This window comes from Serinus canaria, chromosome 1, assembly GCF_022539315.1.
Source record: "Serinus canaria isolate serCan28SL12 chromosome 1, serCan2020, whole genome shotgun sequence".
NCBI classification, from domain to species: domain Eukaryota; kingdom Metazoa; phylum Chordata; class Aves; order Passeriformes; family Fringillidae; genus Serinus; species Serinus canaria.
In genome coordinates, this window is record NC_066313.1 from 33,741,434 (window position 1) to 34,029,791 (window position 288,358).

A 288,358-nucleotide genomic window follows, 5' to 3' on the forward strand; every position below is an offset into this window, starting at 1 on the left:
CTGCATGCAGAGCTGCACTGCTTTCTGTTGGCCCTTTACCAGCCTAAAAGTGGTCCTGGATCTTTTCTTCCTTGCTGGAGCATTAGATGCCCAAGGGACGCAGATCAGATCCAAAACCTGCCTGGCATGCATTGCTGGCAACTCCACTCATCAAAAAATGTGGATTGGCTCATAGGCAGATTTGCAAAAATAAGAGTTTCGGTTTCAAATTTTCCTCATGGGCATTTCAAATATTCCATCTTCAAGCTTTTTTTTTTCTGTAAAAACAAAGATCAGAATGGTTTGGGGTTTGTTTTAAAGATGAAAGAAGACATTGACACAAAATAAACTTCTGCTGGAGGGGTAAGTTTGTAAGAGGGAAAATACAGCTGTAGTTTGCCTCAGTGAATGTGCCAGTGGTAAACAACACAGCTCTCGAAGACTTGATGCAGGCAGGTCTCAAACAGGCCACCACTGTGATGTTTGTGTTTATTTATCTGTGCTTCTTTTGCTTTGCAAGCTGCAGGAAAAACCCACTGTTCAAAAAAATGCTTTTCAGCTCTTCCCTGTCCATCTTAAACCAAGATGACCCAAAAAGAGACATTCCACTGGAATTCTCTTCTGAACTTCATTTTGTCATCTGGTCCTGGGAGTGACAAAGATATCTGCTGCCAGAAAGCTTCAGAATAATTTTCTCTATTTTATTCAGATGTGGGTTTTCCCTCCCACAGTTAACATGGTTCAAACACGGTACACTCTCTGATTAGGACATGAGTGGGAAAATATCACTTGCATGGCCAGAATTATAACAGCTGAGAGGTTTTTTTAAACAGCCAGCATAGTTGTGGCTCTGAGAGATGCCCAATAGCATCTTGGTTACATGGCAAAAATGAAATGGCTCAAGGGCAAAGAAAAAGCAACACATGGACTTGAAAGCTCTGTTAGTAACAGAAATGTGAGCACTAGCTGGCACTGAGTTTAAGATCAGGAGCTCAGTTTAAGATTAGAAGGCCAGAAGATCACTAGATCACCTGTTCTGACCTCCGACATGATGCAAGCCATGGTGTATGAAGTGTACGGATTTCTGTGCATGGAGAGCAAAATCTTGCCTTTGGAGTGCCAAAAGTGTGTCCAGTTTGTCATTGCAATTTCAAAAGGTTCCTAAGTCCTTGGGTCTTTCTGTCTCTCACTAGGTGAGAAACACGGTAGCAGTGGCAGAACTCTGGAACCCCAAATCCATTTTCAACTGCGAAAGCAGAGGAGTGTCAACAAAAATGCAGTAAACCAGATAATAACAGAGAAAATGCCAAGGAATCCCAAGGGCTACTGAAAGTGTTGTCTATAGAAGCATTTAATCAGAAAACCTCAGGAGAAGATTCACTGTACCTAGAAAAATCCATCAAAGGTACAGAGAGCGCAGTGTGACAAAACGCTGATGGTGGATGAGGGCGTGCTTCTTGTTAATCTCTGCATAGCCTGCCTCCTCTGCAGTCTGGGACTTCTCCTTGCAGATTCTTCTTGTCACGGCTCAGCAGATCCTCTGATGAGGTCAGATTAGCCTTGTTCTTCAAATCTGCTGGGGCTGAGTCTTCTGTCTGGTCCTACTTGGGCGGCTTTGCAGCATCCAGAGCAGATGTGCCTCAGGAAACACAAGGAAGCGCTCACGATACGAGAACGGTGACGACGATAACCCCTGCAGCACTGAGAGCTGGTGACACCATATCTTCCAAAATAGTGTCCTCCTGCTGTGGAGAAGGGAGGCAACACTGTGTTCCCACCTGGTGATGACAGAGCAGTCACAAATCAGAAATTGTGTCAGGAACTGAGCAAAGCCCAGAACGTTGGTGGTACATGAAAATAAAAAGAAATAGCACGAAGTAGGACACACTAGCATTTATCTCAGTTAACTTTAGACATTTTCAGTGCACGTGGGATCACCTGAGCTAGTATCTCTCAGCTTGCTTGCAAGGAAAAGCAAGAAATATGCTTTTTGAGGGCACAATTAATTTGCCTAATTTTTACTGTCTTTAACATGAGATAAAGGGCCTCTGCTGACAGTCGAAAGAAAGTTAGGAGATGACTAGATTGAAAAGAAATGGTTGTATTTAGTCAAATGATTCTCACACCTGATGTCTTTTATTCTTGGCAAAAGAAAACATAAACCAGCTATTGAATCTGATCTTGTGGAAATATTCTTATGCATGGTGCAAGAATGAAAAAAAAAATCAAAATTATTTCAGGGATATAAGGATAGGCAGCTATAATACTTGAATTGTGAGGCCTTGAAAATAGTTTTGGTGAAGTCTCTTCCTGAGAAAGGTTTGACATACTTTGACCTCAATTTATCTTAATCAGTTAATTGGGGCTGTCTGTGACAGTGACAATGACCCTTACCCTGGGGTTAGATACTTGCTCTATGCACACCAAATTCTCTGGAGCTCTGGACACCCAAGAGGTGTCACTTGGAAATCTGCTCCAGACAAGTGATATTATTTAATTGGATTTTTGTTCATGATCAATTCACAAGTGGTTTTTTTTCTGAGAATACTGCTCAAAACCAGCTCACATGGCTGGCAGCACGAACTATGTCACTCTTTTCCACTCTTATCCAAATCAATGCCAGGCTCTCTGGTACATGCTTCAGAGCTCTCTGGTACTGTCCCCCACTATGGGCCTCAGTCAGGAGTGTGCTGAGCATGTTAAGCACATCTGTGCTCTCCCTGAAATCCTGTGCTTGGGTTGATAATATGACCAGATTGCTTTAAAATCTGTGTCTGAGCCTACGTTCTGTTTACCTTCCCAAACCCTGGTTTGTTGACATTTCTGTGTAATTCACCCCTACTTTACAAACAAATCTCACCCTGGCATGAATTTTTTACATTGTCTGATCACTGTCACAAAGAAAGCCCATGCTTGATGCAGCATGTTTGTCCCTCTGCCTAAGCAGTGATATGTCTGATTTTTAGGAAGCCATACACACTCCCTCAGCAGAGGTGGGATGATAATGCCAGACCTGACTGCAGAATCCTGCTCCCAAAGTAAGAGCAGAAACAAGATACACACTGCATTTTTTCCTGTTTGTTTTTAGCCTGGAGCTTGTTTCCTTTCCTTTGGAGCAGAGGATTATTTACATATATATCTATTTAAATATATATATTACATTCTGCATACCTATATCTCTCTGTTGACTCTATTAGCAAAAAGAATATCAAGCTGTTATATTTTCCATATGGAATTTCATGTAAATTCAAAAGACAGCCCACTGTGCCTTCTGAAGGAGATATCTTTATGTACATTTCCATGGGGAATCTACCAAAATGAGGAAACAGGAGCTTTAAATAGGATTTTCCTTTGAAATCTGCATTAAAATCAGCATTATAATCCAAACCTTTTTTTTTAATAGGGGCCAGATTTTTCCACTTCTTTTCTTGTGTGTAGAATAGTGATTATCATTAAAATTTTTTAAAGTCTGAAATATGCTGTGGGGTTTGTTGGTGTTTCTCTGCTAAGACTTCTTTCTTCAGGGCTCAGGCTACTTCAAATGGAAGGTCTGGAAGTGCAGCCACTATTCCTACTGTGCCCATATCCCACTGATTTTGAGATCATGCTAATTAGAGGTTCACCCCTGTTATGAGGCCAAACAAAACACTCCCCAGCAAAGCCAGGCTGTGAGAATGCCAGCCTTGGTTTTTGCTACAACTGGCATGTTTCTAACTAGGTAAATTTATGTTAATTTCACTGTTTCTTTGTCCTTTTCAAGTGTTTTGTTTTTCCTTGCCCTTTTGTCTGGCCTTGTACATGGGCTGTAAGCTCTGCTGTATGAGCACTCATTAAATGGGAGCCCAGTGCCTCAGAACAAGGAAGAATGGGGCTGCTTCTTGCTCCTCAACACAAACAAGCAGCAGCCCAAACACCGAGATCAGCCCTCGCATTCAAGTGTCAGGAAAACAAGGTCGGTGCAAAACGTGAAGCGCTGCCAAAGACCCCGGGAGGTAACACAAGGGTGGGAGGCATCTGTGAGTGCCACCCAGAGGGCTTGGCCCCCTGTTGTACCACGCTCAGCTGCTCCCAATATGAGCTAGATTGTCACCTAATTCATCTGTTTGCTTCTGCATCTCAGCGACCATGGCGACAAACGCCTGGAAGCGCCTCCGGAAGAGGGAACGCAAGTGTGCCGTGACTGATGGTGTCCATCAGGGCTGCCTTGCACACCAGCCCTCTCCTTCAGGGCAGAAATGCCACATTAATAGCACACCTGCCCTCCCCACATAGGGCCAGGCTCTGGGGCAGCCAGACCCTCTGCAAAGGCAGAACAGAGGGCTGTGCTGGCGGATTTCTCTGAAGGATTGACTGTTCCCATTCAGGTGTGCTGCCTCCAGTTGGAATGGCAGAGGGACTGCCAGATCAGATAGCCAGTGCTGGGTCCACTCTTCCTTGTCAGACTGATGGGGAGCAAGAGTCCACAGGAGAGGGAATGAGGTTGACATCTCTGCACTTCAGGCTTTGGCCAGCTCCTGTCTCTCTTCAGGTTTCTTATGACAAAGCCAACTTTATCCTGTATTTGTTTGTATTTCCCATGATCCCATTTACAGTTTATATCTCAGCCCTAAACTTACACTCTTTCTCTGGAATTCCTCTTGAAGACCTAATTCTCTCTTCTTTTGGAAGAAATCAGCCAGCACATTCTGGATGGAGTGCAGGGAGGTTCTACTTCATTTACGGTATTTAAAATTGAGGAGTCCACAAATGTCCTGATTTTCCCATCTTTTAATACAGCTGAATAAAACCAAGCAGCTCTCACACCTTTGAAAAAACAGGCTGCTGCTTGTATTTGTTGAATGGTGTGTGCTTTGACTATCTCCTTCTCACCTACTCAAAGTATGCTTTAAACGTTTTTGGGACAAAACTGCCTTAATGTATTTGATGTGTTACCATGCAAGGGTACATGTATGCAGAAATCTATGTGACTTTTGCTATTTTTTTCTTTTATGCAAACAATGCACTCAAAATTGTCTTCCCCATGAATACGTGGAGTGATTTGGAAAGAAGTCGAGGTCAGCATTTGAAGGCATTTCTATTAAAAGTCACTGTGAGTACTGTTTGCTGTGGGTGGGACCAAAATATTTCCAAATCTGAGTGTGGTGGAGTCTCACTCTGATTGAGGTTAAGAGCTTTTCATCTTAAAAGATGTCACTTCTACCAGGACAAAATGATTTGAATGACCCAAGTCCAGAAAATCTGAGTACTTGGCTCTTTGCAAAGCAGAGGGGATCACCTTATGCAGGCATGCTGGTGGAACACAGCTGCAGGGTGTGCAAAGGGTCTGACAGCCTCAGGATCTTATCTTTTCTGGTGGCTGAAAGATAATATCAGGTCTGACCTGATATTTGGATCTTCCTGACCACAAGGAAGTGGAAGTCTGTGAGAACTGGGTCTTGTTGCTGGGGCTTTGCTGAAATGTGGTGGCGAACAGAATTCATACCTTAGCTTTAGGGAAAAGATTCTGGGATGTTATCTTGAAAATAAACTAGTGATGAATCACTGCTTAAATTCGGAGTCACTGACACTAGTAACATGCTTTTACTGAGGCATAAAAAATGCTGGTGTTACCCATGAAATAACATGCAGAAATCATGAAAGACAGAGCCCACAGTCCAGAGCTCACCAGCCCTTCTTTCACTGCCTGTAGGTGCCAGACAATGTGAATAAGAGGTGGAGCCCAGGAAAAGACTGTGCAAGTTCATCCTGCAGCACAAAATACACATTTGCCCTGCACTGGTGAAGTGTCAGCTGCTGCTGGTTTATTGGATAAAATAAGATGTAGCCCTAACTTTGCAAGTATCTTTGTCAGATAATTCAGTGGGATTATTCAGTTCAGAATTTAATTTCCTCAACAGTTCTTTGTGTTGTTAATATGGGAAAGGGTAAAAGAAGGAGAAATGGGACTAGATACTATGAAAACACAGGTCTGGAAAACACACCAGACTCATCTTGGAGATGTGTGCCTGGCTTTCAGATGGGAATCATTTCACATGTTGAGAAAACTAGGGAAGGATGGCAATTCATATATAACAGGTTGTTTGAATATACTCACAAATATACAGTATTTGTATACATTTTTATGTGTGTGCTTAGCTGAGGAATGCAGATTTGGTAGCTTTTTGTTCTCTTTGAGGACAAATGTACCATGACTCTTGAACACAATAGTGCACCAAGACTATACACAAGGTCCTACTCCACTGTAGAAGAAAAAACAAAGGCAACCCATTAGCCATTGTTCAAATAAAAGAACAAAATTGAACAAATTTGCTCAAAAATTCAAGTACTCAACCCACAAGAAGTTTGGCTTTCAGCCAAGGTCAGGTTTGTTGCTGCTCCCTTCCTCTTGGCTTTGTTTTTTCATTTGGAACTGCAGCTCTTGGAGGCAGACCCAAGCACACCAGCTGAGTTCATGCCAGCCCTGTCCTGGTGCTGATACAGGGCTGGCACAGACTGGAGCTCTGGATGAGCACCAAGGAATGTACAAGTGGCATATATCACACAGCTCTGTGCTCTGCTGGGCTCAGGGATCATTCTTTGAGGACAGGCAGGTGTCTTTAGACCTGGGCTGTCACTTTCTTGACTCTTACCATAAACAAAGTTCCAATTTATCTTCCTAATCAAAGAGATAGGTGTTACAGCTCTCTGCTCTTCCTCAGACTGGAAGAGGGAAAAGAAATGAAACCCTGGGAGCTGGTAAACGTCTGCAAGGTGTTGCTGTAGTGCAGGACTGAACTAGCTGGCTTGCATGCCCAGAGGACTGGGTTGTGTGCCAAGTGCAATCTGACAACCACATTTTGTACAAATCATGTGATTTTTCATGACTAGGAAATGTGCTCCAGGAGATCTTTGAGAATACACAAGGTCAAAATTCCTTTGGTGCTCAGTGGAAACACACAGGCTACAGTATGTTCTTTACTCAGATGTGATAATGTGAAGATGAGGAATTATCTCCCCCATGAATGCAGCAAAGGTATGGCCCTGGAAGGTGCATACTGAGGTCGTGTGGCTCCCTGTCAGCAATTCTGTGTGCTAGCTCTAAGCCCTTTCCCACACAGAAGGCCTTTTACTCTCCCATTTCCTCACACAAGGTGGATTGTATGCTCAGGCATTTCTGGCTGGTAATCAGGCACTGTAATCCTTCTGTCACAAAGCTGTATGCCAAGAACATCCCACTAGATCAGGCAATTAGCAGTAAAGTCTCCAGCTGTTCTCAAAAGTCTCTGTCTGCAATTTTCTCTCCCCAGCCCTGAAATTCACCCTGCAGCTCATCAGAGCCAAACACAGCCATCCTTCTGTTCATCAAATCTTTTTTAGAGGTGTGGAACCCCTTCTTGGCCTGGGCAAATGGCTGTCCTCAGCCACTGATAACTTGACAATGCCTGTGATCTGTAAGAGTATGCTAGAGGAGCAAAACACAATGACTTCAGATTGCCCAGAGCTTCTTCATCCCACATGGCTGGCAGAAGGTGGCTCTCTGTCTATCTCCACTGGGTGTGAGGCACCAGTACAGATAAAAGCAGAAAAATAAAGACTTTTTTTTTTTGTCCCAGATGTGAGTCAGCTGGATCTGAACAAATAAACTCAGCAAGGAGGAAATCAGGAAATGTCACCAAGTTACAGTGGAAACAAAGAAGGGAGTGAATGTACTTGAAAAAGAAGAACCAAGTTCTGTTTGGGGAACCAAGATGCATGCTCAGGGCCCATGTACCCTCAGGCTGGTGGTACTAAGGGTAAGGAAATACAAAGGTATTTAGTTGCACTGTGCCACAATTGGTGATTGATATCTAAGCACTTTACTGCAGAAGTCATCACTCCAATCAGCACTGAAATGCAAAGGTAGAGCCCTCACCCAGAATATTTTGCCTTTTACTCAAGAGGATAAAATATAAAGTTTTCATGAAAGTCATTAAACATCTTACCCCAACTTATTTTTTCTGTTAGTGTTTTTATTGTGCATTTTTACATTAGAGCCTGGTACCACATTGGTTTGCAGATGGTGTTGTAAAAGGCAGACCCTCCACAGCTGCTACAGAAGGAATAGAAAAAAGAGCAGCCCCCCCCATGTATCTAGCTGAAGTGGAATTTAACCTTAACACTGAATGAGTTACCACAGCTCTATACCCATGAGAAGCACCATTGCATTTTAATGGCTGGTAGGCAAACAGCAAAGATGCCAGGACAAACACTGGGCAGCAGCAGAGATTTTTTTGCCCTTTCTCTTCAGCCATCTGTGACACAAGAGTTCTCAATCCTTTGGAGCTCGTCCAGGATATTCAGAAACCTAGAAACACAGCCTAATACTTTATTTTTCAAACCTGAACCAAGAAGAATGTGAAAATCTCAGAAAGTGGCTGTGTTTTTGACTGAATCTCTGTAGATTTCCTGTCCTGAATGATGACCTTCAGCAACTGAAGAATATAACTAGATGTATCTTTAAATCAAAGCTAACTCCTATGAAATATCTCTTTAACTCTATATTATTAACTGAGGGAATGGATCTGGCTTCTTTGAAGCAAAAAAAGAAAAAAAAAATCCATCCAAAGAAGAACTGGATTAACAAATGGACCATCCAAATGTATCTAGTTTACTTAAGATATTAATCTAAGAATTCAAAAAGGAAGATGGATTTCTGCAAATTAACTGATAATTTGATGTAGGGGGTTGTTGCAGCAGAGCAGTTGTCTTTGAAGCGCGTGACTTCACTGCTTTTTGCCTTTTGGCTTCTTCTTCCTCTCTGAGGCCACATTTCCTTATAATAGGATTCCTTTTGCTCAGACAAGCTGCAGTTGTAGAATAATATCATTGTGAGAGGTAAGCACCAGGAAGACTTGCCAGCCTCAGAAGACCAAGCAGCTCCAGGAGAGCCTAAGCTCTGCAGGGTCCTTCATAAGCTGTGTGTAAACCCACACCTGTGCACATAGAAATCCACCTTGTTTTTCCAGCTTGTGTGCCCCCCCCCACATGCCAGCTAAGAGCACTGAACACAAAGAGAGTAATCCTAATCCAAGCTTCCAGCAGCAGCTTGCTTCAGTCTGGAGTAAGAGAGAGTGAAATGTATGGCTGCACAGGTGAGAAGCAGTAGTCAATGATTAGATGATTTATAGCAGTCTTCCAGCCCTTCTTGCACCTTCCAGCACCTAAAGGGTGCTGACAAGAGAGACAGAGAGGGACTTTCCACAAGGATATGTAGTGACATGACAAGAGGGAATGCTTCAAACTGAAAGAAAGTAGGTTTAGATTTGATATTAGCAGAAAAATCTTCCTTGTGAGTGTGGTGAGGCACTGGCACAGGCTGTCCAGCTGTGGATGCCTCATCCCTGGCAGTGTTCAAGCCCAGGTTGGATAAAGCCTGGAGCAACCTGGTGGAGTGAAAGGTGTCCCTGCCCATGGCAGGGGAATTGGAACTAGATGATATTAAGGATCCTTTCCAACACAAACCATTCTATACTTATATAATTTATTCTATGGCAACCAGAATGCATTAGATAACTACTAGATTTGACACCATTTTCCTTCCCTTTCCCTTTCCCTTTCCCTTTCCCTTTCCCTTTCCCTTTCCCTTTCCCTTTCCCTTTCCCTTTCCCTTTCCCTTTTTTGGCTCTTATCTCCAGGAACGAAGAATTGCCTCAAGAAGAAATTTTGCAGCACATAAACTTCTCAAAGATGCTTTTCAAGCCTTCTCTTTCCTTCCAGTGTTACTTTCCCTCCCAGATCTTGTAAGCGAGTTGCTATTCATTTACAAAACCACACACCATATATTGAGAAATGAGCAGAAACCACAACATTAATTTCCATGGAAGTATTCAAACCTCGGGCCTGCTTTCAGCTGGTCTGCTTTTCAAATTACCAAACCTTTCCAATTATCCACTCCGCATAATAATCTTTCTGCTTAGCCTAGCACATCAGCCTTTCTAAGGGGAGACAGGTGTCCTCTATCTCCAGCAAGTGGACAAAATTCATTTAACTGGAGAAAATCAGTGACTTTGAACATCAGTTCTATTAAAGCATCATCAGCAGCCAAAGAAACAAACAGCCATCTGAGCAGGCTTTATCTGATCCTTTTCAGGCTTCATCTGTTCCCCTCCTGACTTCTGAAGCATCGGGTGCATAGTGAATGAATCAGTGAGTTTATCCTGGTGGCAAGCAGAGAGATAAATGTACTGTGTCACATGGGAGTCACTTCATCCTGGGCTGGGTGTTTCTGGCACAACTGATGCAAGTGCAATAAGGTCAGTCTGGATGACTAGCACAGAAATAAACATTTCAGGCAGGGCTGCCTGAAATTAAGTGAGATAAATTCCCTCCTTACTAATACAGAGGCACAAGAGCTAAAGGTGATTTTGAATCAGTCCCAAGAATCATCAGTTAAAGGTGATTCAATGGGTTGGAAGGGACTTTTAAAAGCCATCTAGCCCAATGCCTCTACAATGAGCAGGAACATCTTCAACCAGAACAGGTTGTTCAGGGCACCATAAATGCCTGGGACAGAAACAGGACATGCTCTGTGTTTAGAGTTAGAGCAGAATTTCAAAGGTGCAATGGAAGAAAAGATGAAGAGGTGCTTTAATGTGGGCTGTTCATGAAAGGGACAAAAAGAAAGGACACCCAGGCAAGCTGTGACTGACAGCATCAATTACCTTTGGCTCTTCTGTCAAGCAGGTGGTCATAAGGGTTGCACATTGAACAGTGGATCTAAAAATAATGCACTTAACTGTGTCACTTTTCCACCAGTCCCCTTTGCAGAGTAACTCAGAGTACTTATTTATTGCATATTATCTCCTCTGCACTCTCAGCTGAAGAGGATATTGTTACCTGTGTGTGCCTCAATATCCAAACAGAGGGTTTGAAGCACTGATAGCTGCTTTCTGTTATTTTTCTCCTTCCTTTCAAATGTAAAATTCTGCAGAGCCTATTCACTCCTTTTCAGTGAAGACTCTGCTTCTGGTTCACATTTGAAACTCTTGTGAAGGAAAGAAATGCCATGCAAGAGTAAGGGAATGATATCATGCTAGAAGACTCAGATGGAGTCTAAGAAGGGGTACAGGTTGTGTTGGCCCTTTTAAATGCAGTATAAACCATCAATGTGTTTTTAGAATTGCATGGACTTATATTGCAGCTTTACTGCAGCACTGACCCAGTGAGCAGTCCAGGTTAACACCCTGCTCATGTGGGCTGCAACTGAGCAGCACAAAGGCAGTAATGAACTGCCAGAAACGGGGAGTAAACTGGTCATTAATTAAACATCAGTGACACAATAATGGTTATGTTAAGAATATTTTTGAAATCTAGCCACATGTAATGTAATCTAATGGAAGTGCTGGGGGACATAGAAACTAGCTATGTATGTGTTGCATGCACAGAATATGTCATTTTAAATTTCAGAGGGACCACGTGCCATGAGGTAAGACTGTGAGTAATAGGATGAAGTTATGTATAGGAAAGTTTACAATGAATTACAGGAGAAATTAATTAACTGTGCTGAGGTAGTTTAGAGTCATAGTTTCCCAAAGGAAGCAGGGAAGTCACAATTTATTTGTCATCTAAGACCAAAGTATTGCATATTCTAGACTGTGGATGTTTGAGACCAGTCCCTTACTGGTGTCTGGATTACAGTAGATACCTAATAGAGTATTTTAATCAACTCAGCTTTCCCTGAGCCTATTCATCTAAAGGCTCAGACTTTCTACCCTACTTGCATGCCTAAAGAAACATGGAGCTGCCTAGTGGGATTTTTAAAAGCACCTTTGAAAAAAGAGCTTGTGTCCTATCAGCCTTGTCTTTGGAGTGGAATCTCTAGTGCAACAGTGAAGAGTGTGTGAGTGCCACTAAACCAAACTTCCAATGAATGAAATTACCTTGGTACAAACATTGTTAGGGAAAGGGCAAACAAGCCACTGTGTTGGTGCACCCCCCCACCCCTCCTCAGGTCTGCTCTGTGATCCCAGGGATTCCTGCTAGGCCCTGGCCTTGTGTAAGGAGCTGGGTGGTGAAGTGTCCCTTGATTATATCAGGTACTGCAGATGCCTGGCTAAATGAAGGACAAGAACAGGAATAATCAGCCATCCCCTGACAACCCTGGAACATTCCCCACCTGAGTAGTTGTCTCCAGTACTGTTGGTATTGCTAAACCCTTCTGCACCCTTACTCTTTGCACCCTTGCCTTTTTTCATCCCTGATTGCTGTGTAAGTGACTCTTTACTGATGCTGATCTCATTTTCCTTTGTACTCTTCATCAATGCAATCAGAACTAGAGGGAGCCTTGCCAGTGAAATATCTTAAAAATATCTTAAGCCTCACTTCCACAAGTTTATATTAAAACCTGCTTTGGCTAATACCTTTGATGGTGATTCTTCAAGTGGCCTAAACCACTCATTTCCAACAAACTGGCATAGCCAGCAGGATCCTAAATCAGGATTTGTGACATATACTATACTTGAAATATAACTTTGGAATTTCTGGTATGACAGTTCAATGCTGTCATATACAATAGTAAATAGAAAATTTCAGCAGAAATTGAATAGTTTGTTTTCCAGCTTTTCATCTCTCAAGCATGCAGGATAAACAAGTAGGCAGTTATTGCTTTGGAGGTGTCTCTGGGCATCACATCCTTGATGGTGAATGATGGAACAGACAGTATTCTCCACTGAATTTAGATACTTATTATTATTTGTAAAATATTACTATTCAATTTTCTTTTTTTTTTCATGACCAGAGAAAGTTGTCATCCTGATTCTATCTAACATGCTGAATCCTGGTTTATTCTTTGGGGGAGCCATTTAGACTGCTAACAATTAATTTTAATTCTCAGATGACTGAGAATAAAAAATTACAAACCAAGGATCTCAAGAATATGTCATCCTCCAATCAGACTTTTGTCAAGTTCTGTATTATTTCAATTTAGGATATGAGGGTTATGGTAGTTCAGTCTTCTAACAATTAAAATAGTGGAATAACTCCTGAAGGAGTGCTAAATTCTGCTTATGTTCTGATCTCAGTTCTGATTAGGAAAACAAATAAAATATAGGGATGGGCATGATGTTCTTAGCTGGTATAAATTACCTTGATTTTACTGAACATGCTGGAATTACACTGTTGTACGTCAGCTGAGGCTCTAACACAAGTTTGCAGGATGAATTCCCTTCCTCAAATACTACAAAGTTTCTGCAGATTACAGTGTTATATGTAAGCCCTCTCTTCAGCACCTGCCAGAAAGGTTAACAAATAGATTCATCATGCTATAGCTGTGATGCTTCTTTTTCCTAAAGCATAAAACATCTGGTGCACTATGTCATTCTTAACATCTGTCAGCCATATTTACTAAATGCCAAGCAAGATACACTTTTTCCAGTGACCTATTTTTCTAACTATTTCCTTGCACATGCTTCTTCTAAGCTATTCTTTCCAGGTCCAGTCCCAGATAGAAATGTAAAATTTGCCAAACAGGGTTAAAGCCATGGCAAGCCAGATACGAACCCGGAAGCACCCATGCCAATGAAGGTTGGGTCCCACCATCCCCCCAAATAATGAAGCAAAGGGTCCCTTTCCTGCTGGCACAGGAAATTGGTGCAAAAAGTTTCTGAGCAGTGCTATGGTCAGAGTGAGCACTTCTAGAAACATCTGTGGCTGTGCTGCTCATGTTGTGACCATTTTGATTGTGGCTGTCCCTGTCCAGAGCTTGCCCAGGCTATGTGCTCATCTCACTGTCCTGGGTTCAGCTGGGATAGAGCTGATCTTCCTCCTAGCTCCTGGCATAGCTCTGTGGTTTGGGTTTAGGATGACAATCTAAATCTGATGGCTCTGATGAAGCAGAGATTCCCAGTAATTACTTTTTGGAGGTTAGACATGATAAACAAACAGTGAGGAAGGCTGAGGGTGATCAGAGGCTTTGCAGTTATCCCAAGTTAATCTGTGTAAGGTCATTTGTTGTAAATTTGCTTGTTCAGCTGCAGTCTCTAATGCTGTCTCATATCTGTCTAGTACTGTTTCTTCCTAGCCAAGAAAGTCATCTGCTAGAGCATGGTTTCTTTTATTTTCTCAGATGATTTTTTCCCCACACCCAGTATTTAATTTATTTGATAACTTCTTTACCCATAATCAGATTTTTCCTCCCTTCCCCAAAAGCAAGCTGAAGAGGATCATAAACCTACATCTGAGTCTGAATGATTTTTTCCTTAAAATATAAAAAGAACATAAAAGATAACTTTACTTAATAATCTTCTGTATTTTACAAAAAATCTTTTATCTGCCCAAAGTTTAAAAAAGCTTAATAGTTTAAAAAATTCTGAATTTACTTCTGAATTCTCAGTGCTCATCAAAATAACCATCAGACATATATCTCAGTGATGAAATCAAGGCATACTGCTGCAATTCTTCTTCATTGTGAGTGTCCATTCAGAGGACATCCTTGAAAAACAAGGATAACACAGGGACAGGATGACCAGCTAAGCAGTGTAGCTGACCAAGTGCTCAGTGCTTGAGCCTGAATTCTGGTTCTCTATTGTTTGGGAATGTTGGTGGACCTTTATACTCCACAAACTTCTAATATGACCTTGGACATGGCACTGAGAAAAATGAGGTACCAAGGCTCTCACAGGACAGTTCTTTCATTGCAAGGATTGTTGTGGGTTACAAATCACACATAAAATGTTGTGACAGCTGAGATGGGCTATACTTAGGGATCAAAGACTTTTACACTCTTAGCTCACTTACCTCAGTCTGATTTGCATGGGTCAGGATTGACTCAAGGCACTTTTTAAACACCTTGGAAAGTCAAAATGGTTTCAAAGCAAGGGGAGATTCTTGTTTCTGAGATGCCCTTCAGCAGATGGATGTCAGAAACTCTTCCATTTTTAAGATGTTAGCACCCAGCCTTGAGATGCAAGAAAAAGCATCCTGGCTTGTGTGCAAAAGCACCCTGGCCTGGATCAGCACTGGTGTGGCCAGCAGGAGCAGGACAGTGACTGTCCCCTGTACTGGGCACTGGTGAGGCCACAGCTCCAATCCTGTGTTCAGTTCTGGGCCCCTCACTGCAGAAGGACATTGAGGGGCTGGAACATGTCCAGAGAAGGGCAATGGAGCTGGGGAATGGTCTGGAGCACAAGTTATGAGGAACAGCTGAGAGAGCTGGGAATGTTTAGCCTGGAGAAATGAGTGTGATGGGGGACTTCACTGCTCTCTACAACCCCTGAAAGAAGAGTGTGGCCAGGTGAGGGTTGGTGTCTTTGCTCATGCAACAAGATATAGAACAAGATGAGATGGCCTCAAGTGGCACCAGAAATATCCAAATTTTGGATATTTCAAAACAATTCTTCATGGAAAGGGTAGTCAAGCACTGAAGCAGGCTGCCCAGGGAAGGAGTCACCATCCCTGGAGGTCTTCAAAAGATGTGTAGATGCAGCATTTAGGGACATAGCTTGCTGATGGACTTGGCAATGCTGGATTAACAGCTGAATGTAATTATCCTAAAAATTTTACCATCCTAAATGATTCCGTGATTCTAAAACTCATTGTTTTTATGGCTCACAGAGCACTATATTCATCCAGAATAAACAAACTAGTTCATTACACAAAGATTACATAATACATAAACACAAAAGTTATTTCTATGAATCATGAAAATAGGTGAGCAAAAAAAAATTTTAAATAAAAAAAGCTTTTATTATGAAATGGAGCAGAGCAAGCCTCTGTGTGTCATGGAGGGCAGCACAGACAATTTGGCCTTGGCACCAGAATCAGCCCAGCTCTGTCACTCTGAAGCTGTAAGTGGGCTAAGCAGCCTTGTCCCGGGCAGCTAAGGTCTCTCTACGGATGGACTAGTGCCATTTCTGCTCAGTGCTTTCTTGGGCAGTGTAGAAATACCATTGAGTTATCCTCTGTATTTTCAACTGTACTCATATGTCTGGAAAGAGTCATCCAGTTAACATAGTAGGGCAAAGTCCTGGCCCCAGCGAAATCACTGAACATGTCATCACAGATTTAGAAGATTATAGGAAGCCAGTGCAGTCCACTCTGCTCAGATCTGCTCCATTAGAATGAGCTGCAGCATCCTGAACTCTTTAACTCCCTGTCAAAAAAGTGTACTATGACACAGAAGTTGATAATAAACTATGTACAGGATTTTTTTTCTTAAATAGCAAGACCCTTTAACCTGCAGCCAGATCAGCATACAGTAACTGGGACTCTGATTCCCTGCAGGAGTGGAAACTCAACCACCTCCAGAACAAAATTAGTCCAAAAAAGGATTTATTTCAATGTAGAAAATTATTTCTGTGAGCAGCACTGGACAGTGGTGTTTTCTCTAATAAATGTTCTAAATTTCAGCTCTCTGATAATCTGGTGACAGTGCTTGGGACGTAGGTGCAAAGCCTTGTGGAAGGGCTCATGGTGCACCAACAAATCTATACCATTCCCTCAGCCAGTGTAGTAATCCAAGCAGTGCATAGAGCATCAAGAAAAGCTATGTGTCTCTGGCACAGGCTCCAAAGGATTTTTCTCTATTTACCACTCTCTAGAAACACTTTCCAAAGCATGTCACTTGATTCCTTCCTGCTCAAACCACAATGCTTTGACTGGCCCATTGTTACAAAACCCACAAAACTCTACTTAGAATGGGCATCATAGAGGACAGTAAGGGTCTAAACAGGTCTTCTCTTCCCCTGGGTTTACCAGGTGAATTGCACTGAGCTGTTAGCATGTCTGCTGCATTTATGTCCTGGCTGCCAGCTTAGGAGGCCAGGGCTGGTTTGGGAGGCAGGGCAGGTTCACCCCATGATGTATGTCCTCACTTTATCCCTGGCCCTTTCCCAATCTGACTGTGGGGAATGAGCAAGGAGGAAGGGCAGCAGGGGCCAGCTGGAAGCACCTGCTCTTACACTCATGCAGAATTGCAGGGTGTAAACCCTTGGTTGATGTGTAACCTGTGAAAAGGGAGAACCAAAGCGAGGCATTGAGCCTTTGCCAAAAAACACACGAGCATTTCAAACCAAATGTCCAAATGAAAACTGATTTGCTCTCACCAAAATTTCTCTTCCAGGGTACTCCAGCAGAAAGGCTTTAATTTGTAAAACACAGAAATAGAGAAAGAAAAGAAGGAAAGAGAGAAAGAGAGAAAATGAGAGGAAGGAAGTGGCGGAAGTGGCGGAAGTGGCGGAAGTGGCGGAGTGGCGGAAGGGAGGGAGGGAGGGATGAGGAGGGAGAAGGGAGGAAGGAGACAGGGAGTGAGGGAGGAATGTAAGGAGGCATGGGGAGGAGAAGGAGGCAATGTCTCCGGTGCTCCTTTCTTACTTGCTCCTTTCTTCCTCTTCCTTTCCTGTCTTCCTTTCCTTCCTTGCTTCCGTTCTGCCTTCCTTCCTTCCTTCCTTGCCTTCCTTCCTTCCTTCCTTCCTTCCTTCCTCCTTCCTTCCTTCCGTCCTTCCTTCCTTCTTCCTTCCTTCCTCCTTCCTTCCTTCTTCCTTCCTTCCTTCCTTCCTTCCTTCTTCCTTCCTTCCTTCCTTCCTTCCTTCCTGCCTTCCTTTCCTGTCCTTCCTTCCTTCCTTCCTTCCTTCCTTCCTCCTTCCTTCCTTCCTTCCTTCCTTCCTTCCTTCCTCCTTCCTTCCTTCCTTCCTTCCGCTTCCTTCCTTCCTTCCTTCCTTCCTTCCTTCCGTTCCTTCCTTCCTTCCTTCCTTCCTTCCTTCCTTCCGTCCTTCCTTCCTTCCTTCCTTCCTTCCTTCCTTCCTTCCTTCCTTCCTTCCTCCCTTCCTTCCTTCTTCCGTCCTCCTTCCTTCCTTCCTTCCTTCGCTTCCTTCCTTCCTTCCGTTCCTTCCTTCCGTCCTTCCTTCCTTCCTTCCTTCCTTCCTTCCTTCCTTCCTTCCTTCCTTCCCTTCCTTCCTTCCGTCCTTCCTTCCTTCCTTCCTTCCGGACTGCCTTCCTTACTTACGTCCTTCCTTCCTGTCCTTCCTCGCCTTCCTGCCGTCCTTCCTTCCTTCCTGCCGTCCTTCCTGCCTTCCGCCTTCCCTTCCTTCCTTCCGTCCTTCCTTCCTTCCTTCCTTCCGTCCTTCCGTCCTTCCTTCCTTCTTCCTTCTCGTCCTTCCCTTCCTCCTTGCCTTCCTTCCTTCCCTCCCTCCCCTCCCTCCTCCCTCCGTCCCTCCCTCCCCCCTCCCTCCTCCCTCCCTCCCTCCCGCCCGCCCTCGCCCTCCCTCCTCCCTCCCTCCCTCCCCCTCCCTCCCTCCCTCCCTCCCTCCCGACCCTCCCTCCCTCCCTCCGTCCCTCCTCCCTCCCTCCCGCCCTCCCTCCCTCCCGCCCTCCCTCCCTCCCGCCCCCCTCCCTACTCCATCCTCCAGACACCCCCGTCCCTTGGATTATTGTATTGTCCTCTTACTCTGTTTTAGCCCTCTCTAATCGCACCTGCACAACCCCTCCCCGGTGCGGGAGAGGCCCCAAGCCCCGTGCCTCCCTCCAGCCCCGTTCCCGGAGGGATGCGCTCCGTGCCGTCCCACGCACTCCCTGCGGCGGGGCCGGGCAGCAGCACGGGGACAGCGGCGGGAGCGCGGCTGGGACCCGCGGGGAGCAGGGAGCTGCTGCCGCGGCGGGCGAATACGTGTGTGTGTGTGTCTGTGTGTCTGTCTGTCTGTCTGTCTGTCTGTGTCTGTGTGTCTGTCTGTCTGTGTGTGTGTGTGTGTGTGTGTGTGTGTGTGTGTGTGTGTGTGTGTCCCCGCGTCCTCAAGGCTCTGTGGTGATGTAAAGACAGCCATATCCCTCTTCTCCCCATGCTCCAGGCTCTTAGAGCTCTTAGAGCTCTAGAGATGGAGAGCAGCTGTGCTGATGGAGGAAAGTGAGTGCTTCCTGCAAAGACTGTGTGAGGAAAGGTGAGACAGGCTGTAATAGCACAGGAAGGATAAAAGGGCACTGCATTAATTGCTGGGGGTCTCCAAAAGCTGATGGGTAGGTAAGTCTTTGCAAGAGCAAGATATATCTCCACAAAGATGTCTGTAAAGGGGTTCAGGAATGAAAACCCTGTATTAACCCATGGCACTAGTCTTGTTGATTTTCTCAGAGTTTTATAAAGATGAAAGGACACCCAAGAGCAGGTGGACACCTCTAAGAGCAGGATTTACCAGCTTTCCGAGTAGGAGCCATTTAGAAACAAGGAGCTTAATTCCTTGAAAAATTGCATTAAAGAAATCATCACTTGTAGGAAGGGAAAAAGCCAGTGGACAGCTGGATCTGAGACATGATACCCACCATCAAATGAAAAACAACTAGAAAGGACTCTACACATGTGAATTTAATAAAGCAAACTTTCTTAAGTGGTCTTAATGTCCCCCATGTTGCAGACCTTTATTTCTCCCTTTCATCATCTCACATTTAATAGCATGCAATGAACTGGGATGTCATGAATTCCTAACATCTATTTCTGATCACATTCTCAGAAGTCCACCACTGCTTTTCTCATGGACATCTTTTTCTTCCAGAGAAAGAGCCACAAGCAGTTATAAGCCACTGTCAGTGAAAGTGGAGGAAAAAAGAAGGCAGAAATGTCATGGCAAAGTAACCTGACATTTCCAAAGACCTCTGCAGGCACTTTCAATCCAAGCCAAGAAATCACTGGGGGCAGAGAATTACAAACAGCTCTTTGCAGCTGGTCCGTGTGCAGATGTTTAAAAGCTAACGCCCCCACCGCAGCAGGGAAAGCGCAGCCCAGGCCCGCAGGCACACCTAAGCCCCTCCCGTATGTCCCTAAAAAGCCAGGGCTGTGTGGGATTTTCGGAAGAGGCCGAGGAGGTATTTCCCCTGCTGCCGAGGGGGATCCCCGCAGCGCAGCATCCCTCTCGCCCCACTGGGGCGCTGGCCGTGGTGCTGAACCACCGCCCTGCCCTGCCGCCGAGCTGCCGGCTATTCACAAACAAGAATGAGAACATCTTCCCTAGTGTTTTCTGTTTCTTTTCCCTCTCCTTTTTCATTCCCATGCTTTCTATTTTTCTATTTTTTTCCTTTTTTTTTTTTTTTTCCCATTAAGACACAGAAAAATGTTGTCCAGGGAAGTTGTGGATGCCCCATCCCTGAAGGTTTTCAAGGCCAGGTTGGATAGGATTTTAATCTGCCTGGTCTAGAGTAAGGTGTCCCTGCCCATGACAAGGGTATTGGAACCAGATGATCTTTCAGGTCCCTTCCACCCCAAGCTGTTCTATGATTCTCTTTCAACATTTTCATCCTGGCATGTGGCTTGTCTAGCCAGCCCACCTTTCAGTTAATGAGGGCACAGTTTTTATTACAGGAACTAAAAAAGAAAGAAAATTATGGAACTAATGTCTCCAATCACATGATATTAGGTCCATTAAAAAGCCTCACTGATGAGACACAGAGATAGAAGTGTTCAGTTCAAGATACTGCAGCCATGCTTCAGAGTCTCCAGAGTGGCCTCCTAAGTGAAATGAATTGCCTCACTCACTATGGAAACTGACATTGTGTCAGCTCTTTGCTTGTGTATCAAGTTCATAACAGGAAGAAGAGGAACTCAGAACATTCCAATAGTAATTTGTTCATCTAAGTGACTCAATGTTGGAGCAAGATAGTAGAGAAAGGTCTTATGTATTTTATGGATTTCCCTAGTGCTAGAGCATTTTAAACTTCTAAAATGATACAGCTGGGTCTGAGGATGAGCAAAGAATGGTGTTGTCTACCTTGGCTTCATCAAGACTTACGACACAGTCACAGCATCCTTCTTTTCAGGCCGGGCTCTTAAGGTCTGACTTGGTGGATTACTGTCTGAGCTGAATAACCAGCTGGGCTGGTTCCAAGAGTCTTAGGGAAGTGTTGGTTTGTACTCATCCTGGAAGCTGGTTACAAGTGAATGTAGCCCCATTTTTGTCCTGGGATGCATCATTTTTAACATCTCTATCAGTGACCTGGAAGAGAAGGCAGAATTTACCCCACCGGCTTTGCAGGTGCACTAAGCTAGGGGAGGATGAGGGGAAGAGCAGATGGCATGCTTGGGAACAGGAGCTGTCATTCAGAAAGTCCTGGAAAGGTTGGAGACATGGGTCTACAGGTACCCTATGAAATTGAACAAAGATTTAAAGTCCTGCCCCATGGAGGGCAGAACTCATTGCAGAGGTGCAGGCTGGACATGACTGACTGGGGAACAACAAGAACCCAAATGTAAGTTAGTGATGTGCCCTGGCAGCAATGAAAACAAACAAGGTTTTGTACTCTACTAACAGGACTATAGCTAGAAGATACTGGAGGGAAAGGGGTTATTATTCCTTTCTACCAATCACTTGTTAGACCACACATGGAATATTGTGATGTGACCAGTTTTTGGGGCTACAGTAAAAGAAAAAGAGTGATGAACTTGGGCAAGTCAGTGGGAGGACTGCCAAAATCATCAGGGGCATGGAGCACATGTTGTGTGACGGAAGGCAAGTGAAAACAGCTTTGATCAGCCCAGAGAAGAGTAGTTTTTGGGGGCACCTGATAGTACCCTTTCCATATCTGTGAGGAGGTTGTCAGGAAGACAGAGCCAGACAATGATTCATGATGGGAGGGCAAGAGACACTGGACATCAGATGAAAAAAGAGAGGGATGGTCTTTTAAGAGTGGTCTGGTAGAACATCATTCACATAACGTAAATTTTTGGGTTAGGGTACCCTGATGTTTGGTACTTTCTTTTACTTGGGTATGGGATTCTCTTAGTATTGTAAATCAATATTTCAGTCCAAACAAAGTGTTGCTTATAATATTATAATACCCAAGAGGCAGCACTGGAACATGCAACTTCCTTTCTTTTTTCAAAAAACAACAAACAAAAGGAAAAGCAGTGACTTCAAGAAAAAAATGTTTTTCTATGAGTTTTGAGAATTTGGGCAACCAAATGTCAAATTGGTTTTGTTTCTGGAACAGGATAATTTAAAATTTTTACTTTACCAGGCTGGATACTCTGTGCAAAATTGACAACATGCTCACAACATTAACTTCACTCTGCCATATGCATTCGATTTCAACCTATTGATTGGTTTCTGATCAGCACTCAGATTTATTTTCCAACAGTATAGAAATAAATTCTCAGTACACAGCTGGAACTTCTGGTGACCTTTTGGTGTTATTTTTGTGGCAGAGATCTGACTGTGTGAAGTACTCAGCACTTTGGCCCTAGTTCAGCAAAGCATGTAAGTATCTGTTTGACTTCAGCCTCAGACTCATGTGCTTTTCTAGATCAGGTCCAAATGTGCTGAAAATCCACCCCAAAGGTATGCTTTACTCAGCAAAAAAACCCCAATGCAGCCTTTTCAGTGGCCCTCTTCACTCCTATTTTTGAAGTAATTTTTTAATAAAAAAGTTAACAAATAAAATGCTCCATCCCTCTGCACCTATATGGCAAAGGCATTATGTGAATCTTTCTCTCTATGGACTTACTCAAAGTCCTGTGCTCTGAGATGGAGAGGCTAATAAAGGGATAGTGACAGTGATGTTACTGGGGTGGGACACTGAACATTTGCAGCAGTGTCTCATCCCAAGGAGTAACATAATTTTGTGTGCTGCAAGCAGCTATTTAATTTTTAGTTCAGGCTTTTATGATATACTTGAGCTTTGTGATTTTGTAAGAAAAAACTGCAAGAGATCTTTTTGATCAGCTTGGTTCACAACTTCATTAAAAGACAAGTTTCTAGTAGATTTCCTCCTCCACATATATCTAAGTATACAAATTAAAACTGTCACCTGTAACCTGTGTGGATAAACACCTCACTTCTGTGCAAAGCAGATGTATTTTGTGGAATTGCAAAGAGCAGGAGTACAAATGCTTCCTGAAAGCACACAGCCGTCCCTGCAGCACTTGAACAAGGCAAACTCACTCCGGAGCCAGGAGAATGATGCACCGGCTGCTGTTCATTCCTCTCTTTACAGCTGAACACCACTAGATGTCCTCTGCTGCCAGCCCTGCAGTGACAGCCCCAGCTGGGGTGCTGCTACAGAGCCTCTCCATGCAGTTATCCCCCTTGCACAGAAAATTACGTCATTACTGCCTGGAGAAGATTCCAGGGAGACTTTATTATGGCCTTCCAGTTCTTCCAGGGCATGTACAGGAAAGATGGGGACAGATGATTTAGCAGCCCCTGATGCAAGAGGACAAGGAATAATGGTTTTAAGCTGAAAGACAGTGGGTTGATCTAGATACACAGAAGAATATTTTTATATTGAGGGTGGTGCCCAGATTGGTGGTGGATGCTCCATCCCTGGAAACATTCAAGGTCAGATTGGTCAAGCCTCTGAGTAACCTGATCTAGCTGAAGATGTGCCTGCTCATGGCAAAGGGGTTTGACTAGATGGCCTTAGGAGGTCTCTGCCAACCCAAAGTATTCCATGATTCTGTGACCACTTTTGCTTTGCTGACAAAAGCTATGTGACAAGTTCTAGAAAAGCTGTGATTGCGGTATGTCCTGAGCACCTGTGCAGAGATATTGGAGGTTTTCAACTTTTCTTCCATTCCTTCTACTTCACCTTCCTGCTCTCCATTGTCTCTCTGGGGACAAGAGAAATTAGTGGATGAAAGTTCTGATATTTGGCTCTACACCAGCAAAGGATTGGTCAAGCTCAAATCCTTGAAGTCTTCATTCTCCCTGAACATCACAAAATCATAGAATGGCCTATGTTGGAAAGTATCTTAAAGATCATCTAGTTCTAAACCTCCTGCCATGGGCAGGGTCAGTTTTCCACTGGACCAGGCTGCTCAAAGCCCCATCCAACCTGGACTTCCACAATTCCAGGTATTGGGCATCCACAACCTCTCTGGGCAACCTGTGCCAGTGCCTCACCACCCCCAGAGTAAAGAATTTTTCCTAATAATAAATCTGATCTTTCCATGCTGACTGTCATGTCTTGTCTTTATACTTGCAAAGCTGTTTGGTGTCTTTTGCAAGCTGGAACTTAGACCAGAGCTAGACCAAGCCTGCCAAGGGGTTTAAATGGCCTTGTCATTACATGAGCTCACAGTCTGTACAGTAATGAAATTCATCCATGTGAATTTATAATAGCAACTTCGTATATAGTGAATAGGAGGGGACAGACACATGGTCTGAACAGCTCCTAAGTACATCTTAACAGAGGACAAGAGAGGATAAGAGAGTTGTTTGTGCCCAGCCAGAATGTGTTTATAGAGAATTATCTTTTTTTCTTATTTACCACTACAAAACCTTATCTGCTCAAGTGCATTGGAGACACAAATATTGCCAAGTACAGATGAAATCTTAGCTAAAAACTGATCTGAGCACACTAGCCTGAATGATAAATAAATTGCATTTAGATTCTTTCACCACATGCCTAAAAAAGTGAGCTAGGAAAGAAGTTTCCTTATAGTTTGTCTGAACTGCCACTGACATTCCCTTTTTCCCTAATCAGCGATTGCATGTTAGATAAAGCTTGTCACTTTGCCAACCCACTTAGAAAGGTCTTGGACAGGAAATGGAGCCAGTGAGGGACAGAAGTTCATGAGAAAGAGTTTCCAACATTTTTCCATCTGACAGGAAACTACAGCTACCACAAAGGGTTTCTTGACGTATTCGCTCCAAAATGTGGGTCAATAGTCAGACATGCAGCTCATGACTCAGGCATGAAAAATGTAAAACATCTGGCTCAAATCTATGCTATGAACAGAGAGATTCATGACTTTAAGCTAAAGGCTCGTTGGATCCAATTTTAAAGACGATTAATTTTATTTGAAAAACAACTGTGTAAGAACATTCTGCAATATTCCAGTTGTTAGGACTGAACCAGTGAAATTACTTCTTTTCATCAACAGCAAATGGAGTAATTGTAGAACATAGCACTATTCTGAATGATCCAAAAATGTAAAATGGTCTTAATTTTTGCAATTTTTAAGTCTGAAATGTTGATTGTGCAGACAAATTGGTAATATCCAAACTAGACCTCAGAAGATAATCACAGAAATCCTTAGAGATGGATACAGATCTGGCACAATAAAATCACATCCATCTTACTGATACTTGGCTTGTTCATAGCATAGCAAGGCATGCTCACATCTGCATGCATGAGTCTGCGCAGACACGTCCATAAATTCCAGCTTCAGGCCTAATTCCCTCACTTGCCATCAAGGGTGATGCAGGAACATGTTGCTGCCACCATTCCTCACCATCACTCAGACACCAACAAAGGAATGCAATGGAGCAACTTTATTGGCTCCCTGTGTTCAAGGCTGATTCACAGCCACAGAGCTGTGATTCTGAGGCATCTGGAGGAAAAGCTGGAAACAGTGCCTATAAAATCTGACTGCTGGTGGTCAGTCTCTATCTCCATTTCTTTTTGTGGCCATGCAGAATTGGAAGAGATGTCTGTAGTGGGGACTGGGATGGTGGTGCATAATTATGTATTCTTCTATGCATAATCAAACAGCTTTTTAATAATCAATTCTCAATTACTGGAAGAAGCATTCATGAAGTGTCTCCAGGTAATGAATTTTAGGCATCCTGTGAACCTATTTTTATATGGCACAATTTTGTTTGGAAGTCCAAGATCTTTAGCATATCACTTCAAATCCATTTCCCATTGTTTCTGCTTCTCAATAAACCCCTTTTCAAGGGGACCTCTTCCATGGCTTTTCAAGTCCTGGAGTTAGTAATGCCTTTCTTATATTAGTTACCTTAAATTTCCTTAAAAACTGGCAGCAGTGCTGAAGTCTGGAGGTGCAGAAGGGGTCATGCAGTATCAGGCTCCGTGCTGGTTAGAGGGCAGCACAAATGCAAACAATAAATAGGACAAACTCAGGAAGTGCCTTTAAATGTGTATGTTGTTCAGGATGAAAATATTCCCATGGGAACCAGTGCATCAGCTGCTTCCAGCCTGACAGGGAAACATAATTTGGATGGGAACAGGTGGAATTCTTCCCAGTGTGTGAGTCATTTTTTCTCTGGCTTCCCTTACAATTTGGTAGAGATCCTAATGCAACACACACTATTCTTTTCAGTTCTTTGTTTTGCTCAAAACCCAATCAAATGGGCAATATACAAGATGACTAAGCTGGTGAACAGAACTGTATTTTTTAAGATTGTTGATTTTGGCTGGAAATCTTGGTTTTGTCTATTTGCTCCAATAAAATACAGATGGATAACTTGGGCTGCAGATAACCTTTTGTCTTCCAGAAAAAAAAAAAAAAAGGATTATTTTATACTTCCGTGGATTATGAGTGCTCTTCCTACAGATGGGGAGAAGGACCAAGTTAAAACTATATTATTCAGTCACTGTAGAGTAGCCAAAATTTGATAAAAACTTCGAAATCAGATTACAGTCTGAGTTCACAAAACATCAGGAATGTCTGATTTTTCGTTACAGGTGAATTACAGGCCCTGAAGAGGCAAACAAATCCTGCTGGAAAAATATATTAAGTAAGATTGCATTTATCATTCTCCTTTGATGTGTCCACCACTGGTCTCCTAATATTTTTTCTGCCACTGCACAGAATCTGGGAATAGTATAGGTGCTACAGCACAGAACAGATTAAATTAAATCAAAAATATACAACACACCAGGACAGCCTGACTGCTAGAGCCAGGAGTCTCTCTTCTGTTGACTTGCTTGGGCTTGGCCCTGCTAGAAGCTTGTTTCTTTGTTGATTCTTCATATGTGGGTTTTTTCTGGCAGGAAAGAGAAGCAAGCAACATTTTATACTCAAGTATTTTTGAGATAAACAGAAGGGGAGACCTGCACCATGCAGCTTCTTAATGCTTGTGGCTTCTGCATCTCTCTCCTGCTGGCTGCCCCTGAAATGTAATAGATCAAAATCCCTGAACCTTCCTATTAAATGAATTTTCTCTAAGGTTTGAGAGGAAGTGGCAGATGAATGGTGAAAGCTCAGAGCTCTACAATGTGAGGTTTATTCATTAAGTGGAGCAGGAGGAACAGGAAGCATTGGTAACTAATTCACCCCATACTGAGCTCCCCAAGAGCAGAAATCTTCTTCCCATGAGGAAGAATTTCTCATCTCAGGTTTGTGTCATTAGCTGGACAGTGCCTTGAAGTTGTTGTGCCAGTCAAGGTTTCCCTCTGCTTCCAAAGGTGTTGATAGCATCAGTGCAGCATTTCATAGGCTGCCAGCTGCTTTTGGGGGCTGTCCCAAATTTACATGTAGAACAGCTCAGGAACAGTCCAGCCTCTCTGATAGGTGATGTACGTGGCACCTAGGCAGCAGAAGGGGAAATTGCTGGGTGCACTGGGATTACAGATGGCCCCATATCTGCCCCCAAAGTGTAGCAAGGATCCTCAGTGACAGTCGGAATTTGAACCTCCAGCTCATTTCCATATAAATTGTATGGATTATGAGCTTTATTTAAAAATTCAGTAGAAGAAAGGTTTTTCCAACTTATAAAAATGTTCACAGTTTCAGCAACCTCAGGATGAAACCAACACCTTCAAAGGTATGATAGGGATAAATAAAAGCAGCTTCCATGGAAAGCCTTGAATTCCCTGTGTCATCTACTGTGCATGTGAGAAGATTTTCTTCTTTATTGGAAAAACACATGGGTAAAACCTGTATTTATGTGTATACATTTGTTTTTATAAAAAATAAGTCTCCTTCCCAACACAGCTGAAATTGCAGTTGTGGGGATGCTGATACCTAAACCCAGGACTGTTTTAGCAAAGAATGTCACTTGTGGCTACAAATGTTTTTGCTGAACTTTTTTTCCCCAGAATAAGTGTATCAACCAGAGAAATCTTTAGTGAAATTCTCCTGAAATTATTTCAGAGATTAAATTTTTCCAATGTTTTTCTGTGTTAACAGCTTTCTTCCAAGAGTGTTGTCTTCTAAAGGCGGAAAGTCAGACAAACTGTTTACCATGCTGAGTACTGCTTGTTTTTCTCTCACACCATGATATTATAAAGGCTGGCATTGCAGGGGTTTGCTCTGAGACAGTGCATCCTGGCCTAGGTTGTTTGGTCCTTGTGTCTATGGCACAACTTTCTCAGGGACACTGTGGGAAGTCCCCCAGATAAGCAGGAAATATGGCTAAATGAATAAAAACCATAGTTATAGCGGAAGGAAGACACAAACCCTGTCCAAGGCTCCTGTTTCACATTTCTGTGACACAAGTTGTCACTGCAGCCTGAACCGCCAGGAAAGAAGTTTTCTCTCCAGTCTTCTCTATGGTCATGGTTGCCACAGAGCAGCTCTGTCCTTCAGAAAATAGAAAGATTACTCGTCCACAGGTATTGTGGTGTGGTGCAAAACCTCTGCTGTTGCCTGCCTTGCTCTCACCTGATTCTATCCTTCAGCTCTGACTTTGGATATCCCATTAAAAAGGTCTTCTCATGTGAGAAGCTCCCAAGAAAGACATTAATCTGAAACCTTGAGGTTGTATTCCTTTGTCAAGGCTTGTCCCATCCCATCAGTCCTAGAAATGCAAGTTGAGCATGATCTACCCAGCTGCTTTTCTCTCACAATCAATAAATGTTCAAATATTAATTCTAATTCTCATTCTCACAGGGAGTCAGGCCAATCCACACCACGTCAGGCTGTGAAGCACACTCTCCAGAAATTTACACCCTCATATCAAGAGGTTCTAGACATGACACAGTTTCAGCTTTGAAAAATGCTCATAGACCACGTGCTGAAGGCAATTTTGCATTTCATACATTGTGGGCATTATTAATTAAGGCAGCATTTTGTGTTTTCTGCTTTTGAGACTGTGGGTGCATGTTGGTTGTGGCAATTAGTGCCTGGTATTTTGGTACTCTGGTATGTTTGCTTTTCTGGTAGGTGGATGGGAGTTAGTTGCATTTTACAGAGTTGTTCACAGCAGAATTGAGGGGTAAAATAGGATTGAGGGAAATGGTATGCCAGTCTCTCCTGCTGAATTAACTCTGTTATGTAAGAGTGCCATGAACTGGAAATGTGTGTTTCAGGACTCCTAGGTGACTTTGGGTTTTACAATCATAACTAACATCTGTCTGTGGTGGTTGGGCTGGTCCTTTAGACATATCTTTGAAGATTTTTTTCACAAAGATGACAATGTTACCTATGTAATTCCCATGGCATGGTTTTTCCATCTACAGAAACTGAAATATCTTAGTTGATGAAACATTGGTGAGGCTTGGCAGATGCTTGGGCATCCTCTGGGCATGAAACAAGATTCTGTTTGGCTTTCAGTGTGACTGGGACCTATGGAGATATGGAAGCTTGCATTTCAAAATATATTTGCTGGATCTATTTCCAGCAAATATATTTTGTAGCAAATACTACAATATTTGAACTTGGTAGTAAAAAATTTTGAGTCAGCATCCCAACTATATTCCCATCTTCTAAATTCTGATGAACTAAGATGACTTTTAAGTTAACAGTCTCCCATCAGGGATGAAACTAACATCTAAAGTTTGTAATGACAAATGAGAGGGAGATCATCAGAATAATCAATAACCTTGGGACTGGGAAACCTTCCTCAGACTGGATGAAATGACCTAAATGTAAACTCTCTTAAAAACAAACAAACAAACAAATCCTGCTAAATAAAATTCTGACTTCAAGTGAGTTGAAGCTTCTGAGATGCCCTTCCCCTCCCAGATAAATGGTAGTATACAATCTGTTGTTCTGGGTCAATTATCAGTCAGTTTTGACTAGTGATCCCATGCTTAAGTTGAGGAGAAGTTTATAAAAAATTTGAAAGATTTTTGGGATTTGATAGCAGACATGCAAAAAAAGTTAATACCAGCAGGTTTTTCCAGTCCTCAGATTATAACCATGATCATGACTGGGTAATTACTGAGTTGTTTGAGTTCTTTCCCTGTGTGCTGCCTAATGAAAAAAAAAAAAAAGTTTGCTTTACTCGTGGATAGGATTTTGCAGACTGCAAATAACCCAAGGACTTGAGACCAGCAATGATAAAAACTCATTAAGGGACTGGCTGCCCACACTGGAGTACAACTCCCTGAGGAGAGCTTGAGCATTTGTATGTTGTATTTTTCATTGTGTTTTCTTAATGTGAGGACCAGCTGCCTTTCAATGGCAAAACAAATTTCTAAAGATGTAATGCTATCCTGGTTAAGCTACATTGCCATAAAATTAATAAACACAGTCTGTATGTAAAATACATTTCTTCCCAAATGTTTCATTGAGTTTCCTTGTAGACAGGTATGTTTAGCACCATCAGTGGCCACACTTCTGCTTTTTAAATCATTTCCTAAAGCTTTGTCTCACATAAACAAGTAAAATGGACTGTATGACTCACAAGTGAAAAGAAACACGTGTATATTTATGTAGCAAAGTTCAACAGACTTCAATTTTAACTGTCAAGTACTTGATACAGAAAGCAGCCCTACCCCAGAAGGCTTCCTGCTGCAAGTTTAATTGCAGACTCCTGACAATTTGTTCCCTGAGTGGAGTACAGCAAGTCCTGTTCATTTCTCCTGTCTCTTTAATGCTGACTTCTGTGCAATTCCCGTGTGAAGTCATCCAAAAAGATTTGCAAACTCTCTTGTTTTCACACAAAGATAGTGCCCTGGGATCCTGGCTCCTGCATGAGGCAAACCCACAGTGCTTTCCAAATCAGGGAAGCTTGCAATGCTCTCTATCAGATCGCTGACACTCTTGGTGGCCCCAGCTGAGACCCCACCAGGTTCTTTACAAGCAGAAAAAGCAAGACAGCCTGTCAGATAAAAAGGTGGTGGAAAGGAGGAGTGATGCTCAGAGGTGCAGTGAGATTAAATGACTGGCTGATGGTCACCCCTCACCAGGACTGTGAATAACACCCAAATTGGTGTTCCATTCTGTGATAAAGGCAGCAAATCTCCTCTTGCAGTCAATCAAAACTCTTGTCAAAATGTCATCAATGCAAACACAAATTATTGGAGTTGGATGCATCCTGTGCGTGCATGGTGAAATGACAGTCTGCACTCTTCTTGTGCTGCACAGTGCCTGTCCTTGTAGCCAAATCACAGTGAACCACAGCAGTTAGCCCATTTAGTCATTCTTGAGTGAAAATGAAAATCATGAAGTTGCCATCAGAAATTATGTATGCAATTAGAAGTCAGAAAATCTGCCAGGCTGCCTGAAGGCTTATGCCAGGATGCAGCCCACTGTGTGCTCCCTGTGCTGACTTCAGTTTTCTGAACGTGGTGTGATGATCAACTGGGCTCAGGAGCTCCCTCTGAAATGACAGGAGGATGGGAACCAGTGACACTCAGGCATGTCAAGCCCATCTGCTATTGTCATCGTGATTCCTGTGGTGCCAGGTCTGTCTGATGTTGGACAATGGAGGCTAAATTCACCCATGATGTAACTCTGCCAAAGGCCAACACAGTTCTGCCACTGGAGGGATTAGCTCCTCCTAAATCTTTTTCAGAGCGTTGGATGTGGTGCAGCTGATGTGTTAATGACTCCTGACATGTGCTGCAGGACTGTTTTTGCAGAGCAGCTCACAGGGAATCTCTCATACAGCTCAATTGCTATTAATTTACATTACTGGAAGTGGTGTGCATTTCCCACATGTCATCTTGAAAACAGACCCCCAGAAAAAGCTTTATTAATGAAGCAGATCACAATGAGAAGCAGCTGATCCACACAGCCTCACAGTGAGGGTAATCCCAGCTCCAGCACTAGAAAAGTAAACAGAGGGGCTGGCTGAATGTGGGCATGTGGATGGTGCTAAAAGAGAGCAGGAGACCTTGCAGGCTGCTTGGTAGCAAGGAAGAGAAATCTTCAGGAATGGAGTAAATGAGCTGCCACCTTCCTCATGGACACAGCCTGTATAAAATCTCCAGCATAACCTGGCTGAATACTTGATTATATAACCCTCATACAGAAATGCTTTTAGGGACCATATCTCTTAAATGCTGGATTTATTATCTGGGTGGAAATGACAGTGTGTAAAGCATTTGCCACTTTTCCTTTTGTGGAGAAGCAGAGTACTGTGGTTTAACTCCAGCCAGCAGCTCAGCCCTACATGTTTGCTCACTCATCCTCCCCTGGTGGGATGGGGAAGAGAATTGGAGGAGTAAAAGTAAGAAAAGTCATGGGTTGAGATAAAGATAGTTTAATAGGCAAAGAAAAAGTGAAACAAAAATTCATTCACTACTTCCCATGGGCAGGCAGCTCTTCAGCTATTCCCAGGACAGCAAGGCTCCATCACATGTGGCTTGGGAAGAAAAATGTCTTAACTCTGAATGTGCCACACTTTCTCCTTCTCCCCCAGCTTTATCAGCTGAACACGATGTCACATGGTCTGGGTTATCCCTTTGGTCAGTCAGGCTCAGCTCTCCCAGCTGTGCTCCCTCCCAGCTCCTTGTGCAGCCCCAGTCTGTTTGCTGGTGGAGTGGGCGAGGAATAGAAAAGGCCTTGGCTCTGTGTAGGTGCTGCTGAGAGCAGCTAAAACATCCCTGAGTTATCAGCACTGTTTCCAGCACAAATCCAAACCATAGCCCCATATCAGCTAGAAAAAACTATCCCAGCCCAAACCAACACACAGTGTGTAAACATGAAGTGGGGAGGGCTGGTTTTGGAAATACACCAGAGGAAGGGAAAGAGTTTAAGACTTAATAACAGGACTGCAGGACATGTGTGAAACTTGTGACCAGAAGCACCCACTACAACAGGCATTAATCGTGTGAAAGAAATACTAATTTTCTGGGACCATGTGCACAGACTACACTGGGACATCTGGGGAATGTAGACCCTGTTTATGAGATGGTTTGCCTTGTGAATACAATTTTTCAAGTCAATCTGAAAAGTCAGTCCTGCACCTTCAATTCCCTCCCTTCACTGTGCTGTGCTGAGCCAGGCCACGGCTCTGGTGGCACCCTAAATTCTCCCACCTTCGGAGGCCTCCATGCCGGCAGGGCACAGCCAGGCACGGGCTCTGCCGCCTCCACAGGGATTTTATCAGCGCCGTGTGGTTTCCCACAGCTGCCAAGAGCGGGGCATCCTGGCCACTTCCCGGGCTGTGCGACAGAGTGGCTTCTGCGGGACAGCCGTGACACCTAGCGGTGACACACGCGGGGACCCGCTCAGCCGGCAGCGCGGAGCTCCGGCTCTCCGAGACCATCGCGCAGCTCTTCGGGCTCCGCGGGGTACAAAGAAAGGGCGTCAGCTTTCTGTAACAGCGCCAGTGGGAGCACCAGAACACGTTTTCAAAGGAACTCCGCACGTTTTGCTGTGCTCAGACTCCCTGCCAGCCTCTTGAGGGATCCTGTTTCCCGGTGCCACCCTCCTGATTCACACTCCTACAGTCTCTGTGAGCCAGCCCCTCTACAGCCGGTGTGTGACAGCCACACAGAAACCCCTCTGCACACCTTGGAACCTGTTCACATGATGAGCAGAAAAAACTAAGGGACTGAGACACAGCAGTGCTGGGAAGTGAAACATTAAACCTCTGGTTTGCAGGTAACCAGGGTGAGTTCCAAACCCCTGTTTTAGGTTAAATCCTGCAGTCAACCCCAGTGATCATGGAATCATAGAATGCTTTGGGTTGAGAGGGATCTTAAAGATCATATAGTTCCACTCCCCTTTTCATGGGAAGGGACAGTTTCCACTGTATTTTGTTGCTTCCAGCCTCATCCAGCCTGGCCTTGAACATTCCCAGGGATGGGGCATCCACAGCTTCTCTGGACAACCTGTGCCAGTGTCTCACTACACTGAGTAAAGAACATTTTTGTAATACCTAATCTAAATCTCTCCTCTTTAGTTTGATAGCTGGATGAAGAGCTGCACATGAGCCATGGACAGAGACAGGACATTCTCTCTGGGCTGGGTCGTGTTTCTTACCTTAGATCTGTTTGGGTCGCAGCAACCCCAGGCAACACTGCTGGCTGGGGGAAGAATGGCTGGAAACCTGCCCAGGGTAAAAGGATCTGGCAGAGCTGGCTGTCAGCAGCTGAGCTTGAGCCAAGGTGTGTCCAGGTGGCCGAGAAGGCCAATGGCACCCTGGCCTGGATCAGCACTGGTGTGGCCAGCAGGAGCAGGGCAGTGACCATCCCCCTGCACTCAGCACTGCTGAGGCCACAGCTCCAATCCTGTGCTCAGTTCTGGGCCCCTCACTGCAAGAAGGACATTGAGGGGCTCAAGCGTGTCCAGGGAAGGGCAACGGAGCTGGGGAAGGGTCTGGAGCACAAAACTCATGAGGGCTGGCTGAGGGAGCTGGGGTGTTTAGCCTGAAGTAAAGGAGGGACAGGGAGGACCTCATCACTCTCTCCAGCCACCTGAAAGAAGGTTGCACCCAGGTGAGGGTCAATCCCTTCTCCCAGGTAACAAGTGATAGGACAAGCAGAATTGATCTCAGGTTGTTCTATGAAGGTTTTAGATTGGATATGAGGGAAAATATCTTCACTGCAAGAGTTTCAAGCAGTGGAAAAAGGTGCCCAGGGAAGTGGTGGAGTCACCATTCCTGGAGTTATTTTAAAAGTGTAAATGTGGTGCCTAGAGAGATGGTTTAATAACCTGGCAGTGCTGGTTGGGCCTGATGATCTTAAAGATCTTCTCCAAATTGAATAATTCTAAGATTGTATGGGGCACACTCCCAAAACTGCGTGCCAATGACCTACACTGTTCCATCCACACAATTTGCACTTCCATGTAAAGTGAAAATGGAAATTCAAAATTTAGGTCCAGAACCTTTCCAAAGCAGCCTACTGTACTGAAAGTGAGAGGTGAATGCTGATGGAACAAAGAGCAAGGAGATCTATATGAGATATCAGAAAATCTGGGAAGTCTAAACCAGAGCAGAACTGTGGGTGAGCTGTGCATGCCTCAAGGGATACTCAGCGCTCTGCAAGTGTGGGGTAAATAATTTACAGCCAGTGGCAGTGTGATGAAGGTGCTGCAGGGGGAAAGAGACCAGTTTGACCATGGAGAATGGTTGACTACAGGTGAGGGTCACAAATCTTTGCAAATATACAGTAGAGTTAATGTTGTGAAAGATTTACAAGGCCTGAGTAGGCATAGGAAGAGGGCTGGGGGTGGCAAATTTTGAACCAGTAGGAAAGTTGACAGCCGTGTGTTGGCAGGAGATGAGCAAGCCTGGCACATCCTCAGTAGCAAAGAAGAGAAGGGAGAGACACCTTCGGAAGCCCCAGCTGGGAAGGTCTGTGGAAGTCTTCATGTCCCAGATTGTCACAAGCTTGAATAACTTGTAAAGCACCTCCTTTTGTGTCTCTGTGTAGAGCAGCCCTGCTAAGGAGGTGCCTCAAAACCTTCTCCCAAAAGACCCAGAAATTGCATACTGTAACATAGTTAAAAAGGATGAGAACAAAAGGGAGCTTGGGAACAAACTCTCATAGGGCCATTGTGAAAATGCCAGCAAATGGAAGAAAAGGCTGAGGCTAAACAAGCTGAGGCACAATTTACACCCCCGAGAGCAAGATGCAGATAAAGCAAGAGGGTTGTGAGCAAGGCAGCTTGCTGAAGTGCACCATGTGCAGCTGACACGTCAGACCCCTTATCAAAGGCCTCTTATCTGCCCAGAGCCAAGGCAGGGGGTGCATTTGTGCTGCTGGAACAAAGCAGGCAGAGGAAGACATGTCAGCTTGCCCATCAGGTGTTCCCAGCTGTCAGGGGAGTGGATGCAGGTTTTAGAGCCAAGCACAATTTTGCCTTTGGCTGAACAGTAGCCAAGTGAGTTCCTGTGTCCCTTGGGCAGGGAATTAGCACAAATCTACAAAATGCTCCTCCTTTGAGTTAAACCAGGAGAAAATAGTCCTAAAACTACCCAGAATCAAGAGATGTCAAAGATGCCTGTTCTTCAAATACCGTTTTCTTTTGGCAGTGTTGGGAGGAATAAAAGCTTCCCTCAACAGTTTTTGTGATAATTTTTAAGACTTACAAGTGTCCTTTCCACATCAGAACTTACACCTAAATATTTTTACTTCTAAGCAAAGGGTGTCTTGGATGCCAAGAATACAGAAAACAGAGAGGATGAGAGGGTGGCATCTCTGAGCAGTCCCTCTCTGCTTGCAACTCCATCTGCATACCCTGAAACCAGGTGAAATTCCAAGCATTCTTACTTTATTGGACAAATTCTTTCCTCCTTCCAAGTGTTCAGGCCTGTGCCTTGGGATAAGGCTGTCCTTTCACTCCTGAGGGGTAACCTCTTCAGTTTTTTCAAAAGAAAAGCTTCCTACACAATCCATCAAACAGAACATTTACAGCATTTAATAAAAGTCTGAGCACCCTAGGACTCAGAGAAATGCACCTCTTGGTCCCCTCTAGAAAGGGGACAGGATAAGGCTGCTGTGTTCCTGCCTGTAGAACCACACTTCTTATGCACAGCTAAACTGACAGCAGAATAGGTTCATTATTCCTCATTCTTGGATTAATGTAAAGGTAAAAGGATCGTGATGGATGCTAACTGGAACACAAGGTTTGATCCTGCTTTCAGTTTTCAGATTCCCACAGAATTTTAAGACATGATTCAGGCTGCTGCTGACAGCAGACTTGTGTCCCCATACTTCCTCTTGCAGGCATGGTGGAGGTTACACATGGGATTGAAGGAATCTGTGTCCACCAAAGGAAAGAGGCTGCTCAGGAATGAGAAGCTCCTCTAGAATTTGCAGCTCTTACACTCTGATTTGGTGAGCATGCTCTCTGTCAGCAGGATGGAATGAAGATTGACCTGGAAATAAGGAGAAGTCCTGCATTCATGACTGGGAAATTCAGTTTTCAAGGTGGAAATGGAAGATTTCTCCTACAGTCAGAGCTGCAGACTTGTCTTTGGCAGCTGTTACAGACTCATAGAATGGTTGAGGCTGGAAGAAATCTCTGGATGGCATCTTATCCAACCTCCCTGCCCAAGCAGGGCCGTCTATACCCAGTTACCCAGGACCATGTCCCACTGGATTTTGCCTATCTCCAAGTATGAAGAGTCCACAGCTCCTATGGGCAATCTCTTCTGGTGTTTGGTCATTGGTTTTGTTCAGAACAAGAAAAAAGAAAAAAAACCAACCATGCTTCCTGGTATTCAAGTGACACTTCCAGTGTTTCAGTTTATGTCCTGGACCTCTGGTCCTGGAATTTGGCACCACTGGAAAGAACCTGGGTCCATCCATCCTCTCTGCACCTTCCCTCCAGGTATTTATCTACAGGGATGAGATTCCCCCTGAGCCTCTTCATCTCCAAGCTGAGCAGTGCCAGCACACCCAGCCTTTCCTTACAGGAGAGATGCTCCAGGTTTTTGCCTCATCTTTGTGGCTTTTTCTCATTCTCAGCTCAGGGATCTACTGGAGAGAGTGGTGGTTGATGGCATGGGGCTGCCCCGGCTCTGCTGCTGAATGGTGAGGAAAGATTTACAGGGTTGTTTTCTCCAGACTGGTGTTCCCAGGCAGGGAAAAAGAATCACTCCTTTCCCTCACACTGCAAGTGCCTCGATGAATGAGCGATGGCAGCTTAGTGGGCAGTAAGGTCTGTCAAGCCCACATGCTGCTTTCTCACGTTTCAGTCAGTTTTTTTTCACCTTTCTGTCAAGTAAAAATAACATATTTCCCAGGGACTTTGACTCTGGTGATGTGGGAAGAACCACCTGTTTAAAAAACACCAGGGAAGTTTTCCTGCTAATTTGTCAAAGGCAGAATTTCAATTTATCTTTGTGGCAAAAGGACCCCTGAGAACCAAGTTCTTGCTAGGGCGCTTAACATGTGGCAAAAGTTACAGGAGCATCCAGGAAAGTGTGGTGGTTTATTATTAATGACTGTAGCAGTTCACTGACAACCCTGCTAAGGTCAGAGATGGTTTTTTGTCTTACTCCAAGGGAGTGATATCAGAGAGAGAGAAAGCTTTCCCTGGCTCTGAGATATGTCTGGGGGAAAGATCCATCTCAGACTGGGCAGGCTGGTGTTATTTAGCTGTGAAGGGTGCAGCAGCTGGACAACCCAGGTTGGAAGGCTTTTACTGCTTTGGGATACCCTTGTCCATCCATGGGGATGTGTCTGCTGTGGCTCAGCAGGCAGAAACCCTGTGTGATGGACCTGTGTGTGGGCTGTGGCTGGAAGGGCCATTCAGGAATGTGGGGAGAAAGTGCTGCTACCACAGCAGGAATATCCTCAGTCCCATGGACAGCTCCCTGTCACCAGCTGGGCCTCAGCAGCCCCCTCACATCACATTCTGGGAGGTTCCAACCCACAGCCTTCCCCAAGCAGTGAACAGGGCAAAAGTCCTGCCCCCTAAAGGAGCCTTCTACTTAATTTAGTGTGAGAAGAACAACTGTCTTATGTTTTCTCAACAAAAGAAGTGGAGAATAGGAATGGCTGAGCTCCGTGGTGGATCTCTAGAGCATCCAAAGTCTGGGAAGCACTCTGCTAGTCTTCAGGATCTAAACATGAGTTTTCAGGCCTTGCTGATGGAAAAGACTTTTCTGTTTAGAAACAGTGCCTAAAAGTCCAGCTCTGGCACTGGTGGGACATCGGTGGGGTATCAGGTCTCAGCCATTCATTGTGGTGCGACATTCCTGTGGTGTGACATCCCTGTGGTGTGACATCCCTGTGGTGTGACATCCCCGTGTGCTGGCAGACCTCAGGCAGTGCTGCTCAGCCTCAGTACCCGCTGGCACAAAAGCAAGCAGGTCCCTATCCCTGCAGAAGGAGGTTCCACTACAGCTTTTGTAGTCAGGGGTTTGGTGTCTTTGAAGAGGATATGGCAGTTCTGCACAAGGTTACTGTAAGGAGAACTTTTAATTAAAACAAAAATATGCATAAATACATTTATATATATATTTACACACATATACATATGCACTCTGCACTTGTTACTTACCAACAGATTGTGCCTGTCCTCAGAAACAGAGGTTTCTATTTCCAGCTATTTTTCATGATACACCAAGAAGGTCTTCCCTGTACTATCTTAACCTCATAATCACTGTGCAAAGAAACAAATGCAAAGAAAATTTCATGGCATATATAAAGTTAACACTAAAAAGAACATACACACAAAAAGTACAGATGCCAGATGTTGGATATCTGGAACATTCTGCTTATTTAAACAAATAAAAGTGATGTTTCATTGTTTAGTGCACTGCATGCTTTTTAAAAATTTCTGTTTATCAACTCCAAAATCTGTTATGAATATTTCATGCATATTTCCAATGACACACTAACTGTTGTTTGAATAAACAAAGTGCATTTTCCTTCATCCCTGCCTGTTCCATTGACTTTGTCTGGAATGCTAATGAGGAACTTTTGTTTGCAGAACGAGTCCCAGAAAGATAGCCATGTGAATTCTGTCCAATACTCTTGGGAATTTGTTTTTGCAAGGTTAATGTCAGAAATGATTTATTGAGGCCTTCCTCCTGCTCTCCAGTCTGGCATCCATCAAGGGAGCAAACAAACCCCCTTCCCTTATTTCAGAGTGCTCTGAGACTGATCACTGAGCAAACACTTAATCTCAGAGTCAATACTTCGGGAGCAATCAATCAAATTCTATTTGTTGCGACAAAATTTAGATTGAAATACTTTGAAACCAAAGTCAAAACCAGAAGATTCTGAAGATAAATCGAAGGGAAATCAACTTTTTCCTGCTGATGCATAAAAGTTGATCAGCAAAGCTGTTGCAATAGTTGATCCAGTTAAAGCTATATTCACAATATGTAGAATAACTAAAAAATAAACCCCAACCCAGTTGTTTTTTTTTTTTTTGTGAAATGAAAGAAATGAATATTTCTGTCCTCATGTGTTCCCACTTAAAGAAGAAATAGGATTTACATGGTGTTGCCACACATTTGTGCTATGCAGATGCCCCTTCCGATGTTTTCACCATTAAATGTTGATCCTGAAAGAGAGGTCTTTTTCTTTCTTTCTTTCTCTTTCTTTCTTTCTGTCTTCTTCTTTCTTTCTTTCTTTCTTTCTTTCTTTCTTCTTTCTTTCTTTCTTCTTTCTTGCTTTCTTTCTTTCTTTCTTCTTTCTTTCTTTCTTTCTTTCTTTCTTCTTTCTTTCTTTCTTCTTTCTTTCTTTCTTCTTCTTTCTTCTTTCTTCTTTCTTTCTTCTTTCTTTCTTTCTTCTTTCTTTCCTCTCTTTTCCTTATGAAGTGTACACAGAAAGGGACTCTTCCTTTCCAACATAAGAGATAACTATAGAAATCTGGATTCACAGGGTTCTACTGATTGCAGGCAGAGCTCCCAGAACGAAGGTAGCCCTTAGATAATTTAATTTATATATTCTAGTCACAGCCAAAACCACTTCCCCTCACTCTCAGAAGATTATAGGCAGTTAAAGTATCAAAGAGGAACCTGAGATAGAGGCTTGAAACTGGCAATGCATCTACATCAGTATCAGATTAAGATGCAATGCTAATTTTACCCCTTTCAAATGCCAACTTTAAGTGCTCTTGTTAACGTGAGAACATATTAGAACATTAAGCCAAAAAAATGGATAATAGTGTAAGACTTGTAGTTGGACTTGATGATCTCAAGGATCTCTTCCAATCCAAAGGGTTTCATGATTCTCTGATGAGCTCTGTGCAGACATTCACTTGGCAAACAGCTGCATCCACTGAAAGTCTTTTGCTCTTGGTTTTTTGCTCTGCTGGCAGCTACTGACCCTTCAGCTCTGCCAAGACCTGGGTGCAGCCCCCTCTGCTTTCTGCACTGGTTCCCAGACTAGTTTAAACACCCCACACACTCGTGGTGTTGCGTGCTGTCCCTTTGCTGGCAGCCCTGTGGGAATGCTGAGGAGCCACGGCTGGGACAGACACCTGCCCACACTCTGGGCCACCTTGGGGCTCTCCTTCTATGCTGTTCTTCTTTCTTCTCTCTGGTATTTTCCTCCTGCCTCTGCCCTACAGGGCTCAGGCCGTTTGCTTTGGAGTCCTTGAGAAAGGAGGTGTCTAAGGGCTGTCTCTGTGTGGGACTGCTTCAGATAAAAAACACTCTCAGTCAAATTTGAGTGTAGATTCAAAAAGGAACTAGAGAACACAGAAGGAGAAAGGATTTATGCAGTAATTTTTTAAAAAGGCAAACTTGTTACTTTCCCTTGTGGAACAATTCTCATTCATTCTTTAGGTGGGAGGTGATGAGCCAATGGGTACAACAGGGAATGGGATGCAAAGTGCCAGGTTCCATTTTTGCTGTGAATCTATTCACATGGAGATTCTTCTCCTGCTTACCCTACTCTGTGTGTCTCTTTGGACCAACAGATTCTCAGACTTCTTAGTCTTTCTTCTGTCCCCTGGAGGCTAGTTAGGTTCTTCTGCACATCATTTAAACATGTCCACGACCATTTAAAACACCTTTTCGTAATAAACAATCTAAACCTCCACAGGTGCAATTTAAGGCCTCTTTCTCTTGTCTTATCTCTCATGTCCCAAGATCCACGGCAGCTGCTGAATCCTCCTCTCTCTCCTAGCTTGCCATGGCCAATCCCTCTGCTCAGCAACAGATTTGGAAAGGGACCGCAAACCCCTGATGGGATCCCAGGCTGAGGGAGGGAGGGAGGGAGGGAGGGAACCACGGGGCTGCAGAAAGCAGCTACTGGAAAGGCCTCCCAAAATAAGAGCTGGTGGCTGTGTCTCTCAGACTTAACTTTCCAAGGCCAAAATAGTAAAGCATATATATATATAAATATATATATATATATATATATAAAATATTTTAAATAAGTAAAAAGCACCCGATATGCAGAGCAGACTGGGAAGAAGGGACGACACTGCTGTGCAGTGTTCCGGTGCATCCCGAAGGTGGCAGGGCTGTGGCAGAAGCAGACTCCGCTCTCTAGGAGGGACTCGGAGAGCTCTCAAAAGCGAAACCCAGCTCATCCCACGACAAAACGATGGCCGGCTTTGCTGCCGCTGACGGGATGAATTACTGGCGTCTCAGAAAAAGGTCTGCCCCCTTCCCTGCCGTGGTTATAAAAGCATTCTCTGGGGAGGTGTGGATGGCTCCTCATTTCTTTTGGCTCTGCTCAGGCCACAGCTGTAGCAACATGATTGTTTTGTGAGTGGAATGGTATTATTTTTTGTCATAACTTTCATATGCTAGGGCCTCTTCAGCTGATTTTTTCAATGTTATATATATATATGTATGTATATGTATTCTCTCCTGCTCTGAGAAGCCTCTTCCCCATCTCCAGGCCTCTCCTGCAGCCCTCCTTCCAATATGTGCAGTTGGGCTGTGGGTCTCTAGCGCGTGACTCTGCCAATGCCTTCTGCTTTCTTCCTGGGGCTGACAGCCCTTCCCACCACTGCCAAATGGCAGCAGAATGGAGCAGGCTGTCAGCCCAGGTTGGAGGCTTTCTTTTCTGCTGTGATCCCCACAGGTCTTTTTCTTATAAACATAACTAGTGTGAGGCCAAGGAAGCGATTGTGTTAAGTCTTTCAAATAAACTTTTTGGACTTTATGTGCTGCTTGGCTCCTGCCAAGAGCAGCTTTCCTCATCACAGCAGGGGACAGATGTCACACTGGCCTTTTCGCCATGCTACTTTACCAGATCTGTTTTTTTTCTCCATCAACCCTCCTGTAACCATGCCAGCCTTGAGCCCAGGGCTGAACAAGGAGAGATTTATAGAATCATAGAATGATTTGAGTTGGAGGGATCTTAAAGACCATCTTGTTCCAACCCTTGCCATGGGCAGGGACACCTTCCACTGGACACCAGGTTGGTCCAAGGCCCATCCAGCCTGGCCTTGCACACTGCCAGGGATGAGGCATCCACAACTCCTCTGGGCACTTGTTCCAGAGCCTCAGCACCCACCACAATAAAGAATTTCTTCCTAATATCTAATCTAACATCTTTCAATTTATTAAACAGAGAATAAGCTTTTGATTTTCTTAGCTGATGCCCTTGGTGCAAACCATAATGTATAGCCCAGAGCTGGTAGAATGTGCTGCTGGACAAAGCCTTCACCATCAGTAGCTGAGGTACCTGCCCTGCTTTTTGACACGAGTGGAGGGCAGGGCTGGGAGAGGCTTCGAGCAGCTGGGGCCAGGGTGCAGCTGCCACTAGATGTCAGCCATTCCTTGCTGCAAGGCAGAAGACCTTTGAATGAAAGAAAAATCCCTGAAAAAAACAAATTTCTGCTTTTCCATGGCACTCTGCTTATCATTCCTTACCAAGTACTTGAGTGAGAGTGCCTCTGAGCTGCTTAGGAAGAAAACAGTTCATCCATTAAAACATTTTCTGTCAGGCTGTTTCTCTGCATAGTAATATTTTAAAATTTAATATTGTAGAAGCCAAAGCAGTCTGCTGAGAGTTTTGCATCTATTTTGCAGGACGGATGTTTTCCCCTTCCTTGGAGTAAGCTCAGGAAATGAAAGAACCAGACAGGAAACTAGCTAAACACTGATGGAAATATAAGATGAAGACATTTTTATTGCCAGTGTATTGACAAGCCATGGGTAATTGTTTGGGTGTTTTTGTTTTGTTTTGGTTATGTTTAATGTTTTAAACCTTTGACTTTAAAATGGACAATATTTAAGTATTCATTTTCTGAGCCCTCCAAGTGGATCTAATTAATAATCACTTTCCCTTCTGGATGGAAACACAGCAACAAAATCAAAGTTACAAATTACAGTAAGCTTGCCGGTGCAATAATATTTGTCTTTGGCATTTAACCTGTTTTCTCTGGTGCTGTACCTAACATCTGGTACACAGGGTGTCCCACTCCCTGAAAAAACTGGGAAAAGAAAACAACAGTTTCTCGGTGATACCTTAGCCTGTGAGTCCTCATTTGCTGCTGCTCCCCTCTAAGCCTCCTCTGTGCTCTTCCAGCCCCATGGTGACTGTTTGGTAGGCTGTTCCCAGAGCCTAAAACAAAACATCTGGTTGCTAACAACCAAAGCTGTTGCAACAGCTGGAGTCTGCCAGGATGTGCAGGACCTCTGGTCAGAAATCATTTCCCAGCTGCAGGAAATAGTGATATGGGATCTATTGCACCAACTCAGCATCAGCTGAGAGCAGGCTGACCTGAACCCATCCTCTCCCCCATTCCTCTTGGTGAGGTGCAGCAGGATGGCACAACCTTGCTCCAGCCGGGATCGTGCTCTGCCTCTGCCATTTCTGTTGCAGCCAGCGTTGGCTTTGCAAGCACACAGAGCTGCTTTGCTCTCTGCACAAGCTACACCAGAGTCTGGCAGTCCAGTTAAGCCATCCTAGATTGAGAAAGAGGCTGCAAACTCCTGGCCTATATTATGAGCCAATTAGTCCAAGCATGCTGAAAAGGGCACTATGGAGCATCAGCAACACAGCTGCTAAGGGGCTGCATAATGGGGCATTCACCTATAGGTGAGCAGTTCACATCTGGACTCAGTCATCCCAGTTGGGATGTTGGGAACTGGGGAGTCACCAACAGCCCCACTGAAGGCTGTGCTGGTTTAGTTGAGGCTGGGGAAGCTGGAAGCACTCAGGCAGTTGTCACTTTGCTCTCTCCCATTCCTACAACCTCTCAGGCAGACACAGCCCTGGCCTGATGGGGAAGATGGTGCAAGAGGGCTTGGAAAGCAGCTCCTCAGGATCATGCCTGCAACATGCCACATGTAGCTGTTCTGGCAAAGCGAAGGAGGAACTGAAATGTGGCAGCATTATGGGAATGAGGAGCTTAGGATGGAGAAGATGTGGTGGAAACTGCCACTGGAGCCAGAGTCTTGGTGATACCATATTTTCACATTACTGGAGCCTAGGCTGCTCCTGATTGCTGGCTAAAGGCATCTTAAAAAAAAAAAAAACAAAAACAAAAAAACCAAAAAACACAGAAAAAAACAAGTAAAAAACCCCAAGCCTAAATACCAAAACAACCTCAAAAAGCCCTCAAAAATGTTAGTTTTTTGTGAGCATTGCACACGAATACATACTTCCTTCAACAGGTAAACCTGAGTGGATTTGTCATCTCCGTGGCTTGGGGAGCTTGCTCACCATTCAGAGCCACTGCAGCAATTCACTGTCACTTCATAGGTGATGCTCTGAGGGATCTGTGTGAAGGCAAGCACCCATGAGAGAGACCTCGAGCAGCCAACGTCATCTTGAATGCCACACCTGAGGTTTTCAGGTGGTATGAAGAAGAGGGAGATCCTGCTCCTTCCCCCAGAAGCTCTTTGATGTTTGTTACCGGTAATGGTAGCTTTATTAAAGACTCATTAGGATAAGTTTGAGAGATCACATTAATCACCAGCCTGAGAACATTACAATGATGAGCTGCCAAAGGCATGAGCAAATCACTCATAATTACCAGTTTTAGAGGCTGCTCTTCAAAACTTGATTAGCTACAGATACACAGGTGATAGTTGCTACTCTTTTTTATAGCACACCCTCATTATTATCCACTCTAGTCTGATTTAGGTTCTTATTATAATAACATTCTGCTAATTAAATTATCTCACACACAGATTGTTTCATGATGGAAACAATTAAGCAGGTTTAAGTAATTAATATTGCATACTGTTCTGTCAGTGTCAAAAGAAACTGCTGAGGAATGCACACAAATGGCAACTCCTTGCTATCCCCATACATCACAACTGTGAACAGAAATGACCAACAGGAAAGAAAAGTAGAGCATTAATAAGCCTAAGTTTGTAGAAAACCATGTAGGCATTTAATTGAATCTCTCCTCTGAAGGGCTGAAATCACTGAAATCACCCATAGGAATGAACTCATTTCAAGCAGGTTGCTAAGATTAGGATTTTCCCCTTCCAAAAGGCACTAATAGTTCCCATACACTGAACAGACCAGTGGTGATGCTGCCCCCCTCCACCATACACTCTGGATCTGAGCGTTCCTGCTTTGGATGTACGTATTCCATAACACCTTTAAGAAAAGGAGTCTTACAGGAGGTGCTGAGGTGCTGCTCTTCTCTGGAGCCACATCACAGCAGTGCTAGAGCAGCAGCAGGCCGTGTTTCTGCCTTGCCTTCCAGTTGGGCTTTGAAGACATGCTCCCACCAAAGCTCCAGCTGCAGCCCCAGCCAGCACCCAGGACCTGCCTGCTGTCTTTGAAAGGGTTTCTGTCCACCCCAAGAGCAGAAACATGAACATGCTTTCACTGTTGCCCAATGATGTCTTGTTCTCAGTTATTGGATCCAAACCACGCTGGATTAACCCATTCAAAGCATTCCCTCACCACAGCATGAGCATTTCAGTCCTTCTTCCTTCAGGGCAAAAAAGCACTTCTAACAATGCTGAAGCCTATTTAAGAAACAAACTCACCAAAAATGCGAAGGCTGCCAAGAATTCTTTCGTTATCCACAGAGGTTAAAGTTTTATTTTGATATAAAAATTAAATAGCAAAGTTGTTTTGGTTTTTTTTTACAGTGATAAATTAGAAATTTACAGTACATACATTGAAGTAGATATATTTTCTGTACACCCCAAAATAATCAGTGTCTATTTCCTTAAAATTCAGAGAAAGGAGCTAACTTGTCTGTTTAATGTAAGAGCTAAGCTTGTACCTCTCTGGCAGACGCTTCTGAACCCTGCAGTGCCAAGAGCACAGGCTGAGGGGGGAGATGGGAGCAGGGGCTGCACAGTGGAAGGAAACGCCAGAACGTTTGTGCTTGTATAACCACAGCAACTGCACTTCCGAGACAGGATTAGTCACACCCCTTATGGCTTTAAGCTCGCAACAATGCTGAAATGAGAGAACTTCGGAGCTGCTGATGCCCGCTCTTGGCAAGCACCAGGTTTTAGGCTGTCTGCTGGGTCTTCCTACTTGCACTGACATGGACTCAGGTAAATGCATGGGGGTGAACACATCAGTGGAATGGTTTGATTGATGCAACCACTAATTTCACTTTGGGGCAGTACAGCGTTCCCCCAGCTGCTGGGGAAAGATGTGTCCTCAGCAACAGCAGCTGGTGCCTCCCCCCAGCCCACCTCTTTCCCACAGCATTTGAATCCCTCACATGCTTTAATGGCATATCCCTCCAGGTCCCTCCTAGAGCTACACAGTGCCATCCTCATCCAGCTCACTGTGTCTCACATCACCAGGGGCATCCTTCTATCAACAGTTCACAGGGTTACAGGCAGAGTGCAAGGATTTCATAAAAAGGCAGTATTTAACATTCACTTCTGTGTACATAGGAAGGTTAAAAATGCCATTTATTGAATCAGTCTACTCAAACATGGGTCTTATTGTCCAGGAGAGTATCCAAAGCCTTTCAGAGTGAAGCACACCTTGAATGAACATGCCACCTTGGCATGGTACAAAAAAGGGTCATACTGCATCCTTGCTCCTTGGAAGCCAACATACAGCTGCTGACTTTACATTCCTCACTGTGCCAGCAGAAAGACTGCCTGATGGAGAAGCTCAGCCATCTGAAGATCTCATGCTCGCAAAACTCCTCGTCCACAAAGGAATAACCGGATCCAAACACAACACTAACAGCGAGAGACTTTAGGGAGAGGGTGAAAAGGCCCAGCTGGAATGTGGTGTTGGCCAAGACAGTGCTTGTGTGTCTTGAACAGAATGTGTCAAGTTGTCACTTGTTCTGCTGGAGAGGGAGCCCAACCGCAAAGACTGCCATTAGGGTTTGTTTGGGGTCTGGATTTTGTTTGTAAAAGAAAAAAGTTCTCTAGCACATGTTTCGACACTGACATTGAAACAATACATGCTTCTGGGATGGATTAGCGCTCACTTCCAGAGCTGGAGTGAACTGTGGTTTGGGAAGCACATGGGCACCTGTGTGGAAAGCAAGTACTTTAATAAAGCAGCATCTGTTCTCAGCTGTCCTAGAAGATCATGGGAGCTGGGGCACCAGGGGGATGCTTTGCAGCTGATCAGGTTCCACACAAACAAACGAAGCAAAAGCTTGGGGCACACAGATAAAATAAAATGTGTTTCAAAGGGATAGAGCATCATAACAGTGTTCTCTTAAGTGCTTCTAGGATATTTGTATTTGCATTACCTTTTTTACAACCCTCTGACACTACATTCAGCTCCCCACAAGCACAGGCCAGTGCCTCCTCAAATAAAAGAATAAGAAATGCAATGGTTTCTTTCAAACACTATTCACCAAGAAGTTGGATTTCTTGGGTCCCTTTACAAAAACTGGAAAGGTCTTTGTTGCTCCTGAGGACTGAATGCCTGCTCACATTCTGTGTGTAAATATACATTAAAAATCCGTCTCCATAGCTGTCAGTGAGCAATTGAAGCATCGTTGTGAGGCAGTCATCTGCACTGCAATGTCATGGGCTGAGAATGTTCTTTTAATTGCAACTGACACACATAATTATACAACTGATCTGTGTGAACGCGAGGTTGCCAAGGAACTTAACATTTTGCTTCTCCCCAGACTGGCGTCTGCAGAGGAGATACCATCACACTGAATGAAATACATTAAGACTTAATTGCTTCATGCAATGAGTCTCCAGAGTCACGTAAGTTTGCTTGGAGAAACATGGCATGGTCTGAAGGTACCTTCAACTAATTTTTCTCTTTCCTGAAGGAAGGATCACTGTAGAGTTAAGACTTTTTTTAAAGCTAATAAATGCAGCAGAATAAAGTGGTCTGCTAGAAATAGCAGGAGCACCTGAAAGGGCAGGAATGGAGGAGATGGATAATGACAGTAGATGCAGAAGACCAAACACAGTTTCTCACTTTGAGCTGATTCCTCTACTTCTGAGGACGGCCTTGAGTAAAACTTTTAGATTTTATAAATATTGATAGAACCACAGAATAACTGAGGTGGGAAAAAACACAGGGAGGTTTAAATTCCCACAAGGCAGAATCAACTCACCATTCAGACCAGGTTATAAATGGCAAAAAGAATGAGTCAAAATTATTATTAGGCCATTACATGACTGAAAAGTCATCCTCACTAATACTTCACTAAATCCTGCTCATCACGGGCAAGACCTGGAAAGTCCATTTACTTACTATTTGTTTCAGGACATGATCCCTGACTGAATTGTACAGTATATTGGAACACCAGAATTCCCCAGGGCATAAAGACAGAATCCTCATCAAGCACTTCCTTCTCAATGCTGAACTCACAAAGAAGACATCGGACTGAGGTCCTGCTCCATCTTCTGATAACTTGTATCTGGACCCTAATTAAGCCCAGAATTTGGCCCTGGACTGCCTGTCCTCAACAGCTGTAAGATGATGAAAGAAAAACATCATCTCACAGCTATGGGCTACAGCACCTCCATTTCTAAAGAGTTCAAGAGTTAAAAAAGGAAGTTAGCATGTTTGGCTATTTCACAGCTTTTAAAGCCTCCCTGGGCTCTCCTATTTTGGGCAGCATGGTTTATGGCTATTGTATCTGCAGCATGATCCTTTTGCTGTTTATTCTTTAAGGCTTTTTTTTTCTCCCATCCCCAGAGACAGGTTGTGCAACCATCCCCCTACTCTATTTCCAACATTTACACAGCAATGCTTGCACATGATCAGTCCTTCACAGGAGAGCAGTCAGAGCAGCGGGATGTTGTCCTTTTCTCATACCACGGTCTCGTTCCCTTTCCCGGGTTTCACCCAACCGTCCGCTCTCTTCTCCCGTTTCACTTTCCCTGAGTTCACCAGTCTGTTGGAGCACTTCTGCCATGTGTGCAGAGTTTTGGCCGACCAGATCCACATACCTGATGTAATACCCACCAGAAGGGACATGAAAATTTTGAGCATCTCCACTGCCATATTGGAATCATCTGCCGAATAGCGGAAAATAGCCCAGTTGGAGATTTCGTAGAAATAACAGGCAATGACACACGTTGCCGGGACGGTGTACAACACTGAAAAGACCCCAATTTTGACCATCAGTCTTTCCAGTTTGTCAGTTTTAGTTCCATCTTTCTGGAGATTAGACCTGATTTTAAATAAGGCCACAAGTCCCGCTGCAATGAATAAAGTCCCGATAACCAGGTAGGTAAAAAGCGGAGCCACGACAAAGCCTGTCAGCGCATCCAGGTTCTGGTTCCCAACATAGCAGAGGCCGGTGAGCTCGTCTGCATCTACGAGTCTCATAATCAAAATGACGATGGTCTTCACCGCCGGGATGGCCCAGGCTGCGATGTGGAAATAGGAGCTGTGCATTTCGATTGCTTCGTGGCCCCACTTGAGTCCCGCAGCCAGAAACCACGTCAGTGTCAGAATAACCCACCAGATGGAGCTAGCCATCCCGAAAAAGTACATCAGCAAGAAAATTATCGCACATCCTGTGTTCTTAAGACCTTCTTGGATAAGAACAGGTTCTGCTGCCTCTTCAAAATCACAGGATATCCTTTCCCGGCCCACAGTTAGCCTCACAATATAAGCAATGCTATAAATATTGTAGCACATGCTCAAAAATATGATTGGCCGCTCCGGGTAGGAAAATCTGGATGAATCAATCAGGAAGGTCAGGACTGTGAAGGCAGTCGAGATGAAGCAAAGACTGGCCCATATGGCCATCCAGATATCTGTGAATTCCTTAGCTGACCTGCTGTACAGACCAGCATCGTAGCCACACTTCAGGACGCAGCTCAAGCTTCTCTTCACCCAAATGTACTGTTCTGAGTTAGATCCCATGCCATGGCACTCTTCTCCAGGCTGCAAGGAGGTCTTGCTGTGGAGGGGAACCTCTTCGTCCCCTGGGCCCTCCATGCACATGTGGTTGTGATCATTCTGGGGCGGGAATTTGCTGCAGTTTAGGGCATCTGGCCAGAAAAACCCAAATTCTTTTAAAACAGGTTCACATCTTCTTTTGACAGAGAGGCACATGCCTCCACAGGGACCTATGGGGATGTTAATCTTCTCTGTGCACATCGGCACATAAACTGAACACAGGAAGAACTGGAAGAGAGAAACAGAAATCACAAGTGTGTTGAGGGAAAATGAAACAGGTTGCAATATAACAACTTTTCTTTTTTTTTACTTTTTAGCAGTATTATTTGGTCCCTTGCCTTAAAAAAAAAAAAAAAAAAACAGGAAGCAGCATAAAATAAATAAACCAAGAACAATAAAAGCAAAAGAGAGAAAAAAACCAACAATGATGTCTTCTTTCAGTTCAAATGTAATCCAAAGCCAAAGTCTGAAAATTTTACTCCCTAGATTAGCTCCATGTAAACCTAGCCCAACAGTTCCAATGAAGTGAGTGGGATTTAGCCAGATCTAAACCTCGAGGGTACAATTTAAGAAAGCAGAAAACCAAATTAAAGGAATTTAAACAAATACATATATTTGTTCTGAGCGTTGCCTAGATATTTCAGCTAAGGAACAAACAGGAGTTAAAAAGCACTTATTGAAATACTTTGGTACACGATCCTCCCGGAATTTTTTTTTTTTTATTTTACAATAAGTTCACGTATGCATTTGCGACAGTAATAAAATATTGTAGTTTTCTCGTCTTTTGAATAATAGTAATTCGGCGACGCGACACCGTGAGAGGAATTGCGTGCTGACTCGGGAACTCTGTCCCGAGAAACAAGGCTGGGTTTTGTTTGAGGAAATCCATGCCCGTGGGGAGGACACGGATCCTGCCATTCGCCTGGGAAAGAAACTTTGGCGGTGAAGCTGCCGGCGGGGTCCCGAGCTGCCCCAACTCGCCGCGGCCAGCTCCGCTCGTTCCGCACGGAATCGGGCGCGGCACCTGGAGCACGGCCGGGACAGAGGGCAGCGGCCGGGAAAGCTCCGGGAGTCACCGCAGCCTCCGAGAGCGGCCGGGCGGGGGGCACCGCGCTGCGGCGGGCGCTCCTCGCCGCGGGCAGCCGGGACACCGCCGGGACACCGCCGGGACACCCCTCCGCCCAAGGTGAGCCGCGCTCTTCCCAGGCAGCCAGGAGCGACCCTGCGAAGCGGCGCGACTTTCGGGTTGGATGAGTACTGAGCCGAGCGGATGGGGGATGAGGATGGGGTGCTGCGGGACAGCGGCCGGCCCGGGGACCGCACGGCCCCGCCGTGTAACGTCCCCACCTCGCCCTCGCACCCAGGTCCCTCCGGAGCCCCGACGCACCTGGAGCTGGCTGGAGCAGCCGTACTGGATGAGGGGGGTGAAGGTGGTGAGCTGCAGCTCCGCGTCCGCCTGCAGCTCGTGCCCCACCAGGTTGGGCATCTTGGTGACATTGTAGCCCAGGTTCTGGCACATGGCGATGCGGATGGCGTCGCAGCGCCGCTCCTCCTCGTCGCCGAAGCCCCGCGCCCCGCCGAGCAGCCCCGCCGGCAGCACGGCCAGCAGCACGGCCAGCAGCCGGGCGCTGCCGGCCGCCCCCCCGCCGCCCCCCGCCATGGCCCGCAGCGGCCCCGGCCCCGGCCGCGCCGTGCCGCACGGGCCGGCTCCAACGGGGCGGGCCGGGGGCGGCTCCGCTATTAAACAGCCTCGCCGAGAAACGGCCCAGGGGAGGGACGCGCCTCCCGGCCCGGCCCTCCCGGCGCCACCGCCCCCGCCGCGGGAGCCCGCCCCGCGCAGCGCAGCGCTCGCAGCGCCTCCGTGCAGAGCGAGGCCGGGCAGGGCACGGGTGCTACTTGCACCTCAGCCTGGCACCGGGGAGTTCCCCTGCGCCCCCGCTCCCTGGGGAGCCCCGACCCTCACCCCCAAGCCCGAGGAGCGCACTTCCACAGGCTGCATCTCACCGCTCCGCGCAGGGGCCCCTTCTCCTTGGTGACCCACTGCCTGCATTCCCCTCAGAGACCCCCGGGGATACCCGTCCGTGTCTCGTCTCCCCACAACACGTCCCCCCGTCTGTCTCGTGTGGCCAGTGCCCCTGGGAGACATCCTCACTATCCCCTGAGTTCCCACCATGAGTGCGGGTCTTAGGGGCTCCCCAAGTTCGACTCCACGGGAACAGGGTAGGCTGACCCCCGTGCAGATGTGTTTGGGCCTGCAATCCTCCCCTCATTTCTGGCCTTTTTTCAGCCCTAGGTGCTCAGCTCTTCCACTGTGGGGTTAAAAATATCCGGGGTGGCTTTCTAAGCTGCTGTTTTGTCCTCTCAACGGGTTAAACTGCACCACTAGGTCACATCTGGGCTGTAGCATTGTTTGTTTTTTCATTGGGGCCATGAAACCTGTAGGGCACTGCTAGGTACCTCCTGGCATTTGTATAAATCCCTGTAAAATAAGTAAGTGTGGATGAAGCATTTGTGAATTTGGGAGGAAAGGGCCGGATGATTAAGCAGACCTTTAACATGTCAGCAGGAGTAGGGATTAAGAGCAGAGAAACAAGACTCACACTTAAATTCCCTTGATATTATTTACACCTGTAATAAAATCTAGTTGAGCTAGTTGTGCCTTTAGCAAAAATATGTCATCTATTAATGAATTCTTTGTAAAGCACTTTGAAAATATTTGTAAAGCCCTGGTTAAGCAACGTCCTTCTGTGTGCATGCAGCATGTGGCATGTGCATGTGCTCCTGAAGGTGTCTGTCACAGGCAGCCAGGCCTCTGAGTGCACCTCGGGGCCTTTGCTGCTCCCCATCATTCCCCAGCTCCACTGGTCAACCAAGACTGGGACTAATGGCATAAGCCACCCCTCAGCTATTGCTCCTTACCAAGCACAAGTCTGTAAATCACAGCAAAACCCATGCTATGAAGTGCTCTGTGCTCCCTCACTGCAGGTTTCCCATCTGAGGCTCTGTCACCAGTGGGATTTCTTTACCTCAGAGAGGGGAAAACCTGTGTGTGACCTGTCCTGGGACAATGCAGGGACTGATGGGCATTAACGTGCTTTCCTCTAGCAAAATGGTGCTTTAATTGAGGTTTTGTGAGCACAGGTATTTACAGAGCTCTCATTGCTGCAACACTTCACATCTAGCTTGAATAAACAGTGTCTCTAACCTCACAAAATCCTTGTGAGACAGACAAGTAATATTATCTTAACTTTTCAAACACAGAGGCAGACAGTGCTCCAGTCCCAAGGTCAGTCAAGGAGCCTGCAATGGAGTCAGCAACTCAACCATATCATACAAAGCCCATATTTACCTGCAGGCACTGGTGTCCAGCAGTGCTCAGCTGCTAATCTGGGTGGGTGATAATGCTGTGAACGCACACGGTGTGCTGCACATGTCCACCCAGCTGTTCCCAACACTGCCAAGTTTACTTTCCCTAGCACACAAGAGCAGGGAATGGGTGATGGGTGCTCCCCATGCAGTCAAACACATCAAAGTAAGAGGCAGGCTTCCATGGGAGAAGGTTTTGGTTGGAGTTTGGTTTTTTTCCAAATTATCTAGGAAAGAAGGCTAGAGGGAGAATCATAGTGACCTTAAAACTATGCATCTTTGTCTTGTATATGAAACCCCTTTTCATCTGCCATCTCCTGCTGCATTTAGGTGCTGAAGCAGAGTTTGCTGCTGCCAGAATAAGGCCTTTACATGATTCCCATGAAATAAACTACCTACTGCATATTCAGAAATTACAAAGCAAAGCCCTTGGCCCATGAACCTAGTCCTTCGACTAAGTAAAACTACAGTGGACACAAGTACCTTTGTAGAAGAAGAACTCCTCACCCCAAAAAAACTCCTACCAATATTGCCTCTTCTTTGAGAATACAAAATAAATATTAGAAAGTGCTACACTGCTGTGTTTGCTTTGGAAAGTCTTGTAGATAATGGGAATTAGTTTTGAAAACAAGAGTGCTGAGAGAGGCAGTGTCAAAATATGAGAGGCTGGAGTTGAAAAAAAATGGTAATTAACCTGCTTTGAACTTTATGCGTATAACAGTGATTCAATGTCACCATGATAAGCATGTAGATAAAATTTTCATTTAACACATCAAAATAGGAAAAATCCTGGATAGTGGATTTATAGATTCTTGGATTACTGGGCAGTGTGAGACACTGGCCTGAATCTGGCATAGAAAAAGCTATACTCCTTCCTCAATTATTGATTGCCTGACTTGTAGCATTATTTTTTTTGTAAATTTAATTTTGAGAGTTCTTTAGTTAAAGGATTGTCAGGCACCCTTACAATTATTATTTGTTGTCACCGCCAAAAATTATGTTTGGTTTCTAGTCTGAGTTATCTTCAGCTTCCAGCCACTGACTTTTGTTCTATCTTTGCTGGACAGGTTGAGAGGTCATTATTGAGATTAACCTTGTAGGTAATGTCAGGCTGTGATTAAGTTACCTTTTGGCCTTTTTTAGTTACCAAAATAGATTGAACTTCCTGAGTTTCTTATTGTAAGGCATTTTTCCCAATTCTTTATTCGTACTTTTGATTTTAAAGGAGCAAAATTTTACCCTGCTGTTTAAATACCACTTTCAGCCCAAACCATCCTTTACAGTATAAATAGATGTGTCTGAGTTAGTAGTTGAAGCACCCTTGGTCCCTTTAGAGTCAGCTAAAGTCAGGATAGACAGCTTGCAGAAGGCAGCTTACATAATAGGAATGACATTAATACAAACTCCTACTTATTATTATCTTGTTTTTAGTACTCCCCCCCTCTAGTTGTATGGGGGTTTTTTTGCATATTTATTAAAGCCATGGGTGTATTTTTACACTACGAAAATAAATAATGCTTACCATGATCTCTGAGTCTTCCACTGATTTGTAGAGCATCCAGGAATGGTCTTAACTCGTCCCTGAACATTTTCAGTATTTGCCTAAGCTCTAGTGGTAGAGCATTCAGTTCTCAGCTCAGTTTTCCCACTGGAGTGATACTCGTGTCAAAAGCTCAGTCCTACAAGATGACCTTGCTTACTCTTCCAAGGACATGATCTCTTCCACTGCATCACAAGGAGAGCCAGGGCTGATGCCTTGCAGGCAGATCTGAGAAAGCTTTGGGCATCTTGTTGGTTTCCAAAAAAAAAAAAAAATGGATACCACATGAGGATGTGATTATTTTAACCAAACATAGATGTCAGCTTTTAGTCAGATGAATTTCGTTCTAGAAATGCCTCTCTCTCTCAGTTGACTGTAAAAGGAATGTAGGATGACCAGCCCAGAGGTGAAAACCCTCAAAGAGGTATCTAGTGCTGGATGAGAACAGTCCCTGCCTCCCAGCCAGTCTCCTGGGAACTGATGACAGAGAATATTGACATTACCTTCCAGAAAGTTCTTTTAAAGGTCTTGTATACATGTCAAATAAACATATGAGGATTTTAAAATGTGTAGCTTCTAGAGCAGTTTTGGGATACTGAAATTTTAAGAATGACTTAATTACTATTAGTTATCTCTATGATACAACTCATCTCATATGTATTTTTTCAATATACAACAGAAATGACTGCTGGACCTAGCTATTACCTGTTTTGTTTACTGACAATTCCACAGCTTCTATCAAATAACAGACTTCTACCATCAATGACGTTCTTTTTGTCTCAATTTACATAAAACAATATTATCTTTGAACATCTGTCCATTAATTTTTTTGGTTTGTATATTTTATCACATTCTTGTCATTCCTTTTGGATTTCTATTCATTCAAATCAATGTTTCCTTCATACTCTTTGACATTTATGCTTTTATTAAACTTAATTAACTTTATAATTTTAAAATTTTATTAAAGAATTAAAAGAAAAATTTCCATCTGAATTCCTGTTACATTTTTTTTTTGTCAGGAGTTTCTTTCTTGAAATCAATCTAAATCAATCACCTACTTTATTCAATGGTGTCTTTTCAATCTAGCAATAATTTTTGAATATTTTCCTAATTGCCATTCACAAGCTCAAAATAATTTTTCTCCCTTACTTCTGTACTTCATGAGGCTGACTCTTCTAAAGCAGGAAATACATATATTCCCTCTTTGCATTTATCCATTATCATCATCATTTCAATTGTCCAGTAACAATCAGAAAGAAATGGTGTTGTCATGACACTTCCAGTGAATGTGGCTCTAGGCAATCTCAGAAAAAAGCCCAGTGCAGTGAGCTGCATATGTATATATGTAGATATGCAAATATATTTACACACACAAATATCTGGGGGGTTATATATAAAATATTCATAGAATCACAGAAACATTAAAGTTGGAGAAGATCATTAAGTGCAAGCATTAACCCAGCACTGCTAAGCTAAAACCACCACTAAACCACATCCTTAAGTGCCACATTTACATGTTTTTTGAACACTTCCAGGAATGGTGATTCCATCACTTCCTTGAGCAGCCTGTTCCAGTGCTTGATCACCTCTTCAGTAAAGCAATTTTTCCTGATATCTAATCTAAACCTCCCCTGGTGCAACTTGAGGCCATTTCCTCTTGTTCTGTTCACTGGGAGAAGAGACTGCCCCCCAGGTGGCTTCAGGTAATTGTGGAGAGCAGATATAATACAGGTGACACCAGTGCACGAGGTGGTGCACATTGTGGCACTCGTATTCAATGATGTTGAATCAATCACACTGATCTCAGTGGGACAGGACTTGTCCCAGACTTAAAAATAAAATGTGTATTTACCTGCCATAGTGCACTGCAGAAGCCTTCTGGGCCTGACCCAATGGGCTTTGGCTCCTGATAGTCTCAGGATACTTACTCTGTTTAAGTTTCTACCCCTGGTGTCTCCACGTGAGCCAGCTCTCTGTGCAAAAGGAGACCCAGACAATATCAGCAGTGTCTCTAGTGTACCAGTCTCCTGACAGGCTGTGAATCTCTGTTTTCATGCAGTTATGACTGTAAGTTCTTTAAAGTACTTTGGTGCAGCTGAGCTGTGACACAGATCCCATATCTAGATTCAGATGTGTAATTCCTTGCATGCCAATTTGGGTCAATAGTTGCTCCATGACCCTTAAAAGTCAATATTTGGTTTGCACAGAGACCTCAGAATTTGGTTTTATAGCACTGTAAACAGGAAATTTCAGTGCTACTTTATATGCATAATTTTGAGAAATCCTTTGTGTTTAGATAGCATCAAAACATTCAACAATACAAGAGGATTTCTCAGATGATTGATGGGATTAGAAATCCAGGTGGCACAGAGGTATCACACACAATATTCCATGGGGAACAGGAAAAAAAAGCTGTCCATAAATCTCATAGGATGAAATGTGCCTATATAAGGGCCACTTAGGTCACTTCATCTGTGTGTTAGTATTCTTTTTTCCACACAGGTTTCTCTTTTTAACTTTAAGAATAACTTCAATTAAAAAAAAATTAAACAGTTTTCCAAAAGCCTCTTTCCTCACATAATTCAGACTGATATACCTCTCCAACCAGTTTAGCAGAACAGGCAAGGAGCTGTGAGGCAAAGTCACTCTCAGGATCTAGAGACAAAAATATTTTCAGAATGAACATAGTGTATCCACATATATAAAATTTTGTGCTAAAATACAAATCCCATCTAAAAAACTCTGCTCTCTTCCCTTGCCTGATTTTGACAAATTTCTCAGGAAAGCTCTGCTGCAGAGATACAGCATGACGTGTTTCTTTAGGACTGACTTTAGGAAAAATGGACTTTTTGCCATGGAGGAGGCAAAAATCAGAATGAGCTTTGGAATTACTGTTTTTGTCTCTCAGAATGACTTCCAGTTTAAACTGCTTCTCATCAATATTTCTATACTCACATTTTGGCTTGAAAATGTTGACCTTATCCACATTAACCTCAGCCCAAATGATTATTTTTTTCTGGAAATTGATGAACAGTTTTCTTAGAAAATTGTTCTGAGATCCCTTTCTTTTAAAATGCCCAGATAAGTCCAAAACAGCTTGGGTTTGTAGCTTCAGATTTGGCACATGCAGGGTACAATCCTGAAGGAGGAATGCACTTTTTGTAGTGCTTAAAGAAATTTCATTTCACCATAGCAAACTAGCCTGAAAACTTTGGAAATAATAGTCTGATTGCTCATGTGGCGTGATTTAGCCATGGTAGAAAATGACAGGCTGAGTTCTCCCTCCCTGAGAGGTCATGAGTCTTGATTTATAAATAAGGCTTAGCTTCCTTTTTGCAGAGTCATCTTTCCCACTAAACCTTTCTGCATCCTGTTTTGCTTTAATTCTATGGCAGCATCAGAGGTTATTTCCTGTGTGTTTGCTGTCCATAAGCAACATTGTACTTGGCTTTTGGTGTCATTTTGCACATTCTGTGAAGCAAATTTCAGTGGACCTGACTGAAAAAGGACTCCTGCCTTTCAGGAGACTTTGAAATAACTTCTCTTAACTCACCCAGGTTGCACTCAGCCCTGCTCTTCGCATCCAGCTGTCACCAACATCACAAAAACATGCTTATGAGCACAGGGGGACAGATTTTAAAAAAATCATCCTATAGTGCTTTCTCCTCAAATGTATTAACCAAAAAGTAAACACAAAGATTTCAAATATTTAAATTAGTTTACTTATTACCAAGTAAGTAAATATCAAGATTTTGATCATGGACATTAATGAATTAATCCATTATATTTTTTGTCTTTGGAAATTATATCAGGCTAAGATATAAATCCCTCAAAATCATAGCTGAGATTGTAGGTTTACTGTTATGCCTCAGCTGGTTTGCACTGCTTCAGTGACACCATGACGAGCTGGTTTAATCAATCTGTTATTGCAGGCTGAAAGCTGTTCTGTGTCATTGGAGCAGCACAGAGCTGTCAGGCGTGTGATGAATCTGTCCACAAATCTTAAAACGTACTATTTTCCCCCATTAAAAAGGCTATGTGAGCTGATATGCTGTGTTTAGTTACATAACAGCGAGTATTGACTTGCAGGGCATGGCTGGGGAAAAAAACCCTTCTTTGTATTGTGTTAGGCAGGCAGTGGGGTCACTCTCCTGGGAAAGAAACTCAACATCTGCCAAGAGGTGAAGTTTGCTGCATGCACGTTGCTTTTGTGGTGCCTGTGAATACACAAAGGGGAACTGGACACAGGAGGGAAACCTGTCCCTGTGAGGATACGAGCTGCTGGCAGCCCTGGAGCCGCGTCACGCACCAGTAACGTGGCTTCAAGTTATACACACCACTGCCTCCAGGTCCTTATGGAGTCACAGAGAGCTTTAAAATAAGCAACCATACTTGAGCCTTCCAGCTCTAGCTGGACTGCCCAGTTTACAGTGGCACTATTCTTTACTTTGTGGGCCATTTAAAACACAGTTACTGAGTGCTAATTATTTCCACATTCTTGTCTCCACTGCAATTCTTTTATTTTTTTCTAACTTTCAAAAAAATTTTAATTGACTTGTGCTTTTTTTCTCTTTAAATTATTACAGAATGCATTCAGCTTGAGAGCTGTGTAATTATTTCATTTAAGGAGATGACTTTTTGTTAATATATTTATACACCCAGCATGCACATAATTGCAAAAGATATCCGCTTTATTCTAATTTCTCTTCCAGGATAGATTATTCCCCTTTCTCACATAGACAGACCTGCTCTTCCATTAACCATTTGTATGTGACATTCATAACTTTTCTTTTTCTTTGCCTATTCCTATACACTCAAAGCAGAGTTACATTCACAGGAAGACAAACATATAAATATCATACCAGACAGTGAGAAGGACTGGTTTGGCAAGTCTTTGGCAAACAGGTTTCCTAATTTCGATCCAAGCTGGCAAATTAATCATATGGATTACTGTTACACAAACCAATGGACTTTCAAATTAGTCTGAGCATAAATAATGCCATTCTGTCTTGTTGTGCAGAAGGCTTTGCTGCCATTCCACATCTGCCTTGTGTTCCTTGCATGCATACAGGTGCTTACGTGGAGTGAAACCCACCTTACACTTCGTACTTATGTTCTCTTCTTCTGGCTCCCTGGCAGGGCAGGGTAGGTCCAGATACTAATTGTTAGAAAACTAAGAAAATAAAATAAATAGTGCTGTGATGACAAGGAGGGGTGGTGTGACCACAAAAGGAAACAGATCAGCTTAGTTTGGCTTCCACCGTGAGGGAACCGCACCCTTATTCTTTTATGCTGTGCTGATCACGGTGGTATTTTTGCACTGTACCGAGGTTTTGTTATCAATGGAACTAGTGCTGAATTTTATTTTTATTATTACTGGACCTGGAATTTGAGTATGTACTGATCTTTCATTCTTGGCCAGTGTCATTTATATTTGGAGGCTGACAATTCATCTATTTCCCCACAGACTCATACATTAACTTGGAAAATAATAAGAGTTTATGTGAATTCCGTTTTTCTCAGGCATTTTTTATTCCTGGGAGAGACTTCCATGGGCCAAATTACCATGAAAACTATATTACCATGATATTTCAGTTCCTTACAGTAAAAGTTCATATCTTTCAGTACTGTTGACACTATACACGCATCCTTGGGGAATTATGACAAATATAAAAAGAAAACTCCTAAAACTGTGCATAAAAAACATATGAAAGCTGCCATCTAACCCAAATATTCCCCAAGTAAAACTAGAGCAAATTATTTCCCAAATATGAAAATTTTAGGCCACAACTGGGCATGGTGCTGTATTGAGAGGTAAGGTTATTATTCAATTTTTGACATAAAACCACTTCAGATATATGAAGAAATTAGTTGAAAAGAACATCAACACACAAACAAACCCCTTTTCTCTCATCAAATGGGGCAAAGCAGGGAAGAACCATGTGCCAAATTAGACAAAAGCCACTCTTGTGAAGTGCAGCTGGTTCCTGAGGCTGGTGTGGAGTGACCCCTTCATGTTTTAATCCTGGAGGAAAGGCTCTCAAAGGCTCTTTCTGCTACCATGCAAAGATGACTGCAGTGGAAGGAAACCACTGCCAAGGCCAGTGACCCTCTCTGTCCTGCCCCAAAGCCTGCCCCTCCTTCCTGCACACCTGATCTAGGGATATAATTTTGATAAGTTTTGAGGATGCTAGGTTTGTCTCCCTTGAATACCATGTGGGCAAGGCAGACAGAGAAGGTAATTTTAAGTCCAGTTCAGATCTAAGGTGTCTACACTGGAGATGCTTCACTCTCCCTTGACTACCAAAGGAGCTCAGTATGTGTATCTAATTCCTTAGCTCCTTCAGGCAGCTGGGTGAAGGGAAGAGGAACTAACACAGGCTCAAATTAAATAGGGGAATGAGGATTAAGGAAGAATTTATATAAGAACCCTTGGGCAACAGTGCATGACTGTAGGATAAATATTCTTCAGCCTGACTCGAGGATCATTTTAACATCTTTATTGTAAGACTCGCACATAAAACGTAATGCCATGCCCCTCCCGCCTTTGAATTATGAAAGGGTGAACTGGGTCCTAAGAACATGATTTCTACAAGTAAATAGCCAGCATTTCCAGAGATCATTTGTTAAGTAGACACAAGGGAAAAGAAGATTTCAAAAATCCATTTTTCAACTTTTTCCTTCTGGAAAGTTGTATTGGTAAGAGATGGATTTACTATCTTCAGCTAAACCAAACTTAGTTGCAGAATGTTAAATGACATTTGTTTTGTGACAATGAGCTTCTGGTAAGCCTGTAAACTCATAGATCTCTTTTTCTGGATCATCAGTAATTATAACTTCTTCATACATTGGTAAAAGCTGCATACTCTTTTAAACTGGGCTATTTAGCTAACTTAAAATTTCACTTCATCATCTGAAAATATGCTTTTCTGCTCTATTTTTACATTTTTCTCTCTAAGCAGAGATGGATGCAGTTCAGTGGGTGTGGGAGTGCCAGCAGGAGGTATAATTTCTTGCATACATTATGATTTCCCGTGTGAAGCTTGCATAAGTTCTTCTATGAGGGAACTTACTTGAACTATATCATATGGGTTAATCCTTTTTTTGGCATTGTGACAGAATTTGGACATTTGTGGACACCAGGTCATTAACCACCCTTACTACCTTCTTTTTAGGGGCAGCATGCTTTCCCAGCCAGGGCTGTATCGATTCCCTCCTGGGCTTTTGACTGAAGAGATCTGTATAAAACATTAACATTACATTTCTTGTCCAAAAAAAGAGCCAAGTAAATTCTTCTATTTTCTATAAATAGGATAAAGAAGGAAGGTGCTTTTCTGGTGTGGGAGGGGAATGTAAAATGATACCATGTCTGACCAGTTACCTCATCTCTATGCACAGGCATATGCACATGCATACTGAGCTCTAGCCAATGCCTTGAGCTTTCTGCTCTCTATCTTCAAAGTCTTTCAGTGCTAAAAACCCACTTTAAAAATATCAAGAGAAACCTTCCAACAGTGTCATATATCAGGCTGCAAAATCACTTCTCCCAGGGAGTGATGAAAGCCCTATCATTGATGTTACGAACAATAGTAATTATTAACACACGATGTGCACAAATCTGGACATTAAATGATCTGCCAGACATGCCTTCAAGATGTCACTTCCACACAGAGGCATGGATGGAGTTTTGGACCTAGGGCCCAGAGAGCAAACCTCTTTTTAATAAAGAGTTTACAGTCAAATTCATCTCTTCTAGCTGGGTCCACAGATACTATATAGCCCCCACAGCATTTGCTTACAATGAGAAAAAACACTGGAAAATACTGTCTGGAAGACAATACAGGTAGGGCCAACAAAATTACCTATTACTTTTTAAAGGGATTTTTTTCAGAGGCACAAAGTTAGGTATTCAACCTGCACTGAAATCCAATGAAAACTGAACATCTAACTCCACAGGGATTTTGAAAATACTGACCCCAAGGTGTTAGGTCTTTCTCTTGGCCATGCTAGGGTTAGCATGTGGGAAGTCTCTGCAGGAGATGTCTGTGAATGAGATCAGAGCTCAACCATAAAAAAAGTGACAAAATCATCTGGTGCACATGGAGCTGTTCTCAGTGATGAGTATTTAACTTCACTATTTCTGTGTTTATTACATTTTTTCCCCCTTGTGTTGTTTCTGCTTTATCAGCAGTTTTTATTTTGATTTGTATTTTATTATAATTTACTTTGCTAGTTCTCAGTCTATTTACAGAGAATAAAAGAATGTAAAACAGTAGAATAATAGTGTTTATTTTCACAAGTTTGGACGGATCAAATAACTCATAAGTCCCAAAGTGGAACCATGCTTGAGGTAGGTTAGGTCATCTTAAGTGTGGGGAAACAAACAGAAATATCCTATTCTTTGCTATTGTTTGTTGTATTTATGCCGCTTGAGGGTTTTAACAATACCACATATATAAAACATTTGTTCTTGCTTTCTGCATTATTCAGAGTTTTCTCAAGGCTCTTTGGTGCTTTTTTTCCTGTGATGTTTCTATGCTTTAGTGACTTTCTCAATTAATTGAGCAGAAAAGTTAGAAATGGCTTCTAGGAATGAGCCCGAGGTGCTGAAAAGAAGGTTTTGTCCTCTGAATGCTTCTGTGTTTAAAAAATGTTAAGAGTTTTAACTAGTCTGCTTCAACTTATTCCCTTGATTCTTGTTCATATGCACTGACAAACCTTGTTCTAGCAGAGAGGAACCAACCAACCAAGAGTTGATGTTGCAGTCCCATCAAATCCACAACTGGCACTACAGTTGTAAAGGCACTACACTGCTTTGATTTTTGACAGGAGGTCCAAATATGGATGTCTAAAGCTACATTTGCCGCCTAAACAGAATACTTCAAAATCTAACTGTAATCATGGGTGTGCTGTTTCTTTAATTTGCAGTTTAAAGCACTTTCAAGACAACTGGCAGAAAAGCTGGAAAATAAAGGCAAAGGGAGCAGCTTGCTTCAAAGAGCCTCCTCTGAGCCACTCACTCTGCTCACAGCTTTGGATATCCACAGTCGTGCTGAAGGACAATGTAGTTCATTAACCCAGGACAACATAAAATCACTACCTACTTGAAAATATAAACCTGAAAAATGAAGTAGGTCAGCAGCTGCTGCTTAGGCTGCTGAATTCTACTGCTGTGACGTCCAAGTGCTGGCAGCACGAGTGATCAGAGTCCTGAGGCTATTTCAACATGAGCATTTGACAACTACATAGCTGAAATTTACTGTTCATTATTCTTCTGGAAAAAAAGAAAATCAGGCTTAAATTGAAAGTCTTTTCAAAAGTGCTGAGTTCTTAGAAGCTATCATTAATTTTCGAAGGAGCTGTTGGGTGCTCAATTGCTTTAGAATAATTTCATTTCTGTCTGTGGCCTCAGCAGCCCAACTTGATGGACAGATAGTTTTATTACAGAAGCTTTATGCACACTAGAAACTCCAAAAGAAAAAAAAGGCACCTTCTGGGTATTTTGTTAAGGTCATGACTGAAAAATGCTTATGTTGGAAGAATAAATAAAATCTTAATAATGACCCCAAAAAAGTTGGGAATGGCAAACAAAAGGTTTTGTTTGAGGATGTCATCATTCACTCCTGTCTCCTTTTTCTCTCTTTTTTTCTGAAAGATCCTTGGCATTGATGCTGCTGAAGAACAGCCCACCACTCACTGTTGCTCCTGCAGGCAAATGAAAAAATGACTGGCTGGTATCTATCCTACTTAGGGTCAGACCTCTCTATAACATATTGATCTCATATAGCATTTGAAAGGCCCAAAAAAAGTGCCAGAGAGTTAATTAGATATCAGGTGTCACAGACAGTAGAGGTGCAAAGCTCTACTTCAGTTCTTAGAGCTCTTTAGGAGAGGACACCCATCTGATGCTGCCCTTGAGCTCACTGTGTGCAGCAGTGTGGAATCCCAGCAGCTCCCACCCTTCCCACTCATGGTCTTGGAAAGGTGATTATCACCTGCATGTTTGAAGGCTGCTGCCCCCACCTGGTAGGCAGGAATGAAGGACGTCGAAGGTGTGTGGAAGAGGTCTTTCCTGACTGCTCAATTTGGTGAACAGCAAGATAAGAGGATGGCAGAGGAAGGACATGAACTCCAGTCACAGTACTGTGACTTAGAGCACAGGCAGGCATACCTTTTGGTAGCACCAGGAAAGATTTAGGTTTTGGTGGTGTAAAGCTGTGTTGTAGTGATTCCAGCCAAACAAAGGTAGGGGACTGGACAAGGGAGTTTCAAGCACAGGAGCACGCTGAGGTACCCAGATGATGCAAGACTGATTTTTGCATTCTTTTCAAACCTAAAGAAAGCACTCTCCTGGGAAGCAGGAGAGCAGAGAAGAAGCAGCAGGGTCACAGTTGCTGTTTCAGGCTGCCCTTGGGATGGTGTGTCCTCATGCACTGCCTCTCATTCCTTCTGTAGTGAAAGCAGTGGCTTAATTTAGCCTTTAATGATCAATTCCGTCACCTGATTTAGAAAGGAGAAATCACTGTCTCCAGGAACAGCAACACCATAGGCTAAATACAGTTGAAGTACAATTCAGATGATGCCAGTAGCATGAATATGGCTCAGTATGTCATCTCTTGGTTTGGCCCACAGAGCTAGTGTGGTGAATGGTATGATTTTGTTTTCTTTGTTTAATCCTTGGTACCTCTGTAAGAAAGACTGCAACATTTAGATCTGGAAAAAAAAATCTGTACTTGTATAAACATGGGGATATTATTGTGTATATTGAAGTGTTCACAGGGTATTATCCCACAGTCCATCCCATATTTAGTTTGGACATTACTACATCTTGGAAAATGGGAAAACTTCCAGATAATTCCTTTACCTTGAAATATCAGCAAACATAAGGGTATTTTGAGCTTATCCCCTGCTAAAAACTGAACAAGTAGCATTCATGGTTGCAAGCCAGAAGAGAATCTCTCTTTAAATAATGCAAAATGGGTCAAGTTAAATGCCGAAGTAGTTTCAGGCACAAGGGTGAAAAACAGTTCTTAAAGAGCCCTTTTTTTCTTGGAGGAAAATAAATCCACTCAATTAATGGCCATTTACTCCTATTCAATACAGCCATCTCATGTACTAGTGATGTATGTTACAAGATTGTGGTTTGTTTCTAAATAAACTAATAATATATTGTACCCACCATTTCTCCTGGATTTTGAGAAGAAAAGGAGATTGGAGTAATATCTCCATGTTTCTATGCAGTTTACTGAGGGGAGTAGATATCTGCGTGCACATATTGTCACCACTGACCTGAGGAGAAGAATGAATTTAATCCCTAGCTTTTTTAGCAGCAGAATACTTTTCAGTCTGGATTTCATAAATTTTATGATGGAGGCATGAGACAATTGCACAGATGGCAGGAGAACAAGCTGAGGGATAAAAACAATGAAAGTGGAAGAATGGGAAAAGCAGGAAAATTAGTGAGTGGAAAAAAAAACAACCAACTGGTGGAAAGAGCAGCTCTTATCAGACAAGAGAAGTTACTTCCAGAACCAAAATCACATACTGAGAACAGCATGAATAGCAGGGAAAAGTTGGATCCCTTGTCCCAAGGGAGAAAACAAACAACAGAAAAACCCCAAAGCACACAAGCTGGAAAGCAAAAAGAGGGAATAGAGAGGGCAAAGCATAACATTTCTTCCAAGTTAAAATGTTTCCAGATTGTTCTGATATTTAAAAATATTTAGAAAGAAAATTTACCAGATCCCAATGCATTTGGAAGGCAGAGCCTCCTGAAATGTCAAGTCCCCTGTTTGGCTTTTTTCATCAGTTTATTTTTTTCTGCCTGATTTTGTTCTAATTAGTTAAATGCTCTGCCATGGATTCCCATCTAGGCAACTTTCTAACACTGATAACTGCTCAGTGTGAAGGCAAGAAAAAACTCATCACACCTCCAGTTACTCTCATGGGATGAGATGGGTAATTTATTTGTAGATACCACTCTTAGCAGACGCTGATGATAGCAGCAGAGAATGTTCTAAACTGTGAGACCCACTAAAACCTAGAAAGGAGGGGACTACTTTTCTTCATTCAGCAATTGCTGCTCAAGCCATCTGCCTCCCTAATATAGTCAGTTATCATCTGCATGGGTAAAGGATTGCAGTGCTGTCCATCAGTTAAGGTACCTTCCCAAAGAGTGAGTCTGGCCAGGGACTTGTGCTGAAAGCTGCCCTTTGTTAACATGGGCAACAGGAACAGTGTCTCAATGCAGTGAGATGCTGCCACATCTCTCCCTTCTGTGACACAAGGCGTGGAGCCTGGGACATCATTGCTGTCCTAGTCTAAATGAGGCTCATATTTTTGTCAGCCTACACACATTGGTGTATTTGACCAAGGGACCAAGCTGAGCAGTCTCAACTCCCCCACCATTCATGTTGCTTAGCAATTAGCTCTCTCCCTGGCTCTGATTTTGGTTCTACTCTGGGTAGCTCTCTCCAAGGCACCTGGATATTACAAGGCAAGCTCTGAACCGTGTGTGCCACACCACTTGGCTTTATGCCACAGGATTCACCACCACTGTTTGTTTAAGCAACATTATGGACACACCCTGCTATTCCCAGTATAGCGGCTTGTTCATGCAAAAAGGAGCATTCCTGAAAACCCTAGGTACTTATGGGCCAAAAGTAAAGGTCTTCAATGTTTTATTTTAATTCATGAGATTTCATTCTTTTCTGAGACTTTTTTGTCCCTATTCCAATCAAGGGTAGGTTTCCCAGGACAGAGTAGCCTCCGGTGGCATCCAATGCCAATTGGGCCATCAGCATGGCTTCACCCCCAGGGCTTCTTGGAGTATTGCAACCCCATGGAAAAGAGCCCTGGAGCAAGGTTAGGACCTCACTGCTTTCTTTATCAGTGCAACATCAGAGTCTTCCTCAGCTGACCCAAGAGGAGACATGCAAAACCTGCATTTCTGAGCAGGCAACTCTCCAGCCTGATCAGGGGTGCTGCACAAATGAACTAAGTGTCTTGTTGGATCTTTCTCTGCCAGTTTTGCTTAACTTGAGCTGAGCAAGTGGTCCCAAAATTAGGGCTGTCTGCAAAAACATGTATCAGAGGTGAAATCACTAGCTTGTGCAATTACTATTGTATGTGCCATAGTTCTCTGCCTACAAATACAAGGCAGCAAGCAAGACTTAAGCCCAGAATATTGTCAAAGCCAAAACATGCAAGCAAAGAGAGCCAGAATCCATAACTTAGGCAATAATTGCCTTTTCTGCCCACAAGCAGTGTTTTAAAGAGTACCACAAAAAGTGCAAGCAAGGCACTAGGTCCAAGCCAAAGTCCAGACAGCACTGCAGCAGGTTATATTGCCAAGGCTGCTTCCCTGTGAGGCTCAGCACACAGCAATATTCCCTCCCTGAGGCTGCCACACAGCTGCAGCTGCAGGGGAGCTGTACCCCAGCACTAAAGCTGAACTTTTTTAAAAAGTTATCTCTAGGGCCTTCTACTAGATTTTAAATACAAACTGTCATAGACAGAGCTCTACCTGAAGAGGGCTGGTTGGTCAGACACGCTGACTGAAATAACAAAATTGAACTATTTAGGCCAAAGATCTCCTACTGCAGATTTGTTTTGAGTCTGCAAATAGTCTCTCAGTGGCCCCAAGTTCTGTGAACCATCCAACCTACCCATCTCTGGGCTGCTAAAATTGAAATGCAAGTATGTTCTTGCACCCACAGCAAGCTCCTCTGGAAGAACAGTAAAAGAGTTTGCAAAATCAGTGACAAATTAGTTCTTTTTGTGAGTGGTACAGGATGGTCTCAAGTCTGATCAGCGAGGTGAACTCTTCAACAGTTCTGTTTGGAGCCAGGCTGTAAGAGGACGGAATTTTCCTGCTGTGGATTTGTTCTAAGTCTGCATTTCACTGCAGGTTACTTTGCTGATCTTCCTATGGACTTCAGGATGTATGTCTCACCTAGGTCTTGAAACAATCTCTTCTTGACTCGACCTCAGCACAGGACATACTGAGTGCACTTGCTTCATCAGGACAGAGTGTTTGTGAACTGTTATTTTACAGAGACACAAATAAAATCATCAGGTCCTGACACACACTGCCCCTTTGGTCCCTAAATTAGCAAAATTTCAAGCTGGATCCAGATGCCAGTTTTGCAATTGAGCTGTAATTGTGTCATCAGTCATTGCCTCCATGGTTTTGTAAAACTTCACCATGTCAAAAGGTGATTAGGGGACTGAAGTATGAGGAAAGGCTGAGAGACCTGGGACTATTTCAGCTGGAGAAAACTGAGAGGGGACCTCACCAATGTCCGTCAGCATCTGAAAGAAGGGTGTCAAGAGGATAGAGCCAGGCTCTTGGTGGGGCCAAGCAAGAGGACATGAAGCAATGAGCAGAAACTGATGCACAGGAAGTTCCACCTGAACATGAGGAAGAACTTTACTGTGTAGGTGACCAAGCACTGAAAAAGGCTGCCCAGAGAGGTTGTGGAGTCTCCATCACTTTTGAGATAGGCAGAAGCTGCTTAGAAACAATCCTGAGTGACATGCTTCAGGGGATGCTGCTTAAGGAAGGAGCTTGGACGAGATGACCTCCAGTAGTCCCTTTAAACCTTAGTTAATTATCTCCCTGGCTGACCATCCCATCACTGCTCTGGCACTGGGAGCCACTTCCTACGCTCTTCCACTGGCGGGGGGGGTGGGACGGGGGGGACGGGACACAGGGGACCCGCGGGGCCGCGGGACGTTTTGTGTGTGTGTATGAGAGAGCATGTGTGCATTTTTTCACTCTTCTGGTATCACTGTGCTCATAATTAAAGCGCGTTTGGTTTTTTTTTAAAGAAGACTTTGAACTTAATACACAGTTCTGCACGTGGTCTCACGCACAGGCCAACCTACTTCCCAGCAAGTTTACTAAACTCTCCAGCCAGCCAGCAAACACTCTAACCACAGGAGACAGACTTCTAAGCGTGTGAGGAGGCCACACCAATTAAGACAGGAAACAGTGATTGACATTATGCAGGGGCTCAGGAGAAGCGGGATGACATGAAAACCAGAGGGAACAGGGCTGTGCGGGTGGAGCGAGCTGAAGGAGATGTCGCTGCCGTCACAGGCGGCGAGCAAACTGCGACATGACCTTCAATTCTGAGCGGCTCAGACTCCTCGCCCTCCACTGAAACCTCCCCTCACCAGCACGACGAGAATCAGCTGAGTCGTGCGAGCGGCTCTCGCCGCAGACATCCCAAAATCCTTACGGCTGCGATTCTCACCACTCCAAGTACAGAAACATAGCGTCGTACAGGCACATATGTGCCCGTGCCGCAACGGCTGTGTGACAGGACACGGGACGCACACAGGACACACGAAGGGGACACACGCGGGACACAGGGGACACATTCGGACGGACGCGGGACACAGGGGACGCACGGGACATACAGCGGGGACACCCAAGGGCACGGGACACACAGACACACACACGAAGGACACACAGACGCCCTCAGCGCGGCCCCGCGCCGCCGGCTTCCCCTTCCCCCGCCCCGCGGATCGCACCACCCCCCGGCCCCGGCCGCTTCCCGGCGGCCGCCGATTGGCTGCGGGCCTCACGCGAGCGGCGCGCGCGCGAGCGCGGGACGGGGGGCGTGGGAAGAGCGGCTGTGCCCGAGAGTAACCCCGGCGCGCGCAGCGCCCCGCGCGACCTCTTCCCCCGGCACCGGCGGTGACGCGGCGGCCGCGCGCGTCCCGCGCCCCCTCCCTCCGCGCGCGCGCTGCAAAGATGGCGGCGCTGAGCAAGTCCATCCCCCACAACTGCTACGAGATCGGGCATACCTGGCACCCGAAGTGCTCCCGGGCTGTGCTGCACGTCACCCAGAGCGCTCTGGCAGAGTCCCTCCGCATCTACGGCACCCTCTACCTGGTGGGTGTGTGTGTGTGTTTGTGCGGCAGCCCTGCCTAAGGGAGGGCCTGGCCTCAGACAAGGGCAGGAGGGGTGTCAGAGAGGGGGGAGGCTGGCCTTGGTTTTGGGTGGATTCTAGGGCACAGGGGGGAGCCTGACCTGGAGTGGAAGAGGGCTGTAAAGGACGTGGTGGGAACCTAGCCTGAGCGGAGGGGGACGGGCATAGGGGTGTTTTTGGGGAGGGCGCAGCCGGTGCCATGGCGAGGGGAGTCTGGCTTGGGGTGGTGGTGAAGGACATAAGGCATATTGAGGAAGAGAAGCTCGTCTGGGGTGGCGGGAGAGGGTTATGGTCGGAGGCAAAGGGTAGGAGACAAGTCAAGGGGCAGCCTGACCCTGGAGTGAAGGGAAAGAATCGCGAATAGTGTGGTTTGGTGTGGAGTCTGGTGCTGGGGAGGAGAGGCATGGTGGTGGCGCCGTTTGGTGTAAGGGCTGGAGGGTTGTGTGGTGGGGAGAACCTGGTGTTTGAGGGGGGGAAAGGCATGACAAGGAGAATATGTTGAATCTGGGCCAAGTAGGGCAGAAGAACGGCATAGGGGGTGGTGGCATCTGAAGGCATAACATACTGTGAGCGGATTGGTGCTGGTGGGTAGAGGGGCATGGGCACATACCTGAACATTGTATTCTTGTCATCTTCTGATACCTGTGATACCTGAATGAAAAGCCTTAGTGTTTGCCTGGGAGGCTAGCATTGTGTCTTTGGCAGTAGCAAGTGTAATGCACGTGTGTTGGTGACACCTTCGTAATCAGTGCTTTAAGATCAAGGAGATTCCATTGCATAATGAAGCAAGACTAAAAAAATTTATGAAGGCTAAAGGAGTCTGAGCATTCAGAGAGTATCCTACAGGTGAGGTATCTTAGTGAGAGTGTGCAATTAGACTTGGTTATATCACCTCAGCTGGCACATTTCCAGCAAATTAGGGTGTAGATAGAAGAGCTGGGATGTGTTTGCATCACCTGTGTAAACATACCCTGGAAGCCGATCTAAGTTGTAATCGCTGCAGGTGAGCGCGTCTGTCCCCACCTCCCTGCTTCTCCCTAGTGGTCCTTGGGGAATGAGGAGTGAGCTGGCCACTGAGCTGCCCCCAAGCTAGCTGGACAGAAAGAAGCACAAGTCACTGAGTCTGCACCAAGCAGTGGTGGTGCAACAAAATTATTGAGCTATGTAATAAAGAAAAGGAAAGGAGTGGGACTGCAGCATGCTGACATAATTTGGTTAAGCTCCCATTCAAGGGTTTCTTGAGTGAAAATTGTGATGACACCCAATTGTATGATAAAACAGTAACTGGTAGCACTGTGAACCTAAGGAGTTGTTGTGTCTGACAGTGAACATTTTCACTCTGAACTGCCACAGACAGGAGTGGCAGCTGTTGGTGGGAACAAACAGTGAGCTGTATCGTGAAACTAATACAGAGAACATTCTCTCTTCTCCTCTTCCTTTAACCAGTACTATTTTCTTTGGGTCTATTTTCTATCTAGTTTGCTCTGTAGGACATAAATACTTGTACCAGCAGAGCATGGTTCTGAAGTAAACCATGAGAGGTGTAGTGGTGATCTTTCAGGTCTGGCTAAGGATAAAGCAGCTTAAACGGTTCTGTAATTAAATCGAAAATCCCCAACAGCCAAACCTGGTCAAGAGATTTCCTGCTCATAGCTCTGTTATGGTTCACTCAGTTGTGCAGTCATGGGTTTGGGGAAAAGCTCCTACGTTTTATTTCTTTGAAAAGAAAAACAAATCTAAAAATAGAAAATGTTTTCCTGATGTGTTTTGCATTGTGACCCCATAAACAGTTACATCTTGTCACAAACCCAAAGTGAAGTGCGAACCTTCTCAACCAATATCCTGCTATATTGTAAAACTTCTGCCTCACTTTTTGCACTGTCTTCTTTGCAGTTCAGTTTAGTTTCTCTTAGGTTTTTGTTGAGAGTGTTTAACTTGACCTGCCAGAGTAATCTCTCAGATCCTGTCTAAAGAAAGAGGAAGCACTTGCCAATGTCTGCTCTCAGACACATAATTGTACTTTTTCTTTGTGTGATTCTGGACCTCATCTCTCCATGTGCTAACCCAGAAGAGGTTACTTACCCTGCTTTTAGCTGGGGTCATTTTCAGATGCAGTAATGAATTGATTTGGATTATTGAGCAGGATTTGATGAGCACCAGAACCAGTGTAAGGTAAAGAGGAAAAGCGTGCAATGTGGGCTGCAGAGGAGGAAGCAGAAGCTTTGCAAGTTAAGTAGCCTGGCAGGGAAAGAACAGTCTTGAATTAAGAGAGTCATCACAGAAGTCATTCCTTGCTGGACTTACAGCTTTGCTTGAAAACCTTTTAATTGTAAATGAAATACCACAGGTGTACAGCAGAAATGTTCAGTTTCACATAAGAGGAGGGACTTAAGTTATTTTGTCTTTATAGTTATATCAGTGTGTGTTCAGAATGTTTCTGGTAGTACTTAGTCCCGGTCCTTTGTAGAGCTCAGCAACAAAAAATGCACTTCATTTTTCTATGTCAAGCTGTAAAATGGCTTCTGATTGTTCCTCCTGTTGCTACTAGCTAATAACTAAGGAAAGGAGATGAAAGAGTTTCCTTTCACAAAAGCTTGTGTAGAAATGAATGAGAATGAATAGATAAGAATAAATAACCAGAGGTTATTCCCTGAGAGAACATGGTTAGGGACAGATACAATCCAGAGTCCAAACTCATAACAGCTTCACCCCACATCTTTCAAAGGCTTTGTTTCTCTTTGGTCTGTGGGAGACTGATGGAGCTGAATTATGTGGTGTTAGTAAGTGAAATATTGGCTGTCAGTAAGTGACTGTATAGGGTCTTGGCTTTTAAGTAGTGCTGTACTTTGTTTAGTTGTTGTTTGTTTTTTTTCCTTCTCTTTTTAGTAATTGTGCTTGAGTATTTTTTTAGTTGGGAAAAAATATAGCCTTGGGACACCATACTTGCACTGTCTTTAGTTTTGCTCCAGTACAAATGGATTGCTTTAGTGAAAATGGGCTTCACAACTAAATTGAATTGTCTCTCCCCATATGAAGTTGCTGACATGAATGCCTGTTTCGTAATTAAGGCTGCTTTTGTTTTCATAAACCAAATGTCTCCATATGCAAGTCTTAGGAGACTCACTTAAAAAAAAAAAAAAGTTGCTTAGCATCTACCTGCAGAAGAATCCCTAAACAGTCTTTTATAAACGTTGTAATTATACTTTTTGAAAACTGTTTGCCTTGATATCTTGAAGCTTCAATGAAAAAGTCCTTCCCCAGAGGAAGGACTGTATTTGCTGTAATTTGCTGTACTTTCTTCCATCTATACTTTGTTTTTACATTAGTCAAAGCTAAATGAAATGGGAAAGTGTCATCTTGTATTTTCAAAGCTGGAGAAGTCAGACTTCTAGAAATGCACAGAGGTGAGGAGAAGAAAATGATTTAACAGGGAAGTTGCATGAAGCTGGGAAAAGGCTGGAATACTGGCTTTGAGTTGTCTCAGCTTCCATTTCCCAAGGTTCTGTTGATTTCACATGGGTAAAGTTCTATTCATCACATGCATTAGAGCAAAGTTCTCTTTTCCTGGGGGTTTATGCATTTTAGACATTTGTTTACTGATAGTGCATAGTAGATAAATGTGCTTAGTCTTTTGTATGAAGTCTTTGTAGTGTATCAGAGATAACCTGATCAGGTAACATTTTCACCTAATCTGAATAAGGTAAAAATTGTTTGTTTGCTACTTCCTGGTAGCAATTCTAGAACTTATTCTTCTAACCTTTTGCCTATGGGATGGCAAGAGTCAGTCATGCCATTTACCTTTCCTTTCTCTTAGTCTGATTGTCTACTCTCCACCTAATTTAAGATACGCTCCTTCCTTCACTTTTCAATGTGACTTCTGTCCTGCCCTTTTCCTTTTCAAACACAGGTCTTCCTCTCCCCACCTACATCTCCTGCCCTTCCTTCCCAGCACCACCCCCTTCCTCCCCTCTATCTGCTGCCCTTCCTTCCTGCTGCTAAAGGGCACAGCCAGAGCACATCCTTGTTTGAGCACTGGCCCGAGCTGACTCTTGGCTTACTCCTGGCTCTGACTGCAGACACCTCTCCCCCACTGATCTGCTGGCATAGAGGAGAGGAGCAGCAGGCCTAGGGCAGTGTGTGTGCCAGCGGGTCTGTTTCACATGTCCTCTGCACTGAGGGGTGGTTGAGCCAACTCCTTAGAACAGGTGTAACCAGAGTCTGCTGCTCCAGTGCAGATTTAATTATCCTCAGTACTTGCCCTGTTTAATTTTTTTTTCTTAATTTCTTCTCATACTCTTTTCATGCTCATTTTCTTAGTTTTGATTCTCATTTTGGTTTCACTTCTAATATTTCTTCATACTTGTGCCATGTCTGCGTCTTCCTGTGCCTAGAATAATCTTCAGGTTTTTAGATGCCAATTGCTTCTTTCCCTTTCTCTGTCAGAAAGGGTTTTTTTTCTGCTTAGGATTCCAGTGCTGTTGTCTTCCCGAGCCCTGTTTGACCCATCAATAACTATATTCTCTATCTTAATCTCCATTCTTATTCTGTAGGGATAGCATTGGATATCATATTGTCAGAGACACAAATGCTGTCAGCTATTGTATAAATATGCAGTGCTTTTCCTTCCTCTGCAATATCAGTGGGAGGGACATTGGTACGAGTACAGCATGGGCCAGAGCTGCAGTGTAAGCAGCCTGTGGCAGCTGGCTGGTCACTTCACAGGTAAATCACTGTTTGACTGGAGGCAGCAACAGCAAGAGCAACTCTTACTGTGCTAATGAATTATTTTGAAAATGGTTATGGGTGGGACAGAATCACAAGCCAAAGATTAAGCTGAAGTGTGAGACTCACATCACTTTCCTGGCTGTATGGATATTGCTGTAGGATTGGGCCAGAGCTTGTTCCCAAGGATGGATGGTGCACATTGGCTGTTACTGCTTCATGTTTGCTTTGCATGCAGCTTCCCTTGGGAGAGCTGTTTGAACTGGTCCTGAGCAACACTAAAGTGGATCCTCTCTTATCTGCCAGCATAGATAGAATTGTCATATATCATCTTTCTGAGGTGTGCAAGAGGGCTGCACTGCCCAGACTGTATTCTAGAATATTCTGGAATTGCTGGGTATATTAAAGTGTGATTTTTCCTTATTTGTGCTGCAAACCATTGTGTATTTAAAAGTAGGGTGGGGAGACTACAGAGGATGATGGTGTGACTGTGGGATATGCTTCTGGATGCCAGCTTGGATCTCTGAGTTAGGCTGTCAGTAATCTTTCTTCTGTCTGATCCAGTACCTAGAGTTGCTGTGATGGTGGTATGTGATTGCCTTCTTTTGGATATCTGTTCATCTTAGTACTGTTAGTGTCCTCTGTCTCTCTGCTATGTTATAAATGACATGTAGGACGCTGTCTTCTTGCCTTTAGATTCTTCTGGAAGCTGAGTTAAATATGACTAAAATTAGCCTAGATGTTACTAAAGTAAGAATCTGTGACTTCATTCCAGGCTGTGATCATTCCACTCTGTTCAGGTGGATTTTGGGCCATGCTATAAAAATTATTTCCTAAATTGAAAATAAACAAAAGGAATCTTTCGCTGAGATATGCTGAGAATTTAAAAAAAAATATAATTAATTCAGGTGAACTGAAAAATTTATGCTCAGAGATGCAAGGGGTAACCAGGAACCTGCATCACAGTAGTGTTGGAAATCAGGGAAAGCCTCAGCCTTGACTGACTGAGCGAAGATCTTGGTAAAGACACTACAAATACTGAGAACTAGCAGAGACTGTTTATCAAGGAATAAATCTGTTCTCTTTAGTTGGTGCAGCTTTACAGTAGAGTGCAAGAATTTCAGGGTAGGAGGACAATCCTTGAAAATTATGCTGAATTAGACATTTTAAGGGGAATGAAATACAGTCTCCAACTCATTTCAGAAGAAGGAAAACAAATAATAAAGATAAGTTGTCATGGAATGAGAGTGATTCCAGGCTTGAAGGTAATTTAGATGTCATTAAAGAATATGTGAGTACTGTTTTCAGTTGGTTGGATGATATGGGAAATTTAAAAAAATCCAAATCAAAACAACTCAGCCCTGATGGTGATCTCAACTGATGGTGATCCTCATATAGCATCTCACATGAGACAGGGCAACTCAGAGAGCAGGAGGTGCATTGTTCTTCCTCAGAGTATTGCAGGAACTGAGTTATGAAATTAAACAATGTGGAAGCCAGGTTTTGTAACCTGTGAAATCAGGAAGGGACGAGCTAACTAAGGAAAAACAAATCTGAGTGTATCAGAGGACACATGAGAAAGAAGTTGCTTATTTGAACAGGTCTCTTTCAAAACCCAAGTGTTACTTGAGGGCATTTTGAGATTCAGTTACTCCAAAGCACTTAAAAATTATTTTTATAAAACAAAGGAGTAATGTTGTTGTAAAATTTGTTAAAAATTGCAAATGGTTCTAAAAGAACATACAAATAAGTGAATATAATTTTGAAAGAAATCTGACATGTGTTTGTAGCTCTGCTCACCATTTGACTAATCTGAGGTATTTTCTTAACTGTTTTAAAAACTGGAGATTACTTTGCTTTTATCATGTGACTTAATTTATTAATTTTTCCTTGGTTTTTTAATGACTTGCACATATGGATTATATAAACCATTTGCACTGTTGTATTTGTAATCTCTAAATTTTCATTTTAAAGGTGCCTCAATGTGTCAGGTAGTTGTGCTTATAAATGCTATTGACCTCTGCTTTCCTAAGGATTTGGTGAAGTGTCTGCACATTTCTATAGGGTTTTTAAAATTCTTTCTTTTTTTCCTCTTTAATAAAAATTTGGTATGATGCAGTTGATTTCAGCTGGATGTAGTGAAGAAATGAGAGATGGTAGTGCTTGTTTCCATTTTACATCAGTCAGTGTAGTATGTGTTGTCTAATTCCACCAAATTTTGATGGAGGGGTAGTCCTTGAAGTCATGCACTTTGTACAAACTTAGAACATAGTTAAGGAGGGAGGATTGAGGAGGAGAGACAAAAATGTTGTACACAGGACAGGAGAATTGGCAGAAAGCCTGTGGTGTTTTTAGCCTGCTGTGTAACTGTATGTTGGTCAGCCAATTAGTATGTTAATTAAATCAAACTATCCTTTGTGTGCAGCGCCTCTTGTGGAATGCATAGTTCAGGGATATAGGTGAGAATTAAGGATCCTGGAGGTGAAGCTGAGGTTATTGTGGTTGGGTGATGAATACTTGTAGGTGTTACATGACACATTGTGAAAATAATCAGGCTTGGCTGGTGCCTCAGATCATGCTTGGGTTTGAGTCTCGTGTTCTTTTTCTGCTGGAACACCAATAGCCTAGCTCTAATCTTGCAGTAGACTAGGTAGCTGTGGTTTAGGGATGGCGTTGGAATTGTGTATATTCTTTCCATGGTTAGGACACAATAAATAAATTCTGATTGTTTTTAGATCTATGGGGCTTAGCATTTGCATATAAAGACTAAATTAAAAAAGAAAAAGGACTTGAGTAATGTCCACAAACTCAGGTACCCTGAAACTGGTGGACTGATTTTTTATAATTACATTTTTTATTTTGGAGAGTTAAAATGCAGTTGTGTGAATTCTACAGTTAATGCTAGAAAATATGTTTCCTGCCTGTTTCTTTATTAATACTGACAAGTTGTTTTTTTTTTTTTTTTGTTTTCAATGTATCTGTTAGTATCTTTATGGAGATTATTATTTTGCCAAGGAAGTATCTACTGGATGTCCTGATGCCCTCTCCTTCCGTTCTTTCTGCTATTAGCATCCACTGCTAAGCCTTGACCAGTGCATTTATTGTAAGAATTTGGTTCTCATCACAATGTCCTCCCAGCTGACTTGAATGAAGCATATCCCAGTGAAAGCCATGAACCACTGCATTCTGACATCAGATTTCGTAATCTTTCTGCACTTTAATAATACTTTTCTGAAATGTGAGGTACTGATAGGGACAGCAAAATGGTATACTGAAATATTTGGTATTTTTTCCATGTAATCACATCACTGGTAGTAGAAGAGTAGAAAAATTTTATAGCCTGCTCTTGCCTGCTTTCAGCCCTACACAATATTTAGCTTTGTTGATGTCTATAAAGCAGTTAGAAAATTTAAGCTTTTATAAGCTTTTTTTTTGTGTGTGTGTGCATGAAGCTCTATTGCTCTCACACATATTTCTCTCTCAATTAGTGTGGGTAATTTTCTTTGGAATGGTTTGTGTGTTATTGTTTCTGCTTTTTTTCTGTTTTTCATTTGGGAGTAGCTTAGTGAATGAAAGGGAAAGCAGAAATTTACATTAATCTAAAACTTCCTGGAGACATTACAGAAATAAATTTTTAAATTTCATTTGACATTAATTTATAAAATACCAATCTTTCTGTGTTGCACTTCTTACACTTTGGTCTGAGGGAGCAAGGCTTCACGCTTCGGTCTAAGGGCTGTGTTCTTAAAACAAAAAAAGATTGTTATTTTGTTCCAATGTTCATGTTCTTCCTACAGTGTGCTAGAAATAGCTGAATGGGTAGCAACTAGTTATCTGGCATTTAGACTACGTTAAGACTTTCCTTCAGCAGAAAAATTATCTGGATTGCATTATTGCTTAATCCATTACGCTCAAAGCAGTCTTGATACTTGATTAAGTAATGTGTAAATCTGTTTTCAGACGTCTGTTCATGCGTGGATTTCTTCTTAATCCTTAGTTCAAGCTTCATTTTGGAAACAAGATTTTTGGCAGAACTTTCCCATGGTTAGTTTTAGTGGAATCCTCAGCCCATCTCTGATTCTAAAACATCTACTTGCTATTCAGTGGATAATGTTTGGGAAGAATATCTCCCTCTCACAACCTAGCCATTGAGATGTGCTGGCAGTATGGATTTGACAGGATGTCTTTCTTTCTTTCTTCTCATCAGCACTAGCAATATGAAGCTTGCTTTTTTTCTCTAAGCATTGACCAAAACCTCCCTCCAGTTTTGAGACTGCCGGGGAGATCAGTGCAGCTAAAGATAATTGTTGTATTGCATTAGAGATCAATCTTACAGATAATAATCCTAATAGAATGGTAAATTGTCTCGTGGTGCACTCAAAGTACACATTCATGGAGTCATAAGAGCTCATAGGCTGAAGGGACCTTGGGAGGCCCTGAGGTTGCTTGAGGACTTTTCTGTTTAAGTTTCAAGGGTCTTCAGGGGTGGAGAGTCCACAATAATTTTCAGCAATCTCCTCCAAGATTCAGCCACTCTCAAATGAAATCTTTTTTTCTTTAAGTCTAACAGGGTTTCCCATACTTGAGCTTGTCTGTTGCCTCTTGTTTTAGCCCTAGGTACCTCTGAGACAAGCCTGGTTTGCTACATCTTCCTGTTAGCTAATTGCAGAATTTCTGTAGACAAAAAAAAGTTTTGAAGACCTTTAGTGTTTGAGTCATTAAATAAGCTATTCTTTATAATACCTGGCACGTACATTAAACTGTACAAAAAGAATGTTTATTCTTAAGATTGAGCCTGTTTTCTGCTATAGGCAGTTTTTTAGGTAATATATCGATTCCGAAATATGTCAGGAATGTGTTGCTCTCCCAGAAGATCATGAACATTTCTTGAAGACTTGCAGTTATTTAATTGAAGTAGAAAACCTTTAAAAATACATCACCACTTCACAGGCACTGTGTAAGGCATGTATTTGGATTACTTTAGTGATATTCTGACCATAATTATGTGATTTCCAATTGTCGCAAAGATAGAACTCTGTAGATATGTCAACATCTTAAAAGTTTTGATACCTGGCAGACAATGTTTCTGACAATTATGGCCAATGTTAACAAGGTAATAAAATTCCTCCTATACTTTCCATTTCATATCACTTGATGTATTTCCTGGTATGAATATTGTAACGGCTGGAACAAGTTCAAAGAAAATCTTTGTGGTATTGTCCATAAAGTTTAATAGGCTTTGTTTTATTACTTAAGTGGGTATGCCTCATTTTCTGTTTTTCTATTTCTTTACCATGTGCATAAAGTGCCTAACTGAATTAAAGTCTGTCCTCCATTTTTTTTTCTTCCCTTCTCCCTCAGGTTGCAGCTATTCTCAGGAAACGAAAACTTGACTATTATTTGTACAAACTGCTACCTGAGATCTTGCAGTCAACTTCCTTTCTGACAGCAAATGGGTCCTTGTATATTGCTTGCTTTTGCATTCTAAGGTTGGTATACTATCCTAAAAATGAAATGGAATAAAGCTATTTTTGTGCAACTTTTCAATTTGTATAATAATTTTTCTCTTTTTGTAATTGACTTGTTTGTAGTGCTTTGAAATAAGAAAAGCTACAGCAATCATCTTGATTTCTGATTTTAGGATTTGAATATGAAACTTTGCTTTTTAAAAATTACTTTATTCTCATTTTTGTAATCTTCTAAATGAGTAAACAAGTCAAGGTATCCACTTTGCTGCTTCTTCTCTGTTTTGCAGATTCAAAATACATTGTTACAGGAAATTCAGATAATTTCTAGAGGGGAGTTAAAAAGGCCTAATCTGTCTTTTGTAGAAATAATTTATGAACTTTGATATTGGTTTCTATTTTCCTCATGCAGAGGCCGTGGTAACTTTTAATTATACTGAACTTAATCCAGCCATCCAAGTTTGTACGTTTCCTTATGATCATAAATGAAGGAAATCGCAGCCTCTGGGATTCTGTAAGATACAGACTTGCTCTGAAAAATGAGCATAAAAGACATCTCTGTATTCTGTTTCCAGCATTTATTTCAAGTAACTATCCGGATAGTTAATAATTAAAAATTACTTTTTATTAATATGATTATGCATTTATTGTAGGAGATGTTACACATAGACATGTAAAGCATACAGTAGCTATGAATGTTTGAAAGTTAACTGACAACATACTCACCAGCCCCTCTAAAAGATAAACCCCTTATGCCCTACTTCTAAATCTGTTTAGAGGCCTCTCAACTTTCCTTCAGAGGTAGAGCAGAAGGCAGAGAAGAGGAGTTGGCTGAGGAGCTGGAGAATGCTTTTCAAGTAAATAATTCTCAAAGGTCAAAGTGAATCTATAAGTAATGAGCTCTAAAGAATATGATGTTTTCTAGCAATCTAGGTTGTATTACTATCGATTCATCTTTATTCCTCTGAACTACAGAGTGCTGTTCCTTATTCTGCCATGGATTTGCCTCCAGTGCTTTATTCCAATGCTGTAGTTAAATGTTATTCCCTAAATTAAGCTGCTATGGTTTTAAGTTGTATGGTTTTCAGCAGTTCCTCTGTAAGAGGATATTAGCCATCTAACAGATCCATGACCATGCCTGTGCTGGTCAGTGAAGTAGGTAAGAGATTAGTGTCTTACTCTGGTATAAGCATCACTTTCACCTATGTAGGCATAGCAGTTTAAGCTGTTCTGACCTCCAGAACAGCATGGCCAGATGCAGACTGGGTAATGGAAATGCTGCCTAGCCCAGGTGCCCTCCAAGTCTCCTTGAAGCATTGTTTGGGTTGACCTAGGTCAGAACCATTTAAAGGACAGTTCCAATGATTAAAGGTGACAAGAAGCATGTAAGTGCTTACCCTGCCATTTATACAGCTGTATAACCAGCATCTTGGGAGGTGTACTTGCTTTTTCTCTTGCAAAGGGATACCCCTGAGGAGTAAACAGCTGCAACAGAATCCTTGCTGTAGAGTCTCTGCACACTGGCCACCACCTGCAACTGCAGGACTTGCAACTGAAAAACTGTTGGCTAGAGTGCTGATTGAAACTGGTGAACTGAAATCACTAATAGAGGCAAAACAAGTATTTAAGGCAGCCATGGTAATGGTGCCTGTTGAAGTACAGAATGTCCAGATATAGTGAGAATTTTGCAGCTTTTCTGTCCAAAATGAAATTCAGAGCCTCAGCAATTAAGTGATAAGGATATGTAAGAGTTATTAAATGACATTTCAGGAAACAATGGATAACATGAGTGTTAACCCTGTTATGTGTCAGAGAAGAAATACTTTCCAAACTTGTATCCTTTGAAGAATGAGTACATACCTGGTGATGATCTATGTGGTGCATTTTCCATGTATTTCCAAGTGCCTGTGACAAGAATGCTTGCTAGGACTCGTCAAGAAGAGAGGTCCTCTGTCTTCCAGGAATTAGTAAATGATTAGCAAGTAGTTAATATATGTGAAACAAAACAAGGTATAAATAATTGGTTTGCATAGTAGAAATAAGTTGCCAGTGAAGTTCCTATTATGTCCTTTGTTTTGGAAATACCTAAGGAATCTGGAAGAGGGGCTGAACACTAGTATGAGAGATTATTTAGGGTACAGAAAGCTAAAACTGACTCTCATCCATTTCAGAAAGATCTATTGATTAAAATCAATAGAACTTATGAAATTTGATATAGAAAAGTGCAAAGTAAAAAAGCAGCTCTGTCCTTACTCAGGGACGTGCTTTAAACTAGCTGCTATTTATCAGGAAGGTGTTTGAGGATCGTTATGGGTAGGTTCTTTGAACAAGTCACTTTGGCACTTGAATATGGTCAAGGAGCTGTGTGAGTGGTGTTTGGAGAAAATATGAGACTGCACCAGGAAGCTGAATGAGTACATGACACCTTTACAAACTGAGCTCTCTATGCCTTTTTAAGAGTTTCTCTGAAGATCATAATGTTGAAATGTCATTCACTTGAAATGTACTTAATATCTTGTATTTAATATACTTGCAGCTTGAGTCATATAAGCTTGCTTCTCTCACCTGCTCTTGGGTGATTGATGGAGGATGGAAATGTGAGACTTCAATCCTTTATTTTTGACCAGTTTGTGTCTTTTTTAATGTTTATGTTTTCTTAATGTTTTGATTAAAGTTGTATTATTCTTTGAACTTACTGCTGTGTGATACAGTGTACTTCCTTCAGTAGCCCCTGAGGGCAAGAGTAATGGTATGTGATTATTTAGGCCAGAAACATTATAAACCATCAAAGAAATACCAGTACCTCTGATTCTGCATAACTGGCCTTGAGTATTTCTGGAGTTGATATGCAACCAAGGAAAGAGATTGTTTGAGGCTGTGAAGATCTAGATGCTCTCCATCTGGTTCTAGATAGTGATGAGAGATTGGATGTGATAGATTTGTGCTATAGAATATATGCTGCAGTTTCCATGTCTGTTTTTGCTTGAAAGGTGTATTCTAGCAGCAGCAGTAACTCAGAAGCAGACTTGTCCAGCAAGCCCCGTGCAGTTGATTGCTCTTGCCCTCCTGGAGTTCTAGACCAAAGCAAAGGAATAAGGGTTTATATCTGGACATATTAACTCATATTAATGGTAGTTTCTTCCTTTCAGCTAGGAAAAACTACCAAAATTGAAACTGATGAAAATATTCCTAAGGATGTAAACTTTAGGCAAGAATGTGGAATTAAAGTTATTGCAGGCATTGTTTAATACCCTTACCATTTTACAGCTGGGTAGAATGTCAAAAATATTTAAATCCAATGTCAGCCATGACTTAGGCACTTTGGGTAGATGTTCTTGTTTTGGAAGAGATTGCCAGGCTAACTTGACTGACTTTCTTTTAGCTCCTGTTTTTTTTGTGTGGTGAATTAGGGTCTGTGTACAGGCTGCTCTGTTGGCAGAGCAGTGAGAGTGATGATCTCTGTTAAGGATGTGTGACAGTCCAGCTGGGGGTTGTAATCTCTTCCACTGGTGAGATCCAGCAGACTGCATCTGTCTGGGCTTCAGATGGAAGTGCTAGGTTCCTGTGTTGACAGGCATTGCATCTGTTAAATGAAAGGTGTGATTTTTAGGTTTATGGTTCAATTACATGTAAAACCTCACAAAGACATGGTTCTGTTAGTCTATCAACTAGAGTAATTGTTTGTCCATGTACATCTTACAGATTGAGGAATTAGGTGTGTGACCTGAAAGAACTCCTCATTCTTAGTCCAATTTCTATCCACAGAACATGTGAAAATAACCATGCAAGTAATAACAACCTAATTTTCATTTACTTTAGGAGAAGTTTAAATGTTTCAGTTAGTGACTGTACATTTTTATGTCCACCGGACTTTATTATGTAAAATGTGTTACTGTTGTTTCCGAAGTCTTGTCAAACCAAACATGCAAGCATTTGTAAAGGATTCTAAACCATGCCAAAAGAACAAATTACTGTTTCTTTCCCACAGAAAAGGCATTTGTTCTGTTACTTAACAGGTGTGTCTGGTAAGATGTGTTCATACTTATTAAGATGCTTAAAATGACTTCCCTGAAACTTCATACAGTAATTACTTTCTGAGAGAGTCCTAATAATGAACTTTAGCTCCTGCAGCATTTGGCATTGTCATCCTGAGAAATTATCCTTTTGCAGCCGTGGGAATGAGCAGTGTGTGTAATTGCCATTACATCACTTGCTGCTGATACACTGGCTCTCTTTTCACTTACGAACATCAGCTGGCATTGCTCGCTGGTAATGTTATTTTTGCAGAAGTACGAGATGAGGCTGCTCATGCCTTTGACGGCAAGAATGAAAGTGAGCTAATCAGATGGTGTTGATTAATTATCTTTGTTCTCTCTTCTGTCTTGTCAGTGTGAAATTTTGTCTAAGAAAGTGTCCTCTTCTACAGTGTATGTTTACAATTTTGTTTGTTTTTTTTGTTTGCTGTGTTTTTAGAAGGGTAGACTCCATTGTAATGCTTTGTTTTCTCACTGGTAGTGTTTGTCAGCTGAGCAGCATTGGTATAATTGAAGTATGTTTATTATCGTGCTACCAAAGGTCACAACTCTGACTCTTGTTGCCTATGGTTGGCCTGAATAAATTTGAAGTTGAAGGTCTCCTGGTCTCCTGACCAGACCAAACATGGTGGGTGACATTGTATCTGGCATGCAGTTTGGCTTTTTTCCCTTAATAATGACCAATTTATAGAAAGATTTTCTTAGATATTGCCATTTGTGTAACTCTTTTTTTTTTTTTCCAATTCTTATTGTTGAAGGAGTTTTGGCAGTTGAAATTGTGTGAACTCTAAGAGAAATCCAGATCTAGCTGCCAAAAATAAGAGCCATCCCAGCTTAATAGGACTGGGAATTTACTGTTGCTTCCATTTGTAATGTAGAGACTGATTCCTTGGCTTACTGTAAATGTGCATTTTCCTGTTTTTAGCATCAGTGGATTGCCTGTTTGGAGTTAGCATATATTATAATTATTTAATTTGATTTCTGTCTCACTGACTGCATTGCTGCGTTCCACAAGGCAGATTTTCCTGAACATCCTGCTTGTATTTGGACAAGTAGCAAAGAGATGAGTGGCTATAAGGTCTTTTAGAAGATTTTTTTCTCATTAGAATCTACAACTTTTCAAAAATATGTACTGGAAGACACTGATTTCCTGCAAGGAAGGTAGCCACTTAAATGAAATGAATACATTAATGAAGTGTTTCAGGTAATTATAAAGCACTTTGAGAACTCCTCTGAGAATTCTCCAGTTGTAAAAATACAATGATTAATGTTTATTAGTAAATACAGATTAATGTAAGAAGACAAAATTAATAAATCATTTGTAATTTTGTAATACAGATTAAATACAGTGTGGTCCATGAATGTTCCATTTGCATGTAATATGTGTCTAAATTACTTTTTCAGGAAGATACTTGGAAAATTCTACTTTTGGTCTCCTGGCTTTGGTGCAGCTTTACCTGCTTCTTACATGGCTATTCTCATTGAAAGGAAAAGCAGGTAGGGGTTTGTGTTTATGGATTTTCAGCTTAATATAATAACGTTTCTTGTTTTGGTTGTTTGATGATTGACATTTGACAATTCAGTGGGCTTATTTCAGAGTGCTGGAAGAAATATAGTTCATCTGAAACGGTGGTTTTTTGCAAGCTTAAATTTAAATCTAGAAAGCTACAGTAAAAAAATACTTTATGAACATTCAGTTTCATGTTTGTGGTTTGTTTTGTTTAATGTGCAATTGTATTGCTCAGGATTGCCTGATAAAGCGTGGTTGCTTAGGGCTTCCTAATGAAACTATGGTTTTGTTTTGTTTGTTTTTTAAAATATAATTTGAGCTATGTAATTAGTCACAGAGAAGGAGAATGCTGATGACTTGGGTTAACAACTTGATATTAGTTAAGATGGAGGAATTACAGGATGTTGTGGAGAAAATTGTGGGTGAGTTGAAATAATTCAGATTGGCTGAAATGTAGTGGTATTGAAAGCAAAGCCTTTCACTTAAGGCAAGGTGCTGAAGTTCGTCTGTCGGAGGTGAGTTCATTATGAAAGTATTGAGAGGAGGAAGAAAACTCTAAGTAATCTAAGGATAGCCCAAAGCTGCCATTTGTAATGTGTACAGGAGGATGGCAGATGAAATCCTGGCTTGTAAGGTTTTATTGTTGAAAATTCAACTTTTGTTGGTAGCTTGTATAAATAGTGTCAGTTAACAATACTTTCTTAACTTACTGTGGAGTGAGATGCTTTAGGCATCTAGTTAGTAAGTTTAATTTAAGGAGGCGAAGGTAAAAGAAAGGTAAAGTAAAGGATTACTCTTTTCAAAAAGATAGTGAAGGAGGTACTGGAGGTTGTGTGAATGCACTTTAGATTACTGTGGATGTCTGAAACTTTCTTAAGCAGTCATTTAAAAATAATAGCAAATATGTATCATTATGTTGTTGACTCACTGTCAGGCCCCTTTCTGAACATCAGTTGGGGAGTAAGCAAATCCCATGCCAAGTTTTATGTATGTCAAAGTTCTGTCCTTCTAAAAGAATGCATTAGAGCCATTGTTTTTGAAGATGTAAGAGTTCTAGAAATATGGAAGCACTTCTAAATCACTTTTTAAAATGTAATTATAGAGAAAATAATCGTAATTAAGTTACCAAACAATCATAATCAAGTTACCAAAGAAGTTAATTATCTTTTTCATGTCCTCTTTAGCTGAGTGATTTTCATCTTCAAGTAATTACTTTGAAGAGATTGGATACATTTTAGTAGAACTTTATTGGATACATTTTAGTAGAACTTTGACTCCAGCGCTCCTGTTGGCATCAGAGTATCATTTTGGGGTGAGAGCAAGTGTATTTTCTCCCTTTTATTAGTGGTTACACGGGCTTAACTTTTCCTACAGACTTGTTACAATGCGAGGTTTTTCTGGGCCAGACTTCTAATGTTTCTAGGTAACATTAAAGAGTAAGAAGTCAAGCTGGTTGTCAGTCTGTGACCTTCTTGTGCCTTTCAGAATATTTGTGAGGGGAGAGTTGAAACTGCTTATGTGGCCGAACCTGTACAAGGTTTTCATATAACACCAAAACAACTATGAGGAAGCTACACTTCTTAAGAGTAACAGAAAGAGTAGGCAAACAAATGTTATATTAAATAGGTCTTTCTAGACTTGTTTGTGGTATTGCATGGAAGCTCTGACATGTTAACAGGATTCTGTTTAGCATCTGAAATTTGAAAGAAATGGAAGTTGAAATAGATGTATGTGGAAATGACAAAAGTATATTGGTATACTTACATTGCATGTTTGCAATGAATGATGCTAGAATACTTTATTTCAGTAGGGTTATTCCCCTTTCCGTCAGAATCCATGATGTGTGGCCTGAGATATTTTGCCTAAAAATTCACATCATGTTGGATCAGTTAAAGGAAAGAAGGAAACCTTGGTATTGCAGCATAACACATGTACGAAAATTTGGAGTCACGGTTCTCTTTAGAGGGTGATCTTGTCCCCCAATGAGTTGCAGCTGGACCAGTTGCTGAAGATTGGAGGCGGGGCCTGATCTTAACAGGCTACACCTGTAATCAATTAGAACTAGTGCTATATAAGGGTAAGGAAAGAGGAGTGAGAGGAGTCGGATTACTACTGCAAGGACCTGGGACAGTCAGTGCATGGAGGAGCTGCCTGTGAGGAACATCAAGAAGGTATGAAGCTCTGATAATACAAAAACCTTGTGCTATGATGATGCTAGAACTTGTGATATCTAAGACAATAAATGGAGACCCCAATGTGATTTGGGACTAAACTGTATTGCCCCATGGATTTGGGATGACCTGTGGATTCGGGAGAACTGGATTTGACCAAATAACCCCGTGGATTTGGGAGAACTGGATTTGACTAAATAATCCCGTGGATTTGGGGAACAGGACTTGAACACTAAACTATTGGCAAAATATATCAATTACAGCTATTGGTGTTTGCTAAATATGAGTGTAAAAGACCTTGAAGATAAGTGCTTTTGTAAGTTGGGAAAAGCTGTAGAACTAAACTAATATTTAGAAATATATATATGTCTGTGCTGTAATGTGCTGTTTTGAACATTTGTATAACTCTTAAACCTAAATGAAATATACAAATATGTAATAATGTTAATTTATTTGAATATGTACTTCTGGAAATGCTGCAACTCTGTGGTTAAAAGAAAAAGGGGGAATTGTAGAGGGTGATTGTAGAGGGTGATCTTGTCCCCCAGTGAGTTGCAGCTGGACCAGTTGCTGAAGATTGGAGGCGGGGCCTGATCTTGACAGGCCACACATGTAATCAATAAGAACTAGTGATGCATAAGAGTAAGGAAAAAGGAGTGAGGAGAGTCAGATTACTACTGCAAGGACCTGGAACAGTCAGTGTGTAGAGGAGCTGCCTGTGAGGAACATCAAGAAGGTATGAATCTCTGATAATACAAAAACCTTGTGCTATGATGATGCTAGAACTCGTGATATCTAAGACAACAGTCCTCAACAAAAGGAATTATTAAAGGGTGTCAAGAGGTATTTGAAAATTAAGGTTTTTTTTAAAATATGAAGTTGTTTTGTATGTTGTCAGATGGCAACTATGTGTAATGTGCAAAATGCTGCTGCTGACAGTGAAATATGACTTTCTGATTTCACATCTGTTTGCCTGTTAGCTTCTGTTACAGGCAAAATCAAATTTTATAGACTCACAGTCCCTTAGGAAACTGATGTTTCACATGGAGACACAGGGGCATTTTCAGTTATCTGCTGAGCGGCTTAGAACAAATTGTAGTGAGAAATCAGGGAAGTGGGAAAAAGTCCTGATTTGAGTTCATAAACGTATCTCTAGCCCTTCAAATTGCTACTAGCAGCTGGCAGCAGCATTGAACTTAATCACTTAATCTCTTCCCAAGTGAATACCCTATTTTAAGTACCTCACTGGCATTTGCTTGCACAGTGTCCTTGTCAGTCCTGAACTTGGGAACAGCAGGCTTATAAATCAGATTTTCTTCCAAGTGTTGCTGTTCATGTGTGCCAGCCTTGTAGTATGTAATTTGTATGGACAAATGGGAAAAAGAGATTGATTGCTTGGTTAGGCACATTATAATCGTGAGGAGGAACATGGTTTCTACAGTGTGACAGAATTAGTTTGATTGTAGATTTTATCTGTGTTATATGTAATTACAGATTTGCAGGACACTGGCAATAAGGAGGGGAGGTGACATTGCATAGAAACTTCAAACAGACTGAGGAAATGCTCTGCACTATATTATGCTCTTGCAGGTCTATAAAGATATAAATGGCACATTAATATGTCTGTGTGTATTCTGTGTGGTGGCCATAAAATATAGTTGTCCTGTCTATGAAAACTACTTTATCAGGATCTGTAAAAAGGGTCAAGGAATAAAAACACCTCTTCTTTTTTGTATATGTATCCATAAATGTTCTGTGAGATTATTGAAAGAGGACTGGTCACATTTTTATGATTAAGTAATGTTGTGATAAAAATTATTTCTTAGATAAGAGTTGGATTTGGATACATAAACATGGAGATTATGAATCTGCACATTGCAAACACATATTCTATGCCTTTTGTCCCTTACTCCACCAGAAGGAACTCAAAATTTTTCCCTTTTTCTAGTGCTCTCAAGCTTTGTGTATTGCCTTTTAGGGTTAGGAGGAAGTATTTTTACTGGCTCTAATTTGTTTTAGTTGTCAATTCCTTATGTTTATATTGTCATAATAGCTATGGCTATATAATAATAAGCAAGCTTCTAATAGGTGCAGTTGCATGATTATACTTAAAAGACTATAATGTTCTTTGCAATTTCACCAGTTTTACATTTTCTATTAAAGAAAAGTGTGCAAGTGTTTTGTCACAGAATTCAGTTTTGTAGTATTAGACACTAAAGGCTGTGTTAATGTCTCCTCAAAAATAGAGACGATTCAGTACCTTTAATTTCATTGAGTTTCCTTAGGAAATAATTGCATTCATTTTATTAACTTTAGGATAGAGTTATTTAACCATACAGTCCTTGTTGGTTCCTACAGGAGGTGTTTCCAGCTGGTGATAAGAAGCAATTTTATTTATAATTTTAAAAAAGCATATTTTGCCTAGGTCTTTTGGCTTCAGTTTGTAACTCCAAGTTACAGTCGCCTGTCATTTCTTTCAACATCTATTAAATGGTATTACCAAGAATTGAATGTACAGTAAGGAGGAGATGTGAGGCTTGGAGTGAAAGACGTGGCACTGCCTCGTTCTAGAAGTACTGAAACTGTTAGAAAGCAAGGAAGTAACTGAATGTACTTGTTAAAATTGTTGTGAATCAAAATGTTAAAATATGATTTGAGACTTGCCTGAAGCCAGCCTGTTACTGGAAATTTGATTAGATCAGTTGTACCTTGCTGACTTCTAAGACAATGAAGTACCATAGCTTGGTGGAGAGCCTGTATTTAAGTCCTCTGTGATTACTTTCTAGGAAAAAATTGTGTTCTCTAAGTGTTTTGCAAATGTGCTGATATTTCAAAACAATTTTAAGTTGTGTAGCTAAGTGGCAAACTTTATTTTATTTGACTCCTGCTCAAGAAATCGTGTATTAATGTATTTCAAGAGCTATAAAGCTTTAAGAGGGGACACAATTCCAGTTTTAATTAAATTAATTGTCTCGTTGCCTGGCTGTTTTGGATTTTTTCCCTCTGCCTTTTGTAACTAATTAAGCTAGAGAAAGTTTAACTGCAGCCACCTAAAGTTTCTGTGGCATTTGTGAAGGGACACTTGTGGGGTTGCCCTTGCTCCTCCCTTAGGCTGCATTAGTGTTTACATACTGGCTGTTAACATTATAGCGGCGCCTGTCTCGTCCCTGCAGTTACAACTCTGTCACTGATGGTGTTATAAAACTTGAGATTTAGGGCTTTTATAATTTGGTTGTAAAATCGTGCTCAGGGCAAGTATTTGTAATATGTTTTAGTTGAAAACTTTGGGTGTTTTTCATAAAAAAAAATCAGTGTGCTGAACTCTTAGAAAAATATTTAAAACACATGCATTTTAAAAGTAAAGCAGTGCAACAGTGCGTGTTATAAAAGAGATCTGTATATACACATATATTTAGTGTTCTTGGAAACAAAGTATTACTATGTATTGCTTGGAAAAGTGACAGAAACATTTGTGTGAGAACAATGTGGAATTTTTACACTGTATGTTTGTTCTGATGAAACATTCAGGCTGTTAGGATTATTTGCTTGCCATAACTGCCGTTACTCTAAACACATTATAAAGGAGGAAAATGGCAGCACTGTAATTGTTAAAAGTATACACTGTAAAGAAATACATGAATTTTGTAGCTTTGTTGCATTCAAATACAAATTTGTTGATATATATTCTTTATAGTAGTATAGTATATTTAGACTTGAGGTGATAATCTTCTTTCTCAAAAATGTTTTGTGGTTATTGAGTTTGACATAATTAGGGAAACAAATAAACCACCATTTTGGTGCGGTGTGTAATCAAAACAAGTGAACAAACTCTTAACACAGCAAGTGTTTTTGCATGCTTTAGTTATACTTGATACAGGTAAGAAATTGAGAAAGCAAGCCATGTTGAGGGGTGATTTTTTGCATATTCTTTTTATTGTAGTGAAAAAATTCAGGAGTTTGGATCACTGACATGAGTATTTTGTGGTGTAATCTGGTAAGAGACCGAGCAGGGAAACAAATTTTTTGGAATTGTACTTCTCTAGAGTGATTATTGCTGTGGAATATGGAGCCAGGCTGTAGAAGTTACTGGGAAAGCTTTCTGTTTCTAAACCAAAATATGTTAAATTTCATTGTACTTCAGCAACTGCCTTGGTGAAAGCCAATGTTTGAGGATTTATGTTTTTATAGTAACAGTGCATAAACATTTGAACAAGTTTTGCTGCATGCTTGGAGGGCTGCTACTGTGCTGTAGTTCTAGAACCATCTCATAAAATGTTTTGGATTGGAAGGGACCTAAAAGCTTGTCTAGTTCCAACATGCCTGCTATGGACAGGGACACTTCCACAAAAACAGAATGCTTTAACAGTTATCAGAAGAAGGGAAAACTGATCATTCAAGGCTGGGAGTGCAGAAGTCAACCTCAAAGATGCTGTGATGGAGGCAGCATTGTGAATGGCAGGTAGCTTAGGATAGGCAGCTCTTGGGATATTTTTAGTGGAAAAACCTGCGATAGGCTAGTATTTGAAACTAGAAGAATTGATGCTCTCTCTAAGGTATATCCCTGGCAGTCATAACTTCGTTGATATAGTCAGAGAGTTTTCTGTTTGTCTTACTATTATTGAATCATGTATTAATTCTAGAAACAGTTTCTGGAGTTTTGTAAACTGTTCAGTTAATTCAATATTAATAAAGTCAGTTTTTAAGAACTGTCTTTTCTATGTGCAGGAGCAGGCAATTGCAGCATGTTATAAGTCCAGCAAGTGGGCCAGAAGATCTGTTTGGCTGAACAGGGAATTCCTCGTGGAGCTCAAGAGTAGAAGGAAACTGTGATCTCTGGAAGTGAGGTCAAGCATCATAGAATGAGTACAGAGCTGTGGTTTGAATATGGAGGGAGAAGATTTGAAAGGGCAAAAACTCAGTGTTGAAACTGGTCAGTGCTGTATTGGATAACAGGGAAGGGCTTTTCAAAGCACATTAATAGCGAGGAAAAGTCTAGAGAAAACACATTGATACTTGTTGAAGGTGGTCGCCTGACTAATACAGATGTAGAAAGAGCAGAGACTGTTTTTTGCTTCCATCTTTGATAACACTGGTAGACCTTGGGCTGCTCAGTTCTTTGGTTTGGAGGACCATGTTAGTACAATCCATTTGCAGACACTGAAATTGTAAGGAACCAGTCGTATCAGCTGGATGTTCACAAGTCCATGGGGCCTGATGGGATTTATGCCAGAGTTCTGAAGGAGCTATTGGGTGTTTCAACAGGTCCCCTCTCAGTGTTACTCTATGTACAGGAAGGGTCTGAGGGAAGACCCAATAAGCTATACGTAGACCTGTTGGTCTAACCTCAGTTTCTGGAAACATTCTGAAGATTATTCTGGGTAATATTAAAAGGCATTTAAAGGAACATCATGATCACCAGGCACAGGTAACATGAGTTCACAAAGTGCAAGTCCTTTTTAACTTATCTGATGTCCTTCTGTGACCAGGTCACCCATCTAGTGGATAAGGGAAAGACTGTCATTTAAATTGTAGCCATATTGTGAGGCTGTCCTGTGTGAAGGAGAAGGATGTCCTCTGTGGGTCATAGAAAGTTGCTGTGTTACGGATGTGGTATGAACTGTCTGCTCCTTTTGTAAAAGTAGCTGCAGAGTAAAATTTCCTTCGTTTATATGAACTGCAGAAACCACTTGGTTTACTGTGTGAGAAAGATCTTCTCTCCTGTATGGTGTTCTTAATTATTCCTTCAGTAAGTCTATCCTTCATTGCTGCCCTTTTCTCCTTGTGATTCTGTGTGTGCACATAAGATATGGGTATAATCCTTATACTTCTGGATAAAAGAAGTGGTTGAACTCATCACATGGACTTTCCTAACTGTCTGAAATGTATGTTTCTATTTCATACTGGTCATTTCTTTCCCACCAGTTGCATGATTTGCCATTCTATGTCTCATTACTGTCTAAGATAACTGTCTTAAACTAGATTTCATCCACTTGAGATGGCAAAAGTTTGGCAAGGTAAATTCTTCACTTGTGAGCAGAGCAAGAAGGTTTATTGGGAATCAGTGACTACAGTTTCATACATGTGTGTAGTCAGTCAGTCCAGGATTCTGAAAAGCTTTACTGTTTCTGCATAAGTATTCAGTAACCAAGTTTAACATTTGGGCTTACAGCATTTGAACGCTGTAAAAATTTGGTTCAGCTTTCTTGTGTGGTAACTGAAGTCTTGCACAAGATGAAGAGCAGCAGAGCAGCTACAGCTTTATAGTTGACAATTCCTTTTCAAGGATAACCCAGGCAGACAGGGAAGAATACTGGAAGTTCCCATGTGAAATACATACCTGTGATTCTGGAAACAGTGCAGAATGCATTGCAGCATCTGGATGAGTCTGTAGAGACTGGGTTTATTTTCTCTCTGTGTTGTTAGAGTCAGGGCTGAGATGGATCCTGCAGGACTATTTGGTTGCAGTTGCTCAGTGGCCTCCACATCTCTTGTGTTTCAGAAGGATTTACCAGCGTAGGCTCAGCCTCAGCCGTGTGGCTGCTTCATGAATGTAAAGGCATCTCTGGCAGCACCCATTAAACTCTGGCCTACTCTATCAGTGCACATGGGGCCAGCCTGGGTGAACAAAGGGCAGTGAGTACTAAGGTCAAGCAGCAAGCTCTGATAGATCCCAGGTGACTGTGCAGATACCTTCCTGTCTTTCTGCATGGCTCCATGAGTAACTGAGACTTGATTAAAGTTTGATTTTTAAAAATGATTTCAAGAACCACTTTTAGCAAATCTGTTTCTGAAATGTTCACTTTGTAGGTTGAAAAGTAAAAATGGTTTAGTCATCTGCATAGTAGTATAATTTTGTATTCTTTGTTTTTCATCACTAATCATAAAAAACCACACCGAAATTTGTAAAACTGACAGTCCTGTTAAAATGCTGAAAGATAAAATGTTAAAATTCAGACTGCTACTGAACATTGGACTATTCTGTGAGTCTGACTTAAATTCAAATGGCACAAACAGTGGATTAATTACTCTCCCCTGTCGGCTCAGCACTAGCATCCAGGACACACTCATTTGGACTTCCTTGGCTTAAGCAACCACTTAATATATCTTCTGTGTCTGAATGCTTGTGTGTAACATGTAGCTCCCAGAGGGGGAATAATAAATACTCTGCTAGTATAGAACAAACTTCAGATGCTGCTTAGGTGAGCTGGCTTGAGTGCTGACATTTACCTGGCAAGATAATATCCATGCCTAGCATGCCTCTAGTGCAATGGCTGGAAGTCTTGGAGGGAAATTTTTGGTGCTGTGTTCCTCAGGTCTGCTTGTAGGATATTGTTTTTACATACTATAGATGAGCAGCTTAAGTATTTATTTCCATGCAAGCCACACCTATAAACCCTCTGTAAAAGAACTGACTTTTCGGGACCTTCATTGTTCCCAAGGAATTAAGGTCGTGGTTAGCTCCTGCAGCAGGAAAAGTGTAAAGGTAAAGACTTAGAATGGTAATGATTTGCTATAGTAATCGCACAAAGCTTTTCTGTGGCAAAGATTACAGCACTATTCTTAGGTCAAACATCTTACTTCCCCTTCCTGGCCTCTCCCCCCCACATCCTGGGACAAAAAAATGACATGTTTTTATTTCATTTGGTAAGGAAATAAAACACTGTGTTGTAGTGTTTCTTGTAATCTAATGACCTCTATTCCAAATTGAATCTTTTTTGATAAAGTGAGTGTATGCCGTTAAAATCTTCTCCTAAAGACAGTCTGTCTAAGAAGCAGGACCAGACAGTGTCCATGGTATTAAAGGCAAGCCTGGTATTAAGCAGGTTTCATGAATTTGGGCCAATACCTGTTATTGCAATCCAGACTGCTCCAGCTTTGGTGAAAGACTGAAACAATATGGACTGTCAGGTAGTACAGCATAATTTGGTCTACGTGAAGGAATTTATATGGGCTCCATCTTGCTGCTTCAGTGATATGTTTTTCCTTTTAAGCTCTTCAGTATCTGTTATTCATTCCTTCTGAGCAATGGACTGAGGAACTAGCAAAAATGTTCCAATATCAACTGTTGGCAGTTTGGATGTTTGAGCTTAATGCCAGAAAATAGTAGGTTCGAACTGAACTTGGCAGTGTTTTATTTCTCTCTTTGGTAGGTGAAATATCTCATTAACGTCTGTCTGTAGTATCTGGCACAGTTCATCATCCAGTATTGATGTTCTGCCAGACACTGGCTTCTCAGTCAATAGGGATGTGTTGAAATGACACTCAGTCAAACTTTGTGTGGTTTGCTTGCCTTTCTAGAGAAGGTTCACATTGATTTCTGCAGTTGCTGTTCCTTGGACCCCTTGTGGGACCCCCATTACGGATGTAGGCACATTCTTCGTCTGTCTTCTGAGTGATGAAATGAATAGTTCCTAATTGGATTTAAAGCCTGTTTTTAAAATTACTTATTAGGCTCTCATTAGAGGGTCTAAAGGAAGGGAAAAAAGCAAATGTCACTGTATGTTGACAAGTCTAACTCTATACACTATTTCCCTTGAAGCGCTAGTCTGCTGTTGCTAAATAAAAGGGCACTTAGAAGTTAGTCACACCATGTGAAAAGCTTCAATGCTCAGTTACTTGTTGGAGTTAGATTGATTTGTCAAATCAAAAAGCTTTCTTTTTTTTACAAATTGTTTCAGGTGCTTTGTTAACAGTATAATCCTATCACAAATGTAACATGAAAACATTATGACTCTAAAGAGAAAATTAGTTCTAAACACACAAACGCTAGCTTGTTTATGTAGCAGATCTGAAAAACAGTATCAGTCTAAGTCTTTTGAAATAGATTAAATAACTGATGATTTGAGCAGCTTGTCAAAAAACTTGTCAGCTGACTTGTCAACTTCTTGCTGAGCTGCTGTGAGCTGGTTTTGGGATATGCAGGTAGGGTGTGGTTGAAGGGTGCTTAACTTGAGAAGGGCTAGAGGGTAGAGCTTGAGAAGAATAGGTCAAATACTGGATAAATTTCAGCTGGTATTGGGACAGCCCCAAGCTGTCAACTGAAGGAGTGACCTTATATGACAAATTTTTTCTCCTTCCTGCCTTCTTACTCTCAAAATACACTGAGTATATGTCCAAGGCCAGTGAATACTGGACATATTTTCAACTCTGAATTTTTTCCATGCCCTGTCCTGCTCTTCCTAATTTTTATTAACTGTTCTGTCCATAGTGTCGTATTTTACTTTGGAGTGGTAGTGATTGCCAACAGAATACATTAAACAATGACCTGCTGCTGCTGCTGCAAGTCTCCAAAGCAGTTTTGTTTAAAAGTATTTGCTTTTGTGCCCTATGCTCATACCTTCCAGACAGAGTGGCCAAACAGCCCATGCCCAGAAAGAACTGAGTGTTTTCTTTGTGATTGACTGAGCTGATTAAAAACAGTTCAGTGTTACTATCAACAGTCCAAAGAAATTGTTATTTGGGGCCTTACTTAACACTAGATAGACCTTCTGTACCAAGAATGTGAATAATTTAAAAAATCCCGAAATCGTTCATTTCTTTTCTTGAGGTTTGATTAATTTGTTTTTCTTCTTTTATCTCCCAGTCAGTCATTCTATAATACTAATAAGCTTTTTGGAATATTTTTATCTCTTCATGGAATCTTGTGAGGTTAAATCACACTTTAATTAAGAGGTTTTTTCCCCTCTGTAGGTCAGTGTTTGTTTTTGCTCTGTAGATATCATAGAGAAATTCAGAGAGAAGGAAAAGGGAGGGAATAGTGAAAGAAAAATCTGTATAAAATAGAGCATAAAGGAGTTTTAAAAAATTGAACTATAGATGTTATCTTGAGTTGCACTTTCTGGAAACTCTGTAGGAATTATTGGTACTAATTTAACTGGAATGTATTACTGTAGATATATTTTATTTTTGGCTTCTCTCCCATTCCAGTTTTCTCATACCCTTTCTTTGGCATGTCTTCAAATCATAGAACATGTTGAGTTTGTTTTATTTCCTTTTAAGAACAACGAATTCTGAGTATTTGCATAAAACCATTTTGCTTAACATGTAATGTGCTCCAAGCAAGAATTACTGAATTAGTTTCGAGCAATTTCAATTACTCCAGCTTGCAAAGTGTCCATTTCCTACTTTAAACAACCCAAAATATTGAAGGAAATTCCTTTAAAAAAAAGTGGGTCATGAGTCCTTAAACTGTATATTTTTGAGATGAAGTTCTGAACATTATTTTTGTGCTAAAGACTTACCTACTGGTCTTTACTAAGCTAAAAAGTTACCATGTTCTTTTTTGAAAACTCTCTGCTTAGGTCTGTTTTCATAATTTTCATCATTATTTTGAAAGCTTCTCTGTTCCTGCTGATTTTAAGTGAACTTTGCACCAGGACTTTGCTGCTGACCTCCAGCTGTCAGTAGGAAATTGGTGGGTGTGAGAGATTAACGATACCCTAAACATAATCTGTAGTGCTTGTGTTATTACAGGGATGCAATCACAATTCCACATCTACGCTGGGTTTGCTTGTGGTGTCAAGCTGCTGTAAAGCAGAGAAAACCCTACCTCTTACCTCTTCATTTTAACTTCTTTCATTTCAGGGAAACCTATGATTTGTGTATTTGACTTAATTCTGCAGGTTATAAAGGGGTGTTTTACAGTGGGGGGAAGGGATTGAAGCTGATGGGAGGAGGAATTCTTCCTGTTTTTGCAGACTGTGAGTCCTGTCTGGGGAGCCATTACAAACTATTATGTTAGCTTCTTAGTTTATGCTCAGAAATTAAAGCCAAAGTTAACTCTTTTTTAATCTTTCTTGTTCTTTTTACTTTTAAACTCAAAGAGGACCAATGTTCTTAAGTTTTGCCATTTACTAAAATATATATATATATACATATGTAATTATATGTAGTTTTAAATTATATACGCATATATATGAAAATATTTATCACTAAAAATTACTGTTTTGCTGTAACAAGTGAGTACAGCAAAGGTTTTATGCTCTTTACTTTTGTTTGACATTCCACCCCCTATCTGCCTTTGAATCCAGAGATTCTTATAAAAGTAGTTTTTTTGGTGATTTTAGACTTGTAAAAAATAATGATAATAAATAGTTAAAATACAGTGATAAGTGTCAGAATATGCAGCAGATTCAGTGAACAGTGACATTTATATAAAATTCAGACTTGATTTTGTAGGGAACTAATATAATGAATTTATAGAAAAAGTGGTGAAAAAAGTCATGTAGAGTTCAGATTTTGTTGTATAGGCCAAAAGGAAAGGTGAGTTTGACTCTAGTACCTGCTTCTTCTTGTGTCAAGTCCTCTTGGCTTGTCAACATGGAGAGCTTTTGGAAAAACAGATATCAGGAATTTGAAGTTTTGGACTGGGGATGAAGTTAGAAAGCTTTATAGCAAAGGCAGAACTGCTCATTTCCTAGCAATGAGTTGGTTGATATTTTTATTTTGTGGGTGTTTACCCCACCAGCTGTTTAAATTTATTGCATATGTGGAGAAACATAATCCATCAATTAGATGTTTAATTCGAGAACCTGTTCCCCTAATTGCATGCATGAAGATTTTTAATGTGGTGCTATATCCATCTTCAGCTCCTTCTATCCCCCTGTGCTGCTGGCTGCTGCTGCTGGTGTTGGGTTGTGGGAGCTGTTGCAGGCATGGGGCCTGGGTGTCCTTGCCCTGGGGGTGAATTTGGGGTCTCCCTCTTATAGCTCACACCTAGGGCTGCTCTCACTGATGGAGGTGCCTGTTCAGTCATTTTATGTTCATTCTGTACACAGTGGTATTCATCTTGCTGTAGTTATTTCCTGTTATTTCTGACTCGCTAGCTTATTTCCCCTTTAGTTTTGAGCAAGACAAGAAATAAAAGTGATCATAAGAATCACAATACTGGTGAAAAAGAGCAGTTATAGTAGTTCAGATAAGTTTAATTAATTGCAGTGAATGTTTAGATTTCAGGATGTCCACTCAAAAAGGTTTGTGGTTAAATTGAAACAAGGCAATAGAGAAAACAATTCTTAAGCTTCGTATCACCAAAGCCAGTTTTTTGTGAGGAAATTCTAGGAACTGGAGTGCTGCTATTAGACACAAAAGATGGGCAGGGCAATGCAGAATGTATGAAAGAAATATACATAAGGTAGAATAAATATTAAGATATAGCTTAAAAATGACAGGTGCTTCCTCTCCTCTGTGGCTTTTTAGAAAAAGAGAAGGTGTGTGCTTTCGGTTGGAAATTTTCTTTGAGGGCTTCTGTGATTGCAACAATTAATTTATGGTAAAATTTCCATGAGTGTAAGCACTTTCTAAGGATTCATCCCACCTTCTGGCAAGGTTAGTTTTTTTTTTTTGTGTGTGTGTGGATGGTGCTGTTGTGTTTTTTTTTTTTTTTTTAAGCTTAGCAACAACTCTGTATTTAAGGGAAACCATAAATACATTGAAGGAAAACCATAAATGAGAGAGAACTGGCAATGAGTTTTGTAGGAAAAAACAATCTTGGTTGTATTTAAAGATTGGTATTTTGTATGATTTACTATTATATGAAGCAAAAGCTTATGCTGCTTGTGAAAATAGTTATTTTTTTAAATTTTATAGCCCATCAAGCAGAGTAAGAAAACATTCTTCAGCAATGCTGGCATGCAGATCTGGACAGTTGCTGCTTCTATTGGCACAAATAGAACTTTTACTCACGTGTAAGGGAAATTGGACTTTGGCCTCAATCAAATAAGTTTTCCAGAGTTTACAGCACTTACCAGAAGATATAAATACCTTGCTTACAGGCAAATGCAAAGTCTGAGAGCAGCACCCAATGATTTTTAGACTTTAAAATACTTTTGTTTAAACAAAAGATAGGAGAACTTTAATCTGGTTTATATTTCCTATATTTTCATTTGAAGTCCTAAAGATGAATTTTGAAAAACTGGGACAGTTTTAGCAAAGAGCTATAAGAATGATTAAAAACTTAGGGAACATAGTGATAAAACAGAAGGAGTGCAGTTCTTATTTAAGAAATGGTATTGAGAAAGACTTGATTGGAGGGGGTAGTGTACAGGGGAGGTAAAGATGTAACTGTTCCAGAGACCAGACTAATTCTTGTCTTAGGGTGCAAACTGTAAAGATAAGTACCCATAAAATAATGTATTTGTGATTGTGGTGATTGGAAATAGGTAAAAAACAAATTTGATCTTTTAGGTAAATGGCTAATTTATTAAAGAAGAGTTTGTGTTTTTTATTCATTAGGAAAACAGATTGTTTATCACTGGAATCTTTCTGATTTTATAATCAGTGAAAATAATTATTGGCAATATTTTGAAGTTGCTTTCTTCCTTTTTCTGTAGAATAATAGAATTGCTCAGGTAAGTCTTGGGAATTCAGCTAGTACAGCTTCCTGCTTGGAGCAGGGCTGGCACTGAATTCAATCCAGCTTGCTTGGAGATTTGTCTGGTCAGCCTTGCAAACCTCTGAGTCCCTGTTCCAGTGCCCTCATGTTTTGCTGGAGAAAATGCTGTTTCCTTGGGTCAGGTGGGAGTCTGCCCAGCCATACTGCTGGTCCCCCATGCCAGCTGATCAATGCCTGCTTGAATTGGGGTCCACAACCAGGCATGGGGCTCTGTGGTGCAGTGAGTGCCAAGTAAATGGGAGTGATCATTTCCCTTGACCTCCTACCTAAATGTCTGGTAATACAGCCCAGTACACTGCTAGATTTCCTTGTTATTTTTATCCTGTAGCTTTTTGGGGGTTTTAGCAGTTATTTTAGACTCTTTCCTCTGGGTAGTGCAATAACAAAAATATGTGGTTCTCTGTTGAGGTTTATAGGCCATAGTTTAAGAGCTATTGCTATTATAATTTGGTCTGAATGTTCCCAAGTTGTCCAAAAAGCAAATTTTATCAAGTTAAACTTTTCTTTGAGGAAGGTATAAATGAACAAGAGAATTATCTTCTAGAAGCCTGTGGTCTTTTGTAATTTAGCCATTAAATGTGGAATCTGCAAGACTGGAATTATTCAGCTGTAGATCATGTGACCTGTGTTGGATAACTGAACTGAGACCTTGCCTACTCAGGTCTCTATCAAGCATGTTAGAAAATTCATTTAAAAGCGTGAATTAGGAGGAAAAAAAAGGAGGAGAAACAAAGTGAAAAGTATACTAAACATTACTTCTCTTTGAGACTTGAATTTAAGAGCAATTAAAACACGACTACTTTCATGCAAGCCTCCTTTTTCAGGTGAAGGAGACCTGTCTTGTTAACATTTTTTCAGCAAAGTATTTTTTAGTACAAGAAACTGGTAGGTAGGACCTTGGTCCTACTGCTCTTGAATTTAAGGTTGCCCCTAGCTCATGTTTTTCTGTCCTGAGTTAAGGATCACAGATGTCATTAGAAACAGAGCTGGGTATGGGAGAGACTGTCAATTGAAGAGGTGACTGGGAGTCAGTGGGAAGCCACAATGAGGATATTTATGAAAGCAGGCTTTGGAGAAAATGGCCTAAGACAGAAACCATGGAGGAAGAGCTGGCAGTAGGGATCTGTGTGTGTCTGGTAGGGCTTTCCCATAGTGACCTTGCCAGACTGTCACTGCTCTAGCCACCTGCTGGTGTTGGTGTTGCCAAGATTAGCATTCAGCACTGGTTCAGGAACTTTAGCAGTGAAATGTAAGCTGTTTATTAGTATCTTTAAACCTCCCCAAAGCATGTGATTAGACATGGCTGACTAATTATTTTTGTTTAATAATTTCCTGCTCTCCTAATACCATTTCCTAATTATATTCTCCCCCTATTTACCAGCTGCAGTTTTAATACAGTCCTTGGGTTGTACTAGTGACCCTTTTACTTGGCCTACCTCCATCTTTCTGTCCTGTTTTCTGTCAGCTGTCATTGCTACAAAATAGTGCAACATTTTCTGAACTTCCAACTGCTTTTTAACAGCAGAGTTCAGGTTTGGGTTAGGTTTGTTGGTTCACATATGCACAGGGCCAGGAAGAATTCCCTTTCCCCTTCCCTTTTTTTTTCCCTTTTTCCATGGAAACATGGGGCTATTTTTTTTTTTTTCTTTAAACAGTCACAGAATTAATTTGGAGTAAGAAAACTCTTTCTGTTTGGAGTTAGCCTGGGCCTCACAGCTGGGTTTGTTGCAGGCAATTGGAGATGATGTCATCCAACAACTTGCTGTGTTTTCCGTTCCGGAAGTTACTTCCTTGCACAAATTTATTATCTGCTCATTTTGTCTCCTCCCAGCCACCTACTTCTCACATTGGCCTTGCTGCAGCTGCACTGCAGCTTCTGAGTTCTTTCCTTCCTCTTCTCTAGCCCCTTTTCCTTTCTTTGTCTTTGTGGTTGGTGAGTTGCATTTTACCCCCAATGGGACTACAATAGAAACTAAAACTCATTTAGTTCTTCATTTGTTAGTATTTTAAAAAGGACTAAATAAATTTCGGTGGGAGGCTAAAAAGCCCTGCCTGCATGACAGAGAGATTGCAGGGGAGAATCCACTAAGTTATGTGCACATAACAATGATCATCCTGCTTCGTGCCCACTGTAGAATCTACAACTGTGAATACACAGAGTGTACTCTGAAAGCTGCATCTGTCGCTCAGTTGCTGGTTGAGTCTTCTCACGGGTGTGTTACTGCAGGATGTTTTTGATGTTCTGACATTTTGCAGAATATTTAAAGTGGATTGAGTTACCAGGTTAGCTCTTATGGGTAGGTTTATCTCTGTGTTTCCAAATGGCTGAGTGTTTGGATGTTTATCATAAATTTTCAATGCTATTACAGGGGTAAAAAGAAAATCTAAGAAACAGGAAATACCCAGTATTTTTTCTTAAGAACAAATTAAAATAAGATTTACTGTATACAGAACTGTGTATTATCTGGCAGTTTGCTGCTCAGGAGGGCTGAGGCACCAATATTGTTTTATCACTTGAGCTAGTGAACTGAAATACTAGGTGAATCTTTGCAGACCAGCCCGAGAGTTGAATTTTTCTATTGCATCAGGTGAATTTTTACCCCTTCCTGTTCAGAAATGTCATACAATATTTTGATGCTTTATTGTAAATTGTTGGGGCTATTTTGCTTAAATACTGATCAACCATATGCCCTACAATTTGTCTTCTTTTTCTTTTCTTATATGCCTCATCCTCATCAAATCTTCAGATTCAGTTTTTTTTTCCCTTAGGCTTTCATGCCAGAGTCTTGTTTCTAGTATCTGGCACAGGGTGGTACTGGGTAGAGAAGGCATACAGAGAGCAGATTTGTAATTCTGTTTTTTTAAAAAAAAAACATGAAACACACTGATGTTACTTGTCAAGGTTTTGAACTTAAGCCAAATTTGAATCTTCTCTGTGAGTAGAGAGCAACTTGTGGAAGTCAGTATGCTGTGTTATTGCTTTCCACAACTTCAGTGTGATGTGGAAGCAATAAAACTTTTGAGTGGAATGTATCCCTGTAGCTTAGATGGCTGCTGTGAAAAACCTGGATGTGTAGTTTGACAAAGTTGTGGACATGTAAACATGGGGGTTAGTAAATACTGAGTAAACTTTTTAGATGAATCAAGCTTGAGAACTGTGCAATACAGATTTATTTCCTGTTATCTGTGCTTTTGTTTTGTTCACTTCTTTAACTGAACTGGTAGCAGGATATGTTCTGTTAGGACATGGCTCTCTTAATCACTCTATGAATGCTTAGAAATTTAAAACGTCATGACAAAATGGAGCATACAAGCCTGGGTTAAACCTTCAGTTATATATTGCCTTCTGTAGTAGCAATATTATAAAAAAAAATCCTAAATGACATGGAGACAAATATGGATTCAGGTTATAAACTAGCTTCCATACTGAGAAACTTAAATGTTTGAACATGTGGTGCCTTCACAAAAATTTTCAGGTTTTTTGTGTAAGACCAGTGGGGTCAATGAGAAAAAAATCCCAAATACTACAAGGCTGATAGTAAACTCAAGAAGATAAGAACATCAGTCCAGTAGGAATACTGAAACTGTTTGTTCCAGCCTTTGCCCACAGATTCTAATGAAATCTTTGCAGAAGGAGAGGAATAATTCAAGGCAAAGCATACCTCCAATGGTAATGTCTTCCACTTTCTTAAGGGTGATAGTGGCTTGTGACTGATGTATAGGAAATAATTTTACTTTCATCTGGACTGTACAGTGCAGTTGGTTGCTGGAGTAGCTCATATCTATGTAGTCAAGTTCAGTTTTCAACTTGTGCAGCAATAGAATCAATAAAAATGTGAGCTTGAGCCCAAGTTTATACTTTTCCTTTAAAGAACAGTGTGAGCTGTGGGCTGAGACAGATTAAAAAATGGGAGTGGAAAAAAAAGTAGATAAAGGTTAGAAGAGAAAGGTGGTGGCCACTGTTCCAGGGGACTGTTGGCACTGTGACTTTCAACTGGCTTGAGCCAAGATTTGTGTATCAGTCTCAGTAGAAAACATTTCCTGATATTGTAGGCAGAAGGGCTAAGGCGCCTGGAGTTGCATAGCACCAATTACAAAACAGAAGTTAACACACGAGCATTTTGCTGCAAATTCACAATTTAACTGAGGCTTAGGTCATTGTTTGCATGCTTATGTTCTGGCTCATGTGTAAGCTTAAGTTGTGATAAGTGCTGTGTGTAATTCAAGGTGCTTTGCCCCTTCTGACAGCTTCAGAACTCATGTGGAGTAGCCAGTTGCTATATATAACTTGGTTCCTGTAATTCCTAACTGCTTTGGATACTGTGCTATCAAGATGCTATTTTTATGTTTGCACTTATTTTTCTATAAGGTGGTAATGATTCATCCTCCATCAATCTGTTTTTTAAATCTGGTTTTTAAATAAAATATTCTTAATGATTAAAGTGTTTTTCTTCAGTCTGAAAAAAATATGTTTCATCCACTTATTTTATCTTTTTTGTTTGTAGGAGAGGTCTTCTCACAATATACATGGCTAATCAAGTAAGTAGTCCTTTATTTCAATAAAGAATAAAAACATGTAAGATCCATGGGAAATGTTATGCTTAAAGTTGAGAGATGCTGCGATTCATTGCATTTCTAAATTGTTGCAGGATTTTTCTTTAAGAATTATGCATAATTAGATAACTAAAACTCCCTTACGAGCAAATTGTGATCAGAGGTCTCTCAGAAGTATCTATAAAGCAGAGGCTGAAATGTGGTTCATCGTACTATGCTCGAAGTTTTGTGTATTGTAGCCCCAACAAGATGGTGATTTTGTATTTCTCTTCCATGATAGAATGGCATCTGGTACTTAAATGATCATTGTTTTGCAGATGAGAAATCCAACACCATATACTTCAGTTTTGCAATTAATAATTTCACAACTTGTGTCAGTTGTGCATGCAAACATTTTTACCACATGATTGTGTCAATTTAAATCTTGAGTCATATTTCTTTTACTCTCCTTCAAGTAAATAAAATTTATCTAATGCTTTGTGCATTAACTTTTTCCAAATATAAGGTATTTCTGTTACTTGATCATACTCTTTTAGGAAACATCTTACTTAGCCAAAGGAATTATGTAAAGTTTCTGTACAGTTTGAGTTGCAAAGTAGTCACAGATACTAAAAAAAAAGAAAACAAGAATTGTGTTCAGACTACTGAGAGATCTTGCTGGGGCCTCAGTAGACCTGTTCGTGAGTTGAACTCTGATGGTGATGATGAGATTAATGACTAAAAGGGGTGAGACAAAGGCAATGTATCATAGTACAGATTAGGGTGATAAAATTAATAGGTTCTCTTCTGTCCTTGTGCAATCATTGTTGATGACTCGTAATTCTGAGTATTTTGTGGGGGCAGAGCTTTTGGAAGGAGCTGATATCATGACATGTGTTAGCAGGTAAATATCCTGGAAAGTCCCTTTATGCATTTACCAAACCCATTATATAGTTCTCTCTCAAACTCTGGTGCTTAACAATTTCTTTTAGGCAGAAATTGTTTCTTGGGTTGTTCTGTATTCATAGACTCTGTCTTTACAGACAGACTCATGAGGGGAACTTACAGACTTCAGAAGAGAAGAAATTAATTTTTGCTTTTCACTTTATTATTGTTGAAGTACCATTGTAACTTTTATAGCTTCCTGATTTGTATGACTCATACTCTATCCTTTAGGATTCATTTTCTTTATGAAGTTTTTAACCTAATTTGAAAAGGTGACAAATTCTCCTTTTGAAATTCAATTAATTAGCTGTTAAGGGTCCCAGTAATGTATGGGAACAAGGTTTGACTCCTGCAAGGAAATCTTCACCTTGGAAGTTTTCCTTGAATTCAGAAGGGCATTGTGTAGAAATTCCTCATTCAGGGAACAGAGGTATAAGGACAGTGGTATTTAGTTGAACATACTATCACTCCTTTAGAATAGACTTTCCAAGAGAAGGGGCAATAGGTGTGCTTAAATAGCAGCACCTCTGAGTATCAAGATTCTGAGGAAGTTATCATTTGTATTCATGGCTGTGAGGATGAAGTACCACATAGGTCACCTGGTGTTGGAGAGAGCTGTAAGGGAAAAGTCAGCTATGCAGTTACCTTTTATGGATACCATTTGTCATGGATATTTGTCACCGACATGTTTTATGAAAAATCCTTTCCTTAGGATTTTTCCCCTCCTGAGAAACTGAGAGGTCTCAGGAACAAACTGTAAACAATTCTTATCTGCCCCTGTCGAATGCAACAGGGGGAATCTGTGATTGGCCTCATCAGGCTGTTTCCAATTACGGGCCAATCCCAGTTCACCTGGCCGGCCGGTCTCGGTCTGGGAGAAGACCTTTGTTATTTAATTCCTTTTCTATTCTTAGCTTAGCCTTCTAGTGAAATCCTTTCTTCTATTCTTTTAGTATAGTTTTAATATAATATCTATCATATAATAATAAATCAAGCCTTCTGATACATGGAGTCAACTTTCTCGTCTCTTCCTTCATCCTGTGACCCTTGTGGAAAACACCACAGATATTCTCTTCAGCACAACAGCTTATTTTAGTCACAAATCTTTGGTGAAGCCAAAGAGTTTACAGAGCTGCCAGGGTTTGCTCTGTAAACTTGTGATCGTGTGATACCTTGTTAGCAAGCCCTGTAATCACAGTAAATGTTTCCCTGTTTGTATTGCTTATATTTGGCTTAGAACTTTATATGCTTTTATAAGATTCACTTATAAAGTTACTAAGCCTTTGAAACATTTATGTCTGCTACCTTTAGATTGCAGCATGTCCCATTTTGAAAGCTGTCACATTTTAATCATTATTGATGGCAGATAGATTGTGAAATAAGCCTGCATTTCTTGCATTCTGTAAAATTCATGTCAGGACTTGTTAAGATGTTAATGGAACGAAATGTATTCCTTTGTTTTGTTTCATGTTTTGCCACACTGGGTTTTGCAGCCTGAGCAATAATAATTAAAGCTTTTCTTGTGATTCTTCAGGTGTGCATTTGCCCAGGTAGGCAGGAGGTAACTGTAATTACTGTTGGTTATTATAAGTGATTATCATGACTATTGCTGCACTGAATTTTTATAGCCACATAAGGGCTTTTAAATCAGAAGATTTAAGTCCTGGTGTCTCGTTGGCAGTATGTGGCAATTTGTCCTCGGAGATGAATTTACTCCGTGGAAAGGTGTGTTAAATCTTTATGCATGGTAGCTGTTTTTCATTTCATCAAGTTAAATGCAGTAGAACATGAAAGGCAGTGGGGTCTAAGGACTCTTGTTCTAAATGTGAATCTGGAGCTACTAGAAACTTGTGAATGGAAACATGTGAGTAAGTGTCCTGGTTCATTTTAAATAAGTCAATGATTATAGATTTATGTGAACTGAACTCCCTAGCTGCATTTCCTTGCTGCTTATATGTTAACATGACAGATTAAAAATAAGATGTTTATGCTATATGTGATCTGTGGAAAAGTGGAATAAAAATGTTTTTTCAGACTAATTTGCTGCTAAATTGAAGCTATATAAGAATGTATTTTTGGATTTGGATTTTTTTTTGAGGTAGGAATTAGAAATAAGCATGGGACTGAAGCATTTGTAGCTTTAATTTTAATGTGCAGAGTCTAGAATCAATTTCTTAGCTTCCCAGTGCAAGTCATTTGAAGTTTTTAGAACTAAGTTAGTATGCCTAAGTCCTAACATTCCTTAACATGTGGTTTGAGACCTAAGGTTTCTGTAATAGCCCAGAACAGAGTAGTGGTAATCAGTGCTGTGGACACACAGAGCCATGGAGCTTTCAAGTTCTATTTTGGATTGCATGTATTAAAGTCACAACATTTCTAGGATCATAAGAGATGCATTGATAGTCAACATATAAGATGATCCTTCATGGATAATTTGAGATCAAAAGGAACCCCAAGATTCCAGCAAAAGGCGGAAAGTGAAATGTAATCTTTCAGTTATTTTTATCTAGAACAGTAGATGAGATTAATGACTGTCCATGAAGACAACCTATAGCTCTTATGTTTCCAGACACTTGAGGCACACTTTGTTGTGAACAGCTCAACAGTTGAGTTATTGCTTTTACATTGAAGAAACTGTGTCTTTGGGTTAGGGTTTGGCTTTTCTACTGTTGAAAATAAAACAAACAAAGGCTGCCTTCAAAATGCAGGATAGGAAGAGACTAATCTGAACTAGAACTGACTTGATATCAAGCTTCTTTGAAAACCAAAACTTGAGAAAAATTGCTATGTTGTCATTGATATGCTACACCAGAGAGGAGGCAGTTATCCTGGCATGTGCTGAGCTGCATGCTATGTTTGAAATTCAAACTGTGCATCACTACATCAAAGTCTTTATTCATTCTCTACCAGGACTTGTGGTGTATGCTGGGCCACTTAGAGAGTTGGGAATGTTAATAAGAGGCTCTTGAGGGTCACGGATTAAATGATATAAAGCTTTAGCATAAGGTGAAGCAGCTGGATGCAAAAGGCAGAGTGGTGCTGTTGAGGGCTGTTTCTTGAGTGATGTGAGGAAGAAGTGTAGGGGTTTGTTTCAGCCATAGAGGAAACATTACTGAGTAGAAAGTTATAAACCTGAAAGGGAAGATAAGAAAGATAGGAAGAAAGGAGGTTGAGAAGCACAATCTACAGGTAAAACTCAAAAATTTATTGTGGCAAGAGACATGGAGCTGGACTGACATAGTGGGAATTGATGTAAAGGAGTGTTAGAGGTAGAACAAGTGGAAAAAGATGAGAAGTGTAGACTTTATTCTAGGTAAAGCAGAGAGCAGGTGACAAAAAAATGAGTTTGCCACAAAAGGATTGGATTAATTTAATAATTAATAAATATTAAGAAAATTTTAGGAAGAGACCAGAAAGAGAGACACAGAGAGATGATATTGTTGCGGTCCTGGAAATGGGGGAAATTGTCGGCAGTTGCGCCTGGACAGAGTTTACAGAGAAATCTGAGGATCTTGAATCTTATTTATTCCTGTGTGGATGTTGGGTCATCAGTGCATCTACTGTTTATGAGGACCTGAGTGTGGTCTTTCATACACAGAGGAAGAAATACTATTTAGACAAGTATGGAACGAGTTGATCCGTGGCATCCCATTGGGTGATACTCTACTTCTGTATGTGATAAAGCAACACAGCTGAGCAGAGTTTTTTTCTGTTTTAAAGTAGTCCAAGCAGTTTCACAGTTGACTTGTTGTTCAGTTGCATAAAATGGCTAAATCTGGGTTCATTTTGGCTGTATCTTTGTTTATTCCAACTAGTCAAGTGTGAAGGTTGCATGTAAGTTGCGCTCTTAAAGCTTGAAGTGTTTGGTCTAGAAGAGTGTAGAAATGCTGAAACACAGACTCAAAAATAAATGCCTCAGGATATAATGGAGAAATGAGTATCCATTGCTCTTCAGTCAGCTTTAATTCTAGATAGTTGTATTATTTTTTTTTACAGGGTGGAAATCATAGTGACTCAAAATACCACAAAATTTTCATGCTGTGTAATATTAAAAAAAAATTTTAAAAAGCTATTAGCCTAATTTTAGATATCTGGCACACACACAGAGCCAAGTAAATACCAAGCTTTACAGAGATATGGCACAATATAGGACATGGTTCAAATGTTTGAGGCCAAGAGCCCTCCAATTTAACTTTCCATATACACTAAATTTGTTATTGTTTCATGCCTTTTGAGGGTGATAGGTAGATGGATGAAAGAAAGAAGAATGAGACTTGCTGTGGCAAGAGAATAAAGAACAACAGCCACTTTTAATCTGTGATTTTGCTGATCCTGTAGTTTTAACTTTTTGCTGAAGGCAAACTTGTAGTATTGTAAAGGAAGGTACTTGCATGCAAGAAACGCTCTAACACTGAGCATTCCTGATTTTCTTACTAGCCTATGGAATGCTTTCTGTACAAAATTGCTGATGTATCTGAGTTGTTACAGATGTCTCAAGAATTACCTTGTGCCAGTTACAATTAAATGAGGGAGGATACTATGAATAATGTAGGTTGAAGGGTGTTTTTGTTTTGTGGGGTTTTTATAGTAATGCACAATCATTTGTCATTAATACAAACTGCAACTCAGAGAAATTATCACCCAGTGCTGCTACATGCTATAAAACATTGTGTACCAATTCAAAAATGTCCTTTAAAATGAAAATAAGAACATTGTCACTTCTTGGTAACTCTGTGAAGTAACAGGTATTTAACACATCTCATTTGTTTCTGCAAAGCATTATATTTGGCTACACAGTTTATTCATTGTAGCACAGGAAAATGTTTTCTTTTTGAACTTACTAAACTGACATTTCATAAACAGGGCTTGCTGCCACCTTTTCTTCTCCATTGGGAAGTTTCATCTTAGTCAAAACCTGGAGGGATTCCAAAATGACGAAGGACAGGTGGATTTATTTAAATTTTGTTGTGTGCTTCCATGTAATCCTTAGTACTAACATTATACAAGGACTGTCAGGATGGAAGACACTATTCTTTTAGCATATTAGCCAGATAGAAATTAACGGTTTTTAAAAATTTTTCTAACATTTCAGAAGTAATCTCCATAACTGAAAGTGCATCAAGTAAATGCTTGAGACGCTTGTCTTCCAAGATTGCTTTGTCACTGTTTTCTGCACCCCTCTTCTGGGGTGACAGTGGCTTTGATTACAACAGCAGCTGTCAGGAAATTTATATTTATTATCTGATGATGTCCAGATTCCCTGTTCATTCCTTGTATTGTCACCTTTTAAGCTGATAGTGTGCTAGTTAAGGTAAAACTGTTGCTTAGTTCCTTCTTTCGTATAAAAAAGCTTAAAGTACTAAGCTACTTTTTTTGTTAGAATAGTAAGTGGTGTTATAAGTTACTGTTGGAATAGCAGAAGTACTTTGATAGTTGGTTTAGATTGGATACTAGGAAAAATTTCTTCACCAAAAGGATTGTCAAGCACTGGAACAGGCTGCTCAGGACCGTGATGGAGTCACCAAGCCTGGAGGAATTTAAAAGGTGTGTACATGTGGCACTTGGGGACATGCTTTAGTGGTGGATTTGGCAGGGCTGGGTTCGCAGTCAGAGCTGATGACCTTGAGGCTCTTTCCCAGCCTAAACAATTCTGTGATTCTGAAAATTTGAAAGCTCAGAGTGGAAGGTTTTCCTTCTTGGAAGCTGTGTTAAACTAAAGCTCAGGATTGTAAAGCCTTGTGGAGGGCAAAGAAGCAGACCATCACCCAATGGGATGCCACTGATCAACTCGTTCCATACTTGTCTAAATAGTATTTCTTCCTCTGTGTATAAGGATCTGAGTGCAGTATTTCATAAACAGTAGATGCACTGCTGACCCAACATCCACACAGGAATAAATAAGATTCAAGATCCTCAGATTTCTCTGTAAACTCTGTCCAGGAGCAGCTGCCGACAATTTCCCCCACTTCCATTTCCAGGCAACAACAATATCATCTCTCTGTGTCTCTCTTTCTGGTCTCTTTCTAAAATTTTGCGCCAGTGTTCTGAAGCATGTCCTGATTCTCATAGGGAAGCATCCAGCACTGAGTCATTGCTGCCTGGGTGAGGGAAGAACAAAAAGGACATAATTTAGTCCTGGCTGGAAAGAAGTCTGAAGTAATCACTTGTGGCAGAATTTCTGCTTTTGCATGGACAGACTCTCTCAGGTGATGTCTTGCCATTTGCTGTAGTTGGTAATTTTTGTAGTTCTGTCACAAGTTAAGCCTTTAATTTTAGTGCCAGCAAGAAACCAAGTCTTGTCAGGTATCAATTCAGACATTGAAATCAACTCAGTAGTGTTTTACCTGGGGCTATAGTTCTAATGTAACACATTTCAAGTTTGAAGCTCAACAGAAAGTCCTGGATCCCTGCTTTTAACACAGGCGTTTTTACAACTGTTTTGGCCCACATTGTAGCATGGGATTTTGTCAAGACTTGGTTGCTTCTTCTTTTATCAGGTCATGTGATGTTCCTTGGGAAGTCCTATCTCCTGTTGTGGGATGGCTTTTTTTCTCCTATTTTGTTGTCTGGGTTTAGGAGGGGAGAATCTTCTGTGGCTTCTGCTTCATTACTGCCTGGATCTTAGTGGAAAAATAAGGTAGAAAACAAAGAGCTCATATCTTTCCCATTTCATGGAAGGCATACTCAGATGGAGCTCATATAATGTTTGTTTTTTATACATGGCCTTCACCTTTGTGCTGCTGCATTGTTTAAAGCCAGGTGGAGTCAGCTCCTTGTTCTGAGTGACACTTGGGATATGGCTGGTGTCACAGCGTGGGCAGTCAGGCATCACAGAAGCACTTGGTGACAGTGACAGTAATCTGTTTTATGGAACTCAGGAACAAGAACCGAGATCAATGAATCTTTATCCTTTAGATTTTAAAGGGCAATTAGAGAAAGCTAATCATGTTAGTTTACACTTGAAGACAGTGTACTGGAATGAGAAACAGGATTTGTTTTTTCATGTCATTTCAGTAGGCAAATCTTAATTCTCTATAAATGGTAACAAAATATAGCCTTCTTAGATACTTGATGGCACTTACATTACGAAGTTATCTTTCAGAAACATCTCGAAGGAAGGAAATAAAGCCTAATGAAACAGGATTTAAAGAGTCAAAGATCTGCATAACTAGAATATGTTGGTCACTCATTCCGATCTCTTTTTCCTTTGACAGATTAAACTGAGAGTTGAGAACAAACTGTTATTGATTTTAAGCTCTTACTTATTTGGTCATGGTTCTTATTTGCTGTATATCTAGTTGTGTATAGGCATGTGTCTGCAGAAACAAAAACTATCCAGCCAAGAAATGATTAAAACTAAGCCCAGTTTTGGACAACAGTCTAGAAAAGAAAGAAAGCTTGATTTTTTTTCTTCCAGAAGACTTGCAACTGTTCTTTAACTTCATTATACTTCTCTGCTTTAGTCTCATTCTCTCAGAACTGCCAGTTGTATACTGGGGTGGTAAAGTAAAGGCAGTATAAATGTAGTAGTAGCAAAAAGCCAAACTTTGAATTAAGATGTCAATAAAGTTAACATAACTCTGTATACTTCAAGTAGTCTTTCTGAGAAGTTTGGAGGAATATGGATGTTATTCCAAAGAAATGGGTGCTTGGAAATGAGTGCTTTTTGTTGCTTGACAGTTATGTTCAGATTTATTTCATAGGCACCTAAACAGAAGAAAAATTTTACCCTTTCATGGAATGATTGAGTTTACTGTGGGGAATGTGCAGGGAAGTGTATTGTAAGATCAACATTTCCAAACTCCTTGCTTAGAAATTAAATGCAGATGGTTTCAAATAATCAAAGACTTGGACATGCTTTATTCTAGTCGACAAATACTCGAGACACTTTCCAAAAATTTTATTTTGGAATTCAGAATTAGATGCCATAAATGGGTAAGCTATATACTTTACACGTATCATGTTCTGTGGGATATGCAGCTTGGCAACTGAAACAGGCACTATTGAAATAAATTGCTACTTTTAAATATAAACATTACATAGAATTCATATGAGGAGGGAAATAAGCTGAAGTCTTACTTTCTTTTGAATAGTGCATAATGCAGTCTAATTTGATTAACAGAATGCTTTACATAATTAAATTATGGGTAATCATGGCACTCAGTGAGGATTTCAGTAGGTTAAAACTTAAGGTCATTGTCACTGCCCCCAACCTAAATCTAAAAAAGGCAGGTTTTAAAATTAGGAGTCATGTGAACTTAAACATTGCTGATGTTTTCACTTTTAAGTAATACTGTAATAAAGTTAGATCCTGGCAGCTGGCATTCTTGTGGATTGACATGGCTAATTGGCTTTGGCATCTTGGCCTCAGGAAACCTCATCCATCAATTCAGAGCAGGACTTTGGCGAGAGTCAGAGAAAACATTTAGTACTTTGTCTCTTGCTTTCTGTGCAAAGCTGCTTTGCATTTTGAGCTTTCCTGTGTGTCTCATTAGAAACTCCCTGTAATACTTACCATTATGCTCCTTTAACATTAGGAAGAGCAATCCATTTGACTTTCTAGAATTAGCAAAAGTGTCAATATTACAATTCAGTTTTGAGACTTACGTCTTAGCCACAGCTGATAGCTTATGCAGAATTTCCTATAAGAAGTATGCCATCTAAAGAAAAGTAGTTCACTTTTATGATTAACTCCTTGCTAGTCAGTAGTGGAATTGAAAATAATGGGTAGATTCAGATTCTGAAGAGCTCCAGACACCTATCTGCAGTGCATGTAGCATTTCTGATTATAAGAATTGCTGTGGGCAGTGATTTGATAGAGGAGAAAAATGGGCCAAGAGAGAATTTAAAACTTCCCAGCAGGGCAAATCCAAGTAGTGTTTCAAGATGGTTGAGGATTTTCCTGGTGGGAGGAAAGGGTTTTCAGAGGTCTTCTAGTAAAAGTTGTGAGAGCAAGAATCTCCTCTTTTTTCTATTTCGTGACAGTTTTAGCAGTCTTCTTCCCTTCTCTCGGATCGTCTCATCATCTTATCTTCCTCAAGCCTTTGAAAAACACAGGCATTATTCTCCTTTTTCCAGCTTCAGTCCCTGTTACCTGGCAGTTTCTGCTGCCCTCTCGTGCTATTTAGTTTGTGAGATTTGGGAAGAAGGGCAAATGGCCCTGCTCTGGGGGAAGTGAGGGGAAGATGCAATCTGGGGACTGAAAAAGTAGGGCCCTTAAGCAAAAGGAATACTTATTTATTCTGTATGTAGTGAGGTGTACATACAGAAACTTCTTAGGAAGGGAGGGATTTTTTCCATTTCCAGCGGTATTTCCCATTTTGCGTCTCCATTTGCTTCAGAACAATGCTCAGGGTCCAGGTGCAGCTGCAGGAGGGCATGCTCTGAGTGTTCAGTGAAGCAGGTGAAATGCTGCTACAGGCTTGTCACTCCTTGTGCTACCACAAACCCTAGAGTCCTCTGCTAAAGCTTGAAAATAAAAATGGTCCACTGGAGTGAGGCATGGCAAGAGTGTGCTTGAGGCAGAAGGTTATTAATGTCTCTACTTTGTCTAGTGGTGAGCTCAGGCATGAAGAATAGAGGAAAAGTTCTTGAGCTGGATTCTCTGCAAGCTGCTGATGGGGAACGGTTTTGGGGAGTAGTTGTAAGGACCTTGTGTCAGATACCAGATTTACCAAGAACACACTAAACTTTGTTTGGCTCCCTCTTGTTGTAGAGCACAAAAGAAATGGGGTAAAGGTGGTTTTGTGAAGTCAAAGATACAGAAGTCTGCATCAGCATAACTGCTGAGTGCATTGGATGAATCTGTGAACATCCACTGCATTCTAACAAAATTTTTAATGTATAGAATTGTAATGTATAGAATGTCTAATCTTTATTTTTTGAGGTTTTGTCAGTCCTACTTAAAATCGTTGAGTTTTGTGTTGATGGTAGTTGTTGACAAGCTATTTCTTTACGGCTTCTCGGATGGTTCAGGTATTATGAAAGCTAGTCATGGAGTACAGATTTCATTTTGTAAAAGAAGAAATCTTCAGTTCTGTTTTCAAAATATGCAGAATGAAGGTGTTTCTAAGAGGACAAAAGTTTGCCAAGTTTAAGTTTATTCTGCTGGTTTTTGATTTAATTTTTTTTTAAACACATTGGTAATCTTGCCACAGAGCTGGCCAGTGGAATGAGCAGGCATTCTTTCTGATTAACTGCATATTACATTTAATTATTATTTTCTGTGCTCCATATGTTTCAGTTGAAATTAAATCCTTCATGTTTTAATTGCCTATATCCATTTATAGTATATTAGTGCCAGTTCTAGTCTGATACTGTTCCTGACATCATTTATAGGATGGTAATTAAACAGAGCAGCAGTTTCAGCCCAGAAATCATTTTGGTCCTTTTGAAAATGCTAAACTGTCAAAATAAAAGTCAATTGTGCATTTGTATTCCTTAAACAGAGTTCCACAGAAAGTTTTGGAGTAAAACCAGTTTGGTCTAAAAGTAATAATAATTATTACCAAAAATTATAACCTTTTTTTCCTTACAAAAATCAGTTGTTTTAAAAATATTTCAGTTAATTTCTCTGTTTTAATGATTTCTGTGATGCAAAACAAAAACTGTACCTTTGCACATACAGTCAAAAATAATGGTCTCTTTTTCACTTCTACACTTTTCTGTGTTAAAAAATATTTCTCGTGCTATGTATAAAATGGTTTTGAAGGTCTTTTTGTGAAAGAGTAAATGTTTTTGCTTATGTTTATAGTCAGATACCATGGATGTGCTGGTGTATGGCAAATGTTAACATGTGGCTGCTGAAGTTCTTTACATGATGCTGTTACAGGATACGTAGATTTTTAAACAGTGCTGAGACAAAGTTTTTTAATTGTCTAAACAGTCAGGGGTTTGGCATTCAGGGGGAGGTGGTTCATTTGAAATCTTGTCTCTGTGATATGCTCCTTTTGCCTCTAATAAGGTTAGAAAAGTGGAGGAGGACAGCTTCTAGCACAGCTTGTAAATGTCAGTCTGGATGGAAGACAGGTCAGCTTGAAAACTATATTGGTGTTGGAAAATGAAAGGAAAAAAAGCTGAGCTCTAACAAGGAAACACTGATAAAGAAAATGTAGAATTTCTTGGTCTAGCAGAAGGAAGTAATTCTAACGTACCAATCTACATCTGTTAATTGTGAGGAAAGAAAGAATAAGATTTATTTTATCTACATCTAAATCTGACTGGTTTTCCGAAGGCAGATTTTTGCCTTGGTTTGAGTACTCGTGTGTGAAACTTGCCAGCTAGTGTCCTGTAGAAAATCCAGCAATGAGTGTGACATTAGAATCTTTTCTGAATCTGCTCCTCTCTCTTTTCTACCCTTTCCACACAATGGAACAGTAAATCAGACCATTAGTGACTATGGAAGTTACAATAGTGCATCAGTTACTGTATCTTACTACAGTATTCTGCTGAATGGGGTTATTCCTGAGGAACTGCATCGTTTGAGATTGATCTCAATCAAGTGTGGTCACTTCCATGTGAACTATTAATGTTTTTGTAACGTGATCTGTGTGATTCTTTAAGGAGTTTCTTTCTGGTTCAGTAACTCTTCTCTCTCTGCTCGGATGCAATGGGGTGCCTCAATAGCTGCTGCTCTCCTCACATCTCAAGAACTGCAGGAGATTTTTGCAGACTCGATTGAAATAAGTCTGGAAATAGAAATTCCTGGTCCAGTGTTTCTAGGGAGAAGAATGATCTGAAGTGGGAATCAAAAAGAGGGGCTGACCGCCTTATATTTAAGAACATAAGTTTCTCAACTTTAATACCTGACTTATGTTGACAGAACATTGAATAACTGGCACATATGCCAGTGTTTCACATGTTGCTGAATTTTGTCAAGTATACCTACCATAGTCTGGGTTAAAAAATATAGGCATAGTTTTCAGTAAGATATGTTAGATTTAAAATTAATAGAAAGTAAATCACTTTATTAAAAGTATCCTGAATTTGCTTAAAACTCCAAAATCAAACTTAATAATTGTTATTTGAATATTTTAAAGTGTTAATGATTGTACTATTTTTCAGTTGCAAATTTCTTCTTGAAAAGTTGGTTTTGTTTATGTAAAATCATCTGTGTCAGTAACCTTGAATAAAGTAACTGTTGGCTTCACTCTTACACAAATGTGCTGGTACAGTTTCTGAGACAAAATTCTATTTAGAATATTTAACTTAAATAATTTGATGTGTTTTGCAGATCACTATGTTAAATAAAAGATCTTTAAATATCAGTCATATTACAAAAATTTTCTAAGAGCAGGTTGTACAGTTGGATTGGAAATAGACACTTTTTATATGTGTAAGCTCATGCTTACACTAGCTACTCATAAATATTTCATAAACAATTGTATTTGTTTTGAATATTTGAAAATTTTAAATTCTTCAGATGCTTGTGTAGGAATTTTTTTGTTTAAGAAGTATAAAAACCTTCCCTGCTTCGTGACACACACATGGATGTGTGCATCCATGCATGTACTGTCATTGTCTCTATTTTACACTTTCTTTCTGTTTTTATTAACCAGGAGGAACTTTACAAATTATGGTCATTGTCCTATGTAAAAATATAAAGTTGGTTTTGGTCACAACAGTTCTTTTAACACACTGCAGTTCTCTGCTGTGGAAGGACTGATTTTTTGAATAACCCTTTTACTTTACATTTAAACCGTGATGTTCATCATGTCTCTTACTTATTCCTGGCCTAGTTAAAAGTGCTGGGAGCTGAACCATGTTCCTGAGCACATTAAGCTGTTCAAACTGGCCCCTTGAGTCCTGAGCAGGACTCTAGTGCACAATATCAGCCACTTTGTGTCAAAGTGGATACTCTGAACTTGAATATGGGCGTTGTTTGCTAATGCTTGCAAATCACAGTAAGTCAGTGGCCTTAGGCAAAGCAAGATGTAATGGGAATTCACTGATATAAATTACCTTGCTGCAGTACTTTGCTGTGGTCATAAATAGCGAAGCTCTTGGATCCCTCCCTCCTCTCCCCAAAAGAAAGTCTGTATAGGTTTTCCTACTGCATTTCCTGATTCGTTGCTTGTATGGCTCTTATGAATCTGAACGAACCAGAAGTTGAAGAAGTTTCTGCTTAGACAAATTTTAGAGCAAGGCCTCTCACTGATTTGTTAGGAAAGCTTTACTAATAGACACAAATATGTAATTTTTCTCTCATAATTTTGGCTTCTCTGCAAAGTAGCCTGTGTGTTGTGCATAAAGAATGTGTGTCAGGCTGGAAGGATTATGTTTGGAACTTTACTGAATGGAGTTACTGCAGTCTGTCCTTTGAGCCGTAGTTCAAACCAAAATCAAATTTGATTTGTGTTAAACAGTATTCACTCATGTGAGGTGAGGGTGGAAGGAAGCTGCAGTCACAGGTCAGGGGTATGGAAAACCTTAAACCTGTGCAGTGAATTGAAAATAAAAGCTGGTGTGAGCTGGAGTAGAAGACTCAGCTACAGGAATTTTACTACTGGGTTAAGAGGAAGGGCCAGCATAACAGTCTGTTGATGAGCATCATGACCTTCAGCAAAAGTAGGTGATTGATTACTTGAGACTTACTAAAAACATAAGATCAAACAAACTGTTAGGCACTAAAATGAAGAAAATAAGTTGGTGTTTTGCAATATCCTAAGAAACAAAACCTGTAGTTGTTCATGTTTGTATTTTTAACATATTTTTTCAGTTCATGGGTCATCTTTTGTGCACAATCAAGAGATTTTTCAACAGAATACTCTCAGTTGGAGGGGACCCACAAGGATCAGAGTCCAACCCTTCAGTGAATGGCCCATACAGGTATTGAGCCCACAGCCTTGATGTTACTAAATTAGGGCTGTGTTCTGACCAGCTGAGCTCATTGTACATCTGGGTCTCACACTATGGGCATTTCCAAATTAAGTAATAAGACTGTGTATTTTTTTTTTTTTGGCTGTAGTACAGATGTGATTCTTTTCACTTTTTCAACCTGCCAAATCTTCTGCACAGACTTCAATGCACTGTACTGAAGTATTTGCAAGTATTTGCAAATGTAATGATTCTCCACTGGTCTGTGGTCACTTTTTGTACTGTTCAAATCATTGCTTTGAATTTGGACTTGTAATTTCAAATGGAGAAGATTAATTAATTATTCTGTTGCTTCACTGATTACTTACGTGTTCCTCAAATAAGAAAAGTCAGATAAAACAGGGCATCTCCCTGATTAGTGGTCTTTTTTTGTTAATGCTAGCAAGTTTGCAGAGTATATTTGCATTACCTATAAAAATCATTAAACTTTTATGGGTTAACCAGGAGTTTACAGGTCACTTGAACAGGTGATTTGGAGAAAAATACTTGTCACATTTAGTAATTGTGTAAATACTGAATTTTGAGGGCACAAAAAACCATGATTGGTAGGTCCTGGAGTATTTTTAAATAATCACCCAATATGTATTAGATTAATAAAAAAATGAGCGGAAGTTCATCTCACTAAAACACATTAACTCTGACAGTTTCTGTGCCATTTTCTCATGAAGCATTTTTAGCCTGGCTATTGAAATTAGATTGCTGAATGTTTAGGTCATGACACATGATGATCCTTGAGATCAATGTTCAAGTCTTAAATAGCAACTTAATTGCTTACAACCAGATGCAACCTGGTGTAAATATATTTTGAGATTACAGACAATGCTGTAAGTGTTGAGGCTACAAGGAGTGAAGATGAGCTGTTGTTCTGTGCAAGTTGTCACTGAGCAAAGTTGGTAGTTGACTCCTTTTGATGCTGGATTGGCAAGCAGTGGCATAGGTGACAGAAAAACAAAAACAAGCAGAACCAGATTCCTATGAACTTTCCAATGTATTATGTAATGGGGAAAGAAGAAAATGGAAGATAAGACTAAGGGAAAAGTACTTTTGTGTGCTTATCTCAAAAATGTGGGACTTTTATTTAAAATAACAGAATTTAGGAATTTTTAATATGGATAGATTTTCTTTTCATAAAGCAATCTAGAAAGTTTAAAGACACCTAAGATGTGTCATCAGAAGAAAACTGGAAAAATGGATTGGTCAGAAAAAAGAGAGTAATTAACCCCTTGGTAAGAGGATGCCAAGATTGCTTGGTTAAAGAATTGATAAAATATTCCTGTTGTGCAGGTAGAAAACAAATACCGAGAAATTGTATATATATTTATGATGAAGTTAGAAGCACAGAATTTTGTATTTTTCAGATTTCTTCATATTGATATTTTTCAGGCATCCATGTTCACCAGCTCCAATTTTAGTGCTTTAAATTCAGCCACAGAATTTCAGCTAGACACTGCAAAACTGAGGATCATGCAAATATGGCCAAACACTAGGTAATGGGGAAGAGCACCTATTGTCATTGTCATAAGTGCTCTAGGAAAGAGGAAACTGAGAAGACAAGTTTTTGCTATTTATAGTTTGTCCAAGATTGTAAAAATAAGAGCTGGTTCTAAAGCCTTGTAACACTGTGCCACTGATGAAGTGGCAGTAATGCAGTGCATGTGGAGAGAAAACTCCTCTTTTATACGTACAATGTTGGAATATGATTCTTCACTCAGACACAAAGTCAAAAATATGAGGAAAATGTCAGTTCTACATTTTGTAGCTATTAAACACCCCCATTTTCCCTATTCTCTTCGATTTAATATTTAGGATGATTGGGAAAGGAGTAGAGGATAAAACTGAAAAATTATTATCATGCCTCTATGTAAGTCATGGGTGTGCTGACAGGTTTACTGCTGTCTGCAGTTTTGGTCCTCTTTAAAGTGTAATAGAAGTAGAGAAAGTACCTCGTGGAAAAAATAAAGATGCAAAGGTGTTGAAGAACATGTGTAAGTGGAGGAGCTAAGTTTAGCAAACTTAGCCTGGGGGAGAATGAGTAGGAGACAAGAAATGTGAAATCGTACTTGTATGGAGAGGGGGAATGGTGATGAATTATTTACTTGTAATACAGGAATGAAGGGATGCCAAAGAAAACTGTTAGCAGTTCAAAACAAACTGATGCACACAGATGCGAAGCTACACGGGACAATTAAGATGCCAAAAGCTTTCTTGTGGGCTGCAGGAGAAATTGTGGGAAAAATAATTCATTAGGGCAATCACATATGGCAATCCTATATGTTGTTTTGGCAGCTGTGCCTTGGAATTTCCTTCACTGTATGGCAGGGAAGGTTTTTTTCAGGCACTTGTTGCTGGTGGTTTTTCAAAACCAGGAATTGTGCTAGCTGTGCTGTGGATCTCTTCTTTGTGGACCTGTTCTCTGGGATCTAATACAGACATTTCTCCTTTGGCCTGTGGAGTGGGAGTTCAAAGGCTTTGTACACCTACATCTGGTGAGGCAGGTCTTGCACCTCAGGCCAGTTCAGTTCCAACAGCAGGAAGGCATTTTGCCATCTGGGTAAGCTGAGAAATGATTCCCACAGTTAGTGGGGTGACTGGACTTCCAGGAGTCCTATACAGAGCTTGCTGAAGCACATCCCTCCTCTTCCCACTGCCTCATGGTGTTTAGGCTCTTAACTGTGTATTTGCTTTTCATTCTCCTAGCTGCCCATGGAATAATTAATTGAGCATATCTAAGGGAGATTTTCTCTCTAGGCCTAATTCTTAATTCTTCTTACCTTATGTAAAAAAACCCAGGTGAAACAGGTGCTGAAGAAAATGCAGGGAAGCTCCATGGTATTTGGTACTTCAGAATGTATGTGGTGGAATCCCTGGACAAACAGCGTTACGCACCTGGTTACTCAGAGATGGTGCGTGCTTGGGTGGATGTATCTTACCAAATGCTCTGGTAGTGTATACAGATGGGGAGAGTGCTCTTTTCAGCTGAGCTTGTGTCCCTGGCAAATGTGGGAGTTGCTGTTCCAATGGATGGATGGGGGAAGCTTTTAGCTGTGTGATTAGGAAGACTTCTGTAACACTGATTCCATACTTTTGCTTGACCTTGTCAGATGAAGCAGATCTCTTCCTCTTCCCTCCTCACTACTTTAAAAGCACTTGGATTCTTTAATTGTCATAGAAAATATGGCCAGAAGTGAAATTTTTCAATAAGAAGTACTGGATGGTTTTAGAGAGCTGTGTAGAGAGTTCTGCCTGTAACTCTGTTTATTCTCTGTTATCTAGGAGAAGCAAACTCCTAGAGGAGTGGTGAGGTATTTCGTTTTTCAAGCTGGAAGGATGGAAAAGATGTTGACTTTGTGACTGAAGAAGGAGGAGATAGCTTCTTTTACAGTCTTCTTTTGAGTCTTGGCAATTTCCTCAGGTTATTTTTCAGTGGGAAGATAAATAAGCTGTATATGGAATCTTTGATGTAAATATTTGAATGTGTGGAACATTAAATAATCATAATAATGTGTATTTCCTAAATAATTTTAACAGGAAATAGAATTATTTGGCAATTAGGGCTGCTGCATCTTTTGAAGGGTTACATACAAATTTTAGCTGGAGACTTTTAAATAAAATAGGTTACATTAATGTTTCCCTTAAGAAATAGTTATGTCACAGAAAGACATATCTGATTCTTTGAGAATATTAGAAATTCCCTGGTTTTCATGGAGAATGGTCAATATGTTAGGCTTTATAAAATTCTTTGTATAAAAACTTAAAAATAAGGGAGCTCTTTTGATTTTGATGGGCTTGAGCATCTTTTCCATATGGATTCAATTCACATTTTTATCGGAATGTGGAAGTCATTACTCTGACATCTGAAACTGAGGTAGCAATAAAAAAAATTATCACAAACAAGACAGCAGACACAAATGATTTTGTGTGTATCACTGGGTGGCCCTTTTGAAATTTCCCAAAGTTAATTGGTTCCAGATATTTGAGAATTGAAATTGTATTGTGACAAATTTATTTCTGGTCATATTTAACTCGAGTCTTCTCAGTAAGGAGGCTTGAACAAACAGAAGAGTTGTCAACCCACTCATGTCTGTCTCCAGTTTTTGTTGTAGTAGCTTTAATCCCAGTGATTTGGTTTAATAAAGACCACTGAGAAAACAAACACTGGTGGTGACTGCACTGCTCTTGTAAATTATTTATCGTATCTCTAAGGTTTTACTGTGGCGTAAGTGCTGCTGTGTTAGCTTAAATTGTTCACAAATATGTCATGTCGGATTAAATGCCTGTGCAGAGTTTATGTGTGCCTGGGAGCAATGCTTCCTGCTGTCTGGGGTGGGATTGGTGTGTGTGTGCAGCTGGGGGCACACAGACCTGCCCTTACTCTTGTAGTGAGCGAGTGACTGGAGCAGGCTAAACACAAAATCTGGGATTTCTTCATGCTCTGCTTCCAGTAGAGCAGATGCTGCCTTACACAGGGCAGTCTGTCTGAGTGCTTTGTGGTTGTAGACGTTCTGTGAGGTCTTGCGTATGTCAGTGGTGGGATTGTTTTGCTGCTCACCTCAAGTTCCATGTGTCGGGAGACCAGGGGCTTTGCCTGAGGGAAGCAGGAGCCCAGGACAGGGGGTGCAGCACCTCAGGTTGTTCTGCTTTTGATTTGGTACGATGTATTTTCTGTACAAAATACAGCACATTTTCAAATATTTGCAAATAGGAGACAAATGTGGCTGAGTCGCATCTTAAGTGCATATTACACACGTTGTCATATATTTGTCGTGTCTTCCTGTATTGTAGTGTGCTCTACTGCTATAGTTATTCAGAATATTTATTGAATATTCATATGCAGATATTGCATAACAGAGGCTTTATTTTTTCCATTTTAAAATTAAAGTTGGGCATGAAAAGGATTACAAAACCAAAATTACCTTAATTTTTACTGTTCCTTATCAATATGTATCTCAAGCCTTTTTTTTTTTTTGTTCCTGTAGGAAACAAGCCTTTTTCAAATTCCTTAAACTTCTATTACAGGATTCGAGTGTTAATCTTGACAGACTTTCAACATTTAGGGTTTGAAATTACTAAAGCTGTTTATGACAAGTAAGTCTTGCAGTAGTAAAGTCAAAAGTGGAAATTGCTAAGAGTGAATTAAGTTTCTCTTAATGAAAGGATTTAATTTGTAGCTCAGTATGCTGAATTCTTGTAAGACAGTCTTCTCAGATTTTCAGTTATCAGCTGTGACACACTGCTAATAAGATACACATTCAAACCCCCACATTTTACATGTGTATTTATGTGTATGTATATTCACACCTGGTGAAAGAGAAGAGAAAGCCTTTGTCCTTTTTTATGTTTTCCCGAATTAGCAGTAAGTAAAAACATTAAAAGGAAATGTTTGATTTGTGTAGGCATGGGTTTAATTAATACAAGTCTATGTTCTGTAAGTGTTGTGTTAGTAAAATTTATGAAACAGTACTAAACTGCATTAGAGTAATTTATGGCCCAAATAAATGTCAGTTGCTAAGGTAAACTAGTATAGAAACAGTGTAACTAGGATTTAAAAAAAGTGAAGAACTAGAGTAAATTGCAAACATTGTAAGAGCAGTGATACAATTCTTTCTTTATGTTCACCCAAGCAAGTGTAAGTTCATTTACAATATATTTATTAACAGTCTCAAGCTAATAAAACAACACTTACGGAGCAATTTGGGGCACTTTCCAGCTCTCTGTATTGTGCAGCAACAAGTTAGGCCTGTGCTTTTTTTTGCTTTTTTTTTTTTTTTTTTATTAAGGAAAAAGAAGGAATTTGTACTCCTGGCTCCTTTATAAGGCTGTTAAATGTGCCATTTGGCATTTCAGAGCACTGCTTTGCATTGTACTCAATTAGTGCAGACGAGGCAATCCCAGCACCAGTTTCAGAAATGTGCCTAATTACTATAAACCACTGAGAGATCCATTCATTCTGCCTTTCTGGCTCTGTGGGTGCCAGCCACAGAGACTCCAGCAATTTCTGAAGCCTAATCCCAAGTCACTTCTCCATGTTTCTGTGACACTTGCATTTTGGAAGCTGTAATAGGGTCTGGCTGTTCATGACCATATGTTGCTCTGCAACTGTATCTGTAGTATATTCTGGAAATGAGTGTATAGGAAAGGATTGAGAATGGCCCTTTAGCCCTTTCTACATACACATGCACACACACTTCCCTTCCAGAAAAGGATGTGCCTTTTTATGTTTTATTTTAAATTATTCTGACTCCTTCCTCAGAGAGTCTTTATTAGTTATGAAGACTATGGATCAATTTTTGGAGTAGGATTTAGTTGTAGCCTATGCTAGTCATTATGATTTACAGGCTGGTTTGATGACGGTCCTCTTCTAGCTTGCTGACAAACCTTTCACATTTGCCTTTGTTGGACACTTCTAGTTGGTAACTTATTTTTGAACAGCTACTGGGCATTTAAATCCAGACTTAAGTAAGATGAGTGTTGGTTAATTGCTTTGGTAAGATGTGTGTTTGAAACAACAAATCCACACCTCACTGCTTTACTTGAAGCTGTTCTATTTGTAGGCTTTTATAAAGCGGTAATTCATCCTTCTCTCTTTCTTCTGAGTGAAGGATTTGGCTGCTATCAGAAAATATTTCTGTATCGATACTTGTGTGAGCATAAAGCATGGAATAGAGCTGTCTTGGAGGAGCATCTTACTGTTGACAGTTCATGCTGACAGTTTTTCTGGTGTTTTTGATTATGCAAGTTCTTTAAGGGGCAGTAAAGCCCATCAATTTTAGCACCAGGTTTCTTTTTTTTTTCTGTATATTCTGTAAGTGAAGAGGTGAGACCTTAAATATCTGATAGATGAGAGGGAAAAACTTGTAGTGAAGACCTGACCTGACATATGGTACTTAAACCTATCGTGGTGCTAGCTACTCTGTTTGCAGAACAGGCATCCTTTTGTAAGCCATATTTTGAAAGCTTTCTGAAGAGTGAGCCCTACTGAAAGCTTCTGATTTGATGTTCTTGTTTGACATTTTTGCACTTATCAGGATTATTTTGCTCATTTGATGGGGTAGCACTGTGTGTTTTAGGCTCACTTGATTGTCTGGTGTGGTTTCTAAATTGTTTTCAGTGTTGCTGTATTCCTTAGACAATTCCTAGTTCTGTTATGGTCTACTTGTTGTAATTTATGTACTTTTTTCTTAAGAAGTGTGAGCTATTATTTGGCTGTGCTAATGTACAGAGTGGTTAAATAAACCTGTCTGTGTAATCCAGTGCAGTTTATGGAACAGACCCACTACATGTATTTGGTACCATTAAATCTTGCCAGGAATGACTGTACATTTTGTTCCCTTTCAAAGATCTTCTTTCTTGTTATTTTGATCTTGGTCAAAGTGTTTGCTGTAAATCTTAAACTCTCTATAGTTTTGTTGAGTTAATTACATGTTTTAAATAAATAGAATAGGTAAATATAGTGTGAATAAACTTGTCTGGTGAAGAGATTCTGTTTGTCCCTGAGGCTGGAAGCAAGCAAGACTTTGAGCTATATTTGAACTGAACTTTAAGCCTCCTCGTTACCTTCTCAACGTTGTGATACAGCTTTACATCTCTTGGACTAGCTTAGGGCCCTGCTGCAATTTCTGATTTGGTAAATCTAGCAGTAGATGTACTGATAGTGCCTCCTGTGATCTTAATCAGTGGCCTTTAACTGTGCAGTCACTGTTTTTTCCTTGGGAACATTGCCCATTCCCAATAAAAGATTATAGATGTCTTGCAGATTAGTAGCTGCTCAGTTTCATAACTATAACTATTGGTATGTTCAGAACTTCCATAAAATACAGGTTATCAGTTCCTCCAGTGGCTTTTCTCTTATGCTCCTCGTCTGCAGTCTGTACATACTTCATAGTCTCTTAAAATTTATTCCCATGAGTGAACTCCGAGTGGTAAATATAGTAACCATTTTTTGTATGACAAGTAGAATCATAGAATTATTTATTTGGATTGAGTTTGAAAAGTATTCAATAACTTGGTGTGATTCAGTGTTAGAAGCTGAGGCATTTGTCCTTGACTACTTCTAAATTTCTTTGGTTACATATTTTACCACATTGAAATTATAATTGTTCTGTATGTTCTCAAGGCAGTGTATGGAAATAACTAAGTCAATATTCTTTATGAATTTTGGGAGGCAAATGAAAAGTGTTAGTCCTCTTTTGGATGAGGAATTGCCATGGTAGTACCATCATCCAGAGCAGATTTTTGGGATCTCTTGATTGAGGGTCTCCCACCCTTGGGAAAGAAGACCACATTACTTGTTTACAGAAGAATCCTCTGTGTTTCAGTTGTCCTGCCTGATGTCAGATAAGAAAAACAAAAGCTAGAATCTGGCTCTCCTTTCTGCAGTCTACTTGTTTTTCCAGTAATCTCATTGTGTTTCCTTGTGATTTGCCTTCCAAGTTTTAGAGAAAGACCTGGCACTGATTGCCATGTAGCTTCATTTCCTTCTTTTCCTTCTTTTACCACTGTCTGTAGCAACCATCTGTATTTTGATGAAAGTCACATATCCCCTGAGACAACCCACACATGAAGATAGAAATCAAGTCCCGTATTTCTTGAGTTAGAGTAGGCTATGCTTTTTTCCCTATACACAACGATTATTGTTAGGTTGACAAAATTAGTTGGCAGCAATTACCAAACCATGATACACCAGGCCAGAATATTCCATAGTATTGAAGTCAATTCACTACAGCAATTTTGGTGTCTGCAGTGTTCTTGAGCAGTTCTGACTGAAAGCCTCTCTGGATCTAATGTGTTTCAGGATATGGAGGTCGTAGCCAACTTCATTTCAGGTGGCTTTAGTCTGAGTCTGGCTCATGCCTTGATTTTTAAGAGCATTTTAATAGTTCAGCTTGCTAGAGGTGCTTTCTTCTGCTTTCACATTTGCTGTTTGTCCTCTGGTCATGCAGCTGGGCTGGATGCAGTAATTCATCCATTGCAGGGTCAGACCAGCTACCTTCCCTTCGTGGAAAACAGTCAGGAGCAAGAAGGAGGAGAATCCATCTGGCATGACAGAGAAACAGAAGGGGGAAGTGTTTTAAACTTCTGGGTAAATCCTACAAATTTGTACATTAGGAATTCTTTAGCAACAAAATTAGAGGTGGTGACTTCTCGTGCCTTTTGTTTGAGCAGATTTGACATATTTTACTACTTTTCGCTGTTGTACATGTGCATAATGCAGCAGGGCTTGTGGAGTACAGCTGCACCATGGCTTCTGTCAACAGCCTTAATGTTGAAAGTAGACATGGCCCTTCTGATGGTGTATGTGAAGGAGAAGTGTGGCTTCCTCCTGAGACTAGTCTGGTGATAAAAGTTTCCTGCTTTTCTCAAAAAGAGAAAACAGCATGAGTGCATGCTTTGCACTGCTTGGCAGAGAGAGATGATTCTTAGTTGCTGGAGGGACTGTTGTCCTGTCAATTTTGAGGAAAAATGCTTGGGAATAAGAATTCTTGCTCATTTAGTTTGCCTGAAATGGCTTCACTTGCAAACTGTTGTGCAGCCCGTAAGTGAGGGTTTCTCTTAGTTACTCATGGCCAAAATAAGAACAGCTTTCTTGAGAACAGGAAGCATTTGACCAGTGTTTCCGCCAGTTCTCAAAATACTGTTTTAAGCAATGAAATTTTTAGCTCTCCTAAAAAGAAAAAAAGTTGATTAAAAAATTATTCAGAGCACTACATTATGTTGGTAGTTAATTACCATTTCCTACATAGTATATGGCTTTCTGAATTTTCTTGCTAATTATTTTGTATTAAGTGGTTTCCATCACAATCGACATCTGATTTAGTTAAGTGTTTTATAGATAACAGCATGTGATAAATCAGTTTTTTATTAGGTCATCACCAGAACAGACATATTCTTCCTCAAAAGCAATTTAGCTGTTGTCTACCATCAGTAAAACTTTTTTATAAGCTGCCCCAAAAATGAAGTAGTGTTAACCTGTGTACTCTGTTTCTAATTAGTTCTGAAAGAGTATGTGACATATGTGTTTAAACAACGAGTTTGGGAAGTGAGTTAAGGGTCTCATGCAAAGCTGATGTAAACTATTGTACTGTTTACACCATGGTCATGATAAATCACTAATTTAAAATTTTTTTTGGATTGAATTAATATTAGTTTAGAACATAACACTGTGAATAAATCACAATACATGGAAACAAACCAACTGAGACAAAGAAATTTCTGTTCCATTTGCAAATACAGAGAGCTACTACTTAAAATTGCTACCAGTGGGAAATGTAAAAGGTGAGGTAATCCCTTAAAGAAAAAGGGCACTGGTTGGGAAACGCATTAAATGTAAGTCTTGTAAAACTTGTAGGGAATGTACTGAAGCCCTGAATTGAACCCGCTCAGAGTTCACACTAACAAGAAATTCTGGTCAATGAGAGCAGGATAAAGGAATTGTAAATGACTGTTTAAATTAGTCTGGAATTCCAGAACATGTGCTTGGATAATATGAAATAAAGCGGTCGAAATATGCAGCTCTCAATAACTTACCAGTCATGGTGAATGTCTGTTACAAGATCCAAGGCTGCTGGAATAGCTTGCTGGTATATCTGCCATTTTTCAGGGGTTAGAGTGAAAAAGAGAGATCAAGGATCTTTTGATTTTGCTCTCTGTTGTCCCAAAAACTCACCAAGGAACTACAGGTGGACCATGAAAGGTCACCTCAGTCGTCTTTAACTTGTGGGCCAGCAGAATTTGGTTTCACTTACTTATAATAGCTTGAGAATGAATTCTACAGGAACATCCTGGTGCCTGTTGCGGTGTCACACACCCTGTCTTCTCTTCTGTTGTACTTCTTTCACCAGTGCTCTTAAGATGGGGAGGTTGTGGTGCTACTAACTCACTGCAAAAAATCAAAATGGGTGGATGGCCAGGCAAAGATGTAGTAATAAGTGTAGAATGATCAATAAGGCCAAGTGTAAGATGCTGTACTTGGACTGGGGCAAGCCCAAGCACAAATACAGACTGAGCAGAGAATGGGTTGAGAGCAGCCCTGGAGAGAAGAACTTGGGGCTGTTGGTGAATGAGAAGCTCAAGATGACCTGGGAATGTGCACTCACAGCCCACAAAGCTGGCCTCATCCTGGGCTGCATCCAAAGCAGTGTGGGCACGAGGGTGAGGGAGGGGATTCTGTCCCTCTGCTTGGCTCTCATGAGACCCTACCTGGAGTGCTGTGTCCAGCTGTGGAGTCCCCAGTATAAAAAGGTCATGGACCTGTTGGAGCATATCCACAAAGATGATGAGGGGACTGGAGCACCTCTCTTATGAAGACAGACTGGGAGATTTGTGGTTGTTCAGCCTGGAGAAGATTCCAGGGAGACCTCACTGCAGGTTTTCAGTACTTGAAGTGGTCTTAAGAGAAAGATGGGGACAAACATTTTAGAAGTGTCTGTGGTGATAGGACTGGGGTCAATGGTTTTGAACTGAAAGAGGGCAGGTTTAGATTATCTGCAAGAAAGAAATTCTTTGCAATTTGGTGAGGCACTGGAACAGTTTGTCCTGACATGTGGCTGCCCCCTTCCATGGAAGTGTTTAAGACCAGATTGAATGAAGCTTTGAGCAGCCTGGTCCAGTGGAGGGGGTCCATGCCATGGCAGGGGAGTTGGACTAGATGGTTTTTAGAGGTCCTGTCCAACCCAAAGCATTCAATAATTCTGTATAGTGTTGGAGTTCATTACAGCTCTGGACTCAGGGCAGTGTCGCCGTTTTATCCTTAGAACTTGGTGACTACATCAAGCCTTGTCAGACCTGCTGTTTCTGCATGTTGTTCCTTCAGCAGCCTTTGCCCAGGCAGCAGCAAAGTTCTCCATGGATCAGTTTGAAATGGGATAGAGGGAGATGGAGCATGATGAGTGCTCCTTCTCACCATTTTGGAGCTGAAAATCTGTAGACTGTGCTGTGCTGCCTCTAAATCCTATCACTGACTGTACAAGCAAATGTGCTCGTATATTCCTGGTCTGGCCAGACTGGTCTTTTGGCCACTGTCTTTTCTGCTCTGGCAGCATTACTAATCAAAACCAGGTTTGACAGTTGTCACGTGCTTTCAGGAGGCTGGCTTGCAGCTGTTTGCTGTCCTTCTGCTGTGTGATTGGAAAAAAGGAAGGTTTTAGTTGGCTTCAGTGGATCATTTCTCAAATGCAGAAACCTCTGCTCCATGATGATGGTGGGGCAGGCTTGCTTGGGCCTCTTTTCTCTGGCATTTCTGTCAAGGCAGGGGAGATTAAATGGCCTATTTCTCTAGTTTCCCATGCTGGCTGCTGGCCTGGTTTGTGGGTAACTCAGTTCATGAGCATTATACTGCTGGATTTTTTTTTTTTCTGGCTTCCTGATACTTAGTTAATTGCAATGTTGAGCCCTTCAATCCTTTGTGCAGAGAAAACTAGAAAAAGGTGAAAGTCAGTTACAGGCTGGGACCAGGAATCCCAATGTAAATACCAAGCATTTTTTGGGAGGGGGCTGGGAGGAAGGAAAGGGAGAAGAGAAACAGGTAGAAGAGTAGTCAGGGGAAGAAAAGCAATTATCATGATCTTGGCAAATGTTACAAATACCACAACTGCAAATTACTAGCTTCAGATTAAGATAAATACATACAAATGTTTTTTATTTCATCCTCTTAGCAGCATATATTATGTGATTATTTCCATGCTTGGTTCATTTGTTGAACGTGTGTTCTGCAATTTTAAATTATAAAGCTCTTCAAGAAGAGGCTGAGGTTCCTGAGCAGGACTGCAGCAGGGAAGCAGATCAGCATAGTTTAGTTAGCTAGAGGGTAGAGATAAATTAGTTCATAAGGTAGTTTATTAACCCTGAAAGTGCACATTCAGGTCAATGAGCAAATGGAATTTTTAAATGGAATAGAAGCTACACTGAACTGTGTGCAAATTTGAACCTATGTTTACATGACAAATCTGCAAATGCTCTCAGGAATGAGCAAGACAACTCAAAGTTACGGTGCTGTTAGTCTTGTTAGTTTTAATACTGATTTATTTATGCTATATTAGTGATGTGTTTTGCACGTCTCCAAACCTCTAGGTAGGGCATCAACACATGTTTATTATTTAAGAAAGAAGAACATTTCCAGATAGTACTTATAAGGTGCATGGCCAGATGTGTGCTTTGTTTGCACAAATGTTGGTTAAGTAACCAGAGGAGAGAGAGATCAATTATTATGGGATGCAAAAGTGGGTGTTTTGATGCAACACATTCTAAAAGCTGAATTTGGGAAAAAAATTAGAGATGTTTTGGAAAATGGATACAAGGGTTTCATAAACACTGTAAAATATGCTTTATCATGGGGTTTAAATTGTTTAGTCTTTAGAGAGTTCACAGTTAAGACACTTTTATTGAAAGTAAAGTTAGGATATTATTTGGTCTATTAATGGGTGACTGGAAAGAGCTTGTGTCTTGCAGATGTCAAATCTAGGTTGATCTATGCATTGTACAAATAAGGTTCCAGTAGTTCAGTAACGAAGGCAGAGACTTTCAGAGTCATTCAACAAAGTAAAAGATGGAGGTATATGGAATTGAGATCTGTACAGTGGAATTAATTGAACTTTTAATGGTTTTTCAGAGAGTAGGACTTTACATATCTGTCTTTTTAAAAGCTTCAGTTCAGCTTCAGTATTGTATTTTAACATATTTTAAAATATTTTAAATCTCTAAAGTATATATAATGGCAACACATTCTATTTTGCTATCGTGGTAATTTCATTAACAGTTGTAACAATAACGAAGCTCCTCAGTTAAATCTGTCATCTTGAGTAAGGTTTAAATGCACACAGTTGCTTTACATTTAACTTTTTGTGGACAGAATTCAGGACAAAAATTCAAAAACTTCTTCTGTGTTTTCCTAGTCATTTTTGCTTCTGAATCTCACCAGTTCTTTTTTATCTAGCAGTCCTTCTTGTTTTTGGAAGTTGTGTGATGGTTAGCTAATAAGGGCTATAACAATAGTTCATATATAATCAGGTTGAAAGATTGTTATTAATGATTTTGGATAGAACTGTCAAAACCCTTTTTTCATGTAATTTGCTTTTCACGAAGAAGCTCAAATTTTACAGGCCAGAGCTGTCAGCTACCTATTGTATCCAAGATCAGCAAACCTAATAGGAGAGAAAAAATGTCTTTTGTGATATTACATCCTTTTTTATTCTTATAAAAATTTGCATAATTATAATTTTAATTCGGTTAGGGATTTTCTTCTGTTTTGTTTTGGCTTTTTTCATGTACATATAGAAGTAGATGCCAAAATTGGTTAGGTGATTAAAAAGCATGCATTTTTAAATTCATTAATGTGTGTGATCAATCTCTTCACTGCTTGCATTTGCAGTTTTAACTTTGGTAAAACAGTAACTATTCTGATGAAGTATTATGTGAGACCATTATGTTTTGTGCATACCTAGAAAATTCAAGATAACTGGAAACTAATGCATTGTTTCTCTTTCTGTTTTTGCTACCATTTCCATCAATAATGCACAATTATCTTCCACTTTAGTTCTGGTTCATACAAGTGATTTCTCTTTATTTTTTTAACCCACTTGCAAAGATATTGATCAGAAGCAACTGCTTTGTTGGGGTGGGAACAGTTGCTCATCTTTGTCCGGTGATGACATTAGAGCTTGCACGGGTTGCAGAGTGGTGGCGTTCCTCAGGCTGCCATTTCACCTCAGTATAATGGAACACACTACTCGTTCTTTGTAATGAGCAACAATTTTAGGATTCAGTAACAATCATCTTGGCAACACGTTTATTTCACACTGAGATGTCTAAAACCATGTGTTGACAGTTTGCTTTCTTACGAACCTCTGACTCCCATGGCTGAGTAGAAGGCTTATTCACAGTGAATTGAATGCAAATAAATCTCAAGTTTTTACAGCTTTCTAAAATATCCGATCATATTGTAATACTCAGTGAAAAACAGTTAAAAATTAGCTAAATTCCTAGTCAGCAGTTTCTTTGAGAATAGTATTCGTATTTCTTAAATAGACAGTTATGCCTGGTTTGGTTTGTGATAGAGCTATACTCTGCATATTTTTAGCAGATTTAATACAATGAAATAAACTTGCTGTTTCAATATACATTGTATCTTTTAACATATTATTTAAAAGTAAATCCTTTGAACTCAAATGTCTTTAATAGACTAAGTCAGTATTGAAACAAGTTGTATGCAAATATTTTGCAGCATGAATATTGACTATTAATTATGCTGGGAACTTTGATAGATTTGAAATTACATACCAAGGATATGTCAGACAAGATGTGTTCGATAAACTTGATTTTTAGTCAAAGTAGATTTGGTGTCCTGTAGGAATCCCTTTACTCTCAGCAAGATATTATCATAAATAGAGTTTTAGAAAGTATATGAGGCATGCAAGAATCCTTTATCTTTTATCCTTTTTCCTGTATGGAGCATTAATTAGGATGAAGTTTGTATTTAACATTCAAAAAAAAAATACAGTCCATGTATATTTTGACTTTCTCCACCCTTATGCTTATTCTTTCATATCCAACATGTACAGCTCAAATGCTAGCAGGATGTTCTGTGTTTTTGGATTTCCTTGTGTCTTGGCTTGTCACAGCTAAAAACTGCAGGATAGCCTTCCACTTGGCTGCCACAAAGCATTTCCACCGCTTAGAGAGAATTTGAGGAATTGGGCTGTGTTTCTTTGGAGAGCAGAAGGAATTTACAGGTCATCTGTGAATTGCATTTTTTTTTTTTGTGGGCTTGTCACTTAAAATGTTGTTTTGAAATGCTGAAACATGTTGATCAGAGAGGTCATGAGACCTCCAATCTTGGAGATGCTGAAAATGGGCCTAGACAAGCTGGTTCAAGGGAACTTTACCAGGATCAGAGAGAATCATGGAGTTGTTAAGGTTGAAAAAAGCCTCTAAGGTCATGGAGTCATCCATTAACCCAGCACTGCCAAGTCCACCACTAAACCATGTCCCCAAATGCTTTTAAATACCTCCAGGGATGGTGGTTCAAACACTTCCCACGGCAGCCTGTGTTCAAGTGCTTTACAACCCTTTCCAGGAAGAAACATTTCCAAATATCCAATCTAAACCTCTTCCCCAGTGTAACTTGTAGCCATTTCTTCTTGTCCTGTCACTTGTTACCCGGGAGAAGAGACTGACCCTCACCTGGTTACAACCTCCTTTCAGGCAGTTGCAGAGTGGGATGAGGTCCCCTCTGAGCATCTTTTCCCCACACTACACACTCCAGCTCCTTCAGCTGCTCTTCATAAGACTTGTGTTCCAGACCCTTTCCCAGGGCTGCTACACTTCCTTGGACATGGTCCAGTATGATTCTGTTCGTTTCTGCATTTGCAGGGCAGAAGGGAAAAAGACATTGAAGACAGTGTGGAAGCTTTAAAAAACCAGAAGTGTTACAGATAAATGTACATTTTAAGACTGGCAAAATTTTGCTAGCTGATTACTTTTATCATTGTGTTTGTGATGTTATAGCACAGTGAAGGTGTTAAAATATGCTGAATGGTTGCATCATGCTCTTCTACCTTGCAAGGCATTGCCTTACTGAATCTCCACATGTTCACAGCTAGTTTGCTTTGTCAAAAGAATGCAGACCTGAACTATTTACTGCCAGTTTCCAACTACTTCACCTTAAAGCTTACACCAACAGTAGGCTTGGGCTGATTACTGTTCTGAAAGATGAACTCCTTTAAGCCTCTTCTTGAATTTTGCAGACCAAAATCTCCAACAGCTCTTTCTCCAGCCTTGGCACTGCCAGTCAAAGGCTATAGGTGGCCTCATCCCCACCATGAAGTTTGTGTGGGAAGCTGTGTTTGTAGGGCTAATCTTCTTAGTGAAGAAAGACATCTGTGATGTTGCATTTGCTATTGCTGTGATTTTTCCTTGTTTTTCAATGGTTTTGACATCTGGCATTAACAAGGTGAGTGCAAGTGTACTAAGAGAGATCTCTTACTAGTAGATGTGAAAAGAAAGTCACACGCACGAATGGTTTTCAAAAGAAACAAAAGCAGCTTAGGTGTATTGACAGAATGCTCAATTTGGTTGAAACATCCCTAAAAATGCTGGTGAAAGAAGCCAGTTTTGTGAAATACAAAAGGCTGGGTGAGGTTCACTTCACTCTCAGAGAAGAAAGATTTGAAAAGCAGACTCACAGTGGAGCACTGCCCTGCATCCTTGTGGGTGTAAATGAAGTAGTAGATTTTGTAGCCCAGTGTTCTGGAGTGTACACATTCATTTACAAGTGTGAGGGGAGAACATAAGGTAATTAAAATATCTTTTATTAAGTTATTTTCTGCAGAAAATTATGGAGGAAATAGTAAACCTCACTTAATCTGTCTCTTGGAAGACTGAGGAATTCTTCTCAAGAGAGGTCTTTGATACCACATTTATTGAGATATAGCTGTCTTAAGTGGAATCCCAGCAAGTCATGTGAGCATGGAAACACTGAGATGTTTTTTTTCCAAATCACTGTTTGGAAAGATGATCAGCTACTGCAAACTGCTTTTATTTATAAACTTTCTAAATGTTGTTGTTGTTGGTGGTTTTTTTTTCTTCGAACAGCCTCCTAACTATTCCTTAACATAGATCCTTAAATGTCAGGGTATTTTTTAAATTAGAACCAGATATTAAAACCATGGTTTTTTGCAGTTGAAATTGAAACCAGCTTCACTTTTTGCTATGGAAACAAGTTTTTAAAACAAATCTGTTCATGTGTATGCTGTTGTGCCAATTCATGAATTTATGTAACTTGCAGTTTTTTTCATGCCTTTTTCCAACCAGCTTGTAGAAAGAGAGGTGGTACAGAACCTGTTATAGTCTGTATTGAGCCAGTAACCTATATCTGTATCAGAGCTATGTGCCAATTGTCTCACTGGATTAAAGAAAGGAGAGGGCAACTAACACAGAAAGGTATTCATCCTAATTAAAGATAGGAGATTTCCCCAAATTTGTGTTCCCTGCCATTTACACATGACATGTTATGTTTTATAATCCCAACATTACTGAGAATTAAGAGGAGCTCTGGTGCTTTTAGGAAAAGCACTGCATCATACTATGTTTTCATACTCATTTGTCATTTTAAGTGTATATTATTAAACAGCAATTTTTAAATTAAGTTTCATGAGTTATGAAATGCCATATAGCTATTTTTTCCACAGTACCCTAACGATGTTCCTTATAACTTCCTTACAATTTCCAACAAGAAGTTCCTTACAGCTTCTGGAGGATAATTATCTGGAGCTGAGCATCTCTGACCTGCTCAAAGAGTCTTCTGGAACAGCTGTGATGTTGCCTGAGGGATCATGTACTGTTACTTCGGCTGAGATCAAAATCCTCAATATGTCTCCCCTAAACTGTGAAGGTTGTTCTAAAGGAATTACTGGAGCAATTCAATTGTAAAATAGTTCCTAGAAGGTAGCAGAAAATATAAAAAATGTTATAAAAGTTGAAACAAATCATTATAAGCTGTGTTGTCTGTTTTTAAAAAACTGATTTTTCTGTGTGTTTGTTGATGCAGGCCACAGAAACATTGTTCCGAATGGCGGTAGCAAGAGGAGCTATCACACCTTTAAGACATGGAGAAGTAAGGCTAAGTATATCTATTTTTTTGTTTCTTATTTATGTGTGATATAATGCTTTTTTAATATAGTGTTTTATAAATACCATGAAGTCATACTGTCTTCAGGTAAGTGAAGAGAGCTGGACCACATATAACTTGCATCCCTACATTCCAGTATTGTTTTAAAGGAGAACAGGAACTTAAATACTGCCCGTTAAGAAATGAAGTATTTTTCAAAGAATGCTCTATGCTTCTCTTTGCTTCAATCATTCCTTAGCTGTATGATAGAAGTGGTTCAAGAGAGCCTTTCAGCTGCTTTGCCAAGGGCTGGGCTCCAGTTTTTCACTGAATTTTCTCTATTAAAGGTGGTCAAATCTAGAGAAATTCACAGGAGGTCAGTATTAATGGATAGCTATGGAGAGGTTACTTCATCTTTTGTTCCTTTTGAGAAATAGTAACTTCATGTAATATACAAAGTATTAATGCATCAATTATTCCAGAGAGGATAAATGTATTTGAATATTATGTTGCTCATACGTGCTTCTGTTTGTGGTGAACATTTTTTTTCCCTTCCTTGTACAGTTTTATATCTGGTCAACATGGTTTTGAACGTTGATGATTAAATATCTCCAATACAAGTTGGTGCCATTTATACTTAGGTTGAATTTAATTTTAAAAATAAAATGCTACAGTCAGTCATGATGCTGGAAATGAATGATCTGGGCATTGCCACAGCTGAGTGCTGCAGTGTGTGGGATTTTTCAGTGTTAGAAACATCAGTGTCTTTTCATGGTAATATTATTTTGATCAAATTCCTGATAAGTTTGCGAAAAGTTCTTATCAGAGACGCAGTGTTCAGTCTGGAATCTTGACCTACACTGACCCTGGAGTCCCAGCTGTGCCCTAAAATGTTCCTTATGCTGATGAGGTTGCCTTAATCTCTTTTATGTGACAAAATAATGTATCTCTGCGTCAGTGTCTGAAGATATACCTGAGATATCATGTCCTGCCATTGCCTGTAGTTTTAGCTTTTCTGAATATGTGGGTCCTCTCTGAATTTTGTGTACTGCTGTTTTCTACAGAGGAGCGTAATGCCATTTCCAGAAGTGTTAGTTAGCTAATATGTGCATCCTTTCCAAATTCCCTGGTTAGTTTTTTTTTTTCCAGTGAGGGGTATTTCATGACCAGGTTGCCCAAAAGGTTTATGTAGTTACCCAGTCAGTGGTGTGAATTATAGAAAAAGAAAATTATTGGTTTTCTTAAAGAGTAACTAATTGTACTGTTTGCAATCCAAAATATTGGGACAACCACAGATGTAATGATGTTTCTTGTGAATAATATTAGTAATTTCTGAATCTGATACATCTTCTGTTGGGCCAGTCTAGCTCACTGATAAGGTAGAAAAAATTTTAATTTTTTCTTCAGATATTCTTTTTGATTTTTTTATCCATTAAACCACCTCAAAGGCTAGAGAGAAGCAGAGGAGAAGCAGTAACATAAGTGGTGAGAAGATGTAACCATGGTTACTAGAAAGGTAGTGTGAGAAAGTCAACTTCATGTTGGTGTATGGTGTCCTGTGATACTTTTTCTGAGGTATTCCTGGAGCCTCAGTGGAAATGCAGATAATTTATAGATAAGACATGTAATAATGGTCCAGAATTGGCTTTTTGTGTGAGAAGGCAGTGGGAGAAACAAGAAAATACCTTTTTTTCTCTCTTGTATTTTTATTGGACTTTATGCAGCAGAAAATATTTCCTCTCAAGGGAGATATTTTCATTAAATTCCATTGTGTAATTATAATTTACTTAGTCTGAAAATGAGAAATTATTTTATTTAAATAAAGCTAATTTTTCCAGAAGAAACATATAATTATCAAGTCATACTAAAAATTTTTTTTGCTCTTCCAAGAAATTGCTGGATGTTTGCACACAAAAGTAGAAAGTGAGCCAAAAAAAAAGTTGAATATGAGCTAAAGTTGACTGTGTTCTGTTTGAGAAGTGTGAATTTGGCAGTGAAAGTCAAAACAGAAAAAGTTTTTAAATGGAAATTTCAAAATACGGAGGCAGCAATCCAAATGTGCAAAAGTTCTGTTCAGCTTTCACATCAGCACTTAAAAGTGTAACACCATTTAACATTTGAGAGAGGGTAAAACTTTTCACTGTTTGTTTTAAATTAATAAAAAATGGCATTATTCTTTCTATACCACTGAACAGATTATTGTACAAACATTTCTTCTACAGGCAACACAGGATGCATGAAAAGCTGTCCATTATGATCCAGTTGTCATCACCAGGTGGATTTATAAGTTATAATATTGAATGTCCACTGGCAGTCCCTTTTATTTCTCCTTTCAACATTTCCTCATTCATTTGGCCTTATCAGGTCCTTATGCATATAGAATTTTTATGTTTTTCATTTCTTTTCCTTGAAAAAAGTGAAAAATGAGGATGTATAGATTTGGTCTTTCTGCTTTTGCATGTGGTTTATAAAATCACTGTTAAAGAGTTTGTATAATTATGCTGCCAAAACTAATTATAAAAATAGGGTGCATAGTGCCAAAAATTCTCTACAATGAATATTCCAAACTGTGGAATATTCATCGTAGAGGTTCCTGAGGAATCTTTTCAGCAGTTCTCTTGCTCCTGGGTGGGTTTAAGTGTAGTAGCATCCTTGGGAGGGAATCAAATCCAGAAGTAATTAATTCTCAGGATTCAATATGTTGTTGTCTATGTTAATTAGTTATTCCTGTCAGTTATTTTGTTGTGGGGGTGGCGCATGAGGCAGAGCTGTATTCATTTCTGTTACCACTTCTAGCTGATGCCTTAATGATCCAAAAACTGTGGGAGCAGATGTGATCACACCAAATCCCATGGCTGTGCTTTGCTCTGGGAATCTTAATATGCATTTCATTAAGAGCTGTGCATTTGGGGAGCCTGGACCTGACACCACCTAGAGACCCTCTCCAGCTCTTTCTTCTGCTTCTGGTCTTTATGAAAGAGCCTCAGATCTGCTGCCATCAGTTCCTCTCAGTGCCCAGTCTCTGCCAGACAGGCCTGCTCTCTCTGTGCTGGCTGATGGGGCAACAGTGATGGGATTGAGGAAACAAGAGCAGCAACAGCCTGTCTGCTAAAATGAGTGACAAGAGGAATACGAGGAGGCTCCTGCTTCAGAGGTGACTTTTTGTGCTTTCCAGCTCTGCATTCCTGAAGCCTCTACTGCAGTGTGCTGTCCCCAAGAGAGAGCTGTAAGGGTTGGCAGCAATGGGCTGTAAGGAGTCGCTAAGTGCATGGTAGCAGGGTAGAATGCATTTGGCACAAGCTGAGATCAGTTCAGTGACTATACAGAGAGAGAACTTCCAGAATTTTACTGGAAATGACCAATTTTATTCATGTTGTGCCGATGATATACCAGAACCAGTGTGTCACGTAGGATGTGGATATCCTGTGGTGATGCTGAACAGGAAGGAGAGATCTAGCTAGGGCAGTGAGCCCACAGGTCACTGGTGGTCTCAGGCCCTGTAGATGAGGGAAATGGATCCACACAGAGAAGGAGCAGGGGGATAAACTGAGAGGGTGGAAGCCTTAAATGGAAAAAAATGCATGAAATACATAGGCTGACAGAGCCAACAGGTCTAATAGTAGAGTTATGATTTCCAGAGAACCACAACTGATACTAGCCATGCATGAGCTTTGTGGCTGTTAGCATGAAAATGTAAGCTTTTCTAGCCTAAAATGGCTTACTGCCTTGCAGTGTAATACATGCAACTAACTGTATGCATTGCTATGGCAGTACATACCCGTGCTTGAAAGTGGACTTTGTTGGAAGAAGACAAGTTTTTGTTTTTGTTTAAAGCAATTTTAAAGAGATTTCACAATTCTTTGTGTTTTCTATAAATTCCGTAATGTGAATTGTGAAGTTTTATGAATTTAACCCAGATATCTGTAAAAGGTAATTTCTGTGGATTTGTGTTCATAGTTAATACCAGGGATGTGTTTGTGATACCACACTTAGCTAAACGTTGAACAGGGGGTTCAGTAAGGATCTTTGAAGTGTGATTTCTTTAATATTTGTAAAGGTGGATACATAACAGTGGGAACAGCAATATGAAGCACTCCTTCATGCAGCACTGCTTTATGTTCCACAGGCATACTGAAAGAACCTTGGACAGGAGCGTACATAGTCAAAGTGACATTAATGCCAGTTCGAGTTTTCATTGCCCTCTTTCTTCCCAGTCCACTGTGCCATACAAGTGTAGGCTCCTGGGAACTCACCTGTGGAATTATAGTCATATAGATGTGAACCTTTTGTATTATTAACAGAAACTGTGATTACTTTCTTCATGAGGAGGAACTTCTTAATTTTGCCAATGGAGTGATTCAAAAGAGATATTATGACACTTGTCATCATATTTAGTTGTGTAATGTGAAGATGATATGGAACTAAGTATTCATTAAATGATAATCTCCTCCATATAAAGGATTGTTAATCTCTTGAATCATATCCTCTGGGTTTTTCCTGTCCTGGTTAAGGGTTGTTGTAAAAAACACACAGAAAACATGTGTGTTTTTTCAATGTTACATGTTGCAAAAAGTGTAAATTTAATTTAGCCAAATCGTATTTCTGAATGTTCTGTAAGATCCAAAGTGCCAGTAGGTTTCAGTAATAATTTCTCATATAAAATTACCCCCTTGTATTTGAAAGGTATTTGCAAAACTAAAAGAAAGGGTTTGGTTGCAGGCAGGTGAGTGCCTGTTCATCTAAAGTGAGGTCCCTTCTCTCCATCCTAAGGAAATAATCTTTAATTTTTAGCTTTTTCAAAAGAAATGTGTTTGAAAAAATTTAAATTAAAAAAGTATCCTATAAGAAGGTTCTGAACCATCAATTAACAGCTCAAATTACTGGCATACATAGTTATACCTTTCTCATTAGTGAAATCTATTTTGGAAGTAGTATGGAGCCTGTCTTTTATAACTTCTTGTAAAGAAGAAGCTATGGATAAAATGTATCTGCAAGAATAGAACTGTTTTATAATCCTTTGGCTTAAGGTTTTGGCTTGGGGCATATGTGTCAGAAGTATTTTAAAATAATCCTGGATTCTGGAAAATTCTTCTGGCAGGTCACAATGGGTAACAGTTCAAAGGTAATTTAATTGCCCAAGACTGGCATACCTTATCTATGTTATCTGGAAGTAAGTCAGAAGTAAATAATTCTTCTGATTAAATGCAGTGAAAACTAAAGCTTGATTGCTGAGAGAGAGACACAGACAGAGAGAGGTTGAGAATGCCATTGAACCCTGGGGAGAGAAACCAGCAGATTGCCTTGGAGGTGTTCTAGTGTACAGTGTTCCGGCGCTGTTTTTGCCATGTGTTCAGTTGTGTGAAGGTGTTATTTGTCTAGCTTGCCCTGGGTTATCCATTTTAAGTGGTCTATGGGTTTTTAATTAAGTTTTAGTCATGAAGAGGAAGGAAAATTTGTTTTAAAACCATAGTTGAACATGAAGAACTATTCTGCTCTTTTAAAATGCCATTTGCCTCTAGATAATCTGTTACTTACTAAAAATCATCTCAAGCCTTAACAGAGTATTGACCAGCCCTAAATAACTTTAAAGTGTTGTGATGGAGTTAGTTTGTTAGGGAATGTGAAAAATTAATGCACTGTAGGAATCACGTCTGGTGTAAATTTAAGGTAGAAATATCTGTAAATAAGAGAGTGGTTACATTTCAGTGGTTATATTTCAGAATATGGAGAGGTACCACTGAAGAAAGGTAACACACAAGTTTGGAAACTCAGAGAACTTGAATTTCATAACAGAAGTGAAATAATATCTAGGTAACTCATGCTTTGTAGTTTTCTTTTAAGTGTATGGAAAATATAGTCTGTCTACTTTTCATGGAGTAGAACAATAGAATTTAGTACTTTAAGCATTTAGCATATCATGCTGGGCATTATTATCATTGTAATTTTCTTTAGTTTAAGCTCATGGTATGTATTTGTCTTAGAATAGTCTTAGCTTCCCTTAATGAAGTGAAACACAAGGCTAAAAAGTAAATTAAATTATGCCCTTAGGTATTTGCCAAGTGTGCTTCACCACGAAAGTACTGGCAGGGAGTAAAGTAAGGGGGGGAATTACCTATTTTAATGAATTCTCTTGTTTTCCCTTCTTTAGTACTTAGCCCATGTATTTCAGATTTCTTACTCTTTTGCATCAGCAAAGCAGCTAGTGCATGGTAAAAGTAGACAATAAAAAATTATGGCAACAAAGCTAAATGTAAGGAAATGTATTTAGCTCCCAATCTAGTTTTTTTTTAGTCTTCTGTGTCAGGGCCTTGGAATGAAGCTGTCATTTTGCTTTATACTTAAAATCTGTCCCCAAAATTGCCCCCTGCAACTCCATTGTTCTCAACAAAAGATCATGTGTAGGGAGATTTTTACTCCTGTACATGAGGAGAGGCAGAGTAGGTGCTGCTGGAGCTTGGTGCTTGAATAATGCTTCTTTCTCACTTTGGTGGTATCGATACTGTTGTATGTTCATTCATTCATTGAGTTGAAGAAATAGGCAACTGTAGGAAGATATTTAACCTGATAAAGCTAAGAATTTGTTCACATTCCTTTAGTAACACTCAGCATTTAAGAACTTCTTACACTTAAGAATGCTGATGTTACTAAAGGATACATGTAACTAATCCTTAGTTTCTGTGCAAGTTGTTGGAAGAATTTGCCGGTGGCTAAGAGCTCACCATTTGCACTAACACTTTGCAGTGTAAATATATGCGTGTCAATTAAATCACTGCTGTATGGACAGTCACAGAATATAGAATGGTTTGGGTTGGAAGGGACCTTGAGGAACATCTAATTCCATCTCCCCCTCATCATGGGCAGGGTCACCTTCCACTGATCAGGTTGCTCAAAGCTGCATCCAGCCTGGCCTTGAACAGTTACAGGGATGGGGCATCCACAGCTTCTCTGGGCAACCTGTGTCAGTATCTCACCACACTCACAGTAAAGAATTTCTTTCTAACATCTTGTCCAAATGTACTCTCAGTTTGAAGCCATTCTCCCTTGTCCTATCACTACAGTGCCTGGTGAAGAAATCCCTCTTGGCTTCCCTATAGGCTCCCTTCACATGCAGATGGTTGCTATGAGGTCTCCATGCAATCTTTGCTTCTCCAGGGTGAACAGTCACTTTGAAGAATGAGTGTCTTAATTTTAGTGTAAATATTACTTACATTCAATGATTTTCAGCTACTTAAATGTAAAACAGTGTTCTTATTCAATTCATTTTATGTTTCTTGTCCATGTGTTAGAGTTACTAAAGTATTGTTGAAACAAGAAGTAATAGTCATATTTGGTAACTTTTAATTGTCCTGTATGTTAACAGATTGCATAAATCAAAATGCAGTTAGAAATGTCATTTTTTGGGTTTCTGAAAAAAGATGAATGTGCCTATAGTCAGTGAGAAAGTTTTTTCCATTCCATCCCACCTAGACAATAGTCTTGTGATTCTGCATGCTACTCTATCTTTCAAAGATAGAGTAGCACGCAGTTTAAAGATCTAAATTTTCAAACATTTTTCTGTAGGTATAAAACTAGAATAATCCTACTTTTATTTGGCATATACTTGATTAATATTATATAAAAGTTAAAATTTACATACATTTCTCTTAGGCTGTAGAAAAATCATATTACAATACCAAGGGTAAGCAGTTCCTTGTAAAGGCTAAGGGTTTTATTGTTCTTTCCAAAATGTGAAGATATGGGACAATACTGTTGATAGGGAGGTTTACTACTAGGATTGGGAACTGATAACAAAACTAAGGTGTAGTATTTCTGATGTGACATTATTTGGTGTCAGAGGGAAGAGACTCTGGAGCATTTCCATCATGTGACAGGTTATGGGTGAGCACAGCTGGCTTTTTTGGACACTGTAATGCTGGTAGTATATTCCAGTGATCTGAAATTATTTCAAACCTAAAAATCTTAGGTGCTCTTCCTTCTTTTAAAAAACTTCTATGCATTTACCCTGTGAGACCATCCCTGTACCTAAATAACAGCATGAGAACAGGAGAACAGTCTAGCCTGAGATATCTAAATATCTTTATGATTGTTAGGGAAGTTATTGTTTTGGGCAAGATTAAATGCTGTTGCTCACTGCTCCGGAGAGGGTACTCGAGAATCAGGAATAGTGGATGTTAATGGAAATTAACATTGGAAAAGTTCTGTAGAAATAGTCTGCACTGTTTCATTGTAATAACCTATTGTAGTATTTTTACAATATTTAATCAGGAAGGATTATGTTGTATTTCTTGACTGATATCTCAGTGCAAGGTGATTGTGATGGGTGAAAATCTGGTCTGCCAGCAGCAGGAATGATAGGGTGCATGAACTGCTGGAACAATTCTCCCACTCTGAACCATGAAACCAATCTGTTCCTGGCAGCTACAATTTTATGGAAAATAATTCTTTGTTGATGGAATCAGGTGAAAAATATATGGTTCTCATTAGCAAAGAGTCTGTGGAGTTTCTTGGTCATGGAGAACATTCCTCTGGCCATGTGCAGGTATTCAGATGTGTGTGACTACACGTCTTACTTATGTTACATATTTATCTTCCTATATGAAAAATGATGGGCAGTTCTGTTTTTTAAATATACTGTTTTAAAAATATTTGTATTATAATTGATAAAATTATAATTATTAAATATATGCTTAATATGGTAGAGTGAATATTCAGTTTTATTGTTCTTAAGTTTCAGAAACTCAAGCTTTTAAACCCAACAACCTTCAAAATAATATTTAGTAGAACTATGTCTCGAAAACTCAAATATGAACCTTTTTTGAAGTACCACTGTTTTCTGTAGGAAATATGTATTATGCAAGTGACTGCTTGGATAAAATAATGACCTTTCATTTATAAGTATCCCGCAGAGCTGCAAAAAGTAAACCGGTATCTGCAGTCTTCCTAATGGACTGCTCACCACATTACCGCATGCAATTAGGCATAAGTGATTTTTCTGCTCAAGACAGCCTCAAGACTGATTTAGCAATGAAACTTAATTACTTCTAGCCCTTAGAGAAAATGGCTCAACAAGGTTGAGGTTGTTGGCAGGGCAGTGTGGGAAAGCTATTGCTGCAACTCCCTTTCCCCACTTCTGATTTTCTGTTTACAGTACTTAAAGCACAGTTAGCCTTCAGTTAAGCAAATATTCCCACAAAACCGGTGCATTTTTATTTCTTTCTTTGTTGCAAGGCTAAATAAAAAGATAATGAAACATTGCAGTGTTTTAAAAGCAAGCATTCTGATCAAATCCTGCTGCTTCAGACTATGGGTTAAGTTATTCTCTGCTAATGGAAATGAAAACTTAAACCTTAGTTCTCAAATGCTTGAGTGTTAGGTAACCATTTTGGCCAGAGAAATCTTAAGCTAAAAGATAAAGGTAAATGCATTTGTGCTTCTTGACAATTCAATATGTTATAGGTAAATTGTTCCTTTATTTTGTACTGAGGTAACAGGAAAAAATTCTGTAGGAAATGAACATTACCAAAATAAAGAATCATATTAATAAACTACTTTATACTCAAAATTGCTTTATGTGAGTTTTTAGGAATGTGTTATTTTTCAAGGAAACGGGAACTTTAATTCTGTGACTCCAAGGAATACAAGGAATACATCTGGAATAACAATTCAGAGGGACATATGGCATCAATTGGCTTATATTTTCCTATATGGGGGTTCTGATTGAAGTAAAAGGGAAAAGTGCTCATTAATTATGTGGGATCAAAAATGCAAATACTATGCTGTTTTGGATTTATTTGTCATATTAAAGAACTGTGGGTATGGAAAAGATGTGGAAGTGGAGCAAAGAAAATTAATTTTTCTGTTAGTTGGCTGTGGCAGTGACTTGCTTTATTTCTGTAGTATATTTTTCACCTTAACAGCTTTGACTCCCTTACTCTTATCTCTTCATGCAGAGAAATTTCTCATTTGCCTCTAAGATTGTAATTTACAAAAATATGCAGTATTGCAGTTGTAATTTGTTTGATAAATTTCCTCCTTAGTAATTATCCAGGTCTTTTTCCTGTTAACAACTCTGGACATATTTATCAGTGGAAATATTCATGGTAACAAAACAAACACATGCAGAAATATTTGCAAGAGGGTGCAGCATGAGACACTAATTCCCAAGGGCATGTTGAGCACATGCTCTAGTGCTTTACTCAGTGGGAAATGAATTTAAGAGTGTGTATAGGTCCCCTTGATTTTAACAGTATTTAACCAAACAAGTGACTTAAGCTTCTTGCTAGGCAGGAAATAATAATTTCAGCATGTACTTGAAGGGTTCTTTTTTTAAATTTTACTTTTTTATCTTAGGTCAGCGCATTGAAAGATTCATTGGAATCATCACTGTTTTAGCCTTATATTTAGAATCTCTGGAATAGTTACCAACCTTGGCTTATATTTATTATATTGTGTTATATATATACCAATTTTTTTTAAATCTGAGCTTCTCAGGCTAACATTTTCTGGGGTGATGAGGATGGTGGTTCCCATCTGTACTATGCAATGTCAATTTTCCTCCTTTCATGAAGGAGGAACAAGGTCTTTCACAAAACCCATCATGTGACAAAGTAACGAGAGGTGGACCAGAGACCTGAATTACAGTTGCACCAGCAATGTCTGTCAGGAACTACATGAACTCTGTAAGGGGCCCTTGCCTTGGACAGTTAACTACCTGAATAAACTTGGGAAGAGGCTGGGAAAAAATTGAGTATTAACATCTCCTTGAGAGGCTTGGGATAGATAAGTGACTGCCTGGGAGTCTGACAAGTACATGTGAAAAGTAAGCTTTTGCTCTCTTCATTACATAGGCAAAATGCCACTCCTTATTTTGCAATAGGTCATGCAGTAGATGTACTTAATTCCTATCATAAACTAATTAATGGGGTTACCTGCAGTGAAAGATGGTCTTCATAACCCATGTGGTCTCCTGCAGTTTTAGGTTCTGGTGGTGATGGGTGCGGTGGCTTGGCAGCCTCTGTTCTTTTCAACTGTCCAGTGATAGAAGGTGATGCTCAGGCTGCCCTGGAAACTTCATGCTAAAAATTTAGGACTAATAATATTGTTGGGATATAGGATAAATCATACTCTTTGTCTACCTCTTGAATTTTACTAAAGCTTGTAAGCTAAGTTTCATGCCTAATTAGAAGAAAATATTTTATTGGGTTAACAGTAACAGCCTTGCTGCCTCCTTTTGTTCATTGCTGAAGTGTTTATAGCAAAGGGAGAGATGCATTGTATTCTTTACCGAGCCCTTTTCTGGCAGGTGCTTTGACTCCCTTTCATGTTGGATTTTAAATCTCAGTTACTTGTTTGTAAGAAGAGTTCAACACTTACGTACAATTTACTTCTCTGAATTTACACTGAGCTGCCGTTTTGCCATCTCTGCAGGATGGAACTGAACCGAGACAGATGTGGAAATATTTCTTTTCAGTAAATTATTTTGTACACAATGTACTCCTCTCTGTGGTGTTTAGTACAGCTCATCAGACTTCACGTAAATTTAGGACAAAAATGCAGACAAATAAATTTCCCTGTGTCATCTGCGTGTCCTTGAACTCAGTTTCACTTTGAAATGACTGTGTGAAGAGACCATGAGTGGGTACAATTTTCCAGTCATAAGGAAAGTGCTTGGAATTTCTGACATTTGAAAGTGTTCACATATGTTTGATAAAACGTGAGGTTTTGGGTTTTTTTTGTTTTTTTTTTAAAAAAAAGCTTTTAAGTTGCTGGAACTCAGAACTTTTATGTAATCAGGTCTGACCCTGGAACTGTTTATCAGACTTAAAGAAAGTGCCCTTCACTTCATTTGAATGCTAGTGGTGAAGTTTAAAGGAAAGATTGACTAATATCTTTTTCTGTGTTCTTGGCCACCAAAGATCCTTAAGTTCATTCTCTTGTTTCATCTTGAATAACAGAGAGCCATTTAAAAGTAACAGCTGTGACCACTGTGGTCTGGTAGGAGACGGTGGGTATCAAGAAGTAATTCCTGTGTGAGATGTCTTATTTTCCAAAGTATGTTCTTCCAGCAGTGAACTGTACTTGTGAAACTGCCTTAAATGAGTATTATTTTGTACTCCCAATATGCATTATTTCAGTTCCAGTGTATGCAGTTTCTACAAAGAGCATTTGGCATCGAGATGCACAAAATATTTTTATTTTTTTAATATGGGAAATGCTGTTCTAGGTAGTGGAACTTAGCTTACAAAGGACATAAATAAAGATATTTGATTCCATTGACTAATAAATATTTTGATGTATATTAAAATACCAGTGCATTATTTTAAAGCTATTAAAGTGCTGCTCAATGGACATGGTGACAAATAGCTGGCTATGAAAAGGTTCCTGCCTTGGTCCCTTATCTCAATGCATTTTTATGCCAAAAAAATTACAATTTGAGGTTATATTACTAATTCTGGAGTGAAAAGTGACCCCTGTTTAGCATTTCAAATGCTGTACTTATGTCTGAAGCAGACAGAATAGTTTGTGCATTTGGAAGTTATCTCTTTGCATCTTCACCCTTCCCCATTTTTGTTTTCTCCAGTATTTAACAATTGGTTTTTTGAAGGTGCTATCAAGACTAAGTATTTTCTAACAGTAAGTAGAAAGAGCCTTTCTAGAGCAGATTTTCAGCTTCATCCCCAGAGTGAGAGCTGTGGCAGAAAAATGTGGTGGTTGCTGGAGTGGTACTGGGAGAATTGGGCCAGCCTGTTGAAGGGGTACTCTTTGGACTGGTGTCACCATCTGATCAGAAGACTGTGGGAGAGGTTGTCTGTGAGTTACAACATAATTTCTGTGCTGCCTGCTATTAAGATGTCTCCAGTCCCACAGCGCTGTATGTGAAAGGTTCCCTAAAAAGGGATTTTAGGAGAGTTAAACTTAGACAAAGCTGCTTTTATTGCTGAAATACCTCATTCAGTCATTTTCCCAGTATAGATGAGAGTTCAGATTTGTCTCCGTTAATTCCCTCAGGGTATCTTAAAGAATTTTATGCCAGATCTCTAAAAAAGAAAGAATAGTGTTTCTGTTTCTGATGTTCTTATCCGGCATTATACTAAACATTTGAAAATACACACATTAAACTTTTAAGGATATAGTAATGAACCAGAGTTGCTTCAATTTTTCTTTGACCCATTCCTGTATTGTAGGCAGATTATAGTATCAAAATACTGTAGTAAATCACTTAATAATTAAATTCTTTGTTGATATCTCAGGAGTTTGAAATTCCTTTGGGTTTTCCCACCACCACCTTTGAAGATAAGGACTGATTTGTCATGTGTTACATGATTCTAAAGTAGTTTCTGCTCAGGTGACCTAGCAGGCAGATAAAAATGGTGTTGTATTTGGAGGAGAGAAAATACTTCAAAAGTTTTTTTAATTTAGCCATTTTTTCTTTAATGTCTGTAGATTTAGCAGAGTTATTCCCTTACAGAATATACAAGCGTGTTTATCCAGTTGTGTAAGGCTGTCTTATTATTAATCAAAACCTTTCAGGTGTGAACATTTATTTTTTGATTGAAAGCAAAAACTCTTTGCTTAAGATTCAGTACTTATTATAGGTAAGACCTGAGAAAGCTCCAAATTTAAATATCAAAGCTTTCCAATGAAAGACCCATTTTCAAGAGAACCAGAAGATAACAGAATTTAATTCTCAATATTTCTTTTTTATTTTTGAGCTGTTGAATTTTTCTGTTGTTTAATTTTCTGTCTTGGATTTGTTTCTCCTCAAAAGCATGGGGACTTCAGGTCAGATTTATAAAGGCTTCTTACATTAAATCTGCTAGTATTAAGCCCTCATTCAGTTTTAATGTGGTGTGTATGTGTTGTGAATTTAATTTTTTGTTTTAAGAAGCTGAATGGTAATGTCTGATTTTCCTCCCAAACAATATTTTTATGTGTGCTTCTCTCTTGATAATGAGCACAGTATTGGTCAGTGTTTGAAGAAGCATTTCACTGCGTCAGTAGTGAAGTAGGTGTTCTAGGAATAGTATGAAACACTGCCAGAAGCTCTGGATGCAATCTGAGAATTGCTTTGATGTTGCAATATTTGTGCAGGGGTACCAAGCTTAGGACCCCGTGCAAGGCCCCGTTTACTTTTTTGGTTTTGCAGTTTAAAGTAAAGCTCTTGAACACAAAGGCAGCAACAGAAACCCCCTAATATATTTTCTGTTGTTGGTTTTTGGTTGGTTGTTGGTTGGGGTTTTTTTGACAAAAGGCGGCTTGTAATTAGGGTTGAAAAGGACTCTTAATGGTGTACTAATTTATTCCTCTTCCTTGTTCTGACAGGTTTAATTATTCCTAAGTATCAGTGAATAGACTGATGACTAGCCCAAAATTGACCAGTTCCATTGATGATTGGGCAGTGATAAAACTCTTCCTTTTAATTTGTTTCTTTTTTTTGGTGAGTGGTACTAGTGAATTATTCTTCCTCAGGTAACCCGTGTTTTACTTAATTGTAGATAAGCCAATAAGACATTTCCTTTACTTCTCATGAGTGTTTTTTTAATTCCCTGATCATCATCCTGGCTGCAGTTTAGAGGGTTTAAATCAGCTTTACTGTCTGCAATATTTTCTCATAAAGTTAGATTATAACTTTCTTTCTAACACATTTTTAAAAATGGAAGTAAAATTCCCTCCCTCGTGTAATATTTTTTCTTTCCTGGGTTCCTGGCATTTTTTCTAAACTTAAAATAACTCAACATGCTGAACTTTTCCATATTGTCTCCATCAACGTCTCCACTGTTATTTCCTTTTTCCCCTTTGCTTCAGGAAGCACATTTTTCATGTCACTCACTGGCAAGGGAGTAGCTGATTTATACAAAGACCAAACTGCCTACCAAAATGATCCTCTTTTATAATTTCCACAAAAATTGGTATTTTTTTTCCTTTTCTGCCTACCTGTCAACCTTTTTTTATATAGTGTTATATTAGGGTTTTGTATATTATAAGAGCTATACTGTTGTTATCCCACCACTGAGTGATTCATCTCATCTGATAGATAACTTCTGCTTGTGTACTGCTTGGCTTGCTTATTTCTCAAGGAATGAGCAAAGATGCAAATTGTCAGTTTCACTTTTTCCAGTAGATCAATAGCATAATTCTGAAAAATCTTAATTCCTCAACAGCATTTGATTTATGGCAAGTGATAAGGAGATAGGGCACTGAAAAGTGAAGAGAGCATAGTCCTAGCTAAAAAAATGCCAGCAAACCTACTTCTATATGAGTAGGTAGAGGAAGAAAACATACAAACTTACATAATGGGAGAACAAAACAGATTACTATGTGGATCAGAATAGTTGATGTATTTTACTGAGTCTTCCTGAACTGGTCTCATGATCAGCAGACTTTTGTCCAAGCTCTGTTATTCTTGTAAAAGAAGCAACTGAATTACAGAAGACCAAAACAGCATCAGTGAGTGCAGCAAATGCAGTAAGCTGTGCAAGAGGACAGCGTTGGGTGTGTTCTGAACTCACATGGTGCTCCAGACTCCCACTTGAAACAGTCTCTCACTTGAAAGCTTTGCTATTACTACAGCTGCAATGGAAAATTAGTGATTGTTCTGAAAGTAACACTTTGCTCAAAGAAATTGTTTTTTCAGAAAGAAAAGGCAGAAACCTGATAGAGCATATAGGTGCACACCAAGAATGATGGAAGAAAATACCTCGAAGACACAAACTCATGAACTGAAATAATGATCATGTTTTATTCCCCTTGGCTGACATCTCAAATACCTTTGTAATGGTAAAGACTAGATGTTATTCAGGCCCTGGTCACTGAAGAAACTGGAAAAGTGGAGTAGAAGCACAGAATAGTTAAGGTTGGAAAAGACCCCGAAGATTAACTACAACCTGGCACTGCCAGGTCCATCACTAAACTTCTGTCCCCAAGTGCCACTATCACTCATTTTTTAAATCCTTCCAGGGGTGATCACTCCACCATTTCTCTGAGCAGCCTCTTCCAATGCTTGGCAACCCTTTAGGTGAATATCTTTTTTTTTGTAATAGCTAAAACAAACCTCCCATGGCTACAGCTTTAGCCTTTCTCCTCTTGTTCTATTGCTTGTTCTGTGGGAGAACAGTCCAACCCGGCTGGGAAGGAAGCTGTTTTTTAATTCTCCCTCCAGAAAGTTTTAAAGGCTGGGAAGGCTGATGCTTTTACTGAATGCCTGTTCTCTGTGTGAATCCCTTATTGTTTCTACGGACAGTACCATTTCAACAAAGATAATATACCCAGGTCTTACCTGCTTCAGTTTTAAATATGTTGAGGGTTTTTTTTTTTTTTTTCAATATTTCTTTTGTTCTCAGTGGAGGCTGAAATTGATACTAAGGAGGTCATCTAAAATGTCGAAAAACATTATTACCCTCTGTTATTATGTGATAGCATAATTTGGATTGCATGAATGAAGTATTTGAAAATTATTATTTGCAAGATGTTTCTTTAAAAATAGTAACGTGAGCACAGTCGTTAATTTTTGTTTACCAGAACTATTATATTTATTTTCTGACTTTCAACCAAATATCTATAACATAAGTAATCTCTAATGTATTAATCTATTAAATATTGTCCAGAGTAACATTTTATCTATATTGGTATTGCATTTCTACAAGGGTTTTTTTTCTGTAATTTGATAGCTGAAACTATTGGTTCCTGTTTTACGCTGGTATGTACTTGCTTGAGTTTGTGTAACCTGATCTATATGTCTGAATTTTGGCTGTTCTGGGGCATGTGCTGCCTACTTGACTCCACTCTGCTTTTGTCTCCCTAGTTTTCACTTCTTTAATGGTTCCCTGCAGTCCATGAACATTAAGGTTCATGTGAGGTCAACCATACCTTGCAGATAGTGATAACAGTGCAGATAATGACAAATATGGGGGGGTTACATGATGTTTCCTATATTTAATTTAGAGGCTAGGGATTTGTGAGCTGCTTGCAAGGATGTTGAATAAAGTTTGGTTTATCTTTAGGTTCAGATTTGAATCTCTGAGTATGCTCCTGTTCCCAACCCCCTTTTGTATTTTGCTTTTTAAAAAAATCCTGTATATGGAGCATGGTTGGAAATCTTCTGTCTCTGAGTTTGTCTTTTTCATGTTTTGTATATATTTTATTTCTTTACTTTTAGGGCTTTTGTGTTGCCAAAGCTGTTTCTATTTAACCACCACCTGAACCTGGGTAGTATGAAAAGGAAACTGGTCCCACTAAGGAATAATTTCAGTCCCCGATGACAGTGAGAGTGCATGAAGTGAATACAAAATATTTTCTTGTGCATTCCAAAAAGAAGAGATGGCTCTAGGCTAGAAATACCTTTTGTATAGTAGGAAGTGATGTGTACATGTGAGTGATTTGAAAGCTCAAAAAATTTCTCTCTCCACCAGCTGATGCTAAAAAGTAATTTAATATTATTAGTAACAGTGTCAGAAGAGGTAGCAAGGCAGGCAAGTTATTAAAAAAATATCAACAGCAACAACAAAACTCCCTTTTTTTTCAGCTTTTTAATAAGCCTATTCTAAATTGCAAGATTATAGGCTTCTGCTTATGCTCTGAATGAACAGCTGTTGTTGGCTGGTGGAATATAAGAGGTTCTTGGCCTCCCCCAGAGAGCCCTTTGTCCATGCAGAGGTGAGTGCAGGGGGCTGTGGTGCTGGGTATTGCTGGGCTGTTGAGGCTGCTATTAAGGAAACAAAATAAAAATTAAATCCTTTTGTTTCTGCCTTGGATTCAGAGAAATTACTAAAATCTTTGAAATCCCTGGATATTGGGATATAACAGTTTACTCAAAGATTTCAGGAGTATTTGTGAAAGCATTCCCTTAAATATGAAATAATGAAATTTGATGAGATAACCTTATGTGTCATCGTCTTTTACCTCAGTTGTCTTTGTTATTAAGTTAGCAGAAAGAAGTCTTTGTTTCAGGATACTTTCATTAAGATATTCTGAAGTCTTCTTTTGGTTGATTGATTCGTTCTTATGTGCTTGGGGAAAAAAGGCACATCTAAATGTGATGGATACCCTGATATTATGCACTCTGTCATTTTACAGAGTAGGATGTGCACTTAAGCTGTTCTACAGGAAAGTCTTTTGAGACTGTTGAGGAAACAGGCCAGAAACGTGATGATGCCAAAGCTGCTGACTTTTAAAAAAGAATTTCCAGTGATAATAGGATTTAAACTAAATGCAGTTTAATTTCAATTCCATTGCTGCAATTTGCAGGAAGGGAATTTTACTTTGAGTTTACATTTTTCTGGGTTTGAATTTATTAATCCCTTGTGTTAACCATAGTTGTGGCACTTTGTTTAGCTCTTCTTTTCAGCTTTAAAGACATAAAAACGATAAAGTTGTGGTTGGAGAGAAAAGATTCTAGTGTTCTTGCATTGCATTTGGATGTTCTCATAGCTCAGTTATGCTTTTGAGTACAACTAAGATAGCATTTTTTGGTGCAATAGGGAACTGCCCCCACAATTTGTTCTTAATCCTGTTTTTCTGTAAAAACTTGTCTAGGAGTGGCTGAGAGGTGAAAAGATGCTTTCAGCTGGTCATCCCTGAACCCAGGGGCATTTGGGTTGTTTGATTTACATTTTAATCATCCATTGTCTTCAATGTTTAAATAGTTGTTTTGGGTTTTTTTGTATAATCCTGTTTTGAATGCCATTTTATTTCATTAGCTGGGAGTTCATCTACTCACACCTTGGCTTGGGGAATACTGAGTTTCTCAGTGGTGACTTTTGTGGGCGGGACTCGGGGTTGCACGGCCGGGATGGACGGAGACGAGAGATCTCTGAAGCCAGGTCGTGGAACTTGCGGTTTATTGCAAAGGGCGTGGGTACAGGGCCCTGCTGGGAGCTGCCAGCTGCAGCTCGGAGCAGGCCCGAGAGAAGAGAGAGGATGAGAGGGTAACAACGTAAAAGGCAAGAGCTAAGAGCATAGAAAAGGAAGAGCAAGAGAACAAGAGAGCGAAGTTCCCGCTACAATACAATAAATCATCTTCTGTGTTGAATATTCTGATTCTCACTAACCAATCTAGTAGAGCATACAAATCTTATAGCATTTACATACAGCCTATAAGAATCACTACATTACCATATTGTGCTACATTTTAAACCCTAAATCTACTCTTCAGACCCCTTCTGCTAAGCTGGCAGGGTCTGCTCTGACCCTTGGACCTGCCTGCTTGCAGAGGGTATTGTTTCATCAAGAGGGGATTATCTTCAGCCGGCCACACCATTGTTTTCTTGTTGTTCAGTAACTAAGGGATGTCAAAGCTTGCTTTCATTTCAATCTCGCATATAGTTTCTATATTCTCAAAGTCTTTTGCCAGGCAATCATATTTGTAAGGCTTTCCTGTTTCATCTTCCCCAACAGACTTGGAAAACTTGAATCAGTTTATTAGAGCAAATATTTCATGACCACCTATGGATACATTTCACCTTTTGCTGTACTGCTTTCAGAGTCCCTGTTCTATAATCAAAAAGCCTTTAATTTTGGGATCTTAACCAAATCAGCTGGTCTTCTGCACCATTTGTGGTGCATCTGCAGGTGCAGAAGACAGAATTAAATTGTTTCCTGAAAGAGTGATGTGTGGAGCCCTATAATCTTCACTAGCTGAAGCTCGCCCGTGTGCTTCAGAGCAATACTTAATGAGACAGTTCGAAAGGGCAGCAGGTGTGCTCTAGAGAGCAGGAGGGAATCAGTTGAGCTCGTTGCTCTTGTATTTGAAGATGTTCATGCTGGGTCATTTTACACAGTTCAGTGAACTGAGTGAACTCATGATGTGGTTTCCTTCACTTTTTCTCTTATCACAAGAAATCTTTCTAGAGTTCTTGCACTTGTTCTTCATCCTTTGCTGTCAACCGAATCAGACAGGTCTCTCAAATGTACTTGTGTTGTGGGTCCCTGGTCAAGCCAAGGAGAAGTAGACTCTGGTGACATTTAGGAATAATTTGAGGCTCAGACTTTTTTGAATGCAATATTTGTAAGGAAAAAATAATCTCATAATACTTCAAAAATGTTTTTGATGTTTCAAAAACACTTCAAATGATGTTTTTGAAGATTCAAATCTATAGTACTAATTTTACATGAAAAAATATAATTGATGTCTTTCAGAGGAGTAATCAATTGTATTAAATGAAGATGTTTCATTAATAAAAGTGTTTAAATAATATTCTCTTTTCTCCTGTAGGTAAAAATCATACATGTGATAAGCTTTACATTTTTAAAAATAATTTAAATTAAGTTACCTTATTTTTCCATAAACAAAAATCCATTTAGTAGTTTAAGTTATTAGTGGAGTAAGACATTTTTCAGATGCAAGTTTTTCTCATGGGATAATTTTGTGCTGCACTGAAATTTGGAACATGCATATTAGAAAAGAGTCGAACTCACCCATGCTGTGAGTGTGCTTTGCATAGACCTGGTACTTTTACTCAATGTTAGTTATGTTTCTGCAGCAAAATCAAGTGTGAAACAGGTAAAAAAAGCCACAGTTAGCAGCAGTTCAAAATTTGGTTTAAACATCTTGGTTGTGGTATAGTCTCTTTAACACTATTTTTAGCTATTAGTCTATGTATTATGTATTTGAAAAAGCGGCTATACAGTGCTTGATGGCTTTGAGGTAAAGACTGGAAAAGATATGAATGGGAGAAGTGTTGCAAGAAAGATCAGACTTCTCTCTCAGGTTTAGCTGCTGAAAGATTTTCTCATTTGAGCTTCTTACTTACATTTAGGAGTGCTTGCTGAGTGTCCCCTCTCTGAGTAGGTAGAGTCTAGATGAAGGAGAGCTTAAAGTCAATCCATAGCCCTTGGCTAACAGGAGACAGTGCGTGTTCCCGGTCATGTAGTATTTGACATTATTTGCCTAAAATAATCAACAACTTCAAATTTTTGAGTAGCTTCCTAAAATGTGTCCAGGTATTTGAAACAACTGCGTGTGGAGACACTGCAGCAGTATCAAGAGCCCAATAAATTTAGCTGTGTGATCGGTTACAAATGCAGCTAATCTCCCTATTGTGACCTTTTCAGGTTCCCAGTAATTTTCAGGGCACAACACCATAGTCTTGGGCATGGGTGTTGTCTGCACTCACCACAGTGGATTGAACAGCTGTTTTCTAGAATTAGATTTTCATTAATTTTCATGGTAATGAATAATACTGCTAAATGAAAATAATCTTTGCAGATGAATTGGTTTAGATTTTGATAACCAGCTCTTTGTTAATTACATGCTTTTCAAGCGTTTTTAAACTCTCTTTATCAAGGTGACTTCTTTCTTTGAGTGTTTTGTGCCCAGTTATGACACTATTTGAATGTATCCTCATTTATATTTTTAAAAAGTTACAAAAAAATTAAAATCATATTATTACCAAGTATCACAGTACTTTTGAAGTTCTCCAAGAGCAGACTGGGGAGATTAGGTATAGCAGGTAAACCATATATCTGTCCCTTTTTCTTTTCTTTCCTATCTCCTTTTCCTACTCTTCTGATACCACTGTATGGATGCAGTTTGCCATTGGGAATTTTATTCATCATGGTGGATGCCGTGAAAGACATAATTTGAGGGTCTGGGACAGCCTTTGTGGCAGCCCTCCTTCTCCAGCTTGTGGCAGGAGAAGCTGTGTGCAGGCAGCCATCCTCCCTTCCCAGAGGTCAGGAAGGGGTGAGAGAGGTGAGGGTGCAGAGTAGAATATGGCAGGGGTGTAATATAAATGAAATTGTGACCATTTTAGTTGTTTTGTTACATACCAGTTATAAAATGTTGTATTCTGGTTTTGGATCAGCAACAGAGTAATACCTCTAGGCATGAATAAACATTCACACCAACTTTTAAATATCTAAGAGAATAGTTAAACAATGACCAAAGGGCATAATCTTATGTTAACTTTGTTTCAATTTGCTTGTGTTGCTTTGATCTTATTTTTTTCTGTGTTGTGGTGGTAGCAACAATAGCAGAAGGAATAAAAATTAATCTGCCTTCTCAGTAACATTCTCTGCTGGTGCCAAGACTTTTTCCTGAACCTGTAGGTGTTATATGGAGAAGTGGGTGACAGATTTTCTAACACTAAAGTGATGGTTGGTAAAACAAACATGAATAAATTTAAACTGTTAGGAGAAAGAGAAGCATAATATAATCTATACTGTTTATCTTAAGCAAGGTGTAGTAAAGTTCTGTAATGGAGGAAGAATGAGTGTTTGCTATTGGTGTGTGGGCCTTTGCTGTGTAATCTTTAAAAATTAGGTACTTTAGTAAAACACCATTATTTTTCCACTGATTTCTGTATTAGTCTTCAGCTTCTCTATCTTAGGTCTAAGAATACTATAGCTTTATAAAAAGCTAGGGAGAGGCACTGTGAATCAAGCTAGAACACATTATAATAGTGCTTCATAAGCTTCTGCTTAGCATCTCATCTTTCCACTCAGTCTCCATGTCGGAGGTGGTTGAAAAGGCCACCAGAGGGGCTCTTCAAAACGAGTTGGTCTCTGAAGCACAGCCATCACCAGCAGCCTGAGCCCCTTCCCTGGCTTACTGCAGTGAAGTAGATGCTGAGGGAGAAGGAACCTCCAGCAGTGGGATGGAGTGGACATCTGTGGCAAGAACTCAAGTCCTTCCTTTGACATGTCTCAAGGGTATCTGTACTTTCTCAGGAAAATTCACTGGAAAGTAATTCCATCGCATCATGAACTCCTCCGTTCAACAGATAACACAATCAGTGCTTTCACCCCCTTCCAGTCAGGTCTGATTCTCTTTCCTTACATGCTCACATAAATGTTACTTTTCAAGAGCCCTTGTTCCCCTGAGGAGCTGCCTGTGTCTCATGATGACAGCCACTGTCAGCTGTACGTTGTGGAGGCTCCTATCTGGGGAAATGTGAGAGGCATTTTAGCTTATCAATTTAGCTATTCCCCCTCCTCACGTTCTCAAGGGGGCTCTTACTTGCAAAGCAATGCATGTAGTTCAGAATGTTAATGAAAACTCAGCCAAAATTGTGGAGAGATACAGGAATGTTAAATGACATCATATACAAGGTACCAGGATTTATGTACAAACTTAAATAATTATCATCAATTTTAAATATTTTTCCTCAGTTAGTAAACATCAAAATATTGCTGTATATGTATATATAGAAATAGCATTTGTGTCTGCTAGTTGTACAGCATTTTTAAGAAAAGAAATGCACAGTTTCTGAGCACATTCTTTAATGTGTATTTCTCCTGCCTGCTCCATTGGTTTCCTCAGCCTCTTCTTTGCATGGCCCACAGTCTCAACCAGCAGAACAGAGGGTGCTGCTATGGGCATGGGCATGTGGGGCAGGAAGCTCTTGAGCCCGAAAGATAACTATTTGTCTGTTGTAGTCAAAATAAATCTGAGCATGCCAAAATTTTTAGTAAATTTTAAATTTGTCCACCTAACTGACTTTAATTATTAAATACGTAGATAATAGTAAATGGTTGCAATAGTGGGAAAACCCTGCTTTTTATGTCTGAATTATCAAAATAGATAATTTTTTCTACCTCTTTAACCCTGTCCCTTTGCTAGCTTTTAATGCCTATCAGAAATCCATTACATTCTACTGATTCACATTTACCTTCTACTTTTCAGAAATTTCACCAGTAGGAATCATTACTGGATTCAGTGGCTTTCATGATGCTGCTTTGCAAAGTGTTATTCTTATACTATTAATAAATGTGCTTCACAGCAACAAAATTATTTCATACCCTGTAAGCTTTTAAAGATTAATAACTTGTAGTTCCTTTTTGAATACTAAGGTAATATCGAACCCTGTAATTCCTCAGTGATTGTGAGCTCTGGAAGAAGAAGAGACAGATAAGCAGAAATTCTCATGGTGGAGATGAAATCTTGGATGATTGTAACATGAGCTAAGCAGTTATGTTCAGAAGCCTAATAAAAGACATCTGCACAGACTACTAAGAAAATTTATTGGGTTTTTAGTATTTACTACATTTGTAAAGCTCTTTTAGGATAAGTAACCAGATTTAAATTTCAGCTTACATATGGATTTAATACTTAGAGATGTTAGCGTTTTTGTAGTTTTCATTTGCGGTGCTGTATTTCAAGTATATCACTAATTCTGCCTTTTCTATATAATTTGAACAATTCACAACTAATTCACGTTTATTTGTCAAAATTATAATGGAGGGAGGTTCAAATTGTGCTGGTTGAATTGACTATGTTGTTTGTATCAGGCTATGATTTGATCTGGGTGTGGTTTAAGCTGTCTGGTCCTGCCCCTGTTCAGTCCTTGAGAGCAGAAAATAGTTGCTTTCAGGTGGGTCACATCTAAGATTTGTTCTTCTGTGTATCTCTGGGCCAGCAGAAGACACATGGAATAATCATCAAAAAAAGTTGCTGGAGGACGAGTGATGACTACATATGTTCATGTTGCCTGAAAGTATTTTGTAGTTTCAACTCAAGCTGTGTGCATGGTCCAGCAATGGGCAAACCTGCACAGTGAGATGTGTAGCCATCATGAGGAACATGTCAGGTTGTAGAAGGATCATAGTGACCCAATCCAAGATTTTTAAATTTGGATTTGAAGTGTAGATTTTTAAATTGAACTCAGTACACTCCAATGGTATAACCCACAACTTGTGTTTGTGTTGGTGATGAAACTGCGGTGTCATTTGGCAACTACATTTTTAGTGCTTCAGTCTCTCAACCCTTATGCATTCTTGAAGGCAGTGGACTTTCCTGAGAAGCTTCCAGAAAGGATATTTGGTGGCTCTGTCCAGTGTATGTTGTAGCTCTGTTTGCTATGGCTAGTAGAATATGAAAAATGGGGGAAGAAACTTGACAAGTGCTTTTTTGAGAAAACAAATGAAGAATGCTGAAATGCTCAGCATTACAGGTATGCATGTGTGTATATATATTATATATATATACACACACACACAGAATTTGTGAACTAGAAAATCAGAGGTTTAGCTTTTTTTTTAAATTCATTTCTGTTCTTCTGGGATTGGCAGGTGCTCCCAGTCTTGGCTCAGTTACTGTCTGCATTTGCCAGTTGTAATCTTTTAATCGTGATCCAACAACAGTGCTTTAACAAGAATCTATATAATCTCTTGTTTAATAACACATACTGGTGTTTCCTTTGATCTTATCAGTGTAGAGATTGCTTCAGACTTGCTGGCAGAAAAAAAATTGGGAGCCTCTAACAGCTGAGTGTTGTAGGTGTAGCTGAACTGGCCCTGTGCCCAATAAGTATCTGACAAATTGTTTTCTGTGTTTTCATAAAGCCTATCAATTTTAAAGCAGCAGCAATTTTGCTTCAAAAGTTATTTAATTTCATCTAGGAAGATAAGCATTGTGTGGATGGCCACGGGTTTGACAAGAGTTTTCGCCATTACTTCTGATAGCTCGTGAAGTTCTCCCCAGATATGCTGCGTGTCAATTAGAGACGGAGATAAGGTCTTACAAAGATTTCCATTTGACAGGATCAGCTAGTGAAAGAAGGTAAAACGTTGCATTATTTGAAGTTACTGGGGAGATGTGGCTCCATTTCAGGATTTCCTATTAGCAAATGTCTTTTGGGATTACTAGAAGTTTGAGCTTGGTGAAGGACAACCACCATTTTCCGTAAGTCCTTATGCTTTCATACAAAACCAAATAACCCATTTTCATTGTAGAATGTCTTTGTTTTAAAAACTTCATTAATGACATTTCTGTACAGGAACTGTGTGACTTCTTTAATAAGTTGTGGCAAGTCTGAGAAGGGAATAGGTCATTTTTGCTGCTTGCTGCAATTCTTAGGAATTGAGGAGTGCTCCTAATGGAAAAATAAAGGATATTAAAAAGAGATTAAAATGGATATTAAAAAATAAGAAGTAAATCACAATTTCTGATTAGTATGTAAAAGAGAAGAGATATTATATGACTTCACAGTAACTAGACAGTGCCAACTCAGACAGTAATGTTTGATGGTGGTTGCATGTGTTCTGTTACAGCTGTTGGATCTTGGACTCAGAGTCTCGGTTGTTCCAGATCTGTACATGCCTAAAGAAACTCAGGGAGCTTTGTGTTCCCCCTTGGCTCCTTCTCTCTCCCTGGGGCATTGAGAAATAAGGAGCTTGTGGTTAAATGTAGAAATGGTCATTGAAAACACCCTGGCCTGGCCTTGGAGGGAGGAGCAAGGGACTCGGACACAAAAAGCTGGGGGGTTGTAGTAAGGCTGGAGCTGCTGCAGGATTTGAGAGTTTGTTTTCCCTTCAGTCTTCACTCTATTTTCAATAGAGTATTAGTAAGTCATTTGACAGACCTGAAGTAAATATTTTATTCAATACTGAAATTTAAATAAAAATAACAGATTCAGAAGCTTTTGCTAAAATGTGTAGAAATACATGTTTTAGTATTTATAATGCATTTGTTTTAGAGACATTCATCAGAAATACTATTTTTATGAATGTTCATGCCACAGGAGACCATAAAATCATCCAGTTGGATACTGATCAGTAGTGACTGGTGAATCTCACCACAAACTGCATCAAGTGTACACAAACCAGTCTAATCACATTTCATTAATTCATTTTAGAAAATCAATCATTAAATAAACATAGAAAAAGTTGCCATTTTACTAGTCTGAGTTTGACAAGCCTTCAGGTTCTAGCTGTCATTTGAGTTTTTTCTACCAAATTATGGAATTGTTTTTATTCCTGCAGGCTGGTACTCCAGCCACCTTCCTGTCCTCTCTTGAGTAAACCGAAGGCATTAAGATACTGGCAGCTTTAGTTTTATAGTGAGTAGTGTAACCTGGGCATTGAATTGCTTTTTGCATCTGCCTTTCCTGGTGTTGTTTAGCTCACTGACTGGTGGGAGTGGAGTTGTGCTCTGGAGAACCTGCTGAACTAGCCCAAAAAGAACATCAGTCTAGGAAGTGGGGGATGAGTGACCTCCCCGAGTGATTTTTACATACTCTCAGTAGATAGATAGGACAGTGAATAGTTCTCCTATTCCCCCCAGAGCTAGTTCAGGAGTAGTTCAGTGCTCAGGAAAACCTCTTGCCAAAGCCACTGATGATATAATCTAGTGTTAAGTGGCTGTATTGGCCCTCCTTTGCACTGTGTCTGTGTAAGTGCTGTTCATGGCAGTGATCTCAGAGGTACAGCTGAGGCTCCTGGCACCTCCTGAGTTTAGGGTTGAAGTTTTCCCTTTTAGTCCCTTATAGGTGGTGATGTAACTGTCACATAGGAACTGCTGTCTCAGTTAATGGTGACTGATTCCATCAGGGAATTGTTTACTGTGGTAATTTCTTGCCTGAGGCATTAAATAATGGTTAAAAATAACTATTTATATTAATAAGAGTGATCAGATAAGATTTTAAGAGGCTGGATGTAAAGTAACATTGCTCCTGCTTTTATGAAGTTCTTTTTGGTGTCTTTTGATATGACTTCTGGTATCTTTGTCTACTTACGTAGAAAGACTGTGATTTCCATCCCTTTTAAGTACTAGAGAAGTACAGAAAATTGCATGGTTTCTAGACTAGCTATTTTGTTATTGGAAAAGATTAGCCAATGTATTTTATTCAGACAGTTCATTGATTAGGATGCTATACAATGTGCAGGTGGAAAAGAGATATTCCATACATTTGTATTTCCTGGGTCATGGAGTACAAGACCATTACATTAATCTGCATGGCTAGTTCCATTATTTTAATTTGTGTTGTTGTATTTTTGTTAGAAGAGGGTTTGCTTAGTGATAAGAATCTTAGCGATAAGAACTGCATAAAACATTTTAATAGGGGCAATAACACATCTTGAAATAAAATTTAGGAACTTCAAGCAAGTTTAGCTTTGGGGGCTTACTGTTAGTGATGCTTTTGATTTTATTAGAGTAATTAATGTGGAAAAATCCAGAATGAGTTTGGGTGCAACAAATCATTCTTCATGTCTGAAGTAGGGGTAAATTAGAAAAATAGATTGTGTAGTCAGAAGGCCCATGGAACATCTTCTGTGATCCCTGGTATAATAACAGGTAGTAGAACTACTATGCTGCTATTCAACTGTGTGTATAAAGGTGAGAGGTGGTTATAACCTCTAGCAGCAGAGGCAGCAGTAAACTCTTCTGTGGATGAATGTCTTTACTTTAAAGAATAAAAAATATGCAAAATAGTTGGGGTTTTCTCCATCATATATTTTAGGAGTAAAAATTTTAACCAACTGTACAAAGCTCCTAGTTATATATATCCCAGTTATATATCTTGTAATTTGGGAATAAATTGGCTCAAGTACTAATTACTGAAGGGGCTTATTTAAACTGGGTTTTTAATTTTCTGTGGTTTTTACCGCTAAGCCTTCCCTCAGAGTTTAGCTGGCAGTTCAGTTTTCTGTAGCACGCAGCCTGCAGGATCTAGGAGTAGTAGTAGTAACTTTGTTTTTATCAAGTGTAGCTGTAGGTCTCACATACATTGCAAAGTGATTGATGAGGAAGATGATGGTTTTCAGGCTTTATGAATACACTGGAATTCAAGTGTTACATGGCAGTTTTTGAAGCTGCCTTAGGTCTTTCTGTGAGCTGGTAGTAGCACTACGCAGTGTTGAAGTGTAGCTCCAGCACTGGGTGCTTCTAACAGCTAATATCGCTGATCTGCCCATTTACCTCCTCCTGTCTTCATTAAATACATTATGAGTAGCTTCAGTGCTTTTCTTTTTAATTACTAGGTCTGTGTTCCTTTATCACAGACTTCAGTTCTATTCTTTATTCTGGCTGTAGGAGAGCAGCCTCCAATCAGAGACCTTTTGTACCCCAGGAAATCTGACTATAATGGAAACGCTTAAAGAAAATGCACATAACCTCAGGACTGAGTAAGGTGCGGGAAAAGCCTGAATACACAAGACTCAAGTAGTTTTGATAGTTTTAGCAGTGTTATTTTTTCCTTTCTTTGGGCCAAGATTTTTATTTGGCTGTGAGGAAAGGTCATTTGTGAGCTACTTCTACTGGTGTTACTGGGTCTAGTGCTGCCACCAGGGCAAGTGGTAACCACTTTCACCCAGAGCTTTTTGTTTTGTGCTCAGTGCTGGGTACTGCCAGATGTCACTTCCTGTTGCTGATTGGATGAGGGCTGAACTTTCTTGGAAAAAAATAAATACTGGCTTTGTCAGCCAACAGAGATTTAGAAAAAAGTACCTTTTCAGTTTTGTCAGCAAATTTCTTTTTATTTATTATTTTTTATTAATACAGTGAAGTATAATGTAATCAATTAAATTACTCACATACCAAATATGCTAACCTGTCCTGGAGCATAAGTATTTTTCCTTGTAATCTACAGGCATCTCTTCATAGATGTTAGAATCTTTAGGGCATATAATTCTCATTAGCAACATGCAGGTTTTCTGCTTATATCTGTTTCTTCAGCTGGAAAGTTTCAAGGTCTGTATTTTGCCAAGTACGTTGTGTTGGTCTTCTGTTGTAAATCAAAAAGTAATGGACTCTGCAAGAAAAATCCCAAGTGAGACTTCCTGCTCACTAGAATAGAAGTCTTATTCACTTAATATTTAGAATTCTATTTCTGTATGCCTTAGTATTTTTCCTTTTCTTTAAAATACTGTTATTTTAAAAACTAAAATAGGTACTGCATATTGTACTGAAGATATTACAAAAATTCTAGAATGGGGAAAAAGTTAAAAAAAGTCTTATTTTGAAAGTAGCTTAGATTTGGAGCACAGTGACAATTTTTCTTCTGTTTCTGCCTTATTTGTGCTATGATAAGGCAGTCTCTGGACTTTCCTTGTGGGGACATAAATTTCATGTAGAAAAGTCTGGGTCTGGTTTAGCCACATGTCTTGTTGTCCTTCATTGAGACCCTGTCAAACATGCCCACAGCATTTCTTGGATATGTTTGCCTTTACTGATCTTAAGCATCTTTGATAAAGGAGATTCCACAATCTCACAGACATATTGGTTTGGTGTATCACTACCCTGGAGAGTTCTTTCTGTTATCTAATCAACACTTTATTTGCTGTAGATTTAACTCTGCCTTCCTCCTTCTGTACTTGATGAGACACATTTATCAGTATACAATAATTATACAGAGATAGTTGTCATATTCATCACTAACTCCTACTTTTATAGTTTCAGCAGTTTTCTAACAGTTGTACCCTACAGACCTTTTATTCCTGTTATGATCTTCAGGACTGCCTTGTTTTATCCATGCTTTTCTTTAATATTGGTGGTCAGGATGTTCAAAGGGATGAGCTGTGGCTGTGGTAAGGAATGGCACCAGTATATCCTGGGGTATTGGAAAGCAGCTTTTCAAAAAATGAATTGGGTGTCCTGGTGGGCACCAAGCTGAACATGATCCAGCAAAGGCCACTTCCAGCATAGGAGGCCACTGCCAGCAGGCTGAACAAGGTGATGTTTCCCCCTTGTTCAGTGCTGCTGAGACAAGTCTGTAGTGTTGTGTCCAGTGCTGGCTTTCCCAAGCTGAGAAAGCTGTGGTGCTTTAGACTGGAGTAGAAAGAGCTCTGAGGGAATCTTAATTATACATATAGATTGTTAGATATACTATATAGAATACTAGTTAGATTATTATCAAACTTACTGGGGGGGAAAAAAAGGTAAAAAAGGAAAGAAAAAGACTGCTCAGTAAAGTGTTTTTAGTATGCAAAAGCATACTTTTTTTTTTTGTGGGTTTTTTTTGTTGTTTTGGTTTTGATTTTTTTTTTTTGTTTTGTCTTCCCCCATCCCCCCCCACATCATCCAGAAAACTGGTTCTTTGCCATATCTCACTTATTTCCCAATATTGTTGCTCAGGCTGTCAAGCTGCCATCTCCATGTGTCTCCAGAATAACCTCCAGAGAACTGATGGTTGGTTGACTTTGAACTTTAGAGGAATAGGGCACATCTTTTTGAGTAGAATTTGAGTTTAAAAACAAGTCTGCTTGTCTGCTTTTGCTGCTAGTTTGAAATGAAATATTCAGTTACCCTCATGAAGTATGGGTAATTCCCTAATGATTTTGTATAAAAGGGTTTCAGTTGTTCACATTTTTAATGCAGATTAATAAAGTATGATAGTACTGATGAAGGAAAAGGAAAAAATGGGTAGCTTACACGGCAGATATTTTAATGTCTCATGTAACCTAGTTTTAAGTCACAGACAGAGTGACTTAGAAAAGGGAAATGGTGTCATTTGTGAGGTTTTTCTTTCTCTCAAAGTCATTGTAAAGATTTCCTATGCAAATATTTCTCACACTTTCTGATGTGTTTTAACACGCAGCTGCCTCACATTCTTTGTGTTTGTAACCTCCTAATTTACACCTCTGCCACCTCTTCCATTTCTTCTCACATAAGATGTCTGTATCCTTTCATGATGAAAATTTCTTCAACCCTTGAAAATAGGTGCAGATATTTTCTGAAAGACTTGGAATGTTTCTGTAAGGATTTTGCCTCCTAAATGATGGTATGAATATGGGCCAGTATTTCTAGAACAAAACAAAATTTTCTCACTTGTGAGGTGTACCTGGCAAAGATGGATTTGGTTAAGGCAGGTGTTCTTCGGCCCTTGTGAGTCCCTGTGCAGGTGATAAGGAGGAGGTAACAGCTCTAAGCCCCAGCAGAGAGGATGGCAGGAGGAAATAAGACATTCCCCTCTCAGTGCTGGAGAACTGCTAAGTTTGTTCAATGACTCTTGTATGAGCACATTGATAATACAGAGCAAGATAGGATTGTTCCAAGTGAGTTTAGCACTAAGCTACACTACTAGAAAGGGTATTGTTAATTTGGAATAGAACTGTTTACTTTCAAACTTGCTGGAAAGCAGTTCAGGACAAGCAGCTGCCAATACAGATGCTTGAAACACTGTGCCTTTTAAACTGGGACTAGCAGTATGATGTTTCAATAAATCACAAAAGCAAGACTGGTAAAATATGGTGTTTAATTTTCAGTTCTAATATTTTATTGTTTGAATTCTGTTGTTTTATAACTATTTTATTACTTGGTCTTTTATTACAGATGCTTTAAATGGTACCATTTGCTATGTCTGTTGTCCCACTATCCTGGTTTAGGTTTCAATTTCTTAAGCTTCTACAGGAATCATTCAAAGTCCACTAGAAACTAGGCAATCCTTTTTGGTGGACTCAGACAAGCTTTCATTCTGGCCCCTCCAGGATATAAATAAAGTGTAGCTTTTATAGTAAAAGTTATAAAATCTTCATGATCCAGAACATGCATGCAGTAGTAGTGTGCTGTGCAATAACACTCTTTCTCTTTTTTGTAGGTACTTTTGTTCTGCATCACAGCTGCTCTGTTCATGTTCTTCTTCAGGTATGTTGCTGGTGTATCTATTTATGTTGTAAAAATTGTTTTGAACAGTGTTTCTTAGAGCTTACTGCTTTTTGGTACTCCTCTGGACATTCTTCACTCAAGATGAATTGACTGGAGTGCTTCAGTGGTATCACCCAGTGCTGTGATCATAACTGGGCTAAAAAGGGAAATGTTGAGTCTTCTGAAAAATACACTGATTACTTAAGGAGTTTCATCTCCTAAGTAAGACCCTGGAGATATAACCTAGTGTGAAAACAACTGAAATCTGCTTTTCATGGCTCCTTTTAAGAGCTCAGAGCAGGAAGATTGCATTTTCTCTTCTGGCAAAAATAGAGGAGAACAGGAAAATCAAATTTTGCGGTCATAAATAATGCCAAATATTTGAGTTGTGTGCGGGTGTAACTACCTTCTTTCAATTTTAGAATAAACTTGTTTCTCATGTTTTCACAAGTTATGAATTATATCCATGTTTTAAAACTTTCAATGGTGGGAGGTAGATGAGACACTCATTTTAGTGGCTTGTTTATCTCTCAGTTTGCAATATAGATGTATGTCATTTATCTTATTTCCATTTAAATACCAGACCTCTCAAATGTTCTTCATTATGTCTCAAATTGGAAAGTTGCTTTTTAATGTAACCTTTGACTACAACCCTTTGGCTTAGAATTTTCTGCGGCGTGCAGCCATCTATGGTTCTTCAAGCTGTATGATCCCCTGGTAATTGCAAAACTCTGGAAACTGCAGCTTGTTTTTCATAATTCCATTACTTACGGATATTGGCCAAGAACAGTCTGTGGATAGAAGAGGGCTGTTAATTTAGGGGATTCAAAGGAGCATTCCTCCTTTCATCTATAACCTATTAAGAACTTTGCATTAGCGGTCTTCTTGTTTTATTTTCTTCTACGTCTCTGAGTTAAGCCATAGCAACCTCAGAGAATTTGACTTGTAGTGTTGAGGTTAGACACCTGTCTGCATGCATGCTTTTTAAATGAACTCAGAGCACTAAAATTCTGGTCAAAACTATAAATGTTGTATGATCTTGGAGAAAGCTAATTGTCTCCTACCTATGTCTTTGGTAATGAAATGGTGCTTTAGAGAGAGCCTGCAAGTTAAATCACAGAATCCTAGAATAGTTTGGTCTGAAAAGGAGCTTCAAGGTCATCTAGTTCCAACCCCCCAGCTATGAGCCAGGACATGTTTCACTGCACCAGTGCTCAAAGCCCCATCCAGCCTGGCCTTGAACACTTCTCAGAGACAAGACATCCACAGCTTGTCTGGGAAACCATTCTGGTGACTCACCACCACATGGTATGTCACAGTAAAGAATTTCTTCTTAATATCAAATCTAAGCTACCTTCTTTCAGTTTGAGGCCAATACCTCGTCCTGTCACTGCAAGCCCTTGTAAAAAGTCCCTCTCCAGCTTTCCTGTGGCCTCTCTAGAGGTGGGAACTGACACAGAGCCCAGGCTTATTTGGTGAATTTTTCCTTGACCTGACACAGAAACACTGGCAGTTGAATGGTCTCCAAACCACTTTCTCTTCTAAAATAGTGACTCCATGCCAAGGCTGATGGAATATCCTGTTGAGCAATCATCAACAAAATTTAATTCCTTTCATCTTTGTCTTTTAACAGCGGAATTAAAATAGAGGCTCAAGTTTAGTTTAATTATTGGGGGAAAAAATCTATTTGTAAACACCAGTGAATGTACTAAATTTGTCAAAAATAGTTGGCACAAACTAGTTTTTGAGGTGTTTTTTTTTTTTTTCCCCTTTCTCGGTATAATCAGTTTTATGAGTCTTCTTTTGTGTGAAGACTTCTTCACATGCTTTCCTAAAGAAACCAGGTATGAAGGGGTCTAGGTGAAAATATCTCTGGGGTATGAACAGAGTCTGGTCAATTGCTCAGGGAGAAGAGACAGCAGAGAGGTCACCTAATCAGGCCTCAGAGTTGTCCATTTGTCTGGACTGGCTCTAATTGTGAGCTGGTTGCTGTCTGAATTGATAAGTGAATTAACCATTGATGCCCTTCAGTAAGATTTTTGACAGCCCTTGGAAAAATCCTGTATGGAGTCCTAGGGAAGGCAATCTTCTTGTGTCTGTTGTCATCTAATGCAGATAGTAATTGGGAGAGTCATTAAATTACATTTCCTATTTAATGGCTCAAAATAGTTTCAGCCTTTTTCTTAATCATAAGTGTATCAAACTGGCGAAATCACATTCATACTTTTGGAATAAACACCTCATTCAAAGTGAGATCTGTTTGGCTTGTAGAATATATTCCTGTTGACTATAAAACACTGTTAACTCCTAAGAAGCATTCACTGACCTGAAAAACAGAAAATTCTCTTTTGCATTTTACTTACCTTGTTCCCAGAGTGGCTTTTTTTCCTCTCCACCCAACTAAAATGTCAGCAAAGGTACAGAGAGCAGTAGCAGTCATGGTCACCAAGATCATATAAAATGTCTTTCATTATTAAAGATAAAATCCTAATATCTATATGGTGTAATTTGAAGCTTAAAACTTTTCTGAAAAGAGATTTAATCGAACTCTACCTCTATGCTATGAAAGTCTGACTGATGCTTGGAAGTCAAATGTTGCACAGAATAAAAGCAAAGTAGTTTTTTATTTTCTGAGTTCATATAAACTGCCTTATCTGAAGTTATCAGGTTCTCTGATCTTAAGATTTATTACTGTCCCTAAAAGGTAGCCCTGCCTTTTAGGAGGTTGGAGCTGCATTCCTAACAGCTCCAGATTTAACTAAATTTGGCTGCTTTTTCTGCTCTGGGTAGTTTTGAGCTGAATAATTTTCCTTGCACAGCTTGTACTATGATGAACAGTAGCTGCATTGGATTGAGCCAATGGTGCTGATTGGGAAAGCATGGAGAACACAGATGCTCCACAGCATTCACATGGACTTTGGTCATTTTTAAGTAACTGCATACGAGCATGACTTTAGGTGATCTTAGCTGAATCTGGGAAATTAAAAGGTTTTTGCGTTGGAAAGTTCAAAACTGTTTTCTACATGGAAGAATTGAGATATGTTCTTTAGATCACACAGCTTCCAGGGTAGCTTTCAGGTTGCCGGGTTAACAGCAGCCTGTAAAGTTGAGTTTGCTTAGTGTTGCTCCTGGAAGGCCAGTGCTCTGGTTGATAGTCATCCATTAAAAGAGAAAAAAAAATATTGCACTTAATTACAACATGATCATCATACCTGTCCCTTGAGGTGGGTGTCTTCCTACCTACTGCCTACTGTTGCAGGAAATACTGCTGTAACAGATGCATGAGTCTTGGTCTGTGGAAGAATAGATGTTGTTCTTCTTGATTTATTTGAGTATTTCCTTTTCTAGTATTTTGATTCCTTTTCAGTATCTTGCTATAATCTCTGTCTTGTATTGTTTTCTAAACAAATTCTGTAATAATGGTCTGTTAATGAGGCAGGTGTTTCATACTAGTTGAAAACTTCACCAAGCAGCCTTGATATTTATTACTGGAGTTTTCCCCAAATTCTGTTGGACTGATCAAACATTATTGCATCTGCTACAGGACAAGAAAAAGAAGGTGCTAAATCTCAGGAGTAAAGAAGTGAGGTTATAGAACTGAAATGTTAGAAGGAAAAACCAGGAATAATTACTCCAGAATAGATAAAGTGAGGAGAGTCAGAGTGAAAGGTAAATTCAGAAGAGCAACATACAAAGGAAAACAGTAGAAAGAAGGTAGAAGAGAGTGACCAAAGAGGGAAGAAAAAAGGTCATGTAAGGAGACAGGAAAAAATAGAAGAATATACTAGGAAAAAAGCAGCTGAAATGCAGATGATAGGTTTACAAGTAACAGAGTTATATTTACACTCAGAGGAAGCATATTTTAGTGCAGTACTTTTTTATTTCTTCTCTTCCATCCTCATCTTGTGGTACTTTTCTTCTAACTTGGACTTCTGTTTTTTTTCAAAATGCTTCTGCTCCACTCCACTGGAAGTGATGAAATTAAGATGCATAACTCATTTGTAGATAGCTGTAGTATACACAGTGTAGCAGTTGAAACAGGATTGTCCCCCTTCCTCCCATATGTGCCTAAGAATCTTAGATGCAGAAGTGTGTCTGGGGAAAGGAATGTTCTTTTATCTGTAGGATATTATCAGTAGGAATTAATTTTTAGGTGATGTTGAAGTCCACTGGGTCTGAATGTTCATCACTTACTCAAAAAGGCCAGTACTTAGTGGTGTCATCTGATGTGTTGTGAGTAGAACTTCTTCAGTGTGCTGCTTTCCTATAGAAACCAGGTATAGAGGGGTCTGGGTGAAAATACCTCTGGATATGTACGGTCTAGCCAACTCTAGTTCCCTTCAAGTAGAAGAGACAGCAGAGAGGTCACTTGATCAGTCCCCAGAGACTGTTCTTAAAGTGTCTTATAATAAAAGTACACTTTTCTTTAATGCTTCTAATTGTTTTTGAAATTGCAGTTTGCATGGAATTAAGTTTGTGAGTAGAAAGGTTTTGATTATACCATGGTTTCATGCCAGCTTATTTCAGTTTGAATAATTCACGGTACTATCCAGAATACTTTTCTAGAGTAATTGAATAGAATGAAATGAAGAAGCACGAGGGATCCTACAATGTGTAAAATAAATATTTTTAAAACTCAGTGCAATTGTTTTTTTACTAGCAGTTTCATTTTGAATAATGCCCAAGAGATTATTTTGGAAGGGTGATGCGATGGCTGTGAGTTTTTTGTGCTTGAAGAAATCCACTTAATATAAAACTTGCAATCTCTGTAAAATAAATGAACACCTACATAGAAATCCTATCCATATAAACTTAGAAAATCCAGCAATTTGGGTGAATGTGTGTTGGCAGACTACAGTGCTGGTTGCTATAGTAGTTAATCCTTAGACCATATACCACCAGCTTATAATATGCACATGTTAATTCATCTGCTCTGAACCTTAGAAAGCAGAGCCCCACCTATGAGCTGAAACCAGCTATTAAGGAAGGCTGAATGTTTCTGATGATTGATTGATCATGAGTTGAGAATGAAGGCTGCCTTCTCTGGAGATAAATGCTAAAGTGTTATTTTCTGAAACAGTAATTTTAGACAATCTGAAGTTACTGCTGTGATTTTACAAAGCAGGACAACATGTTTTTCATAACTCAGGATTTGCATAGCTCACAAGAGAAAGCTCTTGATCTCTTAATGCCTTTTGTACATTATGTGCTGATTAAAAATGGTTAGTGAAAAAAACACCTGAGAAATGCAGATGCAGTGTCATATACTGCTACTAGAGTACTGAAACTTGTATAAAGACACTGAAAACCTTTGAGAAAGGTCCTTTTGTTTGCAGATCCCTTTATGCTATCTCATTAAGGAAATTCTAGCCTCCCAAATTACAGCTATTTGCTCTTCTTTCTCTGTGAAACACATATCCTGTAATTTATTCAGTATTTTCGACATGATATTTCAAAGTGCCTTTATTTTCTTTTAAAAATGTTTGGTACCAGTGCCATGTTAGCTTCTTGTTTAATCACCTAAACTGCTTTCTGTGCTGAAACAACTGCTTGAAAGATATTTTTGCCTTATAATTCTACTTTCCTGCTGCAGTAGAATCAGCAAGCTTAACAGTCGGAGTTGCTGTTATATGGATTTAATAATAAATAAGCTTCCCCTTTCTTATAAAGATTATGTTGTAGTCTTTTCCATTTGCTGTAGAGTTACAGGAGTGCATTAAAAGCCCTCTGCTGTTGAATTATTATGTAATAAATCAGAAAAAAAAACAGATGAGGATTTTTTTCCATGTTTATATGTTTTTTTACTATCCTTATATAAACATCTCAAAGTTAGTGATTCAAAGCATTGTTTTGGTAAATGTCACAAAACTTGATTTCTGAGGTATTTTGGATGACCTGGTGAGTAGATGAAAACATTCAGCCTCCTAGAAATGCTATAAATACCAGTTTGCTTTATTTAGTGTGAGCAAAAGTAGAACATGGATTGCAGGAGGGGGTTGGGGATGAGAAGATAACCTTCTGGGTTAACTCAGGCACTTCTGGAGAGGCTCACAAACCAACTAAAAATGCCCCCCAGAGACCTGCTGCTGGACTTGCACAGACTGGGTTCAAATATAAATATGGGTAAAAGGTGAGATAATCCATATTCTGTTTATCTACCAATAGAATAAAAAATGAAAAACTCATTCTCTTTTCATGAAACGTATTTTTTGCTCTCTCATGGTCTTTTAGCAGGCTTCCACTGCATTTTTTTCCTGTTTCTTTTTTTTTTGTCTCTTAAGTCTTGCTATACCATATAGTACTTTTGGATTTGGTTTGCAGGGGAATTTTGTGGATTGCTAAATTTTATGGAGCTCTGATCCAAAGTGCTGCATTCACAGAAGAGGGAGACTGATCTCCTCAGGCTAATGCTGGACATACACGTGTAGTTCAGAAATTATAAAAATGCATCTTAGGCATATTTTTATTATTGCAAGAATTTGGAATTTTTAGATTTTCATACAAGTAAGAAGAATATCTGGACCTGGAGATTTTACCCAAAAAAAGTATGTTTAGGGTGGAAAATTGCAGTGTCTGGCAGGATTAAGGGGGGGCATCTCTAGATGGTTTGTGAGCCTCTCCAGACACTCTTGCACCTTCATTGTTTGCAGTGGCTGCTATACAACATCCATGAGCAAATCCCACTTTTACAGTTTTTGTGTTCTTGTATTTTCAACTGTGAATCATTATTTTTCACCTATTCATTTGGGAGGTACTGGAGGAAGAAGAGAAGAGTGGTATTCATAAAATTAGAAGAAATCCATTTTGATCCCCAACATAGCATTAAAGAGAACCTTACAATTAGATCTTTACCATGTCTCTAGGACCTCTTTCCAGGAGTCATCTTCAGCTTTAGGCACCTATCTGATCTAAGTTAGGAAATAGGAGGGAAAAATGGGCAAAGCAAAGGCAGTTCTCATCTTGTGTAGGTTTAACTTATGTTGAGGTGGAGTACATCTTGGTTAACATTTTTCTTAAAAGTTACCTAGAGATCCTGTTAAATTATTCTGAGGGATGGTAAGTGTTTGGAATTAATGAAATGATGAGATACTATGATTTTAAGTTTTTTTCTGACTCATTCTGCATACATGCCCCGTATCGTCTTTCCATTTCTTGGCTTTGAGATGAAAAAAATTTACATTTTGTTCTGCTAATAAAAGCAAAAAACCAAAAAAACTTGAAAAGGACATGTTTAATAAAAGTATTTGTTTAAGTATTGATTTTCATGGGTTGTTGCCAAAGTTTTTGGATGGAAATTTCAGGAAAAGGACAGCATAGAACAAACTGCTCTTCTCCTTGGAAAAAATATGTCAAACACTTAAAAATATCCTTTTAAGTTTTCAACAGAATTATAGTAATTTTTACAGTAATAGAAAGTTCAAAACTTCAGTAAACTCTGTGATCTCTTTAGATCCTTGTCAAGTGGAAAAAGTGAAAGTGTTTATACTGTTTTGGTGTCCTAGAGATGCATCTTTGGAACTGGAATGGTTTAAATTTGCCATTATTTATTTCTGTCTTTCAAAATGCACATGCCAATTTGGTAACAGTATTTAAAGTATTGCTTTAAATTAGAGACTTGTCATGTAATGTTCATTTGATGAAGGTTTTTTCGAGTACCTTTTCTTGAGAAAGAATGTGTTAACAGTATATTTAGTTTAGTGATTAGAATGTAGCATTTAATATTTATGTTTGCCTTCCAAATATATGTGGTTGTGATACTGAAATGTTACTAGAACAGACTTAGTCTTGAGATACCAGGAGTTATTTGACTAATTTCCTGAAAATATCCCAAGAGAAAACTTCTGACATTTTGATAATGGTTGTTGATTGAATGATGCCTGTTACATTTACAGTTTCTCCCTAGGAAATGCACACCACATCAGCCTTTAATCCTTGCACTGGTTATTTTATTCAGCTGTGGTGTGGCTGTCATGCCAAGCCAAGCAATGTCACCCTGTCTTTGTCTGCTCCTAGAAGAGGTGCAAAGTGAATGTCCATATGCACCACAGGAAACTAAACCAAACCTGAGAGTCCATACTACAAGATTTAGGTGTTCAAATGGATAAGCATAAATATATTTATGTAAATATATTCATTTTTGAGTATTTCAAACACTATCTGGTAGTAAGATCAAAGCAGCTGTTACCTGGTGCTGAGCCGTGCGAGTGGCATCTCTCCCTGCCCCCTGTCTGAGCCGGCAGCTCTGCAGTCTCCTGGAAAGCAGGTGAGAGTGTAGGAAAGGTGAGATAGTCACAGTGACAGTGTCACTTTCAGCAGAGACAGATGATTAGCACTGCTTTCCCAGAGTTGTGATCGACTGGGAGCAGTGGTGATGGGAGCCAAGGGGAGGGAAGGGACTGGGAGGAGGCTCCGTACGGGGCTATGTGTGGTGGGAAAACAAATGCTCCTCTTGAGTGCCTTTCCAAATATTTTTTTCTTTGGATCTTCTTGAGGGTGACTGATGGATTATACTGAGTTTCAAAACTGGCTGTTTCCCCTTGACCTGCTCCTGGTATCAGATGCTTGACCAGAGAGGAAAAGAGAAATGTGAGGAGGAGAGTTGGAACAGTATCCACAGTGAAGGAGTAAGAAGCCAAGCAGGACAGAGCTTTGACCAGCCGTGATCCAGCTGTAATTAAAGGAGGAGGAGAACATGGGTGGTTGCATTATTAGGGCTGTAGTGCAGCTTTTTGTCTTTGGGTTTACCAAAGCTCTTCAGATAAAGCACTTGTTTAAAAGCACAGTGGGTCATAAAAGTAACTAATTTGCAAGTCATCAGGTCATTTTTTTCCTTTTTTTGTTTCTGCCTCTTGGTCTAACACAGAAGCATTACATACTTTTGCAGCATGCTTTCTACAACTCTGTTTTTATGTGCCTAAGCAGTACCTAAATGTTATCTGTATCAAATGATAGCTCAGAATAAAGGTGATCATTGTCCTTTTGGGTTTTTACAAAAGACAGATACTGCCTCCAATCCTTTGAACCACCTTTCTTGTTATAGAAAGTTTGCCAGTCCCAGTACGTACTATTTTTCACTTTGTTTTTCAAGTTTAAAAGCTAACAGTGGGTTGAAATGACTAGGCAAGTATTTTATGGTTGTATTATACCCTTGTCTTCAAACTAGCTCTGTTCTTCAAGGCATGAGCTGTGGTTAGGTCAGGTCCAAATGAGAAGTATCAAATGTGTGGGCTGAACTTGGGTTAGTTTTCATTTTCCTTATGTTAAATCATGCTGCTCCTGATTCCTGCAGTCTGCAAAAAGGCTGCAGAGTAGGCTTTTTCAGCTGCCAGAGAGAGAGGAAAATTATGTTCTGTTTTGTTCCTGTCTTTCCTATCTTTTTTTGTGGTTGTAGTTTTTCATATTGAGAGATGCTGGTGTATCTGTTCAATGGTAATATACGTGTCAAAAGTCAAGAACATTCTTTAAAGAATCTTTAAAGCATGTGACTTCTCTTTTGTTGGGCTTCACTGCTTTTAAAAGAAACAAAACCCCTTTTACCATAAATTCAAAAGTCTTGCTTAATTGTTTCCTGTGGATTAAGTAGTACCAATGATTTTACAGCTGTAGGGGAAGAAAGGAAAAATTTTATTAAAAGCATCATGCTTTCTATTGCCACATTGTGTGGTACACATGCCAATTTGCATGCTAGGAAGTGAAATTGGGATTTTAGTACTGTGCATACACTATTAAAACTTTACCTAATTAGCCCACAAAAATAATTTATTTCTTTAGGAGTTAAAATGGGATACCAGTCATTACAAATAGTCCATTGCATTTGCTAAATCAGTAAGTTTACTCTTGTACAGAAAAATACAAACTTTTGAATGTAATGTGAAGAGATTAAATTTAATTTACTATGTTTAGTCGCTTTTAGCCATATGGTACATAGGTTCCTGGAAAGTATTTAAACTTTTTCTTTCCAACAGTAAATCTTGTCCTCGTTTTAACAGATTGCTTTACATGTAGCTGGATCCAGTTGCAGAGCCTCCTCAAGAGAGGAAATGCATTGCCTGCAGACAAGCAGCACAAGAATTATGGCTGTACAATAGGGAGTATTTTTCCACCATTATCACTTTTCAGTGGAGATTCTTTTTCAGATACGTAACAGTGACTCAATGAACCAGGAAAGTGTTTACCTGCAAGGTGATCTGGTGGTAACAGGAGAAGCTTTTGAGGGCTAAAATTTCAGGCGTCTCTGTCCAGAGCCATCCCCAGTGGAAGAAAAAGAGGGTCTCCTCCCCTTCTTCAGGTTTGTCAGTCAATCACAAAGGGCTTTTGTACTGCTAGTATATTGATGTGTCTGGGCTTTGGCTGTTTATCATCTTCCTGTCATCCTTAAATGCAAAATAAAAGAAAGGAAATAGTTTCTGGTTCTCAGGCTTTGAGAATAAACTGCTTGTGGCTGCTGGGGACCTCGGCATCCCAGCTGCCCTGGAATGCCTTCTGTGGGGATCTGATCACTGGCACTATCTCACATCACCCCTGTAGCTCCCAGGCACTGACCAGAACAAGGCTGATATTACAAGTCAGATGATGAAAAAGCAATTGAGGTTCACAGATTCGATTTCTGTCTTTGATCCTGGCATTAAAGTACCAAGCTCTGTGAGTGGAAGTACAGTGCAGACAAGATTTCTGGTCGCTTTAATCCCACTGCTAAAAAGATCCATTCATAGGATGTAGGGATTGTCTTGTATTTTTGCAGGATTTCAAAACTGTTAAATGTATTTTATTTATGTTTTTTCCAGCACTACAAGCAACTAGGGTTTTTTCTTCATTATTTAAAATTATTTTTCTGTATGCCTTTTCCTATGTCTGTACTGCATAGTAAAGATTTGGCAGCTAATTCACTTACCCTTTCACATACATTTGAGGCACTTTACTTTTTACATAAGGAGTACTAAAGGAGAAGATTTAAGTACCCTGCCGAAGGTCAGAGACAAAATTTGTGTGCCTTCAAGCCATAGAGTTCCAGTCCACTTCTTAAATCACAAGACTATCTCTCCTGCATTCTTGTTACAGGACATAATTTAACTTTGAAAAGTGGGGTGTGGTACAGAATTGCTGCCAGAGAATTAGGTAGAAAGTAGTATATAAACAACTATACAGAACCATAGAAAGAGGCAAGAGACAAGGATATTATGCAGGATAGTGCTGAATGCTTTGCACAAGTCCAGGCAGGTGACATCACTCACTCTTATATCCGCCACCACTGTAAGCCCATCGTGAAAGGCCCCCAGTTTGTCAGGCATGATTAGTGAAGCCATATTGGCTGTCAGCAATCACTGCCTTGTTTTCCATGTACCTTAGCATAGTTTCCTGGAGGATCTCCTCCATGATTTTGCCAGGCCCTTCAGTGAGACTGGCTGGCTTGTGTTCCCTGGGTCTTTGTATTTTTCTTTTTTAAAAGTGAGAATTTTGTTTCTACTTTTCCAGTCACTGGGAACTTCACTGGTCTGCCACAAGTGCTCAGAAAAGACAGAAAGTGGCTTAGCTACTTCATCTGTCAGTTTCCTTGGGATTATAGATTTGTGCACCTTCAGGTTCCAAAGATGGTCTTGAAATTGATCTTTTCCTATACCAGATGGTTCGTCCATCTCCTGGTCCCTGACTTTTCTTTGTGCAACTTAGGTGGTGTTGCTGGAGCACTTGATGATGAAGACTAAGGCAAAAAGGTCATTGAGTACCTCATTTTTCTCCAAATCCCACTTAACCATGCCTCTCATTTCCTTCTAGAGAGGGCCAGCATTTCCCCTTGATTTCTTTTTATTGCCAGCGTACCTACAGTTTTCTTGTTGCCCCTGGTGTCTCTGACCAGATTTAATTCTCTTAGGGGTTTCTCTCTCCTAACCTCATCCCTGGCTGGTCAGGTAATATCTCTGTATTTCTTTCAGGCTAGCTGTCCTTGCTGCCATCCTCTGTAGGCTTTTTGTTTGTTTGTTTGTTTGTTTGAGTTTGCCGAGGAACACATTGTTCATCCATGCAGGCTTCAGGCGTTTTTGTATGCATAATTCCTGAAGTTGAAGGATATTATCCTTGAGTATCAACCAGATTTCCTGAGGTCTTCAGGGCTTTATCCCATGGTATTACACCAAACAGCTCCCTGAAGAGGCCCAAGTCTACTCTCCTGAAGGGCACTGAGCTTGCTGTGTGTCCTCCTTGCAGCCATAGGGATCTTGAACCCCACTACTTCATGGTCACAGCAGCCCAGGCTGCCCTTGAGCTTCACATACCCCACTAGCTCTGTCTTGGTGAGAGCAGTGCAGCATAGCTCCTGTCCTCATTGTCTCTTATATCACTTGGAGAAGGAAGTTATCATCAACTCATTCTGTACTCTTTACTCCTCTTGTTTGCTTTGCTATCCCAGCTCAGCTTAATTTCTTTTGCCCATTTGTTGCCTGTCAGTTCTTCTGGTTTTGCTGCTGCTGCTCTCTTAAAAATAGTTACCTAGTTTTCCTGAGCTGAAAGTCTGTGTAGTTGCTTGTTTAAATTAGAAAAGAAAATTGGCTCCTGACATTAAAGAAAGAGAGATCCCTTCAAGCAGCAGTTAGGAAAAATTGAAGAACCATCTACGTATTGACAAAATCCACCTACCTATGAAGGGAGAGTCATACCAAGAAATGAACTATAATTTTTAGAAGATGGATTTAGGGTTCAGAAATCCCTACTTGTCATTTGAATGTTACCTGTGTCTATTTGATTGCTGCAATCCTTTGTGGCGAGACTGAGTGGTTGCAGACACCAGTGTGGTCATGAAATAGAAGTCCTGAACTGGTAACTCACACTCATCACATGTTTCTGATTTGATAGCAGACAGGGCAGAAAATCTCCGTTTCATGAAAAGCAGAAGGCAATTACATTACATTAGAGTCTACATGTTTTGGTATATATTTTTAAAATAAATAGTCCTTCTGATTGTATAAGGGTTGCACATGTATATTTTACATGTAACTACTGTGCAAATTGCATATATATTTGTAGTCCAAAGATGCAGCCCCAAATATGGCTTTTAGCATATGACATTTGTATTTTATTTTAGAAAAAGGCATATTTTTAACTACAGGCATTGGAAATACTTGAAATTCTGTTCCTGTGAGCTAATTGCTGACTAGAATAGGAAAATAAGGGCTACTTTGTGGCTAGATGCTTGTGGTCTTTCTTTTGGCTTTTGGCCCTTAGATAAAATGTCAGAGAAAGCACAGTAATGGATAATGGCATCTATCAGTGTACCCTGGACATAATTTGAAGCCTGTCAAATGTCTGCTACTTTATAAACATTGATTTACATAGTTCTTCATTCTACCATCTGCTTATTTGGTTGGAAGAGTATAAATTATGTCATAGATGATTTTCACAGACATGCTTCAGTTCATAAAGTCTCAATTTCACAGAAAAAGAAACTGCTGCAAGAAAAACCAGTTTCTTCTGTGAAACTGAGACTTTATGGGCCATTTCAAATACTCTAAAGAATGACACATTCTTTATTCTCTTTCATATGTTTGATACATTGACTAGAAACCATACTGAGGAAAGGTTTCTAGTCTTAATTTTTTTTCCTAAATAAACCTTACCATGACAAACCAGATCTGATTAATATAATAATAAACTCTAATTCAGATTCTGACTTTGCTCTTACATTAATACCAAACCATGGTTCTCACCATCAGGTGAAACTATGGTACATTTTAATAAACTTGTAAAAAACCTTGGATTTCACTAATGGTGTAAATAAGACAATTAAGAAGTAAGTTAACCTCATATTAATAAGATAATGTAAGTAGATAGTAAGTGAGGAAAACCCTGGAAAAAAAATTAAGTTAGAACAGTCATATTTCAGTATTTGCTGAAAGGAGTAAGATTAGTGCATTTTAGGTTTAAGTCTGTTTTGTAAAGTAGGTGGCATACCTTAGGTGTTTTAAATAGTAATTTTGTGATATGCCAGAGGTTTTTTCTCTATAAATTTGAATGAAAACATATTTAGTTTTTTTTCAATGAGACATTACAGTAGTGTTTAGCCCAGGATCATGCAAATGTCAAAAATTAAGGCATGATTCCTCAAATAAACTCTTTGAAGACAGTGAGAAGAAGCAAGGAGGTGAATAACAGTGTGCACAGTTATTGATGAAGAATGAATTGTGTCAAGTCAATCTGGCTTCCCTCTGTGCAGATTAGAGGCTTCGTTGATTCAGAAGTAATAGAGGATATCATATATCTTCAGTAAATCTTTAGACAGACTCTCATGTGACATTCTCATAGGAAAGGCCAGAAAGTAGACTGTAGAAAAAACCCCTCATACTTAAAACTGGCTGGAAAACCTGAGTGCTGAATTTACCATCAGAGTGGAAGGGATAATTGGTTCCATCCACGGATTTAATATCAAGATCTAAGTAATCATCCTGATCATTATTAAAGTTGTTGAACAATGAGACCAAACCTGTCTTCCAAGATGTCTGGCTTTTTCCACAGGTTTAATGAATGTGTCATTCAGAGCAATTTGGCAAATTGGAAAATACTCCCAAAATATGCTATGCAAATTGATGGAAGTTTCTGCACTTTTGAAAAAAGAATCAACTGTGCAGATGGAGAATTTGGAACCTATTTGTGGGTCACAGCTCTTCATAGCAGTGTGTAGGAATTAGATGGCCACCTGGACATGAGTCAAAGGACTGAGATGTGGAAAACAGCAATTGTAATTGGGTGTATGTAGCTGGATGAACACAGCCAGAGTTGTCATCAATGGCTCTGTGTCCAGGTGGAGGTTGGTGATGAGTGGTGTCCCTCACAGCTCTGTCTTGGAACGTAGCTCTGTTAGTGGTCTTCGTCAATGGTATACACAGTGAGACTGAGTGCACTTTCATCCCTGGAAGTGTTCCAGGCCAGGCTGGATGGGACTTTGAGCAACTTGGTCTAATAGAAGATTAGACCACTGCCCCTCCCATGGCAGTGACATTGGAACTAGACAATCTTTAAAGTCCCTTCCAGGCCAAAACATTCTCTGATTCTATGGTGATAGAAATAAGAATACAGCATACAAAGCATGTTAAGTTACCACTGGTCTCTCCTTAGTGTCAGTAATGTCAGTTGCAGTAACAGAATTAATCTATACATGGACACATTGTGCAGAGCAAGAGCAGAATGGGAGTGATCAGATGTTTATGGACCATATTGTTTGAGGAACTTAAAATTACTTGAAATGGTTTGTTTACTCTAGAAAGATGTTAAGCTGATAACACCCTCTCATGTGTGCAGTACTTCTGTAATGAGTACAAGAATAAAGGACTCTCTTTTTGGGAAAAAAGCAAAAGAAATAGTAGTCTAAAATTGGAGGGTCAAGACATGGATTAGAAATATTTGAGAAACTTTCTAATATTAACGCTCACTGAATAGTGAGGGATGGTTTGATGACCAGGGTTGACATGAAGGGTAGAGCTGCAGTCCTTGTTTTTGATGGAGAAGTTCTGAAATTCCTTCTGTAATTTTATGTCATTATTCTATATAACCTCTAAATTCAAGTGTGATTATGACCCTGTCTCTGAGAGTGCATGTTGATTCTAAGCACAGGAGAACTCAAGGGGGCTGGCATTCATACATGGAGGCTAAATGGCTGGTGTTGAAGTAACATGGAAATTTTGATACTTATACTGGATTTTTAAAAAATAGTGATTTCTGTTCCCTGCAGGAACTGTTCCTGCATAAGTCATGAACCATCACTCCTAAAAGAGCATCTGTTGGAAATACTCTGTTGTGTATCACCTAGGTGCCAAAGAACAGTGGATTGTATTTAGTGGGAGAATTTCTGAGGAAGGACTGCTGGCAAAATAAATTGTCACCGAAGCAACAAAGATCAGCTGTAGAGAGGAAGATGATGTGTCGAGGACACCTTTGATGTGCTGGAGCACTTTTGTGACTTCATGCAATGTAAAGGTGTGGTAGCTGTCATAGGCTGAGTCTCTATTCATGCTTGTATGCATTTCTTCCAGGAGCAAGGTCTCTTGAAGAAAGAAAGAAAGGATACATGATTGTAGCTCAGGTCTTTATTTAGCAGCTGCTGTAGAAGGCTTTTGAAATCTCAAAATCTCATCAGTTGTGCGATGGAAATACCAAGGAACTTCAGGTTTTTCCAATTATTCATTTCCTGGTTTAGAATATCTTTTCTCTCTCTGTTGCTTCATGAAGAATTACTAAAGAGATAACTGCCTATAGCACTTGAGGAAACACTGAAGTCATAAAATGCTTAAAACCAGAATGTATAAAGAAATAGAAAAGTCTCTTTCTGGAATTCTGCTTCAAGTTCATTCTTCTAATTTTGTAAAGATCAGTTGATAAAATAAGAAAGTGATTTGATTTGTCCCTGTCTTTTAGAAAAGTTAAATGTTAGACACAGCTAAAAGGTTGCACTATTAGGTTTTCAGCATGTGTCACCTTCCAAAACTGACTTAATGAAATTGGAATTTAACTTATCCTCTGTTGTCACTCAGTAATAAAGACTGACAGGTTACTGATAATTTCTTGCTGATGATGCACCTCTTCTCACAGGGACAAAGAAAGGGTAAGCCTTGTGCTGAAAGCAAAGCTTTCAAATCATTTAAGAGGTTTGGAGCTTTATTTGTGGCTTCTGATAAGAGTGTGAATGTTTTCGCTGTACTGAGTGTGCTGTGAGTAGGTGACAGAGCAGTGTCAGTTTGAGTTATATCAGCACGACCCACCCAAGCAGTTCTAGTCTAAAGAGTCACATTAGAAATGCAATGTAAACCATACTGATTAAAATGTAAAACCATTGACTGCTCTAGACTGCTATCAAAGTGTTTTATTGGGTGTTATAAAGTGCTTGAGTGTGTGTTTTAAGAAGCGATGAACATAAAGGGAAAGTGCAGGAATAAATTATTTGAGTTTCTTAACCAATATCCATGCTTTTCTCTTTGGCAGTATAAGAAACATTTGCTCGTTTGCTTGTGTTTTATGTTTGATAAGCTGAAGTTGAAGATGTGATCATTTACAGTAGGTTCACTGTTAATCTGCTGTCAGTTGTCTTTGGGAAGCACGGAGTGACTTTCCCAGGAGTTATTCTTGTGATTTACCAAAACAGTCTGATGGTTCTCTGTTGCACTCTCAGCCTCTCATTGTGTCCGTATTTCAGACACATTCGATTCACAGGCAGCTACAATTAATTTTAAAAATATAAAAGACTAATTTTATGCATAATTTTGTGCATATCCCTCTTTAAAGTGCCCTTGCAATCAAGTAGTGTAGCAGCAATTAATAGAATGTTGAACATGCCACCTGGTACTCAGAATTATAGATAACACTGTGACTGATATGCACATTTGTGCTCACATGTATTCGTTGACAAGCAGTTATCTAGGTTTCAATGAGAGGCATTAAAGAAAAATGCAGCATTTCTCAGGAGAGAGAAAATGGATATGAAGTCAATTTTCTTTTGAATATTCTTAGTCTCATTAAATAGTGTACTCAAAGGTGGAAATGCCTGCACTTTCTGGTCCATTTCAATTCTAATTTTAAAGAAGTCCTCTGGCGTTTGATCTGCAAATGCATTTTTAGACTTTAATTTATATTACTATATTAATTTAATATAAAGTAAACAATACTTTGGAAAACAACCAAATGATGGTATGTTTTAGGATCTAGGAACTATTTGGTTGACTGCCTTCTGCTAAATTAAATTTAAAATGTGCATTTCTGTTATTTGCCCTCTAATTGGTACCTCTCGATTCTTCCTTGTAAAGTACAACTTCAGCTAAAACTATTCTTTGGACTTTGAGCAAAACTAGTTTGGATAAATACTATATATTGTGTATATGTGTATATATATTCAGAAGCCCTCTATTACTTGAAATAATTTTCTAAAGTTATTCCATGTTAGGGAAGATTTGGTGTTTTAAGTTGTCAGAGCACCAAGATGAGATTTGCAAATACTAAAGTTTGAGATCTTTTTTTCTCTTTTCTATAGATTACAGATAAAGAAGTCGTCTATTTAGATGGGCTTTTCTTTTCAGGAAACTGGAAATGTTTAACCCTTAATTCTGTACAGGATATCCTAACCTATGCCCATTAGATCAGTCCTGGAGGTTTCCTTCCTCCAAATGAGATGATCTGCTAGGCTTGTGATTTTTCTGTCCTTCTATTTTACTTTATTTGCAAAAGCAGGGAATGAAGAAAAAACCCACACACCCTTTAGCATTTCAGAAGGTGTCTGATAATGTAGAGATAAAGTCAGTTCAGGTCTGAAGAGCTTTATGATGTGTGCAATGTAGGATAATTTCTCACTTGTACAAGTGCTCCTTGGCATACTGTGTGGCACCAATCTGCTGGTAAACCTCAGGGTGCTATTTACACACAGCTCTTACTCTGCCACTGGTAGAGTGAGCTTTTGGAGAATTTTTCTTTCAGTAACCATCTGCTCAGTAATAGCTTTTTTTTTTTCCTTCTTTCACTTAGCTGGAAATGATTACCTGGCATACTTGACATTCATCTCAAGAACCCACACCTTCCCTCTTCTGCTTAACATCTCTTGGCCTGTGCTTTGCTCTTTTCATCTTATGTCAGATCTAATTTGGTGCAGATATCTTGTTTTAGATATCTAGGTAGGTAGAAGGTAGATAACCTCATCTGCATTTTTATATTGACAAAGGTTTTCCAGAAATCTCCTCTGTACCTGAACATTTTGAAGGTACAATTACTTTAAAATGTGCACTCAAATTTCCTTTTCAAGTTGCAATTTTCATGTCATTTATTTCATACTGTGTGAGAATTGCAGCTTAAAAGATAAGGACACGTGAAAGACAAAGGAAGTTTTATAAACTGCATCTGTAGTTTAGTGTCATTGCGTGAAAGTGCTTTAGAAGGCATTGCCACTTAAGGTTCATTTAGGATTTTTAAAGAATTAATAGTAAATTCCTTTTTCTTTTTAAATACCAGATGTTGTAGTTCTACAATGACATTTCCTGATTTTTAAGAACTTTTGTGATATTGAGTATGCTAGCAACTAAAAAAAAAGTCACGGGAAGAGAAATAATTATTTTAATTTTCTTTTTAGTTAAAATATTCTTTGCTGTTATTTGTTGGAATAATAAATAAGCACTATTTTAGATTTATTGATTAAAAAAATTATTGAAATGGAATATTGCCTGAATTATTTTGCCTGGTGTTTTAAAAGTAACACTTGGGAATTGGACATTTAATCTAATATAATCTTGGGTGGTTTCTGATGGGGATATTTAACAAAGAGGATGAAGTTGCTTAGTTTTCACATGAGTGAGTTGGTAGTTGATGGTGAATACATTGGTGCTCCTCAGCTTGAGCAAGACTCAGTAAAACAAAATAGTCATTGTTTTCTTTGCATAATTGTGTAATGATTATTTCCTAAGTAACACCCTATAAAACCTCAGGCATTCTTGGATATAGAGGAAAGAATTGTTTGCATTGTGTAGTGTTTCTGTAACTAGGTAATTGTCTGTCCTTTATACTAACTGCCAGAGTTGCTCAAGGTGGTACATTAGACATGAAATTGAGCTGTAAGGATCAAATTGAGCCTAATTTGAGGAAACCAAAGGGGAAGTAGGGCTGCAAACTCAGTGCTTCCAGAGTCAGTGAGGTGGCAGGTGGGAGGCAGAGCTGCTCTGCTCTGGTCCTCAGCCTTGTGGCACCCACCTGTGAAGAGGAGGTCAGGGACTCCCATGGAGTCTGGAGCTCCTGGTGCTTCAAAGGCCTCACAAGTTACAGCTTTGGAAATCTGTCTGTAATGCTCATTAAGAAAATATGCCCCAAGTCCTAAGCCTGGAAAATGTTGATGCTCTCCACCGCATATGCAGGACATGGGATAGGGGTTTTCTCTAGAGCAGAATAACAGGAAATTTCTTTAGATCATTGTAATTTTTTCTAGTCTTTTGCATTTGTTTTAAAAGGTGATGTCAGTGAGCTCCTGGCTGTGCAAGGGTAGAGAGTTATTCGAGCTCTCTGAGCATTGGCAGTTTTAGTTACTTTCATTTGTGTATGACTGTCTGTCTGTGTCTGACCTGCATGAGCATGGTTGAGACAGAATTCAGGAAGAATGCTCAAGGACTCGCTGTCTCTCTTGCTACATTTATTTTATTCAGTAATTAAATCAAGCTTTTCTGGGGTCAAGGATTTTATAAGAGTAACATTGTCTGATACAGTTAATTTATGAACCATTTATCTCACAAAGTGTTTAAATTCAGACCTAAAGATCTAAGAGGTGATTATTTTTTTTCTAAAATATTTGTATTTTTTTCTAAAATTAGTTTTTTAAAATGTTCAGACATAGGCAGCAACAATGTAACTGTGCAACTTGAATAAAATTCAGAGTTTAAAACTGAGCACTGAGCAAGCTAAATGCATGTTCAAATGTTACACAGATTCTTCCAAGGTTATGAGCATACATAGAAATCATTGTACTGGAACAGATCAATGATTCATCTAGTCCTGCTGAGAAGCACTGGTGAAGCATGCCAGAACATAAATCAAGGACTTGATCAGGATTTCAGGTCTGTCACATAATGCTTAACCCAGCTGGAGACCTGGCAGCAGAGTGCAAATCATGGGTGACTGATCTCCCCCCATCTCCATCTTCCTGCCCCACAGGAGGTCTCATTCCTTCTTTGAGTTCAAGTCTCAGTGCTAGAAGGTACTTGCAGCAAAATCCCTCATGGTCTTCTGGGAGGCCACTGCTTGTGAGCCCCTGCTGTTACTTGCAAGGTGGGACTTTGTGGCTGGGGTGCCTGTTAGAGCCAGGTCTACGCCACAGGCCTTCTGTACTGACCTGCCTTCCTTCCCCAGAGCCGAGGACATAGCTCTTTGTTCTCCTATCTCTGCAGAGTCTTGTAAGGTGGAAAAATGATAGTTTGTGTAGTTGGTGGCAGGGGGACAACGTACATCGAACCGCTGTTTTGTTAAGGTCATTATGTGTCTCAGTTCTGCTAATAAACGAGCTTTTGCCCCGTTCCTTGGAGGAAGATGCTCAAGTGGTGCCTTCTAAATGGCAGAGTATGGCACTTACAGGCTGGAGTGTGTTTTGTGAAGGTGCAAACCAACCCCCATGGATCTGCTGTAGCCACAAGAAACAGGAGCAGCCTTCGTGTGAGGCCCTGTCATGTGTAAACCAGTCTGATAATGGTTGGGTGTATGGTTGGTCATGAACCTAGGACATACATGTAGGACATCTGTTCAGATGAGACAGAGCTGGTTCCTGAGTAGTCCATAGTTTGAAGGTTCTGAATCCTTCTTTGGGGTATGGAAGAGAAGGAATTTCCCTTTCCATCTTGGGAGCAATCAGGAGAAAACGTGATTAACTTATTTAAAGCCTGACAGTTGTAGGTTGAGGAAATAGAGAGGAAGCCATGTAGAAGCCTTCCTGCAGGGCTACCCTATCCCTTTCAGGGCTGGGAAATTCCTCAGTATTGAAGAAGTGAGTGTTGGTGATGATCTGAGGGGAGGTCATGGCATCCACAGAGCCCTCTGTTAGGCTCAGCTGGAGTCCCTCATGAACAGCACATGTCCTGCTGTGGTCTCTGTCAGTGGCATGGCTGGTGAATACCCAGCAGTGCTATTGATGCATGGGTGTGGTTGGATCTCAGAGCAGGCACTGTTCTGGTGCATTTAAATTGAAGCTGTTTGGGTTTCAAAGCTGTTTGAAAAGCATAGGGTGAAATTAACCTGTTAGTGGATGCCAGTGCCAGTACATTTAAGTGTTGTTGACATACTTGTAGTAAATAGCAGATTTTAGGTAAATTCCCCATCCTTAAACCAAATACTATTTTTCAAAATGTATGTCTGTGACAGTGTTTTTTTAAATAAATTGTTTGACTGGTGGTTCTCAGGCAGCATGGGATTTTAATGGTTTAATATGGATACTTACCACACAGTTAAGGGTGACATAATGTGGGTTGTGGTCTCAGAAAATTAAGTACTCTATTTAGCAGATTTACTTTTGAAATGCCAGTAATACAGAAGGATAAAATATTCTCTAAATGCTTACTAGGACTTCAAAATTGTTTCCTGTGTAAAAATTAGTTATAATTGGGGACTATGAAATACAAAATAAAAATTAAAACCAGAGTATTTATAAAACACATAATTAGAGGTGTGGTATGACTTTGCAAGATTGGATTGGCTGGAATGTTAATTTTGGATTACCCTTAGGAACTCATGTAGTGTTAAATAAGCCTGAGGTGCTGTGGAGATGATTGAAGCACTACACAGATGTTCATATTATTAAAAATATGATTTTATAACAGAAAATGTCTTACAGAAGGTAGTAGCTTGATATGTTGACTTCAGCAATTTATGGCACGACTCAGTTTCATGGCTCTTTTCTTCCTTGTCGGATTTTTCCTGGCTTCAGCAGAGTTCTGGCTACACCTTGCACATAGCTAATTTTACAGAGGGAAAGCTGCCTTTTTTTTCCCCTTTGGGCCTGATGGAAAAGAGAGTTTTGCTCTGTTTATGAAACTGTATAAAACCAGCACCTTCTGACTTTATATTTGCTCATCCAGTTGTAATAATAGTTTTACTGAAGTGATCTGCTATTTTAAATGGAAGAGGCAGGTGGATGTCAGAGATACACATCCAGCAGTAGATGTGGAGGAACAGTATTGTTAGATACTACCCCGTGATTTTATTGCAAAAGTGGATGTAATTTATTGTTTGAGGAAAAGAAAGCAGCAAAATATTATTTTGAAGGTGAGCCAATTCATATATTCTTGGACATTGCACAGACCACCCAGATCTGAAGCCATGTTTTATGTCTCTTAAATCTAAATAGATTCAACTGAGCATTGAGCTGCCTGCTGAGGCCAGCAGAATGCTTAGGAAAGGAAAATCCATCTTTCAATTTCCCTTTCTTTTCACATCTTCCTTAGTGAAAGTCTTCACAGCAAATAAGTCTGATGAGTTTTTGGAATAAGGAATAAGAAGATGGGCTTATCAGAAGTGTGGTTCCTTGCTGAGAATTAAGTTTGCTAACTCAAGGTAATGGGCATGATCCTGCAGTACAGTCTCCTTCCAGCCATGTCTCTGTGTTGCCACAGTATGGGCACAGCATCTAATTGTATCCCTGAGTACAGGTATCTCTAGTAGAGGACAAGACCAAAAAAAAAAAAAAAAGTGTGTGTATGTTTTATATGTGTATCATTGGTGACTTTGTTTCATAAGGGAGTTTGACAAAATTCAATGAAATACCATGCCTTTCTGGCATGCCTTGTTGAATGGTAGGGTGGCCCACCAGATGTTCTCCTGTTTAAAAAACACCATTTAAAAAAATATCAACCGGTAAAAAAGGTAGGTTTCTCTGATATTGGGAACCTCATTTAGGAATGAGAAAAATGTGAATGTCCCAAATTGTGATCTCTACTGTTTCATTCTGCTCTTATCTGCAAATGAAATATGTTCTTCATAATGTTTGCTTTTATGTTGTGATGGCTGCAGTCACTGACAGGCTCTTTCTCAGCTAACCTTGAGAAAAATCCTTTATCCAAATGATATCAAAGAACCAGCCTCCAACAGCAAATTTTCCATTGTTACATTTTCTGAAATTTTATTGAGACCCATCTTGGAGAAATAAGTCAGTTTTTGCCAGTAAAGTGAATAATTCTCTTGCGATACATATATGAATTTATTCTTTTAGACATTGATGTGCAAGCTGGTGCAATATTTCAGTTTTTCAACTAACACTGGGATCTGAGGAGTAATTTATAATGTACATTATATTTAGTTTATATAAATTACAGTTAGATTTTTGCATGAATGTGTTATGGAGTATGGATTTTCTTCGTAAAGCACAATTCAAATAATCACAATTCATTAAAGCATTGATTAAGGCAATCTGTGGCAAACAAACTATGACACTTTTTGTGATTCATGTAATTTTGTGGTGTTTCCTTGAATGTTTTGCGAAAGAGGAGACACTGTAGCTGTGGTAAATCTGTTTAGAAAAATGACTCAGGTAAATTTTAAAACTGCTCGTTTAATGAGATTTTAAGCAACAAATGGTGTGATTTTCACGTTCATTGTGGATTTAAATTTGAGCTGCTTTATGCTGGCGGAATGAGGCAGTCTGAGGGCAGAAAAAGTTAAAAAAGTGATATATGAGAATCTCAGTTGCAAAATATAATGGATTGAATTTAATATGTGACTTTTGAAATTCATATTGTGAACATATGTTAATAGAAACTTCCCACAAAAACAGATGACGAGATGTGATAAAGATAAGAGTCAGGGAAAGTTTGTTTTTCTTAAGTGTATCTTTTTCAGGTTAGCCTTTTAACAGACATCATTTCTGTCAGGGGAGATAACTGTAAGACCTCATGTATTAGTCGTGAATCCTGTGTTTCACCTGGTTTTTAAAGGATGTTACCCACAGCACTCCCTTGTGTTTCTGCTGATCTCTTTCCTAAGGAAGCTTTGAACCCTAGAGGCAGTTTTGGTCAATTTTATAATATCATAAAGGTCCCAAAGATACAAGCAAAAAATTCTGCTTTTTTCATATCAATAAGCAGTTGTGCAGACAAGACAGCTGTGCTGGTGATCACATGCTCCTGGATGAACCTGGTCCTTTGTCGACCTCTGAGAAGTGCATGAGGGTATTGCGCTCATGGAATACGCTTGCTCTGCACATTTCCTGGAAATCAGGCTCTGTAAATTCATTTGCTCCTGGAAGAAATTGTTGCTTTAACTGTTCATGAAAAAGACAAAATTGATTTAGCCTCACAGTTTTTAAATAACTTTGCCACTGTTCTGTTGAAGTTGAATGAGGATGATCGAAAAAAACCCTGTCTAATCAATAATGAACGGTATTTAAAAGTCTGTTTTATTCTTGTCTCTAAAAGAGTAACTGTTTATGTGCACTGTTCTCAGTATAGATTATTTTTAAAAAACTATTAGTAGCAAAAAAAGGAAAACTACATTTTAGAAAAGAAAAAAATCAAACCCTGGAAGGCAAAGAAGTTCATCAAGTTATGGTTTGATGTGCTGGCAAGTTAGATAAAGTAGCAATAAAAATGCTTACTGGGTGCAGATTCTCAAAATCTGAGTTGTGTAAGACATGGCTTTGATGTATCAGAACAAAAAGTTGATGAATATTGTTTGCCAAGAAGCTCAACTTGTCCTGGCACTGTGCCCTTACAGCCCAGAAAGCCAACCATCCAAAGCAGTGTGGGCAGCAGGGCAAGGCAGGGGATTCTGCCCCTCAGCTGTGCTCTGGTGAGACCCCACCTGCAGTGCAGTGTCCAGCTCTGGGGTCCCAGCACAGGAAAGAGGTGAACCTGTTGGAGAGAATCCAGAGAGGAGTCATAGAGATGATCAAAGGGCTGGAGCACCTCTCCTGTGAGGACAGGCTGAGAGAGATGGGGTTGTTCATCTTGGAGAAGAGAAGGCTCCAGGGAGAGCTTATAGCACTTTCCAGGGACTTCTTACAAGGGCGTGTCGTGATAGGACAAGGGGGCATGGCTTTACACTGAAAGAGAATGGATTTAGTTAGATATAAGGAAGAAATTCTTTATGATGAGAGTGGTGAGGCACTGGCACAGGTTTCCCAGAGAAGCTGTTACTGCTCCATCCCTGGAAATGCTCAAGGCCAGGTTGAATGGGGCTCTGAGCAACCTGGTTCAGTAGGTGTCCCTGCCTATAATAGAGGAGTATGAACTAGATAAGATATAAGGTACCTTCGAATACAAAGAATTCTTTAATTCTGTGATTGTTAATTTTTAGTTTAAATTAATTTGGGACACAATTTCCATATAACTTTTAAAGTTCTTACTGTTTGTAACTGTGCAAATTCTGTATTGATGGAACAACAAGAAAAAAAACCATATACAAACTTCAAAAAACAAACTGGGTAATATACATGTCTGGTAAGAGAGTCTGAATCCTCCAGGAGGGCAAGATAAATCTGGGAAGATAAAAGATGTATTTTCCCCATGGCCTCTCTCTCTGGCTTCAATAAACAAAACACCAGCAGACTAGTATGTACGCTTCTCCTCTGTGGAAATCTCTCCTGGCAAACCAGTAGGTTTAATGAAGAGGTGCAGCAGTACTCTTTATTTGACGCCACCACTACACAGCCTCTTGCATCTTCATGAGTCCTCCATGTGAGGAAAGGTGTTCTGCAGCCCCTGTTATCCATTTGCAAGGCATAAGAAGGTCTGGAACCAAGTCTAGATCTAACTGTATCAATTTATCAAGGGAGAGCTAAAATGTATGTCACCAAGTGCTCTGTGGAGCCTCTGTGACTTGACCACATAAATATTCTGAAATGTCAAGGCACATGCTGCTTTGTCAAGGTTGGAGCTACAGGGTTCATTAGTTGTCTGGACATCAGTGGGGCTTGCCTCTATCAAGAAGTCTTAATTCTGGAATATTTGCACTGATAATAGGAATACACAACATTTTGGAGGATAACCTTCCAGAGATTTGTTTAATAATGTAATTCTGTGCACATTATAAACAAACACCAAAAAAAATCTCTATGGAAACTTTTTCTGAAACACTGTTGAAAACACTAATGCTATTCCTGGTGCAGATTGCTTGTAACCAACTTTCCTTTGCTCCTTAAATATTAAACTTTCCTGCACATGTTTTCTTCTGGCCCATAGGGATGGATCATGAATCCAAAAATGAGAAAAGAATTAATGAAATACTCTTACTGGAATATGACATGAGTAAGACAGGCATTGATTACTTTGTCCTTTCAAACTGCCAGTTTTAGATACATCAGCATGTTTTGCAAGATGGCCCTTAAAGACGACATGGCTCTAGGGCATTTAGACCTTACCATTACTAGTAGGATTAGCAATATGGCTAAAATCTTCTTCCTAATGGAGTCCAAAGTGATATTCCAGACTGCAGTGTGACCCCCAAAACTCTCTTGGCTGCATTCCCCGGGTCAATTTTTCGCAAGCATGTTATGAAACACATTAATTTCTGAATGCCATATAATGTTGTTTTGCAAGCTAACAATGCACATATTTTTATGTATTTTGAAATCTATTTATAAAAGTAGTTTTACTTAAAATACAGAACAAATAAGTTAATATATAAAACCTCAAAACATCATAAATCCCCAGACTCCACCCTTTTCTCCATCACAGATAAATCAACAGTGTAAAATTGTTGTTTTTCTCTAGAACAAAAGTTCACAGCTGTATTTAAAAGTATGCTGATGAAAAGTGATTCATAAGGTGAAGTAATCATTTTTATACAGTGCATTTGGCAGACTCCAGCCAAATTGCACCATAAAAGAAATATTATATTTGACAGCAAACTGTTAGTGATGTGAAATTTGAGGATGAAAACTATCTGAAGACTTACTTATGGCTGTGCTGCTCTCTGATGGTACCCTGTTTTTCTTACCCAATTGTGGTCAATATCTGTTTTTCCCATTTTTGTGAATCTAAGTTTTAGATCAATTTCTAACCTTCTTCTATTGTGATTTAATTCACATTTGTTTGGTTCTGGCATGAATGGAGGCTATTACATGTAATTCGTCTGCTACAAATTGTTTGCTACATACAATTCTTACTAGGTAAATATAAAAGTAATTAAACTTGTAAAGTTTTGGTCTACTTCACAGGTTTTTAAATTACACCCATTTTGTCTGTTGAATTTTTGTTTGAAAAGAGCGTGTGTGATTCACCAAACTGCTATGTACCTAATACTAGATGACTTAAAATTGTAACAAATAATTACAGGGACTCCACAGAATGGGATAAACCTCTTTATTCCCTCTGGCATGAGTGACTTGGGAGCAAAAGGTTGCGACCTACAGGGTCAAGAATACTATGTGGAGTGTTTGAGGGTAGTAGATTTATCAGACAATCCTATTCAGGCTCTGCTTTTCCACTGAAGCTGTCCTGATGCTCTGCAATTAGTAGACAGCAGTTACCAGGGATGTTAATGCTCCTTCTGGGCTTTGTTTGTTTTGTTGTTTGTATAGAGAACTGACTGGGGCTTCTGAGTGTGGAATTCACTTGCAAGTGATTTATTTTTTATCTCTAGGATGTGTTCCAGCTGTTTTGGTTTGAGGGTTTTTTGTTTTTTTTCCCCTGGGAAATCATGGTTTCAGATAGCAGTCAGAGTAGCAAACTTGGGGAAGTTATAAGCACTTCTCCTTAATAAATACATGTTAGGTTGAGGGAATGTAGTTTTCTCTCTGTCATGGACTTTATTTCTATTTTTATTATCCTTCTCAAAAAACAATTCCCAATATGTTACTTTTTTAGGAATTAAATTAAACATTCATCAGGATTTATAAGAACCTATTGAGTAAAGTTAGAAGTGAGGATGTCACTACATCTGTGTATTCTAGGAAACCCGTGGGATATTTTACAAAAGAATGTGCCCTTGCTTAAGCTTCTCATTCAGAAATTAAACCCCTATTGATACATGGAAACAGACTCCTATTCATATGTTCCATATGATTTGTAGCATCCTAATCCTTGCTATGAATCCTTTCCTTATTCTCAGCATCGTAGACTGAAACACATCAATTCAAAACATGGCTTCTTCACATTTTCTTTTAAACATCAGCTCTTGGTTGAATACAGTGCTAATAATCTCTTTTCACAAGTGCTGGGGGTTTCCTAGATCCAGTTGAAGAGTAGTTTATTTTCAGTTATTTCAAAACTTGTTTTCTGTGCATATAGTAAAATTTGAACCATGAATCTGCACATTCATGCAACTACCTAATTTCATAAACCTTCCATTTCTTCCACTTTTACTAGTGATTATATTTTTTACTTTCAACTATCAGGGTATTTTGGGTAATTGTGTTTTTAAAAAATGTTGTATTTCTCGTAGCCAGTGGAAAATAATGATTTTAAGTAGACTTTAGCAAGTAATGGATATAATGAAAGACCATGAAGCTGGTACATACTGCCTGGTTTATATATTTGTTAATAACTTGACTTCAATGTAGTTTTGTTGAACTGTGGTTGCCACATGAAAGTAAAACTTTTGCTGTAGTTTCTTGCTGGATTACAAGTAAAATTCTAAAACCATAATGATCTTTTCCACAGCTGGCTAGTTTTTATAACTTTATTATAAACAATTAAAATTATATAGGTCCAAGAATTAACATCAGCCATATGAAGTTAGGAACGCTGTTTACATAACATAGATGAGTATATTAAAGTACTAAAAAACCACCAAGAATATGCCACTAGAACTTGGATTCCTCTCCACCTAATGACTGCAAATTAAAAATTAAGCAGCCTTGTCTAATCTGCTTTCATGGCTTTGCAGTGTCCAGAGCAGTCCATGAGTCAGCATCAGGTGCAGTTAGAAAAATACATGTTCTGGCTTGGGAAGAGATAGATGGAGGAATGTAATCCCCTGAAGAAAACAGTCCAAATGTCCTGGGTATTACTCTAAACTTTTTCACTGGAAAGCTGTCAGAGCTGAAGGAACATGGTGCAAATCTTTTGTCTGCTGATTTTCTTCCTTTCCTGTTAAAATGTGTAGTATTAGCCAGTGAAGTGGGCCAAAAATTTCCTTTGCATACTACACTCTTTCTTTGCTTTGCCATATTTAGTTTGGTGCTTCTCTTGGAATTAAGAAGATGTGTCATCGGCAATCGCTATTTTATTCTTATTAAACCTTTATAGAGGGTACACATCTTAGAAACAAGACAGAACCATAAGATCTCCTCTGAAGCCCTCTGTACAAGAAAACTCACAGAAAATGGAGAGAAGGTTGGCCAGTTTAACTGGATGGGTCTGTACCCATCACTGCCCACAGTTTCATACTGAGTCCTTGGTCTACCAGTCACACTTGACATTGTTTCTTACAAAATATTGACTTTGAAAAAAGCCTGGCACAGACCAGTAGAACAGTTAATTCCAGTTGGCTGCACATTTGTATCAAACAGAGAAGTAGTGGCAGATGTGCTTTCTGGCCTTCCTGCAGCTGTCTCACAGTTGTGTTCCATAGCCAAGCCAGTTGTGTTGCTTCTCCAGATGCGGATTTTGTCCATGCGGATTTATTTACCTGGCTGTGCCTCTTCCTTGGGCTGATAACTGACTAGCACTGCTTTTCCTCATGAAGTTAAGCTCCAAAACTGACCTTTACTTTTAAATAACAAACATAATGCAACGCCTTCCATTCCCAGGCCTGCTGGGGCTGCAGCCACATCAAGTTTTGTTTGCAAAACCATTTTTATATAGCTTTATGTTTTCAACAACAACAAAGTGCATTGAGTTTGCTGGCTAAATGTGAAATGAGGGCAAGATTAGTTTTATTCTAGGAGGACAAATGGTTCCATTTGTGACTTGAAAATTCAAAGTGAATGAAAATTCCCATGTGAAACAGGTGAATTCAAAGTTAAAATCAGGTTTTCTAGCTCTTGTTTACTATTTTTGAGGGTTTTTTCAGCTGAAGGAACCAAGGGTTGATCATGGGCTGATCCCTTATGGTTTTTCATTCATTGCAGTGATACTTTGTTATCAAGGACAAAGAAGCTTTCAGAACAGCTTTAGAGAATCTCCACTTGCCATTTCCTCCATAGTAAGGTTATGCCATTGGCTTAAATTTTGGATATGTGAGGACAATTATGATAAGTGTTGGCTCTATTTTCAGTCTTTTAAGGTAGAATAAAAATACTTGAATTCGCGAGAGATTTTCTTATTTTCTCCCCATTCATGTCAAATATCTGACTTGTATTTTTCTTTAAAGTCTTCAGTAATGGAGAGTCCATGATATCCTTAAGCAATCTATTCTTAGCCATTTTTTTGGATAAGAGTTTTACAGAGTCTAATTGAATATATCTTGATACAATTTTGGTCTATTCCTTCTTCTCTCATCCACAAACATGAGTGAAATAGTTTATTTGCTTTACTTTGTAGCAAACTTTAGTAGCAAAGATATATCACATACTGCTATATTTTTCTCCCCCTTGTCTCCCTCTTCCCTATTTTGTGATGCACAAGATAATTTATTTCAGCTGATAAAGCTTGATAAATACAATAGAGCAAGACAATTCAGTGTTTTGCAAATTGTAGCCTTTCTTTTGCATCCCAAATCAGCTTTTGCTTTTTAATGCTTCACAGTTCTTATCCTGTATTTGTGTAGTTGATTGTTTCTCCATACATATAATGCACATGCAGTTGATGAATAACATCCTGGGTTTTTTTCCTGAGCCAATGTCTTCCACTTCATAAATTCATAGAATCACAGAATGGTTTGGGCTGAAAAGAGTCTTAAAGATCATCTAGTTCCTGCCGCCCTGCCACAGGCAGGGACACTTGCCACTGAACTGGGTTGCTCAGAGCCCCATTCAGCTTGACTTTGAACATTTCCAGGGATGAGGCATCCACAGCTCCTCTGGGCAACCTGTAACAGTGTCTCACCGTGCTCACAGGAAATTTTTTTCCTAATATTTAATCTAAACCTGCTATCGGTTTAAATTTACTACCTCTTGTCCTAAGATTAAATGTCATCAAGCCATTGACAACTGTTCTCTCACTACTCTTGTCTAACCACTTTTGTATTCATTCTAGCTATCTTCCATTAGATTATGCTTCTGTGGTTGTTATTGTAAGAAAATGTCACATGCTTTAGGTCCAAAGCCTGAATTAAGTCAATAGCATATGCCACATATCACTTTGCATTCCTAGTCATAAAATGAGACCCTGTGTTACAAGGATTTTGTTTTTAAATAAGAGTGTATTCACTGTTAGTCATGTCCTCGTGGTTGTCTTCCAGGTGCTTACAGGGTCTGTTTATGTACAGCCTTCCTCCTTAGGAAGCCAGTTGAATTGCAGTTTTGTCTAATTCCTCCTTTCCCAGACACTGCCATAGTTAGTGTATAGCACTGTCTTTTCTAAAAATAACTAAACATCCTGCAGTTATGTAGCTTTCTCACTATTAAGATCACTTTAGTGGCTCACAATCAGTCTGTACCTGGCCTTCTCTAGGAATACCAGGAAAATGCAGATTATGCTACATACTTTGTAGCTGACAAAAGCAGATGTGGTATATTTGCAAAATACCACATTATATACCACAAGTGAAATAATTGTGGGAGATTCTACTGATCTCCTAAAGGATACCAACAGCATTTAACTTCCCAGCAATTATTTTTGGTAGATTATTTTCATAAATACCATGTTCTTGCTTAAATTAACTGCAGCAAGTATTCAGTGTAAAACAATTTTATTTTCTTCATATTTTGGAGGAAATCTTGTGTTTTATCTAGATGATTATATACATTCTTGTTATGGAGTTAATTTTTTCTTTAAAATTGTTTTTTCGAAAAATCAAAATTGGAAGCAATTACAAATGTTCAGAAGCCACATTTATGTGATTATTAGAAGAAGAAAGAATGAGCATTGTCCATCACAGTAGTGACACATCCTCCCTCTGACTGTGACCTGTAGGCTTTGGCTTTGTGTCAGCTCACTTCAGTCTCTCAAATTGGTCTTTTTGGAGTTTTTTGGGTTTTTTTGGTGATGCAACCTTCTATTCCAAATACTGCACCTGGATGTGCAGCACTAAAAATACGGTCTAATTGACCAGCACTGTAGTAATTTAAAATAAAACTGTTATGTTAGAGTAAAATGTGGTCTCTTGCTGAGGTATAAGCCAGCAAGGGAGTTACTCAGGAGTGGATTTCTGTGGTTGCCCTGATATTTGGTTTTCAAAATAGTGTTTTCTTGAGGCTGTGCACAAACACTTTATTCACTATGTGGTTCTTCCAGAACAGATTTTACATTTCAATTTCATTTTAAGGCTTCCAATGGTACTTATAAGCATCAGAGGCAAATACCACAGCATTCTTCTTGGAGATGTGGGTGTGAACTCTGGGTCAGCGGGTAAATCTGCAAGGGGCAGTCATCATCACAAAGAAAGAGAAGTTGAATTTCAACAAACCTTGCAAGACAGTAATTTAGTTTGTGTGTAACAACCAGCTGGTGTTGTCCTAATTCTTATGGCTGAATACTTGTAACAATCTTGATGAATTTGGCAACATTTTGCATTATATGGAACTAAAAGTATTTCTGAATAATAGAGTGAAGATCTCAATTCAAGTTAATGTACTAAAAAATAATTCACTGATCTTCAATCTCTATTCTAGCTCAGCAATGGCCCAGGCACATTCAGAATGACTGCTAATTTCTTTAAAATATTTTCGTAGCTTTTCATTTCATTATAAATTTATCCTGATCATAAATGTTATTAAATGTCAGAGATAGGATTCATAAAGGCAAAAATGTAAATTGATTTTCTTCTTTTAATCACATTTTTCCCAAATTGAAAGAAAGCAAACAGCCAAACCTTTCCCTCAAATCCAATTAGGGGACCATTTGGGAAAATCAAATATTGTATCCATTTCTCTTGAATACGTGAATTAATCAATCAATGAGAGAGGTTTAGCTCACTAAAATTTTGAATCATTTGCAAAGAGCATTAAGTATGTTTACAAAAAACAGTTCCAGCAAATTTAGCCTCCTATTTTTTCTTTTCTCTCTTTCTTTTTTTCTATTTGCAAAGAGCCATAAGAAAAAGCCAGAGGAAAATTTGGCAGTAGATAAATTTAGCGCAAGTCTCCTTCTAAGATAGAATCACTGCAGGTGCCACTATTATTTCATAATGAGCAAAACCCGTTGTGGGTTTAAGGATTATTTGTTTTGTAATCTTGTAACAGTGTGTCCCTTTAGTGGCTGACTCATTGTTCTAACAACAATGAGACTGCATCAGTGCAACCCTGGCTCCTGAGGTGGACGTGGCTTTGAACACATGTCGAGGTCCATTTCTCTGTGTCCTCATGCCTCTAGAGACGAGTTGACTTCCCATCTTCATGTCTCCAGGGGTTTTTTCCATTTCCTATTTTTGTTCTGTGCTGGAGACGGTGTTTGGGTTTTGCTTTAACAGAAGGTTGCTGTATTTTGTTAAAACACTTGTAAGAAAAAGGTCAAAACTGAATAGTGGAAAAGTTACATCACTTTGCAAAATTCAGCAAATCAATTGAACTAAGCAGATAAATTCTTAACTTCATTGTTTAGTCAGCTTTTTTAATTGCTTAGAGAGCTATATTTAGCTCTGAAGTCCTCAGCACAGGAAAGACATGTACCTGCTGAAGCAGGTTCAGAAGAGGCCACAAAGATGATCAGAGGGCTGGACACCTTTCCTGTGGCAAGCTGAGTTAGGGTTTTTCAGCCTGGAGAAGAGAGGGCTCCTGGGAGACCTTGGAGCACCTTTCAGTACCTAAAGGGGATTTATAAGAAAGGTGGGGACAGACTTTTTAATAGAACCTGTAGTGACAAGGCTAGAGTTAATGGTTTTAAACTAAAAGGGTAGATTTAGACTGGATATAAGAAAGAAATGTTTTATTATAAGGGTGGTGAGACACTGGCAGAAGTTTCCCAGGGAGGTGGTAGGTGTCCCATCGCTGAAAACATTCAAAGCCAGCCTGAATGGGGCTCTAAGGAACCTGATCCAGTGGAGGGTGTCCTTACCTTTGGCTGGGGTGTGGACTAGAGGATCTTTCAAGGTACCTTTACCCCATACTGTTCTGTGGTTCTATGTTGGCTTCTTCTATTAGCTGTGTGAGGCAGGTGCTTCGATGAAGGATTTTGAGATGGGAATGTGGCCACCTGAATGATTCAGTTGTTGCTCCTGAGCCCACAGCACAGCATTGTTGGTACAAAAAGATATGGAACATCTGCATCCAGCTAAAATAACAAAATTTTGTTGTCATTTACAAGATCTTTTTAGAGAAATCTGACCAACTGAAGTTGCAGTTACTTGCGCATTTCAGAAAGTGCTAACCTCTTAAGAAATGAGAGTGGTGTAAGTAGTAGGATAATTAGCATCACTAGAAATCTGATTTCAATTTGACAATAATGCAGAAAACTTGATTAACAATCAGATGTGAAGTTGATTGATAGCAACTTTGGTTTACAACTCTGAATCCAGTATTGTAATTTAACTTAAATATAAACAGCATTCTTTTTAATTGCAGTGTCACATTCTTCATAGAGTTGCATTTTTTTTTTTTGTTCTAAAATATAATTCGCTGGATTTACATGAGAGCTTAATGGGACCATAGGTCACTGCTGGCTACATGGTTTGTCATTTCCATGCACCTTTTCTTTCCAAGTATTGGAAATGATGCATTCAACTTAGGTCAAGAAAAAAAATAATGTACATCCTCCATGGTGCTAATCTCATCCTTCTCCTTGAGTGTTGTGCCTACTTACTGTTTCTTTGTTCATTTACTTTTTTATAAAATAAGATTTTTACATTCACTGCATGTAATGACTGCAAAACCATGGCCTTTTCAAAAGATCATTTTATACTTCAGGCACAACTAAAAGAAATGCCATGGATACATTCTTTAGTGTTTTAGTTAAACACACAGATGTTAGCTATCTGATTTGGAAGCACAAGTTATGAGACTTTTGACTGAATTTTGATCCTGGTTACATTTAAAAGTTTGAAGTATAATTTTTATAAACTAGAACTCCTCTGATTTCAATTGTTTTTAATATGATTTCTGACATGTTTTCCAAAAGCTGCATGTTGTCCATGGGGTAGGAGATTAGATTTTTAGCTTATAATTGCACCTTATATTTTTCTCACAGTTCTGGCTTGAATAGGTAAGACCTGTGTTTATAAATAGAAAGAAAATGTATGTTTAATCTATAAAAGCAGAAATTCACAGAAGAGAGAATCTGGGTATGAATCTTTTTTCCCCATAGATTTATGTCTGGATTTCCTCAGTGCACTTTTTCTTAAGAAAAATAAATGAGCTTTCAAGAATAACATTTAAAGGACAGTTGGGGGGAAATGTGGAAGAGCAGCTCAACTTGTAGGAAGAAATGGCAAAAGAGAAGATGGAAAAGAAGGAAGAGAAATAGGTACAGAACACATCTCAGAAAAATGGCACCTGTTGCTGTTGACTTTTAACACTGGGGAGAGAATGAGGAATGAATCATTTAAGATCATGGAGTCCAGCTGAAAAAAAGGAGGGAGATATAGTAACCTCTCTAAGCAACTTAAAGAAAATGGATTATCCTCTAGAGATCAGCATAGGGTCACAAGATACTGTAGATAGCCTTTAATTCCTAAAAGCAAGGGATTTAGTAGCAAGAGGTATAGCTGGCATGTTCAGACACAGTCACATTTCATGAGTATGATCTTCCCTTCTCCATAAAGAAGACAGCTTAACATGGAAACGTGGTCCCCCTGACCAGTCTTCACAGGCAGAGGTGCTGCAGTAAAATGCTAACATGTCCTGCACATGTCCTGTGCTTGAAGTGCTTCCTTCTCAGGTGGCCAAAATGAGAGCTCTCCTTGTAGGAGTTTCTAATTTACTCTTACTCTGAAGGACACCGTAAGCACTGTGGGGATGTTGTTAAACATGGCATGTTGTTACTACTGTGAGCTGCTTTCTGCTTACCAGTTCCGTGGGTGAAAAGTGACCTCAAAGGTTTCTTGTGCAGTGTATATTTATTGGTCACTGAGGAAATCTTGAGAAGAGCTATGACAAGACATACTAATAAAAACCCCCAAAACAGACATACCAATAAAAAACCCCAAAATATAATTGCTGGCATCCAGGCTTGCAGTTCAGTGTGGGAAATTTTTCCCGCAGGATGGAGGGAGAGTACAGTTAACTCATGTACAGCACCTCTTTACATATACAAACATAATTACAATTAGTTCATGTCTTGTTGGAAGTATAGTTTGTATCAAGCCTTGGCTCTATTCCACTTTTGCTGTTTTCTTTATGAAAAAATAAATGTGTGTGGCCGTAAGTTAAATTTATCTTATAAATATGCACGATTAAAATCAACCCTATTTGCTCGTGTGCCAGAATAGTCCCAGCAGGGGAATTTTGAGAATCCAAATTTATTGCTTTGGCTCCTTGATTCTTCTGCTCCTTTGGCTCCAACCAAACACAAGCACTGGCCAAACAAAAGCTGGAACAGAGTAGAGCATTTCTGCTGTGTGATCAGGTACATGCCAGCAGGGACAGCTGGCAAAGTCACTGGCACTCTTGGCTTTGTACCAGGGACAGTCCCCATTTGATGGGAGAATGTAGCCAAATTATGTGCCATTTAAATTACTGCTTGCTGGTGAGAAAACAGTGTTGCCATCCTGCAGAATGGGATTTGGTCCCTGGGACATTCAGGGTGGTGGGAAACATAGAGCAGTAGAATGTTTTGGTTTGGAAGGAACCTTAATGATTGTCATTAAGGTCGGGCTGGGACACATTCCACTAGATGAGGTTGTTCAAAGACCTATCTAAGCTGCCCTTGAACGCTGCCAGGGATGGGGCATCCAAGTTTCTCTGGGCAACCTGTGTCTCATCACCCTCACAGTGACGAGTTTCTTCCTAATATCTAATCAAAACCTGCCCCCTCAGTTTAAAGCCTGTCCTCCTTATCCTATCTCTACATGCCCTTGCAGAAGGGTAGGTGAGCTACACTGAGTCCCTCTGATGCCATATAACTCTGCAAGTTGAATAGCACCCTAAAAAAAAAACCCTTACAATTCACTGTTTAGATTTTTCCCCTCTCAGGGGTGTCTGCAGTGCTGGGCACGTGTAATGTATTGTACTAGGCTCATTTGAAGCTTGAGTAGTTTGTGGGGGTCAGCAGCAGAGTGCAGGCTTTTTCACCCCTTGAGCAATGAAGCATTGAGTAAAAGTTATTATAACCAATTAGTGGTGGCATTATTATTACCAATTAGTGGTTGCATGAAGCAAGTCATTACTCTTAGTTCAGTTATTAGCAGCCAGGTGTTTGTGAAACGTGCCATGTGCAGCCAGTGTTGTACCTCAGCAGTCACTGTTGAGGCCAGTCACTGAATCTGTGATGTCTCTGCAAGGGGATTGCTACAATCTCCCCCAACACTCCCTCCCCAAAAAAAGTGTGCTTGAAGTCAGTGTGTAGGGCTTTTTTGGTTGCTGCCAGTGTTGTGTACCTAGTGAGTGAATAAAAAAGGTCATTTCAATCTCTAGCCCCGTATTCTGAAACCTTAAATATAGTGAATTTATAATCCATGATGTAAAACAACAAATTAGAATTTCAGTTTTGTTGTTGGTTGCCTCTTCATTAGTAAGAGCAAAATGGCCATGCCAGAGAAGGGGAGTTACAGTACAAATTACTCTTAACTGCAAGTATTATTTCTCTAGGACTCCTGCTTAGAAAACCCTTAACAAACAATTTTCCCACACACCCATTAGTTTTGCAGAATGGTTTTACAGGAGACAGTTTAGACAGCAAGCAACACTAATTAAATTTTATTTAAAAGCTTATTTGTACTTTTTATTTTTTAAAAATTAAATAGGAAGTTAAGGGGAAAAATTCTAATTGTGTCGTTAGCGTCACTTCCTTACTGAACTGCATATTTAACTTTGATGTATTTTTCATGGAGATTCATAGCTGTAGCTCCAAATACACAGAACAAATAAAAAAATAAAAGTAAGCATAGCTAATAAATTCCAATGCACTAAATACTTTCTGAATAGAATTGACTTTTTTGTGTAATTAGAATAGGCATTAGGAATATCTTTTGTTTCTTGGAGGAAAAAATTAGGGGGTTGGAGTGCTGTTTTCTCTTTTGGTGGTTGAGATGTCTTCTGATTTTCAATATGAGCCAAGAAAGGATTTGAGATTTTCTTTGAGGTCAGTTTAAAGGAAATGAGTTGTAGGATAGCATCCATCAGGGTGCTTCGAGCACAGCTGGGCAGGGACATCTGGTGGTGCAGTAAAGGAATCATTGAACACTTGCAACTGGAAGTGCAGTTACATTGGAATGATTAAGGAGAAAACTTAATTATGACCATACTGTGATTACTTTTCTGTTCTGATATTATTCTAGAAACACTTCTGTGCTTGTTTAGATTGCAGTTTGTGTATATGGTTTTAATTTACTGGAAAAGTAGAAACTAAAGCCCTATTCATGAGCTGGTAGCTTGCAGGCATTATGTGTTGGACACCCTTCACTCAAAGGGCATTTAACTTACAGTCAGCTGCAGCTTTCAAATCAAACTTAGGAAACTGGATCGTGGTACTGTGGATGAAGTGGGGTATATATTAAACTTGTGCATTTGGACTCCGGACTTCTGCCAGTGATTCACTGTGATCTCTGGGCTAAGCTGATTTTTTAGTCCATCATTTACTTTTCAACCCATCTTTGTGTCCATCATTCTGTAAAAGTGCTGTGATAGTGTTTCAGCTTCTGAATTGTATGTATATATAAAGAATCACAATTAAAATTACTACATGTCTTTGGTTTTGAAGTTCTATGTTAAATAAAGAAACAGTGAGCAATTTCATTTTTACATACTTACCTTGAACCCCTATACATCATAAATATGTCATAATATATACAATCAGTATACATCACAATATTTTAACTGCAGTCATTTTAAAAGACAAACTCTTTGCAATGATTATTTTGGTGCTGTGCAAAACTGTGCACATGCTGACAAAACCAAGTCCTTGGAAACATCTATTGAAGGTCGTAACCTTGGGAAGAATTTCCCAGGAGTGTTTAGTGCTGTGATGTCTTACCAGCTCTGCACCAGGCACCTGCCAGGACCAAGCAAGACTTTCTTCATTTGTGAACATCTTTGATTTGATGTTTTTCCTGCTGTTTGGGTGTATCCAACCATTGGTAGTACATGTTGACCCATGCATGGAACCTTCTGGGAGATGGTGTCACCTGCTCTTGAGGGGTGTGGGCACAGCACTTACAGGGACAGTGTAGTCTCTGCAGGTGGAAGGCAAAGGGTTGTCATCAGCTGCTTCTGTTTACAAAGCTTTTGTGACTTCTGTCCTGCCTTCCCTTAGAGAAGGCATGCTCTTGAAATGGTGGTGTTGATAAGTTACTAGTTTGTGCTTTGTGTACTGTGTCAGGAATGCATTTTTACTATCACGTATTCCCAATACAATTCTACAAAAAGAAAAGGAGAGAAAACACAAATATCTCCTCTCTCCTATGCTATCAATGTGGTTTTTCAGGAGGAATCAGTAGCATCTGCAAGCTTCAGTTTCTTTCATTGTATCCTGGACAGAAAAAAAAGTCAATAACCCAAATCTTCCACAGCCAAATATGGGCTCCTTGCTGTGGTCATTCTTCAAAAAGGGAACCCTATAGTTGGTGAGAACAGATGTACATTATATATACATACTATCAAGCTCAGAATCAGAGCAACCACTGACTGTATAATTAAAAAACTGGGGCTTTCAGATTAAGAGTCTTCTTAAAGTAAGAAGCTGCAGAGATCAGCACTTTGCAAAGTACAACAGTTTATCTCAAAGTCAGACAAACTATTCCCTGCAGCTTTTCACAAGAAGGGTGGGTGTTTCATTGAGATCCAACCCTCCTTTCTCTCCTTACAGAAAAACTTCTGGTTTTTTAAGCTCATCATGACTACTTTTCCATAAAGCAACAGTTCTTTGTCATCTTGCATTATTGCCCTAGTGGCTCTGTTACCATCCTTTAAAAATTTCTCCACTCTTGGTTTGGATAAAAAAGAGAAGCACTGGCATTTGATGCTGTGTCCTTTGTTTCAGAGATGTCCCAAGGCTGTGGTGACAACTGGGAACCAAGGATAACCACAGAGTTGTTGCAAACGTGCTCTTTTTTGTTAATGAAAAGCTGGTGTTCCTCCACAGCCCTTCTGTGCCATATGTAATCTGTTCCACTTTTATTGCCAGCAGCCCATTATAGGGAAATCTTTTGGTTTTGTCTTTCAGGTGCAAAGATGGCTTGAAAGGATTTACATACTCTGCACTAAAGTAAGTAAAGTTTCTGTGACTATGTAAGACAAGATTTTGAGGAATCATGCACAGTGGCAGCTGCATTGTAAGAAAAGATTATTCCTTAGAAAAATCATGCTGCTCTAAAATTTGTCCAGCTTTTGGGTATACAACATATTTTGAAGAAGGCATAATCATAGAATCATTTGGGTTAGAAAAGACTTCTAAGGTCATCCAGTCCAACCTTTAACCCAACACTGCCAGGTCCACCACTAAACCATGTCCCCAAATGCCACATCTACATGTCTTTTAAATACTTCAGCCACACTGGCTCCACCACTTCCTTGGCAGCCTGTTCCAATGCTGGACAATCGCTTCAGTGAAGAAATTTTTCTAATATCCAGTCTAAACCTGCTCTGGTATACCTTGAGGCAGTTTCCTCTTTGTGTGCTAGCAAGAGAGAAGTCCCTTTATATTTGGGACTGTTACTAAAGGAAACTCAGACATATGATTGCATGTTTTGGAAGGAGCACTTATCTTCTGTCTTTCTAAGACTGGGATTCATAATAACCCATATTTTCCTGGAAGCAAATGGCTGCTGTGTTTTTACCTGGATCTTATTCGCTGCATTACATAATGACTAAGTTTTTATATCTTCTTTACCCTTGGCTAGACTGCCAAGGTACAGTATAACTTGGATTATAGTGCATGGTTTTAGGAAACATTTTGCCATTGTGTTCTCCCTTGCCATTGATATGTAATAATTCTACATCTAAGATGAGCCAATATATTGACAATAGCAACTTCTGGGTGAAGAAAGAAGGATGACGATGAAGACAAGCAAAACAAAGCTGGTGCTTTTGGTGGGAGCAAAAACATTTTGAAGATTCTGCAAAATAGATATTTTATAAAAATATTGTAGTAATTATGAACTTTTATGTAACCCTATTTTGCTGGAGAGAATTGAGATATTTCAAGTGCCTTTTTGTATTCCAACTTAGTGCTCTTCCTTTGTCTGAGAGGTGGTCTTCCCTATTAATGTTTTTGGTTTTAATTTTAAAAAAATTCCCAGCATCAATTGTATCCTCTAGCTGAAGTGTATCTTTAAAAATATGTCAGTGGATTGATCTTCTCTAAAGAAGTATGAGGTTTGGAAGCTTTATAAGATGGGTTTTTACAGACCTGAGAGTAACTTCAATCTGGTCTAAGACCTGAAGGCTTATACAGGACTTCCTGTATTTCTTTGAGTTATGTAATTGCTTTGTTCTATTTTGCTTTTTTCTTTCAGGTTCATTGTAGGGAAAGAAGAAATCCCCACCCATTCTTTTTCACCTGAAACAGCATTTTCAAAAACAGATAGAAAAGTCAAGCATAGTGAAAAAGTATCACAGCCAATGAACATACTGGCACTAACAAAAAAGCTCATGGAGAAAGTGTGAGTAAAAAAAACCCAAAAGAAAAACAAAAAAAAAAGAATAATTTTTTATATAGAGCACTTTAATGTCTGTTATGTTGTATTTGTCAATGTTTTGTAATGCTTCTACTTTGCATTTCAGTGTTTTTCTGTTTCATTTTTACTAGGTAGTTAATAGTAGCAAATGATGGACTCTGGTGAGAGCAAAAATTGAAGACCTGTATGACCTTGCAACATGCAGTTGTCTAACAAGGGAGAGCAAATTCAGCCCATGATGAGTGTAGGATGATGTTGCTTTTTCTGCAGTTTTCAGCAAAATCAGTTCATGGCATAGTTCTGCTGGAACTAGTGGTACTATGTAAAATTGCACAGCAGCAGATCTTACTTATGTCACCATAAGTGACTGTAACATAGGCTTTTGGGGGACCTACATCCCTGTTTTGCATAAAGGAGAACTACCTAAAAGAGGATTGATAGCACGTGGGCTGCCTCTGCTGTCTGGAGATAGGAAATTGCAAAGCAAAGAGTGAGTCTAAAGCTGTTTTACACGAGGTCAGATCTAGACATCTGAAGTTAGACAAGGTGGATGTCCCCCTATCTACAGGATCCAATTCACTGTCTTTTAGTATGAGCTTAAAGAAGGGAGAGCAGTGAGCTTTTCAGTCTGATATGTTCACATGACTTCTGCTCTGACTGACTCCTCTGCTGCAGGCACACTGGATACCATGAGGAGTGATTCATTTACAGGGAAGATGGAGTAAAAAATGGGTTGGGGGTATATTCACATGACACCTATGAATCTTCACTTCTGCTGACCTCTTCCAGAGCAGTTTTATGACCAAATCTCTGCCTGCTCTCATGCAGGAGGGAGTCTTCCAAGTGCATTGTGCACTCAAAGTAGTGGCTTATTTTACTTGCTCAGATGATGAACAAACATGAATTGATCCCCATCACATGGTGGCTTCCTATGATTTGCTGTGGGTTTTAGCTGAAAAAGATGAGGGAAGTCATCAGTAGTTTTTCAGGCATGACTGTATTAGACAGCAAAAGACCTACAAGGAAAAGACACCTCCAGCCATAATCAAATGCTTTTACTTGAATTGCTTATGCCTGTTTTGTTTTAAATACCTGTGACTCATTGCTGGAGATAGTTCATTGCTCTTCTGTTGTTGGTTAAATACAAGGATTGGAGATGGAGAAGAACAATTATTTTAAGGTTTTGAAACTCCCAACTCAGACATTCAGCAAACTTTCAATATGGAGTTTTTATGCTCCCACTGGTTTCTCTTCCATATGGTTCTTTTCAATATAATTGAGTCTAAATGCCTGTAACCTGAGCACATTCTCATTACAATTTTGCTACATAAACTGACCTCACAGATGATTTATGGCCATTAGACTTTATAGTACACGATTCAAAACTTCCAAGATATTTGACATAGTATATAAATTGTGTAATTTATTTTACATTAAATCCTAAATACTTGGATATAGCAAAATATAATGTTCAGACCCAGTATGAATGACTTATTTTAATTCTACATAATGCAGGGCTAGAAACTGTACAATCCACACATCCCACCAGCCCAAGCCAGCCTGTTTTAAATACTCAAGGTCAAATTCTCAGTCCAAAGGAAGAGCTACATAAAAATCTACACTGAAATAGCCCAAAAGTGAGAGGCTTGTAATTGAGAGAAGTCTCACAGGGTGTGCATTAGTATGATCTGTATTGCCTTTCAGTGACCCTTACAGTGGTGTGAAAGATGAAAGGGCACAGGCAACAGATGCTTGCTCAAATATCCTTCCAGAACCATGGAGCAGAGACAAACCAGGAGAGGTCACATCACTTCTTGTTGACCACGGCAGAAAATTTGTTCTTTAATTTAGCATTTTATGTGTAGCATGGCAAGAGGTTGAATCCAAATAAGTGTGCAGACGCTTTTTTCTTGGTGTACAACTAAAGTATTGTTAGTTTTTATTGTCCTTTTATGGCATCATAAAAGTTCACAGTGCCCTTCACTGGGTAATGGGGAGAAGGAGTGCTGGGCAAATAGCACTTTATGTATTTTTAGGCAAGAAAAATTTATGAAGTCTCCTGTTGCTGAAAACAGCTACGAGTTAATACGTGTTTCATTATGCTTTTTGCAGGTGCAAACATGGCCCAAGGCATAGATGCTGTAAACACTATGGAGATAATTGCATCTCATACTGTATTAAAGTAAGTGCAGAAAAAGTTGGATTGGCAAACTCTGGCAAAGAAGGGGTAAAAGTCAGGAAAAGCATATGCTTAGGAAGTGAGAAATGAGCCTGTTACTCATTCTTTTCTATTGAAAATGTGACAAGCCAGAAAACAGATTTTCTCAATTTAGGACAGGGCGGTGGTGGGGTTAAAGTTCTCTGCTCTTTCAGATTAGCTGTAGTGAATGAGTAACATAAAATGTGTGGGAAAAAATGGCTTAAACAAGCAAGGAACTTGTTTAACTATGTGATGCACTTCACGGCTGAGCCCACTTGTGACTCCCCCCTAAATAAAGCACCTGGAATGTGCTGCTGTGGCAGGCGGCCCTGGTTGCCGTGCAGCTGCACAGCTCAGGAACGTCGCTGCTGGGCACCGGCTGCACTCCTCCAGTCGTTTATTTTAAGGGCTCGGGGTAATGAGAGATTGGTCACAGTTGCTACGCCCAGGAAGAGCTGTTTATCTCTGGTGGTATAATTCATCCTCCATTATTAATGTGATCAGTGCATTTTTTTTTTTTTTTTTTTCAGAAAATTACTGTGCAGAAATTTGTATTAGCTGGCATTGGGTTGGCACAGGTGGTACCACCTGCTGTGCCTGTTTTGGGAGCTGGTAAGGTTCCAGAAGATCCCAATCCCTTAACAGTTGACCTGGTTTTATATATGGAGCAGCAAAAATATATTTGAGTATCTTCAGATGCTTTTAATGTATATTACTTTTAAAAATAACTTTTTAAAATGTTAAAGGAACACGAGGATGGGGAGGAAGGTGGATATTCAGGAATACACATCCTTTTTTCACTTATTGATTCAGCATAATTTTGTTTTGTTTGATATATCCTTAAATGGAATGAAGGGAGGAAAAAACCTAACTGATAATAAAGCTGAATAAAGACTTGACCTGACAAAAAGTAAATTTCAGAAAGAAATTTTTGTAAGTCTGTTCTCTCTTTAGATAAGTCAGTTGTGCATTTGAAATATATTTCATTCTTGGACCTGTCCTCTGTAGTATTTTGGTGTAAGTTATTCTTGACTACAATAACCTAGTGAGGAAGATAGTGGTGAAGTGGCAGTCAGATTCTCTAATTTCCTGTCTGTTCTGTGACTTTTTATTTAAATTAAAACATCAGTGAAAAAATTTATTTTTATGTGTTTATATTTTTAAAGATCCAAAATTCTCAAAGTTCAGTTCTATGACTGTTCCTGGAGTTGATCAGTAACAACTGTCAGCTGACATGATTTGAACATGTTTTTGCAATTCCTTCTCTGTGATGGAGCTTTCAAATCTGATAACAATGTGATGAGCTGCTTATTGCTAAAACTTCCCCTCAGTGTTGTTTTCCCTTACCCTTGAACCAGTTTTCTTCTCATTAATACATCTGTGCTTTAACTGCCATTTGCATGCTCTTCTTCTCCTGCTTCACATTTAAATGCACATTAGCTCGTTGACAGCATCATGGCTCTTACATGATGTAGCATTCAGTAGTGCCATACCACCTGAGTTCATTGACTTCCCTTCAGACTTTAAATACTTGAAATGCTTTGTTCCTGTAAATGTCTCAAAAGAGCCATGACAGAAGGAGTGGAACAATATTTTTCCTTTTTAGGATTCCCCTTGTTTACAGTGAGGAGCCATTAGCTAGCAGTAGAAATCCAGGTGTCTGTTTCTTCTGCTGGTGCTGCAGACAGGACCAGATAACTCTCCAAATTTTCTGGTGACTAGGGTGAGCTCAAAGAAGGTCATAGGATCATGCAGTGGTTTGAGTTGGAAGGGACCTTAAAGACCATCTCATTCCAGCCCCCCTGCCATGGGCAGGGACACCTTCCACTAGCCCAGGTTACTCAAAGCCCCATCCAACCTGACCTTGTGCAGTTTCAGGAATGGGCTATCCATGACTTCTCTGAGATTATTTTCTATGATTGTAGTCTCAAAGTTCTGTCTCTTGAAGGAACATTGGCTACTGTATACCCAGAATAAATATTAAATATCTTCATCAATTGATTTTAACTATCTTAACTAATTCCTAATATATTGCAAAAGGGTGAATGAGTTTATGGTTTGTTTCTGAACTCTTTTTATATGCACATGTGCTTTTCTGAATTTGAGTTACAGCAAGTATCTTGCATGTATTAAGAAATTTGTTTCTCAAAAGCAGAAAGAAAGGTTTATTTAACAAATTCTGGAGATATGTCATTACACCGTGCTACTACTTCTGGCTGATCTGAGCTCCAACTCAAAATCTCTGTAGAGAAATGGCTCTTAGCAGAGTTTTTTGGGGTCACTTGTGTTTATTACAGTGTCCTGTGTATGCTCTGCTGTGTACTACTTCCATTCTTTTTGGATGTCTTTTACAATACTGTACATTGATTATAAGATACAATGCTTCCTGTGACTGTGAAAAAGCATCTGTAGGTGTGATATGATTTCATCTGGTTGAAGTAACAAGCTAAATAGAGAGATTTTGCACAACACTTGTTATTTCATGGGCATCAACACTAAACTTCAATGCTGTGGTTCAGCACTTGTAATTTGGCTACTAACAGGAATAAAAGCAGGGATGTGTTTGAGTGTTTAACCAGTTGTAATTTAAATGTTTCTTCACCCCAATGAAGTCACCTTTGCTCCGTAAAAACACCAAACACACCATTCTGTTGTTTCTTGTTTTGGGCTTTGTTCATCACTGCTGAGTTTAGGACATTTTCTTCTTTTTTTTTAATAATGGCATGAAGGAATGGAATTTTTTCAATCAAAAAAGATACTGTTGTATTGTTGGATGACTTCTTTTCTCCACTTGATTCTCATAGACCACTTCTTGAGTAGCAGGAAGAGTAATTGCTGTAGGAAGAGTTTATGACTGGATGTTTAACCACAATAAAATTTTATGATCTTTATGATGCAGTATAAAGTTCTTTAGGAGGCAAAAATGGTTTGAGTTTCTGAGTCTGAAAGGTTGCTTAGTCAAACCCTCTGCCAGAGTTCCTTGTCACTAGAATTATATCCCTGTAATTGAATAAGGTGCCTGCCTTGTTTGCAAGTGGGTGCAGAAATAGTTTTCACACAAAGAATCTTCCAGACAAAAACTGGGTAAAATTTATTCGGAATTATTTAAAAAGGAAGCATTGGAGGAAGTTAGAAGAAACTGGGGAGAATAATTTGGAAAAAAAATTGAGCATGGTTTTGTGTCATGTTAAAAAAAAACCCAGATCCCTATCCAAGGTGGAATAGTAAGTAAATTCTTTGGAACCCATTTTATCCCTTCTCAGTAGCTCTGCACATGAAGTCCCTTCCAGTTTCTCCCTTTCCTTTGCTGCAGGCATCCCACAGACCTCATGTTTGGCTGAGGAAAAGTCCAGGAGCATGTGCCAAGCCACCAGGGTTAACTTCTAATTCTCACACTTTCTGAAATTTATTTTTGGTGGACTTTTTCCTCCTTTCTGTTTTCTTGAGAAATTTGAGTATAGAAGTGTTCATTTTTTTCCACTGCATTGCGTTCTTCTATAAACCCATTTGTGGTTTAAAAGCTGGTCAGTAACCTAGAAATGAAGTCATCAGAATTATTTCAATGGACAGAATTTTGGAGTAGAATAGAAGGCTCTTTCTTGAGACCTTTCAGAAATTCATAGAAATTAAAGAAGTGTCAATTGTCTGTGATTTTACTGCTTTTGCTATTTTACAGGGTAACTGGGAAAAAGAAAACTCTTGAGTTAGAAGGTGGGGATAGGATACATTTATGCGTTTTACATATTACCTTCAGAGTGGGTTTTAAACTATTTGATGTCAAAAATAAAACCGTCTGTAGAAGCTTTTGCTTTTCCTTTTCCAGAATTTGTGGTTTCTTACCACAAGATCTCTATATCTTTTCTCTAGGGCTTCATTAGGATGTTTAGCATTGGTTACCTGATCCAGTGTTGCCTTCGGATTCCTTCCACCTTCCGGCATCTGCTTACACAACCATCACGGCTACTTTCCCTCTTCTACAACAAGGAAAATTTCCAGCTTGGAGCTTTTCTGGGCTCTTTTGTCAGTATATACAAAGTAAGTTTATAGCATACAGAAATGACAAATGCTCTGTTTTTTATTTCACTTTTCAGAATATCACAAAGAGCTGAAAAGTCAAGCTGCTTAATGGTAATGGTGCTGTTTCCTACAGCATGTTACTGACAAATTTTATACTATTGCAGTAATCATATTGTAAATAGAAAGCTATTCTTCCATTCTGTGTGGTTTTTTCTGTAATTTCTAAAAAAACCTGATGGATTTTGCAGCTTGTTTTCAAGATTAGGAAATAGTACTTCAGACATAGTGAATTCAGATTTCAGAGGGATTTGCTGCTACACAAAAGCATTTTCATGCAGGCGCAAGTAGTGACTGCAGTAGTGTCTGTGCTGCCAGAGAGAAGCCATGTGCAGATTTTGTTGGTTCACATATCTGGAATTCTTACTTGACACTGAATAGCAGGAGACTGCAGAACATACAGCATGTAGCTGAGGAGACATTGCATTTAACTGCTTGCAAGTGTATCCTGTCTACCCCATTAGAAGATGACAGATTTTGAACTGATATGCATTCATACAGCACTGTTGGAATTAATCAAATTATGTTTATTTATGCCAAAAGAGGCAAAGCACCTGCCCTAATGCAGAATAGCATTTCAGCACAGTGCAGTGCTGAAGTGTCTTTTGCACTTCTGTATTCTTAATCACATGGCTTTTTTAACTGCCACTTTATTTGCTCTGCAAATTCAAGCTCATGCTGTATTATTCGGGGTAAACATTATTTACTGAAAAATAAAAAAGGAAGTCTTAAATATAAGTAAAACAGCACTTCACTTGATTGGTAATTGAATTGAGAGACAATAATTTGTAGGTTACAGAATTCAAGTTTTTTGATAGCCAAGTACAAATGAGCTGTTCAGAGTTTGCTTGAATATTAAATTTTTTCTTAAACTTTAAGAAAAAAAGCCTTTAGAGAAGAAAAGAATTTAAATTGCAATAGCTAAAATGATTTTGATGTGTTTAAAAGCTTCAATTGAGACATGCAATTCAGCCCAGTGGATACTCATAAAATGAGGGTGACATATTCTGACCTTTATTTACTATTTTTTAAGTATCTACTCAGCACTGGTGAGGCCACAGCTCAAATCCTGTGCTCAGTTCTGGGCCCCTCACTGCAAGAAGGACATTGAGGGGCTGGAGTGTGTCCAGAGAAGGGCAACAGAGCTGGGATGGGGTCTGGAGCAAAGGTCTGATGAGGAGTGGCTGAGGGAGCTGGGGGTTTAGCCTGGAGAAAAGGAGGCTCAGGGGTGACTTTATTACTCTCTACAGCTGCCTGGAAGGAAGGTGCAGCCAGGTGTAGGTCAGTCTCTTCTCCCAGGTAGCAAGGGACAGGACAAGAGGAATTGGCCTCACGTTGCCCAGGGGAGGTTTAGATTTGATAGTAGGAAAACTTGCTTCACGTCAAGGGTTGTCAGGCACTGCAAGAGGATATCCAGGGAAGTGGTGGAATTGCTGTCTCTGGAAGTGTTCAAAAGGTGTGTGGGTGTGGCACTTGGGGATTTGTTGTAGTGGTGGACTTGGTGGATGCTAGGTTAACAGTTGGAATTGATCTTAAATGCCCTTTCCAGACTAAAAGATACTCCAGTTCTATGATCTACTGTATGTTATTGTTTGCATTTCACAACTTACATGAATTTGGGTTGCATTTTATTTATTTATTTATTTATTTATTTATTTATTTTTATTTCAGTCTAAATAGGCATGTAGGGCAGCAAAGATTCTAGTCACGCAAAAAAATTGGACCATGGCAAAAAAAAAATAAATGTTGGTGCATTTTGGATCGAAGGGGTATGCAGTTCTGCTTTTTCAAATTAATGTGTTTTCCTAGTTCCAGAATTTATTGGATGCATGAGAAAATCTCTGGAGGTTTGGTATGTAGTTGAAGAAAACCTTTATCATGGGAAAGAGTCTAGCAAGTACAACAAATGAGGATGACATTAATTCAAATTAGCTTTGGTATTAGATTGGAATACATATAATCTGCTCTCCGATTTTGAAAGAAATGGCAGCAGTAACTTGAAAACTTAAGATGCTGAAATGTTATCGGTACTATGTCCAACTCTCTAGATTTTAGTATCACTAGTGTTTTTTTAAAGCTTGTGCTTTAATTTTGTTGATTTCTTGTGTTTTTGTTGATGTAAGTTAGTATTTTTTGATGTGGTAAAGATTACCTAATCAGACATAAGGTATCTCAATAATGAAAGTTTCTACGGCTCCTAAGAAATTACAATGTGATTGACATTTCCCTTACAAGACTCTTAAAATGGGAAAGTTTGCCTGCTCACTTATCAATTAAATTGCCTTTTATTGTAACAACCTTACCAAGAAGAAGAATGCATTATCCCTGGAAGTGTTCAAGGCCAGGCTGGATGTGGCTCTGAGCAACCTTGTGTAGCAGAAGGTGTCCCAGCCCATGGCAGGGGAGATGGAATGACATGGTCTTGTGAGCCCTTCCAACCCAAACCATTTTATGACTCCATGATTATGGGTATTATCACACTACATTCTTAATTCATACTGTGTGCTACATGACTAGCTTATAAGGAATACCTGCAGTCTCTGTGTTGTAAGAAGTAAGTAGGGCTAAGCCTGCATTCTGTTCACCTACAGGGAACAAGTTGCTTCCTGCGCTGGGTCCGAAACCTAGATGATGAGCTTCATGCACTTGTAGCTGGTGAGTCCATGGAAAGTTTGTGTTGCTTGTGTTGGGAGTCTGCAAGTATTCCTCTTGTCTGTCCTCCCATCCCCTTTTCAGACTTCTGTGATGAAAATAGGACTTTGTTCCTATTCCTGTGTACATCAAGATTGTGTCAAAGTGACAGTGATGTTTCAAGTAGTGTCAAGGGAAGAGTTGCAATTAAAATTGTAAGGCAAATTCAGTCAAATGTGGAGTTTATGGTCAGCTTCAAGGACAGTATATTACGGTGTGCATAAATATAAACTTGTCCTTTAATTTGCAGCTGTAGACATGTGAAAGTACTCACTCTCCCATATGTGACAGAATACACATTGAGCTCCACTGGGTCCAAAGAAAGATGTTTTTACCATGAAATTTGTGTGGTGGTCAGGCCCTTCCCTCATGTACATCTGTCACATGTTGGAACCACAGAGATCTCTCATCCCGCAAAAACCTGAGAAATTTCACAGTGTGCTCCTGAGCACTGAAGTACAGATTTGTTTCAGCTTTCTGAGATTTTCTCTTTTTAGTGATACAAACTATATTTGAATGGGCAGTAAAAGAACATCCCTGAACTGTGCTGTCTGTAGCATCAGAAATAACCTGTGCAGTGTTTGTTGGGCTGACAAACAACAGTGACCTTAACAACACAAATCACAACCTTAACAATGTTTTTCTAATTGTTACAGGGTGTCTAGCAGGAATTTCTATGATGTTTTACAAAAGTACAACTATCTCTATGTATCTGGTGTCTAAATTAGTAGAGGTAAGTTATTATACTCCTAAAGGAGGTCTTCATTTCATCTATTTTTTTCACGGCAGAAGAAAAGAAAATGAATGTCAGGGATTTTATCAGGCAATTCCAGTAAAATACAAAGTTGTATGGTGATGGTGTTTCAGTACATGTGTGCCAAGAGGCAATGCTACTCATGTCTTTCCTACTTTCTTTTCTTTGACTAATTTTAAATGTCTTTTATCCACTGGTCTTCATGTAAATTCTCCATGATTTTTTTAATCTCCTGACAACCCTTTGCTTTGCAGTTTTTGCAGATTTTTTTAAATAAGAAAGTTCCAAGAATGTCTCTTCTGCCAAACAGAAATCAGACCTAGTCTTTAATTGCAGATTTATTGCCAAAAGCTGCAGCTTAACTTCCTGCCTTTGTTCCCTTATTTTGGCATTCCACAGTCTAAGATAACTCAAAATAGCTTAGGTTTTGGTCTATAGCTGAAGTTGTTTGTCACTGTACTACAGCTGATTGAATTCCCAGCTTTGGAATGAACTTTGTTCTAATTACTATTCTTCAGGCTTGAATTATTTCTCTGAACTTGTAAAATTAGGAGCCAAGGAAAAAAATATTTACAGAGTTTGGGTATGTTGATTATACTTTTCTAACCAGCATTTGATTTCTTACTGTGATTTTTCCAGAAAATGGAGACTTAGTCATGGTTAATTCCCCAACACCACCACTGGAACGAGTTGATAAGGTTCTCTCCCTATGCATCATACCTGAATCACATATTTCTCCTGCAGAACTTGAAGGCCTTGTTCTCTAGTGATATTTATCCACCTCTATTACCAGAGCAGAATTAATTTTAAAGAACATAAAGAGAAGAAACCTTTTTTTTTTTTTTTTTTTTGTTACACATAAAATGAAACATAAATAGGGAAGATACTCTCTGTTCCTCCTCCTGGTTATCCCAGACCAAGCTCTGAAGGCAGTTCACATATTGGTCATATAAAGGCAAATCTGAGTTATCCATAATGACTTTTAGAACTCCAGTTGTAAAAAACCAGTATTATCTTGTATTGCTGATGGTTTTCTCTGGACATTGAGACATCTTGGCTATGGTGAAATAAGAAAAGTGCTTTGTGTTCTTTTTTTTTATTTCTTTTTTTACTACTTTTATCATCTTATGCAAGCCAAGGGTAACTGACCAAAGAGGCGTGTGCTGCTTTGCAAGGTCAGGCTGTGCTGAGGAAAATAAACTGTACATGTTTTCTCAGAAAGTAAAGTATGTGATTTCAAGCTGTTTAAGAGCAGTGAATATTCACTTTGTTGGAATAGTTATTGCATTGTTCTTTTGCTTTTTTAAAATGAAGACTTTACCAGAGCAAACTTTCCCCTTTTTATCTTTAGGTTCTATAACACCCAAGCTGTTGCTAGTCTTGTTCTGTGCACTCATAGCCTCTTATTAGATTGATCTTGTGCAGCATCTATAATCTGTTTTAATCAACACATTTTTGGGCATATAAAAAATATAAAGTTGATGTGGTTTTTTTTAAAAGTAAAACAAAAAAGTAAAAAGCTACTTAAATTTTGTTTTATTCAACATTTTTTGTTTATTTTTATAGACTATATACTTCAAAGGCATTGAAGCAGGGAAGGTTCCCTATTTTCCTCATGCAGACAGCATCATCTATGCCATTTCTACATCAATATGCTTTCAGGCAGTAAGTATGTTCTCTAACACAGCATGAAGTTCTTTACATCAAATGTTGAATGAAAAGAGGAGCACAGGGAGATAGTTCTGTAGAAAAGATGGTGAGATGTAGTGATTCATAGCATCATGCTCCTGCATCCTGGGGCTCCTGTATCCTGCTTTTGAGTGTCACTGGGGGAAGGTCATTTCTAGGACTCAGTTTCTCCTGTGCTTGTAGCTGAATACATTATGCAAAGCATTGAATTCTTTGGAAAGAATCTTAAAATGCACCCACCCAGAAGATGAGCATTAATGTATGAACTACCATGAGCATGTGAAAGGACAGTTTTCCAAGGAGGCAAACAGTATAATACAATATTTTATGTTTTTTGAAGTCAACTGAAAGTTTTCACTCACTTCAATAAATATTGCCTAATTGAAAAAATCTGCAAAAAATAGTAAAAACCCTGAAGTGTTACATTTGACACAAGCAGTAGTACTATTTTTTGTACTTCTCAAGTTAGCTACATGCCTTTAACCACAGTCATTTTATTGTCTGCATCAGCTAGAAAATCAACTTTTCAGTGCTACCCAAATAGCTCTGCTATTCTACTAGATCTCATGGTTTCTAGACCTTCTGCTGAAACATCCCTGCATGAACTGCATATTCTCTGGACCTCCATAACTATTTTTATTTTTGGTGCTCCCCAGTAAAGAGAATATAAAATGACCCTAAAGCAATCTTCTGCAGTCTTGTGCTTAACAGGACATTTAAGAGATGCTCCTCCTCCTCATTCTTCCCATGTACTTGGGAATAGCTCTAAGTCTAGTATCAAAGTGAATTGATATTTTGGTGCTTGGGATGTGCCTGAAGGTCTCCAAAATACTCCTGTCAGGGACAATTGTGTGAGACTAACAGACAGAAAGTTCATATGAGAAAAGAAGGGTTTTTTGGTTACTTAATAACTAATTGGAAAACTAATCTAAGACTAGAAACAAATTGCTAGGTTTAGCAGGAAGAAGGAAGGAGAAATTAGAAAAAGGATCTACGCTGAGATGTTTGTTATTCTCTATATTTCTAAGTGATCCAGAAAAGTAATGGAATAAAGAGAAGACATGGATTTTGGATGTATGACATTATTTCATATTATATTATTTAAGATAATGTAGCATGAAATATTAATATGACTACAAGAAATGGTGAATCACAAAATGCAGAATGGATAGGGAATTAAGCAGGAGGTAAATTCTGCATCCACTGGTCCGAAGTCAAGTAGGAATAATGATAGTTGTTGCTTTCTCTGCAATGAGATGTAAGTTAATTGTCACCACTGGTAAAATATTGTATTCTGGGAATATCAGTCTGTGCTGGTGGTGGCCATACAAGTATTGAATTCAGACGAGAACAGTAAAAAATGAGTTCCATAACAATCCTTTTGTTGATTTTGGCAACCTAATATAGCAGATGAAGCTTTTGCCTGACACTGTCGGCTGGCTCTGACAGAATCCTCTCCTTGCAGGCTGTCATGGAAGTTCAGAACCTGAGACCTTCATACTGGAAATTTCTTTTGCGACTAACGAGGGGCAGGTGTGTACTCAGGGGTGTGTTATGGCTTGTCTAAACTTGTCATTGATCACACTCAGCTTTCTGTGTCATTCACTGCCAGCAGCAGAGCACTACAAGTACATGAGGGCTAATTTCCTGTGGATTTACTTTGCTTTTCAAATGGTTTCCAGTACTCTTGAAGTTCTTTGCTGCTGAAGTGATATTGCTGGGCTTAGTGTAATGACAGGAGCAGACTGCTCTAGTGAAGTCTATTTAGCAGATGAGTGTTTTACTTGAAGCCTTTTTAGTTCACTTGGAGGGTGGGATGCTTTCAAGTTCCATTGGAACATGAAGAATCCAGTAAACAACTGTACGTGTTGAAGAAAGCAGTATGTTCAGTGATTGACAACATGGTATTACTCTGGGTTTAAAAGCATTACTGGAAATGTCAGAATGTCTCCTAAAAATACTGGAAAGTTTCAGTACTTTTTTTGTAACTGTTTCAGTTGGGAAAGGATTTTTTTTTTCTTGGAAAGTTAATAAAAAATTTTCACTGATCATAATCATAAATATACACTGTAATATCATAGTGTATGTATTTCCTATTTGCTGCAGAAATCTAAAAAACTTTCTTTTAAAAATAGATCTTGCTGTAACTGACTTACAAAAATACAGTTTAGTGAAGTGTACACTGTTACACTGGTGCAGTGTGTGGCAGGAACAAGGCATCCAAATCTTGATCAGTTTATGAATGGGGTTATAAAAGGTAATGTTTCTTGTGACAACGAGCTCTCCAGGCTGTAAAAATAGAAGTGAAATCAGAGGCCAGTCCATGGAGCATGTTGAACCTATGCTCCCCGTGGCACAGCACACACGAGGTGATTGAATACATTGCAAGATTTAGTGGGAAGCTTTCCTTGGGATGCCTGGAGGCAGTCCTCAGGCAACCTCTGGGGCCATACAAACATGATACAGGGAATGATGTCAGTGCAGTTGTCCAATTTTGGCTGCATTTTTTCATTTTGTACTAATCCTAGGCTTGCCTTAATTGAAGGAGAGGAAGGAACACAAATTCTATTCTGCTCATTTATTTTATCTGAAGCAACTCTCTCTAATAGTAATTTTGACACTCTCTCCATAAAGGCAGTTTCTTTTGACATTTCATATGCTTTTCATTCTATAGTTGTGAAGAACAACAAAATGGAAATAGGTTGTAACACCCATAAAATTGGCATCCAGGCTTGGGCAGGCAAGGCCACAGTTTGCTCTGGAGTGAGAGAGAACAGTAGTATATTTTGGTTTGACCTTTTTTTTGTGGAATTAAAAGTAGAAGGAGACCCTTCCCCTTTTTCATAAGTTGCATTTTTGAAGTACACTAACACAAGCACTGTTAGCCACATTTTTCAAATGCAATTTTTAAAAAATCTTTATTACCTGAGGTGAAAAACTTTGAATATCTGAGCAGTGCAGCTTGAAGCCTGTGTGTCAGAGATTTTGATAAACTTTCATGATGTGAAATAATTTTATTTTTTCCTGAGTAAGTGAGTTATGCATTCATGCTTTCTTGTCTCTTCTTTTTCAGGTTTGCTCTCATAAATAGGAAAGTTTTAGATGTGTTTGGTACTGAAGCATCTAAGAACTTCAAGGATTTCACGCCTAAACTTGATCCAAGATACACAGTTGTGCCACCAGAGTTACCACTGGAGCTGTCTTGAATGTGACAGTGTGGCTTGTCATTGAATGTGATCAGCATTTTGTCCTGAAAAGTTAATTGACAGTCGTATATATGGAGGAGGACTAGGGCTCCACTTCAGTATTACTTCAATGAGAAAAGCTTTTTACCAATCAGAAATACTGAAGCTTTGCAGTGAGGTGTGGCTTAGTGATTAAGCCCCTTCCATAAGCAGAAAACATTTCTGGATTGCTGTAGTTGGTTGACAGTATGGTAGAATCCTGAATGAATTAAACACGAATGAGTAATATATTTAGAGAAGTAAAACATAAATATGCTTGATAATTTCAAAAATTTCATAGTTCATACCAATAGAATATTTCTTGGTAAAACTAAAAGTAATTCTTTATTTAGAAATGAAGACAATTGGCATAGTTTAGGTCCAAAATTTTACCTGATCCTAAAAATATTGCACTCTGGTGAAAATGCCTCCCTGGTTTTTCAAATTGCGTCACTAATTTGTCTCAAAAGAGCCACCACCCCCTCTTTAGTTAAAATTAGGGTATTTTTTCACAGCTGTGGTTGCAAAATAAGGCATTCCTTAGGAAAAGAAAACGCATATTGATTCAGAAATCACATTCCAGGGCTGTAAATTCCTCTGATGACACAGATAACAGGCAAGGAAAACAAGAAGGCAGTTCCGGTGGCTGCTGTGCGCCGAGGAGCGCGGGTGTGGTGGTCAGCATCTGCCAAGTGGAAAGGGACACAACTGGCAGAGGAAAAAATGAAATGTTCCAGCCTCTGGGATGGTGCTGGAAACAGCAGACAGTTACAAAAATAAAAAAGCCAAGAACAAAACAAAACAAAGCAAAACACACACCCACCTCCCCTCTCCCCAGATAAAATATACTGAAGCAAAATGTTTATTTTTGAAAGGGTTTGACATTGTCACCTTAGGTGGCGTCGGGTTGTTTGTTGGCCTGCAGCACCAGCCAGCGTTTCAAGCATTTCTTTGGAAGAGAACTGACCCCTGAGGTTAGGCTGTTGCAGAGATCAGTTTTGACAATCAGATTTATAGTCTTTTTTCCTTCTAATTGGTGAAGACTGCTTTTCCACTGGGCTATCAGACTCATGACTGGCACAGTTACATTAAATTTTATATGGTACTCAATGCAAGCAACTACCTACACGAAGTCCATCTCATTTTTACTGTACATATTTCTGCAGATTTGTGTTCCAAAGTGAAACCGTGACATGCTAATTTCTTTTTTTTTTTCCTTTGCTTTTTTGAGCTTCTTAAATTATAACCCATTCAGGTGGAGCTCAATGGTGTTCATTACCCTAGAAGTTAATGAGAAGATGAACTATATTAACATTCAATTGAAAAAACTGAAAAGAAGCAAGATGATCCAGGGAAATTGCAGCAGGTGGCATGTATTTTAAAAACAAAAAAAAAAAAAAGGAGAAATCAGTGTTTTATTGGAAGTCTTTATCAGATATATGAACTGGACTAATTAGTAGACTCTTTGTCTTGTAACACTGTAATCCTATCCCAGCCATAAGCATATTTTAATTCCAGTTAGCTGAATTTCTTAATATCCAACATACAGTCATTTTTATCAAATTTATTGTCATGATAGTTATACAGATTTGTGCACAAAATCTGCTTCTTCATCAGCTGCACTAACAGTGATGTTTTATCACTGTTACTAAAGGTGCTTCATCCTTTTAAACAGTGGTTGTCCAATTTAGTGTGAATAAAGTTCTGCAAGCTAGTTTGTATGCAATATTTTGTTGCTTGGAATTATATTAGATTTCCTCAAAAGGAAATAAAAGTTAATTGAACAAGAACTTTAAAAGGATTGTAAGAGATTTGTAGTGTTTTTCCACTGGAATATGGTCTAAAGTATTTGACCTTGTAAAGTCTGAGAAGTTATATATTTTAGGTGGTATATTAGAACTCACACAATATATTATGAATACTTTCTAGTGTAACAATATACCATTCTCAAACTTAAAGATATTTTATAGATGGATTAAGTTTCTCCACTGGAATGACAATTGGGATTGTTTCTCTATATGAGGGGTTTTTTGGGAAAAAAAATCCAAGAACTACATCTCAGCAGCTAAATAACAGTTTTGTCTATGTTTCTTGCTTCCAAAATTCACAGTTGTTTCAAGTTATTTTCATGTAATATAAAGAGAAATTTAAAAATTTTAAATTATTTTTATTCAAATTGAATATATGTAAGAGAAAAAAAAATAAAGTCCTGATGTTCTTCCCAATAATAAACAGTTCCTGCTTTAAAAAGTGACTTTTTTGGCCATGTTGTTAATAAGCTCTCTGGAGTTGTAAGTGAAATGAAGTCATAGGATCATACAATGGCTTGGGTTGGAAGGAAGGGCAATCTAGTTCCAAAGCTCCTGGCCACAGGCAGGGATGCCTTCCACTAGACCAGGAGCTCAGAGCCCCATCCAACCTGGCCTTGCATGTTTCCAGAGATGGGGCATCCACAGCTTCTCTGGGCAGCCTGTGCCAGTGCCTCACCACCTTCCTTGTAAAAAGCTTCTTTCTATATCTAATCCAAGTGGGCTCTCCTTCAGTTTGCAGGCATTAGCACTGGAAGTGATTCTTGGCTGTGAAGGAACACCAGGAATGTGACCATGCATTTAAATTTCTTGCAAAATAAAGTCTTAATGCAATGTCAGTGAAGAGGTAACACCAGAGCTGTTCAGCTGGCAACTTCATCATGCACTTCCTGGGTAATGAGGTGAGGTGAGTTGATGTTACTGTTTCTTTTTCAAACAGAGCAAACCACGTGTCCTGATGTGCGGGCAGGGAAGTGCCGCACAGCCTGAGCTCTGCCTGCTATGTGACGGTCGGGCCACATGTGACTGAAAGGCCAGCACTTCCTGCCTCCCGATGGTTGTCATCAGAGACACCATCTGATGGTGTCTCTTTGATGACATCAAACTTCCTGCAAAAGTTCTTTTTGCAAAGAGGAATGCAGGGGTAGGCTTGCGCAGGAGCTGGTAGGAAGTGGTGGGTCAACCTGAAATGTCCCAGTTCTGCAGTAGAGGTTTGGGTGTCCTTAGGGAGTCTGCTCAGGGCAACAGTGCTTGGCTCCCTGCAGGCATCTCAGGAGGCTGCTGCTTCTTCAGCTGTGGCTCCCAGAAACAAGCATGGCCTATGGCTTAATTCTTCATCCCTCCCTGACCTTTACTCATCCCAGTGTTGGGTCATTCCCCTTTGTGAGTTTCCCTTCCTTTTTTCCAAGCCACTGTGCTTTTGCCTATGTTTGAGGACATGGGAAAGGTTTTTTCCAGATTCCTGATGACATCTCAGGTAGAAGAGTCTGCTGTGGTCTGAGCCCAGCCTTATGCTCAGATTCAGAACAGCTTCAATTGCCAGCTCTGTAAGAGACAAATATTTCTGGACAAATGGTCCTTGAGTGTGCGGGCACTGACAAGGCACAAAAAGGTAGCAAGAAAATCTGTGAGGGTTATACTGAGGTTTCACTATTTTGAGCAATTTTTTTTACACAACTGCATTTAACATGGGGGAGGAGGCAGGGCCCAGGCTTTCTGTGTCTGGACTAAATGGTTTTAGAGGTCTTTATCAACTTATGTGATTCTACTCTAGTGTCATGAGTCCTTGCTGTGGTGCAAAACACAGGACTAGAGGGATGTAGCAAAATGCAGTTCGGGTCAGTGAAGTCATTTTGGTGGCTGTAGCTTTGTGCCTAAATATTGGTCAGGATGTTTCCATTTCCAGATTGGTTTTTCTCTCATTTTCCAGGGGAGGGTGCCTCACAAGTCACCTCCTTTGACAAAACCAATACATTTTCTCTCACACCTTTGAGAATGCAATAGAAAAATATGACACTTTTCCTTGAGCTACACAGTCACATGGGTTTTCTTACTGTTTAGTAGCAGATCCTGGATGTTTTATTTATCCTGTAGATATCTTAACAGTAAGATTTAAGGCAAAAATTTTTCCCCCATAAGAAGCCTTAAATTGCCATTGTGGATATGCTGGCAAAAGCACCCAGTGCTCTTCCTTGCCTCTAGCCTCACTGAAATGGGATCACTTCACTCTGGACACAGCACTCACCTTTTGCAGCAGATGGATTATGTCCTTCCATATAGGACACCCACTTCACCAACATGCTACTTTGAATATGGCAAGCAGAAATGTAAATTAGAGCACACTTTAATCTCAAGGACTATTTTTTTTTTCCCTGGCAAAGGTCAGGGAGATTTCCACTCGCTAATTAAAACGGAGAACAGTCAGAAGAATTTCAAACATTACTGCCAAAATTTTATGCAGGGTAGAGGAGTCTGGTTGGAAATCCAGGCGAATGATTAATCTGTCCTGCTGGTGGAATCCAGTGGATGTTTTTTCCCTTCATCTGCCACAATGGAGACATAAAAAATGCTGCTGGCTGTTTGAGCAGGAGCTGATGAGACTGTTCCCAGGCCTGCTTGAAGTTTACTGAAGACCTGATCACACAGGGTCAGGAACAAAGGCAAGGCTTTTTTTCTGTATTTTCCTAGTATTTTAGAGTGAAAGCCTACTTTCCCATTACAGGCAATAAAAACTTGCAAGAAAGGGCAAATTGGGCTGGGATGAACAGATCTGATGTGAGATCCCCACCTTAAAGTGCTGCTGATTGCCCTGCATTGATACAAACATAAAAAACCTAGTTCTAAAGAACCCAGAGGTGTTGGTTTGCTCTTTGTCTATTGGCTGTAAAACAAATGAAAAAGAAAAGAAATTTTTCCCCTCACCATGATATGTGACTCAACTGGGAAACTCCTTTCCTTTGACCATTTACATTAGTTGAAAAGGTGACCAAAATGTCAGCTCTAACTATACCCAAAGGCTTAAAACAGACATTGGCTCATGTGGTGCAGTCTTTAACCCATTGCCATCACTGCCACGTGGGTTTGAGACAGTATTATCTGTGCATTATGTTCACCTAGAGGAGCTGTGGGTAGTGTGCAACGAGGAACAGTCACTTGGACAAAAGTCATCTTTGAAGGCACAATGTCCTTGATTTCCCAGCTCACTTACCAGGGACAATGAGGAAATGGTTTCTATAACAGTACAGCTTAATCCTTTGCAAGATCACAGGGACAGCAAGGAGGTGTCCTGGAAATCAACAGGCATCCTGTTCAGTCAGGGACTTTGTCCCACAACTGTCAGTGGAGCAGAAACTGCTGTGGATCCCCAAAACAAAGCAGTGTTGCTCATGCAGGGGATGTCAGGAAATGAAAAAGCTGGTATGTGCCCTGATAGCTCTACTTCATGCTTGCAGGCTTACAAGGACCAAAGACATCACCTGTCATTTGGGTTTTTCTGTGTGGAACCAACTTCATCTGCCCAGGCACAACCTGCTGGAAGCCAGGCAGGAAACCAGTGGGCACAAGAACAAACTTGGGATTGTTAAGCCCAAGGCCACTCACCACCACAGGCTTCCTCTGATGCCTTGGAGGCTGTTTCTCAAGTCCCTGCTGGAGTCAGCCAGGGACTGGGCAGATTAGAGCAGTCCCAGCAAAGGGGACTGAGCCAGACTGGCTGCTGCCATCAGAGCTGTGCCCAGCGGCTCCCCACCATGTGCAACATGCAGAACAAAGCTGCTCTGATGGAAAACCTCCCCTTTGATGGTGCCCTTCCCATGCTGGCCTGCCTGGGAACTCAGCTCTGTGCAGTCTCTGATGGTCAGCTGTTTGTGAGCATGACTTCAGGCTTCATGTGTCTCTGGGAAAGAGGGAGCCTGGATAACAGCCTTCACAGTGCTCCTGTGGGAAGCTGAATGCTGAAGTCTTGCTCACCTCAGCTGGAGTTCTGCTCACCTGTCTGTCCCCCTTCAGCTGCAAGGTCCTCATTCAACCCCAGGGTAACCTACAGCTGTTGAAGAGTATCTGCATCCCAGCTCCAGGGCATGTACACTCCAAAGATGATCCAACAGGGAGAGCTCAGCCTTTTTGCTCAGCCAGGAACAGCAGTAGTGGGGCTGCCCTTCTTAGCTGAAGATGTGTTTGGCTTTAATGCTGGCTTTGATCTGTACAGACAAGGGTGCTGGGCAGGAATTATTACTTGCTCCAGCAATCATAATACCACTCAGCATGGGATTAATTTTTGATTCCATGAGTTAGTTTTAAATTATTTTCCTGTAATAAGCTGGAGTGGGAGGAGAATATTCTCACAAAGATGAGACTGAGTCCAAATAAAACAGTGTATGTAGCAATGCAAAGTGTTTTTCCTGGGAATCTGGGGGGGCTGAGGCCATGTTTTCAGACGTTAGCTCAGAACCTTGGAACAAATCTTTCTTTGAGCTCTTCATTCTTGAGAGTTTGTTGTTTAATAAGGGAAGAGTGACCTTTTGCTGGCTGTGTTGGGCAATGCTGCCCAAGACTTGACAATAAAAGCACTTTATACTATCATGTATAAGCAAGAACTTCCTCCCCTCCTGTACGCTCCCTGCTGCAGTAGTTGAGAGCACAGTGACTTAGGAGTATCAGTCTCCATTTTCGGAAGTTCAGCTTCAAATCATGATTCTCAAAATCCACCTGAGATTCAGTTTAACTTGACAGTAGTGTGCTCCTTTCAGTTGTGAAAACCTCCAAGGACCTTCTGTGCTGCCACTTCTGCATGGATGTTGTGAGCTGTGATAATGCTGGGAAGCCTTCTGCCTCCCACACTACCGCAGGGATGCAAGGGTCCCTTTGCCAAGGCCAGTCCCCTAGGGCAGCCACTGACCAGAGGGAATGAGGTATGGCCCATGTAAACTCCTGGATATGTCCCAAGACCTGCTGGCTGTGTACTGGTTGGTCCTGGCCAACAAATGTCAATTTGTCAACAAACAAATTAGCTCTGAGAGCTCACCTTTTCTGTCCTAGCAACATCCCCTGGCACCCTTCACTCTAGAGGTATGGATGTGGCATTGATGCATGGCTGGAAAGCTGTCCATTGGAAAAGGCCCTGGGGTGCTGGTGACAGCAGCTGAACATGAGCCAGCAGTGCCCAGGTGGCCAAGGAGGGCAATGGCACCCTGGCCTGGATCAGCACTGGTGTGGCCAGCAGGAGCAGGGCAGTGACTGTCCCCTGTACTGGGCACTGGTGAGGCCACAGCTCCAATCCTGTGCTCAGTTCTGGGCCCCTCACTGCAAGAAGGACATTGAGGGGCTGGAACATGTCCAGGGAAGGGCAGCAGAGCTGGGAAAGTGTCTGGAGCACAAGGCCTGAAGAGGATTGGCTGAGAAAGATGGGAGTGTTTATCCTGGAAAAGGAGGCTCAGGGGGACCTTCTCACATTCCATAATTGCCTGAAAGGAGGCTGCAGCCGGGGGGGAGTCAGTCTCTTCTCACAGGTAAAAAGCAATGGAACAAGAAGGAAAGGCCTCAAGCTGTATAAAGGGAGGTTTAGGTTGGATATTAGGAAAAATTTCTTCACAGAAAGGGTGGTCAAGCATTGGAACAGGCTGCGGAAGAAAGCAGTGGAATGAATCACTGTCCCTGGAAGTGTTCAAAGTGCATGTCGGTGTGTTGCTTAAGGTCATGGTTTAGTGGTGGACCTGGCAGTGCTGGGTTAACTGCTGGACTCAATGATCCTGGTGGTCTTTTCCAACCTTAATCATTACATGATTCTTTGAGAAGGGACAGGGCTTCCCACACCTCCAGCACTGCCAAGGGGCTGCTGCGGCACAGAGCAGAGCAGTGGGAGGAGAGGCACGGCAGCCTTAGCTGGAGGATTGACAAAGTTTTAGTTGTGATTTAGACTTGTCAAGGCAAGGCTTTGTGCCTTTGTTTTCACAGGAAGTTTCTGATTCCCAGTTGTCGCTTTCTGCTGTTAAAAGGGAGGAAAAGTGACTCATGGAGTTTCCTATTGGCCTGAGGAGATATGCAGGGAAATGACTTACTAGGGACTGCCCAGACAGCAAGGGAGAAACCAGGGAAAAAGGTCTCAGCTTCATTATCGTGGCTGCAAATTAATTGCTTGAACCTGTAATGCACATAAACACATTTCTCCTGTGGGCAGTCATTGTGGGAGGGAGTGGTGCTGCATTGCCAAGGCTGGGGGTCAGACAGGGTGATGTGCATTTTATAGCTTTAACCTCCAAAATTTACTGCACGGACAAAGCAGGAGAGCAGAGGTGGATGTGCCTGTTTCCTCTTGCTCCCCCCTTTGTCCTTCCCTGGCAATCACAGTGAATTCACTAGGAAGTGCACAGACTCACATGTGTGCTGCCAACGGGCCCGTGCTGTCTGTGGTCCCTGCTGCAGCCAGGCTCCATGGCAGAGCAGCCAGCATGTCCCAGGCAGATCCATCCCCAGGGGCTGCTGTGGTGGGTACCTGGGAGCAGGAAGGGCATCTCCATCCTCCTTCCTTGGCCAGAGAAACCTTCCCAGCCTTCCTAGGGGTGATATCCTACAGCACAGAAAGAGCATTTTTCATGTTCCAGGGGAAAACCTTGCTGAGAGGATGCACTCTGCTCTCATCAACATCCTTCTACTGCTTCTTTAAACAAAATACCTTTTTTTGCCTTTGAAGTCAAGAAATGAAGGAGGAAAACAAGTAACTACCATGTGAGGAAAAACCCCTCATGAGATGTGCAAAATTTCTGAAAAGCTATGTGACTCTGTGCCAATCCACAGGGAAGACAGTACACTTTGTGCCAACAGAGAGGAGAGGAGAGGAGAGGAGAGGAGAGGAGAGGAGAGGAGAGGAGAGGAGAGGAGAGGAGAGGAGAGGAGAGGAGAGGAGAGGAGAGGAGAGGAGAGGAGAGGAGAGGAGAGGAGAGGAGAGGAGAGGAGAGGGAGTCCAACTGTGAATTGTTTGTAGGCATTTGGACTTCCTGAGTTCCTCCCTGTGCAGAGGCACATGAAGCAGATGAAATGCTGCTCCTCAGGTTTAATTTTAGTTTGTCTAATAAGCTCTGACACTGTGAATGAAAAAGTGGATCTGTTTTATGGGGTAGGCAGTGAGTGTGGAACCAAGCAGCTCTGCTCCTGTAGGATCAGCACATGAATATGGCATCTTTGGAGCATATCAGGGGACCTCAGCAGACTGGTAGGCAGGTTCCTACTCTCCTGCCATTCCTGTGTCTGAGAAATTGCCCCTTTTTAGAGGAAATCACTTATCTCTCATCTATAGCCTGTGGGAGAACTTTGCCCATCAAACCTGCAACTTGGCTGTACCATGCCATGGGGTTTGTCCTCTGCTCTCCTCTCCTTTTAGAGGTTTTAAAGAATGGAAGAAAATACTGTTGCTTCTTACAGACAGTTGCTTGTACTCTCCAGCCACACAGCCCTTGCCTACGTGACTGTCATGAACACTCAGATCCAGCCCTGGTTCCTTCTTGAGCTTCCCCCATGGAAGATGAGGGGTCCTCACTGTGCTCAGATGCCAAGGTGAGAAATACCTCCCTATCAATAACCATGTTTCCAAACCTCAGCACCCAGGAATCCCTCACATCCCTGCTTGCCCTGATGACATGAGATGGCTTAGGCTGATATAAAAATACACCCACAGGAACACACACGTGCAGATGAACACAGCACAGGGTACAAAGAGGTTTGGCACTTTGCTTAGTTTTATTTCATGTGGTTTAATTTGATGCTACAGTGAGAATAGACATTTGATTTTCTTTTTTAATTGAAGGAGAATTCAAAGGAAACATTTTAATAGAGATGAAGTATGTATGTATTTCTCTCCTATAAATGCTTTATAAAACCTCTGTTGCTGAGGATTAATGCCAATCTTTTCCTGGTAATGGTACTTTTATTACAAACAAACCATAAAAAAATAAAACTATTGAGCTAAATTATATCTAACAAATATATGGTGGTCAAACTAATTTCTTCCATCAATACATGGCTGGTTCCTTGTCCCACCTCTGTAAACAGATTTTTTTGCATGAAATCCAGTCCTGTTGAAGTATTTGAATTTCCTGGGGCCAAACTTTTGCCTTCTGATTTTTGGGTTGTCTCTAGATGAACAAAGAAGTCTGAAATAGGGTTTGCTCTGGATGCAGCTTTGCCTGATGCTGTTTCAAAAGTCTTCACTCCAGTGGGAGCTGAAGTCTATCAAGTGCATGAGCTGCACCTGGAGCCCACAAGACACTTCAGAAACCTTCACTCTCACTCTGTGATGACTATAATAAATTCATGATTTGCAGATGTTGGTAACACACCAGAAATCAGAGCTCTCATTTGATGGCTATGCTCACTTTCAGGTGACTTGCTTAGATGCAGTTTGTCAGTGTGTGCTGTCAGGGGCAGGACAGAGGCTCTCAGCAGATGGTTTCCCACCAGAAGGTACTGGGATGCAGGTGGATGCTGGTGGATCTGATCTTGGGGCATTTTTCAGTGCCCCAGTGAGAGCCACATTTTGTCTTCCTGACCCCCAGATGGAAGTGAGCCCCCATGACCTGGGTGGGTAAGCCCTGGGTTGCCCATGGCAGGGATGCACTGATCCAAATGCGAAGTGTCATCCCTGGAGGAGGGAGAGGAGTTTCTTGGTTTTGCGGGATGCAACCCTGAGCTGGAGTTCATATGGGAACAAAAGTACCCAAGAAATGTTTCTGAGGCCAGTGTCTGCTATGCTGCACTGCATTTGGGAGGTTTTGTACAAGATGAGCTTCTCTTATCTCATCATAACAGAGTGCTGAGGCAAACCTGAGCCCTGACACGGGGACTGCTCCACACAGGGTGCATCCATGGGCTCTCACCCATGTGTTGCACTGAGGGCCCAGAACTGAGCACAGGATTGGAGCTGTGGCCTCACCAGTGCCCTGTACAGGGGACAGTCACTGCCCTGCTCCTGCTGGCCACACCAGTGCTGATCCAGGCCAGGGTGCCATTGGCCTTCTTGGCCGCCTGGGCACTGCTGGCTCATGTTCATGTGGCTGTAGTAAAGGAGGTAAGAAATAAAGAAACAAATAACTGGCAGAAATTATAGAAATAGAAATAGAAATAGAAATAGAAATAGAAATAGAAATAGAAATAGAAATAGAAATAGAGCACTTCTTTGCTCTCTGTCTTTGGTGAGCAAGACCAGACAGGCCAGATGTGAGCAAGCCTGCTGCTGACAGAGAGGGAAGAAAGAGATGTTCAGCCACTCTAGCACTGTGACAAACCAAACCCTGCAAAACAACATTTTTTAAATCACTAAATAAAAAGTCAATACGACCTGGAAAGAACTGGAGAGATATTATTTCTTGGTTCCCATAGGAATGTTAGCTGGCATACTCTGTGCCAGTTGCTGTCAGTCCCATCTATTCTGAGAAGACCCTGAGTGCCAGGTTACAGCCCAGGCCAGGAGCATGTGGGCTGGAAGAGCAGCTGAGCTGACTTGTCTATTTTAGCCTGTTCCAGGCATCCTTGCCCTGCTCCTTGCCCTCCATCCTTGCCCTGTGGGTGAACCAGGGGAAACCCAAGTTGCACCCTGCAGCATCTGACAGCTGTGCTCTGTCAGAAAGCAGAACCCCTTCCACTTGCAGAACTGATGTAGCTGTGTTTTCCTTCATGGGCGCTGCTGTTTGATGCACTGGTTTTGTTTTGAAGTGTTTGACACGTTTCTCTCTGGAAAGGTTTATGAAATAAATGTTCTTGCACTGTAGCAGGTGAGAGGGTCCTGGATGACAGCTGAGAACATCCTCTCAGATCACTGGGACAGCAGTCCTCTGAGTCACAGGACCAGGGAAGCTGCACAAGGCTTCCTGACAGTTCCTGTCTCCTCCTCTTCTTAGGAAGAGCTTCAGTTCTCCTTTCATTAATTTTGCTGAAAACATTTTTCTTAAAAGACATGATTTTTGCACCTTTTTTCTTTTTTGTCACAGAAGTGGCAAAGTTTGGAAATGGAAAAGTTTTCGGGTAATTACCTTTTTGTTTTTCTTAAGAAAAAAATCAAGCTAAATGAGATATTTATTACAGGTACCTGGGCAAGCATCAACACCAAGCACCTTCCCACAGGAACATCTTCACACCTCTCCATGGAGAAGAAGTGGGAATGCAGCAATGCAGGCCTGCCTCAGTGGATTGGAAACACTCACAGTGCATGCTGGCTCAGACTCCAGCCTGCCCTGTGCTGCTGGGAGGCACTGGGCTCACCCAGGGCTGTGCTGGGCACCAGCATCTCTGAGCAGGCTGCTGGGGCTCCTGGCTAGTGTGGAAATGCAGCCCCTGGAAGAGGAGCCACAGGGAGCAGGCACAGCTCCTCCTCTGTTTACTGAGGCGAGTGTGGTCCCCAGATTCACTCTCCAGAGTATCCTGGCTTAAGCAGACAGCAGAAAAATTCATTCAAATTAGCAGCATGTGCCCCTTTCTCTGCTTTCAGCCTGCTGAGCAGTCAGGTGGGTTTTCCCCTCAGCCTGGGCTGTCTGTGAGTTCTGCAACACATGTGGAGGTCTTAAGCCACCATTAGTCACGAGGGCACAGTCCTTGTCTCAGGGGAGATGGGGATTTTGAGGGGATTTTGTACACATGTCTGGAAGGCAGCATTAGGGAATAATTGTTGCATGCAGCATGCTATTTCTGGAACCCTTCCCTCCTCAGCAGTCATTTTCCTCGATCTTCCTTGATTTAGTGATTCAAAACTCCCATTTCCTTCTTTATTTGGACTTGTACAGTGTTTTATTTCCATTTCTGTTTTCAGTCTATTCTATGACATTGGGCCAAGCTGTTCAATGTCTGTCTGTTGTTCCCTCTTTCCCTCCACGTCCATCATGACCTGTCTGGGACTGTTTTGAATGGAAAAAAAGAACATTTTAGCTTGTATACATGTGGGTTGTGGAGCAAGATGACCTTTCAATGTGCAGTTGTACAATAGAAGAAGGTTCTCCTGTCAGGGCATCACAGAGTGATGTGCTTTCTGAAGGGACTGTGGGAGGTCGTCTGGCCCCGCTCCCTGCCTGGATCTGGTCATTGGATGACCACGAGGTTTTGCCAGTGCCAATAAAGTTTCTGCTCTGTTTCTGGTTGGAATTTAGTGTCCTTTACTTTATGCAGGTTGAAATAGATATTTTTGAGATTGGGAGAAGAATGGAAGTGCGAGTAACAGTGTGGTCAGAGCCAGACATAGTTAATGAGGTTAATATGGCCCAGACAGAATTAATCTGCTTTTCTGGGCTTGTTCAGCTACACAGAATTCATCCTTGGCCTGTGAGAGATGAGTTCTCAGGTTTTCTGATCATTGCCAGCCCACTGCTGATTGGTGCCCTGAAATTACCTCACCAGAGGGGCAGAAGAGCAAGATGTCTTCTCCTGTTGGTAGAGGAGTACCAGAAAGAGCTCAAAGGTAAGTGCTGCATAATTCACACCCACATGGGAAAGAGCCCCAAAGGCTGTCGTACTGCCCAATTCCCTCCCCACCCAGCACCATTCCAATCCTACAACAGATGAATTTGTGGACTTTCCCCCTCCTGAAGGGGACCCATAGGAAAGATGGGGATTGTCTGTTGTGGAAGGAGAGGGGTAATGGCTTTAAACTGAAGGAGGGATGATTTAGAACACTTATAAGAACTAATTTTTTTTTTACAATGAGAGTGATGAAACACTGGGACATGTTGACCAGAGAAGTTGTGGCCACCCTGTTCCTGCAAGTGCTCAAGGTCAGGTTAGATAGAGTTTTGAGCAACCTGGTCTTTTTGAAGATGTGCCTGCTCACAGCAGGGAGAACTGGACTCGATGGCCTTTAGAAAGGTCCCTTCTCATCCAAACTATTCTATGATTTTACAGCTAAGACAACCACCAGTGACCCAGTCTAATGGATCTGTGGTCTCTTTTGTCATCACAGGACATTGCTGCTTCTGGACCCAACTCTCAGCAGGTAAAAATGAGCAATTTTTGAGTTGAATACTCTCTGTCTGAGCACAGGCAACAACTGGATGCTGGTTATCTTGACATGAAGGCTTAGAAAACTGCAGCCCTGGATTTCCCTGCAGTTTTCAGTAGGTCAGTGCTACTGAAATCAGCCAGATTCTCACCACATTTCTATGCAATTCACACCCATAAATATTGACTTTAGCAGCATTTCAGTGGGGCAGTGCCTGGTGCAAGAGCATGATTCATACTAGTGAAGTTACACAGCTGTACTGATAAGGGTGGGGGAGAAAACAGCCCTTCTCTAAGATCCTAGCTTGCCCTTGTCACTAATGTTTAAACCATGTGATTTTTAAATCATAAACATTTAGACTAAGACCATAAAATTTTGAGTAGGTATATAGCAAACAGTGTAACATTGAAGACAGATCATTCTCTCAGTAAATAAGAAAGTATTTATAAGTTTGTGCTCACAAATATACATACATTTTAGGAATGTGATTCTTCTTGTATTTGTAATATTACTTCATCATGAGGAAACTGGAAAACTTTGCTCAGCTCCTCAGAGCTGTAATACTTTAATACAAACAACCCATTCAGTCCAGACAGCTACTTTAACTTCAGCCTAAGTCCTGTTTGCTTCAAGCATTGAGTTCCACTAGTGCTCTTTCAAGTTAAGCATGGGCTTAACAGCTTTACCAGATCAGTGCCCAGAACAGCTGCTGAGAATTCCAGCTATCCATGAGACTCCAGTGCAAAGACAACTTCTTTGGTCCTCCTCTTGTCCCTGAAGCTGTTTTGCTCAGTTACAGGTGTGCACTCCTTTAACAGCACATTTTGGTGGGATGTTTGTAGCCTTGGGGGAGTCTCCAGGGCTAATGAATGTCTCTATCACCCTCTCTGCCTGCTTGCCCTGCATCCCATGTCCCGTCCTCAAGGCCTCTGCTACCATATCAGCCCGGCTTTCCCCATACAATGTATCGTTATCCCGGGGTCAGAAATGTTGCATTTAGTGCAGAGTAAGTGTTGCCTCTATAAAAAAATACAGTTTTGCCACATCATTATAACAAAGAAAACAAATGAGGCAATGATGGCCCCGGTCTCTAGAAAAACTGCTGTTAGAGCTGAGCGAGCTAAAGCAAAACTTTAGGCAAGCCAAGACACGTTTGAACAAAGCCTGGCAAGTCCTGAGGCCTTGCAGAGAAAGAATGAAGGCTGTGGTCTTTTATAGTAATGGCAGTCCTGAATTTAATGGGATACAGGGCAAGAGTGAAATAAAAGCACTGAACTGGCTTGGTGCCCCCATTGAATACTGAGAAACAGCACCAACAACCTTTGGTTAGCCTGGTGATTCCTCTTTCAGCAGACCCTATTTTAGGACATGAAGCACTATATCCACTATTTGTATAAAAAGAGAGAGCATAGATGCTCTGCATTATACTCATGTAAGGAAGTCCATTGTCTCCTGAGAGAAGTCCAATTCCCTGAATGCTATGTACCTTAGATAAGACACAGTTTTAGCTCTTGACTTGAATTATCCCTTCCTTCCAAGTCTGTTCCAAAATATTAAGTTCATAGGCCCAAACAGTGAGCTGGTTGGCATCAAGATCCTTTATCCCCTCTTTCAAAATATAATGGTGTTGGGGTTAATATTCTTCTTCCCTGTACAGAACCTTGGAATTGTGCAGTGTGGAAATCAAGGGACTCTGGCTCTCTTTAGAGTATCACAGAATGGTTAGGGTTGGAAGGGATGTCTGGAAGTTCTCTCAACCATCCCCTCTGCTCACACAGGGCTACCTTGAGCCAGTTGTCCAGATGGCTTTGAAATATCCCAGAGGATCGAGGCACAAGCACTCCTGGCAACCTGTGCTGGTGCTCCCTCACATGAACAAAGTGTCTCCTGATGTTCAGGCAGTATTTCTGTGGTTTTGTGTGTGCCCCATACTACAGCAGGACTGTACAGGCACTTCAGAGAGCTTCCCCAGGACCCTGAATTTCTGGAGATAGTTTGGAAGGTTTCTCCATAACTGAGCCTTGCAGGCACTTCCTTGCCCAGATGCTGGAGATTTTAAGCCTCATTTTGCTGACTTTGTGATCCCTTCCATGACATCACTCCTCATGCCCTTTGCTCGGTGATTCTATCCATCTCTCCTTCACAAGACTGCCAGTTACTCTACCCTTCATTTTCCTGAATTTAAAGCTCTCCTTGTGAGGTCAGCTGTTGTGATGAAAATGACTTCTCTCTGCTTAGCAAGCATCTTCCAAGCAGATGCTACTCTGCAGACAGTGTCCCATGGCCACAGGAGCCAAACCCCTGTCACTGACACCAGCACACAGGGAAGGAGGTGGATCCTACACTTGGGATGGGGCAACCCTTGGTGTGTGTGCAGGGAAATGAGAGGTTGGAAAGCAGTGCCAAAAAGGAACCTGGGGTTCCTGATTGATGGCAAGCTGAGCACGAGTCAGCAGTGCCCTGGCAGCCAGGAGAGCCAAGCGTGCCCTGGGGGGCATCAGGCACAGCATGGCCAGCTGGGCAAGGGAGGGGATTGTCTCACCTGGAGTATTGTGTGCCTTTTTCTTGTTGTCACATCTGTTGTCCCTTCATCTTTGATGGTGATGACAGTGTTAAGCCCTTAGGTGAGCCCTTCACCCTGATGCCAGAATTCAACTGGCTTCCCCTTTTCCCCTTCTCCAGAAATTTTGTTTACTTCATTAGTGGGAGGTAGACACTGCCTGCTTCTCTACTGCAGAATAGTAGAGACAGCTAGCAGAGAGAAAGAGAAACTTTGGGACTGTAATTCATCTGCCCTACCTTATATATTGGTTTTAGGGTGAAATGACATAGTCCCTCAAAGTGCCTGGTTTTCTCCAGTGGCTGCAAAGCTGGTCTAGATACAGGAGTGTTATTAAAAAAAAAAGGTTTTTTTGTTTTTTTTTTTTTGATGGTGTGTGACATCAGGCCTTATAAAATAGCTGCAAATTAGGAATAGCAAGAATTAAGTCACATTCCTGCATGCATTGTAAAGAACAACACAGGAAAAATGGAGAAAAAGAATGAAGTCTGGCCATGTAATCTGACTGCTGGTTTTCAGTGTTTGAAAAGCATTTTGGTGACAATGTGTCAGCAAACATTGATTAAAAAAAAATACTGGGAGATCTCTGTTTTAAAAAGGGTTGGTGAATACGACACTAGGTGGCATTGTATAAATACATATAAAATCTTGCACTTTTTCTGTTTCAAAGGAGCTATAAGCTATGAAACTCATTGAAATGTGTGGGATTTGTTCACTAATTTTTGTTCTCTGGTCACTGCAGTCTGATATTTAGCATTATTGGAATGCATGGAGTCTAGTGATAAGCTAAGTTTTATGGTTTTATCTGCTACTGAAAATCTACAGCTCACAATCTTTTATTTACATATGATACTTATTCCTGAACGACAGTTGTCTTCTAGAATATAAACAAGAATAAATTCAAGCCTCATGGCTACTTATCTTTTGTGAGCAGATTAGAGTATGACTGGTTTTGTTCCAAGGTGGTCAATGAGTTTCTGTGGATCTCCCCTCAGCATTCCTCTTCTGAAATAAATTTTGCCTACTTGTATTTATGAGCATTTGTGAGGTAGGCTGTCCCTCTGAAGGATCACATCAGGACTGTGTGAACATCCCCCCTTTTGTGTAAAAGGGATTGAAATACTGATAATACCAAACAAGAGGATGCTGATAGGTCACACGAGTAGCAGGGGGAAATGAACCTGCTTTGTAAATGGTGGGAGATTTTTGGGTATCTGCAGTGTGAAGTTACTCAGCAGGCTTGGTAAAACTGGGGTGTGCAGAAAGATGCAATTCTTTAAAGGCATCAGGTGAAACTTTTTCTTGGAATTAGCAAAATTTTGCATCTGTTCTGAACTTGGACTAGGGCTGAATAAAGGTACAGGGCAGGAAAAGAAATCCTCTTCATTTCTCAGCCCTTCTGGGCAGATTCAGGACTTGGGGAACTTCATCAACTTGAGTCCTACAGGGGAAATGGGTTCTAATGAACCCATGCAAAACTGACAGGGTCAACACACTGGAGTCTTCAACAACCTGGTCAAAACCCAGGAAAGTTGTCATGCCTCTTCTGGGAAATCATTATAGCAGGACATCTCCCTGAAGTGCTGGCACTCTGACAGTGCAGCACAACAAACAGAAGGAATTAGAGGTCTCTGTGCAACAGCAGGACCACAACCTCTTTAGGATCATGGTGGGATATTTCACACAACTGGAGTGCTCTAAAGGTTGCCTAGAGGCTCCAAAAGAAGGAGGTAAGGAGAGGGAGCTGCCCTAGATGAGAGAGAGCATTGGGAACTTGTCAAGCTCTGCCTTGGTGTGAGGGATAAGCCATAAACTGAGACCTTGTGGGTCAGGATTGGACGTTGGTGATGTTGCTGCAGATTTCTGCTACAGCCAACCTGATGAAGTAAAACTAGTTGAGATCTTCTTCAGACAGCTGGAAGAAGTCTCACAATCCAAGTCCTGATCTTCATTGGGAACTTTAAGTACTTTGATGTCTCCTGGAGAGACAACTCAGATAAATGAGTTGTAGGTGTCCTAAGTAGACATCAGTGTCCAACTGTGTCCAGGGCAGGGGGGAAAAAAAGGAAAAGCAGAAACATACTTTACCTTGCTTATCTGGGACAGCTCTTATTTTTACAGTAATGAGAAAGGTCAGCAGCAAACCTTGGTGATGAGCAAAGCTGGATGGCTGCCTTGGGTGATCATGCTCTCTCAGTTAAGATTTTGCATTTCTTTCACCCAGTGTCACTCCTGTCACATGGATGAGTGTCACTTCAGATGAGCAAGAAGTTGGATTTGAGAACTGCAGGCTGCTCAGCCTCTCCTTGAGAAGGCAATACTCCTGAAAACCATTTCCAAACACATTAAGTTCAGGAAGGTGATTGGGAGCAGTCAGCACAGGTTAAAGAAAGGGGAGCCTTGCCTGGCCAAACCAAGAGCCTTCTAGAAAGAAATTATGAGTTCAGTGGATGAGGAGAGCCCATATGTCTTTTGACATTGTTCTGTAGCATCCTCATAGGCAAACTGATGAAATATAGGGCAGATGAAACTGCCTGAACTGCAGAGGTAAAAGCACTGTGAACACCAACATGAAGACCATGGAGATATTAAAAATCCAGCTGTACTTGGCCCCTAGCAACCTGTTCCTGATGACCCTTGCTTTGTGCAAGGGCTTGGACTGAACAATCTCCAAGACATCCCTTCCTACCTCAAATATTCTGTGATTTTGTGAGCAGCACCTTCTCTGCTGGCCTCACTCAGGGTTGAGCCTGTAGCTCAAGTCTCCAGTTTCACAAGCATCTGTGAAAATTTTGCACAGGACAGAGTGCTCTGTGCCCTGCAGGACTGCCTCCAAACTGTTGTCCTGTTAGTCAGGGAGACAAGTGGCAGATGTGTGCAGCCTGGGGAAATTGAGAAGTCTCATTTTGGTTATGGTCAGAGCTGTACTTATAGCTATAGGCTGGCATATAAATATTTGGAAATGCTGGAGTGTGTAAGAGTCAAAAAAATGGCTTTAGGCATTTAATACACTTCTGATACTTCCTTGTACTGTGGTGATTTCACACAAGAAATATTTTAAGGTATTGTGGCTAAGAAAATGATATCACTGATAACTGAACTGCCATGCTGTGTTAGTAGTACTGCTGCTAAACATGGGAAATTTGTCTTTGCACACTTAGAGCAGCAGGCTTCCTGGGACTCACCCCACTGCAGATCCATGCAACCTAAACAAACAAGTGTGGGGATTGGGGCTAGGAATTTGCAATGTGTTAGAAGAAAACCATCCTTGCTTATTCTGAGGGACCTGCACAAGCAGACCAAGCTATCTTGATGACCCTGCTCACATGGGAGGAGGTTCACATGGGCAGTGCAAAACCAAAAGTGATCTTCTAGAAATTTTTAGGGAATAGGGCTGGTTGAAGTTATTTCTTTTAAAATAAGGGTTATTTTTCTCATGGTCAATTTTGTTATCTTTCAAATACATGTTCCAAAATTAAAAAAAAAAAAAAATCTAGTTAAGCTGAACCCTGTAGAACAGTCTAATTACTTTTTACTGTTATACTTTAAAGCCCTAATTCAGTCATGCTCTCTGGAGGAAAATTGAATGCTGCAAGAACTAACAGACATTAGCAATTGAACTGGCCAAGGAAAAGTCTCCTGTGTTTGCCTGTCCTCTCCAGATGCATTTTTGACCAGTACAGCCTGTTTGGTTGTGTTAATGGGTCATTGTTCCCTTTTCATAGGAGACAGTAGGGACATGAGAGAGTGTTGAGATCATGGAGCAATAGAAGCCATAAAAGTATATTAGCAAAAAGACCAATTATTTCAATCTTTCACAGCCAGAGTGAATGGTGCAGCATCTGTTCTTTGCAACTGTGGAAAGTATTTGTTCACCCTGCAGGTCGGTGCTAGCTGCGTTGCGCGGACAGGGACCGAGGTCGCATGGTTTCGGACATATGGAAGGTGACTGCTTGGCTGAATGCTAATCTTCCTTGCAGAGCTGAGCCAAAAATTCACAATAACTTATTCATATGGCAAATATGGATTCCTTTCTGCCCATGGGATGTTGTTTCTGTCTTTTTTGAGGGTCTTAAGCTGTTGTCTTTGACTGCAATAACTGATACAGAACCTCCTGGGGCTGTTTTGAGCAAACATCCACATATTGCCTGCTCATCGAGCAAAATAATAATTCATGGGTGTTCTTGAATGTGTTTTCCTTTCCATTGGTTTACTTTGAAATAGGGATGTTACACGGTAACCAGCTTAGTACTTTTTTAAGAAATAAATTCAGAATTCATAGCTGAAATATTTTGTCAGTAATGCTTTAAGAGGTTGCTTTTTCCCTTGCAATCATCACATTGCTGCAAGGGCACAGAAACAGCTTTTCAGGCCCTTGGTATGACTGAAGAGCAGAGAAGGAAAGGCGTAGGGCAGAAACCTCCCAGATCATGGCTGGGACTTGAGGAACAGGGCCCTTGCATGAACCTGCAGATCTACCAACCTTTTCCCCCCTTCTTCCTAGCATTAATCATTTATTCTACCTCTGCTCCTCAGGAAATATTTTACCTCCTGAGCAGTCAAAGCCTGAAGCTGTAAGTGCTGCAAGGGGTGGAAACTCTGGCAAGGAAAGTGAGGGTGCTCAACTGCATTTTTAAGCTGCTCATTTGAAATTAATTTCCTTCGGGAAAGAGAAGACAAATTTACCAGCCTTGTTCTCAGGATTGATAATGGAATTTTTCACACAATTTCTAAAGAGGGGATCTGGGCCTTTTGAGTAGTCCTCATGGTCTCAGATCTCTGAGTGTCTTGTTTCCTCTTGGCTTTAATATGCAAGAAAAGATATCTCCCATGAAGTTCATCAGATAAAACCAAAGCTGCTGATGATCTGGAGGATATTTTTATTACACTGAGTTTTGAATCAAATCACCAGCTGTCAGTAGTGCTGGCATTTGTGAGTATGTGTGTGATTGGATAAAGAGTAGTAACATTTTAGTCACTATTTGAAGATACCATTCTTCAAATCAAACATCAGGTCCTCTTTAACATGCAGTGAAAACGTGTTTGATACATTTACAATGCAAAACAGAGCCTTCTCAGGACCCTCTGTGGGTTGTATGGTGTGCTAGTGCCCACAGAAATCTGTGTACAGTGCTGAGCTCCCTGCAGCAGTCCTGGCCACGTGGTGCATTGCAGCAGGTTCACGCTCTGCTTGGGCTCTGCCAGCACATTTGTCCTGATTTCTGGGTGACCTCAGTCCTCCCAGCAGGCTGGCACAGACACGGCTTCCTCTCCCCCAGATCTGCATGGTAGGTCCCAAAAAATAATTTCTGCTATTGTATGCCCTCTGCTCATAGCTAATTCTGCTTCTGGATTTATTTTTCAAGTGCTGGAGTGGAGTGGAATACAAGAGAGTGTCTCAAAGCATTCAGCTCAAGGGCTGTCAAGCCTTGTGCAGCAGCAGCTTTGACAGCACTGTCACACTGTCCTGCCTCTGACATGTGCGTCCCACATGGGATCTTCTGTGGGTGATTGATCAGTGAAGGACATTTGTGGCTGTAGAGGAGATCCTCTTCTGCACAGTCTCCATGTCACAAGAGCCACCTGTGTACACCACATCTTAAAACTGCCTCTGCTCCTGGATTTCTGTGCAAGATATCTTGCTGCTTTTAGGTCCACTCAAAACCCCCTGAATTCCATGCCTTCCTATTGTTGGGAGGAATGGAAGAAGAAGAGTGTTGACATTCTGGGTTGCCCAATACAGTAATGGAGAAATGATCTGTGTCCCTGGTTGGCCAGAATTTGGCCCAAATCTTGACAAAAAGTGCAATGTCACCTCCCTTGGCTGATGCTGTAAGTAGAGTTACCCAGTTTTCTTCTGCAGCCCATCAGGCTGATTTGGCCATAGCTCAGCTGGTGTAGAAGTGCTCAGCCCACCACACTGATGACCAGACCTCCTCACCTCCCCCAAAGTTCTGCTGATGTGGTTTTTCCAAGATTCAGGCTGCCAAAATATCCTCTTGAAAAATCTGAACAAGCAAAATGCACTAAAACCTCTTAGACACAACCCTGGATACAAGCACAGTTTTTGCTAGGGGATAATAACTGGCATCAAATGCGGGAGGGAAAGGTGGGAGCAAGAGGCCAGGGACATGCTGGGACTGTAATCTCTTAAGCCATGGCAGCACAGCATGTCTGGCCATGCCATTGCATCCTGTGAGTGGGAGGATTCAGACAGAGAGGACCCTAAGGAGCAGGAGTTTAATTCTGACCCCCAGATCCAGACAGTGTTTGAAGGGTGGATGCCTGCTGCAGCTGACCTGCCTATCTTGTCTCTGTTAGGGTGCTGTTGTTTGATTGACTCATCAGTGCTTTGTGCTTTTTTATAATTAATTTTTCTTGGCATTTGAATGCCCTTTTACTCCAGCCCCCCAGCTAATGTTCAGCTCCCCACAGACACATTAGCAGTGTGCTCTAATGACAGATGAGTGGTGTGGTAAATACCCTGGGGTCTCGTTACCATTCATGAAGTTACTGTTTGAGAAATAAGGTTCCAAATGTGCTGGTGAATGAAAGTAATTGGTCATAGCCCATCATGAACAACTGCTCTGCTGTGCCCTCTCTGTGCACCCCACAACACCTGGGTGAGTGCTACCCAAAGGTGGGCGTCCTTTTTCACCCACCTCTGGCTTGGGCTGGTGGTCTCTCACCAAACCCTTTTCTCTGACTTGGTTCTTGCCTCCTCTATGGCCATCCCTGCTCTACTGGCTTGGTGATCCTTCATCCCACCATGGGGGCATTCACAATGCTTTACTGATGGGAGCTATTCCTGCCAGGAGCCACCTTTCCTTGGTGTTCCTGAGCACTGAACTCTCTCTGGTGGAGTTTTTATCTTGTAGCAGACTCCAGAGACAGCACTATGGATAGAATATGACCCAGAGAGAAGTTCCTCTCTCTTTATTTACAGACCTGTTGTGCTGACCTTTCAGGTTATCAATCTCTTGTGTAGGACCTCAGACCTCAGAGAAGCCGTTTTGGGGGAAAAAAATACATATGGGAATGTTTTAACTTTCCCATCAAATAGTTGTGTGGGGAGCATGTTACATAAATGTCATTTCCACAGCTGTTGCTGCCCTGAAAGGTTATGGTAGTTCTCTCAGTCATTATTAATTTCTTGAGCATTTAATCCATCCTGTGCATAGAGGCCTATGAGCACTCCATTTCTCTGCATCTGTGGAATTTGCAGTGCAACAGCCTGGGCTCTTAAATAGCTGTGGCTCTATGGAGAGCAAATCAAATCATGGCTCAGCAAGCAGTGTTATTACAGTAAACAAAAAGAACCTATTAAAGGACCTACTTCTTCTTCCTTTTCTTCTTTTTTTTCTTTTTTTTTCAGGTTTAATCCCTTCCCTGTCTCATTGCTTGAGAGTGAGGGAGGCATTTTGGGTCTCTTGGAGTGTTCTTCCTCTGCGGCTTCTTTTGGGCAACTCCTTTGATCTTTGCACCTGGAGACTAACTTACACCTCTTCCTCGAAGAGAAAGAAAATGCTGGCTGTAGGGCTGGGTTCTGCCAGCTCTCAGAAGGTGCCCTCCCACTCGGGTCTCTACATTCTCTCAGTCAGTGCTGGCTTCTCTCCTTGACACTGACACATTTCTCAGGTGGTCTGCAATCAAGGGATCTCAAGGTCTGGTATCTCATCTGAACCAAGCAGATCCTTGCTCTGGCAGCTGCTGTGGGACCTGCAGGCATCCATGTGGCCTTTTGGCTGGTCCCCTTTGAGTGGGAGCTGTTTTCTCCACCCTGCTTGTCACTCAGAGAGAGAAATGGGTGAGCTCAAGGCTAATGCAATGCTGAGATCCTCACCTCAAACCTCAGCCCTGTGTAGCTACATTATTCAACTTGAATGCAGTGTAGTTTCTTCATTTCTAGGTCAACTTGCTGAATCTCTTGCTATTCCCCTATTCCTGCTATTTTTAGCTAAAAAGTGCTATCCCCCTGTTCCCTCATTTTCTCTATTTACAATTACAGTTTGAAGGAGTATAATAAAAAATTTAAAATAGCTTTTATAATACTATAACTGTCAGAGGATACTATGCAATATTTTTAAGGCTTAAGGAATAAACACAATTGTGTGTAGGATTAATTTGACAGTAGATAAATAGATTAGTATCTTTCAAATAATCATACCAAGATTGGCTTTAAAAAAATCATTTGTATTTGTGAATGCTGGAAAAACTGCTTTGTGTAGTTGAAAACATTTTAAAATCCTGAAAGTTTGGTGGATTTTTGCATGAATAATTAAACCAGAAAGTAACCCCCCAGAAAAGTGTTCATAGCCTAGTCTCCCTTAGCTTCTGGTACTTCCATTGCCACTCACTGAGTGGAGACAATACTCTATGATTTTGTAGTTACTGACATGCAAAAAACAATGAATAATCACATTTGGAAAGAATCTGGGATTTTACTGTACAAGTGCTCAAACAAGACATTGACAAAAACCTCCAAAACAAAGAGTCAATCTTTATTAAAAAAAAAAAAAAAGATGAATTGGTGGAAAATATGGTAGAAATGCTTTTGTAATGGATATTACTGTTCTAAAACAGATACAGCTGTGAAAAAGCTTTATGAAGAAGCCCATAAGCATGCAGCTTTCATTCATTTCATTTTGTTTCATTTCATTTTAACCCTGAATGGGGAATGGTTCGTCCTATTGCCAAACCCATGTATAATTTATATTTTTGTGTAGAAACCACGTAAAGCTGAGTGGAGACTTCAGCCAGTTGTAACACAAAACCAGGAGAGTTTTGTGGTTTTGGATGGGGCTTTATTTTATAATCTGATTTTGGAGCAAGTGAAAACAACTGTCTTGGCTGGGAGATGGGATCTCAATTGTCTTCTTCCCAAATAAAAAATATGTGTTCTAGGAAGCTGGTGTAGGTTGGCTTTCTGTTGGTGAGCCTTAGGCTCACCTGCAGATCCATAACCAACCCACCCTTGCCCTCACCAGGTAGAAACCCCTCCCTCCCTTCAGTGCATCATCACTGAAGTAGGTATGTAGGATTTTTTTTCTTTTTCCATTTTTTGGGCAGGACCAATTTCATAATTGTTTAATGCTGTTTTGCCTCTTCAGAAAATGGAAACCAAGTGGTTTGTCACCTTTCTTTGCAGTCAGATTTGCTTTCAGATGTCTGTGTTTTGCATTTAAACCACTGAAGAAAACCCTGTTTCTCAGGGAGATTTGATTGCAGGAATTCATGTTAAGTTATGTTAATATTACCTTTGGCAGAACCACTGTTCCCTTTTGATAAATACCTTCTAAAATGACAGAAGGAGTTGGAAGAACCAACACAGTAATTATTCTGTTTCTGTCAGGCTGCTGTGTGTGAAGGGAGATTTCATAGATAAGAAGTCCCTTATGATCTGCTGTGGTGTCTGGTAAGAGACAGTGTAAGATGAGTTTTAACTAATAATGGAGAACAATTGATTATTACTGTAACTCAATCTTATGTGCCTTCAGGCAGTTGATGGTTGCTTAAAAAATTTTCCTCAAAAATTCGACATCTGAATGACATTCTGATTTATATATATATACACACACACACACATATATAGACACACACACATTTACATATATCTATACATCTGTCTATATATGTGTGTGTGCATGGAATACATATCCCAAAGTATTTTTAGCATCCCTGCTAGTTACTTAGATTCATTGAATTCACTCACTAAAGGAATTTCTTCCAGTGTCACAGTAGTAGAAGCAAGTCAGTAGAGTTGCTAAAAAATTCTCCTTCTCTGCCCTTGCAGCATGGACAGAATGAATCTTTCAGACCCAAGTGATTGGATGGATGAGTGAAGGAGCCTCTTGATATTCTGTGCCCACACGAAAACTTTTGATGCAAACAGATATGGACTCCTTGCTGCCTGTGTTCTTCCCTATATGTTTACAATCAGGGCAAAGCTGAGTGAGACCTTAATTCCTCAGGAACTTGGCAGACTTTACAAACAAGATGAAAAATGATATTTGAAGGGGGCTGGGATTTCACTGCTGCTGGCCTGAGCAGAATAGATGGCTGCTGAGTGCTTTTTGCTATTCTCAGGACAATTAGAATAAACCAGATGGATTTTAAGAGCAGCAGGCAGAGTATCAGTTAAGCAGATAATTTTGGAGCGCTTATTGCTTGTCCTGCCCCTTGTGAAAATTTTAAGTATTTAAACCTAAAATTTTCTTGTGCAAAACTGGCCTTGCCCTGTAAATTTTGGCATTGAATCCGCTATGATTGACAAGGCACATGTATGTGTTAGAAGATGGGAGCCCAGAGGCATAAACACCAGAGTTTTCCAAGATCCTGTAGATGTTTTGTTTCAGTCCAACTGTTTTCACTTACCTTCCTGGAGCTGAGCAAAAAATATCTCTAACCTTACAAAAATAATGTACATAGGTTTTCTCAGGAGAAAATAGTAGCTGTTCTGATAAAGTAAGGTCTGTGCACTCTTAACTCAATTTAAAATGAAAATACTAAGACTATTTCTATACTGGCTGCCCTTCAGCATGCACTTAGCTTGAATTCTGATTACAGACATTGCTGAGATCTGGCTTGTGACCTGCACTTAAGCTAGTTTCATTAGAAGAGATTTGGACAATGCTCAGACAAAACTAGATGCACTTTTAGCTAAAAATAAGGAAGAAATGGAAACGTAAAAACCTATCCCAAACAAATGTAATTGCTGTGTTTTAAAATGATGTAATTTTTAGCTCACAAAATTATTTCAGGCAGAGCAAGGAATGATGAATAAATTCTTAAATTAGCTGGGTCTGGACTGGGTTGCATTGTCTGGGAAGTCTTGCAGTGTCCACACGTGGCAGAGGGTATTTATCCTCACAGTCATCAACATTTGTCTCCGTTGCTCTGTCAGATTTGCAGTGTGTCGTGCTGGGGGCAGCCAGAGGACATGTGGAGACCAGAGCAATAATTCCTTGAGAGCTCAATTTCTGCCAAATGTTGAGCAGGCTTTTCCCATGTAAATTGCAAAAGACAGTTCCTGTATGGGACTCTAGGAATATTGGTGTTATCAACAGTGCAATGTTCCCCAGGCATCTATGCCTCATCTCAATGAGGGCTTGGCTGCCTCTCAACGTCATTGCAGACCCTAATGGTGTCCTTAAGGATATTCTTAATCCTGCCCTCTTTTCCAGCTTGCCAAAAACTGCTCTCTCTTGTCAAAACCCCGTTCTTCCCCCCATGTGTCTTAGAACCCAAAATACAGAATCATAGAATGGGTTGTTTTGGAAGGACCTTATAGATCAATTAGCTCCAGCCCCTGCCCATGGGCATGGACACCTTCCACTGGACCATGTTGCTCCAAGCCCCATCCAGACTGGCCTTGAGCACTTCCAGAGACAGGGCATCCACCATTTCTCTAGGCAACCTGCTCCAGTGTTTTAGCATCTTCATGGTTAAGAAATTATTCCTAATCCAATAAAAAGCTACCCTCTTTCTGTGTGAAACCATTATCCCTCTTCCTCTCACTTCATGTCCTTGCAGAAAGTGCATTTTATTTGTAGACCTCTAACTTACTTGTAGACCTCTTTAGGTTCTGGAAGGCTGCTAGAATGTCTCCCTGGAGCCTTCTCTTCTTCAGGTTGATATCTGATATCTTCACATGATGCATGGGCTTGCCAAAAGAGGGGGTCTGTCTCTTCCTCCAGCCTAGTCCACCACACCATGGTGGTCTACCTCAGGGTCTCCTGCAATCCTTGTTCTAGATTATGAACTTTCCAGACAGAGCAGCATCTGAAGTTTGATGTTGCAACAGCTTGTCACTGTCACCATCACAGATGTGTTGCTTCTGTGCCCCTGCCTGCTCAGTGCCCATCTGTGTGTTGCTGACCAGCAAACTGAAATCCACAGCTTCAGCAGGGACAGCCTTTTGGGTAATGGCAACTTTTTACTCATAAATTCACAGTCTCTACTTCAGACCATTCTTGCTCAAGAAACTCAGTGCATGAATGAATGCCTCCTTCTAAGGGCTAAGAATCACAAGTAAGTTTGAGGTAACCTCTTTACTGTGGCCCTTGTTCCTCCCTCTCCATGTGGAACTGCTTTTTCAACCTTCCACTAGAACTTTTACCATGATCCCAATTAATTATACTTGGCTCCATTACTTAATTCTTCCTCCTCCATGCAAAGCATTATGTAAAACAAAGGCTTTCTATTGTCCCTTGTGGCTTCCTGCAGATCTCTGGGATAGAATTTATATGATCCAATGCTTGTCAGCTTTCCTTAGCCTGCAATGTCCAGCTGTGTGCTGTGGGATAACACTTCATCCTTTGATTGTTTACCTTACTCCCTCTCCACCCACCTCCACAGGAAATCTCATCAGAGTGTTTGCCACGGGAGTGTCAGTCTTGGAATGAGAAAAGCCAGACAACACTTTTTTCTTCTAAAGCCAGGTCTTCAGTAATATGAAGCTTTTCCATCTACAGCAATAATTTCTGCAGAAATGCAATAATTTCCTTCTTACCTGGTGATTATTTTCTTGGTCAAAATTTTGCTTTTGTTTTAGTTATAGTGGTGTTGTTCTAGTTTATATTATTATTATTATTAATATTGTTATTTCATGTTAATTCCAAAATGCTGTTTTATTCATTAGCTATTACTGATGGCACATCTTGGAGATTTCTTTTTCAACATATATTCTATTGCTTTTATTTTGTGGAGATAGTTTTATATTGTTCTAACTCTCAAAGATTTGCAGTTTAATAGCATGTGCATATGTCTGCGAGAAAATGAGCAAGTGTGGCTCTGCGGCTTACTGCTGAGAAGCAGAGTTGCTTTACTTCCCTGAAATAAATTAGTTCATTTTGTTTTATATTTCCAGCATGCTCGGGAGGTATAAGTGACTGCCTAACAGAGATCGCCTCCAAGTCGTTCTGCAGTAAAGTTTCTGCAGCTCAGGCTCTGGCATCTGCTTATCCATATGAGATTTCTCAATATACTTTCTTGATTTGTTTAATAGGGTATGGATGTGTCTTACATAGCTAAATTACCCAGAGGGAAATACATTGGTGGCTTGCTGGTAGCTCTGCAGAGGTGCAGTTAATAAGTGGCTGTACTACAGCCTGCAATTTTGGAGTTGAATATGCATGTAACTGCATTGCTGGATCCAAGTCCATTCTGGGGAACATTTTGCCTTACTATTAAAACCTATTCCTTTTAAAAGGGGTGCACACAACCTGCAAGGATTGAATAATTACTTTTCCAGGGCATATTTTTCAGCTGTGGGCTGGAGTGGTATGGGGTTTGGCTGTCCGTCTCTGCTCCCACACATGCTTAGGATGGTTCTGGCAGGCTGTGTCTCAGAAGATGAGTCTGGACTCCAGGGTTTTTCGGTCTTCAGAATTGTTTATTATATCTTATCTATAAAGTCTTTTTTCTGCCCGACTGGGATCTGACCAGCACGGCAGCCAAAGGCACTCTGACCTTCCCCAAGGCGGGCACATCTTTTATATCAAAAACTACGTATATCATATTTACTTTTTATCCCCAATACCTGTCACCTTCGTCACCGGATACACTCTCACCCCAGACCAATCCCCAAGTGCCAACACCACACCAGAAGATGGATGACAAGAAGAAGAAAGAAGAGCCTTGTGACATGCCTTGTTTCCTCTATCTTGTCTCCATAACCCCCCTGTACCAAAACCCCAAAATCTGTAATTTACCCTATAACTATGTTTTCCTTTCACCATTCACACCCGAGTAATTCCCACAGGTTCCATCTCCTCATACATCGGTGGCACATCCCTAGATGGATCAAAATCAAGCCACCAAGTGCTTTTGGCAACATTCCAAGACCCCCGGGCCCCCCAAGGGTTCTCTCAGTAGCTCTGGACATCAGGAGTGATGTGCTGAGCTCCCACAGAGTGGCTAATGGGTAAGGGCAGCAATTCAGATAAATGGGATTGCTTCCAAAGCAGGACTATTTCTGTATGGTGTGCATATATATACATGCACACACACATATAAACTGAAAGAGGGTAGGTTTGGATGGGGTACTAGAAATAAATTATTTACTGTGAGAGTGATGAGGCACTGGAACAAGTTGCCCAGAGAAGCTGTGGATGCCTCATGCCTGGAAATATTCAAAGGCTTGAACAGGGCTTTGAGCACCCTGTTCTAGGGAAGGTGTCCCTGCCCATGGCAGTGGGGTTGGAACAAGATGATTTTTATGATCTCTTCCAACTCAACCATTCTATGATTCTATGTTTCTTCAATTCCATACATTTCTGTTTAAATAATCAAGCTTCAGTGGTTACTTCTGCACGTCTGGAATGAGGTGTGCTAGAATTATAGATTATTCTTCTCTGTTTCAAGAATGAATGCATCTTCAGACAGGCTATTTTTCTGTTGCCAAAACACACAGTGAATGACATGATGCACAAGGGTGACTTCTGAACAATATGACATTATTGATGAGTTTGTTCTCTGAACATAAGCTCAGATATAACCTGGCACAACACAGACACAGTACACTCCACAGTGAGGCTGGACTATTACAGGGCCAGCTGAGCAGCAAATTCAAAGCCTACATGCTGGCCTTGGGGCTAAGGGTTAAAAGCTTTGCTTGGGTAGCTGAGTAGTGAGGCTGCCACCTCAGTGCCAATGCAGGAGGAAATGAGCAAAGACTTTGCCTGTACTTACTGAGTAAATGAGCTATCCAGGGATCAGGTTCCTTACTCAATGTATGTTACATGCTCCTAACAGATGCCAGATACTGAAATTGCCCATGCACAGTGATTTTTATGCTATAGGAAAGTGTTTAATACCTTGCTCCCTAAATCATTATGGTAGGGAAAATATTTTTGTAAACATTCCTCCCTAACCCATTATAGGGTCCTTAAATGTACCAGATTATATGAAGGTACACCTTTAAATCTTATGGATATCTTACACACCCTCAAATCTTCTTCTGCCTTATTGCTTTCCATACCTGGAAATTTTGAGGACTTATCAGCTCCCTGCCTCTGGGTGTGTGCTGGCTCAGCTGCTGCACCTGGACTGCTTTTGGGAAGGACATTCTGTGGGACTGTAGCCACGGGACATTACCTGAGAACATGGATGGGACCTGGGTAGAGATGTTCAGGGAGAGGGGAGGATCTGAAAGAAGAAAATATTTAGCATGGACATACAGGTGCTTCACCACCACTCTGCAGCTGTAGGTGACAGCCCTGTCAGGACAGGCTCTTACTGCAATGCCCCAAGCACATACTAGAGTCAAGAATAGCAAAACAGGGTGAAACTAAAACATTTAATTAATTTTGATCTCAAGTTCTATATTCTAGTTGTTCTTAGACTATTCTTATACAGAATTCTAGTTCAACAATTCAAAATGAATTGTTGATCTGAAGTTTTATTCCACATGGCCTGCATATTGTGTTGGAAAGATTTGGTCTTGGTTAAAAGCTGATTAGAACACAATTTTAAAAAAAGTCACATTTTCCTGTTATTTATAAAGCTCTTGTCTAACATTTTGGTGTGAGGTCTGAGGTTTTTAGTCTAGAGCATCCAAGTGTGGAAACTTTATTCGTCTCCTAGGGGATTATGGCTAGCTTGGATGAACACATAAATCAAACTACTTTTTAAATATTTTTATTTTCATCAAAAAGCAAGATTGCATAGGACTGTAGTGGACATAAAAATTCCAGGGGTGATGGAGTATTTGAACACAGCAGTGCCCAATGCATAGACAGCAAGCACCAGGGAGACATGAGGCCAGGTAAATTGCACCTGGACACAAGAAGTAAAGCCTTCACATAAGGGTGCTGAAGTTTTGCACAGCACCCCAGTGAACTTATGGGGATGTTTTTAGAAGTTTTCCAAACCTGATTGGAGCAATATGATCCCACTTGGGGGCTGCATTTGCATTGAGTGTGGGGGAATAGAGCAGACCACTGCAGATCCCTTTCAACCAACTCTGTTTTACCATTGCACCCTCTGAGTGGAATGCTGAACATAGATCCATGCAACTTGAAGAATTATTTATTTATATTATTGTTTGATATTTATTCCAAACCTGTTTGGACAGAGTCTTGAGCAGCCTTCTCTGGGTGACCCTGTTTTGAGCAGATGGTCTCCAGAGATGCCTTCCCACCTCAGCTAGCCTGTGGATCTGTGAAATTACATGAAAGCTGAGGAAAATACTCCAGGGTGAGTGGATTGCACTCAGTTCAATCTGTTTGAAAAGAAAGGCTGAAGGGTGGCTTTGTTACAGTGGTCAAGTGCCTCTGTGGAAAGGAGAAAACAGGCACTAAAAGAGCTCTTCAGGAGGAAAAGAAGAATTTAAACATCAGAAATGGAAGCAAGATAATTCAAATGACAAAACACCAGTGTTTTAGTGTTGGCAGATTAACCATCACTTGATATGTCTCTCACTGTCCTCCCAGGAAACCTGGTTTAGCCAAACATGAACAACCTTGTTGTTAAATACAAGGTTCTCATTCCAAGAGCAGATACAACCAGGTAAACTTAATAGAGCAGGACTCACAGGAGGCTTGCTTGGATGATGTAACAGTAATTATGGAAGGATCTGTGTTTGATAGCTGAAGAGAATAAAATGAAATACAGGAAAAAGATTTAGTTCACGCTGGTGCAGATTTGTGGGGTCTGTTAAAGCTTCAACAACAAATTTTGTTCCTCCTGGGTGTTCTTAATGGCTGCCAAACTGCCTGTTGACATTCTGTCTCTTTCATCGTGGTCTGATTTACAAGCAAACTGAGGTATATTTGAAGTAATGAAAATAAGAGTGTTTCAGCATCTGCTTATGGGTGGGTACTGGAGCATAAGCCTGTGAAGCAAAGGACAGTATTCCCAGTGCTGGGAATAGCACCAGCATTTTGCAACTGATAGGGTCTTTCCTTGTATAATTAAAAATCTGTCCCACACCTGGAAAAAATTCTCACGAGGCTGTGCACCATTCCCAAGTGGGTACAATACATTTTATCAGAGAAAAAAAAAAAAAAGCTTTATGGATGGGATATATCTGTCAACATAAATATTAATGTGGTGTTGCCTGGCTTCACATGAGCACCACTTATTGGTGAGACACTGAAGCTATTATCTGAAATCTTGAGATCTACTGAGACCACAGTGGAACCAGTGAAGGTCAGTGTGACTGAACAACATTGGTTCCTTAAGTAAACAGAGGTTTGGGGACAGATCCCTTATAGACAGACTGTGTCCCCTTTCCTGGCACAACAAGAATACAAGATAATCCTGATTTGTTTTTTAAGTAGGGCTCCTTGACCTTTCATTTGAGCACTGACAGAGGAAAGGGAAATAGGAAGATTTGTTTTCTCTCTGAGGTAGGAGGATGCTCATGACAAAAGAAGTACTGAAGCCATCTTCCTTGCGCCCCATGGGACAGAGTGAAACCATCATCACCACTCCAGAAGTCCTGGTTGTTTCCCAAACCCAGGGGTGGTGGTGACACTTTCCCTCCCATACAGAAATGAGCCAGTTCCTGAATTCCTTCAGCTCATCCTGCTGCACTGAGCATGGCACCCCAGGGTGGAGACATGCTCCAGAGCACACTTCAGTCAGCACTGACTGACTTTTCTGTGAGAGCAGCGAAGAGAGGGAGGGAAGCCCCCCTGCTGCCAGGGTACAAGTGTCTGCCAGATGTTAGCTGTTCCAGAGGGTGGCTGAAGGAAGCCAGTGCTCTTCCCTAGAAATTATCACCTGGCTCAGCAACTGCTCCTCATAGCCAGCTGTAGTAGCCAAGAGTCCCTGTTTGCTCAACTAGTTCTAAAACAGCAGGAGTCCTTTCCTTTCTCTTCGTGCTTTTCCCATCTTTACCAATTCAGTCTTTTGGAAGGTTAGTGTGGAGAAACTGCCTCTGGTTCCTCTGTCTTTGTCTCTATATCTCTTTAAGGCTATTTTAGGGCTGTGGAAGTGACAATCAAGAAAAGTGGAAACTGGGCTGAACACAAAAATATCCTAACTTCTCAATTTCATTAAATTCAGGTATTGTATTAGAGAAGGCAATTAATTCTCTGCCTTTTCAGTATAACTGAAGTTTTTAGAGTGAAATTTTATAGCCTGTAAAATAATGGCACTTACCTTATCCAGCCCTACTACAAGAAACTTCTGTAGCTGAAATTTTCTCTGGGGCTAAACCACCTAACAGACATGGTTTTGCTAAAATAACATTTGAATCCTTAGGGCTTTCCTTTCTGCAGAATTTTTACGTAAATTCATGGGAGTAAGTAGAGATGACTTCAGCTAAGGCTCAGGACCTCTACAAGCAGATCTCAGAGTGCAAGTTCAGGCAAGTTCAAGCAGAGGGTCTGACTTGTTACCAAGGGTGGAGTAACTTGCTCCTGCTGCTCTCAGGACTTTCAGGGATGTGCCCTGCCCAGCCATGCTTCAAACACAGGCTTAGTAGACTTTTGTTCTGGCTCAGATGAATGCTATGAAGTTATCAACACTGGGAGGAATAGTAAAGATCTTTTAAAAGAGAGAACAAACAACAAAAAAAAAAGCTCCAAGGTCCTGGACAACTGTAGAAATATAAAATCAAAGGGAAACTGGGCCTGGTGAATGGCTGTTAGCTGCAGAGAAAGAATAACTTTTCCACTGTAGAATAAATACACAGTTCAGGGACTGAGTGCATTTTTCATTAGGCTGGCATAATCTTGCAATCATTCAATATCCACATCTGTTGATCAGGTGAGTCCTGCTCACAGAAAGGCTTCAGAATTGACAGCAGTGCATGTTTCATCAAATTAAATTAAGGAAAAAAGACCCTGTACTGATGGATGACTTTTCATTCAATTCTTTGCCCTCAATATTTCTCTGATAATGCTCAACTCTGTGAAATAAAATGGAAGGAAATCCAATGGTTAAATGTGCCACTGTGGATCTCCATAACTCTAATATGTCAGGGACCAACAAAGGAAGCCAGCTGTCATTGCAAGATGTTTCAAAAAGGCATGGATTCACACAGGGCCTTGTAACACAATGTAATAACATTTAGCTAAATGGAGTCAGTCTTGTAAGGTACTGCAAAGTGAAGAAGATCAAGCCCATAAACCAAGGGTGCCCAATATAAAACACAGAATTAATATAAATTTTAGGATGTCATTAGGATTTAGGCTGAACGTTAACCAGCAAAATGTTGCTCCCTTACAAATCCACTGCTGTTTAATGTCCCTGATAGCAAGTTATGATTCTAATATTATCACAGATGAAATTCAGTTTAGTATCAAATTTTGTTCTAAAGTGGGAAGGCAAGAAATGTAGTTAAAATGTATCTAATGCTGAGATTTTTAAAATGTCAGCTGCAATATAAACTTGTGCAGAATTAAATCTTTAGTCCACGTTAAGAATAATTTTATGTATTCCGTTAAAAATCGTTACTGTGAAAAATCCTTGCAAACCCCTACAGTGACCCCAAGAAAACCCCTTCCCCCCAAAAAAACCTTAAACCCAAAAAACCAGTGTTCTTTATCTTCCATTATTCGTTGGAATTTACTTGTTGAGGCTTTATTTCATTTTAATAGATACAAGAGAGGGACAAAGGCTATTGCTAAACATTTAATGAAATGCTCTTCATGTTTCAGATGAGAACTGACCAAGTGTTTTGCATTAAACATCTTCCTCCTTCACATATCTTGTGCAAACCCTATTCTTTCACTGTGCCCACAAGGGTCTCTTACATATGCTGAACAGAGTTTGAGTCTCCCTCACAGCAACTTAAATCAGTGAGGCTGCTTGAAAAGAAAGGGACTACTCTGTGTGAATAGGAATACAGGGAGGAGGACATTAAAGCAGAGACAGTAGAAAAATGGTGTTCTTTCTATTTTATAGGTATATATTTGTGTATTTCCATTGCTGGTCCATTCACAGCTTACTTGAATTCTGGTGCTTAGCTAGAGAATTGAAAGCTGAATATGACATGCATATTCTCCATTATCCTAAATACAACTAAAGGTAATGGTTGTTGGAACCTATAAATGGTTATGATGCTATACAGGGTCTGAGCAAGTAAATGTAGACCAAATAGGAAGCTCAATTCACATGCAAGTCCATAGCACATAGCTCACCCACATGGTTACTTGTGGTTTTGCATGTTTTCACCTGCCCCAGAACACACACTGCTGAACAGACTTTGAATATTTTCTGCACTGATTTTCTATTCAGTGTTTGTTGTGTGAACTTTTTCTGGCATCATGAAAGCCCTGGTTCCTCTGAAGGCTAAACTTTCCATTTGAATCCTTTAATTTCTTTGTCGTGTTCATTTTGAAGTTTTCAAGCTTAAATAGGAAAATTTCTCTTGGGTCTGTGATGATTTGCTCTTGCTCTCTACAAATTCTTGAAAGGAAGATGCATTGAGATGGGGGAGGTCTCTTATCCCAAGTAAAAAAAACAGACAAGAGAAAATGGTTTCAATTGGAAAATTGAAACCATTTTAGATTGGACATTCAGAAAAGTTTCCTTCTGCAAGGACTGTCAAGCACTGGAATGGGGTCTCCAAGGAAAGTGGTGGAGTTACCATCCCTGAAGGTGTTTAAAGGATGTGCAGGTAGGTGCTTATAGACATGGTTTAGTGGTGGACCTGACAGTGCTGGATTAAAGGTTGGACTCGATAATCTTAGAGATCTTTTCCAACCTAAACCATTTTTTGATACTATCTTTCTTTTTGGTGAACTCATTTAATCAGCCTTGCATGATACTGAAAAGTCAAACAAGAAGATCACTTCTAGATATTTCACATTATTCCAAAGCTGGCAGGAAGAATTGATTTTATAACATTTTTGCTTCTTTTCACAACTTCTTTGTTCCTTCAAAAATGAGAATGCAATGTTTTATTTTTGTATTTCCATGCAAAAACATTCAGAACCTTAATGAATGAACATCTGTTCTGAATGCACAGCAATTAAGTTTGCCTTCAAATTGGGTCATTGCTTGGAAGAAGAGTTTCCTTCATTATCATGCTTAGAAAATTGAAGGGAATTGGTCTCTTCTGCTTCAGCTCCATTATCCAGGAGCTGACTAAAATGTCCTCTTTTTCAGAAGTGTTGAGCTCTTTCAGAGTCCAGTGTTCAAGGGCGACAGGTGCTTAACAAAAATGAGAGCTTAAACCACCTCTGCTAAAGAGACTAAATATTGATTTTGAAACTGTAAACAGGAAGGTTTTGACATTTCAAAGTAGTAATACTGGGCAGATTTTTTTATGCATTAATGATCTTTCTGAAAGTGGTTTTTCCCTTTGGAATGGGGAATGGCATCTTTGGGGATTAAATGTGTTGCATAGCATGATTAATTGGAATACATACTGTCACTTAGTTCTCCAGGGTTTTTTTCACCCAGGAGCAGTGGGACCTGCTGTTACACAAATGTCCCAAAATGCATTGTTTAACTCTCTGACCCTCCAAAATAGAGGTTGCCTATGAACTGCCTGTGACTGTCCCTGTCCCATTCTAGCTCTCAGGATCTTCCAGAGAGTTTTTTGGAGAGGGCCAAAGCCAGTTTTGACGTAGCCCAAACTGCACTGGAAGAATTTAATACTGCAAATTTACAGTGCAGACAATTAATTTCCACTGCTGAGCCTTCTGTGCAACTCTTTAACTTACAAATACAGTAATATATTTTACACAGCTGCAGTCCCAGACATGCCATCAGTGACTTCATTGATGCAATTTGGGCCATAATTGCACGCAAGCCTCTGAAAAAGGTTTTTGTGTTGTGGGATATGGAGTCCACACCACAGGGTGCTTTACAGCTGAGGAACTGAGATATGGGAGAAATAAAGCATGGACTCCTACACACAGCTATTTTCAGCTTTAACTGAGAAAGCAATTTTCAGATTGCCTCTGTATTAGATGAAGCTATAGAAGATTCCAGGAGAGAGTTTGTACATACCAAGAGAGAGATGTTTCTAGAGGGAGACTGAAGTCCACTCAGGCCCTGTCTGGGTTGCACTGTGAGTTTCTCCATGGATGAGATGGGACAGAACTCCTGGCTTAGTTGCTACAGGCACATCACTGCTGTGGGAGACAGCAGCTAGGCTGGAATAGCTTGCAAAAAGTTCCATGCTAAGTCAGGGTCAAGCCTGGCACAAAAGGAAGTTTTTTCAGCCCTAGGCAAGATAAGGTTGGTCATATGATGTTGAGATAGGTACAAAGGATCACACAAAGGATGCTGAGACAGACTTAAATATTTAAAGTGTTATTCATGGAGTCTGTAGCTGATGACACACACCCACTCTAAAGTTCCTGTTGGGAAAGATACCAAGGAGAGAAAGAAAGAGAACAGGGAAAACAAAAGCTTTCCCTTGAGGATGGCCAAAAAGAGGTGCAGCAGAATCTCCAATGAAGGTATCTTCTGGTGATCCTCTCCAGGTGATGCTAATGATGATGATTTTCCTCCATGTTTTTCCATAGTGACCATTTGCCTTTCATTGTGACCTATTCAAATTCCCTTCTGGATATTCCTGCTTAAAACAGTTTGCTCTGAATGAGCCCCAGTGTTTCACAGTGAGCTTGGGTATATAAGCCCAACTGGAGGTTCAAATCTCTGTTAGCCATGTTGTTGACTAATTTATGCTTTTCCTTTATTGTAAACTTCAAGCTATAAAAGAAAGGGTGGGGAAGAGCAAGGGGAAGGAAGAAGTCATTCTTACTCTGGTGAAATCTCTTCCCATGAGAAATCTGAGATAAGAATTTGCAGGTGCAACACCATGTGAATAACAGCACAAAAACAAAAGCAGGGGAAAGGTTAAAAATAATGAAGCAGCTTTGGTGAAAGCTAACAGGCCTGCAAGTGGAAGGCAGACTACAGAACTACAAAGCCAAGGACCTGAGCAATACAAGGTGAAGCCATTCTGCAACAGCTTGGAGTCTGCTCGTCTCTCTCTGCTTCAGCTGTTTTCTTACATCCTGCAAGAAGCAGGTAGGAGCAACAAAGGTTTTTCTGTGGGTTCAGGTAATCATAACCATAGGCACAATAGTCCCATGTGCACCAGCAAGGAATAATTGTCTTATATTATTAGACAGAAATTCTTAGACTGCTTTATTAGATTTAATCCATCTGTCTTCAAGACTTTACACATCTCTCTTACTCTAAATTTATTAGAAGTTGTACATTTGTTATGTTCACAGTCACACAAAATCACAGAATCAATTTCTGTAAGAGGTTTGCAACCACAGGTTTATTCTCTGGCCAGCTGTACCACATTTAAAAATCTGTTCCTGATAAATCTGTGATTGCCTCCACATTCACTTCTTTTACACCATCTGAGGATATAGCCCTCTGGCTACAAGCACTAACTGCTGTTCCAAGCCATAAAATCCATTACAATATTAACTTGGCACGTGTTCTGTACAATAACAATTTTCTAGGACAGTAAACTTTTTGAGGATAGTAAACTCACAATATTTCCCTGGTTGCACTTATATATTTCAGTCTGCTGCCAAGTGCTGCAGATCTTCCTGAGTCTGGCAAAGTTCCACATTTTAACAAAATTGTTGTTGGTGTGTATCATTTCTTTACTTACAATCCACTTGGAGATATTTATTATTATTGGTCAAAGATGTCAATTTCAATAGAAAGAAAATCCCAAATAGACCTTGAGAGTGCCCCTTGTTGCATTTTCAAATGTGAGACTCCAGCTGGTGCTGTGACCACTGCAGAAAGCTCAGTGTAAGCCCAGAGGCAGGAAGCTGTGAGGAGAGCAAAGCAGCAGTGAAATGATGGCACTTGTCACTCACACAACAGATCCCAGAATGTCTAAGCACAGTGGATTTTGGAGGAATTCAGCCTGAGCAGGTCTGGGGGGCTGTGAGAAGCTTCCTTCAGTGAAAGGTGGTGTGGGAGACCATGGAAGGGCATTTGACTGTGTGCATAACAAATGGCTGCTGAAAGCTGATACCTTCTGCAGAGCGAGATGGCTTGGCTTGCATTTTGTATGGGATGGTTATTCTTTGAAAATACAGGTAATGGAGCAAGCCTGGGGCAGGTTCAGCGAATTTTTGAGTGACAGCTAGTGAAAGAAGCTGTCAGCTCTTATAGGAAACTTGTGCTAAGGTGGGATTGATAAATACTGCTGGCCACATCAAATACTGAAGGCTGCTAGCAGTTGACAGAAGCCTCTAATTCCTCCAAACTGAGCTGGACTTGGTCATAATGACAGATACACTAATTAGTCCCCAGCACCATGAATGTACTTGTCAGGCCCCTGGAATGGATGGCAATTGTTGTACAGGATGAAAAGGAGCAGGTGGGGAAAAGTGTGAGTCTATAGACGCCATCCATGCAGAAATTGTTTGTGACATATGACAAATATATATTACATAATGTATTAGAGCATGAAGTATGCAGAAAGGGGACCTGGTGAATTTGGCTGAGTGCCCCACTGGCTGTTGTGGGACAGGGTTTCACTGCTTTGCTTGTGGCCGGTCTGCCTGAACCAAGGAAATGTGAGTGATTGCTTGGGTGCCAAACTGAGCTCATAGCAAAACAGAGCAATAATCATTTCTGGAGAAGGCAAAATCTGAAGAAAATTCAATAAATCACTATGGGTTACAAAATCTCCTCCTATATTCAGTTATTCTTTGATGATGATCAAAGTGAGGGAGTATAATCAGAGGTGTATAGAGCAAAACTTACTGCTCTAACTTCTGGGAATCTTCAGTATTGTAAAAACATCGTCTCTCTCTCTCTCTCTCTTTATTTCTCTTTTCTTAAATCTTCAGTGAACTTTCAAAAGTCCCATGTAGGGATTCTCATGGTATTCTGTATCCTGTGATGCAGAGTCAGGGAGGCACAGGTGCAGCTCATGTTTCATGGCTCTAGAGAAGATGGGCAGAAGGAGATGATGCCTACAGAAAGCCTTGTCCTGGTAGCAGGCAGGTGCTTGTGGAAAATAGGAGCATGAAGTTCTTAGGGCAAGTGAGTCAACAATGAACTCCATCAGAATTCAGTTTTCAGCTCTTCAGCATCTGAATATTTCATGTTGTACATAAAACAATGGTGACTTCAGGGATAGTTGGAATTTATTTTCTTCTCAAAGAGGTCTTCTGCATTTCTTTTTTGACATTTTCTTTCGTTCCTTGTTGAGCAAGGGGACTTTAATTATTCATTCTCTTATCCTTGTCCAGGATTACAAGAAGTAACAGCTTTTTGCCATTTTCCTGCCTCCAGTCCACCTGAGACACTCAGGCTCTGAATATAAGATCAACCTTGATTAGATTTCTACAGATATGTGTATTGAGGAAAGCTGTATCTCATTTTGCACTCAGGTTCTGCATCTCAATTTTGAGAATATTTATTATTAATATCATTGCTGCTTATCATCTCTTCTGATATTAAGATTGTAAAGCCAGGTAGTATTTGACTTTGAAAAGTCTATTCAAGGTTGTACCACCAATTCAAAAGTTCTATTTCCCATAAAAAATAAACTTAGTATGCAGCAGAATAGATGAACTGGACTCACCTGTTGAAAGATTTTTTTTTTTGTAATCTGATATGGGAGTATTGTAGTCTCTTGTAGAAAGAATTCACTCCCAAAATTAATTTGTGAACACTTGAAAAACACACTTTGTGCTTACACTTTTCATATTATAGCCATTTGCAAATCACGTTAAGAACAGAATATGAACAAATTTTGATTACAATAATCTGAAAAGAAGTTGCTCAGGGAAAAAACGTTGGTAACAGATGACAACCAGACTAGCAGAAAATGTTATTCTGAGATCCAGAACCTGAATTCCAATTTTGATTCTTGAGAAGTTACTTTAAAATTAATGATGGGACTGTAATAACTATGATAACAGTTAGGCATGGATGAGTTTCATTTCACTGCTGGTTTTTTTTGGTTTTTTTTTTGGGGGGGGGTGGGGAAGGAGTGGGACTTGGAAGGTTTTTTCCAAAATGAAATCATTATCTACTTAAAGCTGGAATTGCCTCTAGGAAGTCTTAGAGGAGTCGTCAGGGAAAGAAAAGGTTACAACTAGGATGTGGCTAACCTGGAGTGGAGCCAGTCAACACATGCTGGTTTAAACCCCTGAGGGATCTGATTTGCTTCTCTTCAGGCTTGGAAATAGGTTCAGCCCCCTGTAGATCAGTGTTTACTGCATCTCACCTTCCATGGGAAAATGCCAGGTAGCTCCCTGCAGTCCAGATTTGGGCAGAGCAGGGTCCATGGCAGTAGCCAGGATGCTGGAAGCATTGAGCTGCTGTGGTCAGCTCCTTGCACCAGTCTAACTCCTAACTGTGGTAGCAATAATCGGTCAGGACTTCAATTTTGGACCGTGAGATGAGTCTTTTTCAGGGACAGAATTCCTCACTTTAGGAAACCTGTAGCTGGCAGATGGCCAGAAAAAAAAAATAAACAAAGACAACCATAAACACATGAAGTTGGTTTCGGTCCCCCAGTACATCTTAGGGAATTCTACTGGATCCCTGTCCCGCTCAGTTCCAGGATACTATTTTGTAGCTAGGCATCAAGTTGTGATTCAAGTATGTCCCTGCTTGCTCCTGATGTACTGCACCCCTTGAAAAGGAGGGTGTTTCCTCCTGTGCTGCCATTTTAAATTCCATCTTAAGACACAATTTGAGCTCTGGTTGCTGCATATCAAGTAACAGCTATATTTACTATGCAGGAAATATCTTCTTAAGCAGTGAAAATCCCCTCTCATTACAATATTTTAATTCTTGGCTTGTTCTGACCCCTATACCCTGAGGCTAAGGAAAGGTACTTTTTGATGCCTGTCAGAAGTAGCTGTCTCATGAGAAAGGTGGATGCTTTCTGCTCAGGATTTTAATTGGGGGGCCAAGCATGTCTTCACAAGGACGAGTCACTCATGCCCTTGGGGCAGCCCTGATGAGTGTAATGCATTTTCTCATAAGTGGAAGCTAAGTAGGCATTTTCATATATATTATCTGCCAGTATAATTAATAGATGCCTGTATTTATGTATCAGAGCTGAGTGGTGATGATAAAAAAAATTGCTTAGTGTTCAATGTGTCAAAATATTAAATAAGACTCAGATACCCTGAGCCCCAAAAGGCTGCAATAAATATTCCCAGCTCTCCACTAGTTCCCCTTCCAGCTGTCACACTCTCCTCTGTTCTGATTAATAGAATCAAGCTTCTAAAGTTAAAGATAAGGAATACTTTTAAATGGTGAAGTAGAGCAGCTGTAGAGCATATTCTCTTCAGTCCAGAGGAAGCAAGTGATGTAAGAGACTTTAGAATGGTTTTCAACAGGAGATTTAAGCATGTAAACAGATTTTGTGAAAGATATTTTCCCCCATCTCATCTTTCTTCCCCCTTTCTGATGGATATGCACTCATACTTTGTTCAAAACCCACGTCTGTTGTCTTTTACACTAATTTTGCACAGATAACAGCTTTCACAGATATTAGGTTGGCAAACCCCATACCTCAGAGGTGTTTTGCATTGTTTTGTTTCCTATCATTCCTCAGTTTTTCTGGCATTTTTGATCACATTGCGATTATGGTCCAAAGGAAGTGCTTTCACTTACTTTAGCACAAAAAGAAGGCAGATTCCCTGCAGTCATGGAAGAATTGTTCACAGAAGGCTAAATTCTTTTGGCAAATCTTCAGGTGTCAGCTAGGTCTCTAAAAATTAACCACAGCTGGCAATTACTGTTTTTTCCATCTGGGACAGAAAGTCTTTTTCCATAAGCCTGCACAGGCTGATGGTAGACTCAGTTCAGACCATGTCCTCTGCACCTTTGCTATGGAGTTGATAGGAAAATCCCTTGTACCTGTGGTCTCAATTAGCCATGACATGTATTGCCATTAATTAGATACATGATCTGTGTGAGTTTATGCATTGTCAAAAGTGAGGTTTACTGCTTGTGAAGAACCTGGCATTGTTAATTTTTTTGGACAGGCTTCAGGCACTCCTCATCTCTCTCAGTGTTAGATGCTATAGAGTAGACATGAGTGCAGTTTAAGTTCCAGAGTTTTAATCCTTAGGTAGGGATCCAGGTTTGGAAGAACCTGTTGATCAGAACATGGAGAAGGAGTGTATGACAATCTCAGGCACACACTTCTACTTTGCAGATACAACCGAGCCAGGGGAGTTTCAACTTCTTTGCTTCCAGACATGCTCACAATAAAAAACCACTTTAATAATAGAGGAAAGACTAGCTTGAAGGAAAGACTTGCCTACTAATAAGTCATGAAAAGGAGGAGGGCTGAGGGCTGCTTTCATGGGTTGGTTAAGGTGTTGATAATGTTGGCCCGCAGGGACACACTAGGGAATACTCGGGGAGCATTGGCATCTGCTTTTCCTCAGACTGAATGTTCTTTCAAGCCAATCAAAAGGATAGCTACTAGTGGTAGAAAAAGCAGAATCACTGAACAAAATAATAATGCTGTGGTTAGTCAGAAAAGCTGTCACGATACTCATGCCAGGGCTCTGGCTCTTAATATTTAAATACCTGAGAGTTTGCTTGCACTGTGCCTTGTCAAGCTTTAAGTAAACAAAATCTTTAACAGTCAGGGCAGTTTAGGATGTTGTGTAGCTGCAGCCACGAGGGACATACCACAGACATGGGAAATCCCACACAGCAGTGACTACTGGATGGACTTCAGGATGAGGGTGGCAGTCAGGTATGGTAAGAAATACAAGCCGGGGCTTGATGTCAGAAAAATCAATGCTGTTTTTAAATGGATGGCTGTGGGAAAGATGAGGGATCAAAATCTAGGCAGAACAATGTGGAAAACAGGAGGGAACCGTGGGTCCAGGCTAAAGCCAGGTGCTCAGTCTTGAAGTGTAAACCTTGGATATTGGGTTGTCACTCTGAAACGAGGACTCAGGACCCCAACATCAGTGTTCAGAGGAAGAACTCATGCCTGTATGGATAGGAAATGGCTACAAGGGTGAGACACATTCCAAATACCATGCTGAGCAGCAGAGAGCACTCAGCTCACACAGCAGAGCTCACACAGCTCTCCTGGCTGGCCCAAGAGCTGGAGTGACGCCCTGGTTCCGGTTGCAGAACTCGGTTTCCCAGGGCCAGACAGGGGCACTGCTGAATTGCAACACAAAAATCTCTCACCAAATTTGCAAAGATCATTCATGAAAATGTATGTAACCACTGATGCCTTAAAACCAGACCCTTTATTTGTGTTTTCAGGTGCCTTGAGGGCAGGGCACTCAGCCATGCCTTAGGAGGGGGGGAGTCTGTCTGAAGCTTATCAAAATTGTATCCCTGTAACAGCATTCAGTATGAATGTATGTTCTTTTATCCCATCATTTGAAATGATCCCTGTGGATCTCAGAACAAAGCAATGTGTGACCTTCATGGTAGAATTGTAGGACAAGAGTGGTATGACAGTGCTGAATGGTTTGGTACTTGTAAAGAATTTGTTCTAAACCCTTGGAAAAAACAGAAAGAATAATCTGTCTCAGTCATTTCTTTTCCTTTGGGAATATACTAGAGCAGATTATGAAGTCTTGGAATTAAATTTTTCTTAGAGCACATGATCCTTTGAACATCGATCTCACTGCTCCAAATGAAGATTAATACTTTGTGAACAAGTTAGGAAAAGACAAATGTTATGGAATTATTTCTTTTTTTCTTGTGCTGTGCTCAATTCCTATCAGTAGAGGGCTGTCTTCAAGAATGGAAAATGTGGTCTGAAGCAATATGTGGCATTGCAGTAGATTGGGAAAAACTTGGTGGCTAATTAGCCAGAATAATGATTTGTACTATGAGGAGATAGGGAGACTTTTCTTTTTAAGACCTAAGTGACCAAAATTTTCAACTCCTTTCCTTTATGGTGCCATGATCTGGCAGGGTGGGTACAATATTGCTTACAATCACATATGCCAGCTATGCACATTGTTTAATTGGCCTGAGCCAATTCCCTAATTTTAGGAATGGTTTGAAAAACTAACACTGATATTTGTGGAGTCTATAAATTTGTCTGCTTGGAAGAAGAATCCCTTAAATTACCCAATCTACAGCCTGCTCCTTTAATCCTTGGTCAAACAGCATTTCCCCTGTTTTTGATAAAACCCTGCATTCCATGTAAAGTCTTAGGACAGACTGACTGGAAATTAAATCCAGCAGCTTGGCCATCTAAAAGCAATTTGGGGAAAATCCTTTATGTTTGTTTTTCTGAGGAAACATGGTAATTGTTTGACAAAATTTGAATAGAAAGATGAAATTCACAGGATTTTCCTGGCTTGCAGTAAATATTAAATTATGGCTTGATTTTTCCATGTGATATTACAAGTGGCTGGTAATTTACAGGACTTATCTTGAAAATTGATAAATATCCTCAGTTAAAGGCAATGGTCTGGATGTAAAAGATGGTTAGTACCAAAAGGCATGGAGCTCCTGCTTGTTGATGTTTTAAACTCACATTATTTTCAAGCTTCTACCATGACCAAGAATTGTTCTTGAAGAGACACACCTGAATTATCTCCTGTCTTATCTCTTTCTTTTCCACAGCAATCTTATTTAACCACGACTTATGTTTTGAAGCCATATCCCTCAAGCACAGCTAAAGGACAAACTGTCTGAAGAACCATATAAATAATAAATCCTACTTTTAAATGTCAACTCTAAACAAACATCCTAAAGACCATTTTGCTTGTTTTTAAATTATATGGAATAATAGAATTTTGCAGGAAACCAGCCTCTGTGAAATTTCTTTATATTTCATATTAACAACAAACCAGCAGATTTCCAGGAGTGAAGCTGAACTTTCTATTCTCCCACTTGGTTTCTTCTGGGTATTCAAAAAAGCTGTAGCTCCTCCTGGAAACCAGTGGTCTCTCTGAGTCTTAAAAATTCTCCCCTCCCCACACCACCCTCACTTTTTATGCTAAATGAGTTATTGGATTTTAAACTTAGCAATCAAAATTACTCCTTCTATTTCAATTTTCTGAAATGATTGTCTTAATTTCTCTTTTTTCCTGAGCCTCTTGCCTCGCATTGCCTCCTGCATTATACCATCCACTGATTGATTTATGAATGTTTCTCTCCAGAGCAAAAACCTAATTTGCCTTTTTTATGCACAAATATTTTATACCCTGGTGTTAGATTTGAAAATTCTCTCATCCATACTGATCTAATAAGTATTTCTGTCTTGTGGAAGCTAAGGATGCTTGCAGTAAATTCTGTTCTGGCAAGGGCATCCCCTGGAGGGTCCATAAAATTCCAATGGTTGCATTCCCTTTTTATTTAAAGTAAGCCAAAAATGTTGGCAATAAAGGAAAAGAGGAGCAGGAAAGAGGAGCATCTATACATCATGTGAGGGCTTATCTTGATGAAACCCAAAGTCAGGGAATAGAGCTCTGTTTTAAATGGAATAATCCTGTCCTCAAACATTTGGTGTATCACAGATGTTTGCTTCTCTGCTGCACAGTCAGCCCACACACCTTCATATTGATCTCCAAAATGTTGGAGATCAATATGAAGGTGGTTTGGGTCCTTTCCCCCCTTACTCCATGATCAGGAGGGACAGCATTGCTGTGTCTCTCTCAGTCCTAATGGGCATTCTCAGCTGCTAAGCTTGGCTTGCAGGTGTCCTCAGAGACTCTGAGACTCCACCCTCCCACTGAACCTCTTGAGTATTTTTCTCTGGACTCATGACACCCCACCCACAGCTTGAATGTTTGTACAGCATCTTTCTCACATTTACCACATTCCTTTCTGTTAGTTTTATTTGTTTCTCTTCCTTATCAATATTATTATTTTTCCTTTTCTCACAAGACCTTCTTGGGAGAAATCCATGAGTCCACTCCCACACTCCCATGTGTCTTTGGTCCCCGCTTGCCTCCTGCCCATGATTCCCACCCAGACAGCATCCCTACTTCTGGCACAGCCTTTTGAAAATTGGATTCCCTCTTGTAGGAGCAGACACACTGCTGGAACCAGATGCATCTGAGGATTCCTGTTAATTTGTTGTAGAGAATCATGAATACCATCTCCTGCCAGCTGAATATCCCCCAGACTGAATGAGGACTGCTCAGAGAAGAGTGGAGAACACTTGTTTTCCTCTGGGACAGGATACATCTGTGGTTTTAATCTCTCCAGTGGTTCCCTCAGGGATGAGAAGGGGAGGGACAGGACCATCCTCTGCACACTCCTATCCCCTGGGTGGCTGATGACTTGAGTTGGATTATTTTCATCTTGAGTAACTTCACTGAATATGGCAGCAGAGCATGAGAATTGTTCTGCTGGCAGGTTGTGCCTGTTAGCTGAGATGTCAAAATGCTTAGAGCAGCTTTCTGGGACAAGAGAAGCAGTGGGCTGGCACAGAGGGTAGACTCAAGAGAACCACAGAGGACAGACTGAAGGGAACCAAAGCCCTTTGCTTGGGGCTGAGATCCAGGTCTTAGGGAAGTTACCTTTCACTCCTTCACTTATGCAAGGAGAAGAAGCTGGCCCTTTTTTCTTTCTGTTTAGCACTTCTGGTTAGGTTTCAGCTGTCTGATGAGGTCTTCTCAAGCGTGTGGTTCCTGGTGACTGACACTACCCTTGCAGACAGGTTGGTAATGGAGGCAGATCCTTGTGCCACATAAACCCACGTGGGTCTCCTGCCCTCAGCAGCAGTCCAGTGGCCAAGTGCATAAAATCGCTGGGAAATGTGAGTCAGTTACCATGAACTCCCTACAAATTGCCTTTCCTATCTCAAAGTGATTATAAGTTTGAGGACTGGATTAGAGAGTATAAGAGTGCTTTTGCTCTACTAACTCCCTTAGGGAACAAAAGAATTGAAATGGCTAATGAAGTATTCAGTGAGTTTGCTGTTTGCTCCCCCCTGCCAGTTGTTTATTTCACTGAGAGCCAGCATGTATACTAAGCTTCCCTGATATCTTTTTCCTTTTTTTTTGTGGGGCTGCATGTCTGGGACAGAGGGGAGCAGGTTCTTTAACCTGGTCTGTTGTTGGGAATTTGTGGTATTTCAGGTCTGTACCTGTATCTGGGACACAGGAGGATATAAAGGTCCCTGTTATATAACAGTTAGAGTCATCCATTACTTTTTTATCATATCTAAAATTATCTTTATTTTTTTTCCTCAGATGTTAGCATGTATTCTTGTCTCTGTGACTCACTTGGTCTACTCAGATTAAGATAATGAGATAAAAGAAATATGTGTCATTTTGTTCACAATTATGCAACGACTCCAGTCACTGCAAAACACACCTCGATTGTCATAAGGTCCTTGAGGAATTATAGCTTTGAGGTGTGAAAAAAAAAGGTGAAAACGAGCCATCATCGTGTTAAAGACTTCTGTGGCTGAGCAGAAACACGTGCATTTTTTCTTCTTCTGGTAGCTGAAAATCCTTGCTTTTACCGACAACATAGTGCTCACCATCTTTGTTAGCTCACTTATGAAGAACTGAGTGTGCAGGGGAATTCTTTTATGGTTTGTACTTGACTGGGAGCTGTCGGAGCCTTTTCTTTCTGCCTTCCTCTCCTGTCAAGTGGGAATAAGTTTGAAGAGCTGAACTGGCCCTTTTGCTCCAGAGTGCCCCTGCTCTTGGACACAGTGCTTTGGGCACTGCTGCACTGGGCAGGGACTGGATGAAGCAAAGCAGCAGCAGGTTTTCACAGGCAGCTGGAGCCTTTCCAGGGCTGAACAGGAGCAAGGTGTTGGATGTGACTGATAGGTGGGGGTTTCATTTGGGTATAGGAGGACTCCATTTCTGTCTTTTCCTGAGGAGATGTTAATGCTCAGCTCGGTGTTCAGTGCTGTGTGACTGCACTAATCAAGTACTGGATTGGGAGCATTTGGTAGCTGTCTGTCCCTTCAGTCTCTGTAAAGGCTTTCCCTAAGGTCCTTGGGACAATCTGGCTTCTTGAACAGACATATACAAACAATTTATTGTGATTCTATAGACAGCTCCAGAAATTGTCCTGCTGGTCTGCAGCAGACACAAAACCACTGTCTGCTCTAGTTCCTTTATCAGGAGAAGGGCTTATATGGGTCGCAAAAATCAAACTGTAAAATGTAATCAAATTTGCCAACTAAATGAAAATCTAGTTTTGATGATGGGTGCATTTGATGACTGATTAGGGCCTCCCTCTGCCTCCAGCATTTTATCACAGGCTTCAAAATGTAGTTACATCTCTTGTGTGTTGTAAACCTAGAAAGTTATTTGTGCTTAGCAATCCTGTGAAATGCTACTGAACTTCAAGCATCTAAATGCAGTATTTGAGTCAGAAGGCTGATCTCCCCAGGCTCCTCACATAGTCAACAGAGAGAGAAAATATCCTCCAACAGGCAATTTGTGCAAGCAAGGCATGTTCCTTCTGCAAATTGTCCTCTGGAGGCATTTCTTCCCTTCTGCTGTTTAGTGGGGTCCTGTGGCTGCCAGCCACCACAGCAGATGGCTTTGTGGGCAGCTTGGAGGCAGGCTGGAAGCAAACCTTCCTCAAGGGCTGGGGTTGTATCAAAGGGCAGCTTTGGGGATGGGTCAGGGCTGAAGAGCTCCCCCTCTTTCCTCAGGGAATTAGGCAGATGAGGAGCTCAGAATTTCAGCACACCAAAGAAATGTTCTGGACTTTGAGAAAACGTTCTCTGCAGCAATTCCCATGCAAACCATCCCATCAGCCAGTTTCTGGGCTGGTTAGTGAAATTTTGTAGCTCAGTTGGTTAGAGCTTAGTGCTAATATCACCAAGGCTGTGGGCCATTCCCTTAAGAGTTGGACTCAAAGGTCCCTGTGGGTCCCTTCCAACTCAGTGTTCTGTGACATTCTGTGATATTTATTTGTAGCACCAGGGGCGGTGCAGGTGGAACAGCACAGGCACAGCTGCTCACTGTCCAGGGAAGGTAAAACATAGCCACGTGTCCATAGCAGATTGATCTTGCTCCTTTCCTCCTAAGAATGTGTGTCTGGGCCAAGAGGAGAACTTTGGGAGGGGTGATTGTGCCATGCTTGAGGGAGCTGCTGAGGCTGAACAGGTTTCAGAGGATGTGAAGTGAGTGGGGAGGAGGTGACAGGGTGGAGCTGATGTAGACACAACCAAAACCCAGCCAAAAATGGAGAGTAAGAAACCAGGATACAAATGTAATCAGAGAATTTCTCAGTACCAATGGGGACTGATCAGAGTTTGCTGCCAGATGCACTTAACTGGCTGCAACCATGTGTAGGAGGAGACCACCCACCTGTGAGGGTACAGACAGTGGGGGAAAAAGTGGTATAAAATCTCTGACTTCTTTTCCTCAGGTACTACAATTTTCTTTTTTTTTTCCTTTTTCTTTTTTTAATTTTGAAAAACTATTTTTCTCAGTTTTGTTACTTTTTTTTAATAGAAAACCTATGGGCATTGTGTAATTACATGCTATGAGAAAAAGCCTCAGTTATTCAAAGTTCCATCTGACATAGCTAATTGTTTGCAAAGTGTGGAAACCAGGTTGGGGAAGGGAGTGAATATCAGAGATGTGTTCATCCAGCACACACTGCTTTGTAAAATATTAGTCTGCTGAGTACAAGATCCCTAAAAAAATTGTTAGTGCTTTACAATATTCCTGACTCTTCAAAATTTGATTATATTTTGACATTGGGATGACTTTAATTTGCAAGTTTTCATTCTCTCTTCTAACTCCAGCCTGTTTGGACAGATGGTCAGTACCTGCAAATGAAAACTGGAGTAACACAAGTATGAGTGTCACCCCCTATCTGCATTTCATAGTGGAAATGGCTTTCTCAAGTCTCAGGTGAAAAATAAGATCCTCATAAATAGGAACTGAAAGAAGGACGAAAAGCAAAAAAGAAAAAAATGTGATGCAGATTTATTCACTGGCTTATACCTAAATTATTCTTATGCTCATAGGTGTACCAGAAGGGAATCTGTAACTCAGATGTGTTCATGACTAGTTTAGAAACAGAATTTGAAGTGCAGAAAAAAGTAATTCACCTTCTCCACCACCCCTCCCCCCCATCCTCTAGAAACAGGGACATCTTATGTTTTAAAGGTTTTCTATTTTTTCACCTCGAGCACTAGAGTAGGAGCTGCTGTGTGAGTTGATACAGGCAGACACCTGGGACAACCACAAACTTGTGTCTAGGACATGGAGTGAGTTTATTCCCATTGCCATGTGAAGCAGGAGACCCCAAGGCAATGCATGGACAGGAGTACCCAGGTGGAGACACAGCTCCATTAAACCTGGTCCATGCCTGGCCTGCTGTCCACACAGGCTTATCAAGAGTCACTCAAGTGATTTACAGTCCTCCTTGCCAGTCTTCCACTTCTATCCAGTCCTGCCAACACTTTCATTTACAGCTACAGAACTGAGATGTGGAGAACTCATCCCTATTAAAACCACAGGCTTTTTAATGGAGCAGAGTCAGCTCTGGAGCAATTTGCCTCTGAATTTGCAGGAATACAAAACAGAGCCTGGGACAGAGCTGACTCCTTAGATAGTGTGAGTAAGAAATGCAGATAAAAGACTGGCAGGCAGTGGTTTATTCACTAGCATGGTTTTTGGTGTGGTTTTAACCCATGAGAAAGTGAGGCATAATCTAGGCCTGTGGCTCTCCTGCAGAAAGAAGCATGGACATAGCCAGCATGTTTTGGAGTATCATAAAACTAACAAATTGCTATAGGAACTACAGAAAACAAAGAAAGGAATAAAGAAGCTTAACACTAATAATAATCAGTGTGTGCCCCCTCTATCATCATCAACTATGTCATGATTTTGTACCCTTCTGCACAGGTACAGCTGGAGCATGAAGTCAGTGGAAATGCAATGTCTCAAATCTTGCTAGAATTCAGTAGTAGATCTGTCACAGAGCTGTTGGAAGTACATGGAATCTGGAGTGTCACACAGGAAAAGGTGTATGGTGAGCAGGGTAAGAATAGGAGACCTGGGCTGAGCTAATGAAATCCTTACAAACCAAAAATGGGAACTTAGCAGCTGAAAGAAATAGTGGAAAGGGAAAAAAAAAGTCTCCCTGTAACAGAATGGCTATGGCATGAATAAAAATAAATTGTGAAAAAAGTAAATGTGAGTTTGGGGCATGTGAACAGAGGGACTTCAGGTAGAAAGTGCATAAGGTCCTGAGCAGTTTGCATGGGGGATACAGTTAAAATAGTTACCATCAAGAAAAAAGAGCTTTGAAGCCAAAAATCTTCCAAAGAGAGCAACTCCAAGTTCCACAGAAAGGAAGGAGGCATTCCTGTCTCCTCACACAACAGATTTTGACTTAATCACTTGAGAATAACCAGGTCTAAGAGAAGATTTATTTCTCTCAACAAGCACTGCAGGAGAACAAGCATGTCCTAGTGAGTTTAGGTGTTTCAGTTAAAGGCCAATCTTGGCACAAGAACAAAGGGGTATAACCTAATTTTCCATGAATTTGGTTTTTGGTTCAGTTAGAAAAAGGTTTAAAATTTTACAACTTTCTTGTAGTAAAGAGAATAAGATACTCTGTCGAGGATAGACTTTAATTCATGCAAGTTCTGTGACTATATGTGGAAGATTATACCTTGTGGCTGCCTGTGATATGCCAGGGATAGATGATTCAGGAAAGCTTCTTTACTATTTCACTGAACATTTATAAAGCTGTATTGTGCACACCATTACAAGAGACTCCACTCTGCTGCCCTTCACTGCTGAAGACAGTGGAATGTGTTCATGGAGCAATTTGGTACTCTGAATCCTACTTTAAGCTCCCTTTTCCTGGCAAAGTATCGTACCACTAAGGTACTGATAAGAAGGTAAACATTATTTGAGGCTCTAAATCCCTATTTTGCAGAGGTGCCTGGGCTCAGTTTTGAAGATGTGTGTCCAGCTGATGGTTTGTGTTTCTGTGATGTTTCTCTCAGGCATGAGGGCATCCCAGTGCTGCTGTGCTGCTGCTGGGGGGGGAGAAGTCAGAGCCTTTCCTTCCAATGCAGTGCTCAGGGTGTCTAACTTGGCCAACTCAAGCTGAACACCTGACTTCTGAGTTCAATACTTGACTTCTGAATATGGCATTGTGGAATCTCCCATCACCCGTGGGGCCTTATTTCACATCTACTTTTTTTGTAGAAGTCCATTCACTGGGCTTTTTTGGGGATCAACATGCTGCCCTGTGAGAATAAGAAGCCTGCTTGGATAGGAAGGCTTGTGTTTCAATAACAACAAATCTAATTCTGGCCTTTGAAGTGCAGTTTGCTTTGACAGGAATGCAGATTTATACGTGAGGTAATGTGAAAATTTTAGGAACTTGGTGAATTACTCCAAGAGAGATCCACATTTTATGGAGAAGTTATGGCTTGTTAGGTTAAATGCATGTGATGGACCATTGTGCCTGTGGCAGGGGGAGGTTTTTCCCCAGTTTTTCAGCCTATGTATCTCTAATCTCAGCTATAAGGTATAAGGTGATGCTGAGCCATGGGCTTCTTAAGTGGATAATACATATCCATTGAGAAGATGGCCCTTGGCAACTCCTTTTCTCATTTTAGCTTCCAAACCACTTACAGGATTTTTCTTGTAAACACTTCTCCTTCTAAATAATGGATTCTGGAGCAGTGATTGATTGTTCTGGCAAAGTTATGTTCATTGATTGCTAGGAAATGACTTTTCCACTCAGTTACTGCTAAAACAACAAAATAATTGCTGTAGTCACAGTATTTTACAGCAGTTTTGAAGATGGTTTACACAGATCTTAGTACCTGCCTATCCCTGTCTACTTCACCCTCTCTGCTGAATTTGCTGCTGGGCTGGTAAGGGCATGGAAAAGATTGGTTAGAGGAGAGAAGATGACAGCCATTTTTTAAAGTATTGCTTGTTGTACCTGTTTTTTCTCCTGTTGTTCTGGTTAACAGCAATTTCGTCAGCATATTTAGTGAGAGTGTCCTGGTTTTGGCCAGAAGAGGGTGAGATTTTTACAGTAACAGGGAAGGGGACACGGCCAGATCCTGCTGTTATTTGATACCATCTCATCAGTTGCCAGGGTTGTGAGTAAAAATGTCTTCTCTGGAGAAATCATGGGAGGTTGGGAGGTGAAGGAGACTGTATAAGACAAAGAAACTATTTACATGGAAATAAACCACTTTGTTATTAGCATTGGAGCTGTTACTGTTCCTTTTCTTATCTCGTTGCTGCTTCCAGCAAATTGTTCTTATCCCAACTGTAATTTTCACCCTCGTGCCAAATCTAAACCTCATCCCTGGAGCAGGAGAGGGGGAGGAAAGGAGGAGAGAATGAGCTAGTGACATCTGATTGGTGAGAGTCTTGGCAGGGGCACTGAATTGGGGAGTGCTATTCCTGAACCATGACAGAGCTTTAGAAAAAAGACAATACTCTACATGAGTATTGACAGTAAATTCCACAAAGCTGAAAACGGTGTAATAAAATGCAATAAGAAATGGGGTGCTTTCAAAAAATATCTCTGTGTTTTAGTATTAGTTTCAGCATGCTTCTGCTTCAAGATAACTGCAATATTAATCTAGCAGAGTTTCTAAATTTTTAATATGACATCTGTGGAACATAGTAGGTTGAATACCAACATTAGAGCATGATTTGCTGTAACCTTTTTTAGGGTGACCTGAGCCACTCTGACACTCATATAAAAGCTATCCACTATGTCTTTGGGAAAGGCTGTCCTTTGATTCTTGCAAAAAAACAAGTATTTCAAGAACTGCTTTTGAACAGACTCTCTGGAAGAGAGGGTAGGAAAGCCAAGACAGAATTTCATGGACCACCTTACTTGTGATGTCATAAGGACATCACAACTGTCTTGGTCTTTTACACTCTGCTCCCATAAAGCAGAGGTGTAAATGTGATGTGGCTGTCATGGCATTGCAAACCTCTCACTTCAGGCTTTTCCTGCCAATAACTGTTCATTGAGTGTCATCAGAGCAGGGGCATCCTGGAGAAAAAACCTCCTGTGTATAATTGAGTGTATCTTGCACGTGTCTAGGGACTTTCTGAGAGAAGGCTGTGGTCCCCATGATTAGGGCCAGAAAGTTCCTCTAAACAACACAGACCCACTGGCTCCCAATGTGCAGTTGGATCTGACTTGGGCTGTTAGGTCTTTGGCAAAACAAACAAAAAAAAAGGTGACCAGAAGCAGCATCTCTTTAGCAGCTCCAGGTGCCAGACAACTGTTCTGGAGTGCAGCAGAAGCTGTGGCACAAAGGAGGTGCCCACACACTCTTTGCTTTCCTGCATGAGATTGTGAGACTCATGAACACCCAGCAGAGGGGAAAAGGATGTACTCACAACTTGGACAAGCATGTCCTCACAACAGGATGAAGGGATAGACTCACAACTCCTGCTCTGGACAGGCAGGAGCAGGTGCAGGGTCTGCTCCAGTGGGCCACCAGCATCCCACAGACTGTGAATGGGACATGCCTCACTGTGCAGACCAAAGCTGTATTTGATCAACTTCTGCTTTGGGTGCTGAGAGATTAGCAATTATCACCTTTCTCTTGAACTTGAGTATAACCCTGATGCTGTCTTTTCCCTGCTGCTCTCAGGTGTCCCTCTGATAGGCATGCCTAGGAGTGATTTGCTGCATGTGGGTATAGTGGATATACTCTGGATATACTCCCTGTATATCCCTGGCCTCTCTGCATCCTTGAGTGGCAGCTACCCTGTGACTCAAGAGGGTGGCTGAGTAGTGAAGAGAAATGGCCACTAGGGAAGAGAACTTAGTTAAAAAAAAAAAAAAGCGTCTAGTATCCCAGTAGTTAAAGATTATTCTTTTGAGGTAGGAATGGGAAGAAGCCAGAAGAAATTCTTGGAGAAAGTTCGAGCTTAAATGGAAAATAAAAGACTTATGCAAAGGACAAAGTTGCCATCTGCTAATTTTTTTTTTTTTTTGAGGAGTTTTGAGGATGCTTTTCTGGATTACGTGAGAAGCTAAAAAATACACCTGTGGTTTTAACTACACAGGTAAGTTAGGTATCCCATCAATAAGCATACTGAGTTTAATAGGCTCACATTTTTTTTATCTGCTCAAGATTTTCTTCACAAGAAGTGTGAAATAATGAGGTAGATGAGGAATGACTGTGTTTGATAGAAGCTTCCCTTTCAAAGGACAAAAAATATTACCTACTCAGGTTTTCTCCAAAATTTATCAAGATGTTTCCATTAAGCTTCTCTTTCACAAGCAAAGATTAATCAATTGAGGTAGTAGATAATAGGACTAATACCATGTCTGTATGATGGTAGGAGAATAAAGGAGGGCTAATTAAGGAGTACAGACATGTTTCCAAGTTCTTAATGTTGAAAGAGGAGTCATAGTCTGAGATAATAATAGATAGTGGTTAATATTTGTCTTAGTCAAAAATTAACCACAAAAAATACTTCAGAAATTTTGTTATACAAATAATTTCTAATATTTATCTTCAAAGTATCAAATTGCATAGGATAACAGAAAAAATATCTAGACTTTTATACAGAAGAACCAAGTGTATGACATTGGGGTTGTACTGGAGTTGGGGGGTGACTGCTGCTGCAGGAACATGCTGCTCTGCAGGTCAGGTGCCAAACTGTTCTTCCAAGCCATGATGATCTCCATGTAGGTAGCAAGGATATTTTTCTATCTTTGAAAATCTGACTAGCCCAGAAAAGCTATAGTTATGCCTTGACAGTACCTGGTTTTATAAGAATACGTCAAAAGACATAAGAGAATGCAAAAAAAAAAAAAGGTTTATTTTGCACCTCTCCCTAGGCTGGGTTTGTTATGTCTGTAATTTCACAAGATAAAAATGGAAGAAGTTATAAAGTGAGAATATTTGGCTGTTGCCAGGTTTGCTTGCCATGCACAGCCAGTCCAGCCACCCTAAGTTCCCTCCTTTTGAAGTTTTAAAAGATTATATGCTAAAAGGTGGTTATAAAAGGGTATCTATAGCAGCACAGGGAAAGATGTTCCAATAAGTTAAGTATTCTTATATTAGGGAAAAAATGATCTTAATTCTAATCTGAAATAGTTTACTTTCCATTTTACCCTCTGAAGCATAATTTTTCTGTTATATTAAGAGTCAATGTCTTATTCCCAAATACTTAAGAAAAAGAAAGTATGGGATGGGAAATTATTCCTGGACTAGCAAATCATGAGATCATGATCATTCAGATCTCTGTGGTCTTTGGGAGCTGTACCATAGATGGACATCCCACAGAGCACATAGAGCATCCGTTTCTGTAAATTGAAGAGGAAGGCTGCAAGAAAGACAAAGACCCTTAATCCTCCCTTAATGACATTTATGTAAAACAAATAAATAGTTTAGTTATGTCTTCAAGATGACCTAGATCCTGTGCTTTAGAAGAAATCCTAGAAAAAACAAACTGCCAGACCTATTCAAGTAAAATTTCCATCCTGACAGATCTGCTAGAGCGTTTAACCTTGGGACAAAATCTGC

General features: G+C 40.2%; 2 protein-coding genes across 2 annotated transcripts; one reads left to right on the top strand and one right to left on the bottom strand.

Annotated features, from left to right (window-relative positions):
* Positions 1-46,121: 46,121 nt before the first annotated feature.
* FZD4 (frizzled class receptor 4) lies at positions 46,122-52,024 on the bottom strand. The gene is made up of 2 exons (XM_030234860.2): positions 51,815-52,024; positions 46,122-50,655 (listed from the first exon to the last, which is right to left on the bottom strand). The coding sequence occupies exons 1-2, from the start codon at positions 51,944-51,946 to the stop codon at positions 49,327-49,329; spliced, it is 1,461 nt and encodes a 486-aa protein (XP_030090720.1). The 5' UTR covers positions 51,947-52,024; the 3' UTR covers positions 46,122-49,326.
* An 18,982-nt stretch (positions 52,025-71,006) lies between these two features.
* TMEM135 (transmembrane protein 135) lies at positions 71,007-231,930 on the top strand. The gene is made up of 15 exons (XM_050975937.1): positions 71,007-71,237; positions 81,358-81,485; positions 86,900-86,992; positions 107,075-107,108; positions 140,461-140,526; positions 172,770-172,816; positions 213,592-213,633; positions 214,883-215,029; positions 217,157-217,226; positions 221,112-221,279; positions 223,910-223,973; positions 224,666-224,742; positions 226,330-226,428; positions 227,918-227,985; positions 229,526-231,930. The coding sequence occupies exons 1-15, from the start codon at positions 71,097-71,099 to the stop codon at positions 229,656-229,658; spliced, it is 1,377 nt and encodes a 458-aa protein (XP_050831894.1). The 5' UTR covers positions 71,007-71,096; the 3' UTR covers positions 229,659-231,930.
* The last annotated feature ends 56,428 nt before the right edge of the window (positions 231,931-288,358 follow it).

Excerpts from the sequence above, each read along its gene's own strand:
- TMEM135 (XM_050975937.1), top strand. The coding sequence starts at position 71,097 with ATGGCGGCGCTGAGCAAGTCCATCCCCCACAACTGCTACGAGATCGGG. Across the intron at positions 81,486-86,899 it reads GCTTGCTTTTGCATTCTAAG|GAAGATACTTGGAAAATTCT; the intron begins GTTGGTATACTA and ends TTACTTTTTCAG. Across the intron at positions 213,634-214,882 it reads TTTACATACTCTGCACTAAA|GTTCATTGTAGGGAAAGAAG; the intron begins GTAAGTAAAGTT and ends TTTTTCTTTCAG.
- FZD4 (XM_030234860.2), bottom strand. The coding sequence starts at position 51,946 with ATGTGCCAGAACCTGGGCTACAATGTCACCAAGATGCCCAACCTGGTG. Across the intron at positions 50,656-51,814 it reads GCTGCTCCAGCCAGCTCCAG|TTCTTCCTGTGTTCAGTTTA; the intron begins GTGCGTCGGGGC and ends TCTCTCTTCCAG.